Below are 283,876 nucleotides of genomic sequence, written 5' to 3'. Positions count from 1 at the left end.
AATGTGAAAAACAATCTCTCAGATCTCTAAGGCAAGCAAACACAGAATAAAAAGAGAAGATAAACAGGCTGTGCTGTGATTACAGGGGCTGAAGTAAGCAGGACTTACTATTCATAAGATAAAATTATTTCCCCCCCTCTCTCTATCTTCAAACAGGGAAGGGATTTAAGGAAATTAATTTTAACCAGATGTCTTATGTGCCTTTAATATTTGGAGCAAAATTAACAATTATGCTCAGCAACAGTACTTTTTCCTGGGACAGTAAAGCAGTGACTTAATATTCAGAGCATGAGCCTAACCTGAACCAGGAACTTCAAGTCAGGACACATGTGGACAAAGTCCTCTGCAAACAATGAAGTATATATTTGTGCTGTAAAAGTCTCAATTTGACCTTTTAATGTTAACCTCTGGCTTTACTTGAATTACTAGAAACACAGGGCCAGAATTTTTAAAAGCATTTTGGTACCTATACATACAGACAGATATGTAGCAAGGTTTCTTCAGAGCACCTAGTAACCCAATGCCTGTAGATGCTTCTGAAAAATATCTAAATATCTTTAAACATCTTAAATGCTTACCGCCTTTACCTACACTCTCACGTTCAAGTTAAGGATAGATTAAAACTAAAAGGAAAAGCACCAAGAATGTGTGTGCCACATAAGTATAGTGAAATTTTGGTGTACAACTTACGCCAGTACCCACGGACTTGTCAGATTGGTACTTAGGATACGAGTACATTTCAATTCGGTGAACAATGGTTCTGTGGTTGAGTGTTTACATTCTGTAGCTGCAACAGCAAAGTGAATTTCAGTGGCACTCACTGTGTTTTGATTTTTTCCATGTTTGCTTTCTATGAATGCTCTTGTGCTAACACTTTCACAATGAAAATACTTCAGACAAGTGAGTGTGACTATTGTTCAAAGGCTAATCCTTTGATAGTTATAAAACGTGCAGTTAGCTATTTCCTGCGGGGAAGTGCATTCACATGGACTTTTGCGCCTAGAGCCTTATTCAGACTCCATGCTAGTGTAATTACTTGCAGGATCAGAACCTTTGTCAGTTACATAAGTGAGGGTCAGCTGGAGGGCAAGAGATAAGTTAATGAATAGATGACTTGAGTCTGAAAATGTTACTTGACATCAATATGGGAAGAGAGAAAGCAGACAGTAGAGAGCAGTTCTTTGTGGCTTTCTCCCACTAGAAGCCCCCTAAGACACGTGCTTCTGTAGCTGGTCCCCCCACTTGCATGTACTGCACACTAAAAGCAGTACCTGACGTATAAAGATGTCAACTCTCCAATGGTTTCCAAGACTTCCTTCTCCGCTCTGGCCTGCACTATTCTTTAAATCCAGCTCCCATCCTATCCCACGATACCCACGCCCACCTGATCCCACATTGTTTCTTGCATTTTTATACTGTTTCCATCATTCAAAACCCTTAGATCCCACAAATCCTACGAGAGAGAGATTCCCTCATGTTATGAAAAAAGGGTCAGTGTGTGTGTAATATATATATATATATATATATATATATATATATATATATATATATATATATATATATATAAATTTCAGACACAATTTTTATAACAAATCTTGCTTAAACCATATAAAAATACTTTAAGCCCTGTTATAATAGACATCAAATATCTTTCAAGCCACCACTTAAATGTAAGTATTAAAAATCTTTACCAAAAAAAGAACACTAGTTCTACATTGCTGAAATTTGTGACAGAGATGAGAGGTTTAGTGTTTTCCCACAAATCACCACAGTTCAGTTGCCGTTGGTTTTTTTTTCCCTCCAACCAGTCCCGCCTGTAACAAAGTGCATTTTACCCTGCCTTCCATTCTGTTACAAAAGGCGGCAGACATCGCTCATGGTGTTATCACAGCTTTAGCTTTGAGTTTTCTCAGCTAAGCATTTAAAAACCACAATGCAGTTTTACTGACAGTCTAAGGGACCAAGATTCTTGTTAAAGACTCAGACTTCTTCAGTAAACAATAGCAGCTTCGCTCCCATTATAACAGGCCAAGTTCACTTAACAAGGGTTCTCAATAAATCTCTAGAAAAAAAGCTATGTGGAAAAAAAGCAGCTGAACTTAATAAACAGCAAGGCTGACAACACTTTGTCTTCAGTTGGAGCCCTGCTAAGAGGTTATGGTTAGCCTATATGGCGTAACAGAGTTTCTTAGGGGGATCAGCATGAAACATACAATCAGAGTGTAAGAAATACAGCTCCATTGGGCATCACTGCCCATCACCAGTGTGCTGGACAATTGCTAAAAGCATTGCTAAATAGTACAGTGCTGTGACAGTGATATCCACAGGCTACATCCTACAGCCTGTACATTCAGTAACTTCTAGTCTTCTAAGAATACCACACAGAATTTTTTTTTCCTGATAAGTCTTGAAAAGGAGATTCTGTACAAACGTCTACTAATTATACCAAATGCTAAACAGAAAGAAGACAAACTTTTCCCAAATGATAAAGCAATTTGTTGTGAATGACTAAATATCCACCATTGTGGGTTCCTGTTTCTCTCCATTTGGTCAGAAAACCAAACAGATCAAGTTGAAGAACAAGTTCTTCCACGGTGAAAAGTCTCAGAGGGGTCGTAGTCTGGATCTGCGAAAACAACGAGGAATCATGCGGCTCTTTACACACAGCTTATGCCCTAATAAATCTGTTCGCTTCTAAGGCGCCACAGGATTCCTCTATGTTCTTCCATGCATCTAGCTGATAAAAGGCAAGATCCGACAGACATTTTTACTTACCAGAATGTCCTTCTGCAACAGATTCTGAGGTAAAGAGAAATCTCTTTTCTCTTTTTGAAGTGTTGCTCGACATGGTTTATTATCTTTAGAGAGTCTGCGGTGAAGGAAAAACTGCAGCAAACTGGATATCAGAGGAAGTACAGAAAGAAAGCTGGGGGGGAAAAGGTCAACTTATCAACGTAAACTGCTGATGTAACTGTTTCTGTGTGGTCATTAGATAGAAGTTTAATAGATTTAGGTTGCTCCTAGAGGAAGTTACAGAGAATTGCTTCTAACAACACAGTGAGAATTTTCAAAAGCTCTGTTTTGTGCATTTTTCTCTCGCTGACTTCAATGGGAGTTTTAGCAACAACTTCAATGGGAACTTTTACACACCCCTACCTCAACTTTAGGTCCTCTTCTTTCATCAAAAAATGGGCATAAGTGATAGTAAGTGAAACATTTGGAGACTGTAAGGAAGCAGCATGCAGATTTGTCATGTAAGCACAAGGGGGAAACAGTCTTCTGCCTCTGAGCAATATAGTGTCCAAACTCTGTATTTTGCTTGAATGATAAATTTTATAGAATAGTCTGTATTACAAACCCAGTTTTATTCTTTTTCTAATAGCCACCAATGGCAAATGATGCCCTTTTTACCAGTAAAATATGAGAGTCACTGGATGAGTAAGAAATGGCATAATTAAAGGTAACCATATACTAGGTTATTTTGGGGTCACGGGGAAAGCCAATTGGCTGGGTATCAGCAATCCCTCAACAATGGAATTAAAAGCTAAGGGTATGTCTACACTACCCCGCTAGTTCGAACTAGCGGGGGTAATGTAGTCATCCGCAGTTGCAAATGAAGCCCGGGATTTGAATTTCCCGGGCTTCATTTGCATGAAGCCGGACAGCGCCATTTTTAAATGCCGGCTAGTTCGAACCCCGTGCCGCGCGGGGCACGGAGTAGCTAGTTCGGATTAGGCTTCTAATCCGAACTAGCTACTCCGTGCCGCGTGTAGCCGCGCAGCACGGGGTTCGAACTAGCCGGCATTTAAAAATGGCGCCGGCCGGCTTCATGCAAATGAAGCCCGGGAAATTCAAATCCCGGGCTTCATTTGCAACTGCGGATGACTACATTACCCCCGCTAGTTCGAACTAGAGGGGTAGTGTAGACATACCCTAAGCCCTGCCTCAGATGTTCTTAAACTTGCTGATGTTTAGGCCACATCTGAAGAGGTATCTTGTGCACCATTTCCTCTTTTATTCTGAGACCATCACCTTCCTTCCTGTTTGCAACCCTACGATACTCCATAGCAATTTCTGCAATTGTGTACATAGAAAAATATGACTCGGCAAGCATGGCATTAAAGATAATTAAGGCGGTGGAGTAAGATCAGGTCTTTCTGAAACTGTGATTGTAGTTTGGCTAACTTCATTACGTGTGTTACAGTAGAGCTTCAGACCGCAACCAGGGATCAAGGCCCCCTTATGCTAGATGCTTTACACATGGAATCAGAATGAGCCCCTTCCCAAAGAGTGCAGAGATAACACTTCCAAGAGTCACTAGAGATTTTGGGGTCCCCAATTTGGGGTGCTCTACCAGAGACACTTCAAAGGGACCTATTTCAGAGAGCTGCTCACTTCCTGAAACACAAACCTCAGAGGTGACACAAGCAGAGCTGCCAAAAAGCAGGGCACCAAAAATTACTCATCCCTTGGGACAATCTTGGCATACATAGTTGCAGCTATCAGGTGGGTACACACAAAAAAGGAAAGACAAACAGTGAAATGATTGCCACTTAGCACACTAAGCAATCACAGCATGTCTGTTGTCTAATCATTGTCATACATTTCATATACATTGCTGCAGAGGAATTTTCACCTCCCCTCCCCATCAGGTCTGTCTCAGGCTAGGTCCTCAGTGCAGAGTTAATGCTGGTTAACTCCAGTGCAATTCATTCCTCAAGCTAGCCTACCTCAGGTGAGAGCAGAACAACACTTGAGGCACACAGAGTGATCAGATGAGTGACTCACAAGCTGTGCTAACTCAAGCTATAGCCGAAACCTCCTGATGGGACAGCCAATCCAAGTTAAAGTACTGCCACACTCAACACTTGTTATAACTCAGTTTAGCTCTGCAGTGAAAACAAGCCTTCTGTTATAACTGTAAGCCACATCCATGTGAGCAATCAGCTCTTCACAGACCACCAAGAAGTAGCACAAAGGCCACCAGTGTCAATTTGGTAATGGTTGCTCGTCTCATCTGAAGGAGCCTGGTGCTTAGATGTTGGGCAACGTTGGTAGAGCAGTGATTGCTCCCAAGGGTATGTGAGCTAGAGCAATAGAAGGACTTTAAACCAACATCCATTAATTTTATAGTGCGTTTCTGAAAATTATTAACTCCTTTAATGTACTGCTTTTCTGTATTTTAAAAGGTTTGTTATTACAAAGTACAAGTAAGAGTAGGAAGGCAATGATGCAAACTAAAAAATACCCCAGGCGCGATTCTGTGAAAAGTTAGTTCTTTTGTGGTTTATTTTCATCTTTTACTTAGTATGAACAGACACATTAATGTTCCTCTGCACAGAACTCAGAGATATCACCAGGAGTTTTGAGCGTGAAAGGAATAAAAGCTTGGTATTCAGAGAAGCTGAAAAATTCAAGAGGGTACAGAAAACCCACAAAAACGTTTTCCGCACTGGAGAAAATGCCTTGTAGAGACAGAAGGTATGTCTATGCTACAACTAAACAACCTCAGCTGGCCCGTGTCGCATGACTCAGACTTGTGCTGAAGGGTTGTTTTTGTGGTGTACTGTAGACATTTGGGCTTCAGCTCTGGGATACTCCCACCTATGGGCAGGAATATAGTCCGAGCCCAAATATCTAAAAGCAATTAAATTTAGCGGAGTTAGCTGGAAAGGGCCAACCGTAGGTCTTTAATTACAATGTAGACATATCTTTGAAAAGCTCAATCCTACCATAAACTTGATTTAATTACAAGGCATAAATATGGTCACTGGGAGAAAATTCTGGTATTAAAGGCTCTAATCTAGTGGAAAAAGGTATCACAAGAACCAGGGTTCAAAGCTGAAGCCAGACAAATTCAGATCAGAAATTAGACACAATTTTTAACAATGAGTGTAATTGACCATTGGAACCAATGGTTTCTTCATTTCTTGACGACTTCAACTCAAGACCAGAAGTCTTTCTGGAAAACACAATCTAGTCAAACACAAGTTATTACACTCAGTACAGAAATAACTGGGTGAAAATTAATGGCTCATGATAGATGAGAGAGAAAATTAGATGAGCTACTAGTCCCTTGCTACCTTAAATGCTATGAATGTGAAATATTTCTTAGCCCAAGATAGTAAGATCTTAGCTCCCATCCAGCAAACACGCACGAATATACACATTAACGGGTAAGAGTGTTTCTATTGTCTAACTCACTTAAGTTACTTACATGCAGGTCCATAGCCAACCAACCCAAAGGTGGAGAAATACAGGAAACTTTGAAGATACCAAAAAAGACATTGAGTCCTTGCTCAGAAAGTTTTGAAAGCTGATAGTAACCTGGATTTACAATTAAGACATTTTGGCTTATCACTGAGCATTTTAACACAATAAGATTTGGTAAATACCAGACACATGTTAAAGGCTCCATGCCAATTTCCTCTCTCCAATTTGGATGACTTTGGCCTATCATCCCTGTTCCTTTTCCCTCCCTTTGATTGATTATCACTCACCCCATTGGCTTACTTGGGTCTCTCCCCACCCTGTTTTCTCCTCTGAGAATCTTTACAGTTTTTCCAGACTCTGTCCCTCTCCTTCTTCCCTACTCTGAGCTGAGCTGAGGTGATGTCTCTACACTTCTTTATAATGAGGCCTCTTAATTCTCATGGGAGGCTTCTTTCATCCAATGCAGTCTCTCACAACCCTAAGCATACCATAGAGCTCTCTGCTAGGCTGGAGACACAACTGAGGTCTGTACAGCCAACAGGTTACAGAAAGCTAGCCATGTTAGTCTGTTTCAGCAAAAACAACAAGGAGTCCAGTGGTATTTTAAAGACTAACAAATATATTAGGGTATTAGAGCATAAGCTTTCATAAGCTACAACTCACTTCCTCAGGCCACGTCGACATTTTGGGGAAGATCAACGTTGCCGCTAAATCAAACTGAGAGGGCGTTCCCGGTGGCCGGTACTCCTGCTTCTGTGTAGGAAACCTCTCCTGCACATCATCCAGGGGCGGCCCGGGAGCCTAGGCAAGGTAGGCAGCTGCCTAGGGCGCTGCTGGCCCGGGCACCCGATGATGACGTCACGGCTACTGATGGCCGTGCAGGCAGGGGCGCTGATTGCACTGCCCCACCTATGGCCCAGCTGCTGCAGCCGGCCTTGGGCCGCTCCTGTGCACATCATCAGGGATCTACAACCTCTCAAAGATGATGATAAAGATGGCTTGAATAGATGGTTCACTTATAAAAATCCTACTCAAGCACACCATAGCAACCTTTGTAATTACATTACTAGGATTAGAGCAACACCAAACACCCCCAGTGAGGGCTGGCCTCTCCTGCACACCATACCAAGCAGGAAATACAGTCTCTGCACTGAAATGACATTCTAATTTAAAACAAAGACGCAAGAAGGAGAACAATGCGAGGAAGTATAAAAGCTCACTATTCACTAGGCTAGTTATGTGCGTGATTTCTTATTCATGGCATAACTTAATGTTAAGAAACTACTAGTGAATTGCAGAGCTCCCTGGGAGACACTCTGTCAAGGTAAGCGTCTCAGTTTCATCTTGTTTCATCCTGGCCTTAGGCCTGTAAGCCTCTGGACACTGCCCAGCCCTGAATCCTTTCCCAGCCCTCTTCCCTAGAGGGCTGAAGAAACTCCCAAGCACACTGCTCCCCCAGCCATCTCTCTGTTCTAGGCAACAGGCAGCACTTACAACCTGTCCCCCCTCTGCTTGCTCTGTCTTGTGATTTCTAGGAACTTGAGCTCTCAGTAGCTCTGCTCCTAAAGGGTCAAATCTTGTAGCAAGGTTGTGAGGACCTAGGACTGCCCTTAAAGGGTCTGTAAACCATAGGACTGTTAACCTAACCATGATGCATCTATTCAGTGGTTTGAATTCTTGAATTGTAAAGACTTATACCATGCTTCATACGCTCAGAGGCTATGCTTTCCAACCTCTTCCTCTATAGGAATATCAGCAGTACACATCTAACTGCAGAATTCCTTTTGACTTCCTTACTTCAGATAACTTGAGATGGTGTGGCAAACAGATGAAGACAGCTGCTCCCTAGTCATACATGATCGGAGTGCTGGAACAATTTGTATAGTGGGAGTGATGAGAACGGTTATACCAGACTGGAAACCCTGTATATATTGGAGCTCACTTCAAGCCAGGAGGTGCTGAAGCACTTTCTGCACTCCTTGTTCCAGCATCTATGGACATGATGGTTAATTTATCTAAAGTGTCTTCCTGTACTGAAAAAAAGGGCATCTAGTCTTACCTTTGCAAATGCACGAGTCTTTGCTATCTCTTTCCATGGAGCCAACAGACCAAGTTATCTCTGGAAACACAACTTCAAGCCAGTGAACATCTTCAATTGATCAGTTCAACCTCAATTTGGCTTTGCTCTTGTGTGATGAGCCAAAAGAGCCAGAGAGCAGGTTCAATTCCTATTTGTCTTCACTTTGCCTTTAAAAAGAAGCCTTTTGTTACATCCAGTATTCAGAGACAGGTCTTAATAGAAAATGATTATAGGACACTATCAGATTTGGTCTTGCCTATGGGATTTTTAAAAGTATTACACATTTTTTAAAGTTCCCACTTTTTTCTTTAAACATTCATACATTACCTTTCAGAGCTTAAAGCACAAGCTTTGCAGCCCTATTGTCTTGCACAAGAACACTGACTGTTCAAGTAAAACTAACCTGTTCATGATCCAATGCAAATAGTGATATGAAATAAGGAGTAATCCGGTGGCACCTTAGACATTCACAATCTATAGATAGTATCATGCGCTTTCCCGGGCATAACCCACTTCTTCAGATGAGACGATCTTGAGAGAAGACAAAAAATGGGGGGAACCCTCATAATAAGAAGGGAGAGGAAGAAAAAAACCCTCCCTTTCAATTGGAGTGTGGGTGCTACTGAGGCTCAATGAGTGGGCTGGCCGAGTCCCCTATCTAGCCTTGGCTGGCAATAGGGGGTTGAATGTAGGAAAGCTGGTTTTATCCCATGTTAAGCAGTTCAAGTCTCTGTTCAGGCCCAGGGAGATGGTGTCAAACACCCTATGGGTGTATCTTACTGGCAGCATTATTTGGAGATAACAGTGTCTACACAGCAGGCAGTTATTTCAAAACGCTGCCAAGCTGGAGGGCTGCTCCCCCCGCCTCTCCTGGGAGGAGGAGTGAGGGCAGGGGGCGGGCCGGGGCGGGGGAGGAGATGCTCCTATTTCGAAGTAAGCGGCGCCACTGACCCCGCTCAATTCGGAGTGACGCCGGGCTGCGCAGCCCCGCCCCAGGAGGGCTTTGCTGGGCGCTGTCCTGTGCGAGCCGGGGCAGGTGTCGGAGCGAGGCGTGGGGGCGGCCCCGGGCAGGTGCCCACATGGCGGCGCCGCGGCCCCAGGCGGACGGGGAGGCGGCCCCGGGCCCCCCCGGGTGCGGCGAGGAGCCGGGCGGCAGCACGCAGGCCTCGCACCGCCTGCTGGCCTACAGCGACGCGCTGCTCTCCATCATCGCCACCGTCATGGTGCGTGAGTCGGCCCCTCAGCCCGCCCTGCCCCCCCCAGGGCACCCTGCCAATTCCTCCCCCCGCCCTGCCTCCCCAGGGTACCCCCCAGCGCCTCTCCCTCCCCCCCAGGGCACCCTGCCAATTCCTCCCCCCGCCCTGCCTCCCCAGGGTACCCCCCAGCGCCTCTCCCTCCCCCCCAGGGCACCCTGCCAATTCCTCCCCCCGCCCTGCCTCCCCAGGGCACCCCCCAGCGCTTCTCCCCCCCAGGGCACCCTGCCAATTCCTCCCCCCGCCCTGCCTCCCCAGGGTACCCCCCAGCGCTTCTCCCCCCCAGGGCACCCTGCCAATTCCTCCCCCTGCCCTGCCTCCCCAGGGTCCCCCCCCCAATGCTTCTCCCCCCCAGGGCACCCTGCCAATTCCTCCCCCCGCCCTGCCTCCCCAGGGTCCCCCCCCCCAATGCTTCTCCCCCCCAGGGCACCCTGCCAATTCCTCCCCCTGCCCTGCCTCCCCAGGGTCCCCCCCCAATGCTTCTCCCCCCCAGGGCACCCTGCCAATTCCTCCCCCTGCCCTGCCTCTCCAGGGTCCCCCCCCAATGCTTCTCCCCCCAGGGCACCCTGCCAATTCATCTCTCCTGTTTCCCCTCAGCTCCTTGGACCCTTTTCCTGTTTCACTGCCCCTCCGACTTTCACCTGTTCTCTCTCCACCTTGCTCCACTCACTACTTACCCCCCCCCACACATAACTACACACCATTCACCCTCCCCATTGCCCTCTAGAAAGGAGCAGCTTCAGAACAAATCCAATTTGAAGAGTATCCCTATTGAAGCTGGTGTCCAGGTGTGGGTTTAGAATAAAATGAGGTCCCATCCTCTTCCCGGCGTATTATTTGTATTGTATTAGCACCCAGAGGCTGCTGTCAGGATTGGAGCCCTGTTGTAGAAATGTAGCCGTGTTAGTCTGGTGTAGCTGGAGCAAAATGCAGGACTATGTAGCACTTTAAAGACTAACAAGATGGTTTATTAGATGATGAGCTTTCGTGGGCCAGACCCACTTCCTCAGATCAAATAGTGGAAGAAAATAGTCACAACCATGTATACCAAAGGATACAATTAAAAAAATGAACACATATGAAACCCTTTTCATATGTGTTCATTTTTTAAATTGTATCCTTTGGTGTATATGGTTGTGACTATTTTCTTCCACTATTTGATCTGAGGAAGTGGGTCTGGCCCACGAAACCTCATCATCTAATAAACCATCTTGTTAGTCTTTAAAGTGCTACATAGTCCTGCATGTTGTATACAGGCAGCCATGGTCTCTGCCCCAAAGTGATTACATTTTAAGGTAAGAGGAGTGAGAGAGAGACATCAATTTGTAAGTTACATAATATGAAATTAAGCAAATATGTAGTCTCCAGTAGCTCCAAGCTTACCTATCATTTGTTGGTTAATTGTCACTTAGTTCAGCGTCTTTTAAAAAATCTTGTTGGACGTAGCCTACTGAGGGTACCTCAGGTAAGGGGAGACTAGATGATGTCTGTACAGAACTTTGAAGATAACAGCCCCATATATGTGCAAAATGTTATCTAACATTCGGCGTGGATTTGATTTAAATTGAATTGATTTAAATCATGATTTAAATCAGTAGTTAGTAAGACTCTAATCATGGGTTTCTACATAAAAGTGCATTCTTGTTGGTTATAACTTTTTCATACATGTTCAACTCAGATGTAGGTTTCATTTTTAGAAGATACACACTATACATTTTTAAACTGATTTATTTTGAAAACGTTTCAGATTAGTTTTACAGCAATATCAGAAAATGAATGATTGTTTGGTTATTTCTTTTACCAAAGGTGAATTGAAGCAGATGTTTGTGAAGTCACTGGAGGATGAAATATCTCCAGTTCAGCAGGTTAATCATGAGTAATAGGAGGATTTTCTTGCTATGCTATTAGAAGGAGAACATCACCAGAGAGACCTTTACATTGTTTTATTTAACTAAAGCAGCAATGTTATGTATTATGGATTTTTTTTCTTCAACAGCAAACATAATATTTTAACAACACAAGCATATGAATTTATGAATTAAATTACACATTTAAGTTTTTTAAAAGATCAAGTTTGTTTTTGTTAAAATTGTTTGTTAAATGATTTAAAAAAACAAAAATCAAATTGTGAGAGCCAGGTCAACATGAGAAACTTAACATATTGGCTTCTGCAGCTAACTCAGTCGTCTTCACCTTCATTTCCTGCTTGTTCAAAATCGGGAAAAGAAAAACAAGCTTTCCAGCTTTTTTCAGGTCACAAAAAATTTCTCAGTTTGGAACGAATTAGTCAAAGGGAAGAAAATATTCTTTCTGCGCCGCCAGAAGCTATTACTACTGCTGTTAAAAGTGATATTATCGCTTCAGCTGTCTCTGAATCCAAGTGCTAAAGTGACTTCCACCAGTTCACTAGTGTGACTTTCTTGAAAACATCATCAGCAAACATGTATTTCTTGAATGGGTCACCCTTAGTTCTGAAGTTTATTATAGTTGGCATTATGGAGAGATGATTACTGGATGTTCGTGTCATAGCCAACTCTTCTTCTTCAGCAGTTAAGGTTTGACCCTGGTACCAAGTGTCAGAAGTATTTGTAAGGAAATAAGCTGGAGATAGTGCTTGTTCAATTCATATTTTTAATGCTTGTAATTTAACTCTGTTACTGCGTATTTCTCTTTTAAAGATTTCACTCGGTTCCTTCCAAATTTCAACAGCATCAGCCACAAAACAGCTATTTCCCTGCATTTTGTTCAAGGCTACAGAAATAGGCTTCCGTGTACTTAGCATGTGTTCAACATGGCTCTTAAGCCCAATGTTGAGAACTTTGGCTGTGACAGTGCCATCTGTTCGTTCCCAATTTTTATCCATCCTGTTGGCTTAGAACTGTTATAGGCAATGCTGCAAGATATGCTAAACAGTTGTATCCCCCTTCATGCTGCTTTCACTTTCAAGTGACATTGTAAGTAACATGAGGGCAGCATTATCTCCCATTAATGTAAACAGGTTTGTTTTAGTGATTAGATGAACAAGAAGTAAATATCCCTCTCCACGGATATATTTAGTAAAAGGCGGAAGATTTATATGAGCTGAAGAGAAACCAGAGTACTAGGATTGACAACTTTTGTAAGCTCGAAAAATTTAAATTGTTTTGTTTTTAAATGTAGTTATGTAACAAAAAAACCCTAAATGTGTAAGTTCACTTTCATGATAGCGATTGCACTACAGCACTTGTGTTTCTTTTGTTTCTTTTTAACAGTGAAAGTATTTCTAATAAAAAAAAATAATATAAAGTGAGCACCGTACATTTTGTAATTGAAATCAACATATTTGAAAATGTGGGGAAAAAAAATCCAAAAATATTTATGGTAAATTTAAATTGGTATTCTTTTAATAACGTGATTAAAACTGATTAATCATGATTACTTTTTTAATCAAGTTAATTTGTTTTGAGTTGTGTGAGTTAACTGTGATTAACAGCCCTACCTACAAGTCATTGTATCATTTCATGTGAACATCCTCCTTTTGTCATTTTCAATATTTTTTGGTATGACGTTTTCTAATACAGTAGAGTGAGGGGCTTATATATTCCATCCAGTAATGAGATTTTCTTTTTTCAGATTTTGCCTGTGGCCCACACAAAGATACATCCGGATCAGGTATCATATAGCCAGCATTTTGTTACGTGTTTATTCTGTCTATGAGTGTCAGGATGACATTTCAGTTTTATTTACAGTTTCAGGTTTGGCTTCATCTAAGAAGTTATGAAACTTTAAATAAAGCTGAAACCAATAGTTCATTCTCTAATAGGTGAATATTGAACTTGATCTGGAGGGACTGATGTACTAAAGACTTAGTTCGTTAGAAAAAAAAACCATGATTGCCTTTCAACTTAGTATATTTCAAGGTCATAAAGCATCATTAGATGATCTAGTCTGACCTCCTTTACAACACAGGCTACAGGACTTCAATTTGTTACTCCTGTATTGAGCCCAATAAATTATCTGACTAAAACATCTTCTTCAAAGACATCCAGTCGTGATTCGAAAACATCAAGAGATAGAGAATCTGTCTGTATAATGATAGTTGGAAGGTATTTTAGAAGATATTTATTATCCCCTTCCCAAATATTAATCTGTTTAATGGTTAACATAATCAAAATAATTTATAGAAAATACAATAGGAACATGGTAAATTTAGTTAAATATATACCAAAGACACATGTTTTTTAAAAATGGAAATCAAAGACATTCCATATAGGACTATTTAGGTATCACATATGCAGATCCATAAAAATATCTATTTCTGTGCTCTTCAGATGAGAATAGAAACGTCCACCTAAGTCACTCTGGATAGCATGTCAAGGGCCCTGCACATCTACAGCTGTCTGTGGCTCAAGTTTGCAAAGACGGATGCAGATCATAGGACTGCATTAGCCTTTTTTACATGGCTGCATCACAGAGTGGTTGCCCAGAGTCATTCTTGGATCAACTATTACTACTACTCCTACTACTATTATATATTCTTTAGCCTCTCCTATTGATCATAGATCAAAAGAGCCAAATTTCCCCCGTTTTGCTCATGTAAATATCCATAAACTGCCAGATTTAGAGAATTATAAGAGCAGTATTTAACTTAAGTGTAACTATGAAGACACCACATTTTAGTTTTTTGGGGAAGCAGAGATATAGCTACTAAATCAGTTCTTGGATTTTGAATATGAAAGTTCAGGTTATTAACATTTCCTTGGTTTAGAAAACAATGTTCCCCTATGCCAGATGTTCTGCTCTTCTGTTCTCCTGTACATAACAGTGAGAAAATGAGGTCTAGCAATTCAGTTTGCAAAGACATATTTGGCATTTTATTGTGTTTAGCTTACAGAGGTCAAAACCGAACCACACTGGAAACAGACTTTCTGTGTAGCATCAGCGTCCTCAAACTTATATAGTGAAAACCAAATTTTAAGAATAATTGACACCTACCCTTCCAGTCAGTCACACTCTATTCTTTAGTCAACTGCAACAAATTGCTTCTGTTGAAGATACATTATATAATTTCCCAATATTTATTTTAACTGGCTAATTGCATGTTAATAGCAGGAAATAAGATAGAGGAACCAGCACTGTGCGCCCAGCAAATGCTGGGGCCCACATTTGACAGTTTGGGGGGTTTACCTCATCTTCCTTCCCATATTGAATCAAGTCATTGAAAGCAAACATGTCTGAAGCATACCTGCCTCAAATTCCAGTTTGGGGAAGTTTTGAATGGGGACATTTGCTGGTTGAGACCCCTCAGAAATACAGCATTGTCTCTCAACAGCCAGACACATTGTGGTCTAAAGAATCAGACATTGGGCTGGAAGTCAGGAGACCTGAAATCTGTTCTCAGTTCTTTTACTTCCCTTGGGCAAGTTACTTCACCTCCCTGCCTGTCTCCTTTTCTACCCTTGGGCTCGTCTATTTAGAGCAGGGCTACTCAACATGCAGCCCTTTTGTTTGCAGCTCACAGGGCAGTTTGGGTTTACGCAGGACCCCACATGCAGCCTGCAGGTGGGATCCTTTGAACGTGGCCTCCACTGGGAACATGCTCCACAACAGTGAGGCATCTCCGAGGTGGGATGAGCATTGAAAGACGCAAGTGTATGGGCTGGCTGGAACAGATGGGTACAGGGTTCTGGCATTTCTAGCCCCCAGAGAGGAGGTGCCGGGAGCGCTGGGGCATTGTGGGAAGTGCTTTGTATTCATGCCTGTCAGTGTGAAAGAAGCTATTTGCATGTATATGCAACCATACTTAAATTGTGACCCTCTGCATGTGCTGAGAGTATCATTGTGGCCCCTGGGACTTCCAAAGTTGAGTAGCCCTGATTTAGAGTATAACTCTGCCAGCAACTGTCTCATTATGTCCCCCTACAGTGCCTAATGTACAGGCACCATAGCAAATGCCCTGTTTCATTACTGAAATAATGATGACAGTATGTCATGTTGAGGGGCCTGCAGTAGTTAAAAAATTCGTGGATATAAGGATCAACCCATATCTTTTAAACCACATCCCAGAGGTCAGGATGATATACCAACAAGTTAAGTGACATGGAGAGTTTGTATTCCACATTAGTCATAAGGAAAAGATGGACAGTAAAAAGGCAGAGAGCGATTGTGTGGTAAAGCAGAGTTTATAACCGCAGAGAGATACTTATCAGTATGTATCCTCTTATCTTTCAGGGCTTTTAAAAAAGCTGATACAGGCTGAACCTCTCTAGTCTAGCACCTTTGGGACCTGACTGGTGCAGAACCAGAGAATTTGCTGAACTATGGGAAGTCAATATTGCCTAGCAGCATTACCCAACAATTTCACTGTCCACTGCGCTCTTAGAGGACACTGATGGGTAAATTAGAGCTAAATAACAGCACAGAACCCTGAGAGCCAGGACTGGTGGCTGTAAACAAACTTTATGGGACTGTGGGAAACTTGGCCACAGCCATGATAAGTGAACATCCGGTTAACTCAAATCATGCCGGACCATAGCTGTTGCTGGACCAGAGAGTGCTGTACTAGAGAGGTTTGACCCGTACTATACATTAAGATATGGAAGCAGTGTCCAAAATGACTGTTAGGATGGATGCCAGTAAAGCAAAGCTGTTCCTGTAGCTCAGAACAGTTTCACAGTACTCAGAAATAGTAATCTAAGTAATCCCAATACCTTAACGATCTTTTCAATTCAACTAAAATGTATCCGTTTCATCAAATCCGTGCAGAGTCATCTCCGCACTGATAATACCACTGAGCTTTGTACAGCACTTCTCATCCGTAGAATTCAAAGTGCTGTATGAAGATAAATATCCTTTTTCATAGGTGTAAAATTGGGGACATGGAGAGGTGTAGTAATTTACGAAGAATACACAGAAGGCCAACTCTTGATTACAGTTAAAAGAAGCTTAACTGTTAAACACGAGTGATTGTTTTGCCCCTTAGAAGTGAGCAGTACCAAAATCCTACATATTTGGTTAGCAATGGTTCCCATTTTTATCTGCAGTGCCACAGTCTGGCACATCTTATGTGGTCACCTCGGTAACTAGAGCAGATATTTCAGAATACTCGTAAGTGTACGATAAGCTAATTACTCTGTTTTATGGTACTGTATGGATGATAAAGCAGCAAATTGGAAAAAATCTATATTTTTAGCAGACAAGATATTCTCAAAAAAATTATTCTGCGTTGTGAAGCTACCACTTGTTTGCGGATATTGCTAGCAATTTCAGTGTTTCTAAATAATACTTTATTTTGTTTCAGAAACTGGGTGAAAGTGTTCAACAGCTTCTACTAACAAAAATTGCAGTCTACCTGATGACTTTCTTAATAGTAACAGTGGCCTGGGCAGCACATGTAAGGTATGAAAAGTGGGAATATATTTAAAAGTGGATCCTTCGTCTCTGAAGTTAAAGAAAGATTAGTTTAGTGGAAATGACCAAAGACATTATGTGAAGTTTTTCTGGACAGTTGCACTGAGAGTGCCTAATAGAGAGAATGTTTTGGTTAAAAACTATTTGATATTAAGCCATCTTTTTGTAGTGTTTTTAAAGCTATAGAAAACACAAGATAGGAGATACATGAGGAAACTTCTTTTAGATAACACTGGAAGAAGGTACAAACATTTCTTGTACTACATCCTCAACAGTACCACAGTAGCAGCAAAGTAATGGAAAACAAATACTGCACTTTTAAAGTCAAGATATTTTAGAGTTGTCTACTATAAAATATGCGAGCTAGATCCATTGAGAATTAAAGTAGTGAACTGGATTCGAGCTTGCTTTTATGTCCTTTCCAGTGCACATAACATCACTTCTCTCCCCCACAGCATTTTCTTTAAAAGGGAGTGAGAGAGAGGTGCATTTTATAGGAGGTACAGATGGTGCCTCTTCCCAGCATGTTTTGTTAAAAGGAAATTGACAAAGAGGCCTTTCCCCATCTTTTCTTGTTAATTGTGTTGATGTGAGAGTCAATGAAGTCCATCTCACTTTTTCACATCTGTATTGGCTTTGCACCAGTAGTGAAAATGTATTTCAGTAAACAGATATGATTTAGTCACATAAGAAACAAAGAAAATGCCCATTTTACATAGTTGCTCTTCTGAGTCCAACTGCCGTTTGAAAATTAGAAATGGATGATTTACTAATCATTGCCCCATACACAATTGAATTTCAATTTCCTTATCTTGCATTTTTATTTTCTTAATAAATGTTTTTATGTATCAGATAATCAGATACTTGTTTTTTCAGCCAGGCAGATATTTATTGTTCACAGCTAACGTTGCTTATGTAAAATACTGATCGGTGGAAATATGTTTATATATCATGCCATCAGTGCCTATTTTTACTGGGTCGGTTGGGTCATGGCTTTTTGTCTTGTTCTTGCAGACTGTTTCAGGTAATCGAACTGATAGATGATGTCCTTGCCCTTCTAAATTTGGTGAGTCTCTATCAGCTGTGGTTGGTATTGAACCAGCAAATGAAAGGTTGAGATGGATACAGGTCTCTGTCAGAGCTACACCTTCTAATAAATTTGTATCTCGATACTGTCAACAAAGGAGCTTGCCTTTTTCGTCTGAGAAGTAAATGGGCCAAACAGCGAAAACAGATAGAATCATGCAGCTTAATTTCCCTTTTCTGTAAGGGACACTGAATTGCCTGTACAGCTCTTGTTGTCCCAGAGGAACTCAGCCATGAGCTAAAGCAAGGGTGGTTAGCAGGTCAGTCTGGAGTCTATCTGAGTAATTAAAGAGGGGAATTCTGTCTCAGTGCCCTGGTCTATGCTAGGGAGTTATTTTGAAATAACAAGCAGAACATCCATGCTACCAAGCTCGTTATTTCAAAATAATAACTCCTGCTTTCCACGAGGCATAACCTTTATTTTGAAATAGCAGTAATGTGGATCCTCCACTGCTGCTATTTCAGAATAACTTCCCCCTGGAGTCATTCAAAATAATTACTACCCAGTGCTTCCTGGGGCTCCAAGTCGAGGTAGCGTGTCCTCATTAAGGGAGCCTGCCTCAACTAATTTTGAGGCTTCCCTGTAGTACGGAGGCACTATTTTGAAATAGTTATTTTGGGAGTTATTATTTCAAAATAATTTCCTAGTTTAGACATGCCCTAATGGCCTATATGCTGGCTGGATTTCTATCTCTGAATAGAAGAAATGAGTCCAAACTGCAGAAGTCAGGGTTTTACTTTGTCAAATGCCTGACGGTGGGTTTGGATCACGGTTTATAGTTTGGAGCTTATTTGTTTAGGGTTTTTTAAAAACCCTAATATTTAAATATGAATATTTGAGATGCAGGATTAATCCTTTTTTTTTTTTTTTAAGCTAATACTGAATACTAGTTTGGTTCTTGAGTCACTTTAATGAACCTTACTTTTATCCTAAATCTTATTTTTGGTTTAAAACCAATCATTTAAAAGATATTGGTTTATTTATTAGCCTGTTTGAAGAGTTTTCTTTAACGAATAATGCTGTAATAGCTGTATTGTTACTGTGGGTGGCTGCCCTCTAGTGGGAGTATTGATCAATTTATCCTGAGTGTCATAATTCTATTCTGTTGTTTTAAACCCCTTGGCTATGTCTACACTGGCGGGTTATTGCGCAAGAACAGCTGTTCTAGCGCAAGAATCCACAGAGCATCCACACTGCCCACCCGCTCTTGCGCAAGGAAATTTAGAGTACAGCGTGGTAAGAGGGCTTTTTGCGCAAGAGCTACGCTCATTTTTAACAGGTGTAAGCCCTCTTGCGCAGGAGCTCTTGCGCAAGAGGGCAGTTTAGTCGCTCAGCAGGGATTTCTTGCAGAAGAAAGCCCTATGGTAAAATGGCCATCAGAGCTTTCTTGCGCAAGAGTGTGTCCACACTGCCATGGGCGCTCTTGCGCAAAAGCACACGGCAGTGTGGACATTTTTTGCGCAAGACTTCTTGCACAAGAACCCTTGCGCAAGATGCCTTCAGTGTAGACATAGCTCTTTAGTTGATAGGAGGCCTGTCACAAAATTGAATTAAATAGAAATGTTAAATTGATTTTGCTAGCAGCAAACTGACTTGAAGTACCATGACACTACAATCAATGAAATACTCAGGAATTGGTTAAAACATTTAATCCTCTTTTAATGTTGCATTTTAGACAAAACATCTTTATGTGGTTCTGGTTTTTTTTCATTGGTGAAATATTGGGGATCAGAGAGATGTTTTTTTCAATCAGCTCAAATTCAGTCTGATGCACTGGGGTAAAATACCTGATTTTTGGATTACCACTTAAGAAGAGAAATAAGATCTAAACTAAATATAAACTATAAAACAAAATATATATTTGCATAAAACTAGACTAGTGACGACAGACATTCTGATCTGCTAAAATCAGTCTGGAGTTGAAGTGTTAAGGTGGAAAATTCAGCTCTGTTGAATACTTTATAGACTTGCTCTAAATCTCTGAATCACTTAAGGCTCTTCAGTGAAGACACGACTGTGCTGATGGGAGAGCTTTTCCCTTTGGCATAGTTACTCCACCCTGTGCAAGATGGTAGCTAGGTCAATGGGCAAAGCCCTTCCATCAGTGCAGCGCTGTCTACACTGCAGGTGGGGTCAGTACAACTGCATTACACAGGGATGTGGATTTTTCACACCCCTGCATGACATAGTTACACCGATCTAAATTTATAGTATAGAGCTGACCTAAGAGAACTCTTAAATCTGCTCCATAGTGATGCATTCCTTACAGGGTTCAGGTAGCAAGGTCAGGAACTAACTATTTTATTGTGACTCAATGCTTGCATTAGAGATTAGAATTTCTTATTTGTTGGTGTAATCCCTAACCGGGATGGACTCCCAAGATTTATGAGGTTTTTTTCTCCCTTCTTTCTAGGCATGCATGATGCTCATAACTTTCTTGCCATATACAGTAAGTAAGATTTACATTTTCATTCATGTTTGGCTGTTTTGATTTTTAAAAAGACCTATCTGAAGCTTTTAGAAACTTGAGAGCATCAATATGACGCCTGAACCCCATTGCAATACATAAGTATGATTTTTCTGATAATCCTAAAAACTGAATCTATTAAAACATGATTAGGGCTTCTGTTTTTGAGAGTTTATTAATTTCATTGTGGGGGGGGGGGTATTTTTAATAAACATATGAGTTCAATGTAGCTATCCAAAAATGAGTGAGTGTGTGTGTGTGTGTGTGTGTGTGTGTAACCTCAGAGTTACAAAGACTGGAGTTAAAAACTGATCAGTCAACCACACACCTCATTTGGAGGCAGAAGTATGCAATCAGGCAGATGTCCCACCCCCAAAAAGCAAATACAGTAAAGTACTGTGTTAAATGTAAACTACTAAAAAAAAGGAAAGTTTTAAAAAAAGATTTGACAAGGTTTGTAAACTTTCTGTGCTTTTTTAATTTAAAATGATTAAAAGCAACATTTTTCTTTCACAGAGTAAAGTTTCAAAGCTGTGTTAAGTCAGTGGTTAGCTGTAAAGCTGCGAAAGAACAATCCTAAGGTTATGAACATTTCTGAGTTACGAACAACCTCCATGGAGTTATGCCAAGGAGGAATTTGTCTTGTTTAGATTTTTCAAGTTTAAAGGTTAAATTGAAGTAAAACTGGTACATTTTTCTTCTCTGCTGCTTTCCTTTATTACAGCTGAGAGTGTTTAACCTGTTGATATTTTCCTTTTAGTTTTCCTTAATGGCCTCCTTTCCAGCTGTACCTTTTGGTATTTTCATGTTTAGCACTTGTGCTGTTGTCATCGGCCTTATCCAGGTATGGGTGTCACTCCTTTCCTTTTTCCATTCAATATTGGAAACTAGATTTTATTAGATGGCAGGACAATCAGATTTGTTAATAGTTGATCTAAAACTTTAGGTTTGCTGCATATAAAATGTTGTCATATTGCTGTTATTATTCAAGATGTGTTGCTCATGTCCATTCCAAGTCCCCCTCACTTCTCCTCTGCCTGACTGTTCGAGCAAGAAGGAACTGAAGAAGTGGCATGCGGGTAGGGATCTAGATACATAGGCATGAAGGCGTCATTCTAGTGGTCTCCACAGCCAATGGATATGCTAGGGAAAATCTTCCGACAGTTGTGCACCTGGTGTGCGCACATCTTGAAGAGCAAGAGCTAGGAAAGGTAAGTAGCTGTTGTTCTTTTCCAGGAATACAGACTCCCACTAGTTCCACATAAGTAAGCATGTCAGATCAGGAGCACAAAGAGCAACAGTTAGCGTGGTCTGGGGCTTGTTGTACTAGAGGTTTTCTGTAGGTTCCAGTTTAGAAACATGACTTTGACTTGTCTAAATATCCACTGTGGACCGGTATCAACCCTTGTCTCCTCTCTGCAGGCAGTGATAGTAGTCTATGGCTTCTATCATCCCTACTTGCTAAATCGCCAGATACAGGTGTCTGAAAACCAGGCCTTCTACAAACATCACATCTTACAGATCATTCTGAGAGGACCAGTTGCCTGCTTTTTAGCAGCCATTTTCTCCTTTTTCTTTATCCCAATGGTAAGTTCTTCAAATGACCGTTGTTCTAAAAAACAGACTGTCTCGGTTGAAAGTGTGGCCTGGTGAACTTCATCTCCTCAGTTACATTCAGTGTTACTCCTGATAAAGTAGCATGCAAATCCTAATGCACAACGTATAAGCTTAGTTAGGTTAGGAATTGCTGAGGAGATTTAAAACACGTCTGCCTAAAACGCTAGCTAGCATAATGCAGGCGGCTCTCTGACACCAGCTGACAAGTGGCCTAGGTCAGTGGTTCTCTCATCTTTACAGCTGAAAAGATAATTATCCCTGGACTCACAGCTAAGTCATGATGCCCTAAGTCTGATGGAAACCGCCCAGATTGCGAACCATAGGCTTGGTTATCTAAAGTCTCTTTTTGAATCCATATTCCTTTTTTATAGAATACAATCCAGTGTTTCTACCCACCTGGACTTTTCCTTGTATGACAGAGGCTTTGTCTACTCTTAGCAGATAAGAACAGTGTTTTAACACACCAGTGTGGTCACACGCCAGCGGTGGGAGGGAGCGCTCCCAGCACTTGAAAAAAACGCCACAGCATAGCTTCCAGTGCTGGGAGCTGGTGTACACTGCGCTTTACAGCCCTGCGTGAGAGAGTTGCCCGTGTAACTTGCCCGTGTGGACAAGCCCAGAGAGTGAGGAATGCATTTGTAATCTTTTGACTTCCCATCCCCAGAGACCAGGATCCCTAAAAATCTTCATTTGCATTTTACAAAGATTCTCTGTAGTGGGATGGCCCATTGAAATGCCAATTATACCTAATGTAAATGTGTTCCATTACTACGGGAACTGATAAGTGAAACAATACAAGTAACATTCCGCTACCTTCCATGAAGTTTAAACGTCTGAACACGCACTTATATGTCAACAAATCACTTTGTTCTACAGTAATATGGTTCAGATATCAAATACTCTAATACATTGAATAATTGCTTTGATCTACATTGAGATACAAGTGAATTGTCCTGGTTCTGACCTGAGTAGTCATCTGACCTGAGCAGTCGTCTGATGTGCCACTAATCTTCCACATTGGGTGAATTTGCCCTAAGGCCTGGAAATAGGGCTTAGGAGCAGTTTTTTTTTTTTTTTAAAGTACAATTGTGCAGACAGGTGTGTTTGTGTTAGGAATGTGTCGTTTGTGTTACACCTATGCAGGGATAGTCCAAATTAAATAAAAATTCAAGGGTGGTGAATTTTTCCCCCAGCAAAACAGCACAACCCCTTTATAACACATTGCTTCGATGCAGTGGATTGACTACTGTAATGGAGCCAGAAGAGTTCTGAATATGTTTTATAAAGTTTGTAGCTGACCTATTAGAACAAGAATGGACAAAGCATACCAAACAGCCTTGTCTCCTTTGAGCCACTGCAGACTTGGAATAGCAAATGACAGGTAGCTCAGGGAGCAATGGGAACTGAAGGTCACCAACTTCCACACACACAGGAGCACTTAATTTTTGTGTCATAGGCTTAGCAGTATGTTTATTTTCCTTCCAGTCTCAGTACTTCCCCATTACAGGTACTAGATTGAACTTGCTGTAGGATGTGGAGGAGGCAGGTATTAGTGTGTGCTCCTAATAGCCAACATGAAGATGAGTCTTGAGAAACTCCATGTGAGATACTGAGTGTTGGACATACATATTAAGGTGGTGACTGTTCACTTGTGACTTTGCTCACTGTCACAAGATGTATACTTTCTGCCACTGTCAGGGTAGTTCAGTGTTGCAAATTCATGAGCTGAGTGTTACATCAACATGTTCATGAAGGATAAACAGCCCAGTTAGTGTGTACTAAGAACAAAATAATGGTATTGATCTTATAATAACTGACAATTAAAACTGTTTTTATTCCTTTCCATAGTCTTATGTTCTGCTTGGGCTTGTTTTCTTTTTTCCACACATCGCTCGGTTAATTATTTGGTGTAAAACCAAGATTGTTGGTAAGTAGCAGTATCCGTAAGGAATGTATTTCAGTTTAGATACTCTAGTCAAGTTGATAAATTAAAACAATGTCTTTCACAGTGCCCTCTGCTGTCTGAAATTTGAAGGAATCTGTGTTAAAAGTGCTCAGGTTCAGGAGCAAGTTTGTCAATAATTCTAGTTCAACTTGATTTGACACACCAATAAACTTTTAATTCTGTCCTTCCATCCTACCCCTTTCTGGGAACTTTGCCCTGGCTTAGCTTAATTCGGGCCATACCCATAGAACACTCATGTATCAAGATTCTCCTCTGACCTGTTTGGAAAGGAGCATAGTAACTGAATAATTTCATGTCTCTGTCTGATCACTGGTTCTGGCCCCCCTCGCCAAATTCATATTTAAAAATATCTCAGTATCTGTTGCATGCCAAGTATTCCGGGGGGGGGGGGGGGGCAGCGCCAGTGACTTGGAGAAGAGAAGTGTTGATGATAGACAAGTGTAACATTATTCTTCATGTTGATTGTGGTCATACCTAAAGACCATCCAAGAATGGGGTCCTATTGTGGTAGGCCCTGCGGAAACATCTAATAGTACCTGGCCACTTCCCCAAAGAGGCTATAATTGATACAGACCAGACTGACCCGGTGTGGGGAGGGTTATAAGCAGGGTGAGCAATGTGGTAGCAGCCAACGGCCTGGCGAAGGGAAGGAGAATGGAGGGGGATGGCAGGAGTGAAGAGCTGGGTGTGGAGTGAATCTGAGGTGACAAGACGGGGCGGGGGGCGGAGTGTATTGGAACACGGAGTTGCTGTACAGAATGAGGCTGGTTACACAAAAGCTGGGATTTTGCCAACACTGAGGAATCGAAGGTTTACCACAGTACACTGGGAGTGGGGCGAGGCCAGAGGGTTTTCTCTTGCTGGCAGCAACCCTTGCATGCCTGAAGCACAGGATTTGCTTAGCCTGGTTCTTATCGCCCCTCTGATATCCTTTCAGTCCCCCCACCCCTTCCTGGGTTGGGCTGTGCTGGTGTAAGGTCTCTGTTCTGTCTCCTCGCTCCCCCTGCAGGCAGAGCCAGCGGTGGAACACAGACACCAGCCTTGCTGGGAGAGCTGGCTGCTTACCCCTTGCACCGCCCCTGCACCCCTTCTCCTGTCTGAAGGCTGGATTTGGGGGAGGAAGGCAGCTTCCCCAGCTGCTGCAGACAAGCTGCATAGGGTAGGGTTGGAGGTCTCGGCAGAGCACACTGCACTTCTTCCTCCTCATCAGTGCAGCTGCTGGCCTGGGAGAGCTTTTGGGCTCCCAGACCTCTTGCCGACACCCCAGGAAGCACAGTGGAGTGTGAAGGGTCTTGTATGAAGGGCCTTATGCTGCGGATAGCTTATGCCTGTTACTGGCCTAGGCTAAGCCCCTTTACCCCAGGATAGCTGCAGCCATGCTGGAGGGGGTCTAGTGCTTTCCCCATCCCAGTTACGACTTGCATGTGTGTTCGGACCCCATGGCTTTCCAGAGGAGAAGGGGAGGCCCATTGCCCAAGGGGAAGGAAGGACCACAGGAAGTGGAGGAAGTCCTTTGCCAAGGAGTAGGAGTGCCAGGTGATGGCCCATGGGAGGGTGAATGAAGAGCTCCTGAGAAGCAGCTATGTCCTGGGGCTAGATACAGGAACAGCCCTAGGGTGTGAGGGGTATCAAGGGTGTAGGGGAGCAGGGGCATCCATCGAGGCTGCTGGCATTCTAGTTAATGCTTGTAGTTTACTGTTTTGATGTATATGGCATGCTGACTAAACTCCTGAATTATGGTTGGCAGGTCCAAAAGAGGAGGAGGAGCCTCATAGCTTAGAGTCCTTCACCTTTTACCTCAGCGAACCTTTAAGTAAGGACCGCATGGAGGCGTTCAGTGACGGCGTGTATGCTATTGTGGCAACCCTGCTCATTTTGGATATATGGTAAGGCTTTGTGCTGATTGACACACCCTGCATTGTCGGATATGAACTGAATACTAATACCCTTGCATACCGCTTTTCATCAGTACATCTCAAACACTTTGGGGCTGAATATATTTCTCCTCTTGGCCTTGCCAAAGCAGGGAACTGAATCCTGGGTCTTCCAAGTCCTTATAGGGCTGTGTGTGGGTACATACATTTTTTGGTATTGAATGTGAATGCAGTTATTTTATTTTGACTTATACAAACAATTGCCTCAGTATTGTTTACTCCCTCTATGGCATCTGGCATTGGCCACTGTCAGCAGATGGGATACTGGGCTAGATGGACCTTTAGTCTGACTCAGTCTGGCTGTTCTTATTTTTTTATCCTAGATACTCTCATGTAAACAAATCATACAAACTGTTAACAAATCATTCTTTTCCCCTTTCCATGTCTAGATTAATAAATCCCACCCCTCTTTAAAGCAATTATGCTTGCCTTTACAAGCTCCATTCTCAGAAGTGGTAGGATCTGTTTTTCTGAACGTATTTAGAAAGTCAGATGCTGGCTCTGTCAGGCAAAGCACTAGGATGGGGTGGCCAACCCATTTAACAAAGAGAGCCAAAACAGCGGTGGAAAAAATGCAAAGAGCTGCATCAGAATTGTCAAGCAAAAACAACAACAAAAAAATTATTTTTTTAAAAAGGAGGCTGCTCCTTTAAGACAGCCGCCACCTTGTGTGCCATTTTTAAAACCCTGCAGGGGGCAGGGATGGTTGAGGGTGGGGGGGGACAAGAGTGGCTTTGTGAGCCGCACTTTTGGGGAGCGAGCCGCATGTGAATCTTGTGAGCCAAGGGTTGGCCACGGCTGCACTAGGAAACTGGATTCTATTGTGGTTGTTCTAGCATCAGCTGAAGAATCTACTTCTCTCTGCTGGAGAACTTTGTTATTGATAATGCATGATCCAGGAAGATTTCCAATCCAAGGATAAATTTTCAGAGCAGTGAATTATAAGAATGGCTTTGTAAACTGGGAGATCACTGAAGCACAATAAACCTGGAAGTCTTGTAGGTACTCTTCACAGTGAAACGACACATTCCCTGTCCTCGTGTTGTACCACTATCTCACTACGATGCAAACTAAAATAACTTGTTTCTCCACAGTGAGGACAATGTCCCTGATTCCAAAGAAGTTAAAGACAAATTCCATGACAGCCTCATTGAAGCTTTACGTGAATATGGACCAAACTTCCTTGCCTACTTTGCCTCCTTTGTAACAACTGGTCTTCTCTGGTTTGTCCACCACTCACTTTTCCTTCACATAACAAAAGCGACCCGATTTATGGGACTGCTCAACACATTTTCACTGGCTTTCATTGGTGGGCTTCCTCTCGCTTACCAGCTGACCAGTGAATTTGCAGAGAAGTCTCACAATGAAATAGAAGCTATTCAGGTCAGCTGTGTTATCACATTCTTTGCTAGCATCTTTCAGTTTGCTATATGGATCACAGCTTTGTTCCACGAAAGGGAAACCTTGAATCCATTGGCTAGGTATGGTGGCAGTGAACATGCCTTTATGTTTGCTAAGCTTGCTCTGTACCCTTGTGTCAGCCTCGGTGCCTTCTTTCTAACATGCTTGTTAAGTGAATTCAGCACAGCAATTTTTCACATCATGCAGATTGTGGTCCCATTTGCTTTCCTTGCCCTGCGCCTCCTTGTCACAATTTCTTTGGTGGTGATTAAATCAATATTGTCTCTCTCCAGACGGAAGAATGTAGTATTAGATGAAGAGGAAACGTGTTTGTCTCCTGCTGAAACGCTATCATAGATTCCCATGCCTCAATGTGAAATTGTAACACTATTTCTGATTCGACTTGTGTTGTTCTAAGAGACTTTGGTCTATACTAAAGTCTATGTTGGCCATAATTGGGGCATCTGTAATTTTACAGCTGAAGAAGCTCATGTCCCTTTCTTTAGAAATTAAGTATTTCCGTTCCTTAGATGAGTGGAGGAACCAGAGAATGGCACGATCTCCCTCCTTAACAGATTACCCATGAGGGAAAAACTGCTGCTTGAAGCATTACTGCAGAGGTCATGCATTCGAAACACGTTAGAAGATAAGAAGCACTAACCTGTTGTGCTCTCAGACCTTATAGAAGTCTCTAGCATGGCAACCACCAGCAGAATGGTTGAAAGCTGCCTGGGCTGCTATCGAACATAGAGGGTGGGGGCTGGAAACTGTAAAGGACACTCCATCTTGGCATGCAGGTGAGGGAATCCTCCAAAAACCTTTGTCCTACCCATACGGATCATCAGCCTGCCTCGATTTTCAGTATGGCCTGTACAAAGTCTTTCCAGATCACCCTAACGCAAACACACATTCATTTTAGTCAGTCATATGTTGTTTTAAAATATTTCCTAACGTGACCAGATATGTGTGACTTGTTATCGTTTGTGAATCAGCGATAGTCACCTCCTTTGGAGAAGAAATGTTCAGAGTCACAGGCACTGACTTCCTCTGGGTCCTGAGGATGCTCAACCCCACCTCTGCCCCAGATCCTGCACCTACCTAATCCCTTCCCCCTCAACCTTTGCTCCGCTTCTTTCTGTCCCCTCCCCTAACGGTGCCCTGTCCCCACGCTTCCCCCTCCCTTCCATAGCCTTCTGCATGCCATGAAACAGCTGATTGTGGTGAGAGGGGGTGAGAAATTGATGGGCAGGGGCCACCCATGAAGTGTGGAGAGGAGGTCCTGGGGGCAAGAGGTGCTTAGCACCCACTAATTTTTTCCATGGATCCTCCCACATTGGAGCACCCAAGGAGTCAGCACCTATGTATGAGCTGTGGGACCCAAAGTAGCTTTGGCTTCAGTTCTGAAACAGTGGCCAGCCAGCAGTGCAAGTCCATTAGCCCCCAGGGCGAACTCCTTGGCAACAGTCTACAGCTGGAAGCATGATTTAGGGACCACCCTTTCCCTGTCTCCAGGCTGCCCAGGGAATGAGTATGGTAACTCCCATTGGCTGCACAGCCCCAGGAGAGAACAACGGGAACTCACGTGGTAGGAGGAGTTGCAGTGCCTAGGTGGAAGAGAACCCTGTTTTGTTGATTCCCTCACCCTCTTCTATGTGGGGAACTGAGTTGATGCTTTGGGTCAGGTGCAGCAGGCACACCTTTCCCCTGAAGAAGTCTCCAGGCTACATAGTCATTAGCTTTCATTGTGAAATGTCCGTGCCTGATACTTCTCTATTTACAGCTATCTGAGGAATCATGTTTGCTTTTAATAACACAATTGCAAATGAGCAGAATAAATCTTACTGAAAATAATTTAAACAAATTAATGCAGTTTAAATGGCCTTGAAAGCATTCTCCTTTTAGTATGGTGCATTTTAGTACCAAAATGTAGCAGTTGGTGTTATGCACCCTATTCTGAAGGGGTGTGTCTTAGGGAATATCAGTTTGTTGAGGACTTCTGTTTGGGTTTTTGTATCTGGTTTATAGTGAGGTTGTGTATTATGTTGCACATTGTTGAGTGTGAGATCTGATAAAAGCAGTTATAGTTCTGTTTTGTCTCTGGTTTGAATGCTGCTATGCAATTGACATTTGTAATAATATCAGATCAGTTAAAAATAAAAACATCTAACCTATTTCTGTTCAGATTAAATCAAAGCAATGCTATGTGTTTTTGGTTTTAATTTTCTTGAAAAATATTATTGCTCCATCTTTAATGTTCGCATCTGTAAACTGGAATCTTACTTCATTTAATGGGATACATCTACTTAGAATACTAATTTTTTTTGGCCAGAGGCTTAATCTGTAAAGTGCATTTTATATTTTTAATCCATTCTTTTCCCACTTCAGCCAAGTATCTCTTGTCCCCTGTGTTAAAGAACTTAGAACCATGTGCTCCTATATATTTCTGAATTCATGGCCTTTAGTAAGAAATCTACTTGCGCATCAGAGAGGAGGACATACAAACCTGGTATTATGCAGGAAAGTATGTGTTCAGTCATACATGGATGCTAACACAATTTTCACTACATTTGAAGAAATCCTGACTCTCTTGTGAGACTAGATGAATTAGTTTAAAGATAAAATGGTTTCAACTTGTGGGTTCATAGACTTTAAGGCTAGACGGATCATCTAGTCTGATCTCCAGCACACTGCAGGTCAGACAAACGGATGTTGTTCCTGCTATGAAAGAGCAGTACATTCAACTAGATAAACTCAATGCAGCACATAATCACGTTGATTAAATAACACTTTTGTTCTGAATCCAATTATAGTGAAAGAGCGGTGGCTAGCAAAGATTTAAGATGCCCTTCCAGAGAGAGCACTTTTCTGCTTATAACCCAGTTTACAATACTTAATTCAAATTAACCATTCAGGGTAGGGCTCCATTTTCCAAACGCCAATCTAAAGCCAACTCTCTTCCCTCTTCAAGGAACTTTCAAGTCAAAATTGTCCCCCAGTGTAGGGGTAACTGAGTCATCACTTCAGCTGCATAAAAAAAAATTAGTTCAATTTTTATTTATTAACCCAATGTGAGAATTTAGTGCAGTTAACAAGAGTGCACTCTTTATTCTTCCTTTTCCTCTCCATGTGTGATAGTGTAGCAGAAAGACTTGTAGTCCAAGTTTCCTGCGGCATCAATTGGGGAACTCTTGAACATCTGGTCTATCTGTACAGCATTAAAAGAAAAAGAACAATGTTTTACAAAAGCAGTGTTTTTACAATTTCAGTTTCTGAATTATTTAAAAAAATATGAATGTTGTAACAATGGGCAAGTGAGTAAACAGATTTCGAAACTCATTTCTCTTACTTGAGAGGTTATTTTATACCTACATAACAGAATAGTGTTGCTGCCTTTCTAGGAAGCAGCTGACATTACATACCAACATGTACTTGAGTGACAAATAGAGTAGCATACAAACCTCTTCAGCAGTGAATTTGTCAGCTTGTGTCATCAGCATGCGTTTTAAGCTAGGTAAAACAGACACCAAGCGATTAGTTGGATGATACTTTAAGTGAGGATAACACAGTCATAGCTTCTAACAATGAAATAATTCTAGAATACTTTATCTGTGACCTTGCCTTGGGAATATTTTAAATTAGAAGGAAAAAAATCTGTTACCGTTCTATTTACTGAGTAGTTAAATTTACTTCTCTGAGACAGTGGGCTAGTTCCCAACTAGATAACACTTGCTCGGGGGTCAGTTTAGCTCAGTAAGTAGAAGTCAGGGAGGACAGTGAGTGTTCTTTGAGCAGAAAGTAGGTAGGACTCTTGCCTACATTGAGTCCTAACAGTCCACATGAGCTGTTCTTTATTCATTCCTTACATTTAGAGTTAGGTCCCATACAAACCTGTAGTGCTTTAAAGTGCAATTTAATATCACTTTAATTAAAACAGCACAACTTTGTGTGGCTATTCCTAGACAGGTTTAAACATGGCTAATATTGGGTTAACTTGAGTCTGTAAATTTACAGGCACAAGCTATCCTGATACAAAAACTTAAGTATACAACTATAACACTTTATATGGAGGGTCACAACAGTTTAACTAGGTATACAGATCTAGTTAAACTACTGCAAAACTGTGTGCACTCAAGCCCTAGGAAGAATAAGTCAGGATCGCCTATCTGTTGGAGCAAGAAAAGAACTCTTGCATCTGGCTGGAAAAGTCATGCTGCTGCTCAGTACAGAATCAAGAAGGATGTAAAGCAGGGCTACTCAACGCGCAGCCCTTGGGCCACATGTGGCTCGCAGCCCGTTTGCGGTTCGCGATGCGGTTTGGGTTTACACAGGGCTCAACATGCGGCCCGCGGGTGGGATCCTAACTTACAGGTTTTCCTGCTGAGTCTCTGTGCTAATTAAGGGAATTTATAGCACCTCTTGTAGGAACTTGACTATTAGTGAAAAACTAAACACCAATCTGCAAATGTTTAAAAAGCTTCCTAGGCAAATAGTTTTGATATAAAGGTTAATATTTTAAAAACAAAACGTGTCTCAGGCATGCTCCATAGAGGCAAATGGAATGTACATGTGTCATACTTTATCCCTGCAGGACAAGGAATTCAATAGTTTTATTATCGCTGAATATACGACCATTAATTCAGTACTGTCCACTGGACAAATATATGGAACACAAACTTTCTGACACAGTAAAATACAAGGTTTTTCAATAGAGAGAACAATTCCTAGGGATTATTACAGTCATTCGCTCAGGTCTTGCATTTTGTTCCTACAGTTCATTAATTTAACAGTATGCAGTAATTTGAAAATTATAAAGCTAGTGACCTGATTAAAGGAAGGAATATATCAGTTAATACTTAACGTAATCCAAACACTTAGATCTCAAATGTCTACTATAATGTGACTATCATGATTCTCGACAGGCTTGATAATACACAGAAGTAAACTTACTAGTCTTTGTGAATATGTCCTTTACCATCTGGATCAAACATTTTGAATGCATTTAGTATAGTCTCTTCCCCATCCACCCCTGCAAAAAACAACAGATGCCAGTGTGGGTCAGTTGATAACACACTTTCTACTGGTTAAAACCTTTCACAAAATAAGTACTCACACCTGGTAGTACAGTGGTTCTATGGAACTGTAAATATAGTCTCTGTGCATAGCAGCATGTGAAAGCTATAGAAAAGTGTGTTCGAGGAGGAAAAAATTATTCTGATTCTGTGGGAATAAATGATGCTGACTGAGCAACTTTATGGGGGAGTGACAATGTTAAGACTGTTTTTTTAAAAGAAGGGGAGTTTGCCTCTTCTGAATAGTAGGTATATTCATATCCTCTTTGAGTTCTCAACTAGAGGTTGTCTTTTTATTTCTTGTGGCTGCTCAGATGGAAATTAGTCTATGACCTTTCAAGAATGTTTACTGATCAATATGACTTCACTGAATTATATTGGGCTCTGTAATATCAGGCAGCAATGTAATTTCCATATAGTCAGGCCACAGTATACCGACATTGTTACTCTGAAAATCAGCCTGATATCCTAAGCACTATGAGAAAATTCTATTATATAAATTAATAATAAAAAGAATGAAAACTAGAGTTGCTTGGCCAAAATTTAAAAAACAGGTAGCTAAAAATAACCTCAGGTTTACTGTTAGTTGTCTAACCCAGCTGCTATTATATATTGATGTGTAGCTGCTGTATTTGCGTGAAGTATTGTGTGTGTATGTATGTCTGTCTGTCCCCGTCCCAATAAGCTTTATGAAGTCCTCACATTACAAGAGGTGGATGGCTATAAAAGCAGAGTGGTAGCCAAGAAACAACAATAGGGATAGATGGGTCTTCTCTGGAGAGAGTGTTGCACTGCAGGACACTTTAGGGAGAAATTAGATCCATCCCTGTAGGTAGGCAAACTCTGCCATGGTCTCCAAATGGCATTACAAGTTTCATAGAAATTTGTCTTTAAGCAGCTATTACATTCTTAAAACCTTAAAGAATTACTCTGCAAAACTTGGAGCTCATATAGAACAGTATCTTTAGCAGATGTCAGCTGGACCATGTTTAATTTCATTTTTAAACACGTCACAATTTCCACAGAGTAAGGACTTACTCTTGCTACGTGCCCAGACATTTCAATTGAAAAATACTTATTGACATCTCTGATGCAGATTAGCTTTGACTCTCATTCAGAATGATCAAACCTAAGAATGTTCTGTGAACAGTAAAGCTGAAGTAAATTATTAAAGTCTTTTTAAAAAGGATTTGGACAAAGAGGGAGGTTCAGACTAAGGCTTGGTTTATACGACACAGCTTGATGTAAGGCAGCTTACACCCAGCTAATTACGTGAGTGTACACATTACAGCCCTGTCCCACTGATGTAAGAGCCATTGACATCATAACTCCACCTCCATGAGAGGTGTAAGTCTTATACTGGTATAGTTAGGGTGATGCATCGGCTGTCTGCTTTCTTGTCGAATTCATGGCTCCATGATGCAGCTATGAAATTGACAAATCATAGCAGCTAGAACCAGTTGCCCCCAGATCCTCACTCCCAGCCAGTTGGACCTATCTGGCTTCCTGCTCAAGGAGCTGACAAGTCCAGGCCGCTGCCTCCTGCTTTCTGTGAGTGGGGAGCCAAGAGTGTGGGGGGAAGCGAGGCTCCCGTTAGGCAGCTGCCCAGGCTCTCAGCCCCTCACACTGTCGCTCTTCAGTTGGTGGAAGCGCTCCTGGTGAGGATACACAACACCAAAGGAATGTAATCTTGACATCAGCTTTCACAGTAATTACTGCAGTGGCTGTAAGTCAAGCAAAGATCGACATAAGTCTGTACTAGCGTAGACATGCCCTAGGAAACTTCTGAATAAGAGTCTATCGACTATTAAACTTACCTAGTAGCTTTGCTCCAAAGAGATTCAAAAACATTGTGAAATTAATGGGTCCAGTGGCTTCCTTGAGCATGGATTCTAGCTCCTCATCTTTTACATTTGTTTTACCTAAATTAAAGAGAAAGGTCTTTCAGTCTAGAAATATCCATCCTATTTGGACTTGTAAGAGACAAAGCACCAGTCTTTGGTTCTAGGAATCTTTACCAACTTGTACTGGCTGAGTTCAAGGCAGCTTTCCACATATTTTCTTTTGCTTTGTAACTTTCTACAATTCTTTCAATAAAATCCCTGCTTTAAGTGACTTTTGGTATCACGGCGCTTCTCATGTTCTAGAGAGTCAGTCTTGGCCCAGTGTAGGAATCTCTTTGTAATGGTGAGGGACAGAGTTCAACAGTTGTAGTTGGCTTCTGCAAAAATCTGTCAAAAGGAGTTGATAAAGCTGTGTAGTTCTACAAATCACTCCCTCCAATTACAGGGGATTATGGGATGTATGCATAAGGCACCACTGTGGGATACATGAGCGCCAACCAAACCTGCAGGTGTAAACGCGAAAAAACAGCAGAAGCTAAAAGGGAGAGTATGCAAAATGGCTCAGTTTTTGCTTGCATGTTTCATGATACTTTCCTCCTTACAGTACTGTAAATGGCTCTTTAATTTAGCAGAAAAAAGTGTAACAGATTAAGTAGTTGGAAACTGGAGCTAGACAAATTTAGAAGATGCAGTTTCTTTTACCGGTGACAGTAATTTACCTTTGCAACCAATTAGGCAGTGATACAGTAAATTCTCCATTACTTGCTGCCTTCAAATCAAGACCGGATAGCTTTCTAGAAGAGATGCTATAGCTCCAATAGAAGTTAAGGGCAAAGTGTATCTCTGCTCTAATGTACTTACCCAAAGAAGCATAGATGTCTTTCAAGTCTTCTTTATCTATGAATCCATCTCTGTTCTGATCAATTAATGTGAAAGCCTAGACAACAGAATGAATATACATATAATATATTCATGTTTTGTATTAATTGTAGCTTTAGAAAAGTTTCATGTATACCTGTGCTCAATAAAAGTTAACATTGAGAGGGGACTGTTACACCTAATGTTTTTTTTTACATAAATACACATTCTTTAGTAAGAAGTTACATGAAAAATGTGTATGCCCAGCCTGCTAAACTTTTACTTATCGTATTTCAGTTTTTTAGTTCACTAATCGTACTTTAAACTGAAAACCCCTCTCCTTCAATAATGAGTGTAAAGTGAATACAAATTCTTTTAAAAACAGTTCTTCCACTAGGGTGATAAATATTTTCCAGAACAGTATTTTTCAACTTTGAATTTCTGAAGAGTCAAGTGGTCATTAAACAGACTCTGAGACCCAGAAGCCAGTCACAAAAATGTTCAGACACTGTGTTTTCTTGTTGCATCTCAGCATCATTGCACAGTAGCACAACGTGACGCAAACATTACAGTATAATCTAAGTGCACTTGTGATTATACTGTGTCTCTGATTATTTAACACTTTCCCATTGCTTAACTTTCTCTTATTGGTGGCAGTGAGAAGGTGCATATGGTACCTGTTTCTTGGCTCTTCTACCTTTCCCCACTGCATGTTCGCTTGCTGAGCACTCTGTGTTATGTACCATGGAAAATCCTTTGAGATTGAGCTGTGATCTGGTTGTGTTGGTGTAGACAAGACAGAGCAACCCTATACCCAGCCAAGAGCTCAGTGCAGAAGCCGTAAGTTAAGTATCACTGCACACCATTCAAACCATTGCTTTGGCAGAGACAAAGACACAGAATATCCTCACATAATATGGAGAGGGGTCTGTACCAGAGGCATACATCAGAGTCCCTCCCACCCTGTTTAGACTCTAGGGCAGTTCATGAATGTCTACACGACTCCTGTTTTGTCTTACTTCCTTAAATTCTTGGATCTGACTCTGCTCAAAGTTGGAGAAAACATTAGAGGATGCTCTTTGAGCACGTTTGGCACCACCTTCCTTCTTCTTGGTTTTTCTGCTAGCCTGAAAACAGACGAAAAAATAACTTTGACCTAAACTAGGAAAGCATAATCATATCAGCTACTCTGTTATTCTTCTGAAATACACACTGAAGATCAGCAAAACGTAAGTTAAAACTTCCTTTCTTTGCAAAGTCACGGCTCTCAAACATTCATACTTCAGATCTCAAAATTACGTCAAACACAACACACTCCCTCAAACCATAGTCCTTTTGCTAGGAGCCTCATGCAGATAAATACCCTGCTCTCCCATCAGAATGTTGGTTTCCCACAAGAAGTACACTTACCATCTCTACTGGAGAGAGAGGTACTGTGCCGGGCTGTCTTTGGGAATCTTACTTTATAAAGTGCCTCTTCTCAGCAGGGGTGGGGCTCATCTTTGCAGCTAGCTTGTCCCCAAGGAGATGTCAAACTTGTGGCTTATAAGACCTGCTCCATACATGGACAGACTTCCAACATATCCTCTGGTCTCTAGTGGCTAAACAACTGTTGCTTATACTTGAAACCTTCTGAAGCAATCTGCTGTCTAGATTACTGGTGATGAGCTAAAGTACTGATGTAGCACAGTGTGGTGTTACTATAGATAACACTGCATAGCAGCTCTACTCAGTAATGGTACATTTCTCTGGATTCTCCTAAATATATGTCTCAACAGCTGAGATATGGCATTTCAAAGGCTTTAAAATTGCTACCTTTTTCCTCCTTCAGATCTACTGCCTTATCTTTTAAATGGTTCATTTATACAGCATGGGGGGGGGGGGGGGGAGGGCACTATCAGAAACAATTGTCATGATGGCATCTGCCTTCAATGAGGATTTTTATTTTTGAAGAAGAATTTCACTGTTGTTTAAGTTCTGACTTTCTGATGGGGAGTTTCCAGCAAACTGAGTTTTCCCTCCTAAGTGCATTCAGGCCTCTTCACACAATCACACACAATACTCTCGTGTCCCTCCAAAAGTCCACTCCATATCCTTCAACCTTATTTTTGAAAGAGCTGCTCCCACTTTTCTCATTATATAACAACTAACATATTGGTACACAAAATACATACAAACTGTACAAATACAACACGCACATACACAAATGATCTTAAGACAATCAAAATTATAGCTAAATGTAAATAACTTCATTTTGTCACTACTTTCTGTGCTCAGAAATACAGTATTGTTATCATTAATAAAAATGCTCTGATCATTTCAGTCATAACTCCATGGTCTGTTTTGTGAAACAACTTCAAAGAGAAATAAAAGAATCATGGCTTCAACTGAACTGAGCTTTTCATAAAAGATAAATGCAGTTCACATTTCCAAGGGTTTTGGGTGAACTCAGACTAGTGTGAAATTATCTGTGAAATGTCAGTTAATTAAATGAATTTAGTTTGCAATCACAATAGGCTCTGGAAATCAAATAGTGCATCAATTCTATGCATGCAAATATCTAAAAATGAGGGAAATAATTGCTGGTTAGAGAGTTATCCATGTTCTCTCTACAGTGGGAGCGTTGGGGGATATTTTTATACATAACTTGACCTTTCCCTGATTTTGCCATTAACTTCATTTTCAGTGGGAAGTACTGAAATGTCTCAGGGGTGGGAGGAGACTAGTGCTCTTTTCTCAAGGAAGCTGTAGTAGCTGTATAGATTTATTAAATGTTTTGTCAGTAGGTTTTAAAAGCAGTTCCCTGACTATTAATGTGTCATGTTCTGCGAGGGATGAATCAGGCCACTGCGTGTGCAGTCCCACTGTTCCAGACAGGGAGGTGTATTCTAAGGGCCATAGCTCTTGCATGAGGAACTGAAGAGGCTCTGTGTGCATGATTACTCGGGGGGGGGGGGGGGGTGGTAACAGGATTGGTTTTCTGTGTGTATACTCCACTCCCCTTGTCTAAAGAGGGCTGAAGTAGCCTCCCCTGAGTATCTCTGCAGACTTATGACATGGACAAGCTCCCCTTTCTCCCACGTGACTCTCCTGTACTCAGCCCAGCTAGTCAAACTGGTTCATGGATGAGGATCATCTCTTGAACACGAGAAAAGCACAAGTTGAATTTTACCAAAGTTGCAGTACATCCAGGGTACAGTTTGTAAAAGGACATTCTATGCTGTGTACACTGTGAATCATAGAATACTAGGACTGGAAGGGACCTCGAGAGGTCATCGAGTCCAGTCCACTGCCCTCATGGCAGGGCCAAATACTGTCTAGATCATCCCTGATAGACATTTATCTAACCTGCTCTTAAATATCTCCAGAGATGGAGATTCCACAACCTCCCTGGGCAATTTATTCCAGTGTTTGACTACTCTGACAGTTAGGAACTTTTTCCTAATGTCCAACTTAAACCTCCCTTGCTGCAGTTTAAGCCCATTGCTTCTTGTTCTAGCCTCAGAGGCCAAGATGAACAAGTTTTCTCCCTCCTCCTTATGACACCCTTTTAGATACCTGAAAACTGCTATCCTGTCCCTCCTCAATCTTCTCTTTTCTAAACTAAACAAACCCAGTTCTTTCAGCCTTCCTTCATAGGTCATGTTCTCTAGACCTTTAATCATTCTTGTTGCTCTTCTCTGGACCCTCTCCAATTTCTCCACATCCTTCTTGAAATGCAGTGCCCAGAACTGGACACAATACTCCAACTGAGGGCTAACTAGTGCAGAGTAGAGTGGAAGAATGACTTCTCATGTCTTGCTTACAACACTGCTGTTAATGCATCCCAGAATCATGTTTGCTTGTTTTGCAACAGCATCACACTGCTGACTCATATTCAGCTTGTGGTCCACTATAACCCCTAGATCCCTTTCTGCCGTACTCCTTCCTAGACAGTCGCTTCCCATTCTGTATGTGTGAAACTGATTGTTCCTTCCTAAGTACAGCACTTTGTATTTCTCTTTGTTAAACTTCATCCTGTTAACCTCAGACCATTTCTCCAGTTTGTCCAGATCATTTTGAATTATGACCCTATCCTCCAAAGCAGTCGCAACTCCTCCCAGCTTGATATCATCTGCAAACTTAATAAGCGTACTTTCTATGCCAATATCTAAATCATTGATGAAGATATTGAAGACAGCCAGTCTCAAAACAGACCCTTGCGGAACCCCACTTGTTATACCTTTCCAGCAGGATTGTGAACCATTAATAACTACTGAGTACGGTTATCCAGCCAGTTACGCAGCCACCTAAGTTGTATTTACCTAGTTTATTGATAAGAATACCATGCGAGACCATATCAAACGCCTTACTAAAGTCTAGATATACCACATCCACCGCTTCTCCCTTATCCACAAGACTCGTTATCCTATCAAAGAAAGCTATCAGATTGGTTTGACATGATTTGTTCTTTACAAATCCATGCTGGCTGTTCCCTATCATCTTGCCACCTTCCAAGTGTTTACAGATTATTTCCTTAATTACCTACTCCATTATCTGCCCTGGCACAGAAGTTAAACTAACTGGTCTGTAGTTTCCTGGGTTGTTCTTATTTCCCTTTTTATAAATGGGCACTATATTTGCCCTTTTCCAGTCTTCTGGAATCTCTCCTGTCTCCCATGATTTTCCAGAGATGATAGCTAGAGGCTCAGATACCTCCTCTATCAACTCCTTGAGTATTCTAGGATGCACATAGGCATTATCATACAGTAACAGATCAATTGTCCATCTCATCCATTATCCTTCAGTGACCTATGGCAGAAGTTCACAGAAGGATGTGCTATTGTGTTTTCATTTAACTGCAGAATCTATTCCATGAAATAAACATTTCTGCTTGAACCTAACTAGTGACCTGCTTATGCCTTGTTTCACTGAGAGCTCTTAGATTTGATAATCTAACCTATACCTGTAGGTGCCATTCCTATTTATAAACTATCTAATGTTTTAAATATTCTGTTACAACACTACAGAGTTTCAGTTTAATTCTACATTGTGTACAGAAGCAAAATACAGGACTATGTAGCACTTTAAAGACTAACAAGATGGTTTATTAGATGATGAGCTTTCGTGGGCCAGACCCACAGGGCATCCCCCCTATATTTCCAAGATACATAAAAATACCCGTGGAAGTATAGTAAAAGTCTGTAAAGTGGGGAACTTTTTCCCCGCGACGTACTTCTCCTCCTGCAAATTGGTCTCTTTTTTTTGCGTGACGCAAGAGTGGGTAATGGGAGGACTTAGAATGGAACACTTCCCACAAGTGTCAATTACGCTAGTGCAGAACCAACATCTACTGGGGCAGCTTATAGTGGAGACACCCTGTATAGCCATTATTCCCAATCTAAACTTGTTGTGCTTTAATTTCATCAAGTACCATTTTGGTTCTTGTATTATGGGACAGAAGTAGCAAATGCTGAGCCTGATTCTCCATTGCCATGAACCTGTTTGTCATTTACACCAGAGCTCTATGAGAGTATCTGCGCAACTGTGTACCACCAATAGAAAGTGAGTTCTGCGGCCACCACCACGGGAAAATGCAACTGCTCCTTCAAGATTTTGGTCCCTGTTAAGTATCTTCAAAACTGAGCAGGGAACTATATAAATAAATTACATTGCTCCATACACACACAAATAGGATGAACATTGCTGTTATGCAAAAATGTGGTTTGAGACCTCCACTTTAAAGTCATGATAGTTTAAATAAACATAAGTAATAACATTTAGAAAAAAACAAGCCAGGTGGAAAACATAAGATTACAAAAGGAAAGCTATGATAGGTGTGCTGCTTAGTTAACTTGTGCTGTACTGAGGCCAGGAATTGGTAGAACTGAAGGGGCACGCCTAAACTGAAGACCAAAGGTCAGATTAAGATACACAACTTCAGCTAGGTCAATTGCGTAGCTGAAGTCGAAATAGTGTAATTCGGCTTTAGGCGCTGCCTACACAGTAGGAAGTCAAAGGAAGAACACTCTTCCTTCAACTTCCCTCACTCCTCGTGAAATGAGGGTTACAGGAGTCGGAGTAAGCAATCCTTCATCTTGCAGTGCACTATGTTATTTCAAAATAATGTTAGTTATTCCAGAATAATTCTGTTGTGTAGATGTACCCAAATAGCCTCACAGCAAAAGACTAATTCATTCGTATTAGGTTTAATTGGATTTGTTTCACAATCCCTTGAACAGAAGTTATTAAAATTATTCTAGCACTGATCTGAAAAAGGCAAGCAAAAAGGCATAAAGATTTTAAAACACAATTCCACCATGCATGATTAAAACCTATTGAAACAATATGTAATTAAGTTGTAGATATACATTTATAATGGTAGGGCTTTTGTATATTTTAATATAGCTATCTGAACATTTCCCTAGAAATAGGATACAGCTTTTTCAAAATGCAAATATAAACTATTCAAAGTAACTGTTAATGAGGCACAATTTGCTTTTAACTGTTCTTAAATAACATAATTAGTATGTAATTGTACATGAAACTATATAATCAGTCTAGCTTTCCCTCAAGCTATTCTAAGACTGTATAGTGAGATGATTTTTAAGAGGCCTTTATTTAAAAATAGGTTCTTACGTTGGATCAGCAGGAAGCATGGAATGGCAACATCGAAAGATAAGCCGCTAGTCCTTAAACTAGGGCCCTCGGGGAATATCAAGAGTGCAGCGTAAGTAGCAAATGTGCCCGCAGCTGCTCTACTAAGAGATGTCATGAGGGAGACTGTTTCTTTTGTGGGTAATGTGGCGACCTAGACTAAGATGTGCGAAAAAGTTTCTGATTATTGACTACGTGTAGGGATGTAACGAGTGACCAGTTACCCGGCCCGGTGGGCTGGAGCGGACCCCCAGCCACGAAGCGGTGCGAGCAGGGGGCTGCGGGGCCCAGCCAGGCCCCCGCCTACGTGGGGGTTGTAAGGACACGGGGGGGGGTGCCCACCAAGTGGCAGGGGAAGGCGGTTCTGGAAATGGGGTGATGGGCCCTGCTGGGCGTGAGTGGCGAGCAGGGTGTCAGCCCCACGCAGCCCCCCTCTGTCCCTGGCGTGCATGGGCCGCCTCGTGCTCCCTCCCATGCTTGTGCGGAATAATTGTCTTATGTGCGAGTGTGCACCACCCGCGGAAACGCCACCCCCCTGTGTCCTCTCTCCTGAGCGCCCGGCCCAGGGAGCACGGGGGGTGCCGGGGAGGGGGCAATGACCGCAGGGCTCAAGCCGGCTGGGACCCATGCGTGGAGGCGCGGGCGGTTGCCAACTCCCCCGGACCGGACGCCACTCACAACAGTGACGCCCGGCCGGTCCGGGAGGGTTGGCAAGGCCAGGGAGAACTGAAGGGAGGGCGGTGCCCTCCACGCACAGCGACCAACGGCTCCTCCAGGTCACGCTCTGCGAGAGGGGGCGTGGCTATCACCCTCGCTCCCGGCAGCCCCTGCGGCACCGGCGCCACGTAACTCCTCCCCCTTCCCTTGGGGGGGGGGGCCTCCCACGCACACGGTGCCGCCTCCCGCGTTCCCATAATTCTACGCGGAGCCCGGGGGTGGGCGGGGTTTTTTGCGTCATTTCCGGCTCGCTCCGGTGCCGCCGAGATGGTTCCCCCGGTGCAGGTGTCGCCGCTCATCAAGGTAACGGGGGCGGGGGCTCGAGCCGGCCCGCGAGCTTGCGGGGCCGGGCGGGAGAGGGAAGGTGACCCTGGGAGAGGTCAGAGCGGGGCCTGGGCCGGGTGTCCGGGTGCAAAATAACGTCCCTTCCCCTCTTCTCCCGTCCGCAGTTCGCCCGCTACTCGGCCCTGCTGGTGGGGATGCTCTACGGGAAGACGCGATACGGTAAGTGCCGGGGCAGCGGCTGCAGTGACCGCACGAGCCCTGCCCCTTGTACTTTTTACATCCACGTGTGGAATAAGTTTTGTTACGTGCACTGAGGTATGTGTGGATGTGCACCACCATTAGGCAGACAAGCTGTTGGCTGTGGAGGCTCTGCTAATCAGCAGGGCAGCATTTGATTCTCTCCTGGTTGGCTGTCCAAGTACTTAGTGGCCGGGGAGCCGTGACCCTTGCAAGCTAATATCTACAGCCCTGCCATATTCTGAGATGAATAGGCGGTCGGGTCTGCTAGCCTTAAACTCTATGAGCACGTCTAAGCTACATTCCTCTTCCGCAAGAGGAATGTAAATGAGGCGGTTTGAAAATTCAAATGAAGTGTGGATTTACAAATCTTGTGCTTCATTTGCATAATTGCGTGGAGTGCTTTTTCAAAAAAGAAACTGCAGTCTAGACGGGGGTTAGAAAAAAGGCTAGAAAATAAGATGGAGATTGTCTTATTGCCCTTATATAAATCCATGGTATGCCCGCATCTGGAATACTGCGTAGAGATGTGGTCTCATCTCAAAAAAGGTATACTGACATTAGAAAAGGTTCAGAGAAGGGCAACTAAAATGATGAGGGGGTTTGGAACGGGTCCCATATGAGGAGAGATTAAAGAGACTGGGACTTTTTAGCTTGGAAAAGAGGAGACGAAGGGGGGGGGGTATGATAGAGGTCTATAAAATCATGAGTGGTGTGGAGAAAGTGAATAAGGAAAAGTTATTTACTTGTTCCCATAATATAAGAAGTAGGGGGTCACCAAATGAAACTAACGGACAGCAGGTTTAAAACAAATAAAAGGAAGTTCTTCTTCACACAGCACATAGTCAGTCTGTGGAACTCCTTGCCAGAGGAGGTTGTGAAGGCTAGGACTATAAAAGGGTTTAAAAGAAAACTAGATAAATTCATGGAGGTCAAGTCCATAAATAGCTATTAGCCAGGATGAGTAAGGAATGGCGTCCCCAGCCTCTGTTTGTCAGAGGTGGAGATGGATGGCAGGAGAGAGATGGCTTCATCATTACCTGTTCGATTCACTCCCTCTGGGGCACCTGGCATTGGCCACTGTCGGCAGACAGGGTACTGGGCTGGATGGACCTTTGGTCTGACCCAGTATGACTATGTTCTTTTTTTGGGGGGGAACCCCCTTTTTCAAAAGAACCCGTGCTCCTCACTTTTTTTAGGAATAAGGGTTCTTTCATAAAAGGGGTTGTGTTTTTCAAATGAACCCCATCTAGACTGCAGTTTCTTTTTCGAAAAACCCTTTTTTTGAAAAAGCGCTCTCATGCTATTATGCAAATGCAGCGCAAAATTTGTAATCTGCCACTTCATTTGAATTTTCAAACGGCCTCATTTATATTCCTCTTTCGGAAGAGGAATGTAGTGTAGACATAGTCTATGACTGTATATTTTGACCAATCAGTTCCTAGTGTAATTAGCAGGAAAAGTGTGTATTGTGTATGCCTTAGATCAGACAAAGTGGGTGAGAGAATGTTTTATTACACCAACTTCATTGATGGAGTAGACTAGATTTTGAGCCCCACAGAGCTCTTTTTCAGTGACCTGAAGTTAGTCCAGTAAAAGAGATTACTTCCTTCTCCTTTTATTTTCTTGTTGGCTTGGATGAAAAACCAGTTTGTTTGCCATTATTACTATATAAGCTTTGAAGTGACGTAAGTTGTCAATTGGAAGCTTATTGGTCTTTATTGATGCTTGGATCTTTAGGTTCATGTTTGTAAAATCCAGTCAATAGTAAAAGGATTAGGTGTAACTAAATGTTGGTAATTTGTTTACTGAGTCTGATGTTTTGAATAGTAAAGTCAGGATACAGGCTGATACACAAAAAACTACGGTGTTGATTACGTATTTAGTGGCACCTTGAATTTGGTGAGCACGTTGGCAGGCATGTATATAAAGTTCTTGTTATTGTTAAATCTAATTTGAGTTTGTGTTAGGTCATTCTTTAGCACTATGTGTCCGAAGGCCAGGCAGTAGTTCAAGTATTTGGAGGTCATCTGAGTCTGCTTTGACTAAGAGCAAGAATAAGGATTTGTCTGTGTTAGGGGTGTTAAAATGCATGCAATTAAGTAACTAACTGCAGTTACAGTGTAAAATAGCAGGAGTTCCCAGGGAGCTGGCGCACACAGGGAGCCAGCCTTTAACCTGGCTCCCAGTGCGTACCAGGAGACTGTGTGTAACAGTGAGCGTTAACAGATGAGTCCAGGCTCACTGGTTAACTGTGTACACGGTTACACAGGATTTTTTTTAAAAAAAACTAAACAGGTTTCTTTTAAAAAGGTGATGTAATGAAATCTGTATTGGTATATCTTATTTTGGTAAAGACATTTTTGCATTATCATAGTGCTTGGTAACAAGATCCAATGGCTAGAAAGTTAAAGCTAGACAAACGGAGTAAATTTGTCCTCCGATAACAAATATATCATTCTTCAGAAGAAGTGAGTTGTGCCCATGGAAGCTCAGGATACTATCTATATATTGTTTGGCTAGTCTCTAAGGTGCTACAGGACCATTGTTTAATTTTTTTTATAACGGAATAAATGATGGTCTCTGCCCCAGGGAGCTTACAATGAAGTATGAATATTTGACAACAGGCGTGTATACACTCAGGTGGGGGAGTATGAGGAAACAATAAGTTCATATTGGCCAACTTGAGAGGTGTTGGTTTTAGTATAGCAACCTTCTTGTAGACACGGCAAAGGAGAATAGGAAGAAGGAATATGAGGTTCTACAGATTTTTTTTCAGGAAGTTTGTCTCAAGCATGAAGGGCAGCACAGGAGACCAGCACAAAGCTACTTGTGAGAACTACAGTAGGGGAGTGAACCACTTTGATTAAATAGTGTTTTATTTTAGTAAAGTCACTGTTTCTCCAAAAAAGCCCCAAAAGTGTAGCTACAGGCCATAAGTTCTCAATGCACTGGTGTCTAAGGCTTTGCGTGCCCTCAGTCAGTGGTTCTCAAAACTCTGAGTTGGGACCCCTCTTGTAATGGGTAGCAGGGTTCAGGTTACAGGCTCCCCATCAGGGCTGAAGCCCTTGAACTTTGCCTCTTCCTCCCCCACACCTCTCCTCACCTAGGATAGTGTGACTTGAATGGGCTCCGGCTTCGGTTGCCCTCCAGAAGATTTTTGCACTGGTGCAAAAAAGTAGAGATGGTCAAAGTGCTTCAGTCTTAAGTTGATGCATCTTCACTAAATGCCTAGGGTAGAACTGAAATACTTGCTTCTAAACTCTTGCTAGTTAGCTTGCAGAAAGAGTTTGCACTTGTGGAACACAAAATACATTTCATTGGTGACTTGAAGATGCAAAACACTAAGATGTTTATTGATAAATAATGTAAAACTGGGGACAGTTATGTGCTAGCTTTCAAAGTACTGCTGGCCAAATGAGATTTTTATCCTTGAACCAGAAGTTTCTAAAAGTTTTATGTATGAAGTGCCTTAGACAAAAGGTTATGGATACATAACATTTTTTCTCAATGACAGACTACCTAAAACCTATTGCTGCAGAGGAAAGGAAAAGAGAAAATGAAGAGAAAAAGAAACGCGAAGAATTGGAACGAATTGCAAAAGAACTGGCAGAAGGTATTTTTTTATATATTAGCATACCCAGTCTATATCCTCAAAGTACATGGGAAAACACTTTATGGTATTTGCTTTTTAAAACCAAGAGACACTGTCAAGTGGCTTAAATGCACATAAATGAAAATATTTTCATAGTTAGCTTTTCATTTAAATGTCTTCATTAAAACTAATACCAGCAAGGTAGAAAACACAGACAACATTGTGTTCGTTTTATTTTCTGGTTAATCGTGCGCTATTAAAAAAACGTACTTTTAATACAGTTGTCTGAGCTGAAGAACAATACAAATACTGTACAGGACAGTCCAATACAGCAGAAAGGATGACAAATTTATTATTTTCCAAGTACTCAATAGTAATTCTTTATATTACAGGAAAATAGGTTTAGTCTCCTTGCTTCAAATTAAATAGGATCTATAAAGTATTGAAATTGTGAGTCTTTTCATTGGAAGAAGTCTCTTTGGGAAGATTTTTATTAGTGGACAGGCTGATCTACATGATGATCCTTCTCCTCCTATATCACAGTTTTGACTGCATATTAAGTCTGTACTAAAAGGACCAGATATTAAGTATCAACTTGAAATTTTGCCCACAAGACTTTAACTGACTTCTCACATGTCTATTATGCCAGTTGAGGATGGGCACTGAATATAGGAAGAAGCTGCTAGGTTAGTTTTGACTCCTTAGTATAAGAACACAAATTACTTCCCAGGTTCTGGAAGTAGAAACAGTGATGGAATAATTACATACAACTATCTTTAACACATGCAGACTTTGGTTGGCCTTGGATGTGGCACAGCCTACTTAAAAATTAAATAGCACTTAAAAATGTTGAGCATGACTAAATGCACAGCTTGGCAGCAGATGTAGTCCTTTTTTTAAATCCAGGAAAAGGTTTACTGTGCATACCCTCCATCTCCTTTTTTCAGTTTCAGCAGCTGTTGATAAAGTTTCTCCCTAGCAAATTTTCTGAATTTACCTTTTGACAGAGGAACAGTTTCTTGGTGTTCTTAATGGACAGAATTAAAAAGATGGTTGCTTTAAAACAGAGAAGTCATATAATCATGCAGTTTAGAACAGATGGGTATCCCTTTTTGGCACACACTAATTCTGAAGAGTGTGCTTCTTTCTATGCATGGGCTGAACACTTACGTCTCAGGCAATAGAGCACAGGCCACTTAGACTAGTGTTTGCCAATGTCTTTGTTTGGCAACCCCTTATTTGAAGTAAAAAGAAAAGACTACCCTTTTATGGTCTTACTGTAAATGTATCAGCAATAACACTAAATGTAATTTATTTGCGTGCATGTTGAGACCTTGATAGACTACATAATCTTGAAGAGCAAATGGACAAGCAAGTTTTTCTAGGCTTTAGATAGTAATAACACTTTCAATTCCTGATTTCTGTTTGTGACCCACCAATTGAGAAACTTTGGCTTAGGCTATTTAGTAGCTTGATAGATCTTGCAACGTTACTTTCTTGCTAATTTGGAGTCTAATTTTTTCCTTTCAGTTTTATTCTATTGTTTGTGCCTCTGTGTACTATGTTTAATACAGTACTTCAGCCTCCTTTGATCTTTAAGCCCTTTATGGTATTTGTAGACGCTTGTCATTTTCTTCTTTGCCCTTACTAAAGGGCAAAACTCCTAGATCTCAGGAAGGTTAAAGTTAACCCCCTAAATTCATAAAAATGAATTCAGTATATAACTATAAGCATACAACCTCCTCATTTATTTCCTTGAATGACATTCTTCCCTTATTTGTCTGGAACTTTCTTGTTTAAGACGTCAGCTATTCAGCTGTGTACTTTTTCATGGGACTGGCATGGGATTTTAGGTACACAAAACTTAAATATGCTTAAAGTGTATAGCTAGGAGTAGCAACGCCTTAAGAAAATAAATCTTGACAACTTCTGTTTTATTGGGACAGGTGTTACCACAGGCTCCTTCATTCCCATATCATGGATTGCATAACTGAGAATAGGAAGATAGGGAAACTGCTTCGCTTCCCATTAACCAATTGCCTAATATCCCTGGGGTAAATAGAGCAAATAATGTGTATTAAATACTTATTTTTTCCAAATACTCTCAGCTGCACTGAATGCAGGTTAGCCACTATCGATGAAGAGTCAGCAGCATGTGGCCCAGTTTGCTATGCATGGACCACAGTTTGGGAATGTTTGTATTTGGTATCTGCCCTAACTTAGAAAAATAAGTGGGAACTCATCTAATAATGTAAGTTGTGTGTGGGGGGAGGCTATAAATAAAATGGTGTAAATATTGCATCATTGAAACCTTAAACCAAACAGCTGCGGAATGGGCACAGGGAAAATGCAAATAACTTCCTAAAATCTGGTTAGAGAGAACTGGGAATTGTCAAAAGTGTGTGTGTTGTGTTCTGTGTTTTTGTTTTGTTTTGTTTTGTTTGTTTGTTAACCAAAAAAACACATCTCTTTCTTCACGGAGGCTTTTGTATATTTGAGTTGTTTGCATTGTACAGCAGTGAGCTCACTTGACTGTCTTGATTCCCTTTCAGCCAGCGAAGACTCTATACTGAAATGAATCAAGAACGCTGGACCTCATTTTCATCTTCAGCACAGTATGAAGCCTTGAATTAGCTTGAATTAGTAAAGTTAATTTAAGCACTATATTGACTGTTGCCACCAATAAATATGTGAACAGTATTAATGTGTTGATTTTTGCATATACTGCACAAAGTACAAGAGGTATTGTGACATAGGAAGACATGGGTATTCTGGTATGTATCTAGGAATGAATTGATATCCCTCATGCTAAAGTGACCCTGACGTGTCTAAAAATGGGAAGTTGCTAATTGTGGTCTGACTTGATGAATGAAAGCCAGTTTAACCAGGGTTAAAATGACTGCTACAGCATAAACCTACTATGCCTGTATTGACCCATGTATTCAAATTGAAATCTGCATTTCCAGTGTCAAACATCAGATTGGACTGCCAGTTAGGAATACTCAGTTCTCATTGCATCACTGAGCAGTGAGTGTTTCTACTCTTGTCCACAAAATGAGGTTCTCTCTCTAATCAGGGTAAACCAAAAGATACAGCATTGTAATGGGCATATTTTACTCAGGAAATTTTGCATCTGTAACTTTTATGGACTGAACAAAGTCAATTTGGGGTCTTGTAAAAAGAAACTAAATACTCTTGATTTTTCCTAATGGTGGACCTGACAATCTATAAATGCACAATAGATGTAATATTTAGCCTAGTATACAAAATGTTTATCTCCAAGATCAAGACCTTTTCAGTACAAGATATTAGAATTTGAACTAAATTATGACTCTGTAATTACTTATCTCTTAAAGTGAGCCTATAATATTTAACACTTCTCATGTCAAAAGTTCACCCACATAAAGGGTATTGTGGATGGGAAAACCAGCTCCAAGTACTTGTTGTTTGAGGGATATGAATGGGAGCCTCCTGCAACAGCCCAGGGCTGGGGGATCCTGCGTAGTTGGTTAACTGGTTAACCAGGATCTTACATTCCTGCTATTTACTAGGGATGCCACAGTGTAAAAGTATACATGGTTAACCAATGAGTCCAGGCTCAGTGGTTAATGTGTGCAATTGCACATAGCACTTCCCACCTCTCCCCCGTAGCTGCTGCTTCTGTATCAGAGGCAGCGGTGCACAGGGCGGCGGCGGTGGTGGTGGTGGGAGGGGAGGGGGATCATTGGCTCCCAAGTGCCTGCTCCTGCCTCTTTCTTTGCCCCCCATCTCAGAGACAGCTGCGTGGGGGGTATGCAGGTGATTCCACAAGAGCTGGTACTCAGGGGAGCCAGCTTCAAAGCCTAGGGAGTCTCTCTCTCATCCTGAGTCGGTGGAGGGGCTCTCACTTATTTGTACTGCAGAACCCCCTGACAGTCCCAGTCATGGGGGCAGGCCTAGAACTAGTCACTGTCTAACTGAACAGTTTTCCCGTCAGAAAATGCTCACCTTATGGAATCAAAACATTTTGTTGCTTGGATCCCTGGTGGCCCACTGTGTAGACAGTTTACTGAAGTAGCAGTCGGGTGCACCTGAAAAGTTCTCCCAAAATAAGCTTGAGATTTTTTTCCTTTGAAAACTGAATATTTGACTCTCCCAATTCAGTATGAAGTTTTTCAAAAACTTAAATTTTCACACACAGATTGTGTTTTCTGACCAATTCTATCCACCACCTTATTCTGTAAAGTGCCGTATGAACAAAAAGCCCCTACCCTTTCAAGCTGATACTCGAATTTGTTTCTAAACATTTTAGTGTAATTTTCTAAAACAAGGAGTCCTGTGACATTTTAAAGACGTGACCAATTGATTTGGACATAAGCTTTCATGGGCAGAGATGTGCTTTGTCAGATGCAGACTAACATAACTACTACTCTGATACCTGTCATAGTAACTGCTGTTACTTTAATAGCTCCCCCGAATGCCTTCCACAGCTTATAAGGGGCTTCTCCATTGCAAAGCTTCTACCAATCCACTTACCTACAACTTTGAGACTTAATAAACTCATGGGCTGTTACTTGTTTGAAAATCCTCAAATCAAAATTACCTTTCTCCCTGAGAGCCCACCAAAACCATCACACTCAAGCAAGACTGTGAGCCCAGTAACTGCCTTTTGAAGGTGTGTTTTTTGAATCTGGTACTTACACAGTGGGGAAGGGAGCCCTCGAGCTTGAAGTGATTATGGTCAGTAAGTCCATCGGTTCACTTGGTCACAGCCAAGAAAACTCAAGGTAAGTGAGTGTTTTTCCCCTAAATATTAGCCTGCTCCCACAGAATAGGGAAGGTTCTGACTGCAGCCACAAGTGTAAATCAGGCATGACTGACATTGTGAGAATCAGCTGTCATGGATTCAGTTCTCCTAACTGAAATGAAAGAGTTGCAGAAATAAGTGATTCACAGGTGTGTAAGCACAGGAGGTGACAAATGTCAAGATGCTACCTTTATTTTACAAAAACAATCAGAATCACACAATGTAACTAGAATATAAATCTCATAAAACTGACTTGTGTGAAAAATGGGGAGGGGACCTTGAATAAAAGAGAGAAAGATGTTACCTTACAGCCTACCCCCATTGTTTCCATTACCATATTCTTGTAAGTGTGGTCACACAGACCAATGGAAAGCCACAGCTGAGCTGGATTAGAGAAACAAAACCTTTTAGTGCTTCAGAGGAATTGGGAATGCAGGGATGTCCCAAAGAAACTAGGTGGGTAAAGTAATATATTTTATTGGACCAACTTGTAGATTCCCTCTCCCATCTTGTGGTGTTAACAGTCGGGCACCAACACTACTAACAAAGGTGGGGATATGGCCTAACCAGAAAGAGGTCTAATTGTAACACATACCCTGAGCTTGACCATATTCTTGTTTTCCATAATTTTGATCAAGATTAGTCTACGCTTTGGTCAGGCAGTTTACATTATGAACTATATTATAATAATGTAGCACAGTCAAACCCTCAAGGAATGCCAGAACTAAGGTTGCTTTGGCAATTTTAATTTAGCTCCCTGGTGCCTGTGCATTGACACCCCCTTCCCCACTCTAAATACGTGATCACATGCTATGTTTTCCCCAGGCTGCTTGCCTCATTCAGGTATAAAACTGATCCGTGCTCAGGGAATGAGCAGCTATTAAATATTTTGCGTTCTCCCCATCCTGCAATGTGTGGTCTCATTGATTGTGCGCTATTCAAACCCTGCTACGCAATTATTTTTTGTTCTCAAGGATGTTTCTCTGGCGGCAGTGAAGATGCAATTGTATAGACCAGTTCTGAATCTGGCTCCATTTCTTCAAAAGACTGAGTTTACTAGAGTGGAAGGACAGATGATTGTTACTTATGCTAGAACACCCACATCCTGTAAGATTCACTGAAGGAGTTTATTCTGCCTCAATTTACCCACCCCACATTAGGAAAATCATGGTTGAGTTGGGCACAAAGTCAGTTCAGCATCTGGCCCAGTAAACATATATATGGTGGTGTGGGGAGGGAAGAGGAGCTCAGACTTTGGGACAAACACTGCCACCATTAGTCGTGCTAGTAGATTTACAGGGCCAGATTTTGTCCTATAATGAAGAGCACAATCCAGTGACTTCAGTGGCATTGTATGGCATGAGAAAGAGGGCAAAATTTGTTTCATTGTCATCAGCTAGGGGGCAGGAAAACAAAACTTGGCCCTTCAGTGGCTAGGTGACAAGCCCAGGTTAGGCAATTAGAGGGTTGCCTCTGGAATTCTTATTTGCACACTGACCCATGTTCTTTTTCAAGACCTTTCCCAGGGTGTGTCGTTCATATGCCAGCAGAAATAGGTTTAAATGATACAACAGGTGCTAGAGGTGGGTGTTGTTCTTCCATTGCAAAGTGTCACTGCACCTGTACAAGAGGAAACAAGTGAGCAGAGTTACGTTCTTGCCTTCTATAAACCTGCTGTACTTGGCAATCCTTTTGTCTTTGAGTCATTTCCCCTATTTAACCCTTGGAAGGCTCTCAGTGGAGAAGCAGGCATAAATTCCTAGTTATGAAGTGCTACCAATGTGCTCAGAGCAGCTTTCTACGCTAAATGGTTTGCTATGCTGTAGCGGTTTGGAGCACAATCTCCCTGGCTACCTTTCTCCAGAGGTCAGTGCGTGGTCTGAGGTAGGCAGACACAATCTCAGACTTGCACAGTCTATTTAACTACAAAAACACTAAGAATGAAGGCTTCCATCCCATTCCCATTGACATTGTGCTGGTCCCGTGGGGGGGGGGGGGGGTTTACTACAAAATAATCTGCATGTACAGAATCCTAGACTTGTAGGACAGGAAGGGGCCTCAAGATGTCACCAAGTCCAGCCCCTCTGCACTGTCAAAGGATAAAGTCAACCTAGACCGTCTCATGGGAGGTTTGTCCAACTAATGATAGCAACTCCACAACCTTCCTGGGAAGCTGAAATGGCTAATTTTCTTAGCAGCCAGAGAGTGGCTAGGGAGGCACATTTGGGAGTAACTGCTGTATTTTCTCTTCTAATGAGTTCATTGTTTCCCCCTCCGCCTATTAGCCACAGCCTCTGTATTCTCCAACAGGCATTCTTTGCTACTCAGACTACGCCACAAAGCTGACGTGTTACAGACCACAGGGGTAGCTGAACAGAGCTGAGCTACGTGCCGACACACATCGGCTGTGTCTAGACTGGCAAGTTTTTCCACAAAATCATCCACAAAAACTTGCCAGCTGTCTGGCCACTTGAATTTCCGCAAGAACACTGACGATCTCATGTAAGATCGTCAGTGTTCTTGCGGAAATACTGTGCTGCTCCCGTTCGGGCAAAAGTCCTCTTGCGCAATTCATTTGTGCAAGAGGGCCAGTGTAAACAGCACTGTGCTGTTTTCCACAAAAAAGCCCCGATCGCGAAAATGACGATCGGGGCTTTTTTGCGGAAAACCGCATCTAGATTGGCCACGGACACTTTTCCGCAAAAAGTGGTTTTGCGGAAAAGCGTCCTGCCAATTTAGACGTGCTTTTCCGAAAATGCTTTTAACGGAAAACTTTTCTGTTAAAAGCATTTTTGGAAAATCATGCCAGTGTAGACGTAGCCATCATGTTCAGCACTGTTTGCCATGCTGCTTTGAGCTGACCTTACGTGCTAACCAGCTGCTTCCATCAACGTAAGATCCCCTGCACTGAGGCCTTTACACAGATGGCCTTCTGGAAGGTGGGTAACCGTCAACTGTAAGGTTTGAAGCCATTCTCTACAACAGTGTTTCTCAACCTATTTTTATGAAGTACCCCCAGTACCTACAGTTTTCAGAGACACTTTTTTTTTTCTACCATTGCAACTCATTTGTTTAAACAACTTAATTGTAGCCAGGCATGTGATGAAATGTTTGGGTGTAAAAAGTACAAAAATAATAAAGCGCTGTAAAACTTAAAACAAAAATTCAGTTTTCTCCAAATTTCAGTTGTGTTGATGTACCCTCCAGACTTCTCTCTAGTACCCCTAAGGGTGCTTGTACCATTGGGTGAGAAACACTGCTCTATAATGACCTTTGCCCTTGACAGAGTCACTCACGGCTTTAATTCTGGAGCAAATTTGTAACTTGGCCGAGCTGGGAGTTTGGAGAGGGTATTACACAGGGCTGGTGGGGTAGGGGAGTTATCCCTAGCAGTAAATTCTGAGGTATTAAATAGTTAAGTATTTCTTACTTTGCTTTGCAGCCTTTTTCTCCTCTTCCTTTTTCCTCTCTTCTTCCAGCACTTTCATTTTTGCATCATATTCGTCTGCCAGAGCCTTCCATTCCTTTCTGTTGTTCAGCAGTCCGTCATACATCGGCTGAATTTCCTCGTGGAAACGTGAAAATTCCTGCACCAAGCACACCCATAAAACCATGCAACAGTGACTTAGCTCCTCCACAATATCTATGCCACAAGGGTGCACACCCCTCCGGCTAGTTCAGACTGGGAAAGGGTTCATTCCCTGAGGCAGGGTGCCAGGCACAGGTCCTGTCCCGGACTGGAGAGCCAGCTAATTAGAGGGAGTGTTTACACCTGGGTTCAGAGCAGATAAGCAGGGAGAAGGAAGCAGTTTGCAGCTTGTTGGAGAAGAGGCTCCTAGACTGAGTTACTTCCCCAGAAAACCTGCCTAAGGAATCGCTGGTGGGTAGCTTAGTACTGCCAGGCCTGTGCTGTAGCCTCCTTCACTGCAGAAGTCCCCTCTTCCCCAGTGTGGGTGCGTCAGGGCTGGAGCTCAGAGCCTCCCAGATAGCCCCTTCCCGGTCTCTCATGGGGAGAAGCGGGTCTGGATGTTGCCCCCATGCCCTGTGGTAGGGCTGACAACACTATACTTCTGAAATACAGGCCAGACCGCTCATGTCCTCAGGCTCGACTTCTCCCCATCTCTTCCTGGGGCCTGCTGTCTCTGCAGCCCCAGGCACTGGGCCATGAGGTAGGCCGCCATTGCTCATCTAACCTCCCTCAGCACTGCGCCCTGCTGGGGTAGGGGGCTTGGCAGAAGGGGAGTGGACTGGAGAAAAACAGCTGCTGGAGGAGACTTTGCTGCAGCCAGCAGAGGTGGCACTTCAGATTTCAATGAGGGGGGGCAAAGTCTGAGGCCAGCTCAGTGAGGGCTGGGCTCCGTTGGAGCAGCCTGGTGACCCCATGTATCTGGTCACATTGCCAATGTGTGGCACAGTGCTAGGGCACACTCCAGCCTTTGTGACACTGAAAGGCTGAGCTGCCCTGGAAGAGACATGGCATAAAAGACATCTTAGCACTGGGCAAGCGATTTTCATGGAAACAGGGGATGTGCCTTTAATACAGGATTCTTGGATCCCTAGCCCTGGGCCTCTGAGGGCAGAGGAGCCTGCTACTGAGGCGCTCTGGGAGGCAGAAAGGCAGATGCTCCAGGACAGGAGCAGGAACCAAATGTCCTATGAAGAGGTACGGGGGCTGGACTGACTTGGGGAGGGCGGTATTGTAATGTGAACTGGGGACCCCTTTGTGTTTGCATGGAGACTTAGCATTGCTGTTTGAACGGACAGAGGTGTGGGTATTTTAGGAGGCAGAGAGGGGCCAGTAGGGAAAAGAGGTTTCTCTCTCTCCTATTTAACACCTGCTCTTCTCCTGGCATTTCATCTCCCTACAGCAGGGGCGGGGAACTTTTTTTGGGCCAGGGGCCGCTGAGCCACACAAAAATCAGTTGGGGGCCGCACACAAGTGAGAAGCAAAAAAACCCCCAAACCCTCCCTGACGTGGTCCCTGACTGAGAAGGAGAAAGACACTCCCCACATTCCCCTCACACACCAACGCCTGGGAGGGGCCAGGCTAGTAGATTTTGTGTGTTCCAGCCCGATGGCAGGAGTGGGAGTGGAGGGCCAGTGCGGGCTCCTCAATGCTGAGGAGGAGCCCCAAGCCTCGGGGCCTGGATCCAGGTAAACCAGGGGCCACATCCAGCCCCTGGGCCTTAGGTTCCCCACCGCTGCCCTACTTTATCAGGGGAAGGAGGGTCAGAGTGGAAGGGGCATGTTGGTACAGTAATAGTGGGAGGAGTCCTGCACGGAGCTTGCCCGCAGTGTCTGAGGTTGGGGAGAGACTCGCATGTGTCGTTTTGATAAACATTCGGTGTTGGTCAAGTCTCTCTGATGGGAGAGAAATTTGTTCCTATGACTTTTGCTGGAGTAAGTACTTTTAAAAACGCCATTCTTGGTGCACCCAGCAGCGTTCATTCCTCACCGGGCAAATCACTTACCTTATAGACAAACGTGCACACAAAGTCAATGAACCCGACTTGAAGCTTTGGCAGCTCAGCAGCTTTTTTCCTGTCCATCATAGGCTGGAAGAGAACAGGGTTCCTCTTGAAATGCCACCTCTGCTTTCCCGGGAAGGGTGTCACAAATCAGCCTATTACTTCCATTATTCTCCAGAGCTTTCCTCCTCTGCCCTCTCCCTTCTCCCGCACAAACAACGAAACTATAGGGCTAGGGATTTTCATCATTTTATTGTGAGCAAGCTACAGTCTCTCTTCCCCACTTCTGTCCTTACATACGGTTTTCTATTGTCCCCCTCACCAGTGTACCAGATTGAAGGATTCTCAATAAATGCTAAGGGGGATTCTTAAACCAAATAAACAGTTTGGTTTTTTAAGCACATTCACTAGCAGAGCTAGATTTTTGGAACCTGTGACGTGTATGTCATGGACGTCAGCTTTCATGTCTATTACAAGAGCAAGGCTAGGGGTGGTGGTGGGCTTTCCCCCTGTGTTTTGTTTTTCTGGTGAGTGACTCCCATGCCGTGTTCATGTGTTGCGGTCACTGTTAGAAGGCAATGAACCGGTCTGAGCTCTTTCTGCTCCTCGAATATACTTACGATAGGTTGCTGCTGAAGCACACTGATTTCCAAGTCTCCCTGTTCCCAGAATTCAGCTGCCACTAGGAGAGCTACCTGCATTGGAAAAAGAGCTACTGTCAGATTGGCATTTGAATCTGAACGTGTTTGTCTCCATTAACAGGAGAGTTCCAGTTCCTGCTCCTTTACCCTGCAAGCCTCCCTGTCGAATCTCAGCTCCTCTGAGCATCCTGCCTCTGATCCTCTGACCAGTGTGTCTACATGAGGAGTTAGTGGCTGGCAAGCCAGGCTGTGACTACAGCAGGGCAGCTTGCCGCACACAGTATCATCCCATGGGACGCTGGTCTGGCTCTGTGGCCACGTAGGAGGTTGTTGTGTGTTGGTAGTGCTGGAGAGTCGCACCTTTGCTTGCTGCTTGGTGGCTTGAGAGTAGACAAGCCCTGAGTTACCATATTCACAGCAGGATCACACCACTGAGATGAGTTAGAAAGTGCAGAACCAAAACGCCATGGTTCTGGTAGCAGACTCTTCAGTGTCTTGCTCCTTTGCATCAGTCATAAGAACAGCTCTTCCAGTGCCCCTTTGCAGGAGTTAACAATGAGGTCGAGGTTGTGGAAAGTCCAGGCCCACCGATGGCGGAGGGTGGGGAAGGGGAAATGGACAGTGGTGCCCGGAGCCCTGGGCCCTTTAAATTGCCTGTTCTCATTCTCAAGTGACATTGTAAATAAGAAGTAAGCAGCATTATCTCCCGTAAATGTAAACGCTGTCTTAGCAATTGGCTGAACAAGAAGTAGGACTGAGTGGACTTGTAGGCAGTAAAATTTTAAATTGTTTTGTTTCTGAGTGCTGTTACTTAACAAAAAACTCTACATATGTAAGTTACACTTTCACAATAAAAAGTGTACAGTACTTGTTTGTACTTGCATTTTTACAGTACTTGTTTGTAGTGAACTGAAAAAAAACTATCATTTTTACAGTGCAAATATTTGTAATAAAGTGAGCACTGTACACTTTGTACTCTGTGTTGTAATAGAAATCGATATATTTGAAAATGTAGAAAAACTTCTCAAATGTTTAATACGTGTCAACTGGTATTCTATTGATTACCAGTGCCATTCGTTGCAATTAATTTTTTTAATCCCGATTACTTTTTAAATTAATTGCACGTGTTAACTGTGATGAATGGACAGCCCTGGTTTCAGTATATTGGAGTACATTGCGCATCAGGCGTCTGACCTTACTCTGCACTTCCCAGGGTTTGGCAATTGCCGATAAGTCACAGGCCGTCATCATCATGGCCCTGGAGAACAGAACCGAAACAGGAGTTAGTTTCCGTTCTAAAGCATTTCACCCTGCTCCCACTGGCTCTTGTAGTTTAATAACATTCCACTTTGCACCATCTCTCTCCCTCCTGCCCGCCCCAAACATCAAAGATAGAGAAGAACCAGAGCGAGACATTTTGTAAACCAGTAGAGTTAATACTAGTGCGTCAATGTGTCTTGCCTTTTAGCTCTTACTGCTACGCTCATTCCCACCAGTCCCATGCAACTTTGTAGCAAAGATTCAGCACCAGAGCCTGCAGCGAGGTGTGATGTTTCTATTTCATTATTGCTAGTGCTCCGGAACATATGCTAGACCATGCCTCAGTCTCAATTATTACCACTAGACAAGTGTCAGAATGTAATGATCATAATAATGGCTACAGTGGTCAGATCTGTGGTCCATCCGGGCCCGTATCTTGTCTGCCGCCAGTGGTCAGGGCTTTAGAGAGAATGAACAGTGCAGTGTAGTTATCCAGTGATTCCTCCCCGTCATTCACTCTTGGCTTCTGGCAATCACAGGGTTAGGGAAATGCAGAGAATGGTGTTGCATTCCTGACCATGTTGGCTAATAATGACTGATGGACCCATTCTCTGTCCACGTATCAAATTCTTTTTTTAACCAACTATCTATAGTTTTGGCCTTCATTCCATCCCCTGGCAAAGAGTTCCACATGACTGCATGCTGTGTTTTTCCAGAATGCAAAGCCACTGTATTTTGGTTCCAGGATTCATTAAGAACTAAAATGTTTGCTTAATATCTCTCATAGGAAAATACTGCTTGCTATGCTAAACTATCCAATCGGTTCTTAACAGACACTTACTTAATAGGGGCGTAGTTGTCACTCCACTAGTTGCCAATGAAGAGGTTTTTATTTACTCACATGACAATCTCTTTTCTCGTGGTCTCCAGAGACAGATATTCGGTCCAGGCATTTTCATTGTCGTATGTCTTGGACTCATCAACAATCTTCTGGAACATAGTCCTCTTTCTTTAACACGCCCAAAGATGTAGGGAAATGAATGCATTAAAGATGGTGTTAACGGCTGTTGTTTGGATTTCCCATGGAAACACTACACATGACCACTCCCTCCTTCCTAGAATTGCTGCCTGGGTGTTACCCTAGCCAAGTGCCCACCACAGCTATGATTGTTATTTGAATCTTTTAAATAAAACAGAGTATTTGAAAGCACTTAAATGGTGTAAAAATTGGTTTTCGTCAGGTTGAGGCTTTGTCAATACAATTTTAAAAGTTGTGTCATTGCAACTTTTGATAAAAACTTATGCTGAACTAGATTATAAATCTTCAAAGAGGTAGCCGAGTTAGTCTGTACAGGATAAACTTAAAAAACAACAAATAGTCTCCTCATTGCACGAGGAGTAACAGTTCATTCGAGGGAAGGGTTTTGGATTGGACTACAGCATCTACACGCGGCAAGTTAAATCGGGTGACCAGCATTTTAAAATGGCAACCAGCCGCGAATATGCTAATCAAGCGCGGGATATTTAAATCCTGTGCTTCATTAGCAACTTCAGTATTCTTAATTTACCTCCCTAGTCTGAACTAGGGGGCAAGTGTAGACATACCCAGTATGTGTGGAGAGCTGGCTTAAAAGCTGGCTTCCCACACACACCGGCTCCTGGGGAGCCACCTGCTGCCCTGTGCTGCTGCCTCTGTATCAGAGGCAGCAGTGCAGGGTGGCAGGTGGGATCCAGTACACATGAGGAGCCAACTGCCACTCTGCATATAACCATGTAACAGCTGAAATTTTCAGTGGTTATACAGTTACTTAATTACACTCATTTTAACATTCCTAATCCCGAAGCTGTGTCAAGCAGATACATAACTTCACTGGAACTGCTCGTGTGCCTGAAGTTCATCATTTGCACGTGTGTTTGCACCACGAGCAGCTAAAATTGTCTTGATTTCTTATATTTTCACAAATTCACAAATCCTCGCCATGTAAATCTCAGAAATTCCCCAATCACTGCAACGGTATTTCTTAGTGGCATGCAATGTTCACTGCTAAATAAAATGGTTCCTGCACTAACAGTGAAGTTACCCTTTCCGTACTTGAAAGTTATTGTGAATATCCTTCTATGCTGGCTAACGTTTTCAGAATAGGAGCCTAATGTTAGCCCTGTGTTTCGGCAGCTAAGGACTGTGTTTTCCAAAGCAACTTGATGACCTCAGAGCAAAGCTGAATTTACACCTTATATGTCCTTTATCACAGCATCTTCAGCGCGCACTCATCTGCAGCTGCCCTTCATGTTGCACACAGTTTTAGAGGGGAAAGGAGCCCTAGCATGCTGGTCCCCCTAGGCACATGCCTCCTGGAAAGGCAGCCCTGTTTTGGAGCCTAGTTCTCTGCATCTACACTCCACACAAACCCTGTTGGAGGAGTAAAGCCCAGTTATGGCTTGTGGAAATTAATTATAGTGCAAGGTTAGCTGCAAGTAGACCAGTTGTGGGCAACCTGCAGCCTGCGGATCCCCTGTCTAACCCTCTCCCCTACATATCACTGGGGTACTGAAGCCCCACACTTTCTACTCCTCCCCCTCCCTCCCAGCGCTTTTGGAGCATCCCAAACCTGCCGATTCATGCTCCCTCCCTGTTCCAGAGCTGGAACAAGGTGAATCAGCTGTTCATGGCTGTTCAGGCTTTGAGAAGGAGGGGGAGGAGTGGGGATGGCATGCAAATCAGGTGATTTGTGCGCTCTGAAAGCACTGGGAGAGGGGAGGAATGGGGGTACATGTCGGGAAGGGTAGATAGGAAGTTCACAGGTGGAACCCCAGTTGGCCATGAGCTGCTGCGGCCCACTGAGATGAAGGAGGGCCACTTATGCAGCCCATCCACTGTTCTTGGTTGCCCATCGCTGAAATAGACCGTTGGCCATTTGCTTTTATCTACGTTTCATCTGAAGCTCAAATGGGTGTGCACAGGACCAAGGACTGCTCTTTGGCATTGATCAGTATTTTTTTCTATGAAACGTCTTAGTATTTATAAAAAAAATCTGAAGTCTAATGTATTAATAGGGCAACTAACTACTGAAACCAGAAAACTAACAACAATCAGTTATTAAAAAAGGGTCTATTTAGATCAAAACCAGTCTTTGGAAAGGATTTTGAATTGAGTTATATTCGACAGTGCCCATGAGCTCTTGACGCCAGAGCCTCTGCAAAGAAGAGTTCTGCCCCCAGAGAGCCCAGAGAATCAGGTGTGATATTTTAGACTAAGAGGAAGTACAAGCTATTTCCAACGGGCTTGCCGGAAATACACGACTCACTCACTTGAAGTAAAGTGCCAAGTCAGTTGCGATGATAGCGATTTCCATCAGATGGTTCACGTGCTCAAACTGTCGCCTGTTGAGATTCTGGTAAATATTCAGGGACTAAAGGAAAACAAAGTTTAGTGCATGATTCTGGACGAGTTGGGGAGCGCTCATCTCAGAAGATGGGCGTTGAGTCCTTGTGTAACATTCAGCTACAGTCAGAATGCAGGAATGGGGACTCAATCCAGTCCCTGCTGACAACCATGGAACGACACATGTTGATTGAAATGCTCATTGGACGGGGCCCAGTACCTGTAAGGTGTTACTCAGCATATGCCTGGACTCCCATTGGTTTCAATGGGAGCTGGCCTGAGGTAAAAATTTAGCTGAATGAGTTTGTCATTATTTGATCCATAGGGGGAAAGGATGGTCCTGTGATGAAATATGTCAGTGGGTGCTGAGTCCTCTTACTCAAGACACTTCTGTTCAAAGTTTCTCCCTGGTGCTGTCACAGATGCCTGGACAAGTCATTTAACTTCTGCTCCTCCATTTACCTAAGCTGTAGAACTGGAAGAACAGTGGCCTACCTCGCGAGGCAGCTGTGAGGCAAACTACACTTATCTGTGTGAAGTGCTTGGTGGAGAGTCTCTGATGGAGAGTGCCGTGTAATGGGAAAGTATTTTTATCCAGAGAGTGACCGTACCAAATTAGAGATGGTAGAGGCTGACTGTAGCTATGTCTTTGACTGTTCCTAGCTAGAGGATTGAAAGTTTGCATCTAAGGAAATATCTGCAACACAGGGAAGTATTCACAGGCTTCAGATATTTGGAAGTGTCAGATAAAACATGGGAGTTGGAGATTCTACGTGAAGGGATTAGAGTTGCAAGAGCTGCAAATCATCTGGTTTCATTTTCATTACCCCCATGGGCTATGTTCAGGGAAGAGGCTGACAAATCTGGAGAGTAATCACATGCTGATTTGTTTAGCATTTTATGTTGTAGTAGCACCTGAAACCCAATTGTGGTAGGCCCTGTGGGACAGGTCGTGTGCCAGAGTTTGGCAAGAAAAGCAAAGGAACTTTTTAGTACTGCAGGATTTTACAGGGAAGCCAAGAGAAACTCTGCCAAGAGAAACTCAGCCAAGAGAAAATCTGAGGGTATATCTACACTGCATGCTTATTTTGAAATAAACTATTCCAGAATAGTTATTCCAAAATAGCTTATTTTGAAATAGCACATCTATACTGCAGGAAAGCCTCAAAATTAGTCCGAGGCAGGCTTCCCTAATCTAGACGTGCTATCTCGATTTAGAGCCCCAGTAGGCACCGGAGCGTGTTGAACAATTGTAGTGTACATCATTTAAAATTCAGCTGAAAGCAAATCAACCAAACTCCTCCATTAATAATGTGCATTACCAACCTCTTCTGACAGCAAGAAGTTTCCAAATTCCAAGTGGTGTCTCTCTAAAATTGATGAACCGTGAAGTTTTGCTAAAGGATGTTGCGACCTAATTGTGCAAATTAAATAGTCAAAATGTTAGTGCAACGCTAATGAACAAGGGAGTTTCACAAAAGGTCCTATTTAATATTTCAGTTTTTCACACACTTTAGATCTAGGTTTAACTAGTGGATAAAGGGTTAACAGGTAACATTTTAAATAAATGGCTTCTCCACTGAGTCCAACAGATCAAAAACTTTGTAGGGCTTTTAACCAGCTGTAATGCTTTTCACTGCAGGATTTGTAACCATCAAAACACTTACTCATGTCAAGCATGCTTATATCTTTCAATAATCGATTAACCCTTAATAAATGCCCTTCACTGTAATGTGTGACTAGGTTTATTCTACACTAGGGACTTAACATAGATGATTTAAAAAAAAACCCAGGAAAAGCAGCAGCCTTTGCACGGGGATTCCACCACTGTTCCCTAAAACTCTGTGCAAAGCCCTGACAGTAAAACCCTTGCACACCACTAAATCCTGTACAGGGAATGTGTGTGAGAGGTGCCACCAATTCATGCGCAAGCGTCCATGTGCATCAGCAGCCTGGGAGGGTATCTTCAGGGCGTTAGGGTACTAAAGCCAGCAAGCCGGAGGGTGCATTGCTTGTGCTGCAGAGGCGTGACTAGCCCTTGATGCAGGGAGGTTGTATACTGCTGCCAGCTGTCTGTTCTGCCTTAGACCCTAGCCGTGAGCAGAGTGCATCGTGGGATGTAATTGCAAGGGGTAGCTGCCCAGCCTGCTGCTCACAAACCCGCTGTGTGCCAGCGGGGTCCCTAGGACCAGGTCACTCCTTACTCCCTCTTTGAAGCTTAAGCTTTGTGAGCCATGCACAATGTGTGTGCCTCTGCCCCTCCCCTGTGTCTCACTAGCTTAATCTCCCACCTTTAAAAAAATGAACCTTGCCTTTGGCCAAACAACTGAGCCTGCACGATAGAACTACAGCTTCCTCTGTATTCCCAGAGTATAGTTAGAACCTCTCTAGTCTGGCGCTCTTGGTCGGTTGCTGAACCAAAGAATTTGCCGAACCACGGGAGGTTAATATTGTCTAGCATCGTTACCAACACTGCCACTGCCTGCAGGACCCTTAGAAGACATTTAGGGGTAAATTAGAGCTAATTAACAGCACAGACCGTTGAGAGCCAGGACTGGTGGCTGTAAACAAATTTTATGGGACTGTGGGAAACTTGGCCACACCCACAATAAGTGGACATCTGGCTAACTAAAATCATGCCAGACAACGGATGTTGCTGGACCAGAGAGTTCCAGACTAGAGAGGTTCAACCTGTATCTGTCTCTATAGAGACCTCCAGCAAAACTAGTGGTAGGAGAAGCTTGCAGAAGGCTGAGGCGCTGAGAGGTGTTTCAGGCTTTAGACAATGAGAACAGGGTGTGAACCTAGTCTGATCTCACTCTACCACTATGGGCATTTCTTCACTACAGGCTGGGTTGACGGGCAGTGATCTATCCAGTGGTAGTCGATTTATCACGTCTAGTACAGACATGATAAATCGACCACCAAGCATTCTTCTATCAGTACTCCACCAAAATGAGAAGAGTAAAGAGAGTCGACAGGAGAACGTCAGCTGTCAACCACGGTAAAGATATCATAGTAAGCAGGCCTAAGTATGTCGACTTCAGCTACATTAGACACATACCTGAAGTTGTTTATCTTAGGTTGATGGAGCGTAGACAAGGCCTATATGCACCCAATGAATTGAATCATTTAAAGCAACAGCAAAGTACCTACTTCATCTGATACAGATTGTTGGTTCCTCTGTGATCAATATCATGACACAAAGCTGCCGTGACCATAGCAAGGGCTTCCAGGTCTGTGTAGTAACGCTTTAGGTTGCCAGTCTAGGGGAAGAGAAATCATATCCTTCCATTCATATTTCTGATAGAAAATAATTCCAAGTGAGTCTTCTAGGGGAATAGGCATATATTGCACTAAGCACAGTTAAAGAACTAAGTGTGGAATTTGTGAAGCTGCATACCAAACACTTGCTAGAATGAGCACAAGAATTGCAGGAAGCAAAGGGGGGAAACATTTCAAGATCAGAGCATGGGTATATGTTAGTATGTTTCAACTTGCTAACGTTACTTATCACCATAGCATTCGAGTGCTGGAGTCAGAGTACAAGCTCCTTCCAAAGGTGGTCTGAAACTGGCTAAGCACAGATCTATGTTGAATCTGGCATGGAACCTAATTGCCCCGGGGGAATTCAGGGAAGCATTATGTCTAATTCCTCTTGCAGCTTCCAGGCACTTCTGAAAAGTGAGGTGGCTCTGCTTCATCATAGGACAGTGGCTGGTGTTTTCTGCTCCATTTCAGACAGCTCTCATTGGGCGGTTGTTCATAAAATGTTAACTCTGTGAAGGGAAAGGTTCTGCTCTAAACAGCTGTTCCTGGGGCTGTTGTTAAATCTCTTAGGCCACGATTTCCCTATGTGGAAGATTGACACTGCCACGGTCAAGCTTCCAGGGTTTGATTTAGCAGGTCTAGGGAAGACCCGCTAAATTGAACTCAGAGGGTGCCCCCACCAGCACCGGTACTCCCGCACCTCATGAGGAGTAAGGGAAGCTGATGGGACCGGTTGCTTCCATCAACCTCCTGCTGTGAAGACAGTGGGGAAACTTGATTTAAGAGACATTGACTCCAGCTATGTAACTAACATAGCTGGAGTTGCGTATTTCAATTTGACCTTCTGCTGTAGTGTAAACCAGGCCTTGGTTTCTGTTATTTACACTCCAATTCATCTGATGAAGTGGGTTTTGCCCACAAAAGCTCATGTTTCTATATAGTTTGGTTAGTTTCTAAGGTGCCACAAAACCATTCTTTTTTTTTAAAGTTACAGACTAACACGGCGACCCTTCTGTAATTTACTAAAGGACTATGTTCATCAGTTAGAAGTGATAACCAAGTCCTACATTTATGTGCAACAGCCACTAGAGGGACACCAAGACCCACGTGTGTGGTGTGAATGAGGAGCTACATTACTTTTTGTATTTGACTAACAGGACTTTTTCAGAAAAGGACTTTGGCAGATACTTGTAAGGAAACACACACGATTTCTGCTCACTGCATATGAGTCCCTGTAAATAAAGCTGTGCTTTGGAGTGAAGAGGGCACACAGAGTAGTTGCACATAAGCTATACCGTTAAAAGTGTGAACATGGTCTGTGCCACGTTAAAGCCATGCCGCCAGTTGTGGTAAGTAATCTTCCTGTATCCCTTGCTGACCGAGTACATGAATCTTACCAGCACCTGTATGAATTGGAGAGAAGGGGGAGACAGTTAATACATTGGCATCAGAAGCAAACTAGAGTATAGAGCCTGTTGGGAGTGAAGGAAGCACAAATCTAGGGGATAGGAGATTTAGTTCTTGAAGTGAAAGCAAAGCAATCTGCCACACATAGTACTGAGTTGCTGTTCTCTTGTAGCCAGTACCAGAACAAGTTGTCACTAAGAATTAGGAAAGACCCTCAAGGCGTTTTTTTTTTTTTTTTTTTTTTTTTTTTTTAAAGAGACACTCTTCAACCAACTGTGCTTATTTAACTTGATCCCTCGATTGGGGAGGGGAAGAGGAATCAAAGTTTTTCCTTAGTAGGACAAAGGTCGATTATATCACTTCGAATAAGCGTTTCAGAAGAAGGTGGTGGGAAAACTTATCAGGTCAAAGATTTTTTTAAAAGTACTGGCAGTTCTTATGCAAAGTTAAGTATGGGGTATGTCCCCCGTCAGACTTCTAGCAAAGCAGGTTGGGAAGGGGAGGAGGCTGGGGCTCTTTAAAATGCATGTGCTCTGTTTGATTAGTTAGTATTAGGGAGAAAGCCGTTTCACAGAGCTATGGAAAGAATGAGGGGAAATAACTTGGTGAGGAAAACATCAGATATAAGATTTTGATGCTCTGGTGTTTGAGTGACTCTAAGGCTATGTCTACCTCCTTTTTTGGGGCATAAGGATCTTGCAGAAAAAGGGTTTTTTGCGCAAAAAGAAAATGTCCACACTGCTTGTTTTTGCGCAAAAACCCCACTGCCAAAACAGATTGGCAGGAAATATGCAAATGAGATTGCAACTCACGCAAATTAGCCCCTCATTTGCATACTTTTTGCTGAGAAAACTCGTAGCGTAGATGTAGCCTAATTGTATAATAGAAAAGGGTTGGCTACTTGGGGTACATCTACATCACAACACTATTTTGAAATAATTCGCACTATTCCGAAATAACGTGGTCTGCATCGAAACAGCAGGCAGTTACTTTGAAATAGTGTCAAAATATTGCCAAGCTGGAGGACTTCTTACTCCAACTCCTGTAACCCTCATTGTACGAGGAGTAAGGGAAGTCGGAGGACGAGTGCTCTATTTCGAAATAGGTGCAGCGTAGATGCTTGCTATTTGCAAATAAGCTATTTGTATTTTAAAATGAGATACGCAATTGACGTAGCTCAATTTGGGTCGCTTATTTGGAGTTAAGCCCTGAGTGTAGACACACCCGTGGGTGGCATTGGTTTCTGCCTGTAGTCTAGTGTCTAATGGTGATAAATACAGGGGCGGCCCGTGAGCCTAGGCGAGCTAGGCAGCTGCCTAGGGTGCTGCTGGCCCGGGCACCCGATGATGACATCATGGCCATTGACGGTCGTGCAGGCAGGGGCTCCCCGCCTAGGGCACCAGCTGCTGCAGCCGGCCTCGGGCCGCTCTTGGATAAATATTGTTTCATAATCCCTCCCTGAGCACCATTTTTCTGTTATCTTTTTTCCTACCATTTCAGTGGTGATTCAGCGTTGTGTTCTGTGTCCGGCAGTAGAGTAGCAAAGTGATACTCTAAGTGCAGGCAGAACCCCTGTTCAGTGCCAGCCTTATTCTCCTTCTCTCTTTCCCGGACTCTGTCCCAAAGGCATGGGAGGAGCATTGTGCATGGGCGTAATAAAAAGGCAGTGATTCTTGTGATAGCACAGAGCGAGGTAGTTCTGAGATCATAGCCAGTACAGTTCTCTGCCCATGAAGGGAGCCTGCTTTTTAGTATCAAGCTGTAAATAATTTGTAATTTTAATAACAAAAGATCTGGTGAACAGTCCCTTCTCGTCTGATATCCTATTTCTGAAGGACCAAGAAGCCCTGACGTGGGAATTCCAAGGCCTAAGTGTCCCTAGCAGAGTTTCTTCCCACCCCCCTTGGTTAGAGGTTAGCGAATACCCAGAATAAAGACGGATATCTCTTCTGAACTCCAGGGATGCTATTTTGTTTAAAGCAATTCTGTGGAACTGGGTGCTCCTGTTAGCAAAGCAGCCTCACATGTTTGTCTGTGCCTCGTTACGCACTGATCTCTCTGAGCCCGACCTCCGGGATATCAAGTGTCCTCCGCGCTCACTGAAGTCAGTGGGTGAGGGGTAGGGGGAGAGAAGCGTTCTCAGACTTGAGTTCAGAGACTTTGTAAACTCTGGTGCCTACCAGACGGTCACTGCCCTATTTGAGTGTTAGAGAACCGTGGAGTCTAAAATCTCGGGCCGTTTAGTTTGGAAGCCAAAATATTTGAGATGACCACACTCATTATCTCAGCGTTAAGCTGGGCTAAGGGCCCGGCGGTCCTTTACCTCAGGGGTGGGGCACCTTTTTTTGGGTCAGAGGCCACTGACCCATAGAAAAATCAGTCAGGGGCTGCTCAGAAAGAAAATAAAATAAAAAACAGATCAAACCTTCACAGACGTGGCCCCTGGCTGAGAAGGAGAAAGACACTTCTCACATTCCCAATACACACCAGAGCCTACGGCGGCCCAGGCTAGTAGATTTTGTGTGCTCCAGCCCCACAGGAAGCCGGACGGGGGGGTCTAGAGTGCCAGCCCGGGCTTCCCAATGCTGGGGGGGGGACCCTGAGCTTTGAGGGCCGGATCCAGGCAAGACAGGGCCTGCATCCACTTCCTCGTTCCTACCTTACCTGGTACATTCTGTGGTCCCTTCCCTCTGAAATACCTGGCATTGGGCACTGGCAAGAGGACAGGATACTGGACTAGATGCTGGTCTGACCCAGTCTGGCCGTTCTTATAGTCACTTATTCTGGGTAACACTGTGCCAAATTGCAATCTACCGTTCTTTTCAAATGGTGGTTGCTGTTTGTACATGACTATCCAAGGCATGGGACAGCGGGGAATCTCCAGGCTCTGTGGGAGTTTGCTTGAATTTGCAGAACTTTTACAGCCAGTGTCCACTAGTAGCAATAATCTCCACTTGTCCCGCTGCAACAGCCTTTTGTTAGCACGACTGCTTCTAAGATTGCGCTGCCCTTTGCAAAGCAAGGTCGTTCTGAAGAGGGACTTTATAGTCCCTGCAAATGTACTGTTCTTGTGAGGCAGTGGCTTCAGCCTCTTCCTTACGGGGCTCCCTTCCACTTAGCACTGTGGGGGAAAGGCTGAGGGTTTGTAACTCCATCTTCAGGACCCCTGCTCTGGTAGGGATGTAGCAGATCACTCATTGTAAATCAATAGCTCCTGGTCCCTCCCTGGGGGACTGAAGTAGGCTGGGAGTCCCCAGGCATGTCTTGGTAACGTCACCCGGAAACCAACACCTACCTCTTGTGGAATCTGGAACTTTTTCACCACTCCGAGCTCGTAGTACATCTGAATTCCGCACTTCACAAGCTCAAGTTCGGTGCACTTGAAATCGGAGAAGTGGAACTCATAGATCTCAAACTGAACGGGGTCCGGGAGCTCCTTTTTCTGAAAAAGAAAGAAGGGGGTTGGTGGTTTTGCCAGGCCACAAAAAGCCTCAAGTGGGTCTTCTCCAAAAGGTAAGCCAAGTTTCTGCTGCTGCATTCTCTCCGCTGACTCAAACATAGCATTCTCCTCCTTCTGCCACGTGCATTCTGACTTGCCTTTACTGTCAAGTCAACAGCGCATGGGCACTCACCAGCAATTGCGTCAATTCCTCCTCTTCGCATTGCGCCGGCTCTTTCCCCAGCCTCTCTCGCGTTGGCTACAGAGATCAAGAGCACGTTACTTTCACCAGCAACTCCACAACCAGCACTAAAGCAGCACCTGTTTGGGGTGGTATCTAGTCTGACTTCCAAAGGCATGTTCTCCCCTGAACCTTACTCACATTTCTAATCTTAGGGGGCAGTTCTGACTCCAAGAGACCCTAGCAGTGATGGTGGTGGGGCTCCCATACACAGACCAGCTCTCTCTCTGACACCAGTGTAGAACTTGCTCTGTTCTCAAGTGGAAAAACTGTTGGTCCTCCAAACTCATTCCGGAGACCGACGCTCAAGCTGGGTTCTCTGTCTCCAGCATCGTCACAAAGAGCAAAGATCCTGTCGGTTCAACTACACTCTCACCTCTGCCTGTTCAGGGCCATTCATCCGAGTGGCTCTTACTGAAATCTCAGTTAACAGAGCAACAGCTAACGGAGTTGCACAGATGTAGCGAGAACTTGATTGGTCCTACAAAGCTGCTTACACCCGGTAAGGAAAGAACTCATCTTTGCTCTCAGAGCATAGGGCAGGCCTGGGCAAAATACGGCCCGCAGGCCGGATGCGGCCCGCCAAGCCACTGGATCCAGCCCACGGAGGCAGCAGGGAGCCCCAGGCAGACAGTCCCGTGCGCCGGGGAGAAATGCGGCTGCAGGGCTCCCTTTCTGTTTTGAAACTGGAGGGGACAGGAAGTTTTAGGAGCAGATGGCAGAAACCGGCCAATGGGAGCTGTTTGTTAGAGTAACTGTCAGGTAAGAAGAACCACGCCCCCTCTCCTGGGCTCAGTTTCCCATGAAGCACATGGCCAGGCAGGCAGGCTGGCTGGGGAACATTTTAACCTCTGCAGGCTGGTTGGTTTGGCAGCTGACAAGTAAGTCTCTTGGCCACAGCCTGCTTCTGTCACCCCAGCCCTTTCCTGCCCCAACTCTCTGCCCCTCCCCACACTCAACATAACCCAAACCCTCTGTCCCCCTCTTACACCCACACCTCCTCCCTGATCTGGCACCCCAATCTCCTGCCCCAGATCACAATCCCCTCCTACCTTATGTCACATCCCAAACCTCTGCACTCCAGTCCCCTGGCCTAGGTCACAACCTCCTCCTTCAGCCAAACTCCTTCCCAGACTCTAGTCTCCCTCCTGCGCCCCAATCCCTTACCCCAAGCTCCCTTCTGCACCAACCTCCATCCCAGACCCCACATCTCCACCATTAATATCATGGGAGAGTGCAGCTCTCCACCACTTTCCAAAATCTGGGAGTGGCCCGTCAAAAATTATTGCCCACCCCTGGCCTAGGGTGAATTTGCAGAGCTAGCACTGAGATAACATTGTTAATACAAAGCATAGACCAGTTGCTTTTCCTTGCCTAATGTCTCGCCACCCTGCCCAAACTTTGTGCAACATGCTGAGCCTGACTGTCCACTGGGCAGCTGCCTCCCACCTGAGAGGTGGCGACATCATGCATGCGTACGTAGGAAGCGAAAGTTAATTGCAGAAGTTCTTCAGCAATGCAATTCTTTTTGCTCAGCCTTGGTGGAACAGAAGCCTTACCACCTTCGATGCACATAGCAAGGGCTACCTCGCTGTGCAGGGTGTTGCTAAATGGCGCTCTGGAAGCTCCTGGGAAGAAGCTACATGGATCTGTCCCTACTGAAGCTATCACAGCTCTGACAAGGGTGGGACAGGAGAGACTAGGGCCCTTCACTAGCAGGCCGACAGGCCATGACGCAATGGAAGCTCGCACAGTAGTGAAGCGGGCCTTAGGGATGCACGCGGCGAGTTCTTTCCCATTTAAGCAGGCAACCTTTGGGCTCTGACAACCAACCACAAGCAGTACCAGGATTTCCTGAATTTCATCCTTGTTGCACTTCACGTGGTACAGCACCATGTCCTGGGCAATGTCCTTGCGGTTCTCCAGCTTGTTTATCATGTCGTAAGTGTCCGTGTTGAGCACAGACCAGCCCAGGAATTGGGTCAAAGACTTGAAAAAGAAAAAGCAGAGAGACAGTGAAAGAGCTGAACCCTGCTTCAGCACGTAAAAGTATCGCACTGATGAGTATTGGCTTGTTTCTAAGGGAAACATACTCCCTGTCTCACACATCCCGAAACCCGTCTATGACACGTCTGTGTGATGGGTGTGAACAAAGCATCCAGCCCCCTTACTGCTTTATGTTAGGTGGTAAAACACAGAACCCTCCGTGTGTGTGTGTGTGTGTGTGTGTGTGTGTGTGTGTGTGTGTGTGTGTAAAACACAGATCCCTCCGTGTGTGTGTGTGTGTGTGTGTGTGTGTGTCTGTGTGTGTGTAAAACACAGATCCCTCCATGTGTGTGTGTGTGTGTAAAACACAGATCCCGCCGTGTGTGTGTGTGTCCCAAATAAAAAGCTACAGTCAGGGGGTTTAAGCAGTCGGCCCACAACATTTTGGCATCTGAGGCAGGGAGCTCAAATGACGCCCCCATACCCCCTTGCTTGGGCCAAAACTTTAAAAGGTCTCAATTCTGCCTTCTTCCTGTTCTTTGTGCCCTCCTTCCTCCAGAACAGCACTCCACCATCTCTGTGCATCTAGAGCAGAGAGAATACATATATACCAGCAACAGACACAATTTTCTACACTCTGGGTCCTAGTGGCACCCGCAGTCTGGCACCTGAGGCGATCGCCTCAGTTCGCCTCATGGTAAGGCTGGCCCTGGGTTTAAGTCTGTGCTTGGAAACTGATAGAGGTTGCACCTCCCTAATCCAGGACTTTCTCGTCCGGCAGGACCACGGATATCGCAGAACAAGAGAGCCGTGGGCAGGAGGGCCAGCCGCTGAGAGCATTACTAAAGGCAAGGCTGGTTGTTGCACAGCTGGGCCTTGGTGGCCCGATGGCGGTAGCAGGGTAAGGGCAGCCTGTGTGTGCCACCCTGGCAGTGGGTTTGTGCCGTGGCAGCCCGATTGGGGCTGCGTGCCAGCAGGTGGTGTGGACAGAGCCCCGGCAGCCTGGCTGTCAGTAAGGCCCGACTGCGACAGTGGAGCTGGGGCCACGACAAACCATCTGGTGCCGTGACAGGTCAGCAGCCTAATGCGGGTTGTGTTCTGCCGGCCGCAGGGCTGGGGCTGCAGTTGTGCAGCGGGGCCAGGGTAGCCATGTTGCCCGGCCAGCAGCGGGGCTGAAGGCGCCCGTGGTGGAGAGGCGCAGCAGGCTGAGGGGGCCGGTGGCAGGGGACCTTCCCTGGTCCAGAAAAGCCTCACTGGGACCACTCAGGTCCCAAGGGTGCAGGACCAAGGAGGTTCCACCTGTAGTTGAAACAGTGCAGTTTGGGTGCATTGCCATTCCAAGTTGCTCTCTGAAGAATGAAGTCATAATGAAGAACCGGCTTGTGCAAACCCTAAGTGAGAACTGTCTGCTGGAGTGAGTAATGTCTTGGTATCCTTTGCGACTCAACAGGGGAGTCATGATTATTTGTGAGTAAGGGCTGCAGGATCAAAAGACATTAGTGCTGCAGGACCCATCGTTCAGCAGAGATGCTGAGGGACAGGCTAAAGACCTAACAGGTGGTTTAACAAAGTTATGTCTAGGCTTTCCTGGAACTGCGAACTGCTGTCCTCGCTATAAGTCCAAGATACATTCCAAAAAACGTGGACTTCTAGCGAAACAGCTTAATGTGGAGATTTTTTTTTCCTGCGGCTGACTTCTGTTTGCACAAATTGGGGTTGGTTTGTTTGTTTGTTTGTTTGTTTGTTTTTTTGAACGGCTTAAGGGCAGGAAATGGGAGGACTTATAACGCATCAGTTCCTACAAGCGTCAACGACTTTAGTGAGGAACGGATGTATACCGGGACGACTTATAGCAGGGACACCCTGTAACTCTCTCGATTCCCTTTTGTTACAATTGTCTAAACATTCAAAGGCCTCATCCTTTAAGGAACTATTGTTATTCTGGTTGGCTGGAAAGAAACCAACAGTCATCAATATAAAAGGGATTTCTCTTGGACTGAAATTCCTTGAAACGGTGTTGCCCCCAAACTGAGGCAGATGCACATGGGCAGTGCAGCTGTTTCAAGAGCTGTTTACACTCAGGATATGCTTTTCCCTTAGCTGAGATGTCTGGCCAGGCTGCACAGTGTAGAGAGTCAAAGGACAGGATTTCTTAAACCCAGAGCTACATCTGTACAATCAAAGAAAATATTTGGGGGCTGCCAAACATTGGAGACCGCACACACCACTGAGGATTATGCAGTATTCCCATTTCACCCCTAAGCTACTTTCAGAGCTGGCAGGTATTTGTACCTCCATGAGAGTCTCATCCTGTTCATCGAATGGCTTCCCATCTTTTCTGTTATAAAATGTGGCGACCCCAACAATTTCTTCTTTTTTGTTTACTATTGGCATAGATAACACATTTTTGATTGTCCATCCCGAATCATCTACAGGACCTTCCTTGAAACAAAAGCAAGCAGGAAGATGTCGAAGATGTAAAATGTGTTTTCTGAGTGCATCTCCTTAAGTGAACTCAGGAATGCAACAGTTACAGACATTTGTACCTCTAAAACTTAATCTACAGTACATATATGTTAAAAAAAAGGGTCATTAAGAGCTATGCAGCTTTCACAGTACCTGAAATTTAAACATCTCATCTGCAGCCGCATTCATAATGTTGCAGATCTAGAAGATCACCAAAATAGTTCACATTACAAAGAAGCCTGCATAAGGTTAAATTACTTCCTTTGCAAATACTCAATATTTAGACCTCACTAAAGCAGCTAAATTATTTTCAGTTACTGAAGAGCGATCAAACATGAATTTGACTTTCTGGAACCCTCAATGAAGCTCTAATCAAATACTTACAAAGCCGCTTTCTGCTACATACGTTGGTAGTCCAGTAGCAAGTGCCCAGTGATCTGCTGTGGGGTTTCTGAATAAAACAAGAGAGTGCGTGTAATAAAAATATAAAGATGGAGAATATATATATATATATATATATATATATATATATATATAATTTACACAGATATTTTCATAGAGCCAGAACATAGCTGGTTAATTACTTACTCACATGGCTAATCTTTAGTTAAGCAGCTAGTCCTGTTGATTTCAACGGATCTATTAGTTTGAGCAAGGATTGCTCACATAACTTACAATTCATAGGACCAGACTCGCTATCAACTCACGTGGCAATAGATGACTTAGAAGATTCAAAGGGTTCAATATTGTATGGCGTATTCCAGTCAGTTCCCAGTTTTTCCTCTAGAGCGTAATAAAGTGTAACTATATAGGAAACGGGACTGGGACCGTGTTTAATGGAAGTAGCTGGCGAGAGGATACTAGTTGTGGCTCAGGGAAGCGGCTGACATAGTCCGACTGGGAGACACACTTTTCAGCAGCGATAATTCGGAGGCTGAGGAAAGTTTGAAGGGGGCAAGCTAAAGAAGGAGCTGTCAAGAGACGACAAAGGCCAACACGGAAGATCTCATGGGAAGAATAGAGTCGGCTTTGGGACGGAACCTATGCGACAGGGAGGACAGAGAACTTGTCAGTGACTGAGAAGGGCAGGAGAGAGGAGGATTGGCCGGGAGCTATTTACGGTATCACCCCTGTGATTGTGCAAAGTCCAGACTCCAGGGGCCAGTCAAGGGACAGCTGGTGACACAGGAGTTGGCAGAAGGAGATAGGAATGGAAAGGTGGACTTGAGCATCCGCAAAAGCAGGACTTAACAGGGGAGCAGGTTCTATCCGAGTGATAAAGGCACCTGCTTGTTACATTTTAACCGGAATTCCCGGTAAATAGAAGCAACTGATCGATACTGATGCACGTTGAACCCGACAAGTCCATCTTCCATTGTTCCTTCAGCTGTGCCCCGGTTCATTAGCTCATGGGAGACCCTTCACTTTCAGAGACACATCCTATCAGTCCGTGCAATGGAAAGAGCTTTACCCCTGGTGCAGAAGCTTCGCTTACTCACGGGATAACTTTAATATCTTCCTTCCCATGCAGGATATAATCAACCACTTTGTAAAAGACTATTTCCTACAAAGAAACAAAATCCTGGTTCAAGCTCATGGCGAGCGTCAACAGTTGGGGGCGGGGGAGGATACTGGGTCATCCACTTACTCTGCCGTCTGGAGTGCGAGGCCCGGAATAAGGTGGAACTTCGCCCATTAGAACTGGCCACAAGTCGAAAAACTCCTGTTTAACCCCCCCCCCCAAAACATATAGTTGTAATATATAAATCAGTCTGTCTGCGACAGGACATTAAAACAGTTGGGGTTCTATGCGGTGTTATGATTTGCCATGCACCTCTATGTTAAATCTCTAAATTAAATCAAAACCAGCATTAAAATATTAATGTTGCCAGTTCAAGGACTGTGGATAGTAGGAACATGCCAAAATTAAGGTAACTGGGGAAACCTTAATTTGGCCCCCTGTCTCAGTTGGTGCACAGGATAGATGGTGCAAACTTAATTCATTATTTTGTTTTCTTCTCATTGTTCAGCATGTGGCCCCAGGCCTCACAGAGCACTAGAACCGGAAGGGACCTCGAGAGGTCATCAAGTCCAATCCCCTGCCCTCACGGCAGGACTAAGCACCATCTAGACCAGGAGTGGGGACCAGGAGTGGGGAACCCAAGGCCCAGCTTGCCTGGATCCAGCCCCTGAGGCTTGGGGCTCCCCCCAGATTAGGGGAGCCCACGCTGGTGAGGGGTGGGGTTTTTTTGTTTCTCACTTGTGTGCAGCCCCTGACTGATTTTTCTGTGGGTCAGTGGCCCCGACTCAAAAAAGGTTCCGCACCCAAGACCATCCCTGACAGATCTGTCTAATCTGCTCTTAAATATCTTCAATGATGGAGATTCCACAACCTCCCTATACAATTTATTCCAGTGTTTAACCACCCTGACAAGAAATTTTTTCTCATGTCCAACCTAACCCCCCCTTGCTGCAATTTAAGCCCATTACTTCTTGTCCTGTCACCAGAGGTTAAAGGGAGCAAATTTTCTCCCTCCTCCTTGTAATGACCTTTTAGATACTAAGAAGACAAAACAACTAAAGAACTCTGGGAGCAGACTCGGATCTCACAGTTCGATCAGCAATGTTACTGATCAGCGATTTCACTTTGAACCGGATCTAGTTTAAGTTTGGGAGGTCTTTTATCTTGTAACCATTTCTGACTTCATTGCCTCATTCCTTAGACTCAAAATCTCTTTGTAGTTCAATACGTGTGTTTTATTCTTTCACCAAAACTAATGCAATGTAGTGAAATGTTTGGGTAACTCCACTTAAAGTGGCAATGGACCTAATCTTGCTGGACTGTCCAAGAAAGGGTGCTGGACAGTGCAGAACACATTTTTGGAGGGAAAATTAATGACTACAAGTGTGCGGGGGTCACCCTGCAAGTGACAACCACGGTGTATGCTAGTCGGCTGCCGGACCAAGCTGTGGTTATACACAGTCAGGGGATAACCTGGCTGGTTAGTGGTGGACACCGCAAGTTGGAAGCATGCTGAGGTAATATTGCCCCCTATTGGTCTGTACCCCAGAATATGATACACTGGAATTAAGTTGTGTCTGAACAGAAATTGCCCTATTTACATTTAGCAGCAACCTAAAACCCTCACTGTGTTATTGTAGCACACACGTGAATGCTCACCTTCTGTTTGGTCCTATCGAGAAGGCCCACTGAATATCTATCACAGTTCAAATACGCTCTCACAGTGTAAAAAGCTTTGTGGAACTGCCTCTCGATATCCGTCAGCTCCTCAAATACCTTATTAGCTGACCACAACAGCACCTGAAGAATAAAACCAGATGTATAGGCAGCCCCTTCTGGAAAGCTAACAATACTTGGGACTACATGTCAATAATTAATTACCACCGATTCCTAGAAATAAATACTAGAGTCTACTAACACTGCTTGTTCCAGCTTGATTGATAGGGTGAGACTTTTTTTCATTAGGAGCAGAGTTAGTCTAACATTAAACATTTTGTAAGATGTCTTGTTAGAGCTGTGTAATGCAAAATTATGGTCCTATTCATAAATTACCTGCTATTTTAAAAGTCACTCACAAGAGGCAATTGTTGCTTCTGTAAGTAACTTGCAGTAAAATATTACACCCAAAAAACTAGGAGGAGTACAGTTCCACGAGGAGTACAGCTAGTTCGGATTAGGAAGCCTAATCCGAACTAGCTACTCCGTGCCGCGTTTAGCCGCGCGGCACGGGGTTAGAACTAGCCGGCATTTAAAAATGGCGCCTGCCGGCTTCATGCAAATGAAGCCCAGGAAATTCAAATCCCGGGCTTCATTTGCAACTGCGGATGACTACATTACCCCCGCTAGTTCGAACTAGCGGGGTAGTGTAGACATACCCTAACTGACTAACTTAGCATTGTTATTAAGTAATTTAGTTCCTCAGAAATCCTGTGTATTTAGCATTTTTGTTCCGCGGAATTAAAGGGCAAGTAAAGCTAACGCTGAGTAATCCTGTAAGAATTGCTAATAGAATGGACAAATGGTTCTACCACTCCAAAAAACAACCCCGGTCCTGCCTTAGGCTGGGCGCTCCCAGACACTTGTACCCACTACTGAGTCTGAGAGGATGGCCAGGCTGTAGCCGTTACCTCTCGGACTGGAGAAACAGGAATATTCAGGCCTGGCTGAGGGAACAGGAGAAATAGCTCAGCACCTCAACAGCGAAACAGTTACCAGCATCTGCCCTTGTATCTTACCTGGCCTCTTCGAGTCTCACAGTTGTGAAGGTAACTCAAATGATAAATTTTCAGGTTTAAGGAGGCAAGATTCAGATACCTCAGGAAGAGCTGAAATGGAAAACAGTCCGTGTTGAGTTGAACCCAACAGTGGCCCCATGAGTACTGGATTTCATAGCACCACTGCCACCACATTCGTCTGTCACGCACACTCATGTCAAGCAACCCACGTAAATACTTTGCTTTGTGCTGATGTCAGATGAGGCTTGCTGCCAGTGGGCCTTGCCCTGGTAATTTATTCAGGCAAGCTCTACCATGGTAAGCCCGATTTACAATACAGTAATGTCTACAGCTGGGGGCGGGGAGTTAAATCTTTTCTCATTTGTGGACCCCTAAACAACTTGGAATGGAAGTGCAGGCCCCTTTGGAAACTCAGCCTGTGGTCCATGGACCCCTGCCATAGATGTCGAGGCTGTAAACGGACTTAACAGAGTTCACTTGTAAATGTTGCACGTGCTTACACATCGTGTGCCACTGTGAGAGAAAGAGCGTTGAACTGTGGGCCTCTATGATAATGACAGCGCTTCCAGGTTTTGAGATGTAGGTGGAGGAGGCACATACTTCTGACAGATCAGAAAAATGGAATACCTTTCCTAGGGCATGAAACTTTATATTCATAGTCACCTCGTGTAGATCTCTTAGATATAGTCTGCAGGGCCTAGGAGTCCACGAACTGCAGATTGAAAACCCTGGTCTATCAGGGAAGCTACAATATTGCAAACAGCCCTCGTCCAGAGGAGCCTGGATGAGGTATATTATGAGATACAAGCCTGACAGAAACTGACCTACATTGGGTCTTTCGGACACTTACATTTTCGTCAGAGTTGGTGAAGAACGGCCCTTGCGTCTTATTAACGGCCATGATCACAGCAACTAGATCTTTGCCGTTCGTGATGGGAGTTGCAAGGATGTTCCTTGTAGTGTATTGGGTGAGTTCGTCAACAAATCTGCTGAAGTGAGCGCACTGGTTTAAAAACAGAAATGAGGAGGGAAGTATGAAGAGCAAAGTACAAATCAAAAAAGGGAACAGTCTTACAGCCAGAACGTGGCCACGGTGAAGCCGCCTACAGGAAACTTTGCAGGAAGCATATTTTGAGGTGTCGGGACGACAAGCACAGAGGTGACTGAACCTGCACTGGGTTTATGAAACACCAGGGGTTGCTTTCCTGTGGTTGCCATGTAGCTCGCGTTGGAAAGATTTAATAAATCAGAGAGATTCTGGAACCAGGGAACGCTCTCCAGGGAAACTCATCAGGTGCGATCACAGTTACATTGAGAGAGAGATTGTGCCTTGGGCCCTGGGATGAGGCAGCATCATGCAGGCCCTTGTAAATATGGGGTCAGACGATGTGCTAAGAACAGGCGACGCATTGACAGCCCGGGATCACCGTAGGGCTCTGCCAACCCCTGCAAAGGCCACACCCACTTCCACCTCTGGAGCATGCTGGCTGGGAGGTGTGTTGGGAGTGGCTAGCGCAGAGCTAGCTCTTCACAACCCAGGGATTCTACCGGAGGGGGATCCCCAGCTGCCTCTAGAGGGCAGCCCTAAGTCCCCTGGCACGGCTCCAGCAACGGGGCCCAGGAATGCCCTAAACCTCCTGTCTCCCAGCGTCTTCTGAAATGACAGGCTGAGCTCGCAAGCTCATGCACGTGTCTCTGGTGGTTGCATGATATGAAAACACTGCAGGGTTTAATTATGAACCTGTCTGTGTTCACTGTGTTATTAACCAGTCGCGGTTGTTGATAAACTAATGATATCAGGCCAGACATTTTGCGGTGAGAATAAGAAGGACGTGACTATAAAATCTAGTCCTCTATCACCCTGTTTATAGGCAAGGAGACAATGAAGTCAGACAGCTGTGGCTCTCTTGGATGATGTTGATCACTGATTTGGCTTCTGAATCACCAAGTATCACTGGTCTAAAATCAAACCGGCTTCCCGACAAAGGACAGGTGCTGACCCAATGGGGGTGGGGGCAGAGATGGAAAAACAGGATGAAGAGCTGGCCAATGAGATAACTTCAACAAAAGATACTTGTACCCCTGGCATCTAGACCAGTGTGTCTCAATAGCCAGCCCATTGGCCAGTGCTAGTCCCTGAGATCCCCTGATACAGCTCAAGAAGGCGGCACACTGGGCCATGGTATCAAAAAGATGGAGAAACGCTGATCTAAAAGACCCTCTTTTTAAAGTCCTTCTAGCTTCCCCCTTGCTGTCTGGTCTATAGATGGCATTTCTGCCCATTGTGTCTGCGTCCTTTGGCTGGCCCGGTAGCTCTTCCACCGAGACAGATCAGCAGCATCTCCAGAGTTGTGCAGTTGGTACTGAAAGCAGGCACTCTGACGCTCAAATTGCTTCAACTATGCTGCAGGCTGCACGGTAAGCAGCAGGAGCCTACACAAGCATCCTACTCCAGGACATTAACCCCTACGCCGGCCTTCCTCGCCGTGCTCTTCACCCTCCGTGACCTGGCCTTCCCGGGAACTCACACACCCAGTAAATGACAGTAGTTAAAATCATGGCATCATAGAACACTGGAACTGGAAGGTTCATCAAATTCAGTCCCCTGGACGGCAGGACCAAGCACCATCTAGATCATCCCTGACAGCTGTCTGTCCAACCTGCTCTTAAATACCTCTAGTAATGGGGATTCCACAGCCTCCCTAGGCAATTTATTCCAGTGTTTAACCACACTGACAGGCAGGAAGTTTTTCCTAATGTCTACTGGTGGAACTTGCAAGAAATGGAGTTTTCTTGGAGGGCTCTCTGCTTGGAAATGCAGACCAGGGCAAATGTGACTGTTAAAATATTATTCTCCTCTGATTTGCCCTCAGCACAAGGAAGGGCTACAAAGCAAAAGCAGCCCTTAACCTGCTACTCTGTAAAACAGGGCAACTTTGCGAAGGCATTCGCGTACACCTGTGGAGAGCTTTGACTGAATGGATAGACAGATGGCTGAGCTGTTACAAGAGAATTGTAGCTGGAGTAATCCTAGCTGTCATATTTGGAACACGTGGATTTTAGATTATAACTCAGATTAGCCTGCTTCCGTTTGGATTCAAATGCTTCACTGAGGGTACATTCTAATTGTATGAATATGTAAGGCAATAAAAATATGTAAGGAGGGTTCTAAGGATGGCTTGAATCCTTGCCTCCCAAATATCTCTCTCTAACGAGCAGTGACCTGCACCAAGCGGTAGACACTCGAGACAGGGAAAAAAAATTCCTGTGGTGGTAAAATATTTCTGGGTGCTCTCTAAGGGCGTGCAGTTTCCAGGTAAGTACCTCAGAGTGTAGCCAGTGCAGGTTAGGCTGTTACACGTGTCTGATATAGGCGCGGCATGAGAATGATCTTTTTAAAAAAAGGATGAGTTTCTCATGTTGAGTCCATGTAAAATGTGACACAAGGCATTGTGCCCAGAGCACACCATGAGTCTCACATAATTCAGTTGTTAGTTTATATCCATAAAATATCTCACACAATAAATTGTCAAGTTTTTTTTAAAATAACTGTGACATCTGAAGAAGTGGGCTGTGCCCACGAAAGCTCATGATACCATTTACATGTTTTGTTAGTCTATAAGGTACTACTAGACTATTCATTGTTTTTTAAGTTGTGACATCTGTGTCTGCTGTCCAGCCCTACACTTGATGCAGAGCATATGAGACTTCTACATCATCGATTTCTCTTATGCCTGTTTATTGTTTTCCCGTAATGCTATAAACATGGCTAGCAAGTCTAGTTCTTATGAGTCTTCCATTAAAGGAGCAAACCAAAGGAAGAACCTACCTCATGGACATCCTTGATGTTCATTGTTCTCTTGGTTTGAGCAACATGCCCCACAATGCCGATGTCCAAAGGATAGACAATTTCACAGTCTGGGGCCACCAAACATTCCTCCAGCGTGCTGTCTCTGTCGATGTTGAAAAGTCGGGTAGCCAGCTCTGGCGTGCCATTCCTTTGCCGGTACATGAAAAGGCTGCAGCGGTCCGCGTGGATGAGAGAGCTGATTCTTCTTAGAGTCTTGAAAACAACCTTCTCCATGTTAATGCTTTCCTGCATGTCTTGGATCAGCTCAAAAAGTATCTCGCTTTCCTCTGACGTTTGGCTGTCGCTCAGTGGTTCTGATCTCAGTTTCTTATCAAAGTATTGCTTGGCAAAGGCAGGATTACCATCGAGAAACTTCTCCACGTCGTCCTCTTGGAGACTCATGGTGAAACCTCTTAGATCTTGAGATATGTTATCCTGGGAGCACGGTCTGCCCAAAAAGTGTTCCTCCCTTCCAAAGTGCTCCTCAGACAAGGAGATCTAATGCTCCGTGATGCTGCCCCTAGGATGGCCAGAGGTTGAGGACACTTTTGAAGAGTGAATGTCATTGGGAAAGGTATTCCTTAATAGTGTTGAAGGTGAGTCCGTGGGAGGACAGGTCTTAAGTAAACAGATTAAATGACCCATACTAAAGCCGCAAGTCAATTTTTCCCCTTACCTTACATGGAAACAGAGTTATATTTTTAGCATATTTAAGAGCACGTTTCCCTGGATGGCAGAGATGTATCCATCTTCCTGAAATGGTTATGTTGTGTTTTTTTCTCTTTCTGGTGGACCTCTCTAACCCTGAAATAAGCTCTTTAGAGTCTAATTAAATATACACTGCTCAGGCTTAATCCCTAGCTAACGAGATGCATATCTTATTATTCCTGTGCTCACAGAAACACATAGTGAGTATTAAATCTGTCAGTTTGTTTAGCTTGAATATAAAAGGCTTCACATAGGTTGTCGAGAAGATCCTATGTTTACTGGCCACTGGCTTTCTTTTTCTCTACTAAGGCTAGTGATAAGCCTTAGTAGAGAAAAAATACTTGGGGGTTGATTCTGGTCAAATAAGATTCTTGCTTTGGCATTTGCATGTCCGTTCCTGGCCACAAACAACTTATACCCTCAAGCCTTCATAAACCTCCAGTCCAGGCTGAGTTTGAACCCAATAGCAATGCTCTGACACAATCAACGTATCCAAACTCTTCTGTCCATTCCTAATCAGTACTCGGCAGAAAGAACATCTCAAATGTTCTAGGGGAGCTTTGGCCCAATTTTCTCCGCACCCTAATTGTGCAGGTGTGGCTGCGTACAAGGAAAAAGATAACAGGGATCTTTAGATCATGATACATGTTGGAGGACAAAGGTTGATGTTCAGAGATCCACCTGCCCAGGCAAACAAATTCCTTTCTGCTGGCTAGACATGGGTGTCATAGTCTGTTATCCTCTTGAAATACTGTGTAGCCTATAGGGCTAACCTGCTTGTTTGCATTTATATATTTTTTTCTTTCATTTGCAGACAGACAGACAGATAGATAGATTAGATTATTTTCTTAAGGTTTTGACTATATGTTTATTTTAATACATTACAGTAGGTTTATATTAAAGTAGTTTTGCTGTAATGCAAGGGACTTACAGGCAACATCCTATATGTTGAGCTAAGACAAAGCTAGCAGACCTATTCCTGGGCCTTTTCACCTGGATAGCAAAGTCCATGTGCACATAATCTGGACCTTTCACCTAGATATAATGACCTTTAATGGCACAAGAATACCCTCAAACTTCACAGGTGCACCTTTACTCAGGAAAATCCAAAATAACTGGTTAAGACCAGGTCAAATAGCTGGGTAGGAGAGAAATAACAAATAAATTGAAATCAGTGATATTCCACAACAAACGCAATGTATGGAACAATCCTGCCCACTTAATTAGCCTCATTAACATGGGCCCTACAATTGCCAGGTACTTCTGCTGCTGTTATATAGCTCTCTTGGTTTCGGTTATTCTGTTATTTCCACTCCAATTCATCTGAGGAAGCAGCTTTTACCCATGAAAGCTCGTGATTCTCTATATTTTAGTTAGTCTCTAAGGTGTCACAGGACCATTCATTGCTTTTAAAGTTACAGACTAACTAAAGTTACGGCAACCCCTCTAGATTAATAAACTATGTCTAGTATATATTAGAGAGAGTTTGTGCGGCTATGAGTCTGTTTGATCAAGAACTCCTCCTAAATGGTAAGAACTAAAACTAACAAATTCCATATGCAGCTCCCTCCTGTCATAACTTACAGCAAGGTCTGGGTTTGTTAGTGCCAGGACAATAGGAGGTGCTTGGAATGGGATTGCTTCTCATAAAACCAGACAGAAAAGACAGACTCATCAGGCAGGTGAAAGGGGCTGGCTGGGGGTGACCCCCACTTCTGGGACTACCCCAGTCCCGAGTCTCCAACCCCTGAGGTGCCCTTTATGGAGGGCTGGGCCGGAGCCTGCAGCTCCCCCACTCCCAATTTCTAGGGAACCCATAAAACCAGACAGAAAAGAGACAGAATCACCAGGCAGGTGAGAGGGGCTGGCTGGAACCCATCCAGGACTGCCCCAACCCCAGACCTCCCACCTCGTCATGATTAGGCTCTTTAGGGAGTCTCACTCTGGCTAGGGAGTGCAGGGGGCTGACGAACCTGGGCCTACACCAGCTGAGGGACACGCACCCCTCCCTCTGTGCCTGCTGGAGCTGCAGCGGCCATGGAGAGGTGCATCTCACCTGGCCCCAATCTCCTGCAGTGAGTGTAGCTCGTCCCAGGGGAGACTAGAGGTCTCTCTTTCTCTCAGTCCGGATGGTCACGGCGCCCTCCTCGGCTGCCAGTCGACCTCTAGTCTCCCCTGCGACGAGCTACACTCAGTTGTCCCCAAGGCATCTCAATTGTCAGTTGTCTGCTCTCAGCCCCTCCAAAATGGGGGGAGTGGAGATAGGGGGGCCCGGGCCCGCCCTCTCTTATGGGCCCCAGCCCAGAGCCCTAAGGACAGACTCCGTCCGGACTCTGTCCAACTGGTGGGATATTCGCTGTAACTCACCAGCTCGCTGGCAGTCCTAAGGAGCCCTGCCCTGGGCTGCTTCCTACTTCCACTCCTCTTTTCATGTCCTCTGCCCCTACGCTCTGCTCTCTGCTCCACTCCCCATCTCCCTTCTGCGTTCTCTGACCTCCTCCATCTCCCGTCCCCCTCCTCTCTCCTCCGCTCTCACCCTTCACTCCTCCGCCCACCGCCGCCTTCTAACTCACTCCTCTGTTCTCCCCTCTCCCTCCGTAACTCTCCTCCGTCTCCTCTGCCTCCCTCCTCTCTTCTACTCCCCTTTTCAATGCGGCGCACTCTTGTGCCGGCGCCTCTCCCCCTGACGGCAGGGACGCATGCATACTCTGGCCCCGCCCTACGCCCATGTGTGGCCTCACCCCCGCTTCCGGCTCCCATCTCAGGACTTGGCCCCCCTGCACACCGCTCAGCTGGGTGGCTGCATGGCAGCAAGTGGTGTAGACTGCTGTCAGAACGCCACGTTCCCCATGCAGCACGGGGGTCGGTGCCGTTGGAGAGTGCAGCAGGTTGCCCTCGCCGCTGCAGGGCAGCCCCGCCCTATCACACAAGCAAACATGCCGTCCCGGTCGTCCCGTTCTCCGGTGGCGTGCGCCTGTGCGGTGGAGGTCACGCGGTGGGGGTGGCGAGTCCCTTTTTAGTCCGGCGAGTAGGGTTTTGCATAATTTGTCAAGCCCTGAATACAGCTAGCGGTATTTTCAGGTATCCCTTCAGGTATCCCATTCTTCTGAAACATAACTTACCAATCCTAATATATTGTAACATGATCGATCGAACCAATTATATCCCACCACCTTAATGGGTTTGCACCCAGCCAAATTAATTACACAGGAGATAGAGACAAACAAAGAACCAGACAGATAAACAATGGGGAGCTGTAGGCCGTTGCCAGGCAGAAAGCTACTAATTAGGGTACGTCTAGACTACCGCATTTTGTCGACGGAAGTTTTGTCGACAGATACTGTCGACAAAACTTCCGTCGACAAAGAGCATCCAGACACATTGAGTTCTGTCGACAAAGCAAGCTGCTTTGTCGACAGAACTCCGTAGTCTGGACGCAACGTTACAGGCAATAACACCTTCTGTCGACAGAGTTCTGTCGACAGAAGGTGTTATGCCTCGTAAAATGAGGTATACCAGCGTCGACAAAACTGCTGAGTTCTGTCGACGTTATGTCGACAGAACTCAGCGGTAGTGTAGACGCTGGTATAGTTTTGTCGACAAAAGTCCACTTTTGTCGACAAAACTAGGTAGTCTAGACACACCCTAAGTTTCTAGTCTCTTTTGTTTATTGTAGGCTGTAGCTAAGGGCCCTGAATGGTTGGAATGGGCCTTCTTTCAGGATGAATGCCTTGGAATGTGCCAAAAACCTTAGCTTAAGAACAAGGCCACAAACAGATAGATTGGATATTGATTTTGCTTTTAGATATTCAGGTCTGCCTGTAAAGGCCTATATATGTCCTCCCAGCAAGTGCTTCTCCTGTCCTTCCAGGAAATTAACGTCAGATATAAGCTATCATGCCCATATCAACATAAAAACATTCTACTGACATTTTGTAACCTGGGTGGAGAGGGGCCCTCTTGGTGTCTAATTTGTATCGCAAATTCTAGCCTAGACCCTCCAATGGCACCGCCAGTTTTGGACAGATCTGATTATCCTGATTTACTTGATAAATGAATTTCAACAGAGGAGCCATGATGCTCGTGTGGCTGACCGCTCCCCCACGAATGCACCTTGAGATACCAGTGGGGGACATTTGAGCTATTCTGGAACTTTACTTGTTCACAGGGCAGGGAAGTGCCCTGAAATGCCTGGGAACAGCCGGACCACTGGATCAGAGAACTGTGTCCCTCCTGTTCTCACCCTGCTCCTTGGAAAAGATTGTCCTGCTCCGAGGCAAACCTGCCTTATTGCAAGATGATTATGCGGATAATTCACCCAAACTCCTTCGCAGAGCCCACACTCTCCCCTGCACCACAGTCATCTACCCTAAGCTCCCTTCTTCACCCAGCCTCCATCCAAGACCCCACACCCTCTCCATAGATACGTGCGGCCCTTGACCACTTGCCAAAATCTTGGAGTGGCATCCCACCAAATATTATTGACCATCCTGGATTCAGGCTGACGCTCCTTCCATTTCTTCATCAGAACCTTTAGATGGCGCCAGAGCACAAATCTCTTGCGAGCCCGTCTTAATCTCGTTTGCTAAGGAACTGTCACTCAAAGTTCCTGAGCCCTGCAGAACTGGCTCTCTGCATTGTTTGGAGTTCCCAAAGCATGCAGCCATTCAGAATACTACTTGCTCACCGCCATCATCACAATTGCAGAGATCAGCCGAGGACTCGAAGCTGGGACAATCCTTGCTTGTGCATGCTAAAAACCTGGAAACAGGACATTTCTAGTGGAAGGCCCTTAGTTGAAGGACCCCCAGACCCCACGTTCACTGAAGTTCAGAGTACAATGCAGGGAGCAGCTCTTTCAGAAAGCTTTTTTTCACGGCAGATTATTTGCTGGAGAGATTTCTCTGCATTGTAGACAACAGCTTGTCTAACGTGGAAGTTGTATTGTAATATTTGTTAGGTGCCTAATTGCCAGAAACTTTCCATACTGTGGCTTTCTTCTGAAGAGACCCTCATGGAGTAGTGAGTCTCCCAATCCGTGCACACTTTCCTCACTACAGTAGAATTGTTCAGTCGTACGCAGGGCCCCATGTGTTCTGTCATTCGACGGTTATGGAATTCACTGAGGGATTCACCTCTGGCTGTGACAAGCAGAACAGTGCTTGGAGGGAGTGGGTGATGAGGTCAATCTTACAGTTAGCCACAATCTCTAGGCATCACACATCTGATTTCAGCGGAGTTATGTCAGCAGAGAATCTGACCTCAGACTCGGCCTTGGTTTGGAACATCCCTTCTTCAGTTTTGTGTCTACCAACTGGAGCGTTGCACTCATGAGGCGGGAAGATCCCCTCCAAGCCCTGGTCTATGGCACCTGCACAAAACAAAAAAATCAGATCCATTTCCATCTCTGATTCTGACGGCGTGCCTGCTATTGATTTCTGTCTTCTGCTGGCTGACCCATACAAATGCACGTTTCCAAGTCTAAAGGCTGTAATCACTTGAACACCATTTTCTACCTGCTGCTCCATTCACTAGCAGTAAATCGTATCCGTTTATTCCGAATGCCCAGTGGCGGAATGAGCTGACTTGTTGCTGTTCACTGCAGGGGCAGCCCTAGACTAGCTGCCAGCAACTGACACCGTAGGTGATCCATGCAATCGGCACCCCCACCTCCAAACCCCGCAATGATATTGCACCACCATTTGGCGCCCCATTTAACTTGGCACCCTAGGCGACTGCCTAGTTCGCCTATATGGACGGGCCGCCCCTGCTGCTCAGGAACGCCCCTTTAACCAGTTAGCATCAACAGCCTCACAGGAACACCCAAGTAAGAGACCTCTCCAAGCTGCAGGGGGTCTGCAGGTTTCTCCTGGCATCAGCAGTCAATGTCCATAAACTCTTAATTGTGGCAGGGACGCTGCTTGTGTTTAATGATTGCAGTGGAGTCTGGCTTGCACCACAGTAACTTCTGTGACAGGAAGAGGGCTCTTAGCTACACAGACTCCAACTGAAATGACGCAGAAAGGGAAATACGCCACCAGTTGAAAAAAACAAGAAGGGGAACCAGAAGTGTTGGTCGGAACAGTCACCATCTCCTGTTGATCTGGGCCAGAAAATGTACAGGAGAACCGCTATCTAAAAGGCTACATGAAAAGAACCCTGTGGCATAAGAACAGCCAGACCGGGTCAGACCAAAGAGCCAGTATCCTGTCTGCGGACAGTGGCCAATGCCAGATGCCCCAGAGAAAGTGAACAGAACAGGGAATCTCCAAGTGATCCCCCCCGTTACCCATTTCCGGCCTCTGACAAACAGAGGCAGGGACACCAAACCTACCCATCCTGGCTAATATCCTCCATGAATTGATCTAGTTCTTTTCTGGGGGCGTATTCAAGCTATGGCATGACCGAACTGAGGCTGCCTTGCAACTTTAACCCCTTTGTGCATCTGCCGCACGAGAGAATATTTCCCCGCATAGGCCCCCTGCCTCAGTCTGCTCTGACTATTGACGATACAACATCCAAATCCTGCACCAAGAGTCGATTGCACATTCCCCCCTGGCCTCTTCTCTTTCTAATTAATGTAGCTAATTGCCTATCTTAATTTGACCTTCCCTTTTAGTGTAGACCTGGCCTTACTTAGGTCACGAGCCTTCGTGGCAAAACCCACTTCATCAAATGAGTTGGAGTGGGAATTACAGAATCCAGGGTATATATACCAGCAAAAGCAGTTACCTGGCAATTGTCGGACCGGTGTTAATGAAGCTAATTAAGTCAAGCTGGATGTGTCCTGTTCATAGCATTGGATGTAGAAATGCAAATCTCAAAGGCGGGGGAAATTGTCTTTGTAGTGCTTTGACCAGTTAATATCTTTATTCAAGTCCAAGCTGATAGCATTGAACTTGTTTTTAGGTGTAGGCCAGGTCTCTGAATGGGCCTTCCTAGCTAACATCAGGGTATGGGAAGCTCTAGGTACATAATCTGCATATGGAGGCTTTTATTTTTAAAGTCCTTCTCCTGTACTCCATGTTCCTACTCCTAAGAATACATACGACTCTATTTCGAAAGGGTTGTGTGGACACTCCTGTATACACCACTAGTCACAGCTCCTGAAGGACAGAATTACTGGGACTGAACCGAAACAGGACTTGCTGAAGTCATCTCATGGTGGAATTATGTGAGCGGTGAAAGACTGATGCTCGTTGTGTGTTGAGATGCCCTCAGGCCCACGGAGGGGTCAACAGCTCTGCTAGCCCAGTGGGAATGCAAATAACCTGTCTGTGCCTGTGTAAATTAATATCCTCCTTATCTGCCTTCATGTATTCTGTGGTCTTCGACGCCTGCCAATTGTTTGATTACTCCCACATCACACACATTTTCTTTAACTTGCAAGTTCTCTGTGTCACGGACATGCTTGCGATGAGTTTCTACAGTGCTTAGTGCAGCGGGGCTCCAGTAAAGGATTGTGGCTTCTGGGGATCAATGTAATGCAAGTACAGACTGGGACTTTTCAACTTAGAGGAGACTAAGGGGGGATATGATAGAGGTCTGTAAAATCATGAGTGGTGTGGAGAAAGTGAATAAGGAAAAAGTTATTTACTTGTTCCCATAAGAACTAGGGGGTCACCAAATGAAATGAATAGGTAGCAGGTTTAAAACAAACAAAAGGAAGTATTTCTTCATACTACGCACAATCTGTGGAACTCCTTGCGAGAGGATCTTGTGAAGGCCAGGACTGCAACAGAGTTAACAAAGGAGCTAGATAACTTCATTGAGGATAGGTCCATCAATGGCTATGGGTAGGAATGGTGTCCCTAGCCTCTGTTAGAAGCTGAGAATGGGTGACAGGGAGAGATCACTTGATGATTCCCTGTTCTGTTTATTATCTCTGGGGGCACCTAGTACTGGCCACGGTCGGAAGACGGGATACTGGGCTAGATGGGCCTTTCGTTTCTCCCAGTATGGCTGTTCTTATGTTCTAAGTTGAATTCTTGAACTTGGAGGAAAAGATAACTTTGAAAAAGACCAATACTTTCCACCTCTTCATTGGAAGCTGAGAAAGGTTACTACACACATCTCAGTCCTCAGGGAATCCGGGACAACCCCATGTCTGAGGTGAAGGCAAAAAATGCTGCTCAAGGAAAAAGATCTTAATAGTGTTTCAGGAGGGGACTTGCATCTGATCTTTCTTTGCTAGTACGCTTCAGAATCAAAGCTACCTAGTGACCCCCTGAAATGCGTTCATGAAACTGGCATTTCAACATGCTGTCTGTGTGACTTGTTAAGTAGTTAGTCAAATCTCTCCTCCTATTTAAAACTGCTGTCTGCTTGTGAGACTGACCCAGCCTCCCCCTCTGACTTATCTGCTCCGGCCTTCTGTTGCAGGTTGAAGTGGAGTTCATTAACGCTTATGAGAGTAAGAGGTCTGGCGGACGGATGCATGCGCAAATTCCTTTGCCTCTGGCAGGTTGTGTGTCTGACATGGTTTTAGCTCTTTAAATTCCACCTGAGGACAGGCACGTGCCCCCTGGCTTATCCATAACGACTCAAGCGGCTAAAAATACCATTTTGTAAAGCACCTTGAGGTACAAGGAGCTATAGAAGGCAGGCGCACACGGCTCAGAAGAAGCAGTGCAAGTAGACCATGTGTTGATACCATCCTATACTGCAGGTATTCCTTAATTTTAGAGCATGCAGTCATTTAAATTAGGGATTTTAATGGTTAACCAGTTAACCAGTAGGGGCTGGAGTAGCCCCCGGCTCCTGATGGGCAGGGGGCTGCTCCAACCCTGTGGGTCGTGCTGTGGGCAAGGGCACCCCAACCTGGCCAGAGTAGCCCCCATCCACGTCCTCCAACCGGTTAACCGATTAAACGGAATTTTAAATCCCTGACTTAAATGCCTGTGGCCTTACTCCTGAATGGAAAATGGCTAACGCCGAAAGCGTTCCGTGAACTGAAAAGCAACTAACCACAACGCACGTAAACGGAGCCTCAAGTAGATTGGCCATATGGCCTCTCATCCGACACTGCGTGTGCGTGTGTATGTGTGTGTGTCCTCTCTGTGTGCTGTCCGAGCTCTGCGCCACTCGCTGGCACAGCAGACGTCCACTGAATCGCCTAGCGAGGCCACAAGATCCGTTAGTAGCAAAGGCGCCCGGCCAGGTTTATTGCAGGCAGAGCATGGTCCTAGGCCCTGGATCAGTGCCGACTGTGACACAAGTATGTGTCTGCCCGTGGCAATGGACTAGCTCGGTCAGTGAGTCCTTCTGAGGCTCCGTTTTGTACAGCAGTACAAACGAGCGACGTGCGGCCCCTCTGGCGTGGGTAGTTACTGCCCCCGGCGTGGCGTGTTACCACTAGGGTGGCCAACTTTCTCCTTGCACAAAACCAAACATCCTTGTCCTAGCCCCAGCCCTGTCCCGCCTCCTGTGAGACTCCTGCTCACTCCATTCCCCGCCCCCCGTTGCTCACTCTCTCCATCCTCACTCTCTCATTTTCAGTGGGCTGACTTGGGGGCTGGGGTGTGAGAGGGGTTTGAGGGCTCTGGCTGGGGGCGTGGGCTCTGGAGTTAGTCCAGGCTTGAGGCTGGGGTGTGTAGGGAGGTTACATGCTCTGGGAGGGAGGTGGGTTCTAGAAATGAGGGATTCAGGATGGGGGAGGGGCTACAGGCAGAGGCAGGAGATTGGGGGGTGCGTGTCAGGGCTCTGGCTAGCGGTGACGGCTCTTAGGTTGGGCTGGGGATGAGAGGTTGGGATGCAGGCGTGGGCTCCAGGGAAGGGAGGAAGTGGAACACGTCTGAGGAAGTGGGTTTTGCCCACGAAAGCTCATGACACCATCTATATATATTTTTTTGTTAGTCCCTAAGGTGCTACGGGACCACTCATCGTTTTCAAATGCAACTGTGAGAGGACGAGGTCGTGCGGAGGCGGGGTGGCAGGAGGCGGAACCTTTTGCATCACTGCTTCGAGTCTACAGCCGGGCAGGCATGTTGGGAAGTTCTTCCTTAGCTGTTACGGGGCACAGAGGAAGTGAGCTGGGGTTGAGATCCAGGTCCTGGTAACCACACCTCTGCTGCACCAGGAAAAGTGCCACGCTAATTGTCAGCCTTGGCAGAGAAACCAGAGCCCTGCCCTCCAGACATGTCGGTAGGTTGAGAAATGGGCACTGCCTCTGTCCAAGCTGTACGCGGTCTTTGGGCAAACACTGGGATTTAGCCTCCGGCGCTGTCGCTCAGCTCATGAGAGCCACATTAATTTCCTGGGGACAGAAACGCATTTCAGGTCCCATAGTTACAACAGTAATGTCTCCCTTCCAATACCAGGGCAGTGAACTCCATGCAGTTCACCAGAAGGCCTAATAAGGCCACGAAACCAAATGCGAACAACTTTCCAATGACTTAGGCCACGTCTTCACTACCAGGAAGATTGATGTTGTGGCGGTCGATCTTCCAGAGTTTGACTGAGAGGGTCTATTAAAGACCTCCTAAATAGAACTCAGAGGGCTCTCCTCCTCAATTCGCAAGGAGGAAGGGAAGTTGATGGGAGCCTTTGCTTCCGTCAACCTCCCGCTGTGGAGACAGCGCCAAAGGGCGAATTAAGATACGTCGACTCCAGCTACGTAATTAGGGTAGCTGAAGTTGCGTATCTTAATTCGACCTTCCAGGTAAATATGGACAAGGCCTTACTGTCTGTGTTTCATTTTTCCCAGTGAAAGAAGTGATGTGATTAACTGAGCTATGAGCCAAACATTCAATACTCCTTCCATGGTCTCCAAGCACTTCGCAGGGGATGGAGGAGCAGTATGGTTGCCAGTTGGTGGGTTAATGGTGGTGGGAGCGGAACACAGCTCCGTGTCAGGTCTCCTCATGCCCGGGCCCAGCGTCTTACCTGCAGCCGTTATTCCCGCCTCGTTAAGAATATGAATTAGATCTAGAGAAGCTAAAGCAGAGGCCAGAAATCCTCTCATCCCCATAGACAATAACTGCCCCCATATCTGTCAAGGGCAACTCACAACGCTTCTGTCTTCAGTTCCTCCCGCAGACCCGTGCAAACAAACACCCCACCTGATGGCGAGCCGGGGGGAGGGAGCTGGGTGCCTGACAGCAGAGACGATTTAGGGATTCCATGCTGGGCCTGCCGCTGCTGACCTAGCACATGTTGCTAAATCTGAGCAGGCTGAACAATCCCAGTAAATCCCTGGGCAACTGATTGGTTGGAACAAGTGTTGCATAAAGGCACGCATGAGGGTCTGCATTATCCCCCTCTGCTCCGTTCTGCAGTCCCATCCTCCATTCAGCTCCTTTTGCAGAGGCTGCTTTGACCAGGGCTCTTCTGCACCGTTCCCGTTGCAGATTACATCGGGCAGCAGTGCTCGGCGGGCTGGTTCGTTAGAAACGCTTATCTCCATGCTTCTCTGGATTCCTTTCTTCCCCTGAACCCAAGATGAACCGCCGTGATGCGGTTGGAAGAAAATACGCCCACAGAACACATGTCCGTGCTGCAAAATGTCCCCAGTGCAGTGACAGATGTTACTCCACCAACCAAAAGCTCGTGTTGTAATTAGCTATTAGTTGCATGTCTCTAAACCCAATTGGATTATATGTCATGTAAGTAAGGGTGCACGTGTCACCTCTGTCTGGCAGGGAGCTATGCTCATCAGTGCAGATGAAATCAGGCTCAGTGGCCAGTTTTTACAAATGCTTCTAATTTACAGAAAAGACTTGAGCCTCACTTGGCCTTAAATAGCCACGTTATTTGTATGAGAAGAGAATATAATTGGGGGGGGGGGGGGGTGTTTGTTTCAGGTGACCATTTCCTTGCTGCTAAATATCATTCTGGTTCCATAATAGTTTTGTGTTGCAAAAAACAGTTACCGGCTCCTATTGATTTAAAGCTTTCTTTTAAAGAAGCTCCCATGTTACAAATATATCTGGACACTTACTGATTAAATGTATCCTTTCCACCACATATAAATCTTTCACAGTCCCAGGAAGCTGACCAAATAGCTGGGAGCAGGGAGTTGAAAACATCTTGTACCAGATTTAACAGAGCTTGTTATTTTGAAACTCTGTCTGGCATGGAAGATATAGCCGTGTGTGTTCTCTCTAGGGTCACTGCTGATCTCCAAGATCTGGTACTCATGGTGACCTTGTATTCCTAAGAGTAATGGCTGAAGGATTAGCTTTGAGAACATCCATTTGGTCTCTTTCTAGAAAACGGGCGACAGTTTCCTGAACTGTGTTCAACTTAAAGCAGTGTTTTGAAGGTCTCAGGTCAGGTAGTGCATTGTTGTGGCAGGCCCTGGACAAACAGTAAGGTAAAGTCCCTGTTCAACAGTGAAGGGGAATATAATCATGGGAGTGAAGGAGCATGACCAAGGTCACCTAGCACATCAGTGCCAGAGCCAAGTCTCCTCACTCCGCGTCTAATGCCTTTTCCGTTAGACCATCTGGCCTACCGAAAAACATTCCCCAGTGAAGGCGCAGCTAAGGACACCATTCCTTACCCATCCTGGCTAAGAGCCATTAATGGACTTAACCTCCATGAATTTATCTAGCTCTCTTTCCTAGCCTGTTATAGTCCTAGCCTTCACAACCTCCTCACGCAAGGAGTTCCACAGATTGACTATGTGCAGTGTGAAGAAGAACGTCCTTTTAATTGTTTTAAACCTGCTGCCCGTTAATTTCATTTGGTGGCTCCTAGTTCTTGTATTATAGGAACAAGTAAATAACTTTTCCGTGTTCACTTTCTCCACACCACTCATGATTTTATAGACTTCGATCATATCTCTCTTTAGTCTCCTCTTTTCCACCGGGTATTGGCTGCTGTTGTAAAACAGGACACTGGGCTAGATGGACCTCTTGGAGTTATCCTGGATAGTTCTCTGAAAACTTCCACACAGTGTGCAGCGGCGGTCAAAAAGGCAAATAGGATGCTAGGAATTATTAAGAAAGGGATAGAAAATAAGACCCAGAATATCTTACTGCCCCTGTATAAAACTATGGTACGCCCACATCTTGAATACTGTGTACAGATGTGGTCTCCTCACCTCAAAAAGATATTTTGGCCTTGGAAAGGGTTCAGAAAAGGGCAACTAAAATGATTAGGGGTTTGGAACGGGTCCCATATGAAGAGAGGCTAAAGCGACTGGGACTTTTCAGTTTAGAAAAGAGGAGACTGAGGGGGGATATGATAGAGGTCTATAAAATTATGAGTGGCGTGGAGAAAGTAAATAAGGAAAAGTTATTTACTTGTTCCCATAATATAAGAACTAAGGGCCACCAAATGAAATTAATGGGTAGCAGGTTTATAACTAATAAAAGAAAGTTCTTCTTCACACAGCGCGTAGTCAACCTGTGGAACTCCTTGCCAGAGGAGGCTGTGAAGGCTAGACCTATAACAGAGTTTAAAGAGAAGCTAGATCATTTCATGGAGGTTAGGTCCATAAAAGGCTATTAGCCAGGGGGTAGGAATGGTGTCTTTGGCCTCTGTTTGTCAGAGGCTGGAGATGGATGGCACGAGACAAATCGCTTGATCGTTGTCTTTGGTCCACCCCCTTCGGGGCACCTGGCACTGGCCACTGTTGCCAGGCTACTGGGCTAGATGGACCTTTGGTCTGACCCACTACGGCCGTTCTTATGTTCTTATGTTCTTAGATGGACCTTTGGCCTGACCCAGTCTGATCATTCTTATGAGATGAGAGTGGAAGACCAGGACTGCGGATGACTGGCCATGCTCACGCGCAAATAAGTACCCTACCAACAACCCTGGTGTGGTACTAATTGTCCACCCTCCAGGTAGGCAGCAGCATTAACTAACCTCAGGGAGCAGCACCACTTGCTGCTCCAAGATGGGCCTGACTAGCAAACTGGCCTTTTATGCTGCTCAGTTGCTGGGCAGATTACCAGCCAGGTGTGACCTGCCTTTGGATGGAAAAGGTGCTGAAAAGAGGGGGGTGGGGAAGAAGGCTTCCAAGTGGCCTTCACAGGAAACCCAAGATGGCCTTGTAGGGAAACGACAACAACGACAACATTCTGAGACACTGTCACCCACAAAGCCCCTCCCAACCGTGTGTAGCCACAAGTACAGAAAGGCTCCGGCTGCCCCTAACAAACTAGCCAAGCAGAAGTGCCGAACCCATGAAAAGTTCCTCTCTGCAGCAGCCTATGGAAATGCAGAGAGGCCCAGAGCTGACACAGGGAAGGGTGATATTTCCATCTCTCAGCAGGAAGCAGCAGGGATCGCGTGCGACGAAGGTGGGACCAGCCAGAAGGAGCAAGGCTGAGGAGGATGCAAATCAGCACGACGCAGTTTTTTTCAAACCTCTTCTGACTTCATCTTCATTTGAGTTGCTGTGAAGCATAAGCATCTACAAGTGAATGGTTTTAATGGGGACATTTGCTAGGTCTACACTGCACTCTAAACTCGCAATAAGACACGCGACTTGCGCTATGCAAATTGCATTCTTAGTTTGAGTCTATTTCAAAATAAAGTGCTATTTTGAGCTGTCCCTTACTCCTCGCACAACGAGATTTATGGGGATGGCAAAATAGTGCGTCTGCTATATTTTGGAAGAGCGGACGCGTTCAAAAGACGCGGGGTAGCTATTTCGGGATGCCTCTCTGCAGCAGCCTATGGAAATGCTATTTCAGGATACTTCTGGTATCCCAAAATAACTTTGATGTGCAGACATACCCTTGTTGGAGTGGGGAGTAGAGAGAGAGAGCTCAGCTGGAATTCACTGGGGTCTTGGTATGACAACCTGGAAAGTGTGTGTGTGTGTGCGTGTGGGGTCCATATAGAGGAAAAGTGGGAGATTCCAGGGCTCAGAGACAGATGTTGTGAGTCTCCTGGGGCAAAGTCCTCATTTTTATACCCCAGGGGAGTGACTCCAATTGGGTGCATGTGCCTATTCGCATGTCTACTGATGCGTGAGTTTCTGATTAACTAGCTGCCCATGTTTCTTCCCCAAGACATGTGAAAGAGGCAGGCCAAGTGGAATGTGACAACAGTGTCCTTTCTGGGGCTTCACTGGCCCTATTAGCGTCCTGGACTTCTTTTTCCATGATGGAAAAGCTGTGTTTCTATTAGGGCAGCAGGCAGACGCACCACTGCAGGGATTACACTTGTTCTTTACCAAATGGATTATCCAAGATTAAGTGTCTTATTCAGGCACAGGAGGGAAAATAACCAATTAGTGACTTTGCAGGTTCATTATTTAAAGGCAGCCAGAGGGCAGTTCACAGAGCACTCTCCAGCTGACCACAGAGTGACGGACTGACTCGGAGTAAATTGCAGGGCTCCGGGGGCAATATCCCAGCAGGTAGGTCAACTCTCTCTCAATAAAGAAGCAGGTTAGTCTCTTTGGAACCAGCTTCTCCTGCCCCCATTGGACTTGGCATCTTATGTTAAATCTTCCTAGGGAAACTGCAAGGAGCGTTTGCTGATGCATGAGGGGTAGCTTGAGCGTTAACTGCTCATGTCTTCGGGACCATCTGGAGGGTGGGCCGGGCTCTGCCTAAGTCAGATTATGAAGCTTAAAAATGCGAAATGACTTGCTATGTGATGTGATGACAAGGGTTGAACACCTGCAAAAATAAGCTGTAATAATAATCAAAGGGTGACCACTAAAGACTTTTTTCCCCTTGTAAGCATTTGAGATTAATATGGACGTGTGGGTCAAGAGGGGTATGGTAGGTGGTAAATACAGGTGGGGGTTACGTGGCAAATTGTAATATTCTAAAGGCGGGTCAACAATCCAACATCTGAATATTGTCTCTCAGATCTGAAGCAGCGAGACTATGAGAGGGATTAGTATGAAAGTTAAATGCATTTCATGTTTTGAGAAGCCACCTGAAAACATTTGATTTCATGGGGAAAAAATCTCCTATGAAAGGTAATAATCCTGCTGGATATAGAGAGATCCCAGGGAGGATGTTGTGAAGGCTAGAACCTTAACAGGCTTCAAAAAAGAGCTAGATACATTTATGGAGGTTAGGTTCATCAATGGCTACTAGCCAGGATGGGTAGGAATGGTATCCCTAGCCACTGTTTGTCAGAGGCTGGGAATGGGCGACAGGGGAGAGATCGCTTGATGATTCCCTGTTCTGTTCACTCCCCGGGGCAGCTGGCACTGGCCACTGGCGGGAGACAGGATGCTAGGTTAGATGCCCTTGGGTCTGATCCAGTCTGGCTGTTCTTATGTTATGTTCTTATATTCTCTCGATACTGGTAAATACTGAAAACAATTTAATTCTGACAAGTGAAGCTTCTCCCGAGTTCCTTGGAACACTTCCATCAAGACAACATTTAAATGGAAAAGTAGAAAATGTGATCAGCTCTGTTTCCCAGCTCCATTTTTATCAATAAAATATAGCTGGCGTAAATGCCAGTATCCGTGGCAAACAAAATACTAATTTAGCAAACTGAAATTATGGTAGGTGCTCCGATGGGTGAATCAGACTTGCTTTAGGCATTTTAATGTGGCCAGGTTTCTTAAAGAAGGATTAATTCTGTACTGTAATTAAAGTAACATGAAAGGAAACACATTTAAAAATGTGCCGCCTGCAATCTGTATTTATAGCAGATGCAGGGATTTTATTTTAAACTTGACCTGAAGATGAATAACTACCATTTTTTTCCATCTCAGTGGAGATCTTAACGCGGGTGGAAAACTCCTGACTTACTGATAAAAGTAAGATTGATTGGTGTCTGCATCTCCACCCCAAATGTGATTGACATGACAGTGGGCTGTAGTGTTTGTTAACCACACAGAAAAGGTCAATTGTTGAAATGAACACAAGGTCAAGGGCTCTGCTCCCCCCGAAGTCGGTATATTTCAGATGCTCTCTGGATTACTATAGGGCCTTCAATTAAAAACCTTCTTCCAATTTATGGGTCTGCCTCTGCAGGCAACTCCTCATGTATGCTTTTGTCTTGCAGAATGAAATATGCGCAGTATGTGTTCCTGGCAGCAGTGCTCTCTGGTGTTGAACACTGCCTGGCTCAAAGCTGTGTAGTGGATTCTTTCTCTGTGAAGGACAACTTTGACCAGCAACGGGTAATTGTCACAGCTTCATCTGCTGCCCACAGTGTGGTGGTAGAAGCTACACAATTGACATCACCTCTTTAATTTGCATAAAGTGCTAATTAAGTGCAACAGGAGCTGGGAAATTAACCTTTTTGGTTGAGAGGCAAAATATATTCTTTCAATCACTGTTTCCATAGTTTGCTGTTAACTGACCAGATTAATATCCTGTTGCCTTCGGCTCAGTAAAATCTTCAGCCCAAAAAATGCATAAGCCAGAAACATGGCTCATAAGGAAACTTGTCTGTCCTAGCAACATCTGCTGGATTCCTGGAGGTCCCAAAGCTCTGACTCCTAATTCATAAATGTGCTGCCATTAATGGCTTGCTCTGATTCCTTGAACTTAATTCTGAATACATGGGAGAGCCATTCCTCACAGGTAATGAATGGTATGGACTTGCCTCCTTTGAATGTAGTGTACTAACGAGCTGCAAATCTTCACTTGGGAGTCGGAGCAGATGATGAATCAAAGGGAGATGATTTGGGCCTTACTGGAACCCTCATGACCTCTGACATCAGCCAGCTGCTCGGGAGTTTCTGAGGAGCTGGCTGAATTATGGTAGCAAATTTTTACCATAAACATTTTTACCATAAAAAAACAGTGGTGGACCACCGTTAACTGGGACAGGAAATCAATAGAATATGGGTTTAGAAGTGGCCAGGGCACCTGCTTGGGACTCTGTGATAGGAGGGTTCAATTTCCCTGCTCCGCCACAGATTTCCTGCATAGCCTTGGGTGCCTCACCTCTCCAGTTGTAAAATGGGGAGCATAGCAGAGGCAGCAGACCTGGAGGGAGGGCAGAGGTGAGAGGAGAACTTGGTAGGGGTGTTGTGGGGCTGTGGATACCTTCCTGCCCAGCCAGGTGCCAGCTCCTCCCAAATGCCACCAAATCTAAATACCTCCCCTCCTAACCCTCAGGCCCACAGTTGGAGGGGGCTTCCACCAGCCTTGGATAGTGGCATTATGCCAGGGCTACCGACCCAGTTCCTGGCCCAAGGTCAAAGGTGCCGATGTACACTAGAGCCGTTCCTCCGAGCACTAACACGTGTCCACACGGGCCTTGCCCTGGTGTTTAACAGCACCGCCCACAGGGCACCTCCCGACAAGCTTTCTGCAGTAGCTTTCCACCCATACTGGATGTTCATGCTGGGCAATGGACATTAATAGGGAGGTTTTCCTGTCCTTTCAGTATGCAGGGAAATGGTATGCCCTCGCAAAGAAAGACCCGGAAGGCCTCTTCCTTCAGGATAACATCTCGGCTGAGTACACCGTGGAGGAAGACGGCACTATGATTGCATCTTCCAAGGGCAGAGTGAAGCTCTTTGGGTAAGTATGAAGCCCTCATGGCAGTTGAGGGCTCTAGTATGTCTTGGGAAAGGATAGCAGGTTTAAAAGAAACACAAGGGAGTATTTCTTCCCACAGCGCATGTTCAACCTGTGGAACTCCTTGCCAAAGGATTTTGTGAAGACCAAGAGTATAACAGAGCCCGGTCCCTGTTGGAGCCCTGAGCAGGGCTGCTGTTCTGTGCATTGAAACGTACACACTGCGGGTGCTCACTCCGGGGTGTCTCTGCTCCGTTTCAGATTCTGGGTGATCTGCGCGGATATGGCTGCTCAGTACACAGTCCCAGACCCCACCACCCCAGCGAAGATGTACATGACTTACCAAGGCCTGGCTAGCTACCTGTCTAGCGGAGGTGAGTGAATGTCGTCCCCTTTGGTTGGACGGGTGGGTTTGTCTCCCGTGGGTCTCGAGGCACACGTGTTTCCGTGGCTGAGCTGCCACGACCGTTGCAATCTGGGACATTGTAGGTCACCCAGGATAGTGAGATATGCGTGAGAGCTGAGGACCAAATGTTGTTGACCAAGCGGCAGAGGGGGTCTGGCTGTGGAATCTACTCTGGGAGACGCCTCTAGAGGCTGATGGTTGGCGAGCACTGCAAAATTGTGCTCCTTGTTGCTTCTCTACCATAACCAACCCCTCTTCCCCAGACAGGGGAGCCGACTGCCTCGCTGGGTCCTAGCAAGGTGGGGAGGAGGGCCAGCTCCATGCTCCTGGAAGAGGTGGGGCCTCAGGAAGAAGGGGCGGGGCCAAGGGCATGCCCCTCCCCTTTCGGTTCTGACTGGCATGTGCTCTGCCGTGCTGCATCTCTACCACCCAGGCAGCCCTCAGAGCCCCCAGAGAGTGCCAAGCTGTGATTTAAAGGGCTCAAGGTTCTGGGTGCATCTTGACCAACCCTTTTGAATAACTGGGCCCCGGTCCAGTTGTCGTCTTTGCCCTCCTCCTCTGTCGACGGGCCTGTCCCCAAAACGTGACGGGGAAACCTACTCCAAAGAAAACCAGCCCTCTCCCCTGGTGGTAACGTCGCGACCCCCTGAGGATTCCTGACCCCCCAGTCTGAGATCCCCTGGTCAAGATGATTTGGAACCAGAGTCACAGCTTGGTTCCACAAACGGAAGCATTTGGCCTCAGCTCAAATCAACCAACAACTTAATGTTTCGGTTTCCCGTTTAGAAAACCGAAAAACTCTGGCAAAATCCACACTTTCCCACAGAAAACATCAATCTGTCAGGAACAGCATTTTCCTTTCAATGGAAAACTGCCAACCCTCTCTGAGGAGATGGCAGCCATTTTGGCCGAGGGCAGTTCTGCATTGAATTCTCTGGGCTCTACCATTGTTCCCTTCAGCCACTGGTTTAGGAGACCAGGACTCAGTCTGTTCTCATATTTCAGGGGACAACTACTGGGTGATTGACACCGATTACGACAACTATGCCATTACATATGCCTGCCGCAGCCTGAAAGAGGATGGCACTTGTGACGACGGCTACTCCCTTATCTTCTCACGCAAACCCCGTGGTCTCTCACCGGACATTCAGCGCATTGTGCGTCAGAAGCAGGAAGAGATTTGCATGTCTGGCCAGTTCCAGCCAGTGCTGCAGACAGGTACGCTGAAAGACTAACATCAGAGGGGTAGCCGTGTTAGTCTGAATCTGCAAAAGCGACGAGGAGTCCTGTGGCACCTTATAGACTAACTGAAGTGTAGGAGCATAAGCTTTCGTGGGCAAAGACCCACTTCGTCGCTTTTGAAAGACTAACAGCCTCTTCCGGGTGGAGTCAGCGGCATATTTCTTAACAGAGAGTGTAGGGTAGAGACCAGAAGGGCTGCTCTCACTGTAAAGACCACAAAGTCATTGCAACCTAATGAGCAATTCTTTCGACAGCAATATGAAGTCAGAGCGGGGCTTAGAAACTAAAAATGTGATTTATGGTTGATCTTGTGCAATCTTCCTTCTGCCCCTCGTCCCCATCCTCAGCAGGAATGAGTAATGGAAACCACGGGATGTCATGTCTCTGCTGGGGACATACCAAAGGGCAGATGGAAGGGTGCATGAGCAATGGTGACTCTGGCATTGCCTAACTTTCGAAATACATACAGCTCTTCCAACCTAGCTGGGATTAGAATCATAGAATCCTAGGGCTGGAAGAGACCTCAGGAGGTCGTCAAGTCCAGCTCCTTGCCCAAAGCAGGACCAATCCCAACTCAATCAGCCTGTACAAGGATTCCCAGCCTGTACGAAGGTGAATCCAGATCCCAGTACTTAACGGGCTCTCCCCCCAGGGAGGCGCTGGCAGTGTTGGAAACCTGAACCGGCAGCACAAACTGCTCTAGGTGGAGCTGCACGTCCGCACTGGTTGGCAGGAGATGACTATTTCTCTGGATGTGTTAATGGGTCCCGGGCTGGATATTAAGGGTGCCTGGGGAGCAGCTTTGCCTAGTTGTCTGTCCTGAGAGCTGGGGTCCTTCTAGCCCCACTTAGTGCTCGTGGGGTGAGGGAACTGGCCCTTTGATGCCTGTGCCGGAGGCACAACATAAACCTAACCCTCCCTTGCTGCAATGTTAGGCCCATTGCTTCTTGACCTATCATCAGAGGCCAAAGAGAACAATTTTTCTCCCTCTACCTTGTAACCACTTTTTAGGTACTTGAACGTGGCTATCATGTCCCCCCCAGACTAAACAAAACCTTTTATCAAACAAAACAGGTTGTGGGCCTTAGTGGTTGGTGATGGCTGACATAAGTTAAAGCAGTCCAGGGGCTACTCTAACACATGATCTAGGAGAGGCATGCCCAGAGCAGGATTCAGACCATGCAAGTAGGGGTTTTGGATACTGACCCTGCTTTGAGAGTACCCCCAAATTTCTGCAGCTGTAACTGAACTGAAGGTTGGAAATAGAACAGAACATTGCCATGATGTTACAAATTCATTTGCACGGCATAGAAAAAATGAACTCACCTTTTCTTCCTTTTTTCTCTCTTTCCTTTTGCAGGGGCCTGCTGAAGAATGCATTTGTGGTTCCATTTCTAAGAGCAGAAACTAGACTCCAGGTCTTAAAATTGTTGTTCACTTAAAAATCAAATAGTTTGCACCATTGGTTTTTTTTTTCCTGAAAAATGTGTTAAAATGTGTGGTTGTGTTTGGTTTTTTTGTAACCCGAGTGCAATTTTCAAAGGAATAATGGTAATGTGATGTTTTTTTAAAAACCTCTAAATGTGATTTTTGCTATCTACTGCCTGCCTCATTTAACCTAGCTTCATATTTTAATTTCTAAGCAATAAAGCCTGCTGGGACCAGAATTCTGATGTGAGATTGATAACGTATGATCCTCGCTTTCCAAGTCGATATGATAGAACATCGACCACTATAGGTTGAACCGCTCTAGTCTAGCACTTTCTAGTCTGGCAACATCCGTGGTCTGGCATGACTCTAGTTAGCTGGATGTCCTCTTTTCACGGCCGTGGCCAAGTCTCCCACGGTCCCATAAAGATTGTTTACAGCCACCAGTCCTGGCTCTCGGTGTTCTGTGCTGTTATTTAGCTCTAATTTACCCCTAAATGTCTTCTAAGAGCCCAGGAAGCTGTGGAAGTGTTGGTAATGCTCCTAAGCATAAGCACGTTTTTATGCTTTATCGACTTATCCTTGTGCCAATACAGTAAAACTGTGTAACAACACTAACACTTTGTTATGAAGAGACTGGAAGAGCCTTGGCTAAGTGTAAGCTTATATCGGGTGTGTCAAGCGCTGTTCCGTTTATTCACCAGGGTGAAATACAAATCAAAAGACCCACTTGCTACAATATTGACTTCCCATGGTCCGGCATACTCGCTGGTTTGGCACCAGGCAGGTCCCCAGGGTGCCAGACTGGAGAGGTTCAACCGGTAGCAAAATATTAGTGCTGAAATGTCCCTACTGGGGTTGGAACCCCATTGTGCTGGGTGTTTCTAGTCAGACAACTGGCCTCCAAAGAATCCAGACTGAGGATGCAATTGGGGCTCACACTGAGGCTGTCTTTCTCAAAGCTCAGATGACAGAATCCCTGCTTTCTCTTAGGATTGAACAAGCTCAGCTGCAGCAAAGCCCTTGGCTCGAGCCAAGATCCCGGCTACTGGTCCTAACAGCAGGTATCAAAATCCTTCCCTCTGCTTGTCTGCACCCCTCCTGTCGCATCATCTGGGGAGCAGTAGATTTTGTGCCCTGTTGCTTTTGTCTGCACAGAGCGATAGAGAACAAATGGGGAACATTCCTCCTTCCCACTGACTTGATATGCCACCACATGATGCTGACTCGTGCAATCCCATAGTCTCTCTGTGACTGGTAATTACATAGGCTAAGGCAGAAGTCAAGCCAAAGTGCATGCTAAGATGTTGGCGCTAGGTAGATAACTGAACTTTCAGTGTGCTGGCAGTTGGGGAAAAGCTCGCTTGCAAATAGCAAATAAATTTCCATTAAAGCTTCTACTTCTAATTTGAGTGGGGACAGTGCACCAGGAATGTGGGAAACTCTCCCTAAAGGGCAAGCCAGTTCTGCTGTAATAGACTAGACCTGTCTGCTCCCTGCCTTCCAAAGAGTCTTCGATGGCGAGGAAGAGGAGAAAGATTGCGAAAGCTCGTGGTTTAAAGCCGTGGGCAGAGCCTAAAGAGGAGGAGGAAAGGCATAGGTACAGCCAGCTGGAAAACAATGTAGATGCGCACTCGTAACCTGTATGTAAACTGCTCTGAATAAACATGCACCGTCCGTCTGGGCTTGCTGGACAAACGCAGTTGTCGGTGGAATGATTTAATGCCTTACTCGTCGCCTCTCTCGTAAGCTTGAGACTCCGTCTCAGGCGACTTGACAAGCTAAAGTTTTACTAAGTTCAGCCTTTGGTGAAGATCCCCTCTGGAAAACGGGGATCCCCTTTTTTTGACGAAGATCTCTTTTGTAATGCACATAAATAATTATGACCTGGCTGCAGCTCATTGGTGTGTGGATTAAATTCTTGGACTCCTGGGTCGGTCAGAATTCAGTCTCCTAACCAGCCCCAGCAGCTGGCAAATTCTTGCCAATGGCACTAAATTAGAGACTCAGAGAGCACTGGAGAGACAACTGCAGTTTATTGCAAGTCCCTTTATTGACAAATCTGCTCAGCAGATAAACAGTCCAGCAGACAGGGAAATACCTCCCGGGCCGGGAGTGCGTACAACGCGTTTAGCCCCGCAACTGGCATTACTTACACCTCCCAGCTCCATGGCAGCTCCCATGTCCCAGCACTGCATGGCACCTGTGAGAACTGACTGCCCGCTGTGCCCTGCAGACCCCTCGGCGAGCGGCCAGGAGTGTCCCAACAAGGTATTCCCACCTTTCACATCCAGCGCCACCTGCCCTGCCCGCTACGGCCGGTGGGAGGAGCAGGGGGCCTGAGCATCGTTAGCGGCCGTGCTGCCGAGTGCAGTGGGATGGGTTACTTGGCACCCTGAGGACAACTCCCAATTCCCTTTCTAGGCTTCATTTCTCCCCATCCTTTGCAAGAATCAAACGCTGTTTATCCTTGTCTGCTGTCTGTGGTATCCTCTCGTGATAACCCGGGCTGTCCTAGGAGTCACAGGGGTTGCCTGTCACCGGCAAGGGCCTGTGGGGAGTCACCGAGGCCCTAAGGATTGTGGAATATTGGTACCACCATCCTAAGGCCTCATGGCTGCCCCAGCAGGAGTCTCCATAATACAAAGCACGTGAGGAGGAGGGAGTAGTGATGCCTAACACTTCCCGTTGCAGCAGCCTGTCTTCAGTGCTTAGAAAATGTACCCACTGAGGCTGAAATTTTCCGGCATCGAAAGCCACATTAGAATGTTTGAAACACAGTACCCTAAGCCCGAGATGCTAATCACCTGCAGCTCCCATTCCGGGCAGTGGACGCTTCTAGACTCCCCCTGCGTCTATAAGCCAGGAAGCGGTGGGGGTGGGGAGGCATGTGGGTTGTATGCACCCGGAGATGTGTAGGAAGAAGGATGAGACAAGAGTCTTTCAAGATGTGGACAGGAATCGTAAGGGCAGCCACCAGCTCAGTTAAACCACACGTTCAATTTTGGCATGGCAGCCGCTTCGTGCTGCTCACAGGATTAACTCATGGAAACTCTTGTGCACGAGTGACACTGGACTATTCTTACCTTAACTTCTCCTTCAGCAGACGCCATGGCGCGATGCTATGGAAATACCGGCTGTGATTAAGGCTGGACAGTGCAGGGGGCTGCTGACGAGACACATGATTTTGAAAGCTAAACGTTTCTCCCTCTGCCAGGTCTCACTGCAGAGTGCAGAATTAACGCTGCATTTCTATGCATTGACATTGTTGGATTTATTTAACAGTAACTGTCCTTTCTGGCTTCATCTGTGCGGGAACACATGCAACGTCCCTGTAACGTAGTTTCCTCTCTGTTACCGAGGCAGACGGGGATGGAAAACTTCTGCTGCGTTAATAAAATCCAGTCACTAGGTGGCCTCGTAATTAAACATATTTTTCCAGGCCTCTGCTCTCAACTTTAATTCCATCTCAGTGGTTGTTACCTGTGCCTAGAATCAATGAAGGAGGGGTACAAAATCCATAGCTAGGAGGCTGGGGAAGGCCGGGGAATGTGTTGCTGATGTTAATGACATAGCCCTGGTACTGAATCCGGGTGTGAGACAAATCCCATTTGAATCCACCATGCCAAACGCTTCCTCCCTGGTACTATGCAGCTGATTTCATATTGCAGTGCAAGTGTGCCTGCTTTGTTATGGTGGTGAGGTATATTATATCACCACAGAGCATACGCGTTGTTCGTAATAGAGGTGTGTTCCTCCACCGTAGCCTCGCTCTTTTCACTGCAGTGATCTTTTTAAAAACACGCTGCAAAGCAGTCCAGTGATGAGGGGCCGGACTAAACACACAGAGCACGTCGCGCTGTACAACAGGCATTAGCACGAGCACAGAGGTGTCCCCAAGAGCTGTGCCAAGCAGCGGACTTGCAAGTCTGGGGGCCATACTGAAAAGTCTGTCAGCTCAGGCCAAGCCACACGCTGTTTAGTGGGAGTCTTTAAAAACATTATTTTCAAATTAGACTGAAGCAACATTCAGAACAAAGCTGTTTTGAATCCAAGTCAAAACATTTTCATTTTGAAACGTGTTTGGTTTGGGGTTGTTTTGTTTTGTTTTCCAACCAAAACGGTCTGGCAAATTTGCCACAAATTCAGGCACTGTTTTGTTCAACCCAAACACACATTTTTGAAGAAAAAAATGTAACCTGACAACCATTGCCTGGGCGCAGTATTCTGTACTCCTTTGTTTTGTGGGAGGCAATGACATGCTAATACCCCAGTCCCAAGGGTAGATTTTCTAATTAACACACATCCGTTACCAGGCATCCGTCACATACCGAAGCATTTCATGCCTCAATCGGGGAAATGTATAAAAGCCTCTAAATGGAGCTGCTAAAAACATTTGGCTGCCCACGAGGGGAAGGCAAGGCCCAGGCTTTCTGCCACAAAGCCTTGGCTCATTTAAGGCAAGGCACGCTGGGGGATGTAGTCCGCAGCAGGCGCATGTGACTGGGTGGAAGCAGTGCCTGCTGGGAAGAGGGAGGCAGGCTTTAAAAGGGCAGTGCACAGGAAGGGGAGGTGAGAGTAGGAGCTCTCTGAGGATGTTCCCTCATGGCCCCCAAGTCAGAGCTGGTGGGAGGGACTCCCTGCTGCGAGGGACCCACAGACGGGGCCTGTAGGGGCCAGTGGGAGGGACCAGCCTGACAGGAACGGTGGCTTCAACTTTCCCAGCGGATGGGAGCATGAAAGAGGCACGGCTCTGTGCTGGTGGCACCCCTCTGGGTGGGGGCGAGGCGCCTGCAGCCCCCTGAGCAGGAAGGACGTGGCTCAGGTGGGCAAGGGCCCGAGAGCAAGCAAATGGCTGCCAGGCTGCTGCCCCCGGGGCCGAGGAACGTTGGACACCCTGCATGGAGATCCCACAGTCCTCCGGGGAAAGGGGCTGAGCTCACCCCTGGGAGCCAGGGAGCAGGACTCCAGCCGCCGGCCGCTCTGCTCACTCGTCGGGCTGCGTTCGGCACAGCCCGCTGGCCGTTATCCCACGCAGCCAGCACTGCAGCAAGGGAGAGAAAATCCAGTCCTGGCCGCGCCTCCCCTCACAGGAAAACACTCTCCGGCCGTCCTGAGGGGGGCTGCCAGCTCTGACTCCAGACCCGCCCCCCGTGCTTCTGTGACCCACAGCACTGAGGGGAACCCGAGTCTGTTGCCACCTGCGGATAAGAGACAAGTTGTTCCCTCCTCACTTTGGGACGAGACACTTTGTCTTCGCGCGCCACGAGGTCTGCCGCGAGACCGGGTGTGCCGCATTCCCGGCTAGCTGGCGAATTCCCTGGCGCGTGAGGCTGGCGTTGCCTTTGCTGCTGCAGGCGGGAGGCAGACTTGGGTTTCTCCTCCGGCTGGCGGACAGGGTTGCGCTCATTCCAGAGCCTCGCGGTACGGCACAGGCACGGAGAAGAGGCCTGGCTTGCCCCAGTAGTCGACGGCGCGCACTCGGTAAAAGCCTGAGACGGCGGCTCCTGCCAACCAGAAAGGTAAAGCGCGGTCACTGCAAAGGAGCAGCATTGGGCGGGTGCTCAGAGCAGCTGGGAGGGACCATGTCTGTCCCTGTTCCACCCCAGGCCTTACTCAGCCCTCCTTCCTGCCTCTGCCCCGCCTTCCCCTGAGCATATCCCAGTCCTGCCCGTCTCCCTCCCTCCCAGAGCATCCTGAATGTTGCAAAACACCAGTTTGTGGTGGGCGGACGCTGCAAGGGGTGGGTGGAGGGGCGGGGCAGGAGTTAGCGCTGGCCGCTGGTGGGCAAGAGGTGCTGGGACAGGGGGATCTGGGGAACTGAGCATTTGCTAATTTTTTCCCCAGGGGTTGCTCCAGCCCCATAGCACCCCTAAAGTCAGCCCTGACATGGCAGTGTCGATCTAGCAGCGTTGCATAGCCTTGCAGACTGAATAATAACATACAGTTGTGTCTGTACTTTACTGGCGCTAAAGAGAATAGAAACACACAAGCTGCTTTGCATGCTCTCGTCCTTTCCTGGTTATTGCTTCTTTTGCTTTTTGGGGGGCTGCAGTGGTTTTTGAGACTCGCTAGCTTGTAAGTCTGTTTCTGTGAAAAGTGATGTTTGCAGGGTAATGCTGCTTTGCTCATAGGCATTCCCCAGCAGGCTGTGGCTGCATGAAAAGCGCCTGGCAGCTGCATGCAGCCATGCTGGGGACAACCACCTTGCTGCTCTCTACAGAACGCAGCCTCCTGGGGGGAGACGGTGCAGGGGATGCACTGAAGAGCTGTGTCTTGTCTTTAAAAAACAGTTAGCAAAGTTCAGTGCACAACACTCCTGCTTGAGAACAGCCCCCAGCGTGCGTGAGTCTTCTGCAGGTGCAGAGCTGGTGTGGCTGGCTCCCGCGCCCGAGGACGGACAGTGTGCTCTGCCTGTCCCTCGCTGGCAGGCTGGCCCCACAGGATCCGGCTTTCGCCTTGTAAGTGCTGGGACAGGGCCCAGATCTGCCTGGGCTGTAAAGAACCATGCGCATGTGGGGCACGGAGTAAAAGAAATGTTACCGTGGATAACTCCACGCAGCAGTATCGGGCATGGGCTTCCCTTCTCAGTCCGTCCTTCCATCTGCCGTGGCAGTGCAACACCTAGGGTTGCCAGATGGTTGAACCAAAAATACCAAATACCCCCCCCCCCAAAAAAAAACCCCCAAAACACTGGGAAAAAAATTCTATTGAAGAAAAAAAAAGCGGGGAGAGACCAAAGTTGTTGAGCAAGCAAAAAGGACTCCGAGACTTATTAAGCAAAATAAATAATAAAACAGCATGGCCCCTTCCAGAGTGAGTGCAGAGTTAGAATAGGGATAGGAACAAGGGAGCGCTTGAGCACTAAGACCCAGGGAAGGCATTGCTTCCCCTTGGTCTTTAGGCTTTTTGCCGGCAGCCATTTTGTGTTCTTGTTCAAGCCAGAACTTAGCTTCCCTGTGGAACCAGGTAAGCATGGGATCTGGGGACAGAGGGCTGAGGGTGTCAGGGGGCGGGGGAGGCTGGGCCCAGGCACTAGGGTTGCCAGGTGTCCGGTATTTTCACCTCCTGGCCAGGAAAAAAAATCTGAAAATACCGGACATTTTAGGTGTCCAGTATTTTATGAATTTTTTTTACCGGACAGGAGGCAAAAATACTGGACTGTCTGGGTCAATTCCGGATACCTGGCAACCCTAGCAACACTGGGGCCAAAGACCGAGGTGCTTCTTGCATTCAAGCAAACGCCTGTTGTCATCAGCGGGAGTTTGCTTCAGTGAAAACTGAGCAAGGAGCTCCGGCTCGCGTCCTTGCAAACAGATGGTGCTACCACTGTCGATGGTGCCTGGGACTTGCTCACCATCAGGGCTGCCTCCTCAGGGTAAGATCCCCAGGAGTGAGGCCTGGCTTCAATTTTGGCACTGAAGCCCTGGGAACACACTCCCTGGCTCAGTATTCCTTAAACTTACTGACAAATAGCGCTGTGCAGGCTTTCCACAGAGTGGGAATGCGGAGGGGACAGAGTACATGGAGTTTGAGCTCCGGCTTTACCTGGGCTGTAGACCCATAGAGTGAAGATCGTATCTCTGGCGTTAATCCGTTCGTACGCTTTTCCGTCTGGCGAGAACTCAACTTCGAAAGTCTTCAGACATCTAGGAAGGAAACCAAACACCTCAGCTGGCGTCTGGTGACCACGGGGCAGACATGCTGACCCCTCTCTGTCAGGTGTCTGCAGGAGAGGGGAGGGAGAGAAATGCTCGGGGCTGCTGGCAACTGATCAGGCAAACCCGGTGCTGCAGCAGACCCTACAAACGCAAGCCAGGGCATGGCTCAAAAAGGCCACAGCAAAGCACCGGGCCTGCCTAGGGTTGCCAGATGCTTTCACAAAAAATCCCGAACATGGCAGGAAAAAAATTGGTTGAGCAAAAACGAAACAAAACGGGAGAACAAAGTTGGTGAGCAAAAAAAAAAAAAAAAGGTCACATTTTACATGTCCAGTATTTTCTGTTGTTGTTGTTGTTTTTTTTTTTTTTTTTACCTGACGGGCCACAAATATCGGACTGTCCAGGTGAAAACCGGACACCTGCCAACCCCTAGGCCTGTCTGACTGGCCTGAGAGGCTCTGACAAACCGGGCAGCCCCTTTCAGCTTCCCCAGACGCTAGGGGGAGAGACCAGGCTAAGCACCTCTGTAGAGATAGTCAGCATCTCACAGGCCCAAAGGTGGGAAGGGGAGAGGCTAGCCAGCCCCCAAAGGATGCACCGAGTCGGCTGTCCTGTATCCCCCGTCTGCACATGAGGGTATATGGGTTGGTTGCTGGTGTGGATGCAACAATTCCCCTTTAGCTCTGCATTCCTCACGATACACCACCCCCCCTCCCGCCAGGGCAACGCTGACAAGCTTGGCTAAAGCAACAGCTTTGAGTACAGAGACTTTTGTGGAGGTTCCCTCCTGGTGGCATCGCACACGGGTCCTAACAGCCGTGTTGGCGACGAAAGCTACTGTGCAAAGTGCTTCAGAAAAACACCTGTCAGAGCTCCAGGGATCGTGCCTCGCTCTTTGCTGGGAGAGTAAACGTCACTCAGTTCTGAGAGACCTCGGTCGGATAAGGGTATGTCTGCGCCCTGCTCTTACCTCGACCTCGGGCTGGAAAACGCACTTACTTGGAAGCCACACAGCCATCGTCCCAACCTACTGCAACCTGCCCCTTGGTCAGCGGTATCAGGTGAACACCTGTCACCTGCAGGCGGAAAGAAGCTCCCGTAAACATCCCTGAAAGAGGGGAGTTGCTCCCATAAGGCTCCGAGGCTGCCGCAGCATCAGGTCCCCTTTAACCCTCTTACAACAAACTCTTGGTGTAACTATTTTGAAGTAAACGGATGGCTGAAACGTGGGTTCCGAAATATGGAAGGCTTTTCCCCAGGGAGCGCCCTTTGATTTCAGCGGGAATCATTCCCTTTCTTGGGACACCTCAGTCCTGACTGAACCTCGGTTTTAGGTGGTTCTTCTCCAGCTGCTTGGCCTGGCCGTTCGGTAGTCCAGTGCTCTTGACTCCCACACGGCCGGTACCCAGTGCCTCCCAGCCTCAGGGGTGTCACGCAGCTGTGCGCGGGGATGGAACGTTCCTGTGGGCCGTTAGCTGCAATGCCATGGTTGGCGCTTGGCTTTCCTGCCTCAAAGCTCCTGGCCCGTTTCCAAGCCTCTGAAATGCTGCACTTCCCACCGTTTCTAAACGATGCTCTCCCGCTGGCCCTTTAAATCGCAGCCAGAGCGCTACTCGGCGCACGGCAGAGCCCCGGGGTGCTGCTGGGGGAGGGGCAGCCCAGGCTGCGCTGATGCGCCAGCCCCACCCACAGCCCCACCCTTCCCAGAGTGCAGAGCCGGGCCCCACCTTCCTTGCCACAGGGCCCAGCGAGTACATCGGCTCGCCTGAACAGAAATCATGGCATCACTTGGTCACTGAAGTTAAACTGTCCCTTTGCCTGAGCCAGCTGGGTTTTGAACCGCAGTGTAGACATGCCCTGAGGGTTCCAACAGCCCACATGGGAGCAGTTTCAAACTCAGTTCCCCCCCCTTCACCCTGCCACTGAATCATGGGACGTACTTGATTGGGAGCCGAGCGAGGTCGTGCACAGATGTGGAGGAGGAAGATGGATGGAACTGGCAGCTCCTGTTTCATGATGAGGCGGCCGTCCCCAGGAAACGGGAATGGTCCTCTCACCACTGGGCCCTGCAAAACCGAAGCAGAACGGTGGCGTTATGTACAGAAATTGATACGCACCATTATGTCTACTGACATTAAACTCTAGTCTACTTGATCTAATTAGTCAGTGAGTGAAAGGCCTGTTTGCCTGACTAATTAGTTAGGATCTAGATGCCCAAAATGTGGGTTGTGCCCTCGGGGGTCAAAGATGAGAATACGAGCTGCTAAGGTGTGTAAGTTCGGTGATGTTGAATACAGGAAAAGAAGGACACCAATAACCTTGTGATGTGTGCCAAATGGCAGACACACTGCTGGGAGGCCACTGTGGCTAGTACAGGGGGTGACTGGGAGCCGCAGACAGCTAAGAGCATTAGACCTCTTCCTGTGCATGTGTGTGTGCCTGGATTTGCCAGTATTGGACAAATCCCTTGAGGACCACATGAAGTGCAAGAAGCCATGCACAAACCAGCTGGCTGGTTGCTCTTTGCTGGAGCTCACTGCTGGTTGAGTACGATTTATTGGTTTTTGCAAGGGCCGTGTACAGCTTGTTCCAAAGCGTCCAGAGCCTGCAGAATTCCAGCGATCGTTAGAAGCCAGACCTCTGTTGCTTCTGTCTGAGACTAGTCCTACGTTTTCTGACCCAGATGATTGTGGAGGTAGATGTAAAGTCTAACGTACAAAGCAAAGAGCAGACACAAACAAAAGGGTTTTCTCTGCGGTTCCTGGTAGGGGCAGGCTCAGCCGATAGCACGCTGGAATGCTGCTACCTGCCTAGTCTTATCACGGGAATCAAGAAGGAAAGAGAAGACAACCATGTGGCTCGGTCCATACTAAGCGTAGTGCCCTAAATAATCCCCCAGGAGAGACCCCGGTGGAAGAACAGTGCGTCGGCACTGTGACCGTGCCCACAGCATACGCCTCCTACCTCGGCATCCCTCATTTGTCGGAATTGCTTTGCAGACGGAAAGTCGGGGCTGCCTCCTTTCTTCCACTCCAAATAGGGATTGGTGAGGTGGTTGTCCAGGTAGTATGTCACGTATACCAGCTCTTTTGGAGACACAAAGGAAACACGTAAAGCTCCTGCTCTGGATGTAAAGATGAAGGGTAAAACTTTCAAAAGTGCAGAAAGGGCTTAGGAACCCAAGTCCCATTTTTCAAAGTGACTTAGGAGCCTGAATCTCATTGAAAGTGAATGGGACATGGGGTAAAATGTTCACACGTTCCTAAGACTAAATAGTTGCAAGCCTTGGTCCTTAATGCTGTGCTCTGAAATTCCCATCTTGGCTCCTAAATAGAAGTGTCTCGACTTTCACAAGTGCTGGGCACCAGCAGCAAAGGGTGAAGAGAAAACCAGCAAACTGTAACTGTGTAATATTCAATATCTTGGTTATATTGTGAGCAGTCCCTGTGGGCTCAGCAAGATCTGGCTTGGGGCAGCTGGGCTCAATTGTTTCCGAAACGGTAGAATTAAAGGCATCTCCAGGGTCCGAGTCCACAATCTTTCCCTAAGATCTCCCGCCGCCCCCAAACAATCTGGGGCTGCCAGTAAGAAGAGATCTCCAGTCAAAATGGAATCTGCTTGGTAATATACAAACGCTAGATGTGATCTCAGTGATGAAAGGAACGCTTTGGAAATCCATGAATCTCTTCCTGGGGCTACCTCACCCAAATCTTTATACACCGCCTGTGTACCTGCGTGTCTGGGGAAATGGGTGACGTTCACGGTTACAGCAGTGAGGTTAGCTGATGTCTGGGTATCGTCACTAGCATAGATCAGTATGGCGGCCTGCCAGCTGTCTGAAGTCCCTCGTTCAGCAGGGATGTGCACGGAGGCTAGCACTCCAACGGTGTTGGCGTTGGCCCTTTTGTCTGTGCTGGTAATCTCTGCAAAAACTTGCTTTTCCCCTGAAAGTAAAAAACATTTTTATCATACAAGGTCCCTAGACCAGTTGTAGACCTTGTGAAAAGGTGAAAAACCTAACTGTCTATACAGTGCTGAGTTCTAGATGACTTGGTTATATCAGCATGATTCTGACTCTGAAAACATCCACTCAATGGGCAGTAGCAGTCAAAAAAAACCCACACAGAATCATTAAAAAAGGGATAGACAGCAAGAGGGAATATCTTATTGCCTCTGTATAAATCCATGATATGCCCACATCTTGAATACTGCATACAGATATGGTCACCTCATCTCAAAAAAGATACCTTAACATTGGAAAAAGTTCAGAAAAGGGCAACAAGAAATGATTAGGGGTTTGGAACGGGTCCCATAAGAAGAGAGATTAAAGAGACTGCGACTTTTCATCTTAGAAAAGAGGAAACTAAGGGGGGGGGATATGATAGAGGTCTATCAAATCATGACAGGTCTGGAGAAAGTGAATAAGGAGAAGTTAATGGCTTGTTCCCATTACACAAGAACTAGGGGTCACCACATGAAGTTAATAGGTAGCAGGTTTAAAACAAACAAAGGGAAGTATTTCATGCAACACACAGTCAACCTGTGGAACTCCCTGCCAGAGGATGTTGTAAAGACCAAGACTTTAACGGGGTTAAAAAAAGAGCTAGATAAATTCATGGAGATTAGGTCCATTAATGGCTATTAGCCAGGATCGGTAGAAATAGTGTCCCTAGCCTCTGTTTGTCTGAGGCTGGAAATGGGTGACAGGAGGGATCACTTGTTGATTCCCTGTTCTGTTCATTCCCTCTGGGGACATCTGGCATTGGCCCCTGTCAGCAGACAGGATACCAGGCTGGATGGACCTTTGAGCTGACCCAGTTCGGCCGTTCGTATGTTCTGTTCTGGAGTAGCACTGGTGAAGTCAATTGTATAGCTGAAACTGTTCAGTTATACAATGGGAGATTTTCAAGAGCAAGTAAGACAAATACCTATCAGGGATGGTTGATATGGTGCTTGGTCCTGCCACGAGGGCAGGGGACTGGACTTGATGACCTCTTGAAGTCCCTTCCAGTGCTACGATTCAGCTCTGGAAATACAATCCCGATTCTGCAAAGCACTTCAGCATAAATCTGACTACATCTGTACCACATCTAGCACGCGGGGTCTTGAGGTACAACATGCCTAAAGCAATTTTCAGTCAATAAGACTTAAGCATGTGTCTAAGAGAATCAGAGCCTGGCTTGACACCTTGGCAGGAGCTCAGCAGGACTGAGAGGCTGGAAAGCTTATTAAAGAGCAGCATAGCTTAACTGGCCCTGGACCGGGTGGATACCAGGCCACGTACACCAAGGAAAGGTCCTGACCAAGGAGGCATGTGGGGGTATAAATAGAAGTAATGGGATCAATGTAGAAGGAACAGCGGATTGTCAGGAAAACAGCCTGACCCCAGTACTCCTGGGGGAAGATGTAGAAGCTCCATTCCTTGTGGCACATACCGTTGGACAAACGGGGAGGAGGAAATAGCCAACCCGGTGTCAGCAGGAAGAAGGAAGTGGATGCCCTATTGACAGATGTGACTGGGGATTGGCATTTAGTGACTGACAACAAGCATAGACTATACCTAGTAGCGCCAGCAGCCCCATCACCGTCAGCACAGGCTTCCTCACCATCTGGACATGCGGCGGCTTGGTGTTGTTCATCTGAAATCGCGCGGTCAGTGTTCTCTGGGTGAAGTAGTGGGGGTAATAGTTCAGGAAGGCGTTGTCATTGCTCAGCAAAGTGTAGTTGATCGTGTTGTTGGCTTTGGAAAGGAGCAGGTTTTGATGTTGGAGGATGATCTGGAAAGTAACGGGGGAAACTGACAGTCATGCCAGGGGGAGGGGAACAATTTCTTGCTGATATGCTAACAACGGCCATATTTCTGCTGAACTGCTATTCAGCATACAGGATTCCGTAGCTCCCATTGGCTTGGAATGGTGATCTGCAGCCAATGGGAGCTGCAAGGGCCAGATGCTCAGGTAAATAAAGCACTGGTGGCCTGCCAGCGGCTAACCCTGTGAACCACCTCCAGTGTATTGCCCACCTCTGGTCTGGAGGCAGTAGGTCATACGCAGGCTGTTGCGGTGGAAAGCTAACTGACTCTGACAAAAAGCCTATTAGTAAACAAGCCCATCTTCTGTGCTCTTCCGACAAGGTTCCGGAAGGCAGCCAACCACGTGAGAGTACGAGACTGCCGTAAATGAGTTCCTAAGGCATGAAATTGGGAAATTTCACACTCAACCTTCTATGAAATGCAAACCTCATTCTTGCTACTGCATCCTTCATTTGTACGGCCAAATCTTGACCAAATCAATTCCCACCAACTTCAAACGGAGTTTGCCTGAAAAAACAGAGTGCGAGAACAGAGCAAGAACCCCAGGATTTGGCCTGTCATTTTTTCCCCCGAGGTCCATTCCTGAAATCCCTTCAGCAACCTAAGAAAACAGTCTTTTGGCAACACACTTGCTCTGCAGACGAGCTTATCAGGAGAAGGCACTACGCGAGCGATGGATTACCTTCACCACCATGGCTGCGTAGGTCACATCAGCTCTCCACGGTTGTGGAACTGACCATCCCACCAGTGGGTCTGCCTCGTCATTGTATACAGGAACGGAGGTGAAATTGGGGAACAACTTCTGAATTTGTGCCACTGCTTCTGTTTCTTGCTCTAAGATGTATAGAGAACTTCCAGCTCCCTGTAACAATCGGAAGCCACAGTGAGGAAGTGTCACGAATCATGGGTAGTGTGAATGGTTAGCATGAGTGAATCAACAGTAAGTGAGCTGAAGAGAGGCTATGCTAAGGCCCAGGCAAGAACCCCGGACGATTATGGACTTGTTTACAACTTTAAGAAAAGAACCGTGTGAAATAAAAGAACTGTGTATTTGTGCTGAGGCAGCTTTTCCAGCATTTGCAGATAAGAAAAAAAAGTAACAAGGGAAGAATCTAACCAAGGACAGGACATTATTTCTCACTCCTAGTGAGACAAGCAAAATTGGGTGGTGCAAAAACCGGGTGTTTCTGGATCGGTCGTGGATGTACCAGTAAGAAGAAGGGGGTGTCACTAATGGACATCACCCCACCTGGACTGTGTGCAACCCGTGGATGGCATCTCACTGGACTGGCCCCTGCCAAGGGGATATATACCACACCATTTTGTCCCAAGAGTTGGAGTCCATCGATTCAGCATACAGCCTCTCTCCCAGTTACGAACGAGTTGTGGACTAAACACTTGGCTGTAACTCGAGCTGTTCGTAACTCGGACCCCATTGAGTTACATGCAGCCGTGCTGTTCGTAAGCGTGGGTCGCGTTCGTAACTTGGGGACAGCCTTTACGGCCGCTCCATGGGAGCTTTGGTCGTAAGTGCGAACGGTCGTAACTTGACCGATCGCAACTTGGGGAGCAGCTGTATTGGGGTGACATGCACGTCGGACTTCTGCCTTAACCAAATTAACCAATATTCCCTGGGGTCCGGCCAGCCCCAGAGGGTGAGTGTGTGTATGTTAAATTGGATTAAGAATTAGGCTTCTACATTGGGTTAAAAATTAGATTTAAATTGTTAAGTATTCCATTTAATTATTGCTTTTAATGCCTTTTTATGTTTGCAGTGCCTTTTAATGTCTTTCACTGTTTGTTTTAATTGTTTAAATACTAAATATACATATAGTGCTTTTAACATTTCCTCCTGAATTGCTTGCAATAAACGTGTCAAGGGTACAATCTGTCTACTGTGGGTCTCTTGTTCTGTGAGCCGGTTATAAGATATGATCAGGAGCTCTGTTTGCTTGGCTTGATCACCCGAGCAGCAGCAGCGCCCCCTTGTGACAGAAGCAAAGTGCCATCGAGGGTATTCTGGACAGTAGTTCTCAAGTTGATTTGATTGCACCCCCTTATTTATGTCTGTAATGGTATACACCCCCGCCTCACAAGTACATGTAGCAATTCAGAAAAATCAACACGCAACTCTCCCGAAATATCAGAAACGGTGAAGCATTGATTCAAACAGAGCCAGTGATCCACTGGTGTAAGAACAAAAGCAAAACAGCGATTATGGTCGAGGCTTACAATTACATGTACACGCCATGTCATAGCAAACGGATTCATGTATGGACGGTAACGACTTTGTATAATGCTATGCAAGCTTAAAAGAAATCCACCCACATGCACGGCACCCTCTAAGGATCTGATTGCTCGGGAGCAGTCAGCATTGCTCATTAATCATTGCTGTGGGTAAATGATTGCCGTACGTTTCCCCTGCCCTCAAAAACCTTGGGGAACCTCTACTGCATAAGACAGTCACAGTAGCAGTCCATGGGTGACACAAGCACCTGTGTCCCTGTCAGATTTGTGTACAGTGTTGTAGCTGCATCAGTCCCAGGATATTAGACAAAGTGAGTGAGAGAAAATCTTTTATTGGACCCGCAGCCAGTATAGCTTGTCCCTCTACTAACAGAAGCTGGTCCAATAAAAGATATCAGCTTGCCCGACTTGCCAGTCAAATTTAACACTTCTGCTTTGTCTGTTGGCACCCTAAAACTGTTGATGGACAGTTAAGACTGTTGGTTTAAAGGGGAAAACTGTATATTCCCCCCTTCCTCCACTTGTGAAAGTGGCTGACACGTTGCTTTCAGGCAGAGCCTCGGTGCGGAAGCATTCAGCGTAAAAGGAAGTTTGTCTGTTAGAACAATTGAAGAGACTGTAACGCCTCTGGGACTGTAACGCCTCCGATCAAGGCACAGCAGAATCTGAAAGTGAACTTCAGAAACCCGAGGTGCTGCCCCGCCCACCTCAGCACTACAGTGGATTCAGAAATACTCTCGGGTACGTTTTCCTTTACTAAGCCCTTGGAAACCATGGACCGACCTTCTTATGGAGGGCTATGTAGTCCAACCGCACACCGGTCTCTCCAGTGAAGAAGTTGGTCCCGTTGTAGCAGTGACGGAGAAGACTCCAGCAGATGGGTGACTTTGGGAATGGATGGAAAGAATCTCCCGGGCCTCCAAATCTCAGTGAAGAGCTAGCGTCTCTTAATCCTTCCGAGCATGCATCGTAATAATTGAGGAAGCCTGGAGTCGGGACAATTACATACAGGGGATAGTTACAACTTAAAACGTTGATGAACGTTACCGAAGAGTCCTGCCGGTTCTCATAGTGCTGCATTAGGCGAGGAGCAATTAAAGTACACACAACTAACAGCCTACAATGGGTCTGAAGCCGCCTTTCCCCCGCTTCCTCTCTCCACATCGATCACAACGGGGTTCTTGAAGTCCCCGTCCTTGGCTTCATACACTGTCAGTAACAAGAAACTCTTCTCAAGGATTTTGCCTGGGCAAGCTACCAAGGCGCACATCTATTAAAACACACGGCTTTAAAGCAGAACAAAACCCTCATTGCATCGCTTCAGTTAATAACCAAACGGTGAGAACACATGATTGTCTGCTGTCATCCTTATTCCACATTCCCCACCCTCATTTCTGTTTTCTCTCGTGTTAATGTCTAACCTGAGATGTTACGCAGTCCAGGGCTGCACGCTACCAATGGAAGTTAGGTGGATCATACCCTGGGCCACTCCCTTAGAAGACAGAATATACCTACGTATGCCCTATAATTTATCACCCCACTTGCCTTTCCCCTACTGCATTCCCACATCCAGGTCAAAAGGCACAAACTTACCGTTGATGCTCATTGACACATTATCGAAGTCGTGATGATCTGGCTCATTCCAGGTTTCAAAATTCCATTTGGCGACGTGTTCCAACCCATATCGATCTGCAGAGGAAATAGTCCCATTTGGTGACATGTTCCAGTTCATCTTTATCTGCAGGACCTTTTATTACTCCAGCTAATGACTGCATGCGGTGCTTTTGTGTGGCAACAGACAATTCCTACTTCCAGGAGAGATCTTGGGACCAACCCATTGGCTTCCAAATATAGTGGAGGAAATTCTGCTCATTGAGATGTCTCTGCAGCTCACATGGATTTCAGTGGTAGTGGTATGCCTGGCTCAGATTTGACCCTCTGTGACTAAAAAATTGCATATCTTTCTCTCATTCTCTGTGGCTATCAACACCAGCTTTCTTCCTCTAATATTCAAAGTCTTTTTATCAAATTGCTATCAACTACACCACATTGGGCTATCTCTCTCATGACCAGGATTTTGATATGATTTAGCACTTTTTGGTAAGTCTTCAAAATCCATCGCTTCTTCTATTCTCCTTCCTAGCACTGTCACTGACTTCTTGTGTGCCCTTGGGCATGTCACTCATCTTGTCTCAGTTTACCCATCTGCAAAATGGGAGGGTAGTGGTATTTATTTTACCTGTCTCCTAGGGATGTGAGACTGAAAGGTTAGTTTTTTGTACAGTGCTTTTAGCTGTGGTTTAGTAACAGTTTGGAAGCGCTAATCCTCAGGAGTTCAGCCCACACAGTCTGGCTTAACCTGATTTTTTTTTAATTGGGCTATATATTGTATGGGCTGTTTTTAGTGTTTTATTGTTAAATGTTGAGTGGTGAAAATGAAACTAAAAAAAGATAAGTGGAATTAGGTGCACAGTTCTCAGCCTCTATTAGAACTTCTCACTCAAAAGACAAGAAATGTAAAGGTACTGAGATCCATTACTTGTATCAAGTTGTTTAAGTAGCTCACGCTTCTATGAAACTTTTTCCAAAATCAAGTTGAAGATTTGATCAACTTAGCTTGCTTACATAAACCCATTGAAACCTCTTCCCTTCCCCCAGTTGCTGCCATGCATCCTGAAGTCAAGGATAAACCTCAGAACTTTTGAAGAATAAAGGATTGATTATTTTACAAGGATTATTTAGTAGCTCACCTATGTATCTCTTGGCCAGAAGTGCAATAAGGTTCCTCCACCTTACAACTTGGTTTTTGTCTTCAAAATCAGTAAAGTATCCTGAAGGGCTTCCCATCAATTCAAACCCTGAAATAAACACAAGAAGTCTAATTCCCTGTTTTCATGAGCTGGTTTACATTTGATTAGCTTAGGAGGTTATTGCGTCTTATTCACACTTAAGAATCTGAAACTACACAAGCTTGAAGAAGTGGGTTTTGTTAGTCTCTGCAAGACTATTTGTTGTTTTTTCAGTTAGGGTATGTCTACACTGCAGAGCTATTTCGGGATACTGGAAGTATCCCGAAATAGCTATTCCACCTCTATTAAAACAGCCTATTATTTCAAAATAACAGATGGCTTATTCCAACATCCCGGTTAACCCTCGTTCCCATGAGGATTAGGGAGAATTTCAGAATACCATGCTATTCAAAATTTGGTGCTGTGTAGACAGTGCCAAATTATGAAATAAGATATTTCAAAATAACATTGAAATAAGCTACGCAATTTGTAAATTGCGTAGCTTATTTCAAGCTAAGGGTACTGTGTAGATGCACCCTACCAGACTAACACGGCTACCCCTCGGAAACACAAGGAATTAGTGACATTAAACGGGCTACCTTTTCTGATGCTGCATGCTAGTTCCACACCAACAGCTACTTTGGTTTTGAGGTTGTTCAAATTCAGTGCTTGTCAGTGAAATCAGCAGTGTTAGGAGTTACCACCTCAGCTTATAAATTGGAGAGTGACTTACAGGCATGTACATTTGTATATGGGAGATGAGTTTAGGAATGTGTCCTCTTTGGTTCCTTCATGGGTATTTTTCCTTTGCAGTTTTCAGTTCAGAAATCTCCGATTAAGGCCAAAGTACTTATGGAAAAATGTGCTGCTTTACTTTATTCCCAGGGTGCAGAATTTCCATTTACATTATTGGGAGTCAAACATAGGTAGAAAAGAACTAATTTCAGACCAAAATCTGCTTTGGCAAAATTCACTTTGAAGTCAGCTGTTTAGTCGGATGACTGTAAAATTTGATACAACATGTTTAACTGACTTGGGGGAGGAAACGGGGTGTTGGGGGGGGGGGGCAGATCCTTACCTGGAATTAGTTTGTTTTTCCAGAGAAGATCCATCAAGTTATCCAGACTGGTAAAGTTGTAGTGAAGTTTTCCATCTGTCATTCTACAGAATATAGGCAATTAAAGTCACAAGCCAAAGGAAATAGCTAAAGTAAGCAATATGAATATTATAAAACATATCTAACTAACTAATACAGACAGCAATTGTGTTACACTTTATATAGCACGTAACACAATGGTGCAGGGCTCCATTTTTGGTTGGCCTCAAGAGGCTACTGTTAAACAAATAATAACATTTGTTAAATAGTGACACTGTATCGCTTTTTATAATCAATACAAACGAAAGCTTTGTTTCAAATAGATCAACTGCTTTAGATGTACACCGAACAGCAACGTTTCAGCTGTTCAGAAATACCTATGTTATTCTGATTTTAAAACAGTTTTGCCATAATGTGATTATTCTAATGAAGCCAGCATTCGGCTCCAGAATAAAGAAGGCTGTATTATGTCTGGTTAAGAGGCCTGCTCTCAGCTGGCACACAAGGACCAGTATGGTACATCTAAAGATTTACATATGAGATGTTTTTTCTTTTTAAAGTAGTAGGTGTCTATAGCATTAAGCCGGGGTGGGCAAATAATGGCCCGCAGGCTAGATCCAGAAGCTTCAGGGGGTAGCCAAGTTAGTCTGTTACAGAAAAAACAACAAATGGTCTGGTAGCACTTTACAGACTAACAAAACATGTAGATGGGATCATGAGGTTGCCACCACTATACTTACCCGTGCCTCTGCAAAAATGGGTGATTGCAGCTCCCATTGGCCACGGTTCTCCATTCCCAGCCAATGGGAGCTGCGGGAAGCAGTGTGCTAGTCCGCGCCACTTCCTGCTACTCCCATTAGCTGGGAACGGTGATCCATGGCTAATGGGAGCTGTGATCGCTGGGACTTGCAGAGGCGCAGGTAAATATAGCAGCAGTGGTCTGCCAAGGTTCTATTTTATTCCCCACCCACCCCCATAAAAGCACCAGTTTTTCCTTGCCCAACCCATGGCATTCTTGTCTCCCAGAGGAAGGAACATAAGCAACATAGCACATTTGGTGAGTGATCATGGGTTTTTTTACCCATGATTTCAATTGTGTTATGTGAATCTCCAATGTCTTCCCTATGTACCAAATGCAGCTTTGGCAACATTTTCTCTACTCCGTTTCCTGTTTTGTGGTCCCTAATGGGTCACTTAGTACATCCTGATGCCAAATGAAAGTATGCCTGACTGTTTAATTCTCATGGTTTTAATTCTTACTGAGGTTGCTGAGCTGGATTCTTCTTTGCTTATGGCACAACTGAGGATTAATAAACATATTTGCTGGTAAGTGAGAAGGTCTTTCCTGCATTTATGGAAACACATATCTACAACAACTATGTTCCAGTGTTAACAGCTTGTGAGACTGTCAGAAAATCCATTCCTTGTACTTCTAGGGCCATATTTTTGGATGTTTCCTTTTATGCACATCCTAGGCTAGCATCCCAGCCTAAACACTAGCACCTAAGAATTATACTTTTCCCCACAAAACCCATTTGTCCCAATCACCTTTGCAGGCATAAATGAACATTAAGAGCATTTTTCATGTTCATCTGCAGAACGTGCCCATGCATGTGTGTGCTTTGGTTATTTTCGGTTTTGTATTGGCACACACCAGCCATCAAAAAAAGAATAACTCTCATCCTGTGTGAAAATATTCTGAAAATGTAATTTATTGTTGCCCTGGGAGAAGACCTGTGCATATGGACACGTTTATCCACACCATGCTCAGAGTAACTAGTTGATTAACCATTTAGGGATTGATCACAGTGCAAGAGATGACTGTAGTGCACAGAAACGCAAGGCAAAAAGTGATAGGGCATCCAGTGTTCGACTCTTTATGTCACAGTTCAGGGGAAATGGAGAGACAGAACTTCTGCTTCTTTTCTTTAGCTGCTCTCCTTTATGGGACAGACTTGAATGGAGACCCTATTATGCCCCTGGAGTAGTGAGTGTATGAATGAGGAGGGTCTATAAGACTGCCTAGAGAAGAAAGACTGGAAGGTTGGTGACCTGAAGAGGAACCAGGACAGTCCATCCAGAATCACAGAAATGCGGTGCTACTTGGGACTTTGAAGGGCTTTCTTGGCCAGTCCCCTATACTGAGGCAGGACCAAGTACACCTAGACAATCCCTGACAGGTGTTTATCAAAGCTATTCTTAATGCCCCCTTCCCAGTGACAGGAATTCCACAGCCTCCTTTGGAAACCTATTCCTGTACTTAACTAGCCTCACCATTAGACAGTTTTTTCCCCTGCTATCTAACCTGACTCCCTTGCGGCATATTAAGCCCATTACTACTTATCCTACCTTCAGGGAACATGGAGAACAATTGACTATTGTCCTCTTTATTACAGCTGTTAACATTTTGGAAGAGGGTGGTCAGGTTCCCCCGCAAACTGGTGGAAAGAAGGGAATGACCAGACGCACAAACGCAATTTGTCGGGAGACAAAGCGCCTCTCGTAAAGAGAAGTCTTGCCTCAGCAATAGACTAGAATGCCGAGAGGGAATCAACCAGCGTCTAGCTAGTCCATCTTACCCCATTTCCTACTGTGTATGGCGCCCACACTGATCCGTTCTGTGTCACGGCATGAGGCATCTGTGGAAAGGGAAGGAATCCCAAACTGTCTATGGCATCTCTTGTGTTCTTCATCTTCTCTTCTCAAGACTAAGCACCCCCAGGTTTGTTTAAACTTTTCATCATAGGTCAGGTTCCCTAAACCTCGTATTATTTTTGTTGATCCTTTCTGGACTCTCTCCAGTTTGTCCACATCTTCCCTATATTGTACTGCCCAAAAACTAGATAGAGTACTCTAGCCGTGGCCTCACCAGTGCCGGACCTCCTTTGACTTGCATTCAGGTCAGCTATGAAGTCTGACAGTCAAGGTCCAAAGCTGAATGTGATTGTTGCCAAGAGGAGTTCTGCTCACTCAGACCTGTTAACACTATTTCCAGTTACACCTTGCATCCTACTGAAATATTTGCTCACAGGCTGTCAGCAAGTATAACAATGATTAACTTGATTTGCCTGCAAAACCCCAACACCACAGTTCAATTGGTAGAACAGAAGTACAATAGCCTTCTGACTGTGTACACACTGTAAAGAAAGCAGGGTCCTGTTTCTTTTGCAGGTATATCTGAGAATCCAGAGATATGATGGTGTTGTCAAAAGATCCCTTAAGAGGGAAGACTAAACAGTTGCCTACTGCCATCCACTACAGAAGTAATAAGAACGTAAGAACGGCCATACGAGGTCAGACCAATGGTCCATCCAGCCCAGTACCAGATGCCCCAGAGGGAGGGAACACACCTGGTAATCCTCAAGTGATACCTCTCCTGTCACCCACCTCCCGAGAAACAGAGCCTGGTTAATAGCCATTGATGGACCTAACCTCCATGAATCTATCTAGCTCTTTTTTGAATCCTGTTAAAGTCTTAGCCTTCACCGCATCCTCTGGCAAGGAGTTCCAGAGTTTTACTGCGCTGAGGGAAAAAAAACTTCCTTTTGTTTGTTCTAAACCTCCTGCCTATTACTTTCATTTGCTGACCCCTAGTTCTTATATTGTGGGAATAAGTTAAATAACTTTTCCTTATTCACTTTTTCCACACCAGTCATGATTTTCTAGACCTCTATCCTATCCCCCCTTAGTCTCCGCTTTTCTGATGCTGTGTGCAGTACAGATGGGAGCCTTTCTGATTTATTTCTGCTGGTCAGCCACATTAACAAAATTTTGACTTATTTGGAGGCAGCTTAGGACAACGTGACTCCCCTTAATAAGCAGTTACTTGATGAAGAACTTACGCTGACCTCACAATCCGGCCCTTTGAGTGTCACTACTTGCTGTGTGGTTGTGCAGAAATTACTCCTGCTTCTCACCTTGTATGCCCCATTGACCACGGCCTGCATGGTATCTTCCTCACCCTCCATGAAGGAGCATTACTGTCCTCAAACAACTGGAGCCCTTTGCAATAGCTGTAGGTCTAATACCATAGAACTAGGTAGATGAATAAATGCCCTGTCACAGAAGGGAAACACCAGCTGCTGCAGATGGTCTTGAAGAACATCACTGTAGCACTTATTCCGTGGAGGGTGAGACACCTAATTTTACATCTCTACGGGACCTGGAGACTAGCAGGGAGGTGACAGGTTATGGGTCCACGTCTTTGCAGATTTGCTAGAGAGGGTGAACTGTTGATGCTTCTTGGGGTGGTCACTGAAAGGATTTGAGAACACAATGGCCCATTCCCGCTCAGCCTCTTCCCCTGCGGAGTTTGCCCCTCTCGGTCACCTTTGCAGAGTGAACACATTCCCCGAGCCCGGAGGGATTTACAGGAGACGTGTGGGACAGGCGAGCCCGACTTGCTTGGGCTTGCCGAGTTTCAGGATGAAGGCAAGAGCTCTGCCGAGACGGAGTTAAAATGTTCCTCCTTTCCCATTAGGGCAGCAGATTGCCTTGGAAGTCCCCAGCTCTTATTTCCGGTTGCTTTTAGGCATGAACTTGGTGGGGTTGTGTGTGCAGGCTGTATTCCTTCTTGGCTCCAAGAGGGCCCTCTTCTGCAAAGCACACACAGCTCTTGCTGATGTTAACGTAAACCCCAAGGAACTCCATGCCATTGGGAACGGCCTCGTCTCAACGGCCGCTCCTTGGAGGGTCGTTTCCTCCACTCTTGCTGGGTGAGTTTTCTTCCAAGTTCCTTGTAAGCCAATAACTCCTTCCGCGGTGGGTGGGCATGAAAAACTGCTGCAAAGCCGCTTGCAGGCAGAGACGGTATTAATGAATAACAGCATGCAATGAAAGGGGCAAAGGGTTTATTGAACGGGTAAAGGACTCCATTCTGAACCGCTGTGATCCTACGGGCTGCTCGTTGGAAGTCAAAGGAGTTGCACCCACAACGAGCACTTTGCGGCAGGAGCTACACAGGCTGTGCTGTTTCCAGGCTCATCTGTGGGCAGGGTTTTCCCTTTACCTGTAGTTTTAAATCTAATTCCACCCTAAGCAGGACGGTGCTTGACGGAAAACACCACCACCCCAGCAGGCCTCCTTCTGACTTCTCCGTTAACACGAAGGATGGAGCCGGAGAGCCCCGCCCGGATACAAACATCTGCATGTGGGCAGAAATCGGTACCCGCCGAGCCGCAGGGTCCAACTACCAGGAGATGCTGTGGCCAAAGGAGAGGAGCGTGGTGCAGGCAGCTCCTTCCGGCTGTGCGGCGGTACCAAACCCAGCCCCTCTGCCAGCGGGGGGGTAGGACCAGACAGGAGATGTGGGGGATCTTTAGCCCCCTTGGCTGCTCAGCTGTACAGGCTTCAGCATGTGCAGTGCCTGTATCCACACGGGCCCTGGCGGCCCCCCTGCTGACAGAATGGGCGGATAGAGCAACAAACAAGGCCCAAGGTGTGGCTGGGATGGGCAGTGCGCGCTATTCAGTGAGCCGGTGGTCAGCCTTGCTGGTTTGAGGGCTTGCTACCGGGCATCTCTCCATACAAACGCCCAGCCTGAGACGTGCACACAAAGGAGCAGAACAAATCTCTGGCATGGTAGAAACAAATGAGGGGGCCCCTTTAAAAAAAGTATCACTCCTCCTCCTCTTCCTCCCACGCTACTGCCTCTGCCACACGCCATCACAAAGTTGGGCGTTGAGCCAAGGTGTCTCTCAATAAACTAGCACAGAATCCGGCATTCATTGACATATCGTAGGTCCCACCAGTTCCCCCCTCCCCTTGAAATCAACATCACTGACCTTGACTGTGCCCACCAAATCATAAATCACTGTGCTATGGGGACGTTTGGCAGGCTCCAGGAGGGAGATGCACATGTGAGCAAACAAGGCAAGATAAGATACCTATGATTCACCACTTCTCCCCCAGCCTGCTTCTGGATCCTTCATCCCAGGTGCGCTGTGGCAGGAGCGATGCATAGACCAAGATCTGTAGCTCCCGTTGCTGAGGTGAGTTTCTCTGCCAGGAACACGTTGTTGGCCTTTTTTTTTTTTTTTTTTTTTTAACAGCGAAGGCACAAAGTAAATTCAAGCTTTGGACGGGGAAGCAGGCTAAGAAAGTGAAGCCGTTTAATCTGACAGTGTAAGGTCTTTTAATATCCAGATGCAGCCACATTTCACATCGGGCCACCTAAGCGCAGATCATTTGCATTCAAGCGCGTCACAAAGAGAGCAATGGTTTGACCCCTCTTTCACAAGATTGTCATCTGATTGGAGGAGCGGTCTCACGGCAACCAATGCTTCGGACAGTTTTTCACGGCATCCCAAGCTAGGCACATTCCCTTTCCTCTCGCTGCATTTCCTGAACTGACAGATTTCATGTAGGGAACACAATGCCTAACCACATCAGCTCTGCAATGCATTTTTCCACATAAATGCTCAGCGTGATTTCATGCTAACCTTCCAAGAACATTCTGATGTAACCTGTGCTTAATTCCGCGTGAATACGCCCCCGGGAAAATGATACATCCTGGATAGAAGACCAAGAGAGAAATTGTTTTTAAAGGCACAAATGGTGGCTAGGGTGTAACTGCCTTTGTGCTACGGAATGTCTTTACTTCATTAGACATTTTAAAACACACTCGTGAGAACTGTTACTGAAATTCCCTGTTACAGTGGCTACTGAACTGAGTGTGTCACATTAAATGAAACAGCCTAGAATCTCATTTTCTGAGTAATGACTCTGCATGTCACTGTATAAGCTTATTTTTTGTTTTATTAGCATATGAGCGTATGTAGTATTGCAGTTAATAACGGCTATACATTTCATGTACTTTTTTCCTTTTGTGATTGATAGTTGTATGATTATTTTACTTGTTAATTTTAGCTGAACTCCACGTATAATGCTAAAACTTGTTTTGTTGGAGGAACTACTTTACTGCTTGTTGTACCTCAAGTAGTTCGAAACCTAGAGAGCTTTTCAAAAGGTGGCTTTGCCATATGCCCTGTAACAGCCTAATCCTGCAAATATCTACTTAGGTAGATCCTCCTGTCTGGCAGAACTTGACATGGGTATAAAGTTTTTCCCCATAGAATCTTCTGAAAAATCGTATCTTAAGTTTTTAATTCATTCACTGATGGTTTCATTTTAAAGTTGAGATTATTAATTACTTTGCATCTTATGTTTTCAAAGTGCATCGGGAAACATACAAACTTCTCAGTGAGAAACTGAGGAATCTCCCAAGGGACAACTGACAGTCTAACAATGCTGTGAAATACTAACCGCCTAGCTCACAACTGAATGTGTAAAGATTTATGGGTAACATGGCTAAGCTCCAGGAAGTACCTGACAGCTGAGTGAGCCGCTCCGTTTGGGGAACAAACAAAGAGCAAATCCTGTTCTGCCCTGCTAGGAACAGAGGGGCAGGCAGGCTGCTGCTGCAGGGGAAGGGCTGGAAAGACAGCTGTGCTGCTTGGACACTCCTCGGCACGGAGAGCTCCCAGAGCTAGGAGGGAATCCCACGAAGTGCAGGAATCCGTTCTGCCTTCCTACCACACTGCCCTGTGGATGCTTCCCCACAGTGCGTTGCTCTATCTGCTGACAGGGGAGTGAGCTAGCAAGGTGGCCATGAAATGTCGACAATGGGAGGCCGAAAAACTGCTTTGACCAGATTTCACTTGCATATCGACAGCACTTTCTTCACCAAATCTTCCCCGTGTAGACACAGCCTGAAATGTGTTTTGAGGAGTGGGTAATGTGTTTATATAGATGCTTGACTGCTCTGCTGCCCATGTAAATAATTCACTGCCCTCCGAGGATTTACCTGAGTGTTCCAGGTACGGTGTTGACAGGTCTGCCTGTATACAGTATAGGAGCACTGTATCTTGGTCTTTTTATAAACACTATAGTGGCAAGTAGTGTATTGGCCACAAACTATAAGCTTGTAGCTCCAAGGGCCTGCATGAGGCTAATGCCGTGCTGAAATCTGTCAGCCGTGTGCCTGAAGTAGTGCCTAGACCTGTACTAGCCTTCTGCACTAGGGGCACGCTTTCCTCGTGTGACTACTGGGCACCTTGGTTATTGGGCGGCTTAAGCGTTTTAACATTTCAGCCAGGTCTCTGCAGGCTGCCTGCTCACTGCGTTAGAACGGTCACACACTAAGCAAGGTTTGAAACATTCAGTTGCAAAGAAAATGTTGGATCCGTTTTCTGAGCGTAGGAAACCCTTTATTCGTGCTCTGGGGGCTTAAATATGCACGAAGTTGGGCTATCTCGGGCAGGGGGCTGGACTGGATGACCTCCTGAGGTCTCTTCCAGCTCTAGGATTCTATGAACGGACTTTTCTCCTCCATCCTCCAATAAGTAGAAATACCACTCTGGGCAGGGAAGCAGCCTAGAAGACAGAAAATTTCAGACCGTAGGGCCTCAAACTGAGAGGAAACCTACAGGCCCTCACTTAACCCAGAGGGATGCTCCTTTGCTGGATTCTTCAGGGACCCCAAAAGGGGTCGACAGAATCGAGTCACCTGGCTGGGGTAGGGAGGCACGAGTCAAGACAGAGACAGACCGCTGCAGGGCTGGGGCAGCTGGCAACAGGGGGCGCTCAGAAAGGAGAGGGCCTTTCATGCCCCCATCTGACCAACAGGTGGCGCCTGCAATAAGAAAACTCCTTCACAGACTCTCATTAGGTAAATTAGTCTTATTTATTATTTGAATTGTGGTAGTCCAGTCCTGGGCCAGAACTCCACTACGCTAGATTCTGTGCATACAGAACAAAACGACAGCCGCTGCCCCCAAGAGCTTACAATCCAAATCTTACCACGCTCCTTTGATAAACGAGGTTATTGACGCAACGCACGTCAGGCACGGGAAATCTACGGCAAACCCCCTCATGGAACCCAGATGTCCGTGAATTCCATCCTGCTCCCTTCTCAGTGCTGACAAAATGCACCTGCTCTTGGACAAGACTTGCATTGCATTCCCGGTCATCCTGTGTGCCAAATCCAAAGCCATCCATCAGCTACGGATGCGCAAAGCACACAAGTCTGGACTAGGGAGCAAAGTTCAGTGATAATCTGACTGATGCTCAGCATAATTCTCAGATCACCAGGAGTTAATCTATAATCGTAGCCGTTATTTAAACTCCTCTGCTTTGAGTGCCTGGCACTCATTCCTGCACTTTTATAACGCTATCCAGGGCTCTTTATAGCCAGAATGATGAGATATTTATGATTCACGAAGAGTTACATTTCATCATTAGGCATGTAGCATAAAGCTTCACGGAAGACTTTACACTCGGATAGCTACAGGTTTCCAACAGCGCACTGGAAAGACTCTTCATGACACAACTCAGGTAAGAGTGAACTTTTTTCTGAATAAAAGTTTAGATGCTTCCTGGTGAAGGTTTCAAGGGAGCAGTTCTCCCATCAACTTAGCTAGAAGTTGGGGCTCTTGTTACTTTTGAAACAACAGGCCATGCTTCTGGGTAACTTTATATCGGGGTGGGGAATCTTCTTTGGGTCAAGGGCCACTAACCCACAAAACAATCAGTCAGGGGCCACGCAAGTGAGAAGCAAAACCAAACAACACTCCCCAAAACCCTCTCCGGGGGAGCTGTGTTAGTCGGTAACTTTAAAAACAACGAGTAGTCCTGTGGCACCTTAGAGACTAACCCACTTTCTCAGATGATGAGCTGGAGTAGAAATAGCAGAAACCAAGTTATTTATAATGGGGGAAAAGGAGGTACCTGTCAATTGTAGGAGTGGTGCTAATGAGGCTAATTAAGTGGGCTGGGGGGGGGTGTAAAAAATGCAGTTGTTAGAGGCAGGGGAGACTGGAGACATTTAGTTAATGGCTTTGTTCAAGCCCAGGGAAACCATGTCAGATCAGTAGATGAATGCCAGGTCCGCACTCTCATGCCGTAATTGGCTGGTGAAATTCCTTTGTAGAAGAATGGCTACTTAAAAAACAAAACCCTGCACTGAGGAGCACTCTCACAAAACCCACACAAACCCCTTGCTGGGAAGTTCTTTTTGATTTAATATTTGAGTGCAATGTCTGAGTTTGCTTTTCCTTGCAGGGTGCTCGGACGGGCCCGTCTCTGACCAATTCTTCCTCCCTTTTCTGGGGGCCTCGTGCAGGGAAGGGCCTCAGGGACGCTCGGTCTCTCCCGCTCACCTCCTTAACGGATTTTGGGAGGAGTTGCTGGCAGCACCTGGCTGGGGCTGGACACTGCAGGGAGGGGCTACCTGGCATGGCTCCCTGCTGCAGCCGCCCCAGGTGACGCTGCCGTCTCCCTGCTGCTGCCCAGCACGGCTCTGGGGGGCGAGCACTCCCGCAGGGAAGGGGCTCCGGAACTTCCTGCGCTGCAGCCTGTCTGCCTGGCAAGGCTGCCCCTCCGGCCACCTCCCCTGTGCGTGCCTCCTCACGTACGTGCAGGACGAGGAGCCAGAAGTGTCCAACCTGAACCCCCAACAGGCTGGACTGAACTGTCCAAGGGGCCGGATTCGGCCCCCAGGCCATAGGTTCCCCACCCCTGCTTGATACGTTACATAAATGTTCCACGTACTCGTTGCCTGGCTGGAAAGTGGGTCACAGTCCTGGTAAAGCATTGTCAGTGGGTTGGGATTTGTAAATAAGCCGCCTCTACCACAAAACCCAGTCCTTGAATAAACCTCTTGGTTAGTAGCTATTGTTTCAAAGCAGCCCGCAGCCACACACCAGCGATATTCACAGTGGCCGCTTAATGCGTCTCCTGCGGTTCTTCGCAATCCATGATTTAAAGCCCGGGGTGATTTAATTATTAACCGCGCTAAGCTATTAACCAATCAGGGTGCTTTTACGATGTTCTTCGCCAGTTAGCAATAAACTTGCGCCAAGTTCTTCACTCCTTTGCTGGCAACGCGGATTGTTCCATTTTCTACTGTGCTGTGCGTGTGACTCGTTGTTCCACTGTTTGAGCCAGGGATGTGCTGACCCCGATTTCTAAGGATCTCCTTAAAAATATTCCTCAGTCGTTTTGCAGTGCCAGTTTTCAATGGGGAGTGTGGGATATTCGTGGGAAATCTGCTGTTGTTTTCTCCACAACTATTTAAGGAGGCAGCACATCTTTGCAAACAAACACCTAATAGGAGGACTTACTAGGAAACTACCCACAGCACATTCGTTAGTTTGTGAGACTGAGAATGAAGATTCTGTCAGGGTGTCAACCTCTAGAATTTTAAACAAACCAAACCGATTTTTTGCTCCTTTGGAATGTTTTTATGAGCACAGCAGAGAGCTTTTTGCTTGGCTGGCCAAAGCAGAGAAAGCATCAGTGGCATGGCAAACCTGGGACAGGGGTTTCCCAGGAGCTTTCTGTAATAACTGCCTGCTGATTTTCAATACGGCAGAACCCCTCTGGCCAGTCACAGCACTAAATGCACTTCCATGGGGTAACTAACCACTGGAACAAATTACTAAGGCTTTGGTGGATTCTCCCTCCCTGCAAATGTTTCAGTCCAGATTGGATATTTCTCTAAAATCTGTGTTCTAGACAAAGAGGAATTAATTCAGGCACGGCCTGTCTCTGACCTGCGTTATCAGAAGGTGATTACAGCGTTCCCTGCTGGCCTTAGAAATGTATGAATTACAGGGTGATGGGTGGGAGAAAAAAACAAGAGCTGCAGAAGGGAAAGTAACTGGATTCTGTTCTGGCTGGCCCATCATCCCTGTAGTTGTTAAGGACTTGCCAGTGCAGAAACTGCACCTTGAAGTGTTTGCTTCAACTAACTACTCTTTAACACCAGCTGAATCAGGGTTACCAGTGGTGACCTGCGTGCCAGGAAAGTCGCAATCTGACTTCCGTGTACTAGGCCAAGTCTTTACAGTCAACATTAGAAAAGAGCAAACCTGTTTTGTCCATAAACATTTTAATTACAGCGAAACATAGATCATGGCAATCTTGCTTTACTCTGAAAATGTCTCTGAAGTAATAATGTGCTTTTTTTTGTTTGTGGTGGATTTATACCCAGTTTTGTCCCTGTAGGCTTATGACCTGTGCGTGTCACTGTGACTTCAAAACATCTTGAAACTCAAAGTGAAACTCACTGAAGCGAGTGGTTTTGCTTGGCTAGGAAAAAACAAACCAACCCACCAAACACTCTATGGTTTCCAACAATAACAACAGAACCCAAGTGAGCAGAGGTTCATTCAACACTCTACCTGCCCTCATTCAAAACTTGGCTCCATCGACTTTCTGACAAGCAGGTTTTTAGATCATTGTCCTTTTGGGCTCAGCATTTTTTTGTAATGCTTGGGATTAATCCTGCAGCAGAAGCTAAACATCTTGGTTAGAATATTTTTCTAACCAGGAAATACATTTTACCATATTCTGATCTCGTCTTCATTGAAGTCTGGAGTGCTTTACTGCTTTGCTGTGGGTTGACACCAATGTAACTGAGATCGGCATCTGGACTCTAAGCATGTAAGTAGAAACGTAGAAGGGCATGACAGTTACATGTTGCCTTTAAGTATAATTACTTTAGCTGTGTGCTTTCTTTAAGGGTGGTTTCCCTTGACTAAAAGGCAGACCTTACTTCCAGGGAAAAAATATCCAGTGACTTACATAGGAGTAGGATTGACCTATATACACAGAGCTGTAATTTACATTTCAAATGCAACGTTTAGAGCAAGCCACAAAGATGGGAGTCCATTTATTTTAGGTTACACGATCAGAGTCCTTTTGTGCTGGGAATGTAGCCCATCTGTTATTTGAACTAGATTGGTTATATCCTAGCAGCTATCATTACACCCTAAAAGTAATCACAGATATTGGATGATGCAACATGCAAGCAGTGCCCAGTAGGAACTGACACCACTAACTCCAAATATCGCAGCGAGTGAATGACACCCCGCACGTTGACTTGGCACACCTGTTCACACCTGACCAAGGCTCGCAGAAATGTGGGGAGATTTGGTGCTCCTAGCTCTTGCTGTTTAGGAGGAGTCCTTGAACGCGCAGACTCACAAACTCAACTGGATAGCTGAAAAGATTCAGTTACTGCTGCTTTTTGCAGATAGTGACATCTCCAATTTTCTAACAACCATCCGAGTCACTATCTATGCTGTACTCGAAATAGCGGCTTGTCAGATAAATCAACTTCCTACCAACTTCCAAACTGTCATTTTGCGTCAGCCTGATAATGGTACCCACTATCCTTAGGTGATCCCTACCTATTGCGTTTCTTTGGAAATGTAACATTTTTAAGTAAACAGCTGGATTGTTAGCTTGGTGGAAGACTAGCAGTGACAGTGCACTGACATTTTCAGTCTGGTTTGCCGGTCCTGTGAGTAAGCTTATCACAACTGTCGGTTTGATAACGGAACTGCCTGCCCGTTTGTGATTAAAGCTGTGTTTCTTTCTCTTGCCTGCTTGCCCACACTCACTGGGCTGGGAGAAGTCAGTGGCATTTTAATGGGACTTTCATTCTTTGGGTGCAATCTTGGTATTTTCAGGACTCATTCAGGTAAGAAGGCTACAAACATATTTTTCCTCCACGTTTTAAAAGCTGAACTTTGCTACCAGTACCTTTTGAGTGTGTGATATTTAAATATGAAACCGTCTTCTATTATTTCATAAGAACATAAGAACGGCCGTACTGGGTCAGACCAAAGGTCCATCTAGCCCAGTATCCTGTCTGCCGACAGCGGCCAACACCAGGTGCCCCAGAGGGGGTGGACCAAAGACAATGATCAAGCCATTTGTCTCGTGCCATCCATCTCCAGCCTCTGACAAACATAGGCCAGGGACACCATTCCTACCCCTGGCTAATAGCCTTTTATGGACCTAACCTCCATGAATTTATCTAGCTTCTCTTTAAACTCTGTTATAGTTCTAGCCTTCACAGCCTCCTCTGGCAAGGAGTTCCACAGGTTGACTATGCACTGTGTGATGAAGAGCTTTCTCTTATTAGTTTTAAACCTGCTTTGGTGTCCTCTTGTCCTTATATTATTTCATTCTCATTCTTCCATTCTGCTATACTTTTGCACTAGTTTACTCCCAGGAATTTCTAACCAGGGATGTTTTGCTCAGTGTAAACAGCTCAGAATGTTGGAGCCCAGATTTAGGACTGGTAGTACTATAAGAAAAAAAATAAACATCAGCTTTGCTAAATTGCACCGTCTTTCCCAGCTGAAATAAAGATTACTCAGAAGCATCTACAGAGGTTTCCGATTACTCAGTATAACCAATATACGCTTTCCCAAGGTTGCAACAAGGCATGACACCCCCCTGGCTCCCTCTACTGCTGAGTTTAATGCTTTGTGAGCTTAACCCTCTTGCTGTTGACAAAGAACATCTGGAGGTGATGGATCACCACAAGGCATGTTGTTTCCCAAACCAGGATCAAATGCTGTCTTACGGTCTGACTGCCCCTCCCATTCCACTGGGAGCATTCAATATATGAAGTCGTAGGATTGTATCAAATTTTAGCATTCAAGTACATGGTTGTTCGGGGGGGGAGGCACATATTATGCTGCATTATTCAGACAAGCGGACTGGATTATTTATTATCGGTTCCGCTTTGCTTTTGCTTAATGGACCGAAGCTAATTCCTGAGAATTTATTGTTAAGTCTTTGCCAGAGAACTTTGAGCTATTGCTTCTTCACGAGCTCTGTTTTCCAGTTTTCTTAGCTAGCCGTGGGTGGCTGATCCCTTCCCAAGCTTTAGGGTAATGTTTAGAGTAGCGGATTGGATTAGTGTTTCACGAACGGGAAGCAATGGGCTTCCATCGTCAGTTTTTAGAGGTGGGAATTTTGGGGCCGAAAGGCTCCACTTTTGGGGCCTCTCGGACGGCAATGCATGGAGCCTGCCTTGTTCTACCTGCTGCAGTGGAACCTAACTCGCCCTTTCTTTGCCTCTTAGGAGCTGACAGATTAAGTGACCGCCCAGGAAATGGAAAAGCAAACACAAGCTATCAAGATGGATGTCAGTGCGGCACCGCCACTTCTAATGGAAAGAAAGGTTCATGTCCAGCTCCATTGGAGACAGATCATCCAAGCCAAACTGAGGAAGAGCTGTTCCTGCACGACTAAGAGACTGAAGAACATAGTCATGGGCTTCTTCCCTGTGTTACGGTGGCTTCCCAAGTACCGCTGCCGAGAATACATATGGGGGGACGTTATGTCCGGGGTGGTGATTGGTATCATTTTGGTGCCCCAAGCAATAGCGTATTCGCTGCTAGCTGGGCTGCAGCCTATTTATAGCCTGTACACCTCGTTCTTTGCCAACCTCATTTATTTCCTGATGGGCACCTCTCGCCATGTGTCGGTTGGCATTTTCAGCCTCTTATGTCTCATGGTCGGGCAGGTTGTGGACAGGGAGCTCCTCTTGGCGGGGTTTGACCCTAATGACGAGGCTGACGCCGCCCGCCACAGCGACAGGTGGAACGGCAGCCATTGGAACGGGACCGCCTTCAACCTGACATTGGGGGCGTGGAGTGCGGCGTGCGGGAAAGACTGCTACGCCATCGGAGTCGCTACCGCCTTGACTTTTCTGGCGGGAGTTTATCAGGTACGTTGCTAAGGGAAGACTGGAAGTCAGATTCCATTAAAGCATCCGTCCAGCCCCCTGCTCTAGGCAGGACCAATCCCAACTCAATCATCCCAGCCAGGGCTTTGACAAGCTGAGAATTAAAAACCTCTAGGAATGGAGATTCCACCCCCTCCCTAGGGAACCCAGCCCAGCGCTTCCCCACTCTCCTAGTGGAATAGTTTTTCCTAATAGCCAACCTAGACCTCCCCCACTGTAACTTGAGACCATTGCTCCTTGTTCTGCCATCTGTCACTACTGAGAACAGCCTCTCTCCATCCTCTTTGGAACCTCCCTTCAACAAGTTGAAGGCTACTATCAAAAGTTGAAGGCTGCTTTTGCTCTCACCCTCTTGCTTTTCTTTCAGGTTCTGATGGGCGTCTTTCGTCTAGGATTTGTCTCCGTGTACCTTTCCGAGCCCGTGCTGGATGGGTTTGCAACAGGCGCTTCGTTAATCATTTTAACGGCCCAAGTGAAGTACCTGATCGGAGTAAAAATCCCACGCAGCCAAGGGCATGGGATCTTGGTAACCACCTGGATTAGTATTTTTCAAAACGTTACTCAAGCCAACCCATGCGACGTGATCACGAGCGCGGTTTGCATTGCTGTGCTCGTCGCTGCAAAAGAGCTGGGAGATCGGTACAAGCGTCAGCTGAAAATGCCACTGCCCACGGAGCTGGTGGTTATCATTGTAGCTACCCTGGTCTCCCACTATGGGAAGCTGAATGAAGTGTACGCCTCCAGTGTTTCGGGTGCAATCCCAACCGGATTTATTCCCCCAGAGCTGCCCCATTTTCAGCTGATGCGACGGGTGGCGGTGGATGCGGTGCCGCTGGCCATCGTTGGCTTTGCATTCACTATCTCCCTCTCCGAAATGTTTGCCAAGAAGTACGCCTACACAGTCCGCCCCAATCAGGAAATGTTCGCCATCGGGTTCTGCAACATCGTCCCTTCCTTCTTCCACTGTTTCGCCACCAGCGCCGCCTTGGCGAAAACGCTCGTGAAAACGTCCACGGGCTGCCAGACACAGGTCTCCAGCGTCGTCAGCGCGGCGGTCGTGCTGCTGGTGCTGCTCTTCCTGGCGCCGCTGTTCTACTCTTTGCAAAAGTGCGTTTTGGCGTGCATCATCATCGTCAGCCTCCGAGGGGCTCTGCGCAAGTTTCGAGACCTGCCCCAGCGGTGCCGTGTGAACAAAGTGGACGCGCTGGTCTGGGGCGTTACTGTCTTCTCGTCTGCCCTGATCAGCACAGAAATGGGGCTTTTGGTGGGGGTCGTCTTTTCCATGCTGTGCATCATTGTTCGCACGCAGCGGCCCCGGACCGGCCTGCTGGGTCAGATCCAGGGCACGGCCTTCTACGAAGATGACTGGGAATATGAAAGTCTCTCTCCTGTCCCCCACGCCAAAATATTCCGTTTTGAGGCACCCCTGTATTATGCAAATAGAGACTTTTTTCTGAAGTCTCTCTACAGAAGGACTGGGCTAGAGCCTACTCTGGAAGCTGCTAGAAGGAGAAAGACTGAGAAGAAGCAAAAAGAGCACCTGAAAAAGGGAAACCGAGGCTCAGTTGTTAAGGGATTGGATGAGGCAGAGACAGCCTCCCACCTGGTCCCTAAACAAATAGATTTCCACACCATCATCATCGACTGTTCTTCAGTTACGTTTCTGGACTCGGCCGGGATCATCACATTAAAGGAAATCCAGAAAGATTACAATGAGCTAAACATCACCGTTCTTCTGGCTTGCTGCAGCCCCTCAGTGATTGACTCTCTGGCAAGAGGGGGCTACTTTGGGGAGGAGGACAAAAAGATGCACGAACTGCTCTTCTATAGCATCCACGGGGCTGTGCAGTTTGCCCGGGACAGACCGGTTTTGGCGGGGGGCTCTGCTGTTTAGTTTCAAAGGGCCATATGTGTCCCTGTTACGTAAAAGTCGGCAGACATCTCTGCCCGCGGGACAGGAGAAAGCAAGCAGCTCCGCAGCGCCACATCTCACCTGCAGATGGCGCAACTAGGGGTGTGGTCAGGGATCAGATGGGAGGAGTCAGGCGGGCACCCCGTTACCGCCGGTCCTGCCACTTCCCAATGCAGATGTGGGACCATAAAGCAGCTTGTAAATTACTTCTCCATTCTCCGGCATCAGACTTGCGCACCACAGGCCTGGTGTATGTTGTGCAAGTCTGCCTAGGGCCTGAGCTGATAATGCTAGCTGTGTCTCATGAACCTGAGGGTTTGTGGGTCCTAGAGAGCAGTCTCCCCGGGACCTAGTTCCTTGGCACTACTGCAGGGCTGGCTTTTAAACTCTGGCCAGCCAGACCTCTTCTGTGTGTGGTGGGTATAAGAGGCAAGGAGAGGCAATGCCTTCCCTACGTTTTAGTGCTCAACCCCTTTCTCTCCCTATTCTGATGGTTCCTGAAGGCTCCCCCAGCAGCCTGTTGCAGACTGATGAATCTTCCCCAAAAAGCCTTCCAGCCTGCCAGCCCAATGAGCAGCACGCTGAACCCATGAAAGAGCCACGAAGCCATTTGACCGGCACGTGAATTTACTGACAAAACCAATTGGGCATTACTATGTCTACAGGACCTCTGTTTTTAAAACGTGCTTGAAATATTTCACTCGTTCATTGCTGAAGATTATAAAACCACATCTCTAAAAAAAAAATCCTTGCCTAGATATTTAGAGGCACAGTCTGACTATTCAGTTGTAGCCTTAAATGTTTGGCTCTTCAGATGGACCGTTTTTAAAATAAATTCTTCAAAAGACCCTTATCTAAAATACACATTTTATTTTAATTGCTATAGTACAATAACTTGCTTCCACAGTTTTCTTATCTTTTCTATCCATCCCTAATCTCCTTTCACTCTTCTGTAGAAGAGAGCCCGTAAAGCAGGAGTGGGGAACCTTTTTTGGGTCAGGAACCGCTGACCCATTAGGGTTGCCAGATGGCTTCACCAAAAATACCGAACACCTCCCTCCCCCCAAGAAAAACCACCGGGAAAAAATTCTGTAGAGGAAAAGAAAGAGGGGAGAGCCAGGCATCCCCAGCGCTGAGAGTGTCCCGCCACCCCCTCTTCCCCCTGCTCCTTCCTGCAGAGCCAGGGAACGGGACAGCCGGGTAAGTTAATCTGACTTTTAAAGTCGCTGCTCCTGCTGCTCGGCCCTGCTGCCTCGGCTCAAAGTGTGTAGATGGAGGCATCACGTGCTCAGCTCCTGGGTCTCTGCTGATCATGTGGGCCAGAGCAGCGTGCGCTCTGCTCCCAACCCAGCCCGGCGCCCCCCTAGCGTGGTACCCTCCACCAAAATCAGCACTCTAGTAAGATATAACATCCTTTGTGATGCCTACAACCTTTGAAAACCTATTTTTAACATTAACATGTGGTGAAATTGCATAGACATGCCTACGGCTATGAAAATCATACAAAATAAATTAGTGTTCCTTTTTTCCCCCTAAAAGCAATGTTCTTTGTTACAAACATACTAAAATGCTCTGACTGATTCATTTAAAATAATGTCTTTGTTTCAGGGAATTTAAATATGTAGCAATCTGGAATGGTTACGTGATGAAGGCCTAAGGGTACATTTAAAATGTAAAATCAGCTTAGATTAAGAAATTGTAAAAGAGAGAAGAACTGCATCACGTACTCCATAATATTCAGCGTTATATTCAGCAGGACAGCTGATTTATTACCAAGGCAGATGGGAGATGTGGAAAGCAGTGGCCCAGCCCAGGGGAGGAGCCCATGAGCCACAACAAACACATTCCTTTCAGTTTCATTGTTCCTTTGCAAAACCTCCCTCAAAGCTCCCATGGAATCATCCATAGGAAAAGAAGCTCCATTCATATTTCTTAGTGAACTTACTTCAAGTGATTCAGAAAAGGAAGGTGATTTAATTAGAAGTTTTACGTCTCCACTGGTGCAATCCTGCCGATTTACAGGGAGTAACGCTAGTTTAATGGTGAGGCAGATCTGAATTTCTAGACCTAAGCTACCTCAAGCTTATACCCTAGAATTCAGAGTAGGGTTGTTAGCGTGTAGTTGTTTACATGATTAACTGATAAACTTATCGGTTAATTATAATGCACCCCCTTGCTGCCTTTGATCCAGAGGCAGCAGCGTGGGGAGCAGGTGGTTCCATGTGAGCCGATACACGCAGGGAGAGAAGTTAAATGCAGTAACTCCCCCAGTCTTCTTCTCATGTGTTCCTAGGACGCTCACCTCACAGAGGCATTTCCTTGATTTCCAGGGCACAGCAGCCTTACCAGCCATACAAAGGAACATACAACTTACCTCACACGCACAGGCTGAGGTAGTTAAAGAGGTGAAGCCTTGTCACAGGTTCAACAGGTGTTTTTGGACAATGTGCCTGAGTCGAAGTGTATCTGACCTCCCACCGCAGCAAATGGGACTTCCTTCCTCCCCCTCCCCCAAACGCGTTCCACTCCTAAGTGTGGCGCTTCAGAAAGGTTCACTCACCCCACCGTAATTAGTTCCAGTAGCCAGTGAATTCGAACTTGTTCAATGCCGCCATGAGGTACCGAAGACACATAGGCAAGGTTGAGCTCTTGGTCTTTACTGAGGTCAAATAAATCCGCCCTGTTGTGTGGTAGAGGAGGACTGGGGATGGGAAAAACAATCGTTTAGTATGGAACCGTAGCCTCTAAAAATCCCAGCTGTGATCGGGGCCTCATTGAGCCAGACTTGTTGAGATGATTCCTGCCCTGAAGCACACACAACCTAAGGTAAGCCAAGACAAATTGCAAAAAGAGGTTATTAGGGTAGGACTGTGAAGTGTGGTGTGTGGGTCAGAGGTGAAGGGATTTGCCCAAGGACACAGAGCAAATCGGTGTCAGAGCCAGGAATAAAACCCAGGCCTCTTGATTCTCTATCCAAGGCCTGTTTGCGGGGATACACTGCTTTTGCTGGAGGGGTATGCACAGTTCAGCAAAGTGGAGCGAGGAAGCTGAAACGTGACTGAAGAATCAGATTTGTGTCTTCTTGTTAGCTTACCCCGTCAGCATCAGAGTCAGGACCTTGCATCGTTCTGTGGGCAGGCAGATTTTGCCTGCAATTACTTAAACCCAACACATGTGCATAAGGAAAATAGGCAACAAGGCCATTCCCTGGGCGCAATGAGCACCACTATAAGCACAGTGTGACGCCCACCCCGGCGGAAGCCAGCCAAAGTCGTGTAGTTGTGATCCAAGTTCGGTCAGGCCCAGAGTTAGCCCATGCTGTGTGGAAGTCTGGCCCTGCGGTCAGGCGAGGGCTAGTCTCTCAGCACATGCACTGCCACGCTGTGCCTGGCCCCTGGGCACACGGCAGGGGACTACGTGGGCTGAGAAACGCTGTCACTCGAAGGCGGGGGTAAAATATCGCCTGATGCGCTTCATACATTTTCTATCCATATGAATCAGAATGGAATATTGGACTGGTTTGTTTTGTTATGGGAGCACAGCTTCCTTATATTCACAAAGAAAAAACTTGGGAACCCTCCCTGTATTCTCCAGCACTGCCCCACATTACGACACCCCTTAATTCAGTCACCCCTCCTGAAGGAGGCAAAGACCTGCACTGGAGTTAGCACAGGTTATGCCAGTGTTTCTTAAACTTTTTAAGACTGAGGAACACCAAACAATTTTTTTAAGAGCAACACCAAGGATTTTTTGTTGAGGGGAAAAAAAAGGGCCAGGGAAAGTTATTGAGCAAAAATTAAAAAAAAGTCATCTTCCCCTTTAAGGGTGGCCATTTTGAAATCTGTTGTTCTCTGTGGCACACCTCCAACTGTCTCGTGGCACACCAGTGTGCCACAGAACACAGGTTAAGAATCATTGGGTTATGCTGTCTCAGCAGCAGCTGTTGTCATCTGTGGCTACTTCTCCTGGGGTCTGTCCTTTCGTTTTCTGTTCTAGTTTACAAATATTAAGTCTGCCGAACCTCAGATCTTGGTGTTTCACAGGGATCATCAATGTTTCTCTAGCACTGTGGCGTCCAGCACGCTAGCCACTAGTCACGTGTGGCTGTTTGGCCAGTTGAGCGTGGCTAGTTGGCTTGAATAATGTGACTAGTTCGCTATCGCGGTAGCCTCTATCACGGCTACTGCCTCAGAACTGGTTGGACACAACGGCGCTAGCAGCTCCCAAATCTGGTCTCTGCCAGATCATCTGACATTCCTGTGATGTGGTATGAGGGAGTGGAGAGAGGAGGGCCTGGCATCCCAGGGGTTAAACAAAGCCTTTTGGCCCAGCTAGCCCCGCCCTGCTTTGCCTGTAGCCAATGGCAGGCCTGGAGGGAGGATAAAAGAAAGGGGCCTGTCTCAGGTAGGGGCAGACCATCCAGGAGACAGGAATGTGGTTTCACAGTCTGCCGGACACGAACCAAAGCCTGATCACTTGGCCAGCCAGAGGAGCAAGTAAGCCTCCAACCCCACATCCTGTGACAAAGGGGGGAACCTACTAGAAACCCCAACTAAGGGGGGAATCTGGACTTTTTGGGCCACACCCCAAACTTAAGGACTATACTGATATAGTGAGCTGGAGCTTCTAGGCCGGGGGCACCAGTGGCAGGGTTCTGCACCCCTTTTTCTGCCGGCTACATCTGTGACCTAACCACTAGGCCACCCTGTTGCCAGGGAGATTCGGCCACACGTGGAAATGAGATTCAACAGCTGATTCAGATTTCCAGTTCAGTCCTTTCAGTGGGCCGGGATTCCTGCCTGGCTAGATGTGGACCGTGGCCTGATGAAACAGAGCCTTTGTACCTTTTTGGCTTTCCTTTTAATCCGCTTTTCTTTCCTTTTGGAGAAACTGAAATCACAGCTCTGCAAATGAGCTGAAAACATCTTGGTAACCCTCTTAATCGTCACCTCCCCTTTCAAGAAAAAATTAAGCAAGCGGACTTTCACGCTCCTTTCCTGTCCACTTAGACATGTGACAGCATGGTGTGGTTCTGAAGTTAAACCTTAAACTTTGGGGAATACGTCTTGGGGTTTAGCACTAGCTAGTCGGTGTCTTTGATGGGATCTAAACAATCTGTACGGGGGACTGGCCACATCAGTCATGTGCCGGTCCCCATCAGAGCGGTCCCCAGTCTCAGCAGAGAGGCCAGATATTAAAGCAGTACCAAAGGGGAACTAGCCACTTGCGCTTGGAAGTAGTCACTCCTCAGTGGGCTTGAGGCATAGTGGCCAGCTAGAGAAGTTTTGTGCTTTTTGCTGTACTTTGCACGTGAAGGGCATGGCCATTTGATAAACACTTTCAGTTTTGGGGATGCTTCTCTGCCACACTCCTGTGAAGCAGGGATGTGAACGGGAACCAGTTACCAGGTAAGCATCATCCTTAACCATTAGCTGACGCCCGGGGAGGAGGCGGAAGTGGCAGGTGGGTAGGGAGCTGCCAGCTCCCAGCCTGCACAAGCTTGTGGGCTAGGAGTGCACAGCCTCACACGGGACGGGGAGGGGCCGGAAGCGGCAGTGGAGGGGGGCTGGGAGCTGGCAGCCCAGCCGAGGGTTGGAAGCAGCTGGGCTCAAGCAGCCCCTGCCCATGGTGTGAGGGCCCCCGCCTACCCCGGTTTAATTCATTAACTGATTAAACTTCAACGTTTGACTGGTTTGTGAATTAAACGGGGTTTTACATCCCTGGTGTGAAGTAAAAACATGGTTAAAGATGACTTGCGGAGTGTAAAAATGGGATGAATGCAGCCTTGTGCGTGTGAGTAGGTCGGCGGGGGCTGCTCTCCTTGCCCAGGTGGAGTACCGGTGTCAACGGGAGAGCACCTGGAGATCGATTTGTCGTGTCTGATCGCGTCTGCAGTGTCAGTCCCTGGTGTAGCGGAGACAAGTCCTCAGACTGGCAGGCTATTTATCCAGTGCAGGAAAACAAATGCTTTATAAGAGCCTTGCATTGCATCTGACGAAGTGGGTCTTTGCCCACGAAAGCGTATGCTCCAATAAATCTGTTAGTCTATAAGGTGCCGCAGGACTTCTTGTTGTTTATGCAGATTCAGACTAACACAGTTACCTATCTGACGCTTATAAGAGCCTGTTTCCACTATACCTGGGATCGACGCTGTAGCAATTGATCCACCGGCCGTCGATTTATTGCATCTGCTTAGACACATTCATCTCCGGGTGCTCTCCCATTGACTAATCAATCTCCGTGTTCTCTCCCATTGACTAATCAATCTCCGAGTTCTCTCCCATTGACAAATCAATCTCTGAGTGCTCTCCCATTGACACCGGAACTCCACCAGGATGAGAAGAGTATCCGGCATCACTGGGGGAGCAGCTCCTGCCAACTTGACCGCACACACCGTGATGAGTACATCCACTTCAGCCGCATGATTTGCATAGCTGAAGGGATGCAGATTAGATTGATGGCAGGGGAGAGCGTAGACTAGGCCTTATTACAGGAACATAATCCTGGGCTATATTCTGCTCTCTGCTGCAGCTGTGCAGCCCCACTGCACGAGGCTACGCTAGCAGCCAGTAGCAAAGTGTGGTGAGGAAGGAGAGGATACTTGGATGTCTAGAAAACAGACCCTGAATATCTAAGTACCTGAATTGGGTACTTGCCTTCTCAAATGTATAGGGCCGGTTTAGCCTACCTGCACGGAGTGTGTAGGGGATTCCATGGATGGTACCCATGCAACCTGTATAGGGAGAGCATCCTTGCTTTCCAGCCGCTGGCATGAACTTCAGGCGGACTCTTGCTTTCTAGAGAGGGCAGGGGGAGGGTGTTCAGGCAGCAAACAGCGCTTACCAGAATCCAGTGCTTTTCCAGAAGTGCTTCAGGGGTCTCTCAACCTGGGAAACATCCACGTGAAGCAGGTAAGATCCAAAGACGGCTTGGAGGAGGAACGGGTACAGGGTTACCCCTGCCTCCCAGCTCCTGCCCCAACCCATGGTGCAGGGAAATCGGCTGTGATCAATCTAATGCCTTCCCGGCACTCCTTTAGAGGCAGGCACCCCAACAGGCTTCATAGCACAGGGGGGCCAGTCATTTCAGCTCCCTCTCCGCCTGGGCCCTGGGACGCTCTGTGACACCAAGTTCCAACTGCTCCCAGGCCCCTGTAGCCTGGCGCAGGGGTGGCCCAGGTGCTCCCCTTAGCAACTCCATGGAAAGCAAAACTTTCGCCCTTGAAATATTCCCCTCTTCGTCTTACACAAATGGTTCTCCCCTGCTTACTTCCTGCTTGTCAGTTCTGCCTTGCAGTGCTCAGGCAGACTTGCCAAAACACAGATCCGCAGAAAGCCAGGGGAACACAAGCCGGCTGCACGCCTGCTGGGATCCAGATCCTGAGGGTGAGGGGGGAATGGTTACAGCAATGCTGTACCACAGGGATACTTCAGCTGCAGATCAGATTCTGCAGAGAGGGGTTTTCCTACAGCAGATTCAACCAGCAGCAGAGCTTTGGGGCACTCAGGTTTGGAAGGGAACTTGAGAAAAAAGGCTTGCAAAGGAGTTGCAAAGGGGTACTCATTAGGGGCCTGTGGGGAAAGCTTAGCAACTATTTCCTCGAACCAGAGGGTCCCAGGATGGAGAATTTGGTGGAGGGAGGAAGATACTGAGTATTTCAAAATGGTATGCAAACTTGAATCGTTGTTTTTGGCAGTGAGTGGAAGTGAAATTGTATGTAAGCTATCGCCAGTGTTACCTGTAAACCCCCCTGGATTTCAGATTGCAGAAGCAAAGGTGTTTTACAAATATTCCAGGATACTAGCGTTGTGCAGCAGGAAAACCTTTTTAAATGGAAACGTTAGTTAATAAACAGGTAATATTGTTCCCAAAGTAAAAATAAGGCAATACCGCAAAATGATAGTTTAGAGGACTTCACGTGTAATCTGCAGAAGAGTGTAGGATGTAATCACAACTTTTTCCTTTGAAGCTATTTTATGGACAAGGAACAATCCTCTGGCACCTTAGAGACTAACAAATATATAGAATCATGAGCTTTCATGGGTAAAACCCACTTCAGATGCATTGAATTCTATTTCCATTCCAACTCATCTGAGGAAGTGGGTTTTACCCACGAAAACTCGCGATGCTATATATTTGTTAGTCTCTACGGTGCCACAGGAGCACTTGTCATTTTTAAAGTTATAGACTAACACCCCTCTGAGCTTATTTGCTATATTGTGTCCCTTTTCAATGTATCTGTCTTTCCCTATCTTCTTTCCCATTTTAAGTGTATCTTTACTTTCCTTGGTTGCATTTTGGGGTGAGACGATACATTTTTGTTTTTCAGTTTTGCTTTGTCTTGGTATCTGTCCGCTCTGGCTTGGTTTCCTGTCCATTTTAAATTTTTTTCTTTTAATTTAGTTCCACATTGTGGTCAATTTCCTTCACTTGGTTTCTGTACTTGACACCTCGGCTGGTTTTGTCTTTGTTTTCCCTCCTCTCCTCCCCCTTTGTATATCTTTCCTGTCCTGTTACAGATGGGGTAAATGGAAAATAAATCCAGGTAAGATGAGGGACTTTCCATTACAAAATACTTCTCCTCCTGAGTCTTTCTTGCCAGATCTTTCATTTGGTCCCAGTTACCTATATTCTACACATGCTTGGTGTTTGTTCTTCTATTGTTTGGAAAACTATTTTAATAGAAATAAAGAATTAAAACAAAGAGGAAACTAAATTAAAACTAAAAAGGAATCTCACAACACTTCCGTTTTGACCCATCAGTACTTTATTCTTCCAGATGGAGTTTTTGTTACACATTTGGACAGTGGCACACAGAGAAAAAAAAATAGAACAGTGACATTCATATTGATTCGAAGGGCAGCTCACCACTCGTTTTTGGTGAGTTTTGCTGCCAGCTGCTGGCGGCTCTAGCCTCTGCAGCTTCCGCTGCTACCTCTTACTAGCTACTAACCGTATGCCCACTTGGACGTGGCCTACATGACAGAGTTACATCCGCGTAAGGCAGCTTACACGTTGACTTAACTCTGTAAACTTCCGCACCACAGTGTTTCTTCTGCCAGTGGAAGTCGCCCACTAACCTGACATAGTAAGGCTACCTCCATAAGAGGTGTAGGCAGGGCCATCTCTAGGGGGGTGCAGGGCCCAGGTCAACACCCATATCACCTCAAACCCTGCCTCTCCTTGCTCCTCCTGTACCCCCATTCCACCCCTTCCCTCTAACTCCCCAGAGACACCATCCACATACTATACTATACTCCAAGACACCCTATAACCCTTACATACCCCACAGACTCTATCCTCCTATATACACCCACTGTAGCCCCCTGAAATCCTATATATACACCCTGGGGCAGATGACCATTTGTGGGGCCCAGGGCAGCACAAGTTCGCGGGGCCCCCCTTTGCCATGGCGCATGCGCAGGGCTTCTTGAAGCATGGGGCCCGGGGCGGCCGCCCCGTTCGCCCTGCCCTGTATCCGCCCCTGTATACACCAACAATGCCTCTCGGAGACCCTATACCCCTGTGTAACCGACTCTGGCTCTCAGACACCCTATCCCCCTTATAGACATGCACTATGCTCCCCATGTTCCCTACAGGCACCTACCGTTCTCACCAGAAACCCCATGTCCTCCATAGGCACCTGCTGTACTCCCCAGAGGCCCCATGTTCCCTAGACACCCACTATTCTCACCAGAGACCTCCATGTCCTGCAAAGGCACCTGCTGTGCAACCCAGAGACCCAATGTCCCGCATAGGTGCAGCTGTATTCCCCAGACACCTCCATGTCGCCTATAGGCATCCGTTGTGCTCCCCAGAGGCCCCATGTCCTTTACAGGCACTTGCTGTACAACCAGGCCACACCCTCGTGCGTTGCAGAGTTCTCCCAAGTCCGTCCCCCCCACTAATCACATGACCTGCTGCCCGCCTCTGCGTGGCTCCCCTGGAAAACAAGGAGCTCGATTCCCATTGGGCCGTGCCCCGAGCGCCCCACCTTCCTGCGTACATCCCAGAGGGCGGGACCAGCGAGCAGGAGAGTCCTAAGGGAGGCGAGCGGTGAGTGGCTGGGTGCTTACCCAATCAGCAAGCGCCTTTGGCTTTGTCTACGCTGCAGGTTTTTTGCGCAAGAAGCTTTTTGCGGAAGAGATCTTCTGCAAAAACTTCTTGCGCAACAGCACGTCCACACCTCAAAAGCGATGCACTTTTGCATAAGAGAGCGTCCACGTTGCGTGGACACTCTTGCGCAAGAAAGCGCTGATGGCCAGCCACAGAATGGCCATCAGAGCACGTGTGCTTTTTGAGACAGGCTCTTTTTGCACAAGATACCCCTGCGGAGCGTCCACACACGCCTTTTTGCACAAAAGCTGTAGCGCAAAAAGGAGTTATTCCTTGTGGGGAGAGAAATAACTGTACCGGCAAAAGCCCTCTGTCCTTTTGATTTACTGTATTTTGTGTGTGTGTGTGTGTGTGTGTGTGCGCGCGCGCGCAAAAACGCACTTGAGGTGTGGACGCTCTGCTGGGTTTTGTGCAAAAACAGTTGTCACTAGGTGGGGAGAGTACTAGGCAGGGGTGGACAGGAGGCCTGGGATGGGGGGTGCTCAATAAGTGGGGAGGGGATTATGAAGCTACTGTTTTTTAAAAAAAAAGCTGTTAATTAGTGATTGTGACTGTGTCACTCCTGAACAGTTCATTGCAATTAAGTTTAATTTCTCTAGCTGAAAACTCTATAAGGGCAGATTTTAAATGTTCCTTCCCACTCCTGAAAGAACTGTCTGGGTAATGTTGTGATGAGAATAAAAACATTGTTTTACAAGCATTTAAATATTTCTTAAGGTATATAGTGATATTCTGAGGAATATTTGTCTTGCACTTGAAAGCCATTAAAATTCCTTCATAAAAAGCTGCAATAATCAAGATGTCTGTGTCAATGGGCTAGCACTTCCTTGTTTTGCAGGTTTCATGCATTCTACAGTGTTGGCAAAACATGCTTTGTTTTCATATTGTTGTTTTCTTATTTTCTTAACTAAAAGGGAACAGCAGGCATTTATAAATTTAACACTAGTAATTGCTGTCTCTGAGAGAGACATTTCATTGTGCATTAGTAAACTTTACAAACTGATTTGGAAATTGATAATTAATTGCAATGCTGTGAGGTTTGCTTTTCTCGAGGTAGAACGTTTCATTGTTTCGTCTCTCTCTTCATGGTAGAAATTCAGGTTCATATTGACTTGTCTGTCTGCATGCAATGCAATTATACCAGTTATACTAGAGCAAATGACTCCTTTACTATTGCATAAGTGAACACCGATCAAGCTCTGTTATACTTGTTGGAAATAGAACATGCTTTTACAAAACCATTCAACCTCTGCAATCACTAAGCCTTATTGTTTGGTAATACATTCCAGTGCTTACTACTAACAATTTTGTATTTTGATTTTGTCAACTTCTATTCTCCTCACCCCTGGATTTTGTTATATTTTAGCCTGCTGTATCAGATCTCCCTGTGTAGGTGCCCAAACCAGGAGAAAGTCATCCCTGAAAGAGCTTTGTGTAGTGTGTCTTGGTGGTACAGTTTATGCTTTTTCAGACCACAAATCGGTTCTTTTCAGAATTCTCTCCAGACTTTCTGTATCCTTTTTAGAACGTGTACACCAAGAATGCTCCTTCGTAGAAGGCAGGACCCCTGCTATCTAGAGGTAATATTACTTCCTGTCTCCTAATCAGCACATTTGGGCAGTCTGTTCAAATAGTTTTGTAAAAAGCATCAACATAGGGATACAGACTGACATACAACCCTGATATTTTTAGGATGGTAATAATATGCTTTGATTGCTGCTACTCAATCATCTGAAATGCGGTCGAGGGCAGAGTTAAGTGCAAAACTGGCCACTGAAACAATTTCCACTCACCCCAGATTTGAATTTCTGCTGTTTGTCTTCCTCAAATGACATGATTCAACCCACCATCTTAAATTCAGGTTTGCTGGTTAATTGTCCGCCAGGCCCTGTCTGTGTGTTTCTAGAGCAAACCCAGCTCAGCCGCATGGTTGGTCCCTTGAGCTTTGTGATCACACATCATGTAAGACAAGTAGTCTCCATCTGGCTACCCTTCTGTCTGCACTGATACTGGCTAGATAATTTTCTTGCATTTTTTCCTGCAGCTTTACAGCTGCCTATCTTCTTAGGAGGTTAGTCACAGCTGGCAAGTTAAAGCATCACTGAAGCTTTGGCTCCGTTAAGAAAACAGTTGAGGGAAGGAAGAAATTGTCTTTTTATAGCCTAAGATATGTTGCTCCTTGTAAAGGAAATCTTCCCTTTATTGAAGAAGATTTTTGTTACCTAGCCCCGCTCTCATCTCGAATGTTTTTGGGAGAGACTCCAACCTGCAGATGAAAACCTGGCCAGCTCTGATTGTGACACAGATGACCAAGCCTTCTAACTTACACTGAGATCTGTGGCACTGACAGCTGGCAATAGTCCTTTAACAGCGATTTTCTCCACGGTCTTGAAATGGAACTTTCTTCGCATTTCAACGGCTGCCCTCTCTAGTACTTGATTCCAGCGATCACCAACGATCCCACAGAAGGTTACTAGCAAGTTGCACAAGGAAACTGCCATCCTGTGTGATGACGTTGGTGTCCCAGAGGTGATAGAAGTGTGTGGGATTCTGGTGGACTTCTGCAATCAAAACAAATACACACAGCACTTGTCGGAATTGCTTCTAAATCTGCACAGAACATCAGACTTACACTATAGCTCCACAGCATTTTTTTCATATATGAACCCAATAACATGTTTAATTCTCCAGGAGGCTTGTACAAAGGGATTGCTGGGTTTACCCAGTGCATAGATGGGACATGTACTCTACCTGCAGCATGAAGGTTCAGTTACAATAAACTTGACAAACACATCAGCTGCGTCTAGACTGGAAAGTTTTTCCACAAAAGCAGCTGCTCTGATCTCGAAAGACAATAGGTACAATATCAGAGGGGTAGCCGTGTTAGTCTGAATCTGCAAAAGCGACGAGGAGTCCTGTGGCACCTTATAGACTAACTGAAGTGTAGGAGCATAATAGGTTATAAGCTCTTTGTACCAGTTCAAAAGGAGCCAGAGTTCTGTGCAGGTAGTGAAACTTACCTGTGGTACAAATGAGATTAGTTAAGACCCAAGAAGACTGAGTAATTTCAAAAAGAGTCCGGTGGTAACTTAAGGCCTAACAAATGCCCTAATAACTGTGTTAGCTGTTAACACTCTGCAGGTTTTTTATCCTATTTGGCGCCTTTATGTGTTACTCTCTACAAAGAGCTGAAAATATGTCATTCTTAGCTATGGCAAGTACAAACAATGCTGCTACGATTTATCTCAACTTGGAGACAGTATGGCATGAAACTTGGACAGAACATGCTGCTAGTGCCTTGTCTGAATTTATGCAAAGATATGAACACTGTAAGTGACTCCGTTTTCAGTTACTGATATTGGCAGATAACAGAAAGATTACACAGCCATCTGCTTCAGCAAACTATAGCTCTTGTCTCTGCTGACCTGAAGTGGGTCGTGCCCATGAAAGCTCACGATACCATCTATATTTTTGTTAAGTCTTCACGGTGCTGTAGGACCACTCATTGCTTTTGAAGTTCAGACTCACACAGCTACCTCCAGGAGACTTTGATAGATCTTGCAATTCGTCTGACTTTATCCAAGTCTTTAATGCCATAGTCCCACCACTAGATGGCTTTTTAACCAGCTGGGTACTGGCCGTTCCTTTTCTTCCCTGGATGCATCATATATTTTGTAGTGGGCAGGATCTGTATTTGGTTTAGCTGTGAGATTATGACAGGTTCAGTCTGCAGCAAAATGCTTTTGGGTTGAACAACCTCCTAAGCTATATGAAAGGTAAAGACCTTGAGCAAGGAAAAACTGGGTCTGGCAGAGGCATTCCTCTGTGCCCCTAGCTAATCTGTCAGATTAATTTTCAGATGGCCCAGGTACTGCGGCTTCCCCCATTTTCTCCTGGGAAATTACTCCTTCACAGACTTCATCGCACCATCAGACTGTTTATCCCCTTGATACTCATTTTAAATGTGCTCTTTCGGTAATGTCAAGCTCACAAAAACCTCGCCACAAGGAAAGGGGGGGGGGGGGGTCTCTTTAGCCATCCCTGAAAACGTGCCTTGCCCAGAATTATACTGCAGAAGGCTTAAAATGGCTTTCGGATATCAACACTTATAGTGGCTGCAGCCAATCGGAGGCGAGGAAAGAAATGAATGGAGCCCATGGCAAATGAAAGAGGTACTTGGTTGCCAGCATCCTGCCAGGGGGAGGTTGCCTACAGCTGTTCCATGCAGTGTGAGCACGTTCGGGCCAAGGTATTACACAAGGTGGGGGAGGGAATATCTAACACTGGCCAACCTCGGGCCTTTCGGCTATGCAGAGCTCCCCTTCCTGACGCTGAGCTCCCTGGCTGGAAAGCCTGTCTGTCTCACTGGTAGAAGTTGGCCCAACCCAGGCCAATGCTTACCCATCCCGCCTTGCTAGACCGGATTTGGACGCAAGACGGCTGAGTAAGGTGGAGCCTTCTCTTTTGGCTCACCTCAGCATCCTTTCCTAGGACAGGGGCTGGAGCAGTTGGAACCCCTTCACTCTAAGACCAGGGGTCTTTTCTCAGCCCTCCTCTCCTGCGAAGAAAGGCTGTCGGGTCTCAGCCAGGCCTACCCCTGCCTGGGCCCTGCTGTCTCCCCTGGGACGTGCCCCCTCCAACTCCGTGCCTGTGGCAACACCCTGCCCGCACTCTTCCTGGGTCAAAGGCTGAGGGACCTCAAAGGGGACCCTGGCTTTGGCTCCTCCCTAGTACCAAGCTGACCCCTTGGGTTTCCTGCAGCTGGCCACGGGCTGGGGTGAGTTTAGTCCCAGGGGTGGGGTGAGCCCTCCTGCTTCTCCTGGGCCAGGCTGCCACCTCTCCCTGCATCTTTTCCGGGAGAACCCCCGTCCCAGCCGCCGGGCTGGCTTCCAGCAGTGGCCGGGAGACGGATGCCGGTGCCGGGGGGCTGTCTAGGGAGTGAGTGCCCAGGAGCCAAGCGGCCCCCCCCAGCCGGGATAGGCTGGAAACCCGCCCCGCGCCAGCCTGCGTAAGGACCCCCCGGCTGCGCCCCGCGGGGGCGGAGCGGCCGGGAGGAGGCGGCTGCGGGCCAAGCACCGCCCCTGGGTCGGCTCCAGGCTCCGGCGGGCGGAAGCGCAGCAGCTCGGGGGCCGGGCCCGGCGGCGCAGGGACCCGCCCGGCCCGCGGGAGGAGGGAACGGCCCCGGCCGGCCGGGCTGCGGGGCCATGGCGGACGGAGCCCGCGCTCTGCGCGGCAGCCGCGGGGACAGCCCGGCCTCCAGCCCGCAGCTGGGCGGCAGGAGCCGCTCGCAGCCGCCCGCCCCGCCGCCCGGCGCGCCCGGCCACGGCTTCCGCAGGGTCACCCTGACCAAGCCCAGCTTCTGCCACTGCTGCACCGACTTCATCTGGGGGCTGGCGGGATACCAGTGCGAGGGTAAGGCCGCCCGCCGTGCGCCCTGCCCTGCCCTCCGGCTCCCCCGTGCGCCCTGCCCCGGGCACCACTGCCCTGCCCTCCGGCTCCCCCGTGCGCCCTGCCCCGGGCACCCTGCCCTGCCCTCCGGCTCCCCCGTGCGCCCTGCCCCGTGCGCCCTGCCCTGCCCTCCGGCTCCCCTGTGCGCCCTGCCCCGGGCACCCCTGCCCTGCCCTCCGGCTCCCCCGTGCGCCCTGCCCCGTGCGCCCTGCCCTGCCCTCTGGCTCCCCCGTGCGCCCTGCCCCGGGCACCCCTGCCCTGCCCTCTGGCTCCCCCGTGCGCCCTGCCCTGCCCTCCGGCTCCCCCGTGCGCCCTGCCCCGGGCACCCCTGCCCTGCCCTCCGGCTCCCCCGTGCGCCCTGCCCCGGGCACCACTGCGGGGTATCCCCGTGCACCTTCCCGTGCGCCCTGCCCCGGGCACCCCTGCGCTCCCTGCCGGCGGGTACCTCCGTACGCCTTCCCGCGGCTCCCTCATGCGCCCTTCCCCGGGCACCCCTGCCCTGCCCTCCGGCTCCTCCAAGTGCCCTTCCCCGGGCACCCCTGCCCTGCCCTCCGGCTCCTCCAAGTGCCCTTCCCCGGGTACCCCTGTCCTGCCCTCCCGCTCCCCCGGGCGCCCTTCCCCGGGTACCCCTGCGCTCCCTGCCAGCGGGTACCCCCATGCACCTTTCTCTGGGTACCCCACCACACCCTCTTCTCCAGCTCTCCCTGCACCCTTCCTGTGGCTCCCTCGTGTGCCCTTCCCCAGGTATCCCTGAACACCCTGCCGGTGGGTACCCCTGTGCACCCTTCCCCTGGTACCTTGTGTGCCCTGCCCTGCAGCTTCCATGTGAGCTCTGCCCTGGAAGCCCTGCGTGCCCTGCTGGCTGATTGCCCACGTGTGCCCTGCCCTGGTGCTCCCCTGTGCACTCCTCCCCAGGGCTTCCATGTGTGCCCTTCTGTGGGCACCCCCTGCTGGTGGTACCCCAGGACAGTCTGTCCAGAGCTGTGAGGGTATGGGCTGGGCCCAGGCTACCTTGCCCACTGTGCCCTCTCCAGGGCACTCCTGTGCACCCAGCTGTCAAGTACCTTCCAGGTACCCTTCTCTGGGCATCCCCTGCTGGTGGGCCGCCTTGGGTCTAGCCCTACTCATCTTCCCTGATGCTATCCCATGTGCCTTCCCCGATGGCAGGTCCCCCATCTACCTTTCCAGGCACAGTGCCTGCTGGGGCTAAATTCCTCCCTCCACTCCTTCCCCTCTTCCCCCGCCCCCCCATGTTGCCTGCCCCAAATATCCCCTGCCCAGGGCTACCCGACACCTTCTGCCTGGGGCTGGAGGCCTTACCACTGTGCTGGCAAGAGACCATCCCTGGATTCCCTTTCCCCCCACCATGCTCCCAGTGTGGGCTACCCCCATAACCGGCAGGGTGGGTGGGCCCCTAGTACAATTGCAAGGGACCTGCTAGGCTGTCTCCTTGTGTGCCCTGCCCAGGGCATGTCATGTACCCCTCCCCAGGGCTACCCTGGAGTCCCCCTCTGCATCTTCCTTGGGTCTAGCAGGCAACCAGGGCTTCCGCCTGGTCCAAGCAGGGAGACTGCTCTGTCCCTCTGGTGCAGCGCTAACTTCTCGCAGCAGCTCCTCCCGGAGGACGCCTCTCTGGGTCCCTGATGTAGGGCTGGGCATCTCTGCCGGTTATTTGAACCCCTTGCTATGGTGGTGATTTCTTGGGTCAGTTACAACTTGGGCAAGATTCAGAGTCAACCTATAAAACGTGTGAGTGCCCCGACGGGATTGAGGACACCTCGGTGCCTGTTCTGTGTGTGCTTAAGCTCAACCCAAAGCTACAAGAGTTATGTGAACTGCTCTGGCCTGGGCCCTGCAGATGGCCAGCCCACAGCCTCATCCCCACCTTACAAGTTGTGAGCTCTACCCCGTCAGATGCTATCGCAACAGAGTCATGATTCAGCCTTGCTCAGCTCCATGTGCGGGAACAGCGAGTGTGTCAGTGGATGAGGGGCGAAAGGTCACTTTCTGTCTGCAGGAAAGGATGAACTCCAAAATCTGATAGAGTGGAGCAATCTTTTGTGATGGGCGGGGGGGGGGGGGGGGAGAGATTATTCAGCATTGTCCTTTTCCTAAGGATGGACATGTGGCTGTACAGAAAAGGTTCCCAAATTTTGGGCTTTGTGTAAGCAACTTTCAAAGAACCTTTAATGTGCAAGGAACCGTATGGCTTTAAAAAACTAGTTGGGTTCCTTTGGAGGCTGTCCGTGACCAGTGCCAATAAGATAATGAGGAAACATGTCACACCTTAAAGACTAACATAAGAACTAGGGGTCACCAAATGAAATGAATAGGTAGCAGGTTTAAAACAAACAAAAGGAAGTTTTTCTTCATGCAACGCACAGTCAACCCGTGGAACTCCTTGCCAGAGGATGTCATGAAGACTAGGACTTGAACAGGGTTCAAAAAAGAGCTAGATAGATTCATGGAGGTTAAGTCTATCAGTGGCTATTAGCCAGGCTGCGTAGAAATGGTGTCCCTGACCTCTGTTTGTCAGAGACTGGAAATGGGTGACGGGAGGGATCACTCGATGATACCCTGTTCTGTTCACTCCCTTTGGGGCATCTGGCATTGGCCACTATCAGAAGACAGGGCATTGGGCTAGATGGACATTTTGTCTGGCCATTCTTATGTTCTTATTTATTTGGGCATAAGCTTGCATCTGACACAGTGATTTTTACCCACAAAAGTTTATGCCCAAATAATTCTGTTAGTCTTTAAGGTGCCACAGAACTCCTTGTTATTTTTGCAGATACGACTGAGCATGGCTACTCCTCTGAGACTTGTCAATAAGAGATTACTTCATACACGGATGACAGGAAAGGAAATAAAATCCAGCCTGGTTTGATGCAACACTCTACAAAGATTTGCTGCATTAAAAAAAAAAAAAAAGTATGGGACACTCTTCTCTGTTCCGTCCTCTTTCCAAAAATATCGTCTTTATCTTCTCTTTCCCCAAAGCCGGTAGGGATGTAAAGTCAGGGACGCCCTGTCCCTTGGACAGGGGTGGCTCTGGACATCAGCAGCAGCCCCTGCCTGTGATGCGTCAGGCCCACCATGGACACGGGCATCCGGAGCAGCCCCTGTCCACAGCAGGCCCTCCGGGGCTGGAGCAACCCCCTGCCCATGGCGGCTGGGAACTTAGAATTGTGGCAAAGCCACACATGCATCTGACGAAGTGGGTCTTTGCCCACGAAAGCTTATGCTCCAATACATCTTAGTCTATAAGGTGCCACAGGACTTCTCGTTGTTTATATAAGTACAACTGCCATTTCTCAAAAAATAAAGCAGGCCTTGGATATGACAGCATGGTTCACAGGACACGTGGGTGAAAAAAGGAAGGTTTCAGCTGGAGCCTCTGTGTTCCTTTTACCTGGTGAGCGACAGTTTTGTGAGAAGTTTTGTAAAGTTGAGCACTTTTGTATGAGTAGAACTTTTATTTAAAAGCCAGACTTTGAGTTAGCAATAACAGCGCAGTACAGAAAGTATTGTCTGTTGCCAGGAAAAACTAATAAGACAGTAAGTTGCTTAATTTTCACAACCCTGGAGAAGACTTTAACTTTTCTAGACCTTGATTTATCTACACTGTCTTATATTGGAAAGCTTTGCTAGATAGCTTAATGAAAGGAAGATGGCAAGCCACTTAAATCAGCTCTCTCTTAGAATTATGAAAATATTCAGCTGCCTGGTTTGCACTTCGGAGCATTGATGTATCAATGTGTGAGAGAACAGGAAGGCTTTAGGCTGTATTGTTGATTTCCTTCTTCACTTAAAAAAAAAAAAAAGAGACTCTGTTGTAGAAAGTGAACTGCTACTCTCAGATTTGATGCACATGCAAGACAATATATTTAATATATTGTACTTGTGCTAGCACTCTGGTGGCATGGTCATGTCTGGCAGGTTGGAAATCCCTGAATAATATTTGTCAATATCGTAGTATAATTGACCTCTGGCATATAGCAATGCCCTAGTTTGTGTCAGAGGTGTCTACTTAATCTTTTCTTTTAAAGATAAGTCCAGCAGGATTTGAAAGTTCCGCTTGATTTCCATCAGTCTGAAGATCTAGCCTCCACTAGTCAAGGGGGAAAAAATATGAGGTGTTATATCCCGCATGCCTGCTTTCATCAGTGTAAATTAATAAAATTATAGTTTGTTTACACACATGAACATGCTAACAGTAACTTTATCAACTTTATTGATAACAGTAACTTTATCAATTTTCTATTCCGTTTTTTTCCCAGGTAATTTATTACTGAGCAAATAACAGGAAACATCCCTATCGGGTATATTATTAGATGAATTGTACTGGTATTTGACTAATATATTTATGGCTCTTGTATTAGTCAAATAACATACAAAAGTCAAACTAGTCAGAGATTACTACTGAAATTTCCTGCATGCTCTTAGGTGACCAGTACTCAGCAATCCTCTAATACACTGGTTTTGCTTTTACTGAGGCACAAATACAGAACTTGATCAGCTCAACCCAAACAAACGCAGTGAAGATAAAATTGCATGCTCCAGAACAATCTGCCTGATCGTGAGTGTGCATAAAATTCAGTGTGTTCCTAATCAAATGAATTCAGTGTATTCCTAGTCAAATGAAGAGTTGGGTAGATGTGGCTCCCTCTTTTCGATAAGGAGATAAACGGCGCATAGAGGCAGGCTACAGTCAGCTGAGACTCCTTTAATAAACATGTTCAAGCTTACAAACGAGAAGATTTCTAAACTTTCCTGAGTTTAGAGTGCATACAGCTTTGTAGTGGTTTCTATTCTAACGCCCCATTTTCAGCTGCTCAGTTTGCTGAAACTTTTACCCTCTGTGATAAAATTCTGTGTACTTGGTTTCTGTTGAGAAGTAATTTTTTTAGGTTTGAGCCAAGCAATAAGTGTATTTAAAAAGAATACCCTTTTCCTTTTATAAAGCCGAACACAGTTCTTGTTCCTTTTGAGTTTGGAACATCTTTATTATCTAAAGGGTTAGAGGTTGAAATTTAATCCTGAGACACAAATATAGTTCTTTGAAAATCACTCGCTCCACATACATTGTCCACTGGGTTTCTCAATACATGTGTAACTTTTGCAGATCTGTGGTTGGTTTTTCTTCAGCTAAGCAGACAAAAAATATTCACACCCTTATGTACAGGGCTTACTGGCCCATACTCTCCAAAGCCTGGACAGTCAATAATGTTTATTGTGTGTTGTGAATTAGACCTTATCAGAGGAGAAGGTACTTTACTATTTTTTCACTTTGTCCCCTTAGAAAAATTCAAGAATCTTACTTAATATGTAAAGTCTTGTCTGTGTAACGAATAGGATCAGTGTCTCGGTATTTGTATTTCTTATCAGCAGTGCAAAGCACAACAATTAACTATTTACTCGTTATTGTTAATATTTTATATTTAGGAGGTTTTTGGAGATTTCGTCCTGGCCCAAATATTTTCCTCTGTGACTTCCCCCACCAAAATAGCACTAAAATCCCTTATTGGCTTGTCAATTTAAAAGTAGAGGAACTATAAGTTTGTGTGGTAGCTGGATCTCAGATACTTGCATTGCTACAAATCACTATAATACTACCTTTTGTTCTAATTTGGAGTCTTGTAACTGCATTTGAAAATCAAGTCTTTTTAGGTTAAAGAATATGATACATGAGCTTTAGAGGAGAAAAAAGACGTAGGCTTAAACATTTACAGGTAATTTCATGGTTGCATAAGTGTTTGACTAACATTTTTGGTGATTGCTTATAGCACATGATACTTTTTTGATCTGAATATAAAAGTCATGGTTAAAATTGGGGCGTTTATTTGGGAAAATACTACATTTGTTTTATTTGGACAGAAGCTCCGGCAAGTGAAGTGAAACTGCAGAAATTAGACTAGCTTGAGTGTAGACAGATTTTGTACTCTTAAGTCGATCACCCAAAATGATTCTAAGAAAACTTTGTAGAAGCTCAGCTCTTTGTGGCGTGGGTTTGTCTTTTGATCTGCCTTTAAAAGTTGCATGAAAGAATGAGATTCTTCCAAATGAAGATGTCAACTTTGGACGGAAAGGAGCCGTGTATAACATAAACCAAGCTCCGCGACGCAGCTGTAAAAGGGCTTGTCTTTGAGATCCTTTTGTGGTTCAGAGGGCTTGATCTGATCGTACGTCTGCCTGTCGTGTGTGGTTTGTTGACACATTTGAATTTGGAGATGTCGATGTAGCATCTCTATAGCAACCCAGCGTTACACATTCCATGCATCTTTTGGTTGGAGTCTGACTCCCTTCCAATTTCTCTGTGTAACTGGAACCCGCACAGGAAGGGAGTCTGTGGTTACCCTGGCTCCTGGGCTTAGTTTAGAGCTGGGAGCTAGACCAACGGGGCGTTTGTTTCTTCGGACGTGCAGAGGTGGTGGTAGGAGAAGAACAAAACTAAGATGTCTTGAGCAGCCTAAGCTGACTTCATATCCCCTGCTGATTTTTCTCCTGAGGACAAGCTCTGGAAAGCCTCCAAGTGGGGGTACAGTGGAGGTGTGAGACAAGCAAGTGAACTGAGAGAGCTCCACTAGGGAAGGTTTCCAATTCACAACTAGAGACCACTATAAAATCTCCCTCTAGCCAGTGTGCTCTGGCACACGTCTGGGGCATGTGTCAGCTGAAAACCAGAGCTACAAATGGGCCAAGCCAACGTCAAATCTGAGCAGTGACTTTTTTTGAAGCCACCTGTTTCCACCCCAGAGGCAGGTCGAATTTTCCAGACCCATTTCAAGAGCTAAAGCCGTACATCGGGAATGCTGCCCTCTTTAGAACCTCCCAGACGGATCCATTCAAATCCGATGGGTCCAAAGTTCCAAGCATTGGATTCAGAGAAAGGAACCACTAACGTTAAGCCATGGTGAGCCTTCCCTCCTGCTGTCCTTCACGGCTGCTTTGCCCTTCTGTCATCTTCTGCGTTGGCTTCTTGGCTTCTTCGCCACACGCGGGTCTTCCATGCTGGCTTCTACTCCTGGCCTTTCTGAGCAGGTTCACGCAGACACTGCCCTTCCTCCTTCAAACCCACTTCTTCCACAGAACCGACCGGAAACTACATCCCTGAATTATCTACTTGTCAATTGACCTGTATGTTCTGAATAACCTCAGCTGGCGAGGATGTTGCTCAGGTCCTTAACTCCAATTAATTTTTGGTTTTGGAAAAGAAAACGAAAATGTCCAGGGTTCAATTGAATCCTGGCTCCAGGGTGGGGCTGGAGGTGAGGGGTTCAGGATGCAGGCTGCCCCAGAGAGAGGAGACCACCCCAGCCCCCTCTCACCGCAGCAACTTGGGGCCAGGTGAGAAGCGCCTCTCCATGGCTGCTGCATCTCCAGCAGGCATAGCCGGGGGTGGGGTGCATTTTCCCGCCTGGGGCAGGTCCATGTTCATCTGCCCCTTGCACCCCCCAGCCAGATTGAGGAATGCAGCAAGCTGTGCACTTCCCCTCACTCCCTAGCAAAGGGGAACAGCCAGCAATGTTTCTGTACAAATTGGGGAGAGGTAGGAACTTCAGCCCCCCCTTCAGTGAGAAAGAGGTCTCTAGGTTAGGGGAGGACTTGACTTCTGGAATTTTATTGCATCATCCAGCAGACAGACAAAGGCTACAGGAGATAGGAGCAGTACTACTTTGTCCAGACTGACTTCAGGAAAGCTACTGCCTCAGTTTCCCCTCACACGAGTTAGATCTTCTGACCCCCCCCATTCTGACAGGTGCTGGGGGAATGGGAGGATTGGGGCTGACACAGTCCTGGACAGGGAGCCCCCAGCCAGCCCCTTTCATCTGCCTACTGATTCTGTCTCTTTCCTGTATGGTTTGATGAGAAGCAATCCCATTCCAGGCACATCCCGTTTTCCTGGCACAAACAACCCCTTGCCTTGCTGTAAATTGACATAAGAGGAAGTTGTATCCTGAATTTGGTGGTCCTCTAAACAAACAGCTGGACAGACAAACTCTCTCAAGTATACGGTAGATATCACTCTATGTGAACATTGCAGTTGGGAAAATAATCCCACCAAGTTACAGTGATACTCACTAGACCAGTGGTTCCCAAACTTTTTGGCATCACGCTCCCTTTTTGATTTTTGGGAAACACTCACGTCCACCCCCACCCTACCCCCAAAATAGAAGCAAAACTTGATGAGCAAAAAAAATATATATATATATATATATATATATACATACACACACACACACACACACACACACACACACACACACACACACACACACACACATATGTGTACAGGCAGTCCCCGGGTTACATGGATCCGACTTACATCGGATCCCTACTTACAAACGGGGTGAGGCAACCCCACACTAGCTGCTTCCCCCCAGCAGACCAGGGAGACGTGAAGCTAGCGCCCCCCCCAGCAGACCAGGGAGACGCGGAGCGGCTTTTCTCAGCAGACACCTCCGCTTGAGAATAAAGGACTGAGGGAAGTGAGGTGTGGGAGAATAAAACTGAGCTCTGGAGAAATGTTTGGCTAGAGTTTCCCCTACAATATGTACCAGTTCCGACTTACATACAAATTCAACTTAAGAACAAACCTACAGTCCCTATCTTGTACGTAACCTGGGGACTGCCTGTATTGGCCTTTTAAGAGCAGAGCAGAGCAGAGCAGGCATTGCCCTTTTATGGTGGCCATTTTGAAGTCTGCCCCAGCCAGCCCAAGCGGACGGAGAGACCGGGCTCTTTCTTGGCGGGGAGGGGGGCGGATTGACAAGAGGGGGCTGGGTCGCCTTGTACCCCCCCCTCGGAATTTCTTCATGCCTTCCCAGTGGGGCGTGCCCCTCCGTTTGGGAACCCATGCATTAGACCGTAATTCCCTTTTTGGGTCTTACTTTTTCCTTGACTAGAGGGAAAGAATTCCTCTCTGTTGGAACTCAGTATGAGCGCGCTCCACTTGTATTTATGTTCAGCATTGTAAATGCTCTTTATGCTGATACTGTTTGTTCCATTCTAAATGACACTGTGTGGTATTAGTTAATGTTAAACACATCACTTGCTGTATAAAAATAACTTTGTTTGACATTTAAAGCCACAAAAATGGCCAGAACTTTGACTGAAGGCTACCACAGCTTCATTTAGCTCATGCCTGAAGAGCTTATTTATTGTCGCTTGTGTGAGGTGTTCAGAATTTCCCCAAACAGTGGGTAGCTGTACGGACCCTACAGCGTCAATAAATGCAGATAGAGCAGGAAAGGCTGAAAGCGTGATCAAAATCAAGAGCCAGAGAGAAAGAGAAATGCAGAATAGCTAAGAACGAGTGGATTTGTCATGTGGTTGCCTAAGGCAGGGGAAATCAGCTATGAAATAAATTGCTCAGGGCGGTTGTTGAATCTCCATCATTGGAGATAGTGAAGAACAGGTTAGACAGACATCTGTCAGGGATGATCTGCATGGTGGTTGGTCCTGCCTTGAGGGCAGGGGACTGAACTTGATGATCTCTCAAAGTCCCTTCGTGTTCTAGTGTTCTAGGATTCTGTGACATGATAGCCTGGTCTACGCTACCATGGGCCATCAATCTAAGTAATAACTTAGGGTAGGGGCTCTTCTGTCAACTCCACCTACGCGTCGCATTGTGGTAGAGAATCAGAGTCTATCGGAGAGGGCTTGGTGGTCAACTTATTGTGTCTGTACAGTTTAAACCTCTCTCAGCTGACACTTTCGGGTCCTGACCGGTGCCAAACCAGAGACTTTGCCGAACCGTGGGAGATCAATTTGTCTAGCAGCATTACCAAGACTTCCACTGCTTACTAGGCTCTTAGAAGACATTTAGGGGTAAATTAGAGCTAAATAACAGCACAGAACACTGACAACCAGGACTGGTGGCGGGAAACTTGGCCACACCCATGATAAGTAGATAGTTGGGAAACTAAAATTATGCCGGGCTATGGATGTTGCCGGGCTAGAGAGGTTTTACCTGTACTAGACATGATAAAACAACTATATTGCTGCCTGTCAATCGGGTGGATAGTGTAGACATGCCCTATACTAGGTCCAATTGTAATAGTTCTATTGAACTGAAGTAGTGTTCAAGAGATTCGGAAATAAAACTTCTCCCTGAAGTGAAGTATTCTCACCCCCTTATGTTTGTAATGAGAGTTTTCCCAAGTGCATAAAACAAATGAAGTAACATTTGCTCAGATTTCTGTAGCATTCGCTTACATAACTGCAGTTTCTTTTGCTAATGGTGATAAAAGGAAGTTAGCTATAGCCTGAAATTCCCCAGAGTAGCAAACACTATATAACCTCCCCAGTGAAATCCCGTGCCTTCTGCAAAACGAGGCAGGAGCAGAAGGTTAAAAATACCCTTCAGTATGTTTACATATCTGGGTGTCCTTGACGGCTTCGTCCTTTCCCATCCCATTTCTCTCTCTCTCTCCTTCTTACTCTGAAAGAGCTGCTGTATTTGCAAAAGCCCTGAGCTTTGTTGGCTACAGAATTGAATCTTCCTTGCATTCTTTACCTTAAAAAAGGGCTTTCGGGTCTAGAAAGGTCACCCCCTAACGTTTCCCTGGCCTTGAGTCATTTTCACAATTGTAATTTTGCTTCTGACTCTCTCTTCCTCTGGGGCAGTCCCAGAATCTTCTTTCTGAATGGAGTTTTCAGCCAGTTCTGGATTTTTGTACAAGCAGAATATTTTAATAACCGAGACTTTGTTGTTATTCATTCTCCCACCCCCAAGAAAAAAGGCCAACAACGGCCCTGCTGTCGTACCTGGCAGCCACCTCATGCATGTGAGCTTGCATTTCTCCTGCTTCTAATGGACCAGGCAGAGGAACGGTAATTTTAGAAATTAGAAATGACCCATAATTGGCTTGAGCTGGCACTCCAATTTGGTCAGGTTACGTACTGAGCTCTCAGAGCTGGACAAGGTGTTGTACTCATAGCAGAAGCCTATTCCCTTTAAAGACTTAAGCCAGGTCTACACTAAAAGGAAACGTCAAATGACGATAAGCAACTCTTGCTATGTCAATTACATATCTTGTTTCCAGTTTCTCCACAAATGCTCCTGTTGGCTTCCCTTACTTCTTGCACGGGCAAGAGTAGTGGCTGATGATGGGGATGCCCTCTGAATTTGATATAGCAGGTCTTACCTAGACCCTCTAAATTGAACTCCGGAAGATGGATTGTGGCAGCATCCATCTTCTGTTTAGTGAAGACATGGCCTTAGGCTGCATTCCTGCAAAGGCTTCTAACCATCCTTAGCATCATGCACTGTGAACAGTCTCCTTGACTTAAATGGGATGGTCCATACTTACAGTTAAGCATGTGCTTAAGTCTTATTATTTATGCAGCCCTCCCAATATTTAAGTTAAAACCAATTCCCAGCTACTTCAGGTTCTTTCCTTTCCAAATATTACTCTGGCACTCATATAACCGTACATTTAAGAATGCCAGTCCCCAAGAACTAGGGCAGGAACTTCTCCCTTCCTCTTTGTTCCTGGATACATCTCCTCTCATCCCATTCATCATCACGTAATGTCCTTGTGTTAATTACAGTAATCAATTGTGTGGGAAGAATATTTAACGTGCTTGGGAATGCCCCTAGAAAAAGTGTGTTTTTTGTCAGACGTCAATTGCAGTGCTTTCTTATATTCTTAATTCCTTCTCCCTCTCCTATCTCTGGCATTTCTCCAACTTTGCTTTCCTGCATGCACAGGACAGTTCCTTGCTTCCTTTCTCTTCTCCCCGTGAACGTGTCCCTCTCTTGTCTGCTCCTTCTCTGCCCTTCAACATGTGGAGGGGATTGGAGAATAGAACACAATGTGACCAGCCACCTTTTTGTAGGACATCCGTGAACGTTTGCACGCCCTCGATGTCCCATGTAGGGATGTAACGTTTTTTACAAACCAGTAACCATGTAACTGATTGAAATTCATTTGGTTACACGGTTAAATGTGTGGTCTGCCAGTCCCAGGTGCTGCTAGCTCCGCGGACTGCCAGTGTCCACCGGTCCTGTGGGGTTGCCATGGTGGCTGGGAGTTTAACCGGCAAGATTATCCAATAAGCTAATGCTTATTAGTTAGCTGGTTAACTAGCTGAAAACTCTTCCATCCTTAGTTCCGTGGACAGTTCCAATTTCGGAGATGAACAACTAAAAAGCTAAAAGCAAATGTTTCTATGGCAACCTTTCATTTACGCTTTTATGAAACAAAAGAATATGCTGTTTTGTAGTTGGGTGAGGTGACGTCCTAGTTAATGTCTTAGGGGGAAAAATTGACTGAGTAGATATAGGTTGAGTGACAGAAATGATTTAGCATATATTAAAAGTGCTGAAAAATGTATTTCTTGTACAGTCATAAACTTACGGTGTTTGCAGTAGGGATGTTAAAAAGTGGGTAATTGTGTAACTGCTAAAAATATCAGTGGTTACATGATTACATGCACCCACAGCCAGTTCCCTGGGAGGTGGTGCACACTAGGAGCTGGGCTTTAAGCCACGTCCTGGCGTATACCGGCTCCTGCTCCAGTCCTGGGGAGGCAGCCGGTTCCTTAGGAGTGGGGTGGGGCCCTGCGTGTAACTGTTCACGGTAATCAATAAGCCTACAATGCTTATTCTATTGCATCCCTAGGGTGCAGGTAGCTATTGATGTAGTTAAGGCGAAGCAGTTTCTATTCTACCCCTTCTTTCAAGTTGCATTGAATTTTTTTGATGCTTAGTGTTCATCCGGTTTTGAGTGAGGGCACAGCGGAGGAAAATACCCCTCTCCAGGATATAGAAATCTTTTTGAAATCTTAGAAAGTTGCAGAGTTGCATAGAGTCTTCCCCAAGGAGCGATACGCAGCCTTATTCTTCAAGAAGTTGCTTTTTATTCACCTATTTGAATATGTAAATGAGATGTGCAGCAGGTCTTTATGCTAAGCATAAGTATGTGCCTAACTTTACACTGCCAGCATGCACATAACTGTAAGTTTCAGAATGGCTCTAAACGGGACACACTCTCTGCACTTCATAGATCTTGTTTTGTGAACCTCTGTGAGGCTTAAATATTTCCATTTTGAAAGTAGGGGGACAGTGGTACAGGCTTGGTCAGAATCACGGAGCTGTGAACAAAGCCTTGATGTCTGCTAGACCCATGGTGGTTGACCACATAAAGACACGGAGTGCAGGCATGTGCACTGTATGAAAACCCTGCTTTGTTCTGGGAGATTTGTTAAGGGCCACAGGAAATCTTACCTCACACTTGTGTAGCACAATGTGTCCTAATAATAGATCTCCTTGCTTTAGGATTTTTGTTCATTTTCCTTTTTTAAAAAAAAAAAAAAAAAGTTCAGGCTAAAAAATTTAAAGATGCCGAGTGAAGCACTTGAAAGTCTGTCTGTCTCAAAACAGCCTTAACTCTGCCCCTCTGGGTGGTCTTTCTATGATCACATCCCATTTCTTTCCTCAAACGGCATGGTAGACTGAATTAGTGTGCAGTGAGTGAGGGAAGGGACCAGACCCTGAACGTTGGGATGACACTTGTCAAATTCATTCATTTTGAATGCTGATGCTGATAGTTTTTTGTTTTGCCAAAATAATGGTGACTCAGCTGAGGAGCAAGAGAAGGCCATTGGCACAGTGAAATCGTTTTCATAGGGAATTGAATAGTTTCCAGTAGAATGCAGAAGGTGTTGTGCTAAGCCACGGAACTCTGTCATTGGAATACCACTCATTTTCCATCATTAGTATCTGAGATCTGTAAATACAGTGCTGCAAATGGCTGTTCTGTGTAGGGATGTAAATATCTATTAAATAAGTAAAGTGACACAATTAAAATGATGGCGGTTAACCATTGGTGGTCTGGCACAGAGCACCCAGGCTGGCGTCCCACTGGGGCTGCCTCTGTGGGGCAGGAGTCTTGCCTGCCAGGCATGGGGCAGAGGGCTGGTAGCTGATAGCCAGTTGGTCTGCAGGATTTTTGGGTGTTTTTCCTCCTCTTTGTCTGCTAAAGTTGTTTCTCTGCTCTTCCGGAAAGAGTTGCAGCCAGCTCTCCTCTCCTCAACTGCAACCCATCCTCCTTTGAGTTATTTTTGGAGATCCTGGCCAGCACAGAGGCCAACAAAGGAAGTTTCTGCCTAGTAAAAGTTGTGGAAAAGGACCAAAAATTGGGTCTCGTGGATGTCTGCTCTGCAATTTTTAGAAGCAGGCTTCCTCGGCTGGACTTACAGTCCTGATTGCCTCCTGCTGAAATGCTGAGCAGGGCTGGGAGACCATGTTCCATTTCATTCTGTTGGGAACCCCGAGACACTGCCCTAGTTCCTCCAGACACCCCAGAAGTGGACCACCAGGAACATCGAGATGTTAGAGCAGGATTACTTCAGATTCTGATCAAGTCCAGTGTCCTAGAAGCTTCTTGACATGGGAGGCCTGAAGCAGAGGAGGAGAATTAAATGGAGATGCTGATCATGTAGGAAAGTCAAACGTTCTTCCCATGGGGAGGCCTTTCAGTCAGTGAAACCACCATGGAGAGGGACTGCTATGGCCGGACCTCCACACCCGCTCCCCCTTTAATCATTTAACCAGTTAACCCATGAAACGGGCTTTTACAACCGTATAAGGTAGCAGGATAGGAGAATGCCAACGAGAAAAGGGGTTTGTAAAACATGCAGATTTTATGAATATGCTTCCTGGGTAAACCCAAAACCATTTCCTCAACCTTCTGTAGTGGAGAAGGAACATTTTTTTTCTGCCTCCCAAACTTGCTCCAGGTCTCCCTGAATACTTTGAATGGCATCTATTCTTATGCTGTCTACTCAGGTGTTTGGCTGCCATGGTAGAGATGTGCGTCCCTGCTACCCAGCTGCTGCTCTGCTTTCTGGCAGCTGGAAGGGGAATGTTTCCTTCCCTCAGCCCGTCTCTCTCCGTGACGGCCTTTGGTCCTGCTCCAAACTGTCCCCAGCAGCCGCAAAATGTGACTGACGCAAGTACGCTCAGATTCTGTGCTGGCCTCGGGGTTCGGAACGGCCGAAGCTCTGAGGAGAATCGGCGGTACCGGAATCATGTGTGGCCTTAGGAAGCCAACCCTGCCTGAGGTTCCGTTCGGTGCCTGCAATGGAGTGCCTCCCAGCGGAAGAGCTAGTGGCTTAGATTGAGTTTTGTTTTGAATGAAGGCCTCATTTCTGCAAACGTTGCTGGTGCTCCCCTGAAGACACCCCCCTCAGAAGGGGGCGGCTGATCTTGCAGCAACATTTGTATAGGGACCGTTGACAAGACTGGTGGCAAAAGCCTGAAATCAGATGGGGAGGTATTTGACAGCACGGAAGGTCTGTGTGACTCCTCAGGGTGTTCAAATCCCAAGTGACCAACGTCAAGGGGCAGGAAGGGATGCTTGGGAAAACGCAGCTTAGCTAGAGAAACCTTGATGCTAGTCATCCCATTGCTAGGTCAAAGGGAGTCCTGAAATTAGGTGTGTGCTTTATCCGGTGTATTTGCTTTTTCCTTCCTTGTGGAAAATTAGAACTTCTGTACACTGGGGACCAATGAATTTGATCTGAAGGTCTCTCCTCTTCAACGTCTAAAGATGTATTCGCCCATCAAACTTCTGCTTTTGAGCTAGAAAATAAGTACGCTGACAGGTCCCGCCCTCCTTGGAACACTTACTTGCAGTACTCTGATCATAAGGTCACGGCGTGGAAATAGCCCAATGTAACTGTGCGCTGGCAAGTTTTACAATATGAAGAGATCAGAGCTACATGACAAATGTAGATGTTAATCCCTGTGCACCCAGTGGAAAGAAAACATTGCTTTGTGAAGTTATCCACAGATATCCCTTCATCCATTAGCCTGAAGCTCCAGCCCATATAAGGCCATCTGTTGGCAGTTTATTAATATATTAAAAAAGCTGAATAGCTCATGTTTTAAGAAAATCTCTCTGTTTTGTCAGTTTTAGTTTATCTGGTTCCCAGTTTCTCATCAAAGTACAGGTTGAACCTCTCTAGTCCAGAACTCTCTGGTCTGGAAACATCCATGGTCTGGAATGATTTGAGTTAGCTGGATGTCCACTTTTCATGGGTGTGGTCAAGTTTCCCGCAGTCCCATAAAGTTTGTTTACGGCCACCAGTCCTGGCTCTGTGTTCCATGGTGTTATTTAGCTCTAATTGACCCCTAAATGTCTTCTAAGAGCCCAGGAAGCAGTGGAAGTGTTGGTAACGCTGCTAGACAATATGGCTCTCCCGTGGTCTGGAAGATTCTCTGGTTTGGAACTGGCCAGGTCCTGAAGATGCCAGACTAGAGAGGTTCAACTTGTAGTTCGGTTCCAGTTATCAATGAATTCCTCAGAGCTCCAAAGCCAGTTTCCCACAGGAAGAGAAAATCCTAGAGTAGAAAGAAATCAACAAGTCATTTGCTCACAGCAGCCAAACATTGGAACAGCACTGCCAGTCACAGGCTCACCGATGATGCCAGACTAGGGGTGTTGCCAGATTAGGGAGGTTTAACTCCTATTTCAGGGATATTTGAGCCTGTTTTTTGTTTGTGAGCCACGTCCTTCTGGGGGATGGTGAAACAGCAGCAGTGAGGTTTTCTCCACGTTGAGTCTGCTACTCTCTCGAAGGCATTCGGAGCAGAAAACGAGGCGTCGCGAAGATGCGTTGGCCCAAAAGGGAAGATCCAGCAGGTGGTTCCCAAGGCCTGGGTGCTCTGTGTACTAAACACCAGAACTGGGTTGGTGTGGTGGAGATGCAAATCTTCATTTGCAGACAACCATCTGAGGACAGCCCAAGAAGACTTTCTTGCTGCTGGACAGAGAGGTTATTGCCACTAACCTCAGACAGAGTAAATGGGTTCCTTACCCAGTCAAGTTCTGTTGAATATTGGGGAACTATGACTTGATCTTAGCTGTCAAGTAAATAATTGTCTGTTGTTTCTTTCACTTTGCTCTGCTCCATTTCCTCTGCGCGGACATCAGTGGCACATGCATGAAGCAGAGGAAAACAGAGTCTGTCTCTCCCCATTCGGACGTCCAGAATACCATTTTTTTTGATCAAAGCATTCACTTGGTCATGGAGATTGTGTGAGCGTCATGGCCTTGCATGGGCAAATTTAGGCCGGTCTGCTTGCTAAATATATTTGCAAGGTAGCCAAGTTGAGCTCACCACACTGTATTGTCAGACAGCGGCAAGAGGGGATGAAAAGGTGAGGGAGAAATGCGTGAACCTCTGTGTCTTTGTCTAGTACTTTTGTTCTTGAAATCCAGCCAATGTCTGACCCCATCTCTTTGCAGAGGGTGCGAACAGGTGAGCATTAAACTTCCTGGACTTGAGAAAGTTGGCAGTTTGGACGAATTCATTTAATACTGAAAAGTACCGTAGGACACTTTTTTTTTTATTTATTTATTTATTTTTTTTAAAGCAAATGCCTTTCTGTGGATGAGAGCTAGCTATGTGTTAAGCCCTATCACTGCAGAGGAATTCTAAATTCTGGGTTTGCATCATCCCTCTCCAGCTCATCTGAGGAAGTGAGGTTTGTTCACGAAAGCTCATGATCCTATATATTTAGTCTCTAAGGTGACCCTGGGCCGCTCGTTTTTAAAGTTGCAGTCTAACACGGCTCCCCCTCTGACACTCAAATCCTGTTGGAGGGGAGGGGTGGGAAGTCAGTTTAAAAATGTCCTCTAGCCTCATCCTTTTCCTGAAGTCTGTGACGCAGAATTGTTGGACCAGGATATTTTCTTCAGAGAATCAGCCTTTTTTTGGATCAAGCAACTTATTTTCTGCCACGCCACAGTGGCAGGCAGCGTTAGCTCTGCCGCTGCGCTCGGCTTCTTTGATTTCCCTCCAAGGAGGGAGACCGCATATGAAGCTTCGAGGGCGTTGGTAGAAACAGCTGAAGCGTCTTTCGTTGTAAGCTGGCGAATCTGAAACTCAAGAGGGTTTTCTTTGAAACAGCACTGCTGGCTTCCCCGCATGCACGGGGGCGGTTCGTCTCCACATGTTGTTGCAAATGTGCCGGCTTCAGACTGTTGTTTGGTAAAGCCGGGGTCTCGCCACCTCTGGCCCAATCAGCACAGAGCTATGGATCATGTGACTGCCTCAGGGCCCTGCAGGGCATCTATATATTGTGTGGGTCCGTGGCTTAGCTCGGACAGGAAAACTCAGCGTTGAGGTGGGTGGGAAATGTGAGGAGGCCGTAGGGGCTACGTTCCCCCCCCACACACACTCTTTCACCCAGCTCTTATTACTTAGCAGGCACAAGCTGCCAGGCACGCCCGGGGGGCAGAGGGAGGCCCACAAGGGTATAAGCTCTGCCCCTCCTCCTGACCCCAACTCGGTGGCCATCTGCATCCTTCTCCTGACAGCCCCTCATGTAGCTGCCTCCGTCTCTGACCCCAGAACTCGACCTGCCCTCCACAAAGGCAACCCCCCCACCTGGGATGACTCACGTCTTCCCAGCCTGTGGATTCGGGGTGCTCCAGCCCTAGTTTGGGTGGGCCCAGATGCTAAGTGGGCAGGCTACAAGCCACCCGTGGCTTATGCCCCGGGTGTGGTTGGGCCACTTAACACAGAGCGAGCTGCATCCGTGGCCAGCGATGGGAAACCGGGTGAGAACCACTGGGCTAGTGTTGCTCTGCAAAGGAAGCCCAAAGGGGTGGCGATGGGCAGATGTGACTCCAAAAGCAATAGAGTCCAGCCTGACTGTGTTTTTCTCCATCTCAGAGGAGTCGCCGTGTTAGTCTGTAACTTTAAAAACAACGAGCAGTCCTGCGGCGCCTTCGAGACTGACAAAACTCTGTGTAATATTGTGAGCTTTTGTGGGCAAAACCCACTTCCTCAGATGAGCTGGAAGTTGGACTGGAAATAACAGGGACCCAGAATTTAAGCAGAAAAAGAAGCCGGGGGGAGGGGGCGAAGTTATCTCTGGATAGTAGTGCTGGTGCTAATTGAGGGGCTGGAAGAGTCCCATACTTAGCTTTTGATGTAAATGAGCTGTTAAAATGCACAGAAGGCTGGCTTTAAGGGCTGGCATTAGACTCACAGGGACCTAGTGCAGAAAGCTAGATTCCTGATGAGTTGATATACCCCCTGGAACAGTGTTTCTCAACTTTTTTTTTTAAATAAAGTATCCCTTTAAAAAAAAATGTAAGTGCCCCCTTAAAAAAAAAAAAAAGTCTCCCAGTATCTACAGTTTTCAGATACACAATTTGTTTTCTACCAGTGCAGCACATTTGTTTAAACAACTTAATTGTAGCCGGGCGGGTGATGAAAATTTTGGGTGTAAACAGGACAAAAATAATAAAGCGCTGTAAAACTTGCAACAGAAATTCAGCTTTCTCCAAATTTCAGTTGTGTTGACGTTCCCCTCCCCCGACTTCTCTCGAGCACCCCTACTCATACCGCTGGTTGAGAAACACTGCCCTAGAAGATGTCCGTGCACACCCCGGGATACGCATATCCCCGCTGAGAATCACCAACTTAGACTAATTAGTATTTGTCTATCAGAAAGCTCTGTGTGCTGCATTCTCATATTCTCAGAGTGGTGCATTTGTGTAAAATCTTAACACACTAACATTAAAGCCACCAAACCAGGGACTTAAATCCGTTTATGCTTTAGGCTCGTTTCTGGTTGAGAGTCAGCAATGGGTTTGAACCCTGCTTTTATGGGGGGGTTGCGTGTATTTATAAGGCATCCCTTCTTTTCCACTGGTGGGGCCCCCATCCTTTCCCTCCACCATCCCTGACTCTTCAGAGGTGTTCCATGCGGGAGTCTCCTTGGATTAGATCCGTGCTCCACTTTGTTTACCCCAGCGGGTTTGTTACAGAACGCTGTTTGCTGAGGTTGCAGCATTCCCGAAGCGTGGCTGTCTGGAGCAGGAGCTATCGTATCATTTCAAAGAAATATTGACAGTTGCTTCTTAAAACTAAATGCCAGTTGTTCTCCTAAAGGCGTCCGGGTGAGAAACAGCTGCAGTACTGTGGTGGAAATGGATTTCACTCGCCAGGTGCCTGACCATGCCGGGTGGGTGTTTGGGCTGGTGATACACCGACCACAAGAGCTGCTATAATTGGTCGTTAGCAGGCGCAATATTTCTGTCTTTGGAAGTGCTGTTAGAATTTCCTCTCCTCTTTTATCCAGGCTGCTTGGCAGGAAGAGCTGGAAATGTTCTCTGGCCCAAATATTTTTTCACGTTGATAAATTTGGCTAGAGAAGAGATCCGTCGACGTGGTGCTACTCATGCTTTGCGCACTGGCTCCCAATGGAAACGCTGTGCCGGCGTCACGTTGGGGGTCGATCGTTAGTGCTTGGCTGAGTAGGGCTGCTAGGGCTCTGGTCAGCAAGGTCCAGGTGCTGCTCCTGTACGAATCACGGGGATGACTGGGGCCTTAGCCTGCATATGTCCCAACCGGCCTTTGTATTCTCTATCCCCTTTCTTAGCTGCAAATGGCTCCACGCTGCTCAGGGCAAACGAGTCAGGCCTTCGCTGCTTGAAAAGGGCCTTTGAGGTTTAAATTCTGTTCTCGGAACATGCTGCACTGAAGGACTTTGCTAATCCCTCGGTGTTCCGAGCCACATAAACATTCCTGCTTTGGGGCACGTTGGCTGTCGGAGCTGCAGAGAGATTTCATATTGCGTGCGAGGCACCGAGAGACCCGTGAAATCCTTGCCTCTCAGATCTTACCTTGACATTGACCTGACACCTTAGGGAACATTCGTTAGTATATTGGTCGGAATAAAACTCGCCTGCAATTGCCAGAAGGAAGGAACAGAGTACGTTCTGTGAGGCATTGTACTTCAGAGCTTTGTTCAGTTACAGAAGAACCTTATTAATTTGCACCAATGACAAGGGAAGCTGTTAGTGACTGAAGTTTGCAAATTAATAGCAAACGGCAGGATGATGCATCGCAGAATTCCCTCTATTAATCTGTCATGCTGGAGTTTTTGAAAGGTGGTTAGAAGAGAACTGATCCCCGCCCGCTTTCCCCACCCCCCCCAATCAAATGTATGCAGATGAGCAAAGTGCAAATTAATGAGGGATCTGCTACTCGGTAAAATACAGAATCCGGTATCCTTTCCTGCTGGAGATTGAGGTTCTTTGGGGTTGTGTCTGTGACAAGCTATTTCTAATGAGTTCACATAGCCCAGCGAGGAGTGTGTTACAGACCCTTAGAGCAGCGCTTTCTAGGCAATGGGGCGTGCCCCAGTGCTGGGGGGGGAGATGTCAGGCACTGGGGCTCGGTGCTGCAGGGGGATCAGGTGAGCTCTGGGGGGGGCTAAGGCAGCTCCCTGCCTGTCCCGGTGCCACAGACTGCGCTGTGCCCCAGAAGCAGACGGAAGCAGGCCCGGGCTCCTAGGTGAGTGGGGAGAGTGATCCGGGCTCCATGGACTGCCCCTGCCCCGAGCACTCGCTCCGCACTCCCATTGGCCACGAACCTGCTGCCGGCTGCTTCTGGGGTGCAGCCTGGTCTGTGGTGCCAGGAGAGGCAGGGAGCTGCCTTAGCCCTCCCTTCCCCTGCTGCACGGCTGACCGGGAGCCGCTCGAGGCAAGCCCCTCCTGCCCCAGCCCTGTCCGCCCCCAAAGCCGGAGCCCCCTCCGACACCCAAAGCTCATCCTCAGCCCCACCCCGGAGACCACACTCCCGTCACATTATGTTGGGTCGCGGCATCAACAATTGTCTTGAACTGAGAGGAAAAAGTTGGAAATCCGCTGCCCTCAGGGTGCACATTGTAACCCCCCCCCCATGTTGGAGTCTTGGCTCCTTAGTGCAAGCTCCAGCTCCTATCTCTGGAGGGTTACAAGTCCCCGAAGGGTTGTTGAGTTAGTCTGTACCTGCAAAACCAACCAGGAGTCCTGCGGCACCTTAGAGACGCCACATCTGAAGCCCTAATACGTCTGTCTTCGTCTTTAAGGTGCCACGGCGCTCCTGGTGGCTTGTGGAGGGACACAATTCAGTCCCTGGTGTGTGTTCCACGATGGCGAATATAAGAACGGCCCTGTGGGGTCAGACCAGTGGTCCATCTAGCCCTGTGTCCTGTCTCCCAGAGTCTCCAGAGCATGCAGAACCGTGGCGACCATGTCCGTGGTAGGCCGGGATTTAAGAAAGCGCTGGAGAGTCTGCTCACACCTGCCTCCTTTCCCCTGATCGGGGACAGGACATCTGCTCCAAAACCCAGTGTGAAGTCATGGGAGTTCTTCCGTTGACTCCAGTGGGTATTAGACCAAGCCCGCGACCACTCCCAGTGGCAAAATAAACCGTGCAGGGGTTGGGCCTTAGTGCATTGGCTGCAGTCATAAACATGAACTATGTGTGAATTAGAAAGTGAACCCACTGATCTCTTCGCTTTTCGGCTGCCTTTCTTGGGCCAGCTCCTGCAGGATGATAGAATCACCATCCCTAGAGGTGTTTAAGTCCTGGCTTCACAAAGCCCTGGCTGGGTTGATTGAGTTGGAGTTGGTCCTGCTTTGGGCAGGGGGTTTTACTCGATGACTCCTGAGGTCTCCTCCAGCTCTGGGGTTCTAGGATTCCTCAAGTGCATTTATTGTGGGTGTGGGTAAATGCAAGAAGAACTCAGGCGGGGGAAAAAAAGAAATGGAATTGTCAGGTACAGGCCCAAGGCATTTCTGCACGCTCCTGCAGAAATCCCAAATTGTTACTAGTAGCTATTATTGGGGTAGCTCTAACCCTGCCCTCTGTTTGCATGTGAGTCAGCCGTCCTGCCTGCATCACACAGGACGGGTCTCCGTGATCTGCCTTGCCGGGTTTCCTTTCTGGAACCAGCCTTGAACTGTGCCGTCAGGGCTGGGAGGAAATGCGATAGGATGTGAGCAAGTGTGGCACAATCGAGCTTATAAATAGTTCTAGTTTTACTAGAAGGCGTATCACAGCGCGTGAATAAGACACAGCAGTTCCCAATGCGTACCTCCCGCCTTCCTGACTCAAGGGCAAACAGAGGCACTCTGAAGAGTCACTGATACCATAATTGCCTAGCCATGCCCCCAGTTTCTCCTAGGTGTCTAGCTTTTGAAAAATGTCTCAATTTGCTAAATTAAGGTAGGAAAACACAAATATTTCATAGTCTTTTTTCCCTTAGGAATATGAAATAATTTACTATATATTTTAGCAAGTTTGTCTGTCTGTTTGACCAAGTCTTCTTTAATGGTAAGAGCTAGGACCACCAAATTCCTCTTACCATAATGTAAAGCACAATCGGGGTTTGGTTGTGCCAGGACAATGGGATGTGCCTGGAACAGGATTGCTTCTCAGAAAACCAAACAGAAAGAGAATCACCAAAGGAAGTACAGCCCTCAACATTGACATAACTGAGCGGATGTTGAAAGAGACCGAACTAAGGTGAGCCAGAAAAATAGGATGACCCTGGAATAGGACGGCTTCTCAATAAACCTTACAGAAAAGAGATCAAACGGAAAAACCAGAACCCTAATTGCGTGCCACGGGGATTGTGGGGCAGGACGGAGCTGGGATTAAAAAAAAAATTGTCTTGTGCAAGGCTCTACCCCCCCGGGATGCAATTGTGTAATTAGGATGTGTATGCTGGGGTGGAATTAAGGCTGCATGGACGGGGAAATCTAGCATGTCCTCATTCTGCCAAGGCAGGCATGTCAATTTAACAGAAGTAACTGCATTAGGTGCCAAAGCTGCCCTCCTGGGGAGGAAAGAGAAAGCGCTGTGGCCGTCATGGGTCAGGTCCAGCCTTGTTCTGGCAGCTCTTGGGAGTTCTAGAGCAGCTTGCGGTGCTGTGGCCCCGGTGGAAGGCTGGACCCCACCTTTTAGGATATCCCATAGGCGACTGTGTTTTTTGGCAGGCCACCAACGTTTTCTGAGGAAAGGAGAGGAAAGGGAAGTGGGGGAGTTAGCAGTGGATGCCTTGCCTAACCCAGAGTGGAGTTTCCTGAGACAAAGAAAGGGCAGGTTGCTGTCAGAGAGCTTTGTTCCCTGCTGAATTCCAAGTCTGGCTACAAACAATGGACCTGGGAGAACTTCACACAAAAAAAGTCGAACTAACTTTTTGTTATGGAACAAGCTGCTCAGCCTAAGCAAAGAGTTACTGCCAGGTCCCTGGTGATAGCTCTTGCTGGCTCCCGGGTTTTTATGCTTTTATTGGGAACCAAATCAATTGCCTTTACAAAATTTTACACGTATTAGCATTTGTTCTGAAATGGGCCATTTTTGTCTGTACTCGTTTGAGCTAGCTCAGTAAAGTGCAAGTGCTTATGTCTCACTCCCTTAATACCATGATGAAAAAATGATGCGATGGAACATTGTTCTTGCCTGAGGCCGTGTCTTCACTCTGGGGGAGATCAATCTTTCGGAATTTGTTTTATCAGGTCTAGTAAAGACCTGCTAAATCAAACTCTGAAGGCACCAGAACTCTTGCTCTGAGAAGACTAAGGGAAGCCGTTGGGAGCATTTGCTGCTGTTGCCCTTCCACTGTGGGGATGGCAGGGAAACTCAGATCAAGGTACATTGACTCCAGCTACATAATTAATGTAGCTGGAGCTGCATATCTTAATTTGACCTTTCCTTTTAAACCTGGCCTAAAATTTCTATTGTTGGCGTTACTCCTTAACACCACCTCTGGACATTCCCCCGGGCTCCGTGATACTCCTAGACCACCCCTTGTATGCAACTGGATACTTATTTAATGGAATCATTTTCTCCTATAAAGTTTTTTTGTAAGCTGTTTCTCCACCTTTTGTTGCCTATTAGCTGAGAAGAAATCTGTCTTGGTGTAGATTGTCTGTTTGCATGAATTGAGAATGACAAGGATTTTGTACACATACTAAAAGGTCTCAAAGCGTATCTTACCAGAACTAGGGCATCTTCTCTGGTTTCCCTCAGTAAAGATTTTTTCTTAGAAATCTGTAGAGGAACTATGTGGAACCCTGTAAAGCATTTGGTGTGTTGATGGAAAATGGTTCATCTGATCTCAGATGTCGCTTTTGCTGTTTGTCTTCTGTGAATTCCTACTTCTTGTCTGTACAGAACTGTCTTGCAGTTCAATAAAAATCATAGAATGCTAAAACTAGAAGGGACCTTGAGAGGTCATCAACTCCAGTCCCCTGCCCTCGTGGCAGGACCAAGCACCGTCTAGACCATCCCAGACAGGTGTCCGTCTAACCTGCTCCTCAATATCTCCAGTGATGGGGATTCCACAACCTTCCTAGGGAGTCTTTGGGTGATGCAGTGTTCTTCCTTGCTCAGGCAAGCTGATCAAATGAATGAGAAGACAGATGAACGTCTTGCCAGTCTTTTAGATTTGATGCCAAATAGCAATAAGCAAATTGTATTTTAATTGGTTTTTATCAGTTGTGGAGTCTGACGCCACCCTAGGCACCATGTGGTGGGAAACACATGTTGTGCGTCGGGGAAGGTATCGGGGAAGGCATTCTGCAGAGAGTTATGGAGGTTGCAAGTAACCTGTTTTTGTGGTTAATGTCTCTCAAAGTTGCCAATGCTTCGAAATGTCTGCAAACTCGCTGTGGTTTGTCAAGTTCTGGGAATTTACAGTAGTATGTTGATCATCCTGGTCCAACTGGCACTGTGTGATCTTGACTACACTGAGCTGTGTATAACATTAACCAGCTGGCCCAATAATGCCTAAATAATCCCAGCTAGTGACGCTACACGGATAATGAGTGGCAGGGAGTACATTTCTTGTTCAGCTGTATCCCTCGTAATATCCCCTGGTTACGTTTAATATTCAGCAATACGCATCTATATAAATAGCCTCACGCTGTTGGACAGTGTCTCCTTTCCCCCCCCAAGCAATTGCTCCATGAGCTTTCCTTAAAACTGTGTATTTCTGAGACTTTGTGTTCAAAATACTGGCTCTTGGTTTGATCCCATACCAATGCTCACCGATCACAAAACTCCTTCCAGAGGTTCCTGGACCAGGAGTTGAGATGCAAGGTGTGCTAGAACCCATGTCAATGAAGCATCTGGGGTGCTATGATGTTTTTATTTTTGAGTCTGCAAAGCAAGATGCAGGGGAGGGGAAATCCCCAGCTCTTTGCTGGTATTAATAATATCTTTATTAATTGTAGTAAAATGTACAGGGAAGTGTTGCTAATTACTTCTGCAATAAAAAGTGCTGTTCTTTTTCAAGGCTCTGTGCAGCCTGTGCTTTGTCTTCGCTTTCTTCACTGCTCCAGTGGATTCCGTACTTTATCCACCACAAACCCCCTCTCCGTGTCAGGAATTGTTGGGGGAAGAATTCCTCTGTACACAGCTCCACCCAGCAGCGCTGACAGCCTTGCCGGACCCCCTGCTCCATGTTGCTGGAAAGGGCGGGGCTTCAGGTGGAAGGGGCGGGGCTGGGGCCAGGCCGCCCGGAATGTACCATGCGGAACTCCAGCATCGATTTAAAGGGGCTGGGATTCTGGCCACCCCACTGCCCTTTGGTATCGCCGGGTCCCAGTCAGCAGGCCCAGACCCACCCACTTGAGCCGTATCCTGGGTAAAAACCTCCCCCCAGAGTTTGAAGTAAAAACAGGGCAGAGGGCTCGTGACTCCTGGGCCTCGCCTGCTGTTCCCATGTTGCCTGGAAGCTGCCCGGGGTTGCTGCGGCTATTTAAAGGGCTTCCGGCTCCAGCCCTTGCCGGGGTAGCACCGTGACCAAGAGCCATTTCAATAGGATCCTGCTGCCTGAGCCACCGCCTGGAAATTCAGTGGCACGAGCAGCCGGATATAAATAGAAAGCAGCCGGATGCAGTCCACGGGCTAGATCGGTGTTAGGAGGGTCACATCCGGCCTCTGGGCTGTATCTTGCCCATCCCTGCTTGGCTGTTAACCCACAAACTCACAGTGGCACGTGATTGTGTTTGATCTGCTCTGCGGGGGAGGGGGAGAAAGAACAGTCTCATAGTTTTGAAACGTGCAATGTTTTATTTTCACAGTTTGCAACTTTATGTCCCACGAAAAGTGCCTGAAGCATGTGAGGATACCATGCTCATGTATTGCTCCAAGTCTCGTAAGGGTGAGTCGGCATTCTTTAAATATTACTAAGGGGGTGTCAGTGCCTGGAAGAATTGCTCTACTTGAATGTGGCAACTGATCCAAGTGAGGGGCATCGCTAGAGTGCACCCTTACACTGGGGTTTTGAGCCAGGGTTTTGGACGTGACCACATTTTTCACAGCAATTACACTTCCGTGACAGGGTGGTTAGCCTGGATGGTGGAATGAAGAAGTTGTTTCTGACTCTCATGAGTTGGTGCATCTTAAAATTTTTGCCCACATGTGCCCTGTTTTGGTTCTTAATTGTAGGGGCAGGTACAGACAGGAAGTATCTTACTGCCTCTGTATAAATCCACGGTATGTCCACATCTTGAATACTGTGTGCAGAGATGGGTGCCATCTCAAAAGAGATATATTGGAAAAGGTTCAATACAGGGGGGGACAAAAAGAGGGTGGAACAGCTTCCACATGAAGAAGACTGGGACTTTTCAGCTTGGAAAAGAGATGGCGGGGGTGGGGAGAGGGAGGGTGGGCAGGCGGGCGGGGGATGATGGTGAAGATCTATGGAAACGTGACTGGTGTGGAGAAACTAGATAAGAGAGTGTTATTTACTCCTTCTCAAAAGATAAGACATAGGGGTCACCAAAGGAAATGAATAGGCAGAAGGTTTAAAACCAACACAACAAAGTATTTCTCCACACAGTGCACAGTCAGCCTGTGGAACTCCTTGCCAGAGAATGTTGTGAAGGCCAAGATTATACCAGGGTTCAAAAAAGCTTTAGCTCATCCTACACCTGTGGTCGTGCAGTGTGCCTTGTACCAGTTGGCTGCTCTCAGACATTGTCCACATGTCAGTGTTGCTGTGCAGAGTTGTAAAGAGTTGGAGGGTCTTCATGTTGGAAGATAGTCCAGAAGTAAACAGAACTGTTTCTTCAGCTGAAGCACAGCCGATTTGTGGAACTCCTTGCCAAGGGATGTTGTGAAGGCCAAGACTATAACATGGTTCAACAAAGAGCTAGATAAATTCACGGAGGACAGGTCCATTTATGGTTATTAGTGGAGATGGTGTCCCTGATCTTGGATTGTCAGAAGCCGGGAATGGGTGACAGCGGATGGATCACTTGATGATTTCCTGTTCTGTTCATTCATTCCTGGGTGCCACTGTCGGCAGACAGGATACTAGGCTGAATGGACCTTTGGTCGGACCCAGTCTGGATGTTCTTAAGCTCTTGGTTTTTTCATGTGGTTGCCTGAGTTCTGTTAACCCCAGCCCGCTGTGTAAGTGAAGACCGCCATGCGGGAGATGTTGTTTTGTGTGCTGCCTACACAAAGCAAATATTTAACTTGGTTCTTAATTAAAAAGCAAAATGACTAATGATAAATTATAATTTATGTGGAAAATTTATTTTTCCGTCCGTTACTGTCCCTTCAGTTTATTTACATTTGGTTCGCTGGGGAAAGCTGTGATACCCAAGGCGATGTTAGGAGAGTATTTTTCATGTCGTTTTTTCCTTATGTATTAATATGAAGCTTAGGCCATGCACTACATTTTTAATCTCTTGGATTTTCTCGGGAATAGATGACAGCCTTTAAAGTCCACCAGTGACCGTGTTTCATCCAATGCTAAATCCAACTGTCAGAGCCATTCTCCAACAATAATCTCATGGCAAAGGTCATAGCCAAGCAGCGTGTGCTTTCTAGTATAAAGTAAGGGCTCTTACACTCTGCAGCATGTCATGATGACAAGCCGTCTCAGCTAAGTCCCTAACTAGGAGAGTCACAAGGTTGCCTTATGAAGGTTATTTGAGTCCAGTGGACTCAGTGTATCAGACTGGAATCAGGCCAGGGTGTTTCAAAACCCATGGAGAGCTCAGCTTTCTAGGGTTTGAGGGGGTGTTTATTTTATTAAGAATCAGAGAACTCTAGAACTGGAAGAGACCTCAAGAGGTCATCAAGTTCAGTTTCCTGCCGTCACAGCAGGACCAAGCACTGTCTAGACCATTCCTATGTGATGGGGCTGTCGGGTATCTCTGCTGTTGTCCATTTAAAAAAAAAATCCCTTTGTACTTGTCTCAGGTGTTTCAAAAACTAATCGTATTGTGCTAAACACGACACATCCTCACTGTGGGTTTCATCCCACTTACGCAGGTGATGATCTGTGTCGTGTAAGTGTTCTCCTGGTTTTGCCTGGACACAGAAAGGTTTTCATTGTCTTGCTTTGATTGAAATGCTTATGGCCATATAGCGAAGTGAGAATTTTTTTTTTTAGTTTTTAAGAGTTTTCTATTAAATGCTTACTTGTAGCGAAGTTAGGGATTTGTCGTACTTGTTTTCTGACACTGTTGTGTGTAATGTAATTGTCATGCAAGATTTCTGTTTCTGGATTTGAATGTGGACTGGAAACTGTGACAGTCCATCAATGTTGTATTAATTCTGTGCAAACGAGGGTATGTATAGAAAAGCATGCTGACTCACATCTACTGTTCTTGATCGTACATAGACTTGCAGTTCTGAAACAGTGCTTCTTCAGGCTCTTTCAAGCTCTCTGTATGGTAATTAGTTTAGAATGTATTCATTATTGCTTGCTTGCATGTGTGATGTTGGTCTTAATTTAGTTCTGGCTGATTCAGATACTGGGAAATCAAAATTATAGTTCCCATAAAACGTTGCACAGAGTCCAGAGTTTGCTGTTGATAGGTTAGCGGAAGAGATGTCGCTGCTGTTACTTCAGACGACTAGGGTCTTGGGTGAAGGTTTATTAACTGACCCTTTTCCCGATTAAACTGGTGACTATAGCACCTCCTTCACCCCACCATGAATTGTGATTGGCTGAACCCCATTTACTCCCAGCAGATAGAAATCTAACTTTCCTTCCAGAGACCATGTCGAACACTGGGAAATAGGGATGTAAAATCCCATCTATTTACTTAACCGGTTAAACATTAAGTTGAACAGGTTAACCGATTAAACGGTGGGCTGGAGTGGCTGCTTTTGGCCCTGTGCTGGGCTGTTGACTCCCTGCCCTCGTGAGCCCTTGGCTGCCACTTCCGGCCCCATGTGAGGCTGCCACTCCTCATGTCTGATTTGTGTCCATTTAACCTTTGGTGCACAGGCTGTCCGGTTTGGCCAGTATGCGTAGCAGAGGGGCATTGCTGGCACTTCAAGGCATCTAGCATGTTAGTGGATGTGTAGGTGCAGGAGCGCAGGTCAGCTCAGTCTCTGTAGGAATCAGAAACTGGCTGTCAAAACTGCTGTTGTGGGCCTGTGATTCTGAATGTATTTGATCCTGCAGCAAACCACAAGTTCATTATAAACGTATTAATATTACTTGTTACTTTAATTCCATTTCAATTAGAAGTTATTTAATTTTAGTCCAACATTTCAAGATTACCAAATAGGTAGATTAAAATATTAGCACCCATCTTTTTAAAGTAAACTTCCAATAATCCGGCACCTTTGGGACCCAGGGGGTGCCGGATTATCAAATATGCTGGACTATCGGAAGGGGGGGCTATGAGGGGTCTTGGGTGGGGGGGATGCCACCCTAGACCCCTCATAGCCCCCCCTTCCGATAGTCCGGCTCTGCCCCAGGCATCCCTGATTCAGCCACTGCTGAAACTGACCAGCAGTGGCTGAATCGGAGACGCCTGGGGCAGGGCAGTGGGAGTGCTGCCGGGTTGGTCCGGTAGCGCCGACCCTTGGTGCAGCAAGACCAACCCGGCAGCACCCCAGCTGCTCTTGAGGATGCCTGGGGCAGAGCAGCTGGGGTGCTGCTGGGTTGGTCCCGCAGCGCCACTCCTTGGCGCTACTGGACCAACCCGGCAGCACCCCAGCTGCTCTGCCCCAGGCGTCCCCAAGTCAGCCGCTGCTGATACTGATCAGCAGCTGACTCCAGGAAGCCCGAGGCAGAGCTGCTCTGCCCCGGGCTTCCTGGAGTCACCCGCTGGTCAGTTTCAGCAGCGGCTGAATCAGGACGCCTGGGGTAGAGCAGCTGGGGGGCTGCCGGGTTGGTCCCACAGCACCCAGGTGCGGCGCTACTGGACCAGCCTGGCAGCACCCCAGCTGCTCTGCCCCAGGTGTCCCCAAGTCAGCTGCTGCTGAAACTGACCAGCGGCTGATTCCAGGCTTCCTCTGCCTTTGGCTTCCTGGAGTCAGCCACTGATCAGTATCAGCAGCGTCTGACTTGGGGACACTTGGGGTGCTGCCGGGTTGGTCCCGCAGCCCCGAGGGGCAGCGCTACGGGACCTACCCGGCAGCGCCCCAGCTGCTCTGCCTCCGGCTTCCCCGATTCAGCTGCTGGTCAGTTTTAGCAGCGGCTGAATCTGGGAAGCTGGGGGCAGAGCAGCTCCAATGGTCCAGCTGCCCGGAGCACTTCCGGGTTCCTGATGGTGCCGGACCATCAGGAGTGCTGGACCGTCAGATGCCGGACCATCGGAGTTTTACTGTACCGTTTCCTTGGTCTACACTTGTACCTGTAACAATCATGTTCAAGAGGCATCTGTCTGCAGACTTCATTTAGTGCCAATTGTTGTACTGCCCAAGGGCTTCTCTGGTAAATTAGGTCTTCAAGATGAGGTCCCCAATGGATTTCATCAGATTTCTGCTCTTCTCCTTCTCCCGTGTGTATCTGGAGTAGACAAGTTCATGGCTCTGTTCTTTCCTTTCCTCTACGTTTTTTAGTTCTAGTGTGAAAGCTTTGTCCAAGCCACGGGGTCTGGCAGCATGTGCTCAAAGTGGTCAAATTCTGGACAGGTCCAGTCTGATTTGGTAGGTTATTGGACGGATGTGCCCCCTTGACGGAGAAAGATCTACCTACAGATCTCTCACGCTCCTTCCTGGGTTTCGTTGTTCCTGCAAGGCAGTTGCCTGGATCCTCACACCAGGATGGGAGACAGGATGTGACCAATGGATTTTTTTTCTTGCATTATTAGCACAGGAAACTGAAACCTTTACAGTTTTTTGAGTGTAAATGTGTTCACAAAGTAATAGCCAATGATAGAGAAAAAGGTGTGATGGCGCGTTGGGGGTCCCCTGTCTCCTGCTCCCCGAAATGGCACAAACAGACTGCACCAGCTGGTGGAGTAGAGGAAGTTTATTGCCTCTCCAGGGTACAGCACAGCACAGATGTAATCTGGTCACAGAGCTGGGCTAGGATGCCTCAGGCCCCCTTGAGATGGGGGAGACCGGGCCCCTAAACTCCAGCCCCTTTCCCTAGGCTGTCTCCTCCATGCTCCCAGACAGACAGCCACTAACTAACTCCCTTCCAGCCCTGCCCCCCAGCCAGGGCAGCATCCACCTTCCTTTGTTCCTCTCCATGGGGGGTGTCTGGCCATACTGGTTTGCATAGTGACTCATCCTGTTTTGCTGGGTCGTGGTACCCACGGCAGCCAGTGGGGGTTACCCCAGAGCCAGCAGCATAGAAACCAGCCAGGTACCCCCACTAAGTCACAAAAGGAAAATGTAATAGTTGATAAGAACATAAGAACGGCCGTACTGGGTCAGACCAAAGGTCCATCTAGCCCAGTAGCCTGTCTGCCAACAGTGGCCAGTGCCAAGTGCCCCGGAGGGGGTGGACTGAAGACAATGATCAAGTGATTTGTCTCCTGCCATCTCTCTCCAGCCTCTGAGAAACAGAGGCCAGGGACACCATTCCTACCCACTGGCTAATAGCCTTTTATGGACCTAACCTCCATGAAATTATCTAGCTTCTTTTTAAACTCTGTTATAGTCCTAGCCTTCACAGCCTCCTCTGGCAAGGAGTTCCACAGGTTGACTATGCGCTGTGTGAAGAAGAACTTTCGCTTACTAGTTTTAAACCTGCTAGCCATTAATTTCATTTGGTGGCCCCTAGTTCTTATATTATGGGAACAAGTAAATAACTTTTCCTTATTTACTTTCTCCACACCACTTGTGATTTTATAGACCTCTATCATATCCCCCCTCAGTCTCCGCTTTTCCAAATGGAAAAGTCCCAGTCGCTTTAGCCTCTCTTCATATGGGACCTGCTCCAAACCCCTGATCATTTTAGTTGCCCTTTTCTGAACCCTTTCCAAGGCCACAATATCTTTTTTGAGGTGAGGAGACCACGTCTGTACACAGTATTCAAGATGTGGGCGTACCATAGTTTTATACCGAGGCCATGAGATATTCTGTGTCTTATTTTCTATCCCTTTCTTAATAATTCCTAACATTCTATTTGCCTTTTTGACCGCCGCTGCACACTGTGTGGACGTTTTCAGAGAACTATCCACGATAACTCCAAGACCCATGTCCTGATTTGTCGTAGCCAAATTAGCCCCCATCATACTATATGTATAGTTGGGGTTATTTTTTCCAACATGCATTACTTGACACTTATCCCCATTAAACTTCATTTGCCATTTTGTTGCCCAGTCACTTAGTTTGTGAGATCTTTTTGAAGTTCTTCACAGTCTGCTTCTGTCTTGATTATCTGGAACAGTTTAGTATCATCCGCTAACTTTACTACCTCACTGCTTGCCCCTTTATCTAGATCATTTATGAATAAGTTGAATAGGATTGGTCTTAGGACTGACCCTTGAGGGACACCACTAGTTACCCCTCTCCATTCTGAAAATTTACCATTAATTCCTACCCTTTGTTTCCTGTCTTTTAACCAGTTCTCAATCCATGAAAGGATCTTCCCTCTTATTCCATGACAATGTAATTTATACAAGAGCCTTTGGTGAGGGATCTTGACAAAGGCTTTCTGAAAATCTAAGTGTACAGGCAGTCCCTGGGTTACATGGATCCGACTTGCATCGGATCCCTACTTACAAACGGGGTGAGGCAACCCTGTACTAGCTGCTTTCCCCCCAGCAAACCAGGGAGACGCGAAGCTAGCGCCCCCCCCCCCCAGTAGACCAGGGAGACGCGGAGCGGCTTTTCTCAGCAGACACCTCCGCTTGAGAATAAAGGACTGAGGGAAGTGAGGTGTGGGAGAATAAAACTGAGCTTTGGAGAAATGTTTGGCTAGAGTTTCCCCTACAATATGTACCAGTTCCAACTTACATACAAATTCAACTTAAGAACAAACCTACAGTCCCTATCTTGTACGTAACCCGTGGACTGCCTGTACTATATCTACTGGATCCCTATTGTCCGCATGTTTGTTAACCGCTTCAAAGAACTCTAAGGGTACGTCTAGACTACATGCCTCTGGCGACAGAGGCATGTAGATTAGGCTACCCGGCATAGGAAAATGAAGTGGTGATTTAAATAATCGCTGCTTCATTTAAATTTAAATGGTTGCCGCGCTGAGCCTATCAGCTGTTTGTCAGCTCTGCACCGTAGTCTGGACGCTCCGCGATCGACATCAAAGGCATTTGTCGACCACCCAGGTAAACCTCATCTCAGGAGGCATACCTGGGAGGTCAACAGATGTGTTTGATGTCGACCGCGGAGCGTCCAGACTACAGCGCTAAGCCGACAAACAGCTGATCGGCTCAGCGCGGCAGCCATTTAAATTTAAGTGAAGCGGCGATTATTTAAATCACCACTTCATTTTCCTATGCCGGGTAGCCTAATCTACATGCCTCTGTCGCCAGAGGCACGTAGTCTAGATGTACCCTAATAGATTAGTAAGACATGATTTTCCTTTACAGAAGCCATGTTGACTTTTGCCCAACAAATTATGTTCTTCTACGTGCCTAACAATTTTATTCTTAACTATTGTTTCAGCTAGTTTGCCCCATACTGATGTTAGACTGACCGGTCTGTAATTGCTGGGATCACCTCTAGAGCCCTTTTTAAATATGGGTGTCACGTTCACTATCTTACAGGCAGTAGGTACGGAAGCCGATTTAAAGGATAGATTACAAACCACAGTTAACAGTTCTGCAATTTCCCATTTGAGTTCTTTTAGAACCCTTGGGGGAATGCCATCTGGTCCCGGTGATTTGTTAACGTTAAGTTTTTCTGTTTGTAGAAATGATAGAGTAAAAGGGAAATGTAATAGCCAATGACAGAGTAAAAGGGAAGGCTTCCGTAGGCAGGAGAGCTCTTCATCTAAACTCTTGTAAACTTTATATAAATTGTAGCCTCTCATGAGAATTGACATATTAGCTCAGAATTCACAATCTTAATTCAGAAATGGCATTGCTACTCCCTGGAAGGCTGTGATTTCATTTTCTGTTCTTGTTTGGGGTCCCCCCTCCCCTCGTAGGAAGGTCCCTAGAAGCATTGATTTCCATAGTGGTAATAAGGATGAAGTGTCTTTTTATTCTCACTTACCAGGTTTGCTTTGAGTGTTGCAAAAAAGGCACAGACTCCAGCAGGTTTTGATTGTGGCAGAAAACTCTTGTCTGAGTCATTGTCCCAGGCGAAACATGACTCATACACGAGTGTGTTCTGCGATAGCTGTACCGTTAGTCAAAAGGGACCTGTGTATGCAGACTGCATGCAATGGATTATCAGCTTTCCCATCACCGGGCTGCCCTTGAGAACTGTCACCAACAGTGGGGCTAATCTGTTGTTTGTATGACCATGTCAGACAAATTGAGTCTACTGTAGGAATAAATTTGCTTCTGATACAGTGAGGGACTGTACAGATTTCTGCTGCCTGAGAGTACCCCACTTCTCCGGCCTGAGCCCTATTTCCCTGGCATCAGCCACGATAGAAATGTTGGGGTTTGGCGATATTAGCTCATTGGGACGTTATCCATCCATTTCCTGTGCAGCGAGAGCTCCGCACCCCTTTGTAATGTTAATTCCAACCCATGGGAGGTTTAAGGAACGAGGTTTGCTAGAATGGGGCAGGCATTTATTTGGGGGTAAGTAAGAGGAGAACTGGGTCTGTAGGCCTTGTCCTGAACAGCTTAGTGTCGAATTTAATTCTAATTTTTGAAATGCGAGCATTCCTATAACACAAGGAGAATGCTGTCACAGCCTATATAATTTTATGAGTGTTTTGTAGGCCAGAAGCAATTATTCATGTCATTGTTGGGAGCTTATCTGTAGAGCAAAGGTTAAGAGAATTGGAAAATCCTGCTAGGATTCAAAAAGGCAAGTACAGCTGCCCTAGATAGCTGAGAACAGAATAGTCCTCCTCGTACTGCAAATCCCGGTTAATGTTTCTATCTACACAACACACTTGATTTTGCTGTCTGAACAGTCGTCTGCTTCCAGCAACCTACTAGGAAGAATTTTTAACATAATGAACTAGTGCTGTGTTCTGTAAATTATATAAATGGGAGAAGAGAATCAGGTTAATCATGGCATAGTCCTTATAGTACTGTAGTACTAAAGGCAATAAAAGGCCTTTGAAGATGATTGGAAGCAGAGCCATTTGATGGTGAAAGCAGGTTTTTTATCTTGCACACTAAGTTTCTATATGATAAATTAAGTAATAGAGCAAGACCGTATCCAGTTACACAGAGAGACAGTGTCCAAAGGGCAGGACTCAGATGTCTTGGTGAGTTACGGCTGGAAACAACACGCAGAGATGAAGAATTACGCAATGCTCTGGTCATAAGTAAACTGGGTTTCGAAGGGCATTTCAGGGTGTAAGTATTAACACCCACTTTTGGGTCCGGAAATGCTTGGCTGGCACTGTATTGGCACTTAGACGTTTTTACAGGTGTTTCTTGGGTAGAGGTTCTGTTGCATTCTGGGCAAACTGGTTTTAGTGTCATCCTACTGGAAAAAAAGTTCTGTAATTGATGAGGACCAAGAACTGCTTCTTGTGACCACATAAGCCATCTCGTGTGTGTTTAATGCACAGTATAAACACAGCTACTTAATGAGTAGTGTTTCAGGGTTTGGACCACAAGCACATCACCACCTTCCATGGTAAGGGATTGTCCTCAAGGCAGGACTAGAAGTTGTGGGATTAATATGCAGTAAAGGAAGACGTACTTTAGCTATTCCTGCCTCTAAGGGTAGTTACGCTCTGGGTCTGGCTTCCGAGAAGGTCGTGGAATTCACATAATTGGAAATTTTTAAGAAGAGGTTGAATGGGGCTGGTCTAGGTTTACTTGGTCCTTTCTCAACAAAAGGGGCTGTACTAGATGATTTCCTGCCTGACATTTCTATGATTCTGATTTCTGACTGAAAAGTGTTCAGTCTGAAAATGTTTGACCCGCTCTAGTGTGAATATAGTGTTGTGGTTGAGATCTTAGGGGCTTGTCTCTGTTATGCCGGAGATCAATGTAGCAGCGATCGATCACTGGTCATCGATTTATCGAGCCTGCTTAGACATAATAAATCGATCTCTGGGTGTTCTCCCAAGGAGGCTGCTACTCCACTAGGATGAGGAGAGTAACTGGCGTCGATGGGAGAGCAGCTCTTACTGCACATAAGACACCACAGTAAGTACATCGACGTTGGCTATGCTATTTATGTAACTGAAGATGACAAGCTCGAGGGTGGAGGTTAGTGTAGACAAGATCAAGGGCAGGGGTTAGTGTGGGCAAGGCCTTACGCACCCTAATTTCAAGTTTCCTAATATTAGTGTATTCATTCATGCCTGTAGCAATCGTAACTTGGCCAAAGTGTCATTTTATGTCTTAATGAAAAAATGTAAAGCTAATGCGTATATGCAGGGCTGTGAGTTATGTTTGCTGTGGGAATTATATTGCTATTTGTGAATCTATCATCTTACCTTTAGCATTAATATTTTCCTATTGTAATATACCTAGGAATATGTTTACGTGCGGTATGTCAGTTGTATTTTTGCCTTTAGTTAGAGAATTCTATCTTCTTCTTCTTCTTCTTTTTTCCCCCCTTTTGTCCACCTGAATTAATTGAGATTCGGAAATCAAGAATTTGTTAGGAATATGCTTACCCAGTTAAAAAAAAAACAAAAAAAACCTGTTCGTTTTTCATTTCCAATCCCTTATTTCATTTACGGGTCGGTCTCTTTCCCATCATTCTGAACTCATCCAATCAAGTGGGGTTGTTTCCCCATCCTGTGACTGACAAACCTTTGTTTCGCTTACTTTGTCGTGATCATTTGCAGAATAGAATTGCTTAGCATAATTATGCCTGTGTTCTGATGTATTAGAGCATCCCAGACGCTGATGGGAGGTGTCAGATCCTGCTAAATAAACCTGGGGGATTGTCTTCTGGAGTGAGGATGGAAATGTGGTCGTTGTGTGATCTCAAGTACCATCTAAAAGCTGGCATTAGCACATTTTTACTGGAAATGATTTTTATTGTGCAATACTGTGGCGAAATGTTCTAAATTTCCTTCAAGTCATTTTAATCAGAAATGTAATTATCATAGAGCCATAAAAGATAGTAAATGACGTGATGTGATAGCTTGCTCAATTCAAGAGGCTGACTAAGTGTAACCTAAATTTGTAAATCTGAAATGAACCTAAATTAGACCTGAACTTTGTGAAACCAGTTACTTGAATTCTGAAGTGTAATGGAGATATTAGTACTTCTGGTTATTGTTTGTGGATACTGATGTGACAGGAATCTGCTGCTTCAAATTCTGATGTCTCCAGAAGGTGGCTCATATATATAACAAGAAGCCTTTTAAATTTTCCATTTCATGTTTCTGCTATTCGTTCATAAATCGCAGTGTCCCTCAGAGGCCTGGGCTGTTCAACATATTCAGAAATGACCTGGAAAAAGAAGGGGGAAAATGCCGAAATTTGCAGATGATAGAAAAGTACACGAGATAGTGAAGTCCATAGCAGACTGTGAAGAGCTGCAAAGGATGACCGGGCAACAAAATGGCAGACAAAAATCAGTGTTGATAAATGCAGAGTCATGTACATTGGAAAACACAATGCTAACTATTCATCTAAAATGATGGGCTCTAGAGTAGCTGTTACCACTCAAGAAAGAGATCTATGAATCATTGTGGATAGTTCTCTGAAAACATCCACTCAATGAGTGGCAGCAGTGAGAAAAGCTAACAAAATGTTGGCAGTCTTTAGGAAAGGGATAGAGAGTAAGACAGAAAATATTATATCGCCTTTATGTAAATCCATAGTACACTCACTCCTTGAATTCTGTGTGCAGTTGTGGTTGCCACATCTCAGAAAATGATCTACTGGAATTGGAACAGGTTCAGAGAAGGGCAACAAAAATGATTAGGGGTAAGGAACAGTTTCTGTATGAGGACAGCTTGATAAGACTCGGACTTTTCAGCTTGGAAAGAGATGCCTACAGGGGTTCTGGTAGAGGTCTATAAAATCATGACTGCTATGAAGAAAGTAAACAAGGAAGCGTTATTGACTCAATACAAGAACTAGAGGGTTGCTGAATGAAATTAATAGGCAGCAGATTTAAAACAAATGGAATTATGATGCCACACAATGTACAGTTAACCAGTGGAACTCCTTGCCAGAGGATGGTGTGATGGCCTAATTATAACAGGGTTCAAAAAAGAGCTAGATAAATCCATGGAGGTTAGGTCCATCAATGGCTATTAGCCAGGATGGGCAGGGACAGTGTCCCTAGCCTCTGTTTGTCAGAAGCTGGTAATTGGTGACAGGGGAGGGATCACTTGTTGATTACTTGTTCTGTTCGTTCCCTCTGGGGCACCTAGCATTGGCCAGTATTGGAAGATAGGACATATCCAAGATGGACCTTTTGTCTAATCAAATATGGCTTTTCTTATGTTTTGACTCCTGCTTATTGTGTGTGTTTGGTAGCATTGTTGCAGCTGAAGAAAAGCCTCCATTCCAAAATTCAGCTGTAGTTACTATAACTAAATCCAGGCTGTGTTATGAATAGGGAGATGTTGTGTTAAAAGACAGTTCAAGTCTGGGCGTTTTTCCTACTGTGTTGGAAGCTGAAATTCCACCCATGTGTTTCTCCATTGGCCCTGCATTTCCTGATCTCAGCAGCTAACGTCAGTATTCCAGAGAAGTAATTAGATTTTTGTTGCATAACTTTATAAGAAGTGCAGAGTGGCCCTAAAATGTGTTAAAACTGTGCTGTCCATAGCAACAAAATCCGGAGCTATGCCACCGTCCATTGGGAAGTTGAGCAATTCCTCTTTGAGCCAAGCCACGGATCTGGCATCCAGTGTTGCAATAGTACTCATACAGCCATGATTCAGCAGAGTGATTTCCACCATCTGGCCAGCTGCCACATCCCTGTCACAAGAGATTTTCGAGCTGCTGCAGGTTGGCACGTGTGTCTTTGCTGAGCAGGCTTCACAACGTTGGGTTGTTCTTGTCAGTTTGTGTCCTGGGAGGGCCATGTGGAGGAGGGCTCTCTTGGTCAGTAGATTGGCATTGGGACTGAGATGGGACAAAAGGCTGGGAGCATAATGGCTTGGAGGAAAACCTTTAATTTTTAAAAAGATGCGTATAGTACCGGTTAATAATCTTTTGGCACTTTTCTTGTTGTTGTTTATCTTGCCTGGTCAGTTAGGGCAAGGACCCCCATCTGTGGCCACATCTCCACTTGCCACACCAGAGATTGATCTTCTGCAATTTGATTTAGCAGGTCTAGTTAAGACCTGCTAAATCGAATGCTGAGGGTAGCTTCGGTCGGTGCCGGTATTTCTTGCAGTTGCTAGGAGGAAGGGAAGCCAATGGGAGCGTTAGGTCCCGTTGGCCTCCCAGTGTGAAGATGACACCAAGTTCGGCTTAAAGTGAGCCAACGCCAGCTACGTATTTGACATAGCTGGTGTTTTGTACCTTAAGCCGACCTTTGCAGTCTACTGTGGACCTGGTGTGTGTGCATGCGCACTTGGGACCCTGATAATAACTGAAGTCTTTGTGTGCTATTTCAAGAATAAAATCACATTAGTGCCACCCTTTTCATGTCACATTTTAAAATTTTGAGGCTCTCTGGTATGTATAATCCAAGTCATGTGCTTGTTTTCAGTTTGTGTTTCTCCCGGTTTTATGTCCATGCACATAGTATAAAGTAATGTATTGCCGCATATAGTGCACACAATAAGTTCCAATGATGCCAAATTCTTCTAAATAGCCATTGGTCTGAGAGTGATTGCTTTTTAAAGATGTACCCTGTATGTTTTCCTTGACAGGTTCCAGTTGCACATTGTTTTGGACCTCCGGGACATTACAAAAGAAAGTTTTGCACTGTGTGCAGAAAGCAGTTAGAGTCCCCTGCATATCGATGTGAAGGTAATTTAAAACATGTATAAGCACCGTTGTGTGTGTGTGTGTGTGTGTGTGTGTGTGTAAGTAACAAAAATAGATATGTGTATTTTGAAGGATGTAGTGTGTATTCCAGTGATAACCCTGAAATCAATTCCCTTTATTTTTGCATTCCTGAGATAACCTCTGTGTATTTTGTACTTCTTCACTTGCGTTCTGTCCAATAATCTGAACTAACATTGCAAGCTACTGAGCACCTTCAAATACCTTAAAAAAAACTAGGGGAAACAGTGCAGACATAAGTCTCTTCACCAAATGTGGATTCCGTCCCCTGATTGTGCTCTGAACCAGGGCTGTTGTTGAAGCTGGTCTGGGGCCGTGGCAGGTCCAAAAGGAAGCTTGAAGAAATGGGATTCTGAGCTTTCTGTTGGTGTGTAGCACAAATGCTTACTCCCTGATGGCTTCTGAGATCCTGGGACTTAAATACATACCAATGTTGGTTTTTTTTTTTACAGACAAGCTATTTTAGACTCTTTTTAACACAGTCTGAGTCACTATCTGTTGATAGTAGCTAGGCACCTACAGGGACGTGAAAATAGAATCAGTAAAAATAATTCTACTCTAAAAATGTTCTGCAATAGCTTTTCTGCGCAAAGTGCCATAATCCTACTGTTGGTCGGAAGGGTTTGTTGGCACTTGTTTGGGGCAACCGGCCCCACTCACACACCATTCATGAATGACATGGTCATTTCAAAAATGAAAGTCACTGGGAGCCGATCAGGCACTTCTGACAACGTTCCCCTGCTCTCGTGTTTCCCGGAGTGCACGGCAGGAGAGCTGTGACCAAAGAGACAATAGGGTAGAGTGTGCAGGAAGGGAAGGGAAAGAGGGACGAATCGGGAGTCATATTGGATAGTTTGGAGCCCAGCACCAGGGATCAGAAAAAAGATTTATTAAGTTAGATGGGCGAGATAAACTTGTGTTCTTTTCTGATGGTCTTCCTATGGACCACAGGTTGTACCTACCACCCAGAAAAACTGGCACACTCTGGTCTGGTAACATCCATGATTTGGAAGGGCAACAGATGCTCCTGGACCAGAGAGCCCGGGAGTTTAAGGGCTGGAGGGCTAGTCAGGGTCAGGGAAACGGTCGACAGCCCAGCTGGGGCAGTACAAGACTGGGACCAGAGCCCTGCAGCAGCTTCCCCCAGCATGGGGCCAGGCCGGGGGGGCAGGCTGGAGTGCCACGGCAGCACAGGTCAATGTGGGACTGGAGCCCTGCAGCAGTTGCTGGGAGCTCGGGGCTGAAGCCGGAGCCCCATAGCAGTGCAGGGCAGAGTCTCCTGGCACTGCCCCCCAGAAGCTCCCTGGAGTGCGGGGTCAGAGTCCTGCGGCAGGAGCCGGAGCCTGTGTTGCCCAGGGAGCCAGCAGCAGCTGGGCAAGCAGCCCAGCCAGGCTGGGGGTGAAGGAGGGCAAGGCAGTGTGTCTGCGGGGGCAGCCCGCCAGCAGCAGGCGATGGGCTTGGGGGCCGGTGACAGGAGACCTCTCCTGGTCCGGGAAATTCTCCCATTCGGGACCAGTCGGTGCCGGACTGGGGAGTTGCAACCTGAAGTTCAGAAACGTGGGATGGCTGACAGAGAGGCACTTGCAGCGCGAGATGAGTTTTTGGTTTAGATTTTTCCTTTGTGTTTGACGGACACGTTCCCCTACCTCTCTGCAGACCCTCCCCTTCAGCTGTGAACTAAGCAAGCCAAGAGCACGATATGAAAGAGCCCCTAAAAGGCTTTGCTGTTCTGACCCTGAGCTCCTGGGCTGAACTTGACACACAAACGGTCCTAAATCTTACTGTTTCAAGACCGTTTCTCTTCTGAAAGTGGCTGTCTCTGATTGAGGTAACACTGATGTCATACTCCCACCTTGGTATCCCTTCCTTTTTTTCTTCTCTTTTTCTCTCCAAACCATCTGAAGAAGTGGGTTGTCGCTCACAGCAACTTCTGTCCTAATGTTAGTCTTTACAGTGCCACCGGACTCCTTGTTGTTTTTGTTGACACAGGCTAACCCCTCTGAAACCTGTCTCCAAACTGTCCCCTTCCTACTCCACAGATCTGTTCATTTTGGAATTTGGTGGCACATCTGCCAGCTGCTACGCAGTTTCCAGCCTTTACTCCTATTAGCACTGCAGGGCCAAGGTAGCTTTAAGGGAGCTGCCGGTTCTACTCTGCCAAGTGTATCAACAACAGAATTGTTGCTACGGTCCGCTCAGCTACACTTGTGTAACCTCACTGAAGTCATAGTTTGGTTTGCAGAGACTTTGTTACTGGGAGTGATGTGTGGGATGGAAAGAACTTGGCTTGTCTCGGTTGACTTTGTAAAACTGTCAACATTTTCCTTATCAAATGTGTCGTTCAAAAAAGAATCAGACAAATAACAATCCTGGAACTGCACAATATCTTTTTTTTTTTAAACACCTCATCAATGCTGGGGTAGAACTATACTTCAGAACTTGCAGGCAAGCTAGGAAATGTTTAATTTATTCAGGGATTTCATACTTTGTTATAGCAGTTTTCAGAAGGATTCTTTTCAGATTTGAACGTAAGGCGGTCGTTTGCTGATGTACAATGGGGCATTCTATCCACAGCTTTGTGTAGGGCTACAGTTAGCTAGCACGTGTTTATAGATATTTATTTCTTGCAGCTAATAAAGCACGTTTAAAATTCACCCTACGCGATGGGGATCTGGCTGATTGCTGTAGAAAGCCCGACTCTCGTTGTTAATGGCTAGCACCATGACGGACCACTGGTGTCAGATCTGAAATAGCTTCTTGGAGTTGTGTGAGGTTGTTGGGACAGTGGAGTCCTTGAATGCTACTGAAAAAGGTGACTTGTAGGCTTGGTTAAATCCAGACTCATTGACAGGTTTGGCCAGATCTCGTGCATGGGATGGAGGTTCTCCTTTTCTTCTAGAATCCATTCACGTTGAAATAAGGCATTGGTTGCATCTGACAGCAAAATGGTTGATTTTCAGAATTTAGACGTTAAGGAAAATTCTGCTGTCTGGCTGTTAGACAACCCAGTTCTATAAGTGGACTCTAATGTCATCTCTGTGTATTGCGCGCACAAAGTATTTTTGTATAGTCAGAGGAAGGCTGATCCAACTTTCCTAGATGACCTAACAAGCCAGGCAGAGGCAAGTGGAAAAATATTTCCTTTTGGTTTTACAATAATGCTGGCTCTCCTACTAAACTACACTTGTCATTAAAGATGCTGGAGTAACAGTCCTGATAATATGTCTCAGAGGGGTTGCCTTGTTAGTCCGTAACTTTAAAAACAACAAGCAGTCCTGTGGCACCTTAGGGTATGTCTAGACTACATTGCTTTTTTGAAAAAAAACTGCCCTTTTTTTGAGAAAACTTCACCTGCATCCACACTGCAATTGCATTCTTTCAGAATTAAATCGGAAGAATGCAGGGGGGGTTTTCTGACATTGGTAAACCTCAATTACGAGGAAGAACAACTTTTTTGAAAGAGCTCTTTCGAAAAATGGCGTGTGTGGATGCAGAACAGGGGCATTTTTTGAAAGAGGTAGCAATCGAAAAAAAGCACAGGTGCCCTGATGACCATTTTGTGAATAGTAGCAATCAGGGTTTTCTTTCGAGAGAGCGTCCATGCAGTCTGGACGCTCTCTTTCGAAAAAGCCGATCACTTTTTCGATACAGTTTTGAAGTGTGGATGCTCTCTTTCGAAAGAAACTTGCAGTCTAGATGTACCCTTAGAGACATATAGGATCGTGACCTTTCATGGGCAAAACCCACTTCGTCAGATGAGCTGGAGTGGAAATAACAGAAACCAAGAGATCTGTCAAAAGCAGTCCTGATGATGAGTCTCTGGCTCTCCACACGCAGGCACAACATACTGTAGAGGCCGTGACAGTGCAAACTCCTTGCACTCCCTTAACAACTGTGTGTGTGTGTGTGTGTGTAACAGAGGTGTTTGCTTCCAGTGATTGTTTTATTGTCTGTTTCCAGTCCAGCTAAGGATGTGCAAGGAGGAAGCCTGTCTCTTATTGAGGCATCAGGTTACAAGTGTGCGGTAGGACACTATTCAGTGTCCCAGGACTCTATACTTCCTCTGTTTTGAAGGCACATTTTGTCAGACTCCATGTCTGCTCATCCCTTGGGAACTCTGAGGCCACGTCTTCACCACCTGGAAAATTGACACTCTCATGATCGATTTTCTGTAGTTTGATTTAGAGGGTCTAGTAAAGACCCGCTAAATCAAACTTAGAGGGCGCTCCCATCAGTGCCAGAACACCTGCTTCTCACGAGGAATGAGGGACGTTGACAGGAGCGTTTGCATAATTAACATAGCTGGAGTTGTGTGTCTTAATTCGACCTTCCCCTGTAGTGTAGACCAGGCGTTAGACTAGCAGAGCGAAGGAGTTGGAAGATGTGATGTTTGGAATGTTTATAGCTGTCTGCCCACCTTCCCCCTGCAATGTCAGCTCTTTGGAGATGTGGCTTGTTGGTTGGATATCATTTATAGGTAAGTGTCAGAGAGGTAGCTGTGTCAGTCTGTTTCATAAAAATTCATTAGTGTTCAAAGTACCACCAGAGTCCTTGTTTTTATTGATAAGCAGGCAACTCTTCTGTGTTGGGCATGTCCTCAGCTGTAGGAAATGAGGAAGTTTCCCTTCGTATTAGTGAGAGTTTCCTGAACTCCATATTCTCATTTCAAGCAAACTGTCCAGTTTCAGGCGAGAGGTGATATTACTAAAGAGGGCTAGTTTCTTTGAGTCAGACAATAGCCATCCTTACAACAAGCTAGACAATTGTTGTAATTCTCTTTATTGAAAGAACGAATCAAATCGCTTAGAGCAAAATTAGCTTTGGTTTCCTACAGCCTTGCTTTTTTCAGTTAAATAATAGTTGCATCAATGAAACGCCAAGCAAATTGAATCACAAACACCATAACAAAGATAAGTTTCTTGCACTCTGCCTGTCTGTGCTGACCCATACGTGGCAGGTGAAATGCTGTGTGGGGAGACAGGAAAACAATCAAGAAAACCCGGGTGTTAAAGACATTTCCTGTTTCCTTTTTTGCTTTCAGTGTGTGAACTCCACGTGCATGCCGATTGTCTCCCGTTTGCTTGCAGCGACTGTCGTCAGTGCCACCAACATGGGCACCAGGATCACGTGAGTATTAACTTCGGAGGCTAGAGCGGAACGTGAAGTAGAGTCCGTGGAAAACAAATCTGAATTGCCTCCCCTCCCCGGCCCCCAAAGAACACCCTCCTCCAGTTTCTGTTCTGTGCTTTACTGCGCGAGCAGCATTGTTTAGGTAGATCTGTTCCTGATGTATAAAGAACAGAAAAATACATCCTGTATCTTGTTGGCTTTTGTTGTGAACTGATGCACCTCCCCCCTCAACTTGTTACTGATATTTGCTCAGATTAAGCATATGGTGAGTCATTCAGAAAATCTGGCTTTATTGAAAAAACCAAAGACCACGCTTTGGAGGTGGGACTATGGAAATTCTCTCTTCTCCAGTGCTGCTTCTGTCTCCGATCTTTTGCTTCTCGTGTTGTGAAGCTGTAATGCTAACCAGTACCAGGCTGCTAGCAGGACGCATATAATTACCATCGGAGTACAAAAGGTGGCTCATTTCTGAATTGTAGCCAAAACTTTGCTGAAAATTAAGGTAATCAAGTGGCTTTCAAGGCTTATATTGAGCAGCTAGCAGCTTCCCTGGGGGTCAGTCGTTAGTGCCAGATACTAATTGGTTCTGAAAATCAGGCCTAAATGTTACCTTAGCACCGTTGCTTTTTGCACCAAAATGTCGTCTTCCATCTCTTGTACTGAAGACTGACGGGGCATTCTGAAAAGATCCATTGTTGTCGTAGGGGTAGGTGCCAAAGATCGAATGCCAAGTAATTTCCTGTGTATAGATTTAGCGTTCAGTATAGGACATTGTGGGCTGTTGATAGAACTTGACATGAAAATGAACGTTTTTCTGTGTGCACTTGGTAGCTGTGTCGGTCCCAGGATGTTAGAGACACAAAGTGAATGAGGTAGTAGTTTAATTGGACCCACTTCTGTTGTGGGGAGAGACACAAGCTGCACAGAGCTCTGGTTCAGGTCTGGGAAATAGACTTAGTGCTGCAGCTAAATGCAAGGTGGAGCAAAATAGTTAACATGCAGTTCAAGGGACAATTCAAGATGAAGTGGACCAGGAGGTCTGAGAGCTCTCCCCCCATTATTTACATGCTATAAAAACTCCATGGCCATTTGTGCCACGCCAACTCTTTCTGCGTATAAAAGCCAGGACCAGCATTAGGCAGTAGTGAGCAGGGAAGCTGCCTGGAACTGCACGCCACAGGGGCCCCATGAAGCGAATTTGCTCAGGCTTTGGCTTTAGCTCAGGGTGGTGGGGCTTGGACCCCAGGATTGACCCCCCTGCAATGGGATTTGGGATTTCTCCTTGGGCCCCAGCAAGTCTAGAACATAAGAACGGCCGTACTGGGTCAGACCAAAGGTCCTTCTAGCCCAGTATCCTGTCTGCCGACAGTGGCCAGCACCAGCTACCCCAGAGAGGGAGGACCGAAGACAATGATCAAGCGATTTGTCTCCTGCCATCTCTCTCCAGCCTCTGAAAAACAGAGGCCAAGGACACCATTTTATCCCCTGGCTAATAGCCTTTTATGGACCTAACCTCCATGAAATTATCTAGCTTCTCTTTAAACTCTATTATAGTTCTAGCCTTCACAGCCTCCTCTGGCAAGGAGTTCCACAGGTTGACTACACGCTGCGTGAAGAAGAACTTTCTTTTATTAGTTTTAAACCTGCTCCCCATTAATTTCATTTGGTGTCCTCTAGTTCTTCTATTTAGGGAACTAATAAATAACTTTTCTTTATTGGCCCTCTCCACACCACTCGTGATTTTATAGACCTCTATCATATCCCCCCTCAGTCTCCTCTTTTCTAAACTGAAAAGTCCCAGTCGCTTTAACCTCTCCTCGTATGGGACCCGTTCCAAACCCCTAATCATTTTAGTTGCCCTTTTCTGAACCCTTTCCAAGGCCAAAAGGTCTAATGCTGGCCCTGCTTGGTGGACCCCCTAAAACTTCTTGTAGCCCCCCGGGGGGCCTGGGCCCCTGGCTGACAACCATTGAAGTGACCTGTTAACACCTCCCCAGTCCTTGGGGGTTGGGAAGCAGCTATGGTGTAGAGGGCTGTTAGTGAGCTGGAGTAATAAACCATAGCCACACTAGCTCTCTTCAGTCAGTAACTTATAGGCCTGGTCTATACTGCATCAGAAGGTCAAAGTAAGATATGCAACTCCAGCTCCGGAAGTTACATCGACTCCAGCTATGTATCTTACATTGTGCTTCCGTGCCGTCCACACAGCGGGAGGCCGACTGGAGTTCGACGCGTCCTGAGTTCGATTTAGCAGGTCTGCGCTAGACCCGCTCAGTCGAACCCCAGAAGGTCGACTGCGGCAGTGTAGTGTAGATGTGCCCTGCGAGTCTAGCAAAGGTTTGAGCTCCCATGCTTGTGTTTTGAAAGCGTTGCCAGCTTTCCTTTTAGGGTGACAACTGAGAGGGCAGGCACAGAGTGGCAGCTTTGTGGAAAGGGTCTCCTCACAGCTGATGTGATGGTTTTGTCTTTCATCCTTTTGCTATGGCTTTTCTGCATTTTGAGTGGTAGTGCCGTGTGAAACAGCCCAAGGACAGAGAATTATTATAGAGGCCACATGTTTCAGAGGTCTGTTCCTCTGACTCTCCGCTGCTGGTGACTCAGGCAAGATGTTTAATGTTTGCTCCTCCAGTTTTTAATCTGTAAAAGTTTCCTTCCAACTTCGCCGAATATTTAGAGATCGAATTTTGGGCTGAGCAGATGGAACTATTTCAATGCCAAATAGTGTTCTGTGAATTGATGCATTTATGACAGGGCTCTATAGTACAACACTCAGCAAAAAAACAGGACAGCAAGACTTCTTTATCCTTGATTTACTGCACAACTTTAATGGACTGCTGCAAACTTGCTTACGCTGTATTTCAATAGGAAAGTACTTTCTTTTCGTGTATTAAATTCATTAAATATGCGCGACGTTCTATGATGTTTTTCCTCAAGCTTTTTACTAATTTAGGGACACAGCCGTGTTTTCCCATTGGGTATAATGCAATTGATTGATCCATTTTCTCAGGATACCTACCATCACCACTGGAGGGAGGGAATTCTTTCGTCCAGTGCTCGCTGTGAGGTGTGCAAGAAAACCTGTGGTTCCTCAGAGGTGCTCTCTGGCATGAGATGTGAGTGGTGCGGCATTCTGGTACGTCAGCGTCGTTAGGCATGCCGGTGGAACTAAAAGCCTTGTTGATGTTCTATATTTCAAGCTGGCCAGGCGTAAGTCAGGCATTTGTTAGATGATGCACAGTAAATCAGAGCCAAAGTGAGTCTGGGGTTTGTTTTCTGTAGTCTCCAAAAAGGAGGAATTTTAAAAGAAGGGGATAAAATGAAGACATCCGTCATGTTGTGTCTTAATGGGGTTCTTTGGTCTTATGCTGAGGCTTCTTCATTCAGTACACGGCTGCTGCTCTGCTTTGTGTCTTGTGGCTGTCGCACAGTTGGTATATTACAAGCTAGTCCTTGTGTTGTGGATAAAAGAAACAAACATACAGGCTGCTGATTGCATAGAATCCCTCATTCTAACCTCTTTGTGTTCAGTCCGTCAGCATGGCATGTTGCTGAACCCTGGAAACTGTTACCAATATTTCCTACCGTGTATTTGATTTTGTGGCCACCCTTTTGTAATGCTAATATTTGATTCCCCTATGTCATAAAACGATCCTACCTTTGTGTGCTGTGTCTCATCCAGAAGCGAGCCAAAACTCGTTACTGATGTAAAACTGATATACAACCTACTCTGTACATAGGGGTCCCTGCATCCATTATTTGTCATCTAGGGGTGGAAACATAGAAAGAGTGTAGGGAAATAACACCCAAACTGTTAGGGAAGGGAAGCGAAAAATATGTTTAATAATTTAAAAAACTATTTTTGAATTCCTACACTGTTCTAATTTCTTTAAAAATACCTTTTTTTAAGGCTAAACAATTCATCAGTTGATCGGGAATGATCAGGAATATTTTATCTGAATTATGTAGATATTCAAAATGACTTTTAAAAATAAATAATGTTGTATATATTATTTCAGTTTTTAAAGAATAACATTGTTTCTATAGTACTTCAGTTTTTCAAAGAAAAATGGTGGATTTTTTTCCCAAACTTCTTTTACTGGCTTTCTTCAGCAGCTTATCATATGTATTGACCATATTCTGATTCTAAGGTTAAATAGATGGCCTAGGATAAACGGAAGGCAGAAATTTACTCTAAGGTCTGAGCTAATAATATAAGCTCCAGAAAGGACAATTCCTGAATTTATCGAGGAAACTAAAACCCCGAGAGGAAATTGTAGCCTCTGACTCCCAACCAGATTAATTATAACACACGTATCCATGTTTTGATCCTCTTCTCACTTGTGAATGGATCAGATGCAAAACAATCTAACAGTTGTTCCTATATATCTATGTATGTTAACTTTGCGATTTCAATGGAGTGTTTTAAAACTTGTAAAGTGTCTTCACATGTAAGGAATTCTCCCTGTTATGTCAATACAAATATAGTGAGTTAAAATCAAATCTTATGCCAGTGGATGCAGCTGCATTCATAGCACAAGAGATGGAGCAGTTTACAATAAATACGAGTGTGTTCCAGTGTGGTTTGCAAAGCACTGACTGTTTGGTTACAGCGAGAACTTTTTTTTTTTTTTACCAGTTAAATGTCTGAGGTTTGAGCAGTATTTAATGTTGTGTCTATTTATAGGCTCACGCTTCTTGCTACATTATTGTGCCACCAGAATGTACTTTTGGAAGACTAAGGGACATGATCCTTCCTCCAAATTGTGTGCGTTTGGTTTCTCGCAATTTCAGCAAAATGCACTGTTTTCGGATATCAGAGAGCCTGCAAACAGAACCAGGTAAAGACTTTAAAAACTGTATCCAATAAAGTGCTAAATATGTGCAGTTACTATGTTTTACATCCGTATCTTAACTGAATCTCTTAATGTTGTTGATGATGTAGTTTGTCTTTTTTGAGGATGTAATATGAATCTGTTACTTGCTAAGCCTGTTACTACTGCTACATAAAGTGGCTTCTACATACCTTTGCTAAATTCTTGTTTCTGCTTGACTATTTGGCATTAATTCAACTGAGTTTGACGGTAAATATGTAGGTGCCCTGGTTTTCTTGCTGTAACATGTTCTAAAGAAAATTTACAAACACAGGACTTTTTGATGGAGATTCTTTTTTTTTTTTTTTTTTTTTTTCCCCTCCCAGAGGGGCTGCTGTGCTAGTCTGTAACTTTAGAAACAACAATCAGTCCTGCGGCAACTTAGAGACTAACAAATATATAGGATCATGAGCTTCCATGGACAAACCCCTGCTTCATCAGATGAGGGAGGTTTTACCCACTTAACGTTTATTCCCTAATAAATCTGTTTGTGTCTAAGGTGCCACAGGACTCCTCGGGTTTTTTTAAGGGTTTTGGGGGGGTTTTGTGAACAAAATCATGTCTTAGGCTGTAGCCTCAATTTATTCCAGAGATGAAGTAGCTTCTACATTTACAGGAAAACTACATCTCAAGGGAAGGGAGGAGAAAGCAACTGCATTTTAAGCACCTTTTTCGATCAAATATTTCTTCCCCTCGCCAGGAGTGTAAAATCCCGTTTAATCAGTTAACTGGTTAAACGTTAGGTTGAACTGATAAAGTGGGGTCCCGGGTGGGGGACCCCACCAGCCGGCTCCAGCCCTGGCCTGTGAAGGGAGGCTGCTTCCGAGGACCGGTTAACCGCTAGCCGATAAGCATCACCCAGTAAGGTTAACCAGTTACCTCTTCACATTCCTACCCCTCACCCTCGCATACATTTAGTAATTTATCATATAAGCAACAGTTGTAGTGTGCATTGAGGAAACGGTAGACGTGAGTTTTGGTTGGCAAACTAGGAAGATGGTGCTGATATAACCAATCATTGATGTGAGTACTGTTTTTATTTAGTACTTCATGACAGTCAGTATTTTGCTTTCCATGTTTGTAATGAAACATTTGCCAATTCCATGTGGAAGGGATTTAATTTGTAGGATAACATTTTGCTGCCACCTAGAGCGCGCGCTGCTTATTTCTTTTAGTTTTCTGGAGCCAGGATGTTCTTATGCCTTGTTTCTTTTTAGGCTTTAAATTTCAAACATCCCAAATGTAAACTTAAATTTCTCCTTAACAATTATTTTTATACTTTAAGGATGGTAACTAGCTTTGTTATATTAAGTAGCAGAGAAAGGTTTTCTCCATTATAATTCTTCTGATTATATATGCTTATTTTACAAAGTTGCATTATCCAAATTTAAGTTGCCTCCGTACATTTTTAAGGCTATAAAAACAAACTATAAGCCATCTAATACAGTGAACCTCAGTTTTAAGTAATAAAATTCCCCTAAGTGTTCTTTTCTAGAACTGGGTAAACAAAATTCTGTGTTATTTTGTAACTATTTAGTTACAGAATTGTTTTTATTAAATGCATAGATCTGATTGAAAACAATTTAATACTCTGATTCCTGTTATAATTTGGTCATTTAAAACATATCAGAAAAAATACTTTTAATTTATAGGCACACATAGAATCCTAGAACACTAGAACTGGAAGGGACCTCGAGAGGTCATCGAGTCCAGTCCCCTGCCCTCACGGCAGGACCCAGTACCATCGTCTAGATCCTCCCTGACAGGTGTCTGTCTAACCTGCTCTTAAATATCTCCAGAGATGGAGATTCCACAACCTCCCTAGGCAAGGTTGCAAAAAGGATGACATTTGAAGGTAGTAATATTGAGACAATCAATGAGAGAATTTTTCTTTCTCACACACACTCAGTTGTTACATGTTATTGCCTATTGTCAGTGTGTGTTACATACATTCATTGCTATGTTTAATGGTGAGTTTCATTGTAAATAAAAGTACTAGAAGAAGGAAAAATGCTCAGTTATAATGTGTGCCTACCCTGTGACTTTTGTTGTCGCTATCTTTTCCATAAAACTATTTTAAATAAGACTAAACTGTTGTTTAGTGCAGCTCAAACTAAAAGCTAACCAGCTCCTTGAAACTTGTCTTTCTACAGATGAAGATGAGGATGTTGATGGCTTAACACAGGCGTCTGTGAAAGATGCCCAAATTTCAACAGAATCAAGTAAGTCGAATTTTAGTGAGTTGGGAATATTGGCTCACTGCAGCCTTTATTATATGCCCTTAACCTGATCTTCATTAGAAAAAAAAAATAGGGCTTGTAAAGAAAGCTTCACTCTGGTCAGACAATTATGTGCTAATAGTAATTACAGATCTTCCTGCGTATTCAATGTTGGGTCAGGACATTTTTATGCGTATGACGTGATAAGGGATAGGACTTTCTGTGAAATCCACTCGAGCATTGTAGTGAAAAGAGGTGACGGCATTCATGAATGAATGAGTTAAATCATTGCAATCCAACTTCTCTAGGGATGATTTCCATGGGTCAGTATCTCTGTCCTGTAATCGCTTTTATAAGTAGTATTGTTGGTAAATCGCATCTAACCATCTCTGGCGGTAGCAACTAAAAAATCGTGTCTATTTCACGATCCCGGGATGCTAAGTGATATGTTTGGAGGGCAGGCAAGATGTTTCTTTTAAGCACTAGCCTTTCATCTGTGGATACATGGGTTCAAATCTTACCAAGGACATAAGCAAAAAAAGTTCTACCTTCTGCGGAGGTGAGGCCAATCAATATAGTGGTGTTTGTATTTCAGGACTGAAGTCCATTGGCAACTGGGCAGTGCAATTTTTGCACCGTTGATTGCTCTGGGTTTGATATCAGTTGTTGTTAATCTCTCATTTCCTTGAACAGTTTATTGAAAGAAAAGGCCGTAGAATAGGTTGCTAAAGCCTGACCTGTCCTGAGCAGGCCTGGCCTGGCTGGAGCAACCCGCTGCGCCTCAGGTAGGGGGCGCTGCAGCCCGGCCAGAGCTGCATAATGTTTAACTGGTTAAATTGTTTAAGCAGGATTTTTCATCGCTAGTGTAGGTATTGGGGAGCCCATAGGTGCCAAGGGAAATTGAGGGGTGCCATGCCTATGTGGCCGCGGGGGGACCAAAACACAAGTTGGCCCAGGATTCCCTTTTCCCTCAAGCTGGCCCTAGCCATAGTAAGGCAGAGGGAAGATCCTCAGGATAGATGGCCTTTTGCGTGAGCGACCATGACGGACGGCCTTTTGAGTGAGAAGAGGGTGCAATTTAAAGACCAAATGAACCACCCAGAAGACATTTCAGCCAGCGAAAGCATCTGAACTTCCCCCCCTCATGACAGCCTTTTCGGCTCCTCTCGCTTTGCTTGTCATCACACAGAGCTGGACATTTTTTATCCCACATCTGGTTTCTTTCAGAGCTGTAGCAGCTGCGGTTGTAACAGGGAGCGTAAACAGGGCACTTGGAGCCACTTGTGCATGAAGGCCCGTGTTCATAACACATGCCTTGTAAAAATGTAATATAGATAAGAGTTTGGCCCTTGCACCCGTTGGAACAATATTGCCATTGTGAATAGCAGAACCAGGGAGACATGAGGCCTGGGGATCACACCCAAATCTGTATTGCTTACCACTGTCACACTGAGAGGAACTCATTGATAGCGCTACATGGATGCCTTCTCCAGCTGGTATTAAGTTACATACACTTGACCGTAGTTGAGTTACATTTTAGCCCAACAGCAGGAAAATGAAAGTAAACTTAAGAGAATGCAAAGATAGGTTGTTCTTTAAAACTAACTGAGAGCAGATTTTTGTGAGTTGTATTGTCCAGTCACGGGCTGCATACTTATTGAGGTATGATGGTATTCGATGTTGTTATGGTCGTGTAATCCTCTATTTTCTGTAGGTAAACAAACATTAAAGATATTTGATGGGAACGATGCAGTAAAACGCAATCAATTTCGACTGATTTCCGTTGCAAGGATTGCAAAAAGTGAAGAGGTTGTGGTAAGCGACTCTGAAATGGATAACTGTTTTGTCTGATAGTGCAGCGGTTTTCAAACTTTTTCTTCTCAGTTCTCAGCTTAAGAAAATTGATGCCCGTGACCTGACATAATTTGACAGGAGTGTGGGCTCTGGGGTGGGGCTGAAGAGGAGAGCTTCAGCGTGTAGGAGGGGGCTCTGTCTTTGCGGGGTGGGTCAGGGCTGGGACAGGAGGGTCTCACCTCGAGCGGCTTCCAGTCAGCACTGCAGCAGGGAGGCTAAGGCAGCTTCCTGCCTCTCCTGGCACCGCAGACCCGGCTGCGCCCCAGTTTTTCCGTCCTTCTAGAAAAATCTTTTCAAGATGGCAAAGTAGCTGAATTTCATAACTGATGAACGTTTTCAGAGGCGAGTCAATTGCTCTGTTCTATGTGGTGTCGTAGGAGGCCGCGCTGAGAGCATACTACATCAACGACGATCAACAGCACTATGAGCTCCAGACTTTTACTCAGCAGACCTTGTTTTCTGATGACGTCATCAACAGAAACAACGGTGCAGAAGAAACCAGCTCTGGCCCCGTGTTCCGAGAGGCGGTGCCCGAAGCGTGGATCATCAGAGCCAAATCGAGAGAGCAAGAAGTACTAAGAATTTATCCCGGGTGGCTGAAGTGAGTGCTTTCCTTCTTTCTGCAAGGTCCCTCTGCCTAGCCAGTGTAGCTTTCTGTGGTGGCCAGGCATTGAAGTTGCCCCCTTGTAATGGAGGACAAAATCCACTCTGCTACATTTCAAGGATCTGTGTTGGTATAGCATAAGAAGGGCCATATGGATCAGACCGAAGATCCATCTAGCCCACTGTCCTGTCTTCCAACAGTGACCAATGCCTAATGCCCCCCAAGGAGCGAACAGAACAGGCAGCCATCAAGTGATCCCTCTCCTGTCGTCCATTTCCAGCCTCTGGCAAACAGAGGCTAGCGACACCATCCCTACCTAATTCCTGGCTAATACCCATTGATGGGCCTAACCTTCATGAATTTATCTAGCTCTTTTTTGAACCCTATTACAGACCTGGTCTTCACAGCCTCCTCTGGCAAGGAGTTCCACAAGTTGATTGAGATTTACGCTTTCATTTTTCTTTGTTTCTAGACCCTTTCATTAACTCTTCCATGGATGTAGCCCTCAATCATGCACGCTGAAGTGTCAACCGGTCCCTTTGCAAAATCAAGGCAGATCCCGCAGCTTAATTAGTTTTAGTGCATTTGTCACTCCCAAGGAGCCATGTCTTTTTGAGCTAATTGAATCTGTGTCCAAATAACAAGCAGAAGCTTAATTGTGAGTGTTTGTTTTTTGAAAGGGGACATTAACCAAAACGGATGAATGTCAGATTCTTTTCTGTGTTAGGAACAGGTGAGATGATTAAATATGATCTGATTTATTTTTTTACTTCTGAAGTGGCTTTGTATTTTGTGCATCCTCCAGAGTGAAAGGAGACCAATCCGTGTATAGTCACTTCCATGGTATAGATGCATCTTTCCTCCCAAATGGCTTCATGAGTTGAATGTCTGTCCTTGCTGGAATTGTGGAGGAGGAGATGGATGGATCTCGGTACCCTATCCTGAGCTAACCCACCCTGCATATGTGATTGTAATTTTACATATTTTTTGTCTAGAGTGGGAATGGCATACATCTCTCTAGTGATAAATAAGGAAAGCACCACTGAGACAGTAATTAAAGAAGTTCTTCCACTACTAGGACGGCAGGTAAGCAATGTAAAGCTCCTAAGAATTTCTTTGGACTCCCTGTGAACTATCCTCAGAGTTCATTCCAAAGAAAATGTGTATTTTGCAAAATGTCGGGCATTACCTTCCCTGGACTAAGGCCAAGCTTAACCGATTAAAGGCTGTGGTGAATTGGCAAGGCGGGAGAATTTGTACGTCAGCTCTTGATGGATGATTCGCCAAAGCTTTTGGATGTTGAAGTCCTTAGCAGTTCCAAGCACCCTAAGCCTAAATTAATACATCTATAGTAAACCTAGGTGATGTAGGGATTTCGTACTTTTTCTTCGAATACTGTCTAGACCATCCCTGATAGACATTTATCTAACCTACTCTAAATATCGAAATATCGAAATATCTTATCTAAATATCTCCAGAGATGGGGATTCCACAACCTCCCTGGGCAATTTATTCCAGTGTTTTACCACCCCGACAGTTCGGAACTTTTTCCTAATGTCCAACCTAAACCTCCTTTGCTGCAGTTTAAGCCCAGGTTTCTTGTCCCAAAAGTCTCCTCTATAGCAATTGTGATGCCGGATTGTGTACGTGTTCACCAGTCCCCTGTAGCTAATAGAACTAGGGTAGTGGGGGGTAATCAGATTATTCAATTCTTTCAGTAGTAAGGATAGCAGCTGCCTGGGGCATCTGGCATTGGCCACTCCAACAGACAGGCTACTGGGCTACATGGACCTTTGGTCTCACTGAGGATGGCTGTGTGTGTGAGTGAGTGAGTGAGTGAGTGAGTGAGTGAGTGAGTGAGTGAGTGAGTGAGTGAGTGAGAGAGAGAGAGAGATATGAGTGTTCCTCTTCTGTTCTGATTGAATGGTTCTGAGCAAGGATTTTGGGGTAGGTAGATAATATTCCTTCTCCTCCCCATCAAGACTTTAAACAGTCTGCTGCACAAGCAGCAGGATTTCGCTCCAAGGTGGACCTGTGCTGTCAATAGCTGTTAGATAATTAATACATTTCACTTGCAACTTGTATTTCCACTGGTTAGCTTGATGGGCTGGCATTTTTCACTGCTGTTTGTGACAGCTGTTTTCCCTTCCCCATGGCTAGATCCTCGGGGCAGAACTGCTTTAATAGCACCATCGGGCACTCCGCAGGGAACACTAACAGGGCGCTTCAGCAGCTGTCTTGCCGATTGATTTGTGGGTTGCGTTGGTGGCTAAGAAACGAGAATGTTAGAGGCTTTGTGTGGGACGGACAACAGAAATGGAAAGGGAAGCTTTTTCCAGAGACAAAAAAGTACAATTGGGTATCTTCCTTTGTGGTTTACTTCTCTCTGTGAAAAAGGAACATGTTTGAACTGCAGAGAGCTTTATTTTATGTTTGGACCTGAAATAGAACTCTCTGGAGCTCAACAATTTTCCTCTTTCACCAAAAGAAGTGATTTATTACCTCACCTATTTTGTGCCTCGGGTTAATTTTAAGTACTTAATTTTCTTGCACTGGTTAATGTTGTATTGTAGCCACTAAAAGAAGACAAAACTATGTCAAGTTTATTTTCTATCAAATTGCACATCTAAATGTGGTGTCTCTTGGCAGATGGAAAGCCCCCAGAATTTCAAACTGGTAGAAGTACTCATGGGCAGTAAGCAAGGTAAGTTGAGAGAGACTTTTCCTTCCCAGTGAATAACTGTAGTTGAGTCCTATAGTATTAGTTTATGTATTTTAATTTTAATACATCCATATTTAATTTGTGCAGGTCATCGTCCAATAACTGAAAGAGATTGAATATATTTCTGAGCTGAAAAATGTTGAAATATTGGATCAGAAATGTTTGTGGTTTTTAAATTCATCACCATAGATTTTGTGTTTGGTACTCTATTCTTCCTTCTTTGTACCAAAAGAAAGCACATAGCAAGGCTGTGTTTTCTGGAGAGGTGTGCAAGAATGGGGAGGTTTTTTAGGTTAGTGGCCAAAGCAAAAATTCATGGGGGAAGAGGAAAAAACAGTTAAAGACAAACCAAAATGGAGTTTTGTTTTGTTTTGTTTCTCCTCCCTCCCCACCCTCCACCCTGGCAAAAAGGAAAAGGTTTTTTTTTTTTTTTTTTAAATGGGATTGAAAGAAAAGTTGTATTTTGTTTTTGAGTCCTGTTTAACCTTTTAAATTTTTCAAGAGAACCGTGAAATTCCAAAACAAGAAGTTGAAACATTTCATTTTTCAAATGCTGACACAGTGAAGTTACTGCAATTTTTTATTTGACCCAAGCAGTTTGCCAAAATTAACCTGAATGTGCTAATTATTTCAGTGAAGACACATCTGAATTTTTTTTCTTTTTTTAGTGAAAAAATGATTTGCATGAGAAGTTTCACCAGCTCTCTAGTTTTGCCATTGAACGTAAATTGTAGCTTGTATTTTCATAGTTCTACTCGTGTTTAATTTTAAAGAAAGTGGTAAAACATAGGTCCAATGTTAATTTCCTTAAAATGGTACTCTTATGTGCGTTTGCGTCTCAACTGAGTTATGTAATTCAGATTTTTTAAAAGAAAAACACTATCATGGTTTTTATTTCTCTAGTTCAGCGAATGGTGCTGGATAACCAGGAGAAGATTCTGAGCAGACTTAGGGACATAAGAAAGGTAAAAAAAAAAAGTTAATCTTATTTGTGCTTTCCAAGTGGCTACGTGAATTTTTTTTCTCAAATTCTGGGTAATTTTCATTGAACTGAGGGGCAGTAACTTCTATATAGGCTCATAAACAGAGTTGATAGGTTTAGGAGCATAAATTGTTGTAATTGGTAATTCTTTCAGAACACACATTCCGGGTTATGGGTGGTGTTGCTTCAGAGATAGAGGAATTGATTTGTAATGGCGTTGTGGGTTTCCCCGTGATATACCTCGTAACATGACACATTCTGGCTTTCCTTTTGTAGACTTCAATACGTCAGATGAATCAAACAAGATTTTACATGGTAGAAAATAATAAATCTGTCGTGCGGGTACGTTTGTTTGTGGGCGGCTTGCCACCTCAGCTCTCTGCTGAAGAATACACTAACATCCTCAAGGAGGAATTAGCTATCAAAAGTAAGTCAAATAGTATTATCTTTGGACTATGAGGCCTTGATTTTACTTTTATTCTTATATAGGGCTGTCCCTGGGGGGCGAGGGGAAACACCCTGTCCCTGCTCCATCCTGCCCCCTTTCCGAAGCCCCCTCCCCTGAGCACCACAAGCCAGTCTCCCCGCTTCCCCCCGGATAAATCCTCTGGCCATCTCAAGACCCATCCATAGGACAGTTGAGGGGGCTGCTGTGAGCCTGAAGCGGCTGCCCTGTACCATCCCAGGGTAGGCTGGCTCTGATGTGACATATAGAATAACGTGCTGAAGTAAAACTCTGCTCTTCCTCTTTCAGTTTTTCTTTGTGCATGCTTGTGGCCTCTTGTAAGCGAATGACATTTTGAAAAATGGCTTTTTTTCCCCCTCTTTAGTTTCCTCTGAAAATAGTGAATTTTTCCCCTCTGCTCCTGTCTTAACCTACTGACAGTTCTGTGTAAGAAACAGAAATGGATCGGCTTGCTGGTGGTTTGAGAGGACACTGGAGTTGCATTATATATGTTTGATTCCACTGACCTTTTTATCCTTTTTTTTTTTTTTAAACATACCTTTACTTTCTATCTAAATGAATGTGTTCTCTTTAAAAGTAACAAGCCGAAAATCAGGATTTTTTTTAATCGAAGCATACGTAAGATTATATTAATCATTCCCCAAGAGTACCGCATGGGAGTTAACTTCCTTCAGGAAGGTAAATTTAGTGAGGTGCACTGATACGTTAACACTATCTGTCATCTAGCATGCGTGTTAATTGAGTTCAAATTGTGGCAACGCAGCTTAATTCAGAAGTGAAAGGGAGTATACGTTTAATAATTTTGTCTTTATTACAACTGATCTGTTCTGCCTAAAGTATTGAGAATTCACTTTGGAGCTTGTTTGGGTACACAAATTGATCTTTTTGCAGTCTCCTGTAGCTTTTACTTTTCAAAGTTAAACACCGTGGTGGTCTTGTCTTCTACTTGTACAGAATTTTAAAAATAATTGCCAGCTTTTAAGGTAACTTTGGAAGAGCACGAGTGTTAGTGGGTTAGTTGGGGATGCTGGTTTTTTTTGCGATTTAGAAGGTTTTTTTATTTGAAATAAGTGCTTTTAATGTTTGCAGTTAATGTACCCTAAGTCTGAAGTACATGCTCTTTTAATTTTTGCAGCAAACCTGCTTTCTGTGAGTCATGTTTACGCAGTGCAAGGTAAGCTCCTAAGATTTTAAACCAGGCTCATTCTTGTAAAAGTGTACCAACCTCAGAAATTCTGACACCTGCTCAAAGCTCAGAGATGAGAGAATGCATTAGCGATCTTATCAACCCAAAAATCTTTACAAATCAGATGTAAATCATTGTGTATTTATATAAGCCACACTGTACTTTCCTGCAACCCTATTTTTAATAAGATGGTGTCATGCTTCGTACGGCTGTGATGAAGATGTGTCTGTTAAAAGTGAGCTTTTAATGTTAATTTCAAATAACTACAACAGTAATTGTTACAGGCAATTGCCGTACATCCTCCTCTCATTCTGTCCTTTTAAAAAATAAGATGTTAGAATTGGTTCATCGTTAAACCTAGAAAAATACCCACAGAATTTCAAGGTCAGTGTTTCACAGATCCAGCATTTTAGTTTTAAATAATAAATACACTGGACATGAGAAGGCTAATCTGTTATCTTTGAAAGACTCATAGAATAGAACACTAGAACTGGAAGGGACTTTGAGAGATCATCAAACCCAGTCCCTTGCGCTCACGGCAGGACCAAGCACCATATCGACCATCCCTGATAGATGTTTGTCTAACCTGCTCTTAAATATCTCTAATGATAGAGTGTCCACAACCTCCTCAGGCAATTTATTCCAGTGTTTAACCACCCTGACAGGAAGTTTTTCCTCATGTCCAACCTAAACCTCCCTTGCTGTAATGCAAGCCCATTGCTGCTTGTCCTATCCTCAGAGGCTAAGGAGAAATTGTTTTCTTTCTCCTCCTTGTAAAACCCTGCTATCATGTCTCTTCTCAGTCTTCTCTTTTCCAGACTAAACAAATGCAGTTATTTCAGTCTTCCCTCACAGCTCATGTTTTCTAGACCTTTATTTCTTCTTCTTGCTCTTCTCTGGACCCTCTCCAGTTTCTCCGCATTTTTCCTGAAATGTGGTGCCCAGAACTGGACACAGTGCTGCAACTGAGGCCTAATCAGCACAGAGTAGAGCGGAAGAACGACTTCTCGTGTCTTGCTCACAACACTCCTGTTAATGTATCCCAGAATAATGGTGGGTTTGTTTTTTTCAACAGTGTCACTGTTGACTCAAATTTAGCTTGTGGTCCACTCTGACCCCTAGATCCCTTTCTGCAGGACTCCTTCCTAGACAGTCACTTCCCATTCTGTGTGCAAAATGAATTGTTCCTCCCGAAGTGGAGCACTTTGCATTTGTCTTTATTGAAGTTCATCTTATTTACTTCAGACCATTTCTCTAGTTTGTCCAGATCATTTGGAATTATGACCCCATCCTCCAAAGCACTCGCAACCCCTCCCAGCTTGGTATCATCTGTGCATTTTATAAGCGTACTCTCTAAGCCATTACCTAAATCGTTGATGAAGTCTATGAACAAAACCGGCCCCAAAACTAATCCCTGTTGAACCCCACTTGTTATGCCCTTCCAGGCTGTTTTGGTTTGGTTTCTCCTTTTAGTTTTCAGTGTTGGGGAGCTTTTGAATTGGATATTGATTGGACTTGACAGTATTGGAAATCAATTTACTACACTGGATGAGTTTCTTATATTTTCTTAAGTACTGTAAAACAAATTTCTTGCGTGGTCATCTTCCCTCCACCCCCCCCCCCCCCCCCACTTTACTTTCCTATTAAGGCAGTCCATTTGCAACTAAAGATTTCCTTCAATACATTTGTTACAGGTGCTGTTGTACTTGAAATTTCGTGTTTTTCCGAAGCTGAAAGAATATATATGCTAGCTAAAGACACAATGATCAATGACAAACAGCTTACTGCCACTGTGCTTCCTGAAGTTCTGGTAAGACCTTTAAGTTACATAGTGTGTACGAAAAAGCCAGGCTCTCTTCCTAGAGCAAGGTGTGAAAACGGTTTGATATGTGAAGGGATGTATGTTGATACTGATCGCAAAGTGCTGAATGTGATGTGAGGGTAGTGACAAAGCTAGAAAGGAGTGAAAAGCAATTCTCATCGTTCTCCCTGCATTCTTTTCACGATCATTCAAATGAGGTGGAATTCCTGTCCTGCGGCAGCTCCATCCAAGTTGCTTCGGTGTTCTCTAGGCTTGGTTCCTGGGTAGCTCTGGGATAGACCTGCCGACTCTTGGTTGGTCTTGCCTATGTTGAGTGGCAGAATCCCCGTATTTGTCCCCTTGTAGCATGTAGTGTTGTGGTGCACCCCAGGCGGGATGCTTTTCTCCTGAGGGAGGGGCGAGCAGAGGACTCTTTGGGTATGGCTACCCTGCTGTTAGACCCTGCGGCAGCCTTCCGCTGGCTGACTTGGCTACAGGATTGTTTAATCGCAGTATAGACCTTTGAGCTCGTGCTGGAGTCTGGACTCTAAAATGTTGCACACTGGCGGGGTCCCAGAGCCTGGATCGCAGCCCAAGCCCAAATATCTACTCCACCATTAAGCAGCCCATTAGCCCAGGTCAGCCAGGATGGGCCCAGCCACAGGCTCCTCACTGCAGTGTAGACACAACCTTTGTTTCTTCTTCGAGTGACTGCTCTGTGTTCTCACTCGTGGGGCGGCTGACCGTGCCGCGTGGCTGTAAATGTGCCGCGTTCCTTTGGAGCTTTTTTAATGCAGAGAGCTAATGATATCAACAAGGATTTCCGCTATGATTGCCTGCTGAGTTAAGCGATAGTCGTTAGCGGACCTCTACCGCGTCATAGAATCCTAGGGCTGGAAGAGACCTCATGAGGTCATCGATCCAGCCCCCTGCCCAAGGCAGGACCAACCCCAACTCAATCAACCCAGCCAGGGCTTCGTCAAGCTGAGACTTAAACACCTCTAGGGATGGAGAGTCCACCCCCTCCCTAGGGAACCCAGCCCAGTGCTTCCCCACCCTCCTCGGGAAACAGTTTTTCTTAATATCCAACCTAGACCTCTCCCACTGTAACTTGAGACCAGTGCTCCTTGTTCTGCCATCCCTCACTACTGTGAACAGCCTCTCTCCATCCTCTTTGGAACCTCCCTTCAGGAAGTTGAAGGCTGCTCTCAAACCCCCCCTCACTCTTCACTTCGCTTCTGCAGACTAAATAGACCCGACTCCCTCAGTCTCTCCTCGTAGGTCATATGCTCCAGCCCCCTAATCTTTTTGGTCGTCCTCCACTGGACCCTCTCCAATGCGTCCACATACTTCTTGTAGTGAGGGGCCCAGAACAGGACACAACACTCCAGATGTGGCCTCACCACTTCCGAATAAAGGGAAATAAACAGTTCTCTAGATCTGCTGTCAATGCTCCCTCTAATGCAACCTACTATGCCATTAGCCCTCTTGGCTACAAGGGCACCCTGTTGACTCATATCCAGCTTCTCCTCCACTGTAATCCCCAGGTCCTTTTCTGCAGAACTGCTCCTTAGCCAGTCGGTCCCCAGCCTGGTAACTATGCTTGGGATTCTTCCCTCCAAAGTGCAGGACTCTGCACTTGTCCTTGTTGAACCTCATCAGATTTCTTGTGACCCAATCCTCTAATCTGTCCAGGTAACTCTGGGCCCTATCCCTGTCCTAGAGCATATCTACCTCTCCCCCTAGCTTAGTGTCATCTGCGAACTTGCTGAGGGTGCAATCCATCCCCTCATCCAGATCATTAATAAAGATGTTGAACAAAACTGACTCTAGAACCAATCCTTGGGTTTTTCACAAGTTTACCACAGTATTCCAGTGAACAGTCCAAAAAGTAGTTTAAGATGGAGCAAGCATCTTTCTATAAAGCCATTGAAATTAGTCAGAGGGTCTGTTCCTTGGCTCCTCCCTTGCCAGGCCGTAGAGGCTGGCAGTTCAGAAGGCTAGATGGAAGATGCATCACGTGATGTTCTGTGGCACCTCTGACGGGTGCTTACAATGGACTCTGGAGAGGTTTTTTTCTAAAGAGGCCCTGCCTGAAAGAGAAAAGGAAGAGCGCTAACTCAGTGCTGCCCTTTGTAACCCAAGCAAAGTGAGAGTTCTGTGGTAAACTTGTGAAATACGCCGTTTCCTTTCTTACTGTTGCATATCCGTAATTCAGTACTTTTCTGTGAAATCCACTCCATGAAGTGATGCAGTGAATCCTTCATCACAGGCTGAAGACGCTAGATTGAGGATTGGTTGTCTGTCTGAAAGCTAGGCTGTCGCTCAAGCTGAAGTTGTGGGCTAGCTGCAGGAATCGTTTGGTGAAATTCCCTGGGCCCAGGGTTCAGAATAGATAATCCTAGAGGCTTTTCTGAGTCTTAAAATGCCTGATGGAAGAGCTTTATTCGTAAACCATACCGACGGACCAGTAACTTTTCTGATCCAAACTGCAAGTCATCGCAGAAAATATAAACTGACTTGAAAAGGCCAGTCTGTCATCCTCTGTGTGCTGCCAAATAAATATTGCTAATAATATTTTTAATTTGTAATAGCTTTCCGATTCTAAGGAGCTGTTGAGATGGCAGGAAGGGGGTGGCAGGGGAGGAAGGGGAAAGGAATACAGGTTAGTGAGCTTATTTTAATACAGTAATGTAGTTGATGTAGGACCTACATTTTAAAAAATAGTGTGATCAGACTGCAGTGCCCTCGAGGGCATGCAAAGGATATGACACAGCCACTTTGTTGTTGACATCAGTGCGATGGCTAAACAAAAGGAAGATGATAGTTCCAAGCTTCTTTAGAACTGCAAGAGAAAAATCTGTATTTGCCAAATTATACAAAATTAGTAAGAGAACAGTGTTTCTATGATGGTAATACAAACAATGGCTAAAAGAAGAGAATCCTTTTTGAAAAGTTGCGTTTGAACTAATGTAGATAACGTGACGGCGCTTCTAAAATAGAGCATAAATCACAATTACTTTGGGTAAGTCTACAAAGAGTACTTCATCGTTATTAAAAAGAAACAGTGCTTTAACCACCTCCAGATCTGAAGTCCTCCCCTTCTATAGACCAGATGTCATTAAAATGAGTCATCTTAGCTCATTTTTACCTCAAAAATGTGTGCCTTCAAAAAGCTCTGCAAAGGGAAACTTTGCACGAGCATGGAACTGACAACAGTCTGCAAGGGCGCTGGTTTGTTTGCAAAGACGTTTCTAAAAAACAACAACAAAAAGCAAAATCTTTTCAAGCTCCTTACCTGAGCAATAGGCTCCGTGAAATCACCGGGTGTATTTCCAAAGGAAAAAGCTATTTGTTTGGGTTCTAAATCTGTATTCGGTCTCAAACGAGAGAAAAGTTGGTTATTTCCAGTGATTGGCTTTCCTAGGTTGAATAAGGAAGGGGGCTGGCAGTTTATTTGTCTGAAATGTTTGCCTGGCTAGAATAGCTGTGCCCAAGGGTTCCTGATATTGGGTACGTCTAGACTACTGGCTCTTGTGGACATCCAGTTCTGTCGACAAAGCAAGCCGCTATGAGAGTGTAGACGCAAAGAACAGTATAGATGCGATAATGCCTTCTGTCAGCAGGACTCTGCCGACAAAAGGCGTTAATCCTCGTAGAATAAGGTTTACTGCCATCGACAAAACTGCCGAATTCTGTCGACGTTAATTCGTCTGAACTCGGTGGTAGTGTAGATGCAGGTACAGTTTTGTCGACAAAAGTCCACTTTTGTTGACAAAACCCTTTAGTCTAGACACACGAATTATGCACATTAGAGTGGAGTCCTTTGAGATCAGGAATATAAATCCTAATACTGATCCTAAGTAGGGATGTAATATTGTAGTTGATTAACCGATAAGCAAAAGTGGATAGGTTAATACTATAGACTACACGCATTACCCGCCCCGCCCCCCCACCTGCCAGTAAATTTTTTAGCAGGCTGGCCAGCAGCTCAGCTCTCTCCTAGCTTGTGCCAGGTCTGGGACCTACCCCCATGTGCATTTGAAGTGTACAAGGATCCAGGTGGGCAGGCAGCCAGGTTCAGTTCTGGCTTGTGCTGGGTCCGGGCGCTCAGCCCCTGCCCTAGACAGAGGCTGCTGCCATCCAGTGCTGCTGCCTCTGTATCAGAGGCAGCAGCGCGGGGCAACAAGTTTTTAAACTGGCTCCCCTTGTGGACCAGCTCCCGTCTGGCACCCCACTCTGCTGGCTCTGATACAGAGGCGGCAGGGGGCTCCTTGGGAGTGGGGCTGGAGTGCACTGGCTTCTGGCCCCACTCCTGGGGACTACAGAGTAATCGACTAACCGATAAGAATTGTGAGGTTAATCAACTATTCAGTTAACCGATATTTAACCTCCCTAGTCCTAAGATCGAGCTCCTCCTTGGAAACCTCCAGCGAAGGAGCTTTCAAGACTTCCCTAGGCAGTCCGTTCCCCTCCACCTCATTTTGTTGTCTTGAAAAATAGTACTTGACCAACGGAGTTAGAGGGGGGTAAGGAATCGCATGCTGGAGTGTGACCTGAAGCAAGGAAGTAAGGTGCATAGCAACCAGTTTGGCCTAACGATATTGTGCTGGGTCCTAACTGTTTAGATAAATGTCTTCACCGGCAGAATTGGGCCATCCTGGGGAGCCGAGTCAGCTGCATTATTGCAGAGAGCTCATCCCCTTGCAACATGGCAAAATATACACCTATCCCCGTGCTGTCACTTGCCAAGCCCCGCTGTTCTGGACCTGTAATTATGAAGAATTAGGTGAAAGTTACAAGATGCTAAGATTATCCCTCCTATCCTGACCCAGACCTGTGGGGCGCCAAACCACCTTTCACGTAGAGCTTCTGCATGTGTAAATGCCCTCTTGGGTTGCAGGTGGGAATTTCTGGTCTGCCTCTGCTGGGGAAAGTTTGTCGGGCAGAACCTTTTGGATTCATTTACTGTGAGGCGTTCCATTCCGCTGCCACCAGACACGGCTATGCCCGATATGCAGCAGAACTGGGATGAACACAAGTAACAAATCTGCCACAGCACAAAACCACGGCCTACTAATCCTGATAATAAAAACCACTTGTGGTGACTGCCATAGCATGTAAATCACGCCCCTGCAGCTATCTCTGGCGGATAAGCAATAAGTTTCTGACTAAACACCAGCCAGCGCAAAACCCCTCTGCAAATTTCTTCTCAAGCATCATATCAAAGACAGGATAAAAGGGGAAAAATCCTACACAAGACTGTGTGAGTCACATATTCCATTCTGTGGAGTAACAAACAGTAATTCATATTTTCCCATTTGGCCTTCACTAAGGGATTACACACAATTCTGCAACGCCAGGGTGACAAACGGCACAGTCATCTGCACCAAAACAAAAGGAGACATGTACCCCTGAGAGCTCTGTGGCACTGCGCTTCCCAGTCCTAATCAGGGTAACGAGTTTGCATGGAACGGCTTCATCCTGACTCGAAAGAGAGGCTGAAGCTGCCTTCATTTTGCAGATAGGAGTTGAGTACTATACTGCTTAATTTTGCTGCAGATCGTCCGATTTGGATCACGTTAAGCATTATGCAGAACACGCTTGAGAGAGTTTCTTCCCCACTAGCATTCTGCTGTCGAAGCCTTTCTGTGAGAATGAACTCCAAATTGGTATCTTGATGATGATTACCTGTTCAGGTTGAACCTCTCTAGTCCACCAGACTCTGGTCTGGCAACATCTGTGATCTGGCATCATTTTAGTTAGCCAGACGTCCAGTTGTTGTGGGTGGGGCCAAGTTTCCGGTGGTCCCATAAAGTTTGTTTACAGCCAGCAGTCCTGGCTCTGTGTTCTGTGCTGTTCTTTAGCTCTAATTTACCTCTCAATGTCTTCTAAGAGCTTAGCAAACAGTGGAAGTGTCGGTAATGCTGCTAGACAATCAGGCTTTCAGTTAATTTTTGAATGTGCACATTTAACATACAATTCTGTATTTATTAATTTCTAATAATTAAGGAACGTAATAGAAAGTACATGCCTCCTATGCTGTTTTAAAATGTCCACAGTAGGGATGTAAAGGATTAGTTGACAGAATAGTCGACTAGTTGCTCCCCCCATCTCTTGCTACCTCTACCAGAGTCCTGCTGGGACTCTTGTACATTTCAAAGGTGGAACGCGGAAGTGCCTATTGACTAGTCAGGAAATTCCATCGACTACTCAGTTAGTAAATTAATCGCTAGTTAACATCCGTAGTCCACAATATATTTAAAAGCTGGCTTTCTTGAGAAGAAAAATTAAAAGCACAAGTTCTCAGCCTCAGTCGTGAAAAGGTACTTGCCTAGTGCGCCGTGTTTAAAAGTCTTGAGCTACAAAGCAGAGAAAGTGTCTGAAATATTCTTTTAACACTTGACACAGCTTTCCCCTCCCATGTGGATAAGTCAAGCAGCGAGTTACATTTATAAGAGTATTTTTAATTTCTTCCGGGCTTGATACCAAGAATGAGAAATATCAGCCCCACCAATAAAAAAAAAATCATCTTGTGGAGGAAGTTTTAAATGACTGAAAATGATGCATCCTTCCCAAGGCCTTAGCTGGGGCATTAGTAAGATATGTCAAGTTCTTGTATATTTACATACGATCCTTTGACTTTTCTTCTCTTCCCTCCCCTCCCCCCCGAAAGCATTTCTTAGTTAGCACAATTGTTGCTATATAATGTGGGAAGCTCACCCATCTGCTCAGCTTACATATAACTAGCTGGTTTTCACCATGCACCAGATAGTTATTGTCCTATGTGACTTCTGGGATACGTAATTCTGCCTCTTCCTACCCTTGATGAATAGGTTAATGTGCTAAAAGGCCTCCATAGCACACTCAGCCTCTACAGTCCTGTGTCTGTCTTTACACTTTGACAACCTAAATTGTCCTTATTTGCATAAACTCTCAAATTGGCGTTGGCAGTGCTTGCTAATTATCCTCTAGATTAAGAATCTTAGCAGCTGTAGGTAGAAAAGCTGTCTCCGTGCTAGTGCAGGACTGTTACCTGCACTCATGTTTCCAAGGTCTCGTCCATTTTACTTATACAAGCCCCAAGTGAAAAGGGGCTGTCGTCTGCGGGGGTCCCTTTGGAGACTCATCTGCAAACGACAGAAATGTTCGTACTGATCAGTGATTTGAGAAAGCTACAGAGGTCAGCGCTCAGGCACTCCATGCCTTCTGAAAAACCAGCGCTTGTGTAGGGTTGCCAGATACTTTCACAAAAAATCCCAAACAGGCAGGGACAAATTGAGCCAAAAAAAAAAAGAGGTCACTGCGCCTTTAAATTACCTAGCTCCCCCCGCCCTCGCAGACACCACTGGCCTTCCGTCCGAGGAAAACAGAAAATACTGGACATTTTATGTTTCCGGTATTCTCTTTTGGCCTTCTGTCCAGTTTAAAAAAAAATAAATACCCAACTCTCTGGGCGAAAACCAGACACCTGGCAACCCTACTTGTAAGATCTCAAGGTAGGAACTCCAGAACTGGGACACCCAATGTTCTTCTTTGCTTGTGAAAATCTTGGCAAACGTATCGGTGTCAGGAAATACTTCCTCATATTCAGCTTGCATCTTCCATACCTTCGTTTTATCTCATTACTCTTCATTGCAATCCCATATTACGTGGGAGCGAGTTTCTTCCCTTCCTAGGTATTGCAACCCTTCAGATATTTGTAGTCTGGTGTCAGGACTCCTTTAATGGTTTAGCCAAACCACAGAAAGTTGAGTTCGTTTCCTCTTTCCTCATGCATCATTCCTTCCAGCCTGAGGCTAAGTGGCTGTTCTCTCAACGGTCACCCGTTAGTGAATGCAAATGACCATGAACAGAGGGCCCCAGCAAACATTTCCGTTTGTGAACTTTCCGTTGAAAATGCCTGACAGCAAAACAAAGGAGCAGCTTCTCTGTACATTCCTCCATCTTTGTGTGTCTGTGGAAGTTACCCTTCTCTCAGGCCTGGCTGAATGAAATGAAATGAAAACAAGATAGCTTGGGGCCATCTGGTGTTTGGACAGTCATTTGAGAGCTGGTTTAAAACATCCCAGTATTTTGTTGCTTGCATTTGTTCCTTACCTAAATCTAACCTACTGCATTAAGCGCCCGCATTGTCATAAACGACGCACGCACGCGCACACACACACACGCACACCCTGCATCCCCTCTGGTGAACGTACTGCCCGATGAACTCCGGTTCCACCGGCTCCCTCTGTAATTGGGTGATAAAATTCCTTTGTGGAAGAACAGCTACTTTTAAATCCACGACTGAGTGCCCAGGCAGGTTAAAATGCTCCTCTGCAGATTTCTGTGTGTTACCTTTTCTGATGTCTGATTCGTGTCCATTTATCTTTGGTGCAGAGACTGCCTGGTTTGGCGAATATCCGTGGGAGAGGGGTGTTGCTGGCACTTGATGGCGTAGATCTCGTTAGAGGATGTGCAGTGGCATGAGCCTCTGATGTGGTGGCTGATGTGATTAAGTCCTGCGATGGCGTCGCTTGTATGGCTGTGTGGGCAGAGTGGGCAGCGGGGTTTGTCAGGGGGTGGGTTCCTGGGTGAGCGTATCCGGGGTGTGGGGTGTGGCTGCTGGTGAGTGTTTGCTTCAGGATGGTGGGCTGTCTGGAGGCGAGGGCTGGCCTATCTCCCAAGGCCTGCGAGAGGAAGGGATCGTTCTCCAGGGTAGGCTGTAGATTGTCAATGATGTGCTGGAGGGGTTTGAGCTGGGGGCTGCAGGTGATGACTAGGGGTGTTCTGTTTTTTCCTTGTTGGGCCTGTCTTGAAGGAGATGACTTCTCGTTAACACTGGCCCTACAATTGAGAGGTAACTTCTACTGCCTTTGTATATCCCCAGGATTCTATAATTGCCACTCCAACTCATCTGATGAAGTGGGTTCTACCCATGAAAACTCCTGGCCTAGTAAATCTGTTTGTCTCTCAGCTGCCATGGCTACCTCTCTGAGATTGAGGTTAGAAGAGAGTCGTAGCCCCAGCTACTCCAGTCCCTTCCTTTCAGTGGTTAGCTGTGGGGATAGCGAGAGACAGAACAAAGCGTATTTAAAACTTCCCCGGTATCTATTATTCAAGTGTGATGACACAGGACCTTTTTGGCGGGGCCTAGTCAGGCTTTCAAAGGTCTGAGTAAGAAAGGTAGATTTTAGTGGTTGCGTCATGCCCCTTGTGTTTTCCTGGATTGCTGTTGGGTGGGAAAGACCTTCACTTTTCAAGCTGCCGTCGACAAGCAGTGGAGGCTCTATCAGCTGCTTGATGAGAGAAGCATGGAGCCCAATGTAACAATTACATTATCAAGGGAGAAAAAAATCCCCCAGATTTGTATGATACAGTAAACCTCATGTGTCCTGGCATGAGACAGTCTGTCACTGAAGGGGGTTGAGGAAAAATTATTTCCTGTTAGCAGGTCACTCCCTAGCCCCACCCAGTTCGGGTCTCCTTGCACCGTTCTCTGAAGCATCAGGTACTATCTAGTCTTGGAGACAGGATGCTGTATTTGTAGAGTCATAATGTGATTCAGTCCGCCACAGAACCAGATATGCCTGCCTACATAACAACGACCAGATGGGGTCAGACCAAAGGTCCACATAGCCCAGTATCCTGTCTGCCAACAGTGGCCACTGCCTGGTGCCCCAGAAGGAATGAACAGAAAAAGTAACCGTCAAGTGATCCCTGCCGTCACTCATTCCTACAGGTTAAGGACACCATTCCTACCCATCCAGGGCTCGACAAATAATGTAACCTACTCACCCATGGCGAGTAGATTACAACCTGGAAGAGCTGGTGCAGAAAGATCTGCGCATGCGCAGAACCTCGCAAAACCGCACAGCTGGCGAGGAGGCTCGCCGCCACTTGGCGAGTCCTGCTAATAGCCATTGCTTGGACCTATCCTCCATGAATTTATCTAGTTATTTTTTGAACCTGTTAAGAGCCTTGGGAATGTTGTGTCCTGTAATGAATTAATTTTTATCGTATGGCCGAGTTAACTGTGCTACTTTACTTTTCCAGTAAGCTAAATCGACTGTGCATCCAAGTTACCTGGTGACCTGTTGCTTGTGGGTTTGTTATTAAAGGATTGAGAGTGGGTATTCTTGGAAGACTGTAATCGAAAAATGTGCACATGGTAGATTAACACCTTTTTTTTTTTTTTTTTATCTCCCAGCACTCCAAGCTGCCGCAGGTCTGCTGTCCACTACTTGTGTTTGTGAATCCCAAAAGTGGAGGCCTGAAAGGCCGAGATCTACTCTACAGTTTTAGAAAACTGCTAAATCCTCATCAGGTCTTTGAACTCACTAATGGAGGCCCACTGCCTGGGTAAATCTTTTATCACAATAGTTCTTTTGTTAATGGAATAGTATCCCCAAAAATAGCACTTTACTGCTACTTGTTAGATCTCTGTGGCGCATGTGCGCGCGCGCACACACACACACACACACAGTAGTTAAACTTTCCTCCACTGCATTTTATTTACTCCTGTAATGCTTGTATGAGAAATATACCAAGGGCACCTCTTAGGCCTTGTCCATACATACCTGAAAGATAGAATTAAGAGATGTAACTCCAGCTAAGTTAATTGTGTAGCTGGAGTCAATGCACCTTAATTTGACCTTTAGCACCATCTCCACAGCAGGAGGTTGATGAGAGCAAACTCTTTTATCTACTTCCCTTACTCTACTCCTTGAGAATTGAGGAGTTCTGGCATCGATGAGGGTGCCCTCAGCATTTGATTTAGTGAGCCTTTACTAGACCCACTAAATTGAACTCTGGAAGATTGATCACCTTAGAAGTTATGGTCCTTGTTTTAAAAACAAATGTAAAATTTCAAGTTTCACAATGAGGGAGGGACAGAATTGTTTCTGATGTGTTTGTTAGGGTCCAGCACAATAGGGTCCAAACCCAGATGGGAGCATATGGACCTTGCTGCCATTCAAATAACTACTGGTGGAGAAGGGAGGGAGGGAAGAGAAGACTTTGAGCAACACTGCTGTCACATAATTTTTGCCACTATTTCCAGCCATTCTTAATGTCAGATAATAGGAGAATATAATATCTCTTGGAATTTGTCTACAATTGCAGAAATGTAGCAGGAGCTGATTATTCAGACATGGTAACTCCATTTCTAAGAGCCGGGGGAAAACAAAAGCAATGTTTTAGTTATTTTACAAAAAAACCCCACAGTTTAATTACCAGTGAGCAATAGCATTGCCTGCTGTTTGTAATGGAATAATGTGGTTTTTGTAGCCTACTGCATTATTCTTTATTTCTGTACTGCCTAAATTGACTCCAGTGCCTTGAAATAAAACTCTCAGAAGGTTGAGTTTATTATTTTGCCTTCATCCAGTGCTAATGAATTCAACAGTACATAATGAACAGGCAGTAAAAAATAAGCAGTGCCGGTTTCTATCTGGACCATGGAATTCTATGGTTCATTTAGACATCATGACTGTCAACATTATGGCCATAGTATCTATTGTTAGCTGCAGTATTTCTCTGTTACTGTGGGAAAGACATTGACTTCTCTGAGCCTCATTGTTCCACCTGTAAAATGGGAAGAATAATAAACTCCCATATAAAGTGCCTTGATTGGTAGGGTTGAAAAGTATTGTTTCCCATGTAGAATCTGATTTTTTTTTATGAATCCATAGTTGTCTAGAAATAGCCCCTTCTGATTTTGACAGCCTCAGCAGTGTGTGCCAGCGGACGAAGAAATACGCAATATTTAATAACAAAATACTGTGTGCAACATGAATGGCAGTGGTGTTGTCAACTTCCATTTAAAGATGGAATCAACACATTTTAAGAATTTAGACGTGTGTGTGTGTGTGTGTGTGTGTGTGTGTGGTTGGATCTCTCAGGTTGGGGGCAGAACTCAGCTGTCACATTTGGCTATAGGGAAACATAGCGAGGAATACAACTTCATGTGTGCCAAGCAGAAAACTACTCTGATGGTTCTAAGTTTTATTATTATCCGTTTTATCAACTTACCTGACTCTCAACTAGAAAGCGATGGAAGGAAAGAGCAATAATTGCTAAGAACACTGTTGCGTTATTTTAAAGGAAATATTTTGGTGGTCCCAGATAATTTTCTGCATCACAGGGTAATCATCTTTTTATGCTTTTGTTTTTAAATGAAGGTTTCACACGTTCTCTCAAGTTCCCCGTTTCCGAGTGCTGGTGTGTGGAGGTGATGGCACCGTTGGTTGGGTTCTTGGTGCGCTGGAGGAAATCAGATACAAACTCGTCTGTTCAGAGCCCTCTGTCGCCATCTTACCTTTAGGAACAGGTGAGAAACAACAGAATGAAGCTGGCCTTATTGAAGGAATGTTAATGGGAGGCGATTAAACATGCTCAAAAACTGGGACGGGCAAATACTGGCCCATGGGTCAGATCCGATTCGCCAGGGTTACAGTGCTGGCGACCCGCCAGGGCTATATAACTGCACCTCCACAGGTATGAGTGATTGCGGCTCCAGTTAGCCATGGATCACTGTTCCCCACCAATGGGAGCTGCAGGAAGTGACGTCCTGGTCCACACCGCTTCCTGCAGCTCCCATTGGCTGGAAACAGCGATCCATGGCCAATGAGAGCTGCACTCACCCGTAACTACGGAGGGGCAAGTAAATAAGAACGTAAGAATGGCTATACTGCGTCAGATCAAAGAGCCATCTAGCCCAGTATCCTGTCTTCTGACGATGGCCAAAGCCAGGTGCTTCAGAGGGAGTGAACAAAACAGAGAATCAAGTGATTCCCTCCCCTGTCAAACATTTCCAGCCCCTGATAGACAGAGGCTAGGGTTGCTATCCCTACCCATCCTGGCTAGTAAGTATTGATGGACGTAACCTCCATGATTTTACCTAGTAGTTCTTTTTTGAACCCTGTTCAAGTACTGGTCTTTACAATATCCTCTGGCAAGGAGTTCCACGGGTTGGTTCTGCGCTATGTGAAGAAAAACTTCCTTTTGTTTGTGTTAAACCTTCTACCTATTGATATAAATATAGCTTTTTTGTTTCGTGTAGACTTTACTCACAAAGTGGCGCTTTTACTGGCTTTGCAGCCTGAAAAGCATGTTGTTGTAGTTTCTTATGTTCCATTCAAGCAACCGGCATGTATCCAGGGGGAAACAGCTGAGAGTATTTCATCATTGTTCTTCTTTCTCTCCCGGCCTGCCTTGAACAGGCTTTCATGTTGCAGAAATCCTCTTACTGCCTTGGCCTTGCATGGTTCTCAGCTGGCAGGCCGCTTGCTGCTCACTCACCACACGGCTATAGCCCATGGGGCATTGCCCAGCCATACAGGGAGTGGATGTGCTGCGCGGATGCAACCCGTGGTATTGGGGCCAAAGGCCCGCCAGCAAGAATCACGGGGCCAAAGGCCCGCCAGCGAGTCAGGCAGATGGAAGTGATATGAACCCAGGGCTGGGCAAGTCCGGAAAATCCTGGTTATCACGGTATTTGAATCCAGGTTTCCAGAAACCCACAGGCTACTGCTGAAGAGGCCCAGTGCAATGGTGGGATCTGTTTTCTCTCTAACTGGCTCCTCCGTACTCCATGTAGCCGGTAGCGGTGCGTGTCAGCCACACTCCTCCTCTTGCTCGCTCACCTGGATTAGGGTCCTGTTTGGTTAGAGCCCTCCCTCCAGTGAGTGACCTGTTCCACCCACACCTCCCTTGCCTGCTTGCCCCAGTGACTGCCCGGCTCACCAGTCCTCCCGCCATTCTGGTTTTTGTCGAATTACATCTGAGAAAAGGGCAGGGTGTTTCTCGACTGTGGAATATCTTCTGAGAACTATTCCCCATCAGATCTGCTGATGGAGGGAATGAAGGTAAAGGGGGCAGCTGCCCCAGGGCCTGGTGATTTAAAAAGTCCCAGGGCTGCGGACTACCGTAGCTATGGCAACAGCAGAGGCAGCCAAAGCCCCACGACCTTTAAATCGATGATGGAGCCATGAGCGGTGCCGAAGGGCTGCCCGTGAGGCCCCGCCCCTTCTGCCTGAGGCTCCGCCCCTTCCAAGGGCAAGGAATCTCCCCCCCCTCAGAATCTTGCTCTGGGGCCCAGCGAGTCAGCCGCCCTGCTCCCCAGTGATTTAGGGGCTGCCTCTCTGACTGAATACTGTTATAGGCAGGGTCCTTCTGCAGTAAAATTAGACATGAAAATTATTGTGCAACCTTAACTACTTGAAATGTGGTTAATTTGATATAGAACCTGTGATGCTGCAAATATATTGAGACTAATTAGTTCATAATGAATTCTCTTGATCACTCTCAGAAGCATTGGTTGAGGGGGGGGGGATTCATCAGCATTCATGTAAACTTAAAGTGAGGAATTAGAAATCTGAATTGAGGAAAGTAGAATCAACTAATTTTCCCACAGCACTCAGACAGCTTATCAGATGCAAGTGATTAACTCTTATTTTTTCCCACACTCATTGTGTGGCTTATCCAGCTCAGCATGAGTTGACAGGCTTATTTAGAAAACAGGAATAAAACTAAGCATCTTCAACCTATTGCATGCAGAAAATAATTAACAACTAAAATGTGGGCTAAGGGACAACCTGTGGAACTAAAAGATAGATCTGGTCTCTCTGCACCCACCTGAGGGGAAATATGTATCCGATGAAAACGTACTTCACGACTTACGTTTTTTTCCTCTCCATCGTTTATGAATTCACTTCATTTTGGCAAGTTGTTTTACGGCCGTGCCTGGCCCACACGGTTGCTTAGTCCTCTTTGGTATCCACTCACAAGGATGGGTGGTTTTATGTCCTGTATTCATAGTATACAGCCAGGATCTCACAGTTATGTATTTACCTGGCCGCAGAAAATCTTTCATGAAATGCACGTGCTTAACTAGGCTACCAAAACAGTCGGAAACTAAAATCACGAACAGGCAAAAAATTGTCGCTTGGGACTGTATGACAAACGCCTTGTTCAGGAGTCTGCATGTCACAAGGACGTAGAAGATTCTAATTCATTTACCTCACCACTGTGGGGGGACGACCTGTTGCTTACAGATAAGATACGGGGTAGGGGAGGAAGGAGTGCATCAACATCATTGGCTCTTCTGTTTCATGCGGAGCATGGCTACCCAGGGTAGCCAACGCTTTCTCCATTGTGCTACAGTCCAGTGTGCTTGGTACTTCAGTCTGCCTGTGGATAAAAAGGAGACTTGACAGTTGCTGGCAGCTGAGGAGCCCCCTCCTCTCCTGAGGCCCCCCTTTTTCCTTTGCCTTCCTAGTGCCAGGCGTAGGGTTCTACCCACCCTTCCTACTCCAGAGATTTTCTTAGATGGATCCCACCCTTCTGGTTTCAAAGTTCTGACTGGCAACTGGACATCTAAATGCCCGACATGTTCCAGGCCTGCATCTGCCTGCTGGGGAATTTTTCCCCTCAGCTCTGTCTCTTCTGAAGTGCTCCTGCGTTGGGTATTCAGGGGAGAAGGCCAAAGAGGAGACTTGGTCATTCTTCTTCCCGCGCCTAATTGCGCATCCTGTTGAGGAAGTTGGCTCTGTCTGTAGACAAACTGAGGTTGCCCCTCTGGGCCCTATCTGCCTGGGGTCTCCTTGGTCCTTTCCTGTAGGATTACCCTTCATTTTTTACCTAGATTAATGGTTCCCAGTGTTTTTCATACACGCGTATAGTCTGTCAAGCCATAGGTGATTTTTTTTCGGGCTTACCCACCTCTTCTCTGCAAGACTAATGCCAACCCATAAGACTCTGACATGTCCTCCCCTTAGCCAGCTGTGCCATGCTGGGCTGTCAAGCCAGAGGTATTAGATATTCCTGTGATCTCCTGAATACCATTAAGTACAAGACCTCATCTTGGAAGAACGTGGGTAGAAAGTGAAGATGGCCATAAAGAGAGAGAACAAGTGATGCTATTAAAAAAAAAATGTTCCTCAAAATTCCAGTCTCTTCGGGAGAAGATTGAGATTGGCAGATGTCAAAGGACCTACGGACGTCAAAATGTCCTTCCTCCCAGTCGTTAAGTGAACGCAGAGGATAAGATTGTCTGAAGGGATTCCCCATGTGTGAACCACGGAGAGTCATCCTTATTGAAGACCCTAACCGGAGATAAGGGGAGATGCATGCAGGTCTCTGCTGTAAAAAGCTCATCGTAACAGATCTAGAGACAATGGCATGCTAGAAAATAACAGGATAATTTACTTGAAAATTGCCTTTCTTCAGTTTCTGAGGACCATAGGATCTGGCCCATTGTGCAGACAAAATGGATCTCTACGATATAGATGGAAGTTGATATCCAAAGTTTCACGATTATTTTATCTGGGCAAGTTATTCCCATAAATGTCAGCAGGAGAAACTTGCAAAATAGTATCATCCCAAGTTCTAATGTGGGGAAATAAGGTGGCATTAGCACAGGGGTGGAAGTTGTCTCAACCAGTAGGAACTTCAAAGGGAAGCTTACGCTCCTTTTTCCTGGTCCACTTCCGCTCGCAAGCAAGCTGAAAGCTAATCACTCTGTGGACCCTTTGTAACAGACCTTCTGACCTTGCTAAGGAGAGGAAATTTTCAGGTGACGTATAAATATTCCTGTTTTGCGCGCATGTCTTACAGAACGCAGTACACGATATGTTTAAGGATTCACCTACAGAAGAGCTTACTTACAGGCTTTCTGAGTGTGTTTAAATTGACATGTTCTGTACAGTTTTACTGCTGGAAAGCTGTGATTATTGGCTAGTGCCCTGGCGGTTGGAGTGATTAGAGGGGATTTATCTTTCATTCCGCCCATTGGGTCATTAAAGAAGATAACAGTTTGCTTTTGTCTTGTCCAGGTAATGATTTAGGGAGGGTGCTTCGCTGGGGAGCTGGTTACAGTGGGGAAGACCCCTACTCCATTCTGGTGTCTGTAGATGAAGCTGACCATGTCTTTATGGATCGCTGGACCATCCTTCTAGATGCTCAGGAGGTTGTTGAAAGTGCAGAGAATGTTATTCTGGAACCGGAACCTCCAAAGGTATTTCACCATGGAGTTTTCTAAACCCGATTGGTTTATTCGAAGATGGATGCTAGTATGCCAAAGCTGGTTGGGAATTGTCTGTTATTTCCGCACCCCTTTTCTGTTCCCCGTGCTGTAATAATTATTGCTCAGCCCATTCGCTATGCCTGTGCATGAAGAAGGTAAACCAGACATGCTTCTTTGAGTACAGTTCTAAAAGCTTCAAGTAAGAGATTAGTTCCACAAGATATTTTGTGTATTAACTAGAAGACTTACCTGGCTTTGCTTGGGTCCTTAACTCAAATAAGTTTTGGTTTTCTTCATTCAAATCGTTGCTCTGAGGTGAGGCTGGGGAAAAGGGGATCAGTGTGCGGCTTCCCCAGGGAGAGGGGACTACAGTGGAGGGGAGAGGGGTGCATGTCCCCCAGCTGGGGGGATAGACAGACACATAGATCAACAGGCGCGCGCACAAATTTTCTGAAATATATACTAGAGCTGTCCCTTTCCCCACCCTTGTCCCTTGCTGGCCCAATGGGGTTATTTATAGCTATCCCATCTCTGGCCCTTTGCTGCCCCCTGTGGTCATTATACAGTCTACTTGTCCCTCCTACCAGACCCCTCCCTTTCCATTTTATGAGACGCAATCCTGTTCCAGGCACATCTCATTTTCCTGGCACAACCAAACCCTGACCTAACTGGGAACGTAACTGATTACAAGTGATCATTGAGAAACAGTCAGGTCTGCTTTCTGAAGCAGGTTCAGCTGAGAAAAAGCTCTCTGAAGGAAGATCAAAGCTATATGTAACCCCCTGTATTGGAATTGGCATCCTTACACTTGGTTAAACAATCCAGAAAGTGGATTGCTAAAGTTCTGTTAGACATCACTAGGGGGAGGTTCAGTTAAACTTCAAATTAACAGTTTTCCTTACTACTTTGAAGTGCAAATCTTGCTGGACAGGCTCTCACGACATCAGATCACAACATTGTTTGGGAAAGGAAGAATGTCGTTTGCAGATATAACCCTGGGATTTGTTGTTTTAAGACCTATTAAGGCATGAATAAGATCAAAGAGACAAAGAGAAGACTGGTGGATGATTATTCAAAAAAGTCTCCACAGTTCAGTTAATGGAAAAACCCAAAGCACAGTACATGGGGGACAACCATGATGGTGATACTATTTAATGCTTCCTTCCATACACAAACAAGTTGCCAGGTTCTCCCCTATAGTGATACCGTAAAGGGAAATATGAAAATAAATCTTGAAAACATGAGTTGATCTGGGACTATGAACACAGCAATTTCTCAGTCCTCGTCATCTGGTTATTAAGTGGTATCCCTAGCTGGAGCTAAGATGGTTTAGGTTCTTTAACTCTGTATGTCGATAACTTACCATGTTTGGTTTTTTCTTAACTGTAACCTTATGAACTGCAAATTTCCCAGGACTGGAATGCTTGGCTGAGGGGTAATTACAGAAACCTCACAGTGTTCTTCAGTTGCAAGTTCCTGGTCAATACTCTCAACCTTATCTTCATGTTAATGTTGTTTTTTGTACAAGGGCTATCTGTGTAAGAAAATATACTCCTCAGTTGCTGTGTGTGCAGTGACTTAAAAAAAAATCTACAGATGTCAGTTTCACCGAAATGTTGCATGCCAATATGGGATCCTCTCAATATGGGAACCTCTGCTGTTGTACGATTGAGTCTCAGGGTATGTCTATACTGCACGGCTATTTTGAAATAAGCTGTTCTGGAGTAGGTATTCCAGAACAGCTTCTTTAGAAATAGCACGTGTACACTGCAGAGAAGCCTCAAAATTAGTTGGGGGCAGGCTTCCCTAATGTAGACATGCTATCTCAATTTAGAGCCCTAGGAGGCACTGGGGAGGAATAACTTGGAGGGGCAGCAGTGGAGCATCTACACACACCTTATTTTGAAATAGCTATTTCAGAATAGGCATTATTCCTTGTAGAATGAGGTTTACAGATTTCAGAATAAGCCGCCCATTATTTAAAAATTATTTCAAAATAATGGAATGGCCGGGTACATATATAAGAATGGCCGTACTGGGTCAGACCAAAGGTCCATCTAGCCCAGGAGCCTGTCTGCCCAGTGGCCAGCGCCAGGTGCCCTGGAAGGGGTGGACTGAAGACAACGATCAAGCGATTTGTCTCCTGCCATTCATCTCCAACCTTTGACAAACAGAGGCCAGAGACGCCATTTCTATCTCCTGGCTAATAGCCTTTTATGGACCTAACCTCCATGAAATTATCTAACTTCTCTTTAAACTCTATTATAGTCGTAGCCTTCACAGCCTCCTCTGGCAAGGAGTTCCACAGGTTGACTATGTGTTGTGTGAAGAAGAACTTTCTCTTATTAGTTTTAAACCTGCTACCCATTAATTTCATTTGATGTCCTCTTGTCCTTATATTATGGGAACTAATGAATAACTTTTCTTTATTCACCTGCTCCATACCACTCACGATTTTATATGTGTAGACATGCGCATTGTTATTTCGAAATAACGCTAGTGATCTTGAAATAACGGTGCAGTGTAGACGCACCCTCAGTGGCGTACCCTTGTATAGTGATGTGTTTGTTTTGTTTTTCAGATTGTACAAATGAACAATTATTGTGGTCTTGGGATTGACGCTGAACTGAGTTTGGGCTTCCACCATGCTAGAGAAGAAGAACCAGGCAAATTTAACAGCAGGTAATGAAACAGCGATTAGAACAGCGAAAGCAAGAGTGAGTTTGAAAGCGATGGATAAGATCTGGAAATGTAAAGCGATTAGCTTAGGAACAAAAACGTGTGTATTTAGCAGCATGTGGTACCGATGTGAGACATGGGTGATAACGAAAGATTCAAAGAGAAGGATATTGGCGTTCGAGAGGAGTTGTTATAGAAAGACCCTGAGAATAGGATGGATGCAGAAGGTCACCAGCGAGGAATTCTATAGGAAGATACAGCCGAAAGAGAACCTACTGCAGAAGGTTATACAACAGAAGTTACAGCTATTCAGGCATATCTGCAGAATGAACAACGAACAAAAAGTTAAGACCTTGGTATTCGACATAATGGATGGTCCAAATAGGAGAGGCAGACCCCACGGAGAATGGGGAGATGATCTAGTAGATTGGTGCGGAGCTAGTCTACAGAAACTAAGCCACTCCGCACTGGACAGGGAAAGATGGAAGGAAATAGTGAGGGAGGCATCCGACACCAACGGGCATTGAGCCCATGGCTGTTGATGATGCTGATGAATCCCAGGAAAAATCTTTGTGGACTCATCGTACCACATACCCCGTCTGTGAGACACAATATCACAGAGAGGGGTGAGAGACATGGTGTGCAAACCCCCCCCCCCCCATGTCAGGAGAGAATGATTAGCCTGCTTTTTGGGAGGGGGCTGTACAGGGTGTGAACCTGCCCTGCCCGTGGTGTCAGGTGTGGAGGGAGGTGATAAAAAGGGAGAGTCCCTCGCAGTGTGCTCCAGGGCTGGGAGGCAAAGGAGAGCTGTGCCCTTCACCGCGGGAGAGCAGGCTGCCTGGGACCAGGAAGGAAGGAAGACAACAATCTGTCAGAGCCTCCCTGTGGAAAAGTAGGGCTGGCAGAAGCCGATTGACCGGCTTCGGCTGCCAGCAACTGACTTAGGCGTGCCTGAGGCCTGGCGGGGTTGGAAACGTGTGCTTTTTGGGCACTCGCAGAGCCCGGCAGGGCTGATGAGGTTACGTTTCTGGGCTTGTTTTGGACAAGGGGATCCCCAGAAGGGGCTGAATCTTCTTAAGCGGGAATTTGACAGAGACTGGGTGATTCGCTGGACGCTTGGAGGACTGAGGAAGAACTACTGTCCCACCCCCTACGGGGGCATGGAGGGAGGGTACTCGGTCACATGGTGCTTCCAAAAATGGACACACACACACACACACACACACACACCCCGGGATCCAGACAGATCCATGCAGCAAGAATTTTAGTCTGCTAGCTTTTTACAGACAGTAGCACGCTTAGAGGCCATCAGAAGTACAATATTTGGCAAGCGCTTTGTGGTGGTTTAGAAATGTACTTAATTTTTCCAATAACTTGAATATGAAATTCAGTGATGGAGGATAAATGACATCTGGCGGCATTTGTCCAAGTATGTGCGGTGGCATAAAGTAGGGGGAAATTCACACTAGAAATGCTCAGTGCCTGGAATTTTCTTCGTGTACATTTGTACTGGAGAGAGAGAGAGAGAGAGAGAGAGAGAGAGAGTGTGTGTGTGTGTGTGTGTGTGTGTGTGTGTGTGTGTGTGTGTATAAATTGGTGTGTGTGTGTGTGTGTGTGTATAAATTGGTGTGTGTGTGTGTGTGTGTGTGTGTAAATTGGTGTGTGTGTGTGTGTGTGTGTGTGTAAATTGGTGTGTGTGTGTGTGTGTGTGTGTGTGTGTATAAATTGGTGTGTGTGTGTGTGTGTGTGTGTGTGTGTGTGTGTATAAATTGGTGTGTGTGTGTGTGTGTGTGTGTGTGTGTGTATAAATTGGTGATGGGCAATTGAGGCTAGTGTCAGCTGCATGAGTAGCCTCCTTCATCACAGTGGGCTGGAAGATAGTTGTAACCCGGACAGTCTCCTGAGGTAAGATAGCTTTGCTACCTGTGTTTGCATGCCTAGAATTTGTAGGGTGTGCCGATTGAACCGGAGGAGCACTGTGATTGGCTGCAAAGGGAGCCCACAGCTTGTTTTTTGCTTGCCATGGAGAATTGTGGACGCGTTCTAAGTGACGTATAATTAGTCAGCAGAGTTTGTCACATAGGGAGTAGAATCATAAAGACATTCTAAAGAGTTTTTGAGTGTCTCTTCTCACAGCTAAAAGCACATGGCAGTTCATGTGCAGTGTTCTGAGGACAGGCATAAAGAGGCTCTGGGTTTTTTTTGCTGTGGGCATACTGAATTAACATTCAGAGCAGCTGTTAATGTCGCCCTCGTGAGTTTGCTTTAGATGAAGTGTAGCCACGTGTACATTTACAATTCCGCCTCTTCTAGTGCTTTTTTTATCATGCTGCACCAAATTACAAAGAACGAGTAGTCCTGTGACACTTTAGAGACTAACAAAAATATACAGTTTTACAAGTTTTTGTTACGCTCCTATCGACTTCCCTTACTCCTTGTGAGGAGCAGGAGTACCTGCGCTGATGTGGGTATCCTCTGAGTTTGATTTAGCGGGTATTTACTAGATCCACTAAATCAAACTCTGAAAGTATTGTGAAACTATGTATATTTTTGTTAGTCCCGAAGGTGCCACAGGACTACACATTGTTTTTAAAGGTACCGACTAACACGGTTACCCCTCTGAGACAAATTACAAATGTCTAGTAATGGGTGACATGATAGGGGTTTCAGTGTCATGTGTTTGAGATCTACTTGAGAGGGAAAAGGACAGATTCCCAAGCAGAATGAGATTTGTGTGTGAATCAACTCCAAAACAGCTTGAAAAAATTCTTTACTTTGGTTTTATCTTTGTTTATTTTGTTCTGTTGATGATGTTAGGTGTGCGCCATAGAAGCAGTTTTGTAAGATTCTCTGCAGTCAGTCTCTTCACTGGTCCCCGGGGATTTGTACCTGCTCACTACTCTAAAGTCTTTCATTTGTTTTTGCTCACATTTTTTCTCCCGTGTCTGTTTGCAAGGCATGTTCTTCACTTTATAATAATATCAGCTCTTTGGAGATCTGTTTGGAAAACTGATTTTTCCTCCCACCAAAAAATGTGAAATTTCAAAAATAATTTTTTGTCCTCAAATGTCAAACGATTTTTTTTTAATTAATCTCATGTCAACTGAAATGTCATTTAGATTTTATTTTCATTTCGATGTTTTTATGTAAAATACATTTCCAAGTGCAAAGTCATTTGGAAATGAAAACTTGAAAGGTTTCATTCCAAAAAAGTCCAGTTCTGACATCTTAAAAAATGTGTTTGAAATAGGTGCGTTTAGGTGAAAAATTGTGCTTTTGTTGAAATGTGTGTTCTGAGTTCGCTCCTCCGCACAACAGAAGTACTTGATTCTTGCTGCCTTTCAGACACAAATAGATTTGTCACTAAATCACGTCAAGATTGTGGCTAATCAGATATAATGACTAATCAAGGACCTGATTAAGCCAGAATTAATGTGTTTGATACGCCTACCTGTAGGCGCAGCTGTCACTGCTAATTGTATTTGTTTGTTTCTAGTATGTATAGTGCACTCCCCAGGGAGCTGTGACTCGTAAGCCACCGTGTTGACTCAGCAAAGAAAAACTTTACCCTGGTTTAAACTGTGTCAGCTCTCTGCCACACCAGTCCCGGTAGCCTCACCTGTCAGCTCCCTGAGACTTACCTTGTCTTTCAGGTAACATCTTCAGAGATGTCTTGGTACTGTACATTCCCACCCACTGAATTCACTAAGTCTGTTGTCTCCAAAGAGACAGAGTGCACAGCAGCCTGTTGGCTCTCTGAGGCCAGGTCTACACTACAGCAGAAGGTCCAATTAAAATACACAACTCCAGCTACATTAATTACATAGCTGGAGTAACCATACTGTAAGTCGAGTTTCCAAGTGGTCTCCATAGTGGGAGGTTGATGGGAGCAAACGCTGCCACTGACGTCCCTTACTCCTGATGAGGAGCAGTAGTACTGGTGCTGACTGGGATGCCCTCTGAGTTCAATTGAGTGGGTCTTCACTAGACCTACTAAATCAAACTCCAGAAGATCTCTTCCTGTCCACGTCCCAACACCCAGTTGATTTGTGTCAATGTAATTTCCTTAGTCTCTGGCATCACCTTGCTTGATTTACTTTGGAGACACGGACAAAAGGACGTTCTTTAGTGCAAACTTGCTTGTCAAGTCTGTGCCAGAACACACTTGAGGGATATATTTCTAGTGGGTATGCACGTCATCCGTGCATACATCGCACCCTCGTTCTGCTGACCACCATCGTACCACCCTTTACATGATCCTGTACAAGATGCGGTGTCTGGCTAAATATTCTGACCATGATATGCAGGGCGGACCCTTTACCAGTTGGCATAAAGGAGCGTTGGGGTCACTGACTCAGTACGGTAGTCACCATGGTAACAAGCTAAGGACTGTATTGTGTGGAAGCAAGTTACCAGTCCCCCAATTATTGATCCAGTTTCCCTGTTGGGGAACCATAAGTCTCTGCACTGCTCTGTCATCTTGGACCCATTTTTTAAAATGGTATTTGTGGCCACCCCCATATCCAGCTGCCGTTGTTCTGTTTACTGATACTGAGGTACAGCGCTGTATGTGCCGCTGGGATACAGGTGCTCTGCTCCTCCAAACAGTGCCTGTGGCCCATGCGCCAGTCGCTGTTTTCGCGTTTGTCAGTCAAAGCGGAGCATGAGCGTTTCTAGCTCCCCCTCTTGTGATGAGAACCTGGAAAATGTGAACTGATGCATGAGGCCTTCCTGAGTTGGCATGAAGCATGGCGTAACTCCCAGGTGTGGGAGGGCCACTCAATGCTGCTGTCCTGGAGCATTTTTTCCTAGAAAGACTTGAGCGGGGAATTCCGCACTGCGCCAGCCAAATGTCTCGGGTTTTATTTTCTGCGTCTGGCTCCTATAGCGTGTGCCAATGGGTGTGCTGACCGTTCGCCTCACCTAGCTACGGTATTAAAATACAACTTTGCCCCGTCTACACTAGAGTCCTTCATAACATGTTACGTACGGTATTTTAAAAAGCCCAACCCACCTTTAACCCCTGTCTAGACTAGGAAAAGAAGTATTTTCTTTGTGATCGTTGCATGGCTAATGGGGTAGGGGTGACGTTTTAATTAAGTGCTATTTAAAATGTCAGCATGTAGTAACCAATTGACATTTTTAAACATGCTAATCACTATCTACCCTATGGGCCCATGCAATCCATGCCAACATAGTGGGGTTCTTTGCAGCTATTTTTAGTGTCTAGATTCCCCTAGGTGTTTTGTCTACTACTACAGTGAACAAGCCAATGGATCTGATCCTTCAACTCAAACAGCAGAGACTCGTGCTTTTAGATCTAGAAATCCCAGGTTCTCTCCCTGCAGACCTCTCTAGAAGTGTTATTTTACTGACCTGATTTTAAACCGCGCTTAATTAAATTTTATCCTCTAAACATTTCAACATTTATAACCAAAGACTTGACTTGTTCCTCAGTTTTCTTTTCTGTAAAACTGGAGCACATTCAGGTTAAGGGAATTGTTGAGGGTTATCAGTATAAGTATTAAGAAATGTTTCTCACCACCGCTTGGGCAGGTTGTATTTTTCAGATGACTTCTTTAGCTCTCTGTTTATCCAGACTCTTGACGGTTTTTCGCACGGTGCCAATTTTAGTTACTCTGTGTTTTCACAATCAATTTTCCAAGAAGTATATTTTGATTAAAATACAATTATATTTCTAAGCAGAAAGTCTCCTGAAAGGCAGCTCTGAATTTAAACCATATTCTTTAAGTATGGAGAATCTTTACTTGTATGTTTCCGTGTTTTTCGCTACGTAATGCCTAAGTTGTCTTTCTGTCTATTCATTAAAGAGTGTCTGAAGCAACAGTTTATCACCTGAAGAGAGTTTGATTTGTTGATTAAGCCTTGAATGGGATTTCAGTTAAAGGAAACTTTAAATGAACATGTTCTAAAATGAGAGTCAGCTTAAATGTGTATGATTGCAACAGAGCCGCAATGTGGAGTCAAACTTTTCAATGATGGAGTGCTATTCTGCCCATAGGTTTCACAACAAAGGAGTATATGTAAAAGTTGGACTTCAAAAGATAAGTCACACGAGGAACCTCCACAAAGATATAAAACTTCAAGTGGACCAGCATGAAATAGAATTACCCAGTATCGAAGGCCTCATTTTCATTAATATCCCCAGGTAAAAATGGGAGAAAGGAGTTTGTGTTGGTACACATCTGTCTAGGAATCCAAGGGAATGGTTGTTTTTAGATTGTCACCTCGGTACTCAAACACTCTTTTATACTCCCCAAAATCACTGGAGTCTGTAGAACGAGATAGAAGGGTGTCCTTTACTTTTCCTAGCTTAGATGCGCAAAGGGGCTTAAGGGAGCTGGATGTCCAATTGGCATGAGATTTGGACAGTTCAATGCTTCTGAAAGTCCTGGCTTGAGTTCATAGAAACTAACCCTCATTTTTTCTGGAGTAATGAGAACTTCTTTGCTATCTCTACTGTTATTTCGTCCCGTTTATTTTGAGTAATTTTTACCAACTCCCCATACTTTGCATGCAGGCTTTGGTTTTGGCTGCAGAAATGAATAACAGCTACTGAAAGTTCTGTCCTCGGTATTCCACTGTAGCAACTATCTTAAAAGGCGCAGTTAATTAGGGTTACATTAAGGGATGTTAATTGGCGGTGCCCTCTGTTCTAATTTGGAACATGGCTTCAAGAGTTAGATACTCTTTCTTTTTCAGTCTACTGAGAAAACTTAGAAAAGGGGAATTAATCACATCCAGTGTTGAGCAGCAGTTGTGCATTGAAGAGGCAAATACACATTTTATGAAGACAGATACAGTGTTCTGTATAGGGGGAAAGGAGAACTACATAACCCCCACTCAAGGAGAATTTGGTAGAATAGAATATATGCCACAACTGTTTGCAGAACAGCCGTTTCGTCACTGCTTGAGGATTGTCAGATTTCCACGTACTCTCAGGCCGCAGCCATGTTTTGTGTGCTCCCCCTACAGTTGGGGGTCTGGAGCTGATCTCTGGGGATCTGACAATGATAATCGATTTGAGAAGCCGAGAATGGATGACGGCCTACTAGAAGTCGTGGGGGTGACTGGTGTTGTTCACATGGTAAGTCCGAGCTGTGATTGCTTTTTGTTTGTTTGGGGATGCGGCATCAGTGAGAACAAGGACTCCTCACCCAGTCCGTGTTAAGCATCACCGTGAATTTGGCCTGGGGTCAATATTTTGTTCAAAGTCCCTCCAAAAAATATTCTAGGATATAAAATCAAACACTCAAATGTGAGAATACAAGTCCCAAGAATTTTAAGAGCACAAAATATATTAAGTTACGCTCCTGACTTGATCCCGGAAAGCCTATTGGGCATACAGTGTGGAGAGGCAATTGAGTGTACTAAAAACCAGGGGTCACCAAATGAAATTAATAGGTAGCAGGTTTAAAACAAACAAAAGGAAGTTTTTCTTCACACAGCACACAGTCAACCTGTGGAACTCCTTGCCAGAGGATGTTGTGAAGGCCAGGACTTGAACAGGGTTCAAAAAAGAACTAGATACATTCATGGAGGTTAGCTCCGTCAATACTTATTAGCCAGGATGGGTAGGAATGGTGTCTCTAGCGTCTGTTTTTCAGAGGCTGGAAATGGGTGACAGGAGAGGGATTACTTGAGGATTCCCTGTCCTGTTCATTTCCTCTGGGGCATCTGGAACTAGATCCTGTTGGCAGACAGGATACTGGGCTAGATGGACCTTTGGTCTGACCCAGTATGGCCAATTATATGTACACCATATACTCACAGGTGCCTTCAACAACCTGCCCGCAAAGTAGTCGGCTGTCATACTGCAGAGCATTGACTGTGACAGCAGTTGAAGACTGGGCTTAGATTTGAAGCCTGCTCTGGAAATCCTTGTTCAGGTGCCCAAATTCAGCAAGATAGAGAAGGAAGATGGAGTTGGAGGGTAAAGTTTTAGGGGCATTGAGAGGTCTGATGTGCCGCTTGTTGAAGTGAATGGAAATACTCCCAGTGATTTCGGAGGACTTTGAATCAAGCCGAGAGAGCCTTCCAGCAAAAGAATGGGATGGTTTAATTTCGAGAGGCGCTGTGAACTGCACAGAACAATGAGGGGATAGATTAGGTCAGTCAGGTGCTTTTGTTTTCCCTCTCTCCAAAAAGATGAGGACAGTGAATTTCAAAGCCTGGTAACGAATACACTGGAGTTAGAATGGGTAGAGGTGGCTTCGTTTTGGCTTCCTGGCTGCTGTATTCGGCCATGGATAATTGGGACTGCATAGGTTGTTTCAGCTTTGCAATGTCAAACTCGTTTAATGGAGGTTTGCTTTTGCATCCCTTTTTCTCCCAACTTGATACTAGGGATGGAAAATTCCATTTAACTGGTTAACCGGTTAGACATGATGTTTAACCAGTTAACTGATTAAAGGGGCAGCGGGTGGCTGGCTTGGAGCTTCCCCCTCCCCAACCTCACCGCCATGGTGGGTAGGGAGCTGCTTCAGCCCCTACCAGTTAACTGGAATGGTTAAGGGTGATGCTTATCAGTTAACCAATTAACCGGTTAACCTTTCACATCCCTATGTTTTACGTGTGTAATGTGGCCAAAGCCACTTGTAGTCTTATTCCACATAGTTCATAGGTGTCTCGATAAAATTATAAGTAGGTAAATGAGAAAAATGAATGACAAACACAATACATTAAATAACCGGTGGCATTTATTCCCGTCAGATAGCAAAATCATGCAATGGCAGAGCACTGAGCAGAGTGAAACACTAGACTTTATTTGAATATATGTGGGTCTATATATAAATGCTTTATTTTTTAAGTTATCACGTAAAATCTCCTTATTTTCTATGTCTCTTTTAGGCGTCTTTTGTAATCGAGTAAAAACACTTTTGGAAAACAAAATCCCTGATAGATGTTGTATGCAGAGGAGGATAATTACTTGGACTCCTTTGTGAATTTAGACCCCAATGCTACAAATGAGTTGGTAACCCTTTGACTTCAGTGGAGCTCAATTGAGGTCCTTAGGGCTAGAGCCACTTTCGGGATCAAGGCCTTCCTGCCGGGCGTGTTACTGGTTGACATTTCAGGGCGTAATTTTGGAATCTTCTAGGGGTAGGAAGCTCAGCCAGGAAGAAGCCAGAAGATACGCCAGGCTGCAAACGCCTTACGTGACAGCATGCTCTGTGTGGCTTATCTCTAGTAATAAATATGAGAGGGTGTTGGCAATTAATGGCCGTTCTGCTGTTCCGACAGGGCCAAGTGCAGGGTGGCCTGCGGTCAGGGATCCGCATAGCTCAAGGGTCTTACTTTCGTGTTACGCTTCTGAAACCGATACCTGTTCAAGTAGACGGAGAGCCCTGGATCCAGCCTCCGGGCCAGATCATCATTTCTGCGGCGGGGCCAAAGGTAAGCTTGCCTCTGCGCTTTGGTCTTCTGCATTAGGAAAACGTCAGTGGTTGTGGCGAGGTTAGTTTTCCTCCATCGTGCAAGTCGTGTCTTTTGTTTGACCCCTCTCATGCTATTTCTCCGGCCCCTCCTCTTGTGAGTGCATTTCATTTGGAAGCTGCTCACCAACATAATGTGATCACCGGGGGGTGAGTATACACCATGGAATTCCAAGAAGTTCATGTAAATTAGCTAAGGGGTCTGTCTGCACCAGATTGTAGGGGGCACGGTCACAAAACAGTCCCCCGGGGTGTTTGGTAGCAGGGCTGAGCCTCGCATGAGATAGCAAGCAAGTGGAGCAATAAGATGTACGAGCAGTGGAAGGGGCGAGAGCTCCCAGTCCTGGGGTTGTGAGTAAAGCGTCCCCGTCCCTCCTGAGACATCAGTTCAATGTGCAGTATTTAATTGGGAATGACCAGAGATCACAGTTAGCTGTGGCTGTGAGAGCCCATGGCCCATCCACATGGACTTTTATTTTAACTTGGATAGCTCCATCCGTGACAATAGCCCCGTCATTTATTGTTTGCTGCACAGGAACAACCTGTCTGCCACCAAGGAGTTTCTTCGGGCAGTGAAGCAGCAAAATGATTCCTTGCGTTTTCAGGGCAATTTCTCCCCTCCCTCCCCGCCCCACACACCTCCTCACATTTCCCTACACACACCCTCCCCCCCACACCTCTCCTCACATTTCCCTACACACACCCTCCCCCCCCACACCTCTCCTCACATTTCCCTACACACACACCCTCCCCCCACACCCCTCCTCACATTTCCCTACACACACACCCTCCCCCCCACACCCCTCCTCACATTTCCCTACACACACACCCTCCCCCCCACCCCTCCTCACATTTCCCTACACACACACCCTCCCCCCCACACCCCTCCTCACATTTCCCTACACACACACACCCTCCCCCCCACACCCCTCCTCACATTTCCCTACACACACACACCCTCCCCCCACACCCCTCCTCACATTTCCCTACACACACCCTCCCCCACACACCCCTCCTCACATTTCCCTTTACGCTCCCTCCCCCCACACCTCCTCACATTTCCCTACACCCACAACTCCTCACATTTCCCCACATATTCCCCCCTGCGCGCGCACACCTCCTCACATTTCTCTGCACACACCCTCCCCCCCACATGCACCTCCTCACTTTTCCCTACATACATCCTCCCATTCACACATCCCTCCTCGCATTTCCCTACACACTCCTCCCCACACACCCAGACCTCCTCACATTTCCCTACACATTCCCTCCCCCCACACACACCACCTCACTTTTCCCTACACACTCCCCCCACACCACACATAGTCTCTCTCTCCTGCCACGGAAGTTCTGTGAACAATCCCTTTGGAACGGCTGTGGAAAGAGTCCCAGAAATGTGACAGAATGCCATGTGACAGAATGCCAAGCTTTTCTCATGAGGAGAAAAAAAAACAGGACAGGAGTTTGCAGAATGTGCCTCCGTTACTTGAAAAGTACTTGCAGCTCAACGCGTTCTTCTGTAGGCTGGCGAAGAGCTCTGTGTGGTTCGAAAGCTTGTCTCCTTCATCAACAGCTCTTGCTCTAGGAGAAAAGGTTCCCTCCCCTACCTAGTCTCTCTAAAAGCATTAACTGTTTTTTTCAAGAGAAAGCCAATGTCTACCACTTCCTCCTTTCTTGTGCGAGAGACATGGTCACATTTTTTCAGTTGGGGTCACTAATCAGAAACTGCTGTTAAATGTGCAAAGCAAACAAACCAAAAAATGAGGCTTTTCTTGGCTCTTGGGTGATACAACCGTAAGTGGTTACAAAAGCCAAGAGGGAGTTCTGCTAGCAGTATCCCTGTGTTAATTTTTTTTCTGTTGCAGCATGAATGTATACGGTATTCATTGCTAAGCATATGTGTCTTAAATGTGCTCAGATAAAGGGATGTTTTGCTCTCATTAACTGTCTCCACCAATGTTTGATTTCAGGTCCGCATGCTGAAAAAATCCAAACAGAAGCAGAAAAAAACTGGAAGCTTGAAAGAGACAAGAACGGAAAACGTATCTGTCTCTGAAGCGGGACATTAAATGGAGCAGGTCTTTATGGAACGAAAGCCGCTCACTTACTGTAGAAGAAAGGAGCTTGCATGGCGTAGCTTTGTGCAGGGAGTTGGTAAAGACGGGTTTCTAATGAGCCTGCCCTTTATTCCATGTTAATAGTACTGTGTTCTGCCTGTTTTGTTACATGATTGTGCCTCGTTAGGTGGCTGGCGCACACCTGCTTGTATGCCACTCGTTTCATTTGAAATGTTTGCCCTTGGTAGCCTTCTGTAAGCTGTTGCCCAATTTGTGGTTTGTGCTGCTAGACAACATTGCTGTTTACCCTGTGGAGCGCCTCACTCTTGTTTTGGCAACATTTTCATTTTGTGGAGAAATGTCTAGCCTCTCTGTGACGTGCTCCCTCATCGTCAGGTTGTGTTCAGCTAGCCCCGACCATGTCTTCCAACATACCGAACGGTAGGAGCGCATCTCGTTCCCGTTGTGCTGCGCACTTCTTCAGTGAGGCCAAACAATATGACTGGAGGCCACCCTGCTTGAGACCACGTTATTTGAGATGACTCAAGGTAGCGATAACGATCCCTTCATTAAGATGCCACGGACGCAGGAGAAAAATTGTGCGGAACTATACCAGTCCAAACGGTTAAGACCGTATCGTTTCAACATGGTTTACCTGGACCAGTGAATGGGGGAAAAAATGTTTTAAACTTACGAAATGGTCCAGCCTCTTCCAGAGTCACCAAATGCTGTTGAAGGCTTGTTGAATTTCAGCAGCTATCTCTTGAGTAAATGGAGGCAAAATTACCTCAGTAATATATGTGGACAACAGACCTCTTGGGCTCTTCGTTTTCCTCCCCTGCTAGGTGTTCTGTCTTGGGTGACTTCATACTCCTCCGTACATCCTCATTTGTCTTAGTTCAAATTCATTTTCTTAAATCTAGTGTGTAATGTATTGTGACTGCGCCTTTCCACACAAGCTCTGGTTGCTCATTCTGGTAAAAAGATCAGGGGAGTATCAAAACCAGGTGTTTGTGCTTGCTGCCCTGCCCCAGGGCTAACGAGCTGAAGGTTGGTAGAACACTACATCTGTTGCCCACAGCCACTGTCTCATGGGCTTTTCTCACTACTCCTTCCCTTTGCATCGCTGTCCGCTCCCCGGGGGTCTCTGGCAATCGAAGTCAGGCGGAAATGAATGGGCTTGAGGAGCAGTGTCAAAGATGCCCAACAACTGAGGTAGAAGGAACTTGCACAGTCTCACCCCAAAGCGGCACAGGAGACTGATGTCTTTCGGCCTTGTGTCCCACAAATCTTGACCAATGGAACTGCTCCCAGCTGTGTCCCTATGAATGTGAGTCCCCCTAGCAGACGACTGGGCGTGCTTACCCTCGGCTGTCGAAAGAACTGATGAAATACATTATAGCCACCTCTGCTTGCGGGGGGTCAGCAAATCGGAGAAGAACAGTGGCCACACCACCAGCAATTGGCAGTGTGGGCCTCAGTCCCGCAAGCAGAAGCCCTGAAAAGACTCTTCCTGGCAGTGTTTGTGGAACGGACCAGTGAAGCCATGTGCCATGTAAGGGCCGCCTCCGGGATGGCATTCTGTAGACCGTGAAACTTGATTACTTGATGCCTGTGTTCTTGCCTGACCTCCCCTTTTCCTGGCGTCCTCAGTAAGTGGTTCCAAGCCAGCTGTTGTTTTCTCTACACGCCTTTGGAAGTGGCTGTGGCAAGGGTTGCTTTGATAACCACCTTACTGCCAGGGACAGGGCTGAAACTCCAGTGCCAACGTGGCTTGGTCTAACAGCAGTTTCTACCATCCGTCACCAGGAAATGCTTTTCACTCGCTTATGGGACCGCTGCTCCTCTCCCTCACCTGTCCTCACCTTAAGAGAGCTGAAAGACCCCGTCCCTTCTTGTTCAACCTCGGCACACGATTTCTGCTGTGCGCGCGGTACCTCCGTGCCGGTGGTGTAGATCTTCCACGTGGATCTTTTCGAACACAGTCTCTCCACATCAGTGCGTGGAAATTGGCATGGGCATGAAAAGCAGGCGGCTTCAGCTCAGCTTAAACGTGGACACTGGGAGGAGGAAACCACACGGTATTTCACACTATCTGCTCGCGCAGGGTGATGTGACCGAACTAAGGAAATACATCGTTGCTGATGGCTGCCCACCGCCAGGGATGCTGCTTGTTGATTATGTAATTGAGAGACGGATTCTGTGATCTCTGGTGCCGACCTAGCCAGGAAGAGGAACGTTTTTGTCATCTACAGACTCTACCTGATGTTTGTGCAAGTGGAATAGAAACGTCCTTGTGCCCAGAGTAAGCAAGCCACCTTCAAAACTGAGAAATCGATGGCGAAACTATTTTTTAAACTGTTTCGAGTGCAGGTATTGCAAAAGGCTAAGATGCTAGGAGCTGCCACTTTGTTTTCATCAACATTGCACATGCTGGGAGGGGCGGGGAGATGGGATTGGGTTAATCATGCACCGGCTTTGTGTTCAGATGAATTACTTGGAGGCTTCCCTGCAGAAAGGTGCAAGTTGCTTATAAGTGGCGTTGAACATGTGTAACAGCTGATCACTAGATCCTGTGCAAATCCAGTGAGAGAAGGCAACAGAATTGAATGTTGATGTTCAAGTGCTCGGCTCATCCGCTCTTAGGGGAGAATGTTGTACAATGTGATAATTGATAATGAACTTACAGCTGTCCCTGGGCCAATGCATAAAATAGCATCAAGAAATTTGAAGCTAGGAAGTGAGGAAATGTGGTGCAGAGAGCACAGGAATAGCATTGGGAGGGAGGTGAAACCCTAGCGAGGCTGTGAGGTCCTTGTAGACTCATAGGGAGACATACCCCAAGCTATCCCAGGCTCTTCCCTGATCACCTTCTCTGCAAGCCTAGGGGTAGGCTTGTATTAGGCCTCTATCTCTGGGTTTTCCAGCCCTTGTCAGTGGGGGAAGCGGAAGAGCGGATTGCTAAAAGTGCGACTTTGTTAGCTCCAGTGTCCACCCCAGGTAAAATGCCCGTTTCAAGTAGAGAAGAGCATGTGTCTGGATGTTAGTGAGTAGTACAGGGAGAGGACAAAGTATCTGCTCTGAGTTTGAGCCCACTTCAGAACCTCTGGCTTTTCTGCTTGTAACTTGCTCCCCCAGAGGCTTTCCAACACTTATGGTCTGGTTTAGTGCCAAGTAAGCTTCCACTTGGGGATGCCTTATCAAAGTTGATTTTAGGGACCTTCCACTTTGCCAAAAGCTATTAAGCCGTCGGTGCTAATTGACCGTCTGGTCACAGTATGTCGTGGGGTGGAGTTAGCTGGGTGACGGACTACCTTCTGTCGTCATTTGCTTCTGATCCTTGTTGATAACACACAAGTTGTCAGGCGGTCATTGGCCAATACGCTGCCCTAGAGATTCCCGATGCAAACCTCATGGATCTAAGATGATACACTGATTATGAAATCCTGCAGTGAGTTTAGAATGCAGCCTCAGCCTGTATCTGTACATCTTCCTGGAGATTTAAATCAGGCCCTGGATATTAAAATAAACCCCAGCTCTACATGTGTCATACATTTCATAAAGAACTTAGGCAATCCTCTTTGTAGTCCCAAGACTAAATAATGAATGAAACTCTTATGAGTGACAATTGACTCATTAATCCTTCATATCCTGTACATGCTTATTGTGTAAGTGGGGTTTTTTGAAAGAGTACCTTAACTACTCAATCCACTTTCTAGGTGGATATTTTAATGGCAGATGTGTTCATGCATGTGTCGTGTTTATCCAGTGGGCCAGCCCAGTGAGGTGTAAATACAGTCATTGCTAAGTGTAAAACAAAATTAAACTACTGTAGCAGATGTATATACCTGGGGTAAATTGCTGAAAACGGTAAGGTTGGATAATGGTGAACCTAGAGCAGAGTGCAAAATGCTTTAAAACACCCCATAGCATTGGCCGATCCTCTGTGTAGTTGTAACTGAGCACTGTGGATGTGAGATGGAACATTGATCGTTCCACGGTAAGTTTTTTGATACGTGCAGTATTGCGACCTGGAGATCAGTTCTTTCGGTTGACAACCCCACGCAGCTTTTCCGCTCCCTCCGGGTCTGTGTGCCTCGGCCGTCCTCTGGGGCCTGTCTTCTCCGCCCTTCTGCTGAAACCGCTCACAAGGGGGTGCTAACCAGTGCCGATTCTGATGGTGCTGTCTGGGCTCACCATGTGTCTGCTAGCAGCTGGTCTGAGACCACCCCCTTGTTCCCATTCAAGTCCTTGAACAGCCACGAAATGCAAAGACCTTCAGTTACTACTGAAATGGCTGAGAGCCATAGTGGGCACTTTGGCTCATTTGCAAACCTAGATCCCATCTGGCGGGTGTTGTTATTATTTTACATACACTTTTGCACTTGTGTAAATGCAGAATAGACCTTGTTTGGCGTAGGGCAGAACTACCTTTTTGTTTTTGTAGTGTAAATAAGGAATACCTTTTTGCAGACTTGAGATGCACTTTCAGGTTGAAATACAAGTCGGCAGAATGCCATTTACAATTCTAGCTTTTCTTGTGATGTAACATTTGCTTGCATCCATGTACGCTTACATTACTGTACCCTTCTAATGCCGCATTAGGGAAGGAGTAGAAACTGCAACGTTTTTGCAATACGTATTTATATCTAACTGACTGAAAGTTCATTTAAACTTTAAACAATTCTAAATTGGCTGCTATTTCTATGAATTAGGTTCAAGAGACTAATTTTTATAATGCATGAGATTCATTTTAAATTTATTTATTATGTTAACAGCTAGTTAATATGACACACAGCGTGTGTGATAAGACGTCCAACTGAGAGCCCTTCACTTCTTTGACCTCTGTGCTTTTACACTGACCAATGTAATGGCATTACATGGAATGAAATGGTTTTAACACAATTTATTAAAATAGTTTCTAAGTATATGACTAGACTAGCAGTTTCAATGTTTACAAAATGGTGACTATTGATTGTATGTTCCCCCATGAGCTTTTCGCACAGTACACCGTTTTATGTTTTGGAAGCATTGTTTCTACTTTCCATGACAAGGAATGGAATGGTTACCTTTATAATTTGGGCTCTTAAGTAACCCCTCGGAAAGATTTAAGTATGGATTTTCACTTTTCTGCTGGGAACGGATTGAACTGACTTTGTACTTGATAAAAGTATTAGATGGGACATTTCTTCCTAAAGGACAAGTTTATTTTTGATAACTTATAAGTTGGTTTTATAAACATTTCAGCGGTGTTGGAAAAGTTGGCCTGAGGTCTTGAAACAAATGTATATCATGATTTAAAAATGTATTCCAAAGCAGCTAAGCATTTTTTTCTGTGTAAGGCAGGGAAATGATACTTTCACTCCCCTTAGTTCTGTTCTGTGGTTAGTAACACCTTTGTAGCATGTTTAAGACACGTAGCTTATCTGTTCAGAGGAAATTTTTTCCCCTCTGAAGACGTGGCTTCATTTATCTTCAATTGATGCCTTATTGTGCTAATCGCCTTGACTTTTTGCACTTCTGTTGTAGCAGTTCAGAAATACACACCTGTTTAAGAGGCTTAACTTTCCGTTAAGCCTCATTTGGCCACAAAATTGTAACAAGTCTGGTTATTGCCTTCTCTGCCTAAATCAAATGTGCCGTACAGCCATCCTTTGCTACCAAAGGCAGCTGTCACTTGGGCCAAATGTACACCGGTAAGGGATGCAGAATCCTTCATCGGGAAAATGCTGCTCCTGCAATTTGCTCCCCTCCCGTTATGCTTTTAAGCTGGCCAAAAGGGAGTAGCGTGAGGTGCCAGTATTAAAGATAAGCAAATAGAGGTGCTTGGAAAATCGAAACCTATCGACTTCAAAGCAAAATCCTGTGAGCTCTGTGTCATAGACGTAGCTGGCTCACTTTGGCTTTTCGAAAGTGCTCAGAGAAAATTTTCAATTGGAAAGGGCTGAGAGAGAGTAAGACACCTGGGTGAAGCTGTAGGGGGCATGGGAGATGTTGATCTCAAAATCCGAGAAGCCAGGATTGTTTTGTTAGCTTGATTACCGTCTTGTCCACAAAAGTTCCATGTGGCAAATTCTCATTACCTGAGTAATTGTCTTAAACTAGTCCAAGCAGCCAATTTCATTGGGCCAGCTCTTTAAATAAGATGCACACATTTTAAAAACAAGGTACTTCATGATGTCTTGCAGCATTTCTTGTGACTGTTGTAACATGTTGGGCCAAGTGGGTTACACCAACAAACTAAGCTAAACTGACCTTGGAATAGTTCAGCTTGTGTGCAGCGTTTTATTCTTTGTGCTTCTGCCTAATAATTCTTAGAAACAATCTGCAGAAAGTGTAACCATTAATGTGGTTGAATGCTATTTCTTTGCTGTGTGCCTCAAACAAATAAAGCATATCACACTCGTTCACTTGTGGTTTCATCTTAAAGCAGGGTTTTCATGGTATAACTAGTTTCTAGTTTTCTGCCTTGCAGACCACTGTGCTGGTAATCTATCTCTATGAATTAGTGTTGCTAAAATGTAATAGCTAAAAAAAAAAAAAAAAAGAGGTGGACTTTTCTTTTATGTTTAAACTCAGATTCTGTTCTTAGACTAATTCTGTATATATTTGGTAATATGGTTTGGTATGTGTACTTTTGACTGTATATTTTGCACTGATTGAAATTCTGTATTCTAAGTATAATTTGTGAATACCAGAGATCTATAACTAGAATTTATGTCCGTGACAAATATAATTGGTAATTTCTCTTATGCTCTGCATGTGTCGGTGTGTGTGTTGGGTAACGTGTTCTTCTTACAGACCGTGAGGGATGTTTCGGCAAAGAGCAAACACGTGTGCTTTGTTCCACTCGTTTTCCAGATGCTGCTTGATTGAGCATTGTATAGGTCAAGGGTCCAGGGATACCTAGTATTCAGCATAACACAAGAACACTCATAGTGACCATCAAGTGAGGTCCCCTCCCCCCGTTGCCCATTCCTGCCTTCTGGCCATTGGAGGGTAGGAACACCCAGAGCATGGTTTTGCATCCCTGTGCATCTTAGCTAAAATCCATTGATGGATCTGTCTTCCAGGAACTTACCTAATGTGCCATCATCATGGCTCTTGCAGTTGGTGCCCTTCCTGAATGTCTGTGTCGATGCTTACACACTGCTGTGGTGGGTGCCATAAAAATAATTGCACCTCTGGTCTGCATTGCAGCTCCTGGTGCTTGCTAGTGGGTTGCCTGAGGGATTAGCTAGTTTCCAGGTTTTTTCTGCACCTTAGACATTGCTTTTTTGCTTGTATTTTATTGAACGTATCTTTTGCACCCACTTTTTTTAGAAAGTGTAGCTGGTTTTGGCTTGATTTGATAGCACACTTGCTGGTATTGGGGTTTCCTTAAGCTTGTTGTTATCCCTCTTTTGGATAATTTTAACAACAGTCCAGATTTTCAAACTTAGGTTCACACAATTGCTGTAGATATTTACACACTGAGCTTGGAAATATTGTGAACAGTCTTTTCATACTCGTCCCATTTGACACGAGATGAAGTGATGCTTTTTTTGGAAGGAGTGTTTCTGAGCTTGTCTGGTGTATTCCCAGCCTTGAGAATATTTTTTATGCTTAAAATAAAGTGTGTCCAGAACCGTTTTTTAAAAGCACCGTTTATTAAATTGCACTGTTGGAAGAGAGAGAAAACAATCCTGTAGCAAGAGCTTTGTGATCGGGGTTGAGGAATGGTTTCTGTCGGACTTTATTAGGTGTTTAGTGCCACACTCGCAGAGCTGACAAACTAAAGCCTGCTGGTCGGACAACTTCAGTCTGTTCTTCTGAAGCACTTTAAATGTATCCCCTTGAATCTTAAGCTCTGACCTACTTACGCCTCTAAAGAGTGTCCCCTTCATTCCCCTGGTATTTTAGCATCTAATGGGAACATAGGGCTTTGTCTAAATGAGCAGTTATTGTCAGCAATAATGTTTGTCATGCAGGGGTGTGAAAAAACACCTCCCTGACTGACATCAATTTTGCCAACTGCACTGATGTGATGTCACTGGGAGAGTGTCACCTGACAACATGGCTACCACCATTCATTGGGGATGACTTAATTATACTGGCAGAAGAGCGGCTACATAGGAGACTTTAAAGCTGCTGCCTAACAGGCAACCAGACAAACCAATAAATGGTGATCAGCTAGTAAGAGAGAGCACAGAGGGACCAGTGTAGCCTAAATCCTCAGCTGAATCTCAGTCTGTGTGTTGCAGGAAGGCAGGAAACAGGAACGGGTTACCAATGTGTTGGATTTAATTTGCAGCACGGCACGAGAGAAATCACGCCTGCTTTAGAACCATTCACTCCCTGCACTACAAGGAAGAGCTACGAGCATCAAAACTCACTCAGTGCTAAGTTCCAAAGGACTTCAAGCCCTTTGTTCATGTCAGAGCAGGACAAACGGGTCCTATTGTTTGCAAGTGCTGAGTACAGCACGTGATCCGCTAGCTTCTGACAAGCACTGTCACAGATGGCATGTCAGCACTGACAGGCCACCAGTGGGAATTAGCATCCATACTTGGACAGCTGGACTCGGCTTGTAGTTCCTTGCCAGAGAACTGCAGCATGAGTCTTAGACCTCAACCCCTTTTGGTTGGTGGATCAGCAGCAAAACTGATGCGAGTTGTGTTAATTTCGCTAACCAGCAGCTGTGACCTGGGAATCTTATTTCCTGTTGGAAACACCCCCTGTTGGGATCCACACTCCAAAAACTCCTAAGAATTTCCTCGGCCCTGGAAACTCCAAGAAAGTTTGTTCCATCTCAGATTGGACTGAGCCTCGTTGCTGGAAATGGCAGTTTCCCACGAGTCGAGTTTCAGTCATTGGTCCCTGATCATTCTAGGAAGCCCCTGGGGCTCAAGGAGTTCAGAGGTAGGCTGGCTCGTTTGTTCAGCTGTACCTGTTAGAAGGGAGTGAAGGCGGGAGTAATGAATTCCGCATCTCTGACCGTGCAGCAGGCAAGGGGCTGGGGGCAGGAGGAGGGTCTAGAACCCAGTAGTGTAACGTGCTGATCCTGAATCTCGCTTTTGGGGACCTTTCCGGCTTTCGGGGACCTTTCTGCCTATGCAACAGGTGCTTAAATAGCAGGCTTTCCTGCGCTTGGCTACAGGTAAAGCCGTTGGCAGGCGATTTCACAAGCATGCGCTGTGCCCAGGGTGGCGGTCTTAGCGAATACTGAACAAAACACAGCTGCCAGCAGCAGGCACAGATGAAACCCACCTTCCCAGGTTCCACCGCCTCCATTCCTCGATGAAAGTTCACTCCCAGGGCCAACGGGCTGTCGGATTTGCCGTACCAATAAAAACCATGGACCTTCTAGACCAGATACTGGCACCAGATACTTCAGAGGAAGATGCAGGATAGGTACAGACAAACTCTCCTTCCTGCCCCATGATCTCACACCAACCTGTGGTCCTTAAAAAAACTGCCTTAAATTCTGAAACATGAGGTTTCTCTCCCTGGCCATACGCTAGTGTTGCCATTGCAACCCAGTCTTCTCTTCAGGGCTGTCCATCCGTCCTTGGTTCTTTTAATCATGTTAGCGAGATCTGTCTAGTGCAAATGCCCCCTCCCGTGCGTCATGTCCTCAAGTGTGGCTCAGGCTCTGGTAGGGCCCAACAGAGACCCCCAGGGACAGGCCATCAGCTTGGTCCAGCCCTTCTGTCAGCAAACTTGGAGCAGCATTTGTGTTGCAAGAGCAAATATGCATCGGGCTCAGGGCCCCGGCGTACCCACTGAATGCACCGGTGTGACTCGCTTTCCCACAGCAATTAGTTCGCTAGTCCCAGGACGCTCGTGTACCATCATCAACAGGATGTTTTAGGCTTCAGGGATTGTTGCTTCAGCTCCCGTGGTGTTGATGGAGGCAGCACTGGCTGCTTCGGCGCGGAGTCTCTTGTAGTCGGTGTGGAAGAAGATCACATAGAAGCAGGCGACAAAACTACACACTCCAGCCAACACCAGGGTGGAGACTGTAGAGAGAGAAATAACCACGTTAGAAAGTGACTGGCCGTCTCCGTCTGCTTCTACTCTAAATCTAGGAGGTTGTTTTCTAGAAACGATGCAGAATCAAGTCCTCATCTATTGGCTCAATCTCTAAAATCCGGGACACTGTGGTCCAGCAATATCTGGATATTGCTGGACCAGAGAGCCCTGGCTGGCCAGATTCAGGGCTGGGCTGGCAGTGGGGAGCACAGCCCCGGCAGGGCTGGGGGCAGCAGGGCCAGTAATGGGAAGCCTTGACCTCCTCTGTCTGGTGAACTCTGTGGTTCGGGACCGCTCAGGCCCCAAGGGCACCAGACCAGGGAGGTCCCACCTGCATGTCATTTAAAATCCTGTCCCACTAACAGTACAAGAAAGGTAAGTCCCGTGGGCCGGTCGCACAGGTCGGGGGGCCGGTTGCGCAGGTCGGAGGGCCGCTGGCTGTGCGGCAGAGGCCAGGACTCCTCTTCCAGCAGGACTCTGCCCCAGGGCCCAGTGAAGAACTCTGGCCACGGGCCGCGTGGGGGCCAGGCTAGACACACCAGTGCATGGTAAGAAAAGGGGGCACTTACTTGTCCAGTCTAAGGCCCCCCCTTCCGCAGTGTCGCAGGTGGAGAACGGGGCTGCGGTGGTCGGCACTGTGAGGGCTTGCAGCAGCAGCATCAGCACCGCGCCCTGGATCTGGCTACACAGAGAGAAACCTGCAGTAAGCCACTCTCCTAGGCTTGAGTCCTCGGGACCCCAGCTAGCCCAGCCCCGCCTCCTTCCAACGTTTCCCCTGGCACAGCGAAGTGTCCATCTGTAACGGGGGAGGGGACCAGCCACGATGAATTCCCCAAGGGCCTTTGGTCCCCTTGTCTCGTACACTGGGGATGCTCTTAGCTGGGCTAAGCCTTCAGTTTGGGTGTAGCGTGGCCACCCGCCCGGTCAGAATGTAGGGATGTCCAATCCCATCCCCTCCGTTCACGGGCTAAATGCTGCCTTTCGCCCGGGGAGCCACTTAAACGGGATCCCTCCGGTATCTGTAAATTGAGCACTGCCCGCCCCCAGGAGAGAAGCACCCGCCTCGAGAGCCCATTGCCCGAGACGCAGCTCGCGCCAGCGGAGGGAAGCGCTCCAGCCCCAGGTGAGCAAACAGGTGGAAGAACAAACCGCGATTGACCTGCCACAGGGGCTCCCTACTTCCGTCTGTCCTAGAGGAGTTTTTTGGCCAAATCTGGGCCCGGGAGAGAAGAGTAGGTGGCATGTTCCAAGAGGAACGGCTGAGAGAGAACGCCCCCAGCATAAGTCCTAGAGCAGAATTTTTTGAAGGCCGCCCCGTCGTGATTTCACAATGGTCAGGGATGGAGAATCCACCGGACAGTGACTGACGTATTTTGTCTTTCCAGTCAGAACTTGTCCGGCTTCCTCTTCCCGCCGCTGGGTTGGGTTCCACAAGAGGTAGAACTTGCCCCGGTGGCGGGATGCTACCAGGTTGGGGCATCGTGGTCTCCAGAGGTTTCCAAGCTAGCTGGTCAGAGGGGCTGCCTCTCTAAGTCACATGGAGCAGGACTGCTTCTGAGCCCCCACTTGGCTGGTCTTGGCCCCCTCCCATGCACCAGTCCCACCGCTCGCTTCCCGCCTTTGAACAGCCCCCTCCGGCAAAAGGACACTCTGATGGGCGGGTGAAGTGAGTCCATTTTTCAGGGCAGCTGGTGTCCTTTTCCCTTCCCCTCAGCCGGCGTGCTCACAGGGGCCCCCGGCCTTGGCTGTAGGTCACCCAGGTGGCGGGGCGGGTAACGGGACTAGAACGTGGCGCCCTGCTGGTCTTTATGGGCGAGACGCTGACGCCGGCGGTGGAGCTACGTCCGGGTGAATCAAACCCGGGTGAGTCAACTTACCCTGACACAAAAACGAGGCCTGTGGATGTTCCCTCTCCCACCGGGTAGGAGCATTCCACCGCGAGCTCCATAGCAACGGGGTAGACGGAAAAGCCAAAGAAGCCGAACAGGGAGCTGGTGAGAGCCAGGGGGACGGTCTGATTCCTGAACCGGGACATCTGCAGGGGAGAGAGTATCACAGCCCGACATCAGCATGGCTGCTCGGCAACACGACATGACGTTTCGAGTCAGCGTCAGCCAGGCACCCGAATCGAGGTATTTTTATCATTTCTCTTACAGCTACACGCGTCACTGAAGCCCTCAAATGCCACTTGTTTGCAAGAAACTGAGTGTTAGGGGATGGAGATATGTTTGCTTGTGTGCTTAGCCTCCTACCCCTGCCCCCTCCCATCCACACACATACGCACTCACTCTGCTCCTGCTGACTCCAATGGGGCTGGGGCAGGTGTGTGTGTGGGGGGGCACATGCCTCAGTGAATGCACTTTTTATTCCGCACCGGGGTGGAAAAGCATGGGCTTGGTTTGGCCTCCACAGAGGTGGAAACTCAGGCCACACGCAGCGATGAAGCTCAAGTTTCTTAAGTCTGTGTTCCTGCAAAACTTCTAGCCCAGTTGCACAGACTATGCTGATGAATCTGGTGTGGACCCGGCTCAGAGCAGGCAGCCAAAGCAGAGACCAGTCCAGCCAGTGAAAGAAGAGCTAAATTGTTCAGTCAGGTGGTTCTAGTCGCAAGGGCCTTCTCTCTCATCTGCACAGTGGGCAAAGGGGCTGATGTGGGCGGGCGGGTGGGGGGGTTCCCCCAGTTTCTCACAGGCGGTGGGATCCCACGCAGAGCCCTTACCCGCCCAGCATTCGGGGGGGGTGTGAGTTGGGCACAGGGGTGCGTCTCCCGGCTGTGCCCCTGGGGCAGGGAGTCAGTGTGGTGTTTACCAGCAGGAGCAGGGGGAGTGGGGTAAGAAAGGGCTGGCACGTACATGAAGGCCGTGGGACTCATTAGATGAGCCTGTAAAACCGGCATCCCTCTGCGGGGGAGGGAGACCGAGAACCCAGGGGACTCAGGAGAATCAGAACCAACCTCTGGGCACCGAGACGACATTCAGAAACGGGGAAGACACTTCCGTGGCCCTGCCGTCACCATGGTATCTGATCGTTTTGTGTCCCAGCCCCTGGGCGAGGCAGAGCCCCATTGTACAGAAGGGCACTGAGGTGCACAGACTCCCGCAAGGTATTTTGGCACCTTGTGGGATTTTCAAGAGCACCTTGGAAGATTTGCCTGGCTACATCTTAGGGTGTCTAAACTCCTTTGAAGCTCTGTCCCCAAGGCACTGACTTGCAGTCACGCCGGCAGCCTGGGGGGGAGGGGAGCAAGGGGTGGGGGATTCACTCCCCATCCACCGGACCAGCCTCTCTCTGCTGCAGGCTGCAGAAAAGAGGACTCAGAGATGGGGGCAAAACCAAGCCGACCAGTTCTCTGAGCCGCCAGCGCTTGGCCCCAAGAAGTTGGGAAGGGCGTCGTGGTTGGCAGCATGAAAAGCAGCCCAGAGACCAGGAAGGATCAAGGAAGAGACACAGACAGATGAGAGGAGAGCGCTTAACCCCGCAATGGGGGGCAGTTCTGCCCCAGGCTCGGCGGTACAACAATGCCGGCTCTGCCGTCTTAGACTGCAACAGAGGCAATCGTTTTGTTTTGCCACTTTTTTGTGGCGTGTTTCGGCAAGGGGAAACATGGGCAAGAGCCGTCTGATGTGCTTATGCCTCGAATTCTTCTGGCTTCCGCTGCACCCTGGCCAATTCCAGCCCACAGAACAGAAATTGCCTCCACAGAGCTGACGATTAGTGTCATGATTGGTGTTACTCCCTGGGTACCAGGTGGTGAAAATGCCAGGCAGTGTGGTCCCGGAGGCGGTGCACCCAAGCCGTGGAACGCTGGGAGAAGGTGCTGGTTGGTGCATGCGAGGCAGCCACGGTGCGGTGTCTGTGTGTGGAAGTGTCAGAGCGCCCCCTAGCTGTGGATGGCAATCTTGGAGCAGAAGACCGGCACTGTCGTGGCACTGGGGTGAGTGCCGGGCAAACCCCTGGCAAAAACGTCACTTCTTGCTCTAAGGAGCTTGAGGAGTTCTCCCTCCCCAGTATTTTAGAACAGCATTAGGAAGTGGTGGGTTGGTTGTTCTGAATCCGCATCACTTCCACCCTGTAGCTGTGTTGGCGCAGAGGGACGCGGTCTGTATGCAGCACCGGCTTGGGGAAAGCTGCACTCCTGTGAAGAGGGCATGAGCCGAGATCTGGCTTCTCATGCAGGTTGGCCACAGACTTCTTGCACCAGGCCAGGTGAGTCACTGGGCCTTGGTTTCCTGCTCTTTACAGCGAGGTTATAACAGGCTGAACCTCTCTAGTCGAGCACACACTGGTCTGGCAACACCCGTGATCCGGCATGATTATAGTTAGCTGGATGGCCAATTTTCAAGGGTGCAGCCAAGTTTCCCACAATCCCATAAAGTTTTACAGCCCCCAGTCCTGGCCCTCAGTGTTCTGTGCTGTTGTTTAGATCTAATTTACCCCTAATGTCTTCTCAGAGCCCAGTAAGCAGGGGAAGTGTTGGCAATACTGCTAGACGTTATTGACCTCTCGTGGTTCAGCACATTCTGTGGTGCCGGACTAGAGAGGTTCAAGCTGTACGCCACTCCCAGGGTGGTTGCGAGGCACATTTCAGTCACCTTTGTATTGAGGTGTTGGAGACAGAAGATGCAATGGATCTAGGTCCGTCGAGGAACAAAGCACCTGCTGCACTTGCAAGACTGGCCATCCTGTGGGCCTGACACTTGCTATGTCCACTTTACCGTCCTGGGTTCGATTCCCCATGGCGCTATCCCACCTGCAGGTGGCCTTTGCTCTGCCTGGCGCACATTTCCACCCGCTTGGTATGCATGGTCCTGTGCGCTGTGTAGCATAAAGCCATCCTGACTCCTGTGTCAGGGCCTAGCCCGATCCCCAGCTGAGCACAGGAGATGGCTTCTTCCAGCTCTGCCCTCTGTGGGGTATGCTGTGCCCAATTAGTCGCATTCCACCAAGTTCCCTGCCTGGGAACATCTGGGATTTCTGGCCGCTGTCAAAGCCAGCAGGTGTATATTGGCCATTCCAGGACGGCCGATTCTCATGGATGATACTTGGCAATCCAAGGCTACGTCTAGACTGGCATGATTTTCCGGAAATGCTTTTAACGGAAAAGTTTTCTGTTAAAAGCATTTTCGGAACAGAGTGTCTAGATTGGCATGGACGCTTTTCCGCAAAAACTGCTTTTGCGGAAAAGCGTCCATGCCAATCTAGATGCGCTTTTCCGCAAAAAAGCCCTGATCGCCATTTTCGCGATCGGGGCTTTTTTGCGGAAAACAAATCTGAGCTGTCTACACTGGCCCTTTTGCGCAAAAGGACTTTTGCACGAACGGGAGCAGCATAGTATTTCCGCAAGAACACTGACAATCTTACATGAGATTGTCAGTGCTTTTGTGGAAATTCAAGCGGCCAGTGTAGACAGCTGGCAAGCTTTTCCGGAAAAGCGGCTGATTTTCTGGAAAAACTGGCCAGTCTAGACAGAGCCCAAGTGTTTGATATTCACAAGGCACTGCCCCAGTGTTAATTATGGCTCTCAGCGTGCACGGGAATTAAATTAGCCCCCTTGCTCCAGATTGGAGAGGGCGAGGCAACTTTTCCAGAGTGGTGTGGCGAATTAGTGGCAGAATCTACAAAGGATGGGTCGAATGCCCCAATCCACAGGGAACAGTCCCCCAAAACACACTGTAACCAAGAGCCCTACTGCTACTCAACAGCCGCATGGCCGGTGCAAGTCACCTAGCCGCTGACCGAAGTCGCTCGGCGTTGCTGAACGGTTTACCGGAAAGCCGCGGAAACAGGCTTTAATGACATCTCTTCCCACCAGCTGACGTGTGAGGGAGAACTTACCACAGCAAATGCGATGCTGGCGAGCGCAGTCAGACAGAAGGAGACCTTGGTGGCTTCTGTAAATGCCCTAGTCTTGTCGACGTACAGCCCCAGCAGGAAAGCGCCAAGTAGCCCAAACACAGTGAACAGCGCCCCATTCAGGCCTGCGAAGAACTACGGAGGAAGAGACATGAGCGTCTGAGCAGCGAGAATTAGGAGGTGTGGTTGCCTCATCTCAAAAAAAAATATACTGACATTGGAAAAGGTTCAGAAAAGGCAACAAAAATGAGGAGGGGTTTGGAACGGGTCCCATATGAAGAGAGATTAAAAAGACTCGGACTCTTCACCTTACAAAAGAGGAGACTAAGGGGGGGGGGTGATAGAGGTCTATAAAATCATGAGCGGTGTGGCGAAAGTGAATAAGGAAACGTTATTTACTTATTCCCACAATATAAGAACTAGGGGTCACCAAATGAAATTAATAGGCTGCAGGTTCAAAACAAACAAAAGGAAGCTTTTCTTCACTCAGTGCACAGTCAACCTGTGGAACTCCTTGCCAGAGGATGTGATGAAGACTAGGATTTTAACAGGGTTCAAAAAAGAGCTAGATAGATTCATGGAGGTTAGGTCCATCAACGGCTGTTAGCCAGGATGGGTAGGAATGGTGTCCCCAGCCTCTGTTTGTCTGGAAATGGGTGACAGGAGAAGGATCACGTGATGATTCCCTGTTGTTTTCTCTCCCTCTGGGGTACCTGGCTTTGGCCACTGTGGGCAGACAGGACACTGGGCTAGATGGACCTTTAGTCTGACCCAGTCTGGCGGTTCTCATGGGTTTGTGTTACAATCCCGATATTTAATTATACGGACAGGTTTATGGGCACAAGGCTGTAGGCCCCCCTAGTCTACTTCACATGTGTTCCCACTGGTGCCATCACAAGATTCAAAACCTCCCCAGGACGCGCAGCTAGAACAACAAGCAACCGGCCTGGTTGGTATCAATCCCAAAGGAAGAGCTCAGTTCCCATGGAGACGGGTTAGTATAAGGACCATATGCAGATAAAAACTGATGGGGAAGTGCCTCCATGCTGGTCTTCTGGCCAATTTTAATGTGGTACAGGCCAAACCTCTCTAGTCCGGCACTCTTAGGACCTGACCGGTTCCAAACCAGATTTGCTGAACCACGGAAGGTCAAGATTGCCTTGCAGCATTATCAACACTTCCACTGCTTGCTGGGCTCTGAGAAGACATTTGAGGTAAATTAGAGTTAAATAACAGCCCAGAACACTGAGAGCCAGGACTGGGGGCTGTAAACAAACTTTATGGGACCCTGGGAAACTTGGCCACGCCCATGAAAAGTGGACATCTGGCTAACTCAAATCATGGCTGACAACGGATGTTTCTGGACCAGAGAGTTCTGGACTAGAGAGGTTCAAGCTGCATACACGGAATGGTAGAGCTTGGTTTTCCGCAGAGCAGTCTTAAGCAGTCCCCACGTTTCATTGCTTTCTACGAGAACGGGGTAGGAGGCTCTCAAAGCGGTGGCCATGTACTCCAAAGGGTAGCAACCCCTCTTAGATATTACTCTGTTTCTAACAGAGAGCAATGTGAAAGGCCAATTTTCATGACTCCCGAGGAGCAGAGATTCCCGTGCATACAGTGGCCCCTTGCGTTCGATGCGTTCCTCACCCTTATCTCCCTTCTGATTTTCCTCATCTCGTTCCTCTTGAGCTTTCTCAGGACTTGCCTAGCCCTGCGAAACGTTGCTGTTTGTTCTGCTTCTGGCCACCCCAGCCAGCGGGGCCCAGCATGGCCTGCTGCGCACAGTCCCCCCAACTACCCTTGGAATGAGCCTGAGGTTGAGGGAGGCGAATTCCTCCTCCCGTTGCCCGGGGATCACCAACTGCTTTGGAGGGAGCATTCGGAGCGTCGCCTGCTGCGGTGGAGGCCACCTGCCACCCAAACTGAGGTGCTAGAGGCTGATGCAAGGGTGAGCCACAAGATGGAGCCACAAGGGAGCTGTTTGGTAGAGAGAGGAGAATAAATGTACCCAAGAGGGCCTCCCCTACTCCTGTGAATTTGGCTAAGGACGCATATGGCGATAAAATAACCCAGGCCCCCTGCTTTGAGTTTCCAATTCCCTCTCACTTCGGTCTGAGCTTTTGCCCCATATTTCCATGTTGACAGAGATGCATAAGGGGCTGCATTTAGCCCCTATGCGGTATTTAAAGCCTTTATTTTACAAAGTAAAATCTCAGCAGGAGAATTTACAAGTGGCGACCCAGACAAGGATCCCAATTAAAATTCAGAGATTGTATTGAAAGCTGACGAGGTATTAGACTAGTCATGAGCCTCTCTCAGGTCCTAATGAACTAATTTAGACAAGCAAGTGGCTTCATCTTGTTTTGAACACTAATGAGTGGAGGTTCATTTCAAGTGTAGAACACCTAACGTGGTGCATGCAAAAAGGCCTTACGTTCGAGTACCCCATCACACACAGGATCTGCTCCAGAAGAGCTGAAAAGCAGGTGAACATCCCAATCCCGGCTCCGAAACTGACCATCAGGATGACGTACGATTTGTTTCTCACTAGCTGCAAAGTTAAGAGCGTAGGTTAAAAAAAGAAAAAGGATTGAGTGACTTGAGCACCCTCGCAGCTGCTAAGCTGACCACAACAGGAGGGTCAGCGAGGGTGACATCAAAGAGGGTGTCATGTACAGTTGGTCCTGCCTCGGCACAGGATCCTGGATGTGGTGACCTCTCAAGGTCGCTTCCCGCCTGCCCGTCCTAGGATTCTACGGTTGACTCTGGGGTTTGCCTCTCTGCCCGGCACGACACTTACCATTTTCAAGCCTGTGAAAAATGGCTGCGATGTGGAATGAGTGGCGCTGGCCGATGGCGGAGTTGGAGGGATCTTCTCCCGCACCCCAACCGTTGCTAGAACGCAGGCGGTCACAGCAGGGATGGTGTACACACCGAGCTAGGAAACCCCAAGCAAAGACACATCACCAAGTTGCCCAACTCCAATGCAACTGAATGGATAAACCCAAGTGACCCTGCCTGCTCATTCACTCACCATCAGTGGGATGTCTTTTTCTTCCGACACGAGTGCAGGGGACAGCAAGTTAGCGACGAGAATTCCCAAGGGATTAGCTAGATGGAAATACAAAAAAGAAGGCTTTTTCTACATTCCGTTGAGAGAACGTTAGACGGGGGGCAGGACTTGATGGCTTCGCGAGGTCCCTTCCCGTTCTCGTGTTCTGTGATTTATCAAGATGTCACGAGACATCTATTTCCCAGCATCCTCAGCTTAAGTGAAGGCCTGGCTGGGGAGGACCAGAAACAAGACATCTGTAAGGGCACTTTTGGAGGATTATGACTTGCAAGAGTAAGTGTCTGACTCTGGATATTTTACCTGGAGTGCACGAAGGGCATAAGACTAGATGGGATCTCCTGGATCATTAAATCCAGTCCCCTGTTACTGCTAACAATCTCATTATACCAACTGGTTCATAAACTTATCCGGCTTTCCCTCTTAAAGCTGGTTGAGGTGTTTGCTCTCTCCAGAACCTCCCTCTCCTGATGGTTAGAAACCTCCCTCTCATTTCCAGACTACTCCTGGCTGCTTCCCCCCAGCTGCTATTGATACTACCTTAACTTCTTGCTTTAATAATCCGCCCCCAAGCCTGGTAAAAAACAGATCCACCCTGGTCTTTGGCTAATTCTTCATCCTGTCTCACCAAGTTGCCCCAATAAATGACTTACAGAAGGAACAAAAAAGGAGGAGTAACTCTAGATGTCAGAGTGTATCACGCTATCCACCCCAGGTATACCTAAGCTGGGCAGAACAGCCTCGTGTATACTTTGTGAAAGTAAAGTACGCCGCATCTCATCACTAGCTTACAAACGTAGTATGACATAATGGCTCTGCAGCCACTGCCTAACCTCTAGTAGAACTGGAGGACGCGCTTTCATCTCACTGTTGTCATGCTGCTACCCAACTCCACAGCTAGCAGGGTTAAGAACCAGATCAGATCGAGTTTTGCACTGCAAATGTTAACAAGCCATAGCCGCCTGTACACACCTTGCAGCTCAGACAAGCAATCCAGGCCCCAGCTCAGACCCTTCCAATTTTTTTTCATGACTACGGAGGATTCTGTTTAGACTGGTACATTAGGGCTAACGCTGGCTCTCCAGAAGTAGCAGGTGTTGGGCAGAAATGTCTCAGGCCATATTCTGGGGAGCCTGCTTCCTGTTCTCCTGCTTACCAGCAATGATCAACACCGACATCTAACAACTCCACCCTTGGAGTTTATTTTTCAGACGATCCCAAAGCAGCTTTCCATGACTTGCTCTTAAGAGTGACAAGGGCTTGTCCCCCACAAGCTGGTATCCCACCTCTTAAAGATACTCAAAGATTTTAAGGAATGTTGACGGGTAGCAGCTAAACAATCGACGTTCATTGCAGTGCCTACCTTTCCAGTGCTTGTTTATTCCGCAGAGACTAGCAGGCATGCTTTTGATTTTAACAAGCGGTTGCCTGCGAAGGTGATCACTGTTGTGACAGTCTAGGCCTTGGGAGAGTGGCCTGTCCCGCCCGCATTGCTCCTTGGTCTGTCAGTGTGATATTGCACATAAAGCAGGTTGTGTGATGGTGGTGTGGGAACGGTTATGCTCTGCTGAAGCTCTGGTTAATGCATATGAGGTTATGAGAATGTGTTTTAAGGGTTGTCACTAAAATACGCTGGGAGTGGGGGGAATGCCTGATACTAGATCTCCAGAGACAAGGGAGCAAACCAACGCCCGGGCGGGTGTCAAATAACCCTCCACAGCCCTTTTCCCGCAAGGGAGTTACAATTCAGTGACTCATCGGCGTGCCAAGGGAATTGCTCCACCGTGCCTGGGGACTCAGCAGTGCCACTCTCCCAGACGTGCCTGGACTTGTGTTCTCCAAACACCTGGACTTGGCCTTTTTGCCTCCCTCTACTTACTCCACAAGCAACAAGAACGCCCAGAAGACTGACAGTAGGGCTGCCAGGTGTCTGGTTTTGAACTGGACAGTCCAGTATTTGAGCTTTCTGTTCGGGAAACAAATTGAGAAAAGAGAAATGTCCGGTATTTTCTAACTAAGATGTACTGTAGATTGTGATGTCATGTCAAGTGTGTCCGGTATTTTTGTTGAAACCATCTGGCCACCCTACTGACAGCTCCAATGGAGGAGGCTGGCCTACGTTTCAGGGGCGAAGCCTGAGGACTCTTATAGAATCACAGAACACTAGAACTGGAAGGGACCTCGAAAGGGCATAAAGACCAGTCCCCGGTGAACCGTAACATCCAGTTGGGTGGGAAAACTGCTCTCATACCGCCTAATGTCTGACGGGGTTAGGATTTCGCCTGTGAGCTTGTGGCGCTGTGTCTGGCGACTCTCTCGTGTTTGTAGCTCTGACTTACACATTGAAGAGATCATATTTGCCGTAGCTCTTTGGTGGTCTGGGAACCACAGGGCCGCCAGTTTTGTGGGAGAAAAGATGACGAGCGGCTGTGCCAGTGCGCAGAGGCACTGCCCCATGAACAGGTAAGCGTGGGTCAGGGCGCCCAGGTTCAAGAAGCGGACGACGCTGAAAGCCCGGACGATGCTGCCGACCATGTTCAGCCAGGCGCTGAGGATCACCTGCAAGAAGCGAGCAGGGACAGGAGTCACTTGCTGACAGGAGACCGGCGAGAGACAGAATTAAGTTCCAGGCTGTGGCTTGACTCTAGGCAAGCCGTGATTCCTATCAGCTCACGGTGTTCCTCTGTGGGGAAACGCCTCTGCTGAACCGCATGGGCCTCACCGTGTTATCTACTGACGCAGGCCACAAGTCAGTTGCTGCAGGACATTTCTGGTCCTGGAAATCTGTCACTTTCCATCTCCGAGACGTGGCGAGGTATCCGTGGAGGGTCGTGACCAGCTAAAGGAGTCCTCTTTTGCCAGGTATGCTACTGCGTTCCCACCAGTGTTGCCATGTGAGACCAGCCACAACCCTGCTCTCAATGCCGAGAGCTCCCTTCAGATCCCTTCCGTGGCTGGGACCGTGCTACTGGTTCCACCTTGGGGGTTATATTCCGTCTCTGCAGGTGCATTTGGGCTGCGTCGGCATCCGCAGGGCCCGGCTCAGCAGGGAGCCCCGACCATCCCACATGAGCTGGGAAACGTCATGGTGGCGTCGTGACTTATCCCCCTCCCCTTTGCCCCTGGCCTGACAACTCTGTACAGTAAATCCCCAGAGTCTCCTCTCCTCCCACCTCGCTGCGCTTTGGGCTGGCCTGCCGCCAGGGTCGATTCCTTACCTACTCGCTCTGCCCCAGAGAGGAGGCGGTCACGCCCACAGAGCTCTGAATGCTCCAGGGACAAATGGTATTGGAAGGAGTCCCAGGGGAGAGAGAGGGGGTCCCTTCCCTCGCCGTTGGAAATGCTGGTTTTATTTCCATGCACCTCACCCGGGCCATCACCTCACTGGGGCTTGCATAAGTTGAAAGTGGCACTGGTGTCTGGTGAGGTTCAGGTACTGCAAAGCCACCTTTTCTCACATGACAAAGTGTAGTCTTGGCGCATGCTTTGCTTGTGGTTTTCCTACTTCATTTCTTGGAGCAGATTCTATTCCCCCGACGGCAGGAAGGACACGTTTAAAGACTCACCTGGTATTTAGTCAAAACAACAAGGAGTCCGGTAGCTCCTTAAAGAGTAGCAATTTTAGTACGGCGCGCGCTTTTGTCGGTTGCAGTCCACTTGGTCAGATGCGTGAAGTGAGTGGCAACTCACCGAAGCGTGCGCTGTAATAAAATTGTTCGTCTTTAAGGTGCTACCAGACTCCTTGTTTTTTTGCTGGAACAGACGAACACGGCTCCCTTTCTGAAACACTTAGGCTGCGTCTAGACTGGCAAGCTTTCTGCAAAAGCGGCTGCTTTTGCGGAAAAACTTGCCAGCTGTCTACACTGGCCGCTTGAATTTCCGCAAGAACACTGACGATCTCATGTAAGAAATCAGTGCTTCTTGCGGAAATACTATGCTGCTCCCGTTCGGGCAAAAGTCACTTTTATGCAAAGCTTTTGCATGAAAGGGCCAGTGTAGACAGCTCAGATATGTTTTGTGCCAAAAAGCCCCGATCGCGAAAATGGCGATCAGGGCTTTTTTGCACAAAAGCGCGTCTAGATTGGCATGGACGCGTTTCTGCAAAAAGTGCTCTTGTAGAAAAGTGTCCGTGCCAATCTAGAAGCTCTTTTTCGCAAATGCTTTTAATGGAAAACTTTTCCGTTAAAAGCATTTGCGGAAAATCATGCCAGTCTAGACGTAGCCTTAGAGTGTCACAACTTGGACTACTACCTGTATTCAAAGTATTTGTTAGCACAGGTGACGCGTGCATATACAAAAATACACAATAACCCCAACCTTAGTTAGTTCATGCAGCTTCCCATTTAAACTTACGGCACACTTGAGTCCCATGCTGTCGAGAACCCACGTTGCCACCAGGCCGAAAGGGATCGATATGAGGAGGTACACCAAGGACAGCCAGTTAATCGTATCCATAGAAATGTGGAAGTAGGCTGCGGTTTTATCAGCCACTGGCGCAAACGTCAGCCATAGCTGCCAATCCAGAACAGAGAGTTTCAGAGTTACCACTTGGCCAGCCAGGATGAACATCTTCACCCCCCCCCCCCCCCACCTCCTCCAATCCTTGCCTGACTGTGCTTTGGGAGGACACTAAGTGGTGGGGAAACTTAGTAAACAATGAATAATCTAGCAGCACCTTAGAGACTAACAAAACATGGAGATGGGATCATGAGCTTTCGTGGGCACAGTCCACTTCTTCGGATGCCTGGAGTATTAAAAGTCCAGATCCAAGAATAAATAAGGGAAGGTGGAGAGGAGGGGGGAGGGGAAAAAGAGAGGAAAAAATAGTGAATTCGATTGTTCAAGTTACAAGAGGCTGATCAGAACAATTTGCACCTCTGTAAGTACCCATTGGTTGGTTGGTTGAGTCATTAGGATGTGGAAGGTGTGGGCCAGCCAATATCTTTATTCATTCCTCTCTGATAGGAATCAGACTTGTAAATGAAGTTAAATTCCAGCCCTTCCCTGTGTATTTGGCTTGTGGAATTGGCCTGAAACAACAGGGTGACTCTGAGATCCATTAATAAGTGCCCAGGCAGGTTAAAGTGTTCTCCAACAGGTTTTTGTTAAGTGGTGGGATTAGGGTTGGGGGCCCTTCCGTCTGAAAGTCCAGTGCAACGGCCAGGTTCCCTAAGGCTACTGTTCTCGCTGGTGGTCAGCTCATCCCCCTCCACCGTGCCTTGGGGGGATGGCACATGAATGCAGAAGCCTCCTGGAAGGACTAGCTTGCCAGTGCCCCTGCCATGTCCCACAGGGAATCTTCGGCAGCGCGCGCACGCGCACACACACACACACACACAGAGTCTCTCTCTCTCTCTCTCTCTGTAGTAGCCCCCAGCTCACATACAGTCTCTCTCTCGGTAGCCCCCAGCTCCACCCCTTCTGCCACAGACCTGCCTTTTCCGGGTGCCTGGAGCCAGCCCATGACCATGTACCAACATTCATGAAGTGGCTCACCGCGCTGGACTAGAGAGACAGGCCTGAAACAAGTTTCTTCAGCAAGGAGATAGGATCTTATCCTAGCTTTATCCTAGCTCTTACCCCAGCAGATAGGATCTTATCCAAGCTTTCTGCTAAGCGCCGCTAGCACAGCCGCCACAGAAACATTGACGTGACTGTAAAATGACGGTAGATAAAAACTTTCAACAGAAGACGGTTTGCACGGACTCTCCAAAAGAAAAGACCAAATGGTGTTTAAATGAGCGATGCATCTTTTGCGGAGGCCGCGTAGACACACATTGAGGATGGATCCTGCTGCAAAGGACACGAGAAAATGGTCTGAAGGCACATCCTGTCCTTAAAACTTGTCACTGCTTCAAAGAATCACTCCTCCGCAGGGCACTGCATTCATCTTCGCCTGCAGAAAGTGTTTCGGAGGTGCGGGAAGCAGAGTGCCCGCAGCAACTGCCTGAGGGGACGAGCCCTGCCGTGGGCTGCAGACGCATGCAGTGGAGTTTTTGGTACAACGGAGCGTTTGAAATGTCTCCCCCTCTTTCCTGTAATCCAAGCGATTGTGCGAAGGACTCCTGCCTGCGTGGCAGCATCATGGCTAAAACTGCCAGCTAGATGAGAGGGACTCACTTCAGGACAGAACCGAGGGTCAAGAGGCCACAATTGCTGCTTTGCTAGCCAAAAGAAATGTCATCGTCACTGCACTGCGACGGAACCAACAGGGAAACATTGCGCAGCGCTTCGGCAAGTTACCACCTTTCCCCCTGACCCTGGCCACCCCACAGAACTTTCTCCCTGGGTCTTTGGGAGATTTCTGATGTTCTTGCTGAGGGGTGTTCCCGGGAGACGGTCTGCAGCAACATCTTGGGGACCTGCTAGCCCAAGACAGCTGTGGGCTCGGGCAAAGCTCACACTGGAATTAATGGCAGCTTTGCCTGAGGAAGGATGGAACCTGTGGTCCCTTTATGTTCAGTGTCAGTCGTTCTGGCCCCCCTCGAGGAGAGAGCGGTATGTCCCTCACATCTCTCGGCTCCCACCTCCCCATCCCACTTTCTCCTGGTTTCCTTCCTTGTCTTTGTCTTTCCCATTCTGCTGTCCAGTTGCTCTGACGATCCACCTCCCGTTGTTCCCCACACTTAAATCCCCGGGTTTCTCCAGATCGGCTTCTCTCCCATCTGTGTTCACTGGACTCTTCTCTATCTTTTACCTCAGCTTGTCTCCTTATACTGCTCCCCTGGCTCAGGCCCTCTCTCCAACTCGCTTCTCTTGCTCCCTCGACCCGGGGGGCTTGTCGCCTGCCGTATTCCCCCTGTAGGCACTCTCGCTTCTTGGCAATCTCTACTTCGTATCTAGGAGTGCCTCCGTTTCCTCCTCTGAGGTAGCCTGAGATCCCACTCTTGGCTCTCTTTCCCCTTGCTCTCCTCTCCGGAATGTCCCTCTCCCTTTTCCCACCACGGCAGCTCGATGGCCGAGGGGCCATCTTGTCCCTTCCCGGCCCGCTGGAGTGGCAAGGGGGCTAATGCTGGCTTCCATCAGCAGGGCCGGGACGGCCCCCTAGCAACAGGTCAGACGTGCCAGAGCGAGGGGGTTGGAACAATTGGGGGGCTGGGAGGCTGAGAGCCACTCAACCCAACTGCAAACCCGCTTCAAGCCGAGGGTGTGGCAGCCCCTCTTCACCCTCCAGTGCCTGAGGGGTGGCTGACCATAGAGCCCTGAGCTTCCCAAGACCTATCAGTGAGGACATGCCGACAGTTCACACACTTAGCTCTAGGCCTGTCAAAACCCTTCGGGGACCAGTCCTTTCACAGCAGGGGCCAGTGTTCTCAGCCTACTCTGAGCTACCCACACACCAGGCAGCAGAGAGGGTCAGTCAGAAATGTGACCGGATTTGTACAGACACGAGCAGGCCAAAACCAGGGGGTTCGAGGCGAAGCCGTGTGACGACATCACAGCCACTCCTCATGTGGACGACGGCTGGAATAGAGCCTCCAGGCCAACCTGCCTGAGATCTGTGTGCCTGAGGGTGCAGCGAAAGCGGGTTGTGTCTGCTGGCTTTCAAGTGCCAATAGCCTTGCACTCGGCTTTAAGGAAGCGGCTCTGACTTCAAAGCCGGCTTGGCTGCCTCGTTTCACTCCATCAGGCGCACACACTCCTGCACAAGTCCAGCTCGGCACAGTGAAGGCCCTGGCACACAGCAAGGGAACTTCTTGGAGGGCCCAATTCTGCTCGGTTACACGGGAGCCATCCCGATAGGCTCAGTGAACCGTGTACGATGCGCAGGGAGCAGAATTCGGCCCCTCGCCTAGCTCGAACAAGGCGCTAATGCAGCCCAGGAAGCGAAGTGCTCGGATACGTAGCACTACCCACGGCGACCAGCAGGGGAGCTATGGAGCAGTGGCTGGAACCTAGAACTGCCCCGCGCTTGGGGTAAAGGGGGCAGATGCTCACCCCCACGCCCTCGGGGCGAATCAAGCCCTGCTCTGTCTTTCTGCAGAATCAGGCTCACAGAGCGAGCGTGCGGCTGTGCAGAACAACCCACCCGAGGAGCACGTGGCCCGTGGAGGGCGCGACGTCCCGCTGTGCGCTATCATGCAGCACACCACACAGTGGGAACTTCCTCCCAGCAACCACGGCAGGTGTCACGAGGAGGTTTGGCCACGCCCGGGTGTGGAGAGACGCACGGCCAGCCTCGGAGTTTCATGTTCCTCTTGCGATCTGCTGTCAGCATGTCTGGGCTCAGCTGAGCGAGGCCGGCTCTGGCATGAGGAGCAGGGCGGGCTGGAGTTCTGCGTGCTGCTGGAGTTCTAGCTGGAACGTCTCTCACGAGTCCTATGCCTCCGTTGGGCGCAGGGCAGAGGAGGGCGGCAGTTAAGTTAAAGGCATGAGCACACAAGCTCTTTGGGGGCCAGTAGCCTTGGGAGCGGATGGTTCCCTACAGAAAGGACTGTGGTTTTACTTCCAACGTTCCTAAACGTCGCAGGCCCTGCGCTAGGTTTTGCAGCTGGCTGAGTGCCAAGCATTGTGAGCCGAGACCGCATGCACCCCTGGGGATTCAAACCGGTCCCAGTTTGCTCCAAACGCTTTCCCCACACTTCCCGCCATGGCCATCCTTTGTCCCCGCTGCTTCCCCCTCGGCACGGCAGGAGACGGCGACAGGTGGGCGTCCCCCACCCAGTGGGGCGGGAACACGTGTAAGAGTGGGGCTGCTCACAACCCCACTCTTACCCTGTCCCCTCACCCCCAGTGGAGGCTGGGAGCAAAGCTCTGGCATGTGGCACAGCAGCCAGGACCTGGGGCGCCGGACTGCAGCTCCCCCAGTACCCGGGCCTCTGCTCCGCCCTCTCAGAGGTGCCCGGCCTGGCTTGATTAGAGCCAGAACACTTGGCTTGTGGCTACAAAGGAGGGAAATCCCATGAAAGTCTGTGTGTGTGTGGGGTGGGGGGGTCAGCTTGCTGCCCTTGCTATGCTGTGAGTGTGAGTGTGAGAGAGAGAGATCAGTTTGCTACCCTTTCCATGCTCTGTGTGTGTGGTGTTAGCTTGCTGCCCTTGCCGTGTGTGTGTTTGGTCAGTGTCCTGCCTTTGCCATGCGTGCCCATGCTCTCTCTGTGTGGTCAACTTGCTGCCCTTGCCATGCTGTGTGTGTGTGGTCAGCTTGCTACACTGTGTGCAAAGCAACCACAGCGTGTGGTGGTGCACATGCCTCTGTGCCCATAACAAAATTTATTCCACACTTGGATCGAAAAAGTTGGGGGGAACGTTGCTGTCAGCAGGCAGGGTCCTGGGCATGGTAGCTTTTGCAGTTCTTACATTTAATACACCCCGTCTTTTAACTGCTATGCAGTAACATGCCACCCATGTGCAGGTCCCTGCACACAAACCAGCCGCAAGGAGGTTGGACTTGAAAAGGCTTTAAGGGTTTCCGTTTTCTTTGGCACTGTGATTGACATTTCTCCGAGAAAGAAACACTGCTGGGAGTCAGACACACAGAGCCTTGGCTTCCCCCAGCGGGTCTGCAGAGGTCCCGCAGGCCTGGAGCAAGGCGCGAGGCTTTGGCAGGGTCTGCACTGACACCCTTTGCTGGTGGAGTATGGTGGTTAGGGATGGGATTGCCTTTTAAATAAAGGTTTTATGCCAGCAAAAGCCCGAGCCTAGATGCCATTAGAGCAGTGGTATAGCTTATTTATTCGGGGAAGGAGCTATGCTAGCAAAACAGCCTTTTGCTAGTACACGCTGCCTCTGGGCAACCCGCATGGTTGTACTGACAATCATTTCCTCCTGTGAACGACACAGGTGGTTTTCAGGTAACGGGGCGCAACGCAGGACTGGGATGTCGGGCGCTGGGTCCCGGTGCTGCAGGGGGATGCGGTGAGCAGTGCGGGGGCTAAGGCAGCTCCCTGCCTGTGTTGGCACCACAATCTGGGCCGTGCCCCAGAAACGGCCGTCAGCAAACCTGGCTCCTAGGTGGGAAGAGCGCACCAGGCTAAGCCCCTCCTGTCCCATCCTGGATCCCACAGCCGGAGCCCCCTCCTGCACCCCAAAGCTCTCCTCAGTCCCGCCCCAGACTCCACTCGCAGTAGGTTGGGTCGTGGGATCAACAATTGTCTTCAATTGGGTCATGAGACAAAGTTTGAAACCCCCAGAAAGGGGGGGATCCTTTGTGGCAGGAGGATCCCAATTCAAATAACCCACCCAAGAACAAAAGACTTATGCACAAGTCAGGCCTGAGGAACCCATCACCCCGCTCGGTCGGCGTATTTTCCAGCAGGGAGTTGTCTAACCCCTGCTGCTGCTTCGTTTGTTACAGTTCCTTGCAACTTCCCAAGCCAAGTAGGTAAATACACAAGGCCAGGGAAGTTCCCACAGGAACTCGCTTCAGGCTGCTGAAATCGGATGGTTCCCCCTGGCAAAATCTCTCTGGAGCGGTGTTCGCCACATGTTACTTTTGCACTGAAATCTCCCAGCTGGGAACGCCTGATGGGAAGGATGCTGCATCTTTTTGCACCGCGCCCTGAGTAAAGTCTCTGCAGCTGGACCAAGGCTCAGCGCCCGGTGCTTTGCTGCGCTCAGACAGATCGGGGGCCTCCACGCTTGCCTGCGGCAGGTGGGGGACAACTGTTCTCTGCCCCGTGGCATCGCCGGCTTGTGCCCACCAAGGCACGTGATATTATGGATGTTCACTATTTATTTTGGGTCTGCACATCCTAAACTCCCCACTCCGGTCCTCTGAAGAAGTGGGCCGTGCCCACGAAAGCTCGTGATCCCAGCTACGTGTTTCTATAAAGTGCTACCAGACCACTTGTTGTTTTTGAAGTTTTTCCCGTACAGACTAACTCGGCCCCCCGAAACCATAGCTGCGGCTGGTCTCTGAGGTGCCACAGGACTGCTCGCTCGGCTCTGGCTGCTGTCCCCGCCTGACCCCCGTACTCACCATGGCATTGGAGCAGTTCAGCAGGCAGATCACCGCCAGCAGGAACCAGCGGCGCCGGTAGGCTTGGAAGGGCACCCCTTTGCCCTGCTCCGGCCCTGGCTTTCCCAGCAAAGGCTCCCAGTCGCCTGCGCGTCCCTGCTCCATCTCTCCCTCCAGCCTGGCTCAGGGGGCAGGTCAGGAAGCAAGAGGGGGCCGGTGCCTGGGTGCAGGGCGCTGGCTCCCCTGCATGCTGGCAGCTCTCTGCTGGGCCTGCCTCGCCCTTCCTGCCTGCCTGCCTGCCTGGCTTATAAATCAGTTCCTTTGTCTGCACCCTCCCCCTCGCCCCGCAGGGTCCTAGTGCAGGCCTGCTTCCCACACGCTGCCTGCAGTAAGTGGTGTGGGGCAAAGTCTGCAAAGCCAAGCCGGCGCAGGGCCCTGCAGCAGTGCCAGGTGGCTTCCCCGCCCAGGCCTGCGGAGGAGGTGGGGGTACATCGCAGGCCTGCGGCATGCAGCACAGCAGCCTTGCTGACGGCGAAGTGGGGCTCCCCCCCACACCTCCCTAGCACAGGGGCTTTCAAACTCAAAATTGTTGGTGCCTGCGACCCAGCAGCATTTAACTGTGGGCTCTGCTAGGGGCAGGAATGGGGTGTCTGGGGCACAGGAGGGGGCTCCGGGTGGGCGGTAGATGGTTGATGCTTGTGGTTGGGCACAGGTTTGCCTCAAGCGGCTCCCGCTCAGCAGTGCCATGGGCGGGGGGGCTACAGCAGCTTCCTGCCTCCACCGCGGACCCCACCATGTCCCAGAAGCGGAATTGGCCAATGGGAGCGTGGTGCCAGTGCTCCGGGTGGGGGCAGCGCACGGAGCCCCGTGGCCCCCCACCTGGGAACCAGACCTGCTTCCGGGATGCAGCGGGGCCTGCAGGGCTAGGCCAGGCAGGCAGCTGCCTGAGCACTCTCACGGGTCGCTCTGCAGCACGGCGACCCGCGCCCTGGTGCTGGGCCACGACCCGCAGTCTGAAACCCCTGGCCCCAGCAGATCTGGTCGTAGCGTGGCTGCAGCAGCCATGCTCCTGGGGCTGCTGACTGGGTGGGTTTCACGGCCCATACCCGTGGGCTGCCCTAGGCTGTTCCTGGGCACCCTCCGGGCAGGGCTATACATGGGGGCAGCCTGCCCTGCCTGGGGACTCCTTCCTGCTGCTGTCGCAGCTGGACGAGGGGCCTTGCTGGGTGGCACTCGGATCCAAACTCACCATCTACTCCAGCTCAGAGCTATCACACAAACATTTGTTTTTCAAAACTCCGTTTTTTCCAAACATGACCCAGACCCCAGTTTTGTCTGTATGCCCGTGTGAGCACAGGCAGCACCGCCTGGCTGGGAATGTAGCGTCCATCAGCAGAGGGGCAGAAACTGACCGGCTCTGGCCCATCAAAATCCCTCATTTAGGAAGCGATCGGGTCCCAAGGATTGTATTTCATTACACAATCGGGCATGATTGTTTTCCCCCAGAGGGCCCATGTCTCAGTCAGTGTGTAGGGGACAGATGGTACTCATTGAATTTGCTGCTTGATTTCTCTCTCATCACTGAGATAAGGGGCCTAGGCCATGTTTCCGCCATAGCACACAAACCTTTGTAGACCAAGTTGTTCACATTTTCACCAGGTTCTCTGTGGTGCGCATTGCTTTTGCACGAGTGCTTCCCAATCATTGCACGTGTGTTTTCACCACAGCCTCGGGAGGGCTGGGGCAGGTATCCTTGCCATTTTAGAGACGAAGAAGTGAGGCAGAGATGTTATTCTCCAACGCATCTGCTCATTTGAGATGCCCAGTTGGAGATCCCTCCGACGTTGGCCTTGTCAGGCAGCGTAGCATGTGTCAGCCTCTTGGACTACACCGCAGCTCAGCACTTCTGGCAGGTCGACCCCAGGCGGGCCCGTGGAAAGTGAAGCACGGTGACTGCCTATCCGTGAGAGGCTGTGTAGAAGCCACTTGCTCAGCATCACAGAGGAAGGCTGAGGCAGAGGCAGG

The 283,876-nt window shown here is 46.4% G+C and overlaps 10 protein-coding genes and 1 non-coding gene across 15 annotated transcripts in view; 5 read left to right on the top strand and 6 right to left on the bottom strand.

The window, feature by feature from the left end:
• LOC102461913 (S-adenosylmethionine synthase-like) overlaps positions 1–2,970 on the bottom strand; it is an 18,189-nt gene extending 15,219 nt beyond the window's left edge. Inside the window, exon 1 of the mRNA XM_006132719.4 lies at positions 2,776–2,970. Coding sequence (XP_006132781.2) covers positions 2,776–2,848 — 73 coding nt within the window. The 5' untranslated portion in view covers positions 2,849–2,970. The remainder of the gene's footprint in view (positions 1–2,775) is intronic.
• Positions 2,971–9,224: 6,254 nt separating this feature from the next.
• On the top strand, positions 9,225–29,600 carry TMEM175 (transmembrane protein 175). Its single transcript, XM_075931299.1, has 10 exons — positions 9,225–9,516; positions 13,159–13,197; positions 16,826–16,923; positions 17,950–18,001; positions 20,436–20,471; positions 21,250–21,333; positions 21,912–22,076; positions 23,955–24,033; positions 25,820–25,958; positions 27,101–29,600. Exons 1-10 carry the CDS (start codon positions 9,373–9,375, stop codon positions 27,762–27,764), a joined length of 1,500 nt encoding a protein of 499 aa, XP_075787414.1. The 5' UTR covers positions 9,225–9,372; the 3' UTR covers positions 27,765–29,600.
• On the bottom strand, positions 12,527–12,647 carry LOC112547767 (U5 spliceosomal RNA). Its single transcript, XR_003091579.2, has one exon. It is a non-coding gene; the product is annotated as a U5 spliceosomal RNA (small nuclear RNA).
• Positions 29,601–30,325: 725 nt separating the features above from the next.
• MYL5 (myosin light chain 5) lies at positions 30,326–36,724 on the bottom strand. Its single transcript, XM_006135148.4, has 7 exons — positions 36,589–36,724; positions 36,198–36,305; positions 35,182–35,257; positions 34,294–34,398; positions 32,355–32,433; positions 30,866–30,914; positions 30,326–30,612 (listed from the first exon to the last, which is right to left on the bottom strand). The coding sequence occupies exons 1-7, from the start codon at positions 36,589–36,591 to the stop codon at positions 30,511–30,513; spliced, it is 522 nt and encodes a 173-aa protein (XP_006135210.1). The 5' UTR covers positions 36,592–36,724; the 3' UTR covers positions 30,326–30,510.
• A 5,955-nt stretch (positions 36,725–42,679) lies between these two features.
• On the top strand, positions 42,680–49,348 carry ATP5ME (ATP synthase membrane subunit e). The gene is made up of 4 exons (XM_075931301.1): positions 42,680–42,834; positions 42,981–43,035; positions 46,571–46,669; positions 49,201–49,348. Exons 1-4 carry the CDS (start codon positions 42,799–42,801, stop codon positions 49,224–49,226), a joined length of 216 nt encoding a protein of 71 aa, XP_075787416.1. The 5' UTR covers positions 42,680–42,798; the 3' UTR covers positions 49,227–49,348.
• A 2,983-nt stretch (positions 49,349–52,331) lies between these two features.
• Positions 52,332–84,614, bottom strand: PDE6B (phosphodiesterase 6B). The gene is made up of 22 exons (XM_014579541.3): positions 83,081–84,614; positions 80,102–80,254; positions 79,252–79,341; positions 78,176–78,316; positions 76,643–76,717; positions 76,494–76,558; positions 75,379–75,445; positions 75,148–75,195; positions 74,821–74,970; positions 72,388–72,531; positions 70,495–70,560; positions 70,158–70,304; positions 66,751–66,858; positions 65,342–65,451; positions 63,512–63,599; positions 62,113–62,213; positions 59,705–59,812; positions 58,738–58,801; positions 57,523–57,597; positions 56,906–56,989; positions 54,865–55,021; positions 52,332–53,054 (listed from the first exon to the last, which is right to left on the bottom strand). The coding sequence occupies exons 1-22, from the start codon at positions 83,501–83,503 to the stop codon at positions 52,993–52,995; spliced, it is 2,526 nt and encodes an 841-aa protein (XP_014435027.2). The 5' UTR covers positions 83,504–84,614; the 3' UTR covers positions 52,332–52,992.
• Positions 84,615–99,008: 14,394 nt separating this feature from the next.
• On the top strand, positions 99,009–105,350 carry LOC102456753 (purpurin). Its single transcript, XM_006135146.3, has 6 exons — positions 99,009–99,128; positions 100,748–100,865; positions 102,083–102,219; positions 102,478–102,590; positions 103,628–103,840; positions 105,225–105,350. The coding sequence occupies exons 2-6, from the start codon at positions 100,749–100,751 to the stop codon at positions 105,233–105,235; spliced, it is 591 nt and encodes a 196-aa protein (XP_006135208.1). The 5' UTR covers positions 99,009–99,128; position 100,748; the 3' UTR covers positions 105,236–105,350.
• Positions 105,351–110,660: 5,310 nt separating this feature from the next.
• Positions 110,661–149,494, bottom strand: IDUA (alpha-L-iduronidase). Of its 3 annotated transcripts, XM_014579557.3 has the most exons (14): positions 149,203–149,494; positions 144,920–145,060; positions 124,880–124,962; positions 123,763–123,870; positions 122,606–122,701; positions 121,796–121,998; positions 119,448–119,627; positions 118,514–118,730; positions 116,685–116,897; positions 115,918–116,039; positions 114,894–115,019; positions 113,953–114,029; positions 112,841–112,941; positions 110,661–110,799 (listed from the first exon to the last, which is right to left on the bottom strand). In XM_014579557.3, exons 1-14 carry the CDS (start codon positions 149,343–149,345, stop codon positions 110,699–110,701), a joined length of 1,911 nt encoding a protein of 636 aa, XP_014435043.2. In that variant the 5' UTR covers positions 149,346–149,494; the 3' UTR covers positions 110,661–110,698. The 3 variants fall into 3 exon arrangements, with proteins under 3 accessions (XP_014435043.2, XP_075787412.1, XP_075787413.1); XM_075931297.1 differs by lacking the exons at positions 144,920–145,060; positions 149,203–149,494 and adding an exon at positions 124,535–124,802; XM_075931298.1 differs by lacking the exons at positions 124,880–124,962; positions 149,203–149,494 and having other exon boundaries at positions 144,920–145,056.
• On the top strand, positions 133,931–143,897 carry SLC26A1 (solute carrier family 26 member 1). 2 transcript variants are annotated; one of them, XM_006135144.4, is made up of 3 exons: positions 133,931–134,230; positions 139,782–140,429; positions 140,815–143,897. In XM_006135144.4, the coding sequence occupies exons 2-3, from the start codon at positions 139,812–139,814 to the stop codon at positions 142,339–142,341; spliced, it is 2,145 nt and encodes a 714-aa protein (XP_006135206.2). In that variant the 5' UTR covers positions 133,931–134,230; positions 139,782–139,811; the 3' UTR covers positions 142,342–143,897. The 2 variants fall into 2 exon arrangements, with proteins under 2 accessions (XP_006135206.2, XP_025046558.2); XM_025190773.2 differs by lacking the exon at positions 133,931–134,230 and adding an exon at positions 137,131–137,341.
• An 8,021-nt stretch (positions 149,495–157,515) lies between the features above and the next one.
• DGKQ (diacylglycerol kinase theta) lies at positions 157,516–258,731 on the top strand. Of its 2 annotated transcripts, XM_075931294.1 has the most exons (24): positions 157,746–157,887; positions 160,715–161,338; positions 184,815–184,894; positions 198,848–198,947; positions 204,025–204,110; positions 207,121–207,246; positions 208,798–208,951; positions 211,138–211,206; positions 212,918–213,018; positions 213,435–213,658; positions 214,657–214,747; positions 216,311–216,365; positions 217,287–217,348; positions 217,642–217,792; positions 218,967–219,005; positions 220,712–220,827; positions 231,011–231,162; positions 232,983–233,131; positions 237,636–237,817; positions 240,408–240,508; positions 246,528–246,674; positions 247,502–247,613; positions 249,770–249,922; positions 251,931–258,731. In XM_075931294.1, exons 2-24 carry the CDS (start codon positions 161,263–161,265, stop codon positions 252,027–252,029), a joined length of 2,625 nt encoding a protein of 874 aa, XP_075787409.1. In that variant the 5' UTR covers positions 157,746–157,887; positions 160,715–161,262; the 3' UTR covers positions 252,030–258,731. The 2 variants fall into 2 exon arrangements, with proteins under 2 accessions (XP_075787408.1, XP_075787409.1); XM_075931293.1 differs by lacking the exon at positions 160,715–161,338 and having other exon boundaries at positions 157,516–157,887.
• Positions 258,301–282,170, bottom strand: SLC49A3 (solute carrier family 49 member 3). The gene is made up of 10 exons (XM_075931295.1): positions 281,873–282,170; positions 275,308–275,466; positions 273,294–273,513; positions 270,919–270,995; positions 270,685–270,822; positions 270,319–270,435; positions 267,867–268,019; positions 263,909–264,066; positions 262,601–262,713; positions 258,301–262,018 (listed from the first exon to the last, which is right to left on the bottom strand). The coding sequence occupies exons 1-10, from the start codon at positions 282,014–282,016 to the stop codon at positions 261,867–261,869; spliced, it is 1,431 nt and encodes a 476-aa protein (XP_075787410.1). The 5' UTR covers positions 282,017–282,170; the 3' UTR covers positions 258,301–261,866.
• Between the last annotated feature and the right edge of the window lie 1,706 nt (positions 282,171–283,876).

This window comes from Pelodiscus sinensis, chromosome 6, assembly GCF_049634645.1.
Source record: "Pelodiscus sinensis isolate JC-2024 chromosome 6, ASM4963464v1, whole genome shotgun sequence".
Lineage (NCBI taxonomy): Eukaryota > Metazoa > Chordata > Testudines > Trionychidae > Pelodiscus > Pelodiscus sinensis.
This window is presented reverse-complemented; position numbering and strand designations above follow the sequence as displayed.

Excerpts from the sequence above, each read along its gene's own strand:
- TMEM175 (XM_075931299.1), top strand. The coding sequence starts at position 9,373 with ATGGCGGCGCCGCGGCCCCAGGCGGACGGGGAGGCGGCCCCGGGCCCC. Across the intron at positions 18,002-20,435 it reads TCCTTGCCCTTCTAAATTTG|GCATGCATGATGCTCATAAC; the intron begins GTGAGTCTCTAT and ends CCTTCTTTCTAG. Across the intron at positions 21,334-21,911 it reads TTGTCATCGGCCTTATCCAG|GCAGTGATAGTAGTCTATGG; the intron begins GTATGGGTGTCA and ends TCCTCTCTGCAG.
- MYL5 (XM_006135148.4), bottom strand. Across the intron at positions 35,258-36,197 it reads AGATCCAAGAATTTAAGGAA|GCTTTCACATTAATTGATCA; the intron begins GTAAGACAAAAC and ends TCTGTTGTCTAG. Across the intron at positions 34,399-35,181 it reads AGACATCTATGCTTCTTTGG|GTAAAACAAATGTAAAAGAT; the intron begins GTAAGTACATTA and ends TCTTTAATTTAG.
- ATP5ME (XM_075931301.1), top strand. The coding sequence starts at position 42,799 with ATGGTTCCCCCGGTGCAGGTGTCGCCGCTCATCAAG. Across the intron at positions 43,036-46,570 it reads CTACGGGAAGACGCGATACG|ACTACCTAAAACCTATTGCT; the intron begins GTAAGTGCCGGG and ends TCTCAATGACAG. Across the intron at positions 46,670-49,200 it reads TGCAAAAGAACTGGCAGAAG|CCAGCGAAGACTCTATACTG; the intron begins GTATTTTTTTAT and ends ATTCCCTTTCAG.
- PDE6B (XM_014579541.3), bottom strand. The coding sequence starts at position 83,503 with ATGAGTCTCCAAGAGGACGACGTGGAGAAGTTTCTCGATGGTAATCCT. Across the intron at positions 76,718-78,175 it reads TCGATAGGACCAAACAGAAG|GAGTTTTTCGACTTGTGGCC; the intron begins GTGAGCATTCAC and ends GGGGTTAAACAG. Across the intron at positions 72,532-74,820 it reads AGGATGAGACTCTCATGGAG|TCTTTGACCCAATTCCTGGG; the intron begins GTACAAATACCT and ends TTCTTTTTCAAG.
- LOC102456753 (XM_006135146.3), top strand. The coding sequence starts at position 100,749 with ATGAAATATGCGCAGTATGTGTTCCTGGCAGCAGTGCTCTCTGGTGTT. Across the intron at positions 102,220-102,477 it reads GGCAGAGTGAAGCTCTTTGG|ATTCTGGGTGATCTGCGCGG; the intron begins GTAAGTATGAAG and ends GCTCCGTTTCAG. Across the intron at positions 102,591-103,627 it reads TAGCTACCTGTCTAGCGGAG|GGGACAACTACTGGGTGATT; the intron begins GTGAGTGAATGT and ends CTCATATTTCAG.
- SLC26A1 (XM_006135144.4), top strand. The coding sequence starts at position 139,812 with ATGGAAAAGCAAACACAAGCTATCAAGATGGATGTCAGTGCGGCACCG. Across the intron at positions 140,430-140,814 it reads TTCTGGCGGGAGTTTATCAG|GTTCTGATGGGCGTCTTTCG; the intron begins GTACGTTGCTAA and ends CTTTTCTTTCAG.
- IDUA (XM_014579557.3), bottom strand. The coding sequence starts at position 149,345 with ATGGGTTGGGGCAGGAGCTGGGAGGCAGGGGTAACCCTGTACCCGTTC. Across the intron at positions 122,702-123,762 it reads TCTGGCCAAGAGATACATAG|ATCGATATGGGTTGGAACAC; the intron begins GTGAGCTACTAA and ends TTTCCTCTGCAG. Across the intron at positions 115,020-115,917 it reads GACAAATGAGGGATGCCGAG|GGCCCAGTGGTGAGAGGACC; the intron begins GTAGGAGGCGTA and ends TCGGTTTTGCAG.
- DGKQ (XM_075931293.1), top strand. The coding sequence starts at position 157,680 with ATGGCGGACGGAGCCCGCGCTCTGCGCGGCAGCCGCGGGGACAGCCCG. Across the intron at positions 213,019-213,434 it reads CAAAAAGTGAAGAGGTTGTG|GAGGCCGCGCTGAGAGCATA; the intron begins GTAAGCGACTCT and ends GTGGTGTCGTAG. Across the intron at positions 231,163-232,982 it reads AATGGAGGCCCACTGCCTGG|GTTTCACACGTTCTCTCAAG; the intron begins GTAAATCTTTTA and ends TTTTAAATGAAG.
- SLC49A3 (XM_075931295.1), bottom strand. The coding sequence starts at position 282,016 with ATGGAGCAGGGACGCGCAGGCGACTGGGAGCCTTTGCTGGGAAAGCCA. Across the intron at positions 270,823-270,918 it reads AAAAAGACATCCCACTGATG|CTCGGTGTGTACACCATCCC; the intron begins GTGAGTGAATGA and ends GGGGTTTCCTAG. Across the intron at positions 270,436-270,684 it reads TTTTCACAGGCTTGAAAATG|CTAGTGAGAAACAAATCGTA; the intron begins GTAAGTGTCGTG and ends TTAACTTTGCAG.